Source organism: Sebastes fasciatus, chromosome 24 (assembly GCF_043250625.1).
Source record: "Sebastes fasciatus isolate fSebFas1 chromosome 24, fSebFas1.pri, whole genome shotgun sequence".
In the NCBI taxonomy this organism is placed as follows: Eukaryota; Metazoa; Chordata; class Actinopteri; order Perciformes; family Sebastidae; genus Sebastes; species Sebastes fasciatus.
In genome coordinates this window covers 3228058-3512989 of record NC_133818.1, presented here as the reverse complement: position 1 = coordinate 3512989, position 284932 = coordinate 3228058, and the positions used below count along the sequence as shown (strand labels likewise).

At 40.2% G+C, this 284932-nt stretch overlaps 15 protein-coding genes, 5 long non-coding RNA genes and 1 pseudogene across 64 annotated transcripts in view; 13 read left to right on the top strand and 8 right to left on the bottom strand.

The window, feature by feature from the left end:
* LOC141762754 (uncharacterized) overlaps nt 1-44974 on the top strand; it is a 52437-nt gene extending 7463 nt beyond the window's left edge. Inside the window, exons 3-7 of the long non-coding RNA XR_012592888.1 lie at nt 8883-9109; nt 36167-36231; nt 42270-42366; nt 42817-42984; nt 44844-44974. This is a non-coding gene — a long non-coding RNA (uncharacterized LOC141762754). The remainder of the gene's footprint in view (nt 1-8882; nt 9110-36166; nt 36232-42269; nt 42367-42816; nt 42985-44843) is intronic.
* Nucleotides 44975-51468: 6494 nt separating this feature from the next.
* On the top strand, nt 51469-55701 carry LOC141763008 (ATP-binding cassette sub-family C member 4-like). Of its 2 annotated transcripts, none has more exons than XM_074627241.1 (5): nt 51469-51636; nt 53633-53702; nt 53956-54062; nt 55135-55258; nt 55432-55701. In XM_074627241.1, the coding sequence occupies exons 1-5, from the start codon at nt 51574-51576 to the stop codon at nt 55494-55496; spliced, it is 429 nt and encodes a 142-aa protein (XP_074483342.1). In that variant the 5' UTR covers nt 51469-51573; the 3' UTR covers nt 55497-55701. The 2 variants fall into 2 exon arrangements, with proteins under 2 accessions (XP_074483342.1, XP_074483341.1); XM_074627240.1 differs by having other exon boundaries at nt 51481-51636; nt 55135-55328.
* Nucleotides 55702-56195: 494 nt separating this feature from the next.
* Nucleotides 56196-57062, top strand: LOC141763006 (uncharacterized). Of its 4 annotated transcripts, none has more exons than XR_012592962.1 (4): nt 56196-56223; nt 56415-56433; nt 56534-56744; nt 56812-57062. It is a non-coding gene; the product is annotated as an uncharacterized LOC141763006 (long non-coding RNA). The 4 variants fall into 4 exon arrangements; XR_012592965.1 differs by having other exon boundaries at nt 56415-56437; XR_012592963.1 differs by lacking the exon at nt 56415-56433 and having other exon boundaries at nt 56537-56744.
* Nucleotides 57063-58969: 1907 nt separating this feature from the next.
* LOC141763007 (uncharacterized) lies at nt 58970-60415 on the bottom strand. The gene is made up of 2 exons (XR_012592966.1): nt 59810-60415; nt 58970-59460 (listed from the first exon to the last, which is right to left on the bottom strand). It is a non-coding gene; the product is annotated as an uncharacterized LOC141763007 (long non-coding RNA).
* Nucleotides 60416-61594: 1179 nt separating this feature from the next.
* LOC141762709 (ATP-binding cassette sub-family C member 4-like) lies at nt 61595-64543 on the bottom strand. 5 transcript variants are annotated; one of them, XM_074626720.1, is made up of 6 exons: nt 64444-64543; nt 62787-62906; nt 62572-62682; nt 62132-62223; nt 62051-62073; nt 61595-61670 (listed from the first exon to the last, which is right to left on the bottom strand). In XM_074626720.1, exons 1-6 carry the CDS (start codon nt 64526-64528, stop codon nt 61622-61624), a joined length of 480 nt encoding a protein of 159 aa, XP_074482821.1. In that variant the 5' UTR covers nt 64529-64543; the 3' UTR covers nt 61595-61621. The 5 variants fall into 5 exon arrangements, 4 of the variants coding, with proteins under 4 accessions (XP_074482821.1, XP_074482819.1, XP_074482818.1 ...); XM_074626719.1 differs by lacking the exon at nt 61595-61670 and adding an exon at nt 61776-61970; XM_074626718.1 differs by having other exon boundaries at nt 61628-61670; nt 62051-62223.
* A 726-nt stretch (nt 64544-65269) lies between these two features.
* hemk2 (HemK methyltransferase 2, ETF1 glutamine and histone H4 lysine) lies at nt 65270-67642 on the top strand. The gene is made up of 6 exons (XM_074626716.1): nt 65270-65684; nt 66014-66100; nt 66184-66274; nt 66820-66903; nt 66976-67117; nt 67190-67642. Exons 1-6 carry the CDS (start codon nt 65545-65547, stop codon nt 67294-67296), a joined length of 651 nt encoding a protein of 216 aa, XP_074482817.1. The 5' UTR covers nt 65270-65544; the 3' UTR covers nt 67297-67642.
* On the bottom strand, nt 67532-80421 carry kynu (kynureninase). Of its 3 annotated transcripts, XM_074626715.1 has the most exons (15): nt 80354-80421; nt 79319-79519; nt 77884-78004; nt 77716-77798; nt 76958-77019; nt 76674-76745; nt 74603-74677; nt 74361-74507; nt 72878-72976; nt 72677-72750; nt 72470-72522; nt 72087-72172; nt 71664-71894; nt 71168-71297; nt 67532-68549 (listed from the first exon to the last, which is right to left on the bottom strand). In XM_074626715.1, the coding sequence occupies exons 2-14, from the start codon at nt 79485-79487 to the stop codon at nt 71178-71180; spliced, it is 1392 nt and encodes a 463-aa protein (XP_074482816.1). In that variant the 5' UTR covers nt 79488-79519; nt 80354-80421; the 3' UTR covers nt 67532-68549; nt 71168-71177. The 3 variants fall into 3 exon arrangements, with proteins under 3 accessions (XP_074482816.1, XP_074482814.1, XP_074482815.1); XM_074626713.1 differs by lacking the exon at nt 67532-68549 and having other exon boundaries at nt 71022-71297; XM_074626714.1 differs by lacking the exons at nt 67532-68549; nt 80354-80421 and adding an exon at nt 79618-79846 and having other exon boundaries at nt 71022-71297.
* An 8521-nt stretch (nt 80422-88942) lies between these two features.
* Nucleotides 88943-93315, top strand: LOC141762619 (uncharacterized). The gene is made up of 3 exons (XR_012592862.1): nt 88943-89440; nt 92246-92293; nt 93225-93315. It is a non-coding gene; the product is annotated as an uncharacterized LOC141762619 (long non-coding RNA).
* A 5331-nt stretch (nt 93316-98646) lies between these two features.
* LOC141763307 (uromodulin-like) lies at nt 98647-102612 on the top strand (annotated as a pseudogene).
* Nucleotides 102613-109168: 6556 nt separating this feature from the next.
* On the top strand, nt 109169-127052 carry aox6 (aldehyde oxidase 6). The gene is made up of 36 exons (XM_074627603.1): nt 109169-109298; nt 110471-110528; nt 110654-110750; nt 112006-112114; nt 112784-112910; nt 113439-113500; nt 114245-114322; nt 114639-114719; nt 115008-115152; nt 116020-116112; nt 116265-116416; nt 116564-116657; nt 116758-116867; nt 117413-117597; nt 117805-117967; nt 118108-118185; nt 118313-118482; nt 118568-118694; nt 119051-119173; nt 119491-119587; nt 119669-119793; nt 119975-120108; nt 120971-121058; nt 121204-121290; nt 121367-121558; nt 121732-121959; nt 122446-122541; nt 123194-123322; nt 123432-123506; nt 123611-123663; nt 123740-123854; nt 123945-124010; nt 125108-125296; nt 125422-125589; nt 125734-126673; nt 126882-127052. Exons 1-35 carry the CDS (start codon nt 109242-109244, stop codon nt 125782-125784), a joined length of 4002 nt encoding a protein of 1333 aa, XP_074483704.1. The 5' UTR covers nt 109169-109241; the 3' UTR covers nt 125785-126673; nt 126882-127052.
* A 943-nt stretch (nt 127053-127995) lies between these two features.
* Nucleotides 127996-136780, top strand: bzw1a (basic leucine zipper and W2 domains 1a). The gene is made up of 12 exons (XM_074626509.1): nt 127996-128133; nt 129926-129999; nt 130089-130265; nt 130712-130806; nt 130987-131052; nt 131687-131822; nt 132022-132131; nt 132309-132479; nt 133085-133231; nt 134119-134257; nt 135178-135300; nt 136082-136780. Exons 2-12 carry the CDS (start codon nt 129936-129938, stop codon nt 136111-136113), a joined length of 1260 nt encoding a protein of 419 aa, XP_074482610.1. The 5' UTR covers nt 127996-128133; nt 129926-129935; the 3' UTR covers nt 136114-136780.
* Nucleotides 136781-139266: 2486 nt separating this feature from the next.
* LOC141762602 (transcription factor 15) lies at nt 139267-141264 on the bottom strand. 2 transcript variants are annotated; one of them, XM_074626510.1, is made up of 3 exons: nt 141209-141264; nt 140563-141084; nt 139267-139425 (listed from the first exon to the last, which is right to left on the bottom strand). In XM_074626510.1, the coding sequence occupies exons 2-3, from the start codon at nt 141070-141072 to the stop codon at nt 139390-139392; spliced, it is 546 nt and encodes a 181-aa protein (XP_074482611.1). In that variant the 5' UTR covers nt 141073-141084; nt 141209-141264; the 3' UTR covers nt 139267-139389. The 2 variants fall into 2 exon arrangements, with proteins under 2 accessions (XP_074482611.1, XP_074482612.1); XM_074626511.1 differs by lacking the exon at nt 141209-141264 and having other exon boundaries at nt 140563-141153.
* A 3217-nt stretch (nt 141265-144481) lies between these two features.
* LOC141763165 (von Willebrand factor D and EGF domain-containing protein) lies at nt 144482-170778 on the bottom strand. Of its 2 annotated transcripts, none has more exons than XM_074627581.1 (33): nt 170546-170778; nt 166357-166541; nt 165913-166141; nt 165641-165706; nt 165325-165557; nt 163625-163714; nt 163135-163276; nt 162546-162763; nt 161588-161661; nt 161223-161499; nt 160832-161034; nt 159803-160701; nt 159482-159618; nt 158580-158741; nt 158386-158490; nt 156671-156785; nt 154687-154958; nt 154319-154538; nt 154018-154155; nt 151480-151947; nt 151184-151354; nt 149953-150341; nt 149408-149879; nt 149224-149319; nt 149022-149117; nt 148698-148793; nt 148513-148608; nt 148333-148428; nt 148087-148182; nt 147618-147713; nt 146381-146476; nt 146103-146200; nt 144482-145383 (listed from the first exon to the last, which is right to left on the bottom strand). In XM_074627581.1, exons 1-33 carry the CDS (start codon nt 170643-170645, stop codon nt 145363-145365), a joined length of 6252 nt encoding a protein of 2083 aa, XP_074483682.1. In that variant the 5' UTR covers nt 170646-170778; the 3' UTR covers nt 144482-145362. The 2 variants fall into 2 exon arrangements, with proteins under 2 accessions (XP_074483682.1, XP_074483683.1); XM_074627582.1 differs by having other exon boundaries at nt 149408-149876.
* Nucleotides 146655-157366, top strand: LOC141763170 (uncharacterized). Of its 2 annotated transcripts, XR_012593041.1 has the most exons (5): nt 146655-147157; nt 148356-148462; nt 154326-154457; nt 154700-156356; nt 156683-157366. It is a non-coding gene; the product is annotated as an uncharacterized LOC141763170 (long non-coding RNA). The 2 variants fall into 2 exon arrangements; XR_012593040.1 differs by lacking the exon at nt 154326-154457 and having other exon boundaries at nt 146656-147157.
* On the top strand, nt 163132-178561 carry LOC141763166 (uncharacterized). 4 transcript variants are annotated; one of them, XM_074627583.1, is made up of 7 exons: nt 163132-163307; nt 169753-169835; nt 174891-174943; nt 175961-176125; nt 176646-176713; nt 176844-177890; nt 178447-178561. In XM_074627583.1, exons 5-7 carry the CDS (start codon nt 176698-176700, stop codon nt 178500-178502), a joined length of 1119 nt encoding a protein of 372 aa, XP_074483684.1. In that variant the 5' UTR covers nt 163132-163307; nt 169753-169835; nt 174891-174943; nt 175961-176125; nt 176646-176697; the 3' UTR covers nt 178503-178561. The 4 variants fall into 4 exon arrangements, with proteins under 4 accessions (XP_074483684.1, XP_074483686.1, XP_074483688.1 ...); XM_074627585.1 differs by having other exon boundaries at nt 176844-177901; nt 178440-178561; XM_074627587.1 differs by lacking the exons at nt 163132-163307; nt 169753-169835; nt 174891-174943; nt 175961-176125.
* A 619-nt stretch (nt 178562-179180) lies between these two features.
* Nucleotides 179181-192905, top strand: LOC141763167 (growth/differentiation factor 8-like). Of its 7 annotated transcripts, none has more exons than XM_074627588.1 (5): nt 179181-179637; nt 180655-180819; nt 181357-181424; nt 181555-182601; nt 183158-183272. In XM_074627588.1, exons 3-5 carry the CDS (start codon nt 181409-181411, stop codon nt 183211-183213), a joined length of 1119 nt encoding a protein of 372 aa, XP_074483689.1. In that variant the 5' UTR covers nt 179181-179637; nt 180655-180819; nt 181357-181408; the 3' UTR covers nt 183214-183272. The 7 variants fall into 7 exon arrangements, with proteins under 7 accessions (XP_074483689.1, XP_074483694.1, XP_074483692.1 ...); XM_074627593.1 differs by having other exon boundaries at nt 179182-179637; nt 181555-182612; nt 183151-183272; XM_074627596.1 differs by lacking the exons at nt 179181-179637; nt 180655-180819; nt 183158-183272 and adding exons at nt 189100-189376; nt 190487-190857; nt 191221-192905 and having other exon boundaries at nt 181555-181770.
* On the top strand, nt 183886-187849 carry LOC141763169 (uncharacterized). 6 transcript variants are annotated; one of them, XM_074627597.1, is made up of 5 exons: nt 183886-184348; nt 185366-185530; nt 186051-186118; nt 186249-187178; nt 187735-187849. In XM_074627597.1, the coding sequence occupies exons 3-5, from the start codon at nt 186103-186105 to the stop codon at nt 187788-187790; spliced, it is 1002 nt and encodes a 333-aa protein (XP_074483698.1). In that variant the 5' UTR covers nt 183886-184348; nt 185366-185530; nt 186051-186102; the 3' UTR covers nt 187791-187849. The 6 variants fall into 6 exon arrangements, with proteins under 6 accessions (XP_074483698.1, XP_074483700.1, XP_074483699.1 ...); XM_074627599.1 differs by having other exon boundaries at nt 186249-187189; nt 187728-187849; XM_074627598.1 differs by lacking the exon at nt 183886-184348 and having other exon boundaries at nt 184361-185530.
* A 5789-nt stretch (nt 192906-198694) lies between the features above and the next one.
* stat1a (signal transducer and activator of transcription 1a) lies at nt 198695-212278 on the top strand. 16 transcript variants are annotated; one of them, XR_012593036.1, is made up of 26 exons: nt 198695-198832; nt 200365-200495; nt 201420-201564; nt 201647-201742; nt 202295-202378; nt 202498-202576; nt 202749-202840; nt 203090-203241; nt 203444-203602; nt 203767-203859; nt 204813-204872; nt 204954-204974; nt 205548-205638; nt 205846-205887; nt 206630-206719; nt 206809-206907; nt 207870-208005; nt 208137-208192; nt 208421-208518; nt 208664-208803; nt 209812-210000; nt 210326-210404; nt 210491-210587; nt 210924-210965; nt 211190-212199; nt 212237-212278. XR_012593036.1 is itself a non-coding variant. In XM_074627569.1 (25 exons), exons 2-25 carry the CDS (start codon nt 200368-200370, stop codon nt 211217-211219), a joined length of 2295 nt encoding a protein of 764 aa, XP_074483670.1. In that variant the 5' UTR covers nt 198695-198832; nt 200365-200367; the 3' UTR covers nt 211220-212278. The 16 variants fall into 16 exon arrangements, 11 of the variants coding, with proteins under 11 accessions (XP_074483670.1, XP_074483669.1, XP_074483666.1 ...); XR_012593035.1 differs by having other exon boundaries at nt 202292-202378; nt 208424-208518; XR_012593034.1 differs by having other exon boundaries at nt 202292-202378.
* A 6000-nt stretch (nt 212279-218278) lies between these two features.
* Nucleotides 218279-222680, bottom strand: LOC141763164 (tubulin alpha chain-like). 2 transcript variants are annotated; one of them, XM_074627579.1, is made up of 4 exons: nt 222561-222680; nt 219951-220173; nt 219620-219768; nt 218279-219518 (listed from the first exon to the last, which is right to left on the bottom strand). In XM_074627579.1, exons 1-4 carry the CDS (start codon nt 222561-222563, stop codon nt 218541-218543), a joined length of 1353 nt encoding a protein of 450 aa, XP_074483680.1. In that variant the 5' UTR covers nt 222564-222680; the 3' UTR covers nt 218279-218540. The 2 variants fall into 2 exon arrangements, with proteins under 2 accessions (XP_074483680.1, XP_074483681.1); XM_074627580.1 differs by having other exon boundaries at nt 222557-222676.
* Nucleotides 222681-224416: 1736 nt separating this feature from the next.
* Nucleotides 224417-245474, bottom strand: glsa (glutaminase a). 2 transcript variants are annotated; one of them, XM_074627576.1, is made up of 18 exons: nt 245016-245474; nt 238083-238179; nt 237718-237836; nt 235601-235730; nt 235429-235508; nt 235158-235321; nt 234129-234187; nt 231100-231132; nt 230257-230315; nt 230005-230071; nt 229785-229835; nt 229121-229297; nt 228874-229005; nt 228422-228514; nt 227898-227959; nt 227587-227663; nt 227426-227489; nt 224417-226817 (listed from the first exon to the last, which is right to left on the bottom strand). In XM_074627576.1, exons 1-18 carry the CDS (start codon nt 245327-245329, stop codon nt 226670-226672), a joined length of 1926 nt encoding a protein of 641 aa, XP_074483677.1. In that variant the 5' UTR covers nt 245330-245474; the 3' UTR covers nt 224417-226669. The 2 variants fall into 2 exon arrangements, with proteins under 2 accessions (XP_074483677.1, XP_074483678.1); XM_074627577.1 differs by having other exon boundaries at nt 238083-238173.
* A 4235-nt stretch (nt 245475-249709) lies between these two features.
* LOC141763163 (NGFI-A-binding protein 1-like) lies at nt 249710-263709 on the bottom strand. Its single transcript, XM_074627578.1, has 9 exons — nt 263555-263709; nt 263216-263373; nt 258278-259080; nt 258032-258165; nt 257743-257794; nt 256055-256174; nt 254592-254760; nt 252790-252951; nt 249710-252666 (listed from the first exon to the last, which is right to left on the bottom strand). The coding sequence occupies exons 3-9, from the start codon at nt 259076-259078 to the stop codon at nt 252590-252592; spliced, it is 1515 nt and encodes a 504-aa protein (XP_074483679.1). The 5' UTR covers nt 259079-259080; nt 263216-263373; nt 263555-263709; the 3' UTR covers nt 249710-252589.
* Between the last annotated feature and the right edge of the window lie 21223 nt (nt 263710-284932).

Below are 284932 nucleotides of genomic sequence, written 5' to 3'. Positions count from 1 at the left end.
ATTCCCTCTCGTCAAACTGAGGTCATGTATGCTCCTTGTAGCTCCCTCAACTCTTTTTAACTTCCCAGCAGCCCCCCCGTCGCCCCAATCTAACCATGAAAACGGCCGTCGTGTTGATAAATAAATCATGTGGTGGACACAAAGTTAAACCTCGACACAATCGCTTCCAGCAGCCGCCTCCCGGCCCTTTTCCCTCTTCCTCAAGAGCTCAGAACTTCACACTTTGTTCAGGCGCTGATTGGTCATTACGGCGTCATCAAAGTATGGGCGGTTGTTGGCATTGGAGCCTTTTGTGGCGACACTAAAAGATGTAACCTATGAATTCTTTATCTGTTACTTCTTCTTCTTCCCTCGTTCAAAAAATCCCCTTAAACTTTCCTTTATTCGTCAAACTCTGAGTGGCAGCAGAAAATGATCTGCAGTGTCAGATCCACACGAGGAGATGTGTGTTTTTAGAAGAGGTTTTCAGAGGAAGGTGAAGATGATGTTGAAATGCAGACGAGAGAGCTTCATTAGCCTCAACACAGAGGTTGACATGATGTTTTTGTTTGACTGTCTGTTCCAGCCGCTTGAGCCTAATGGTGTCCCGTCATCCTGGGCATGATAACAAATATCCCTCATAATGCTGAATTGTGAACAACAAATTAGATTTCCGTGTTGAAATCAGCAGGAGGAGAGCTAGTTAACGTTAGCTATTAGCAGCCGATGGGCAGCACAGTCCTGGCTGTCTAAATAACAGAGATAACAGCTAACCTATGGAGGTTACATTATGGTGCCTTCAAGCTCTATTCCGTAAAAATGAGGCAAAATTATAACGTTATCAGGATGTGTTCAAATGTAATTGTAAAATGTCGTTTTTGGCGAGAAACCTGATGCGGATCATCACGGATTAATAATTAATTCACAACTAGTATGCAAATGGTGATAAAGGAGAGTATGTTGAAGTACATGGGATTTATTGTTTTTTGTTGTGGTATCGTATTGGGTATAAAGAATCGCGCAATTTCACTGGTACTGGTGTCGGCTACTAATTTTCTGGTATTGTGACATCCCTCACTGCTATCATAATTTTTTAAACAATACCCAGTCCTAGCCTCTGGTTCACTTCAGCTACTGACAGTAAGGGCTGCACGATTATGGCCAAAAGGATAATTACAATTATTAATCACGATTATTCCTACATTTTTGGGACAAAATATTTTTATTGCAATTTCACATTTAAATAAAACAAATCTTTGCACCAAAATATGACTGGTCCTTATACACAGTTCATCTCCAGAAGCAAAATAAAATTGTTCCAAAACCTTTTATGAAAAATTAAATCAACAGAGCACTGCTTTCACGTTTCTGTTGTGCTAAATTCCTGCTAATTAACAAATCTTTGCATCAAAATAAGACTTATATTAAGGTTCTTCTTCACCTGAATTCAGTGCATTTCAATTTGTTCTGTCGTATGACAGAGAGCAGACGGGCAAAGCAAGTAATATAGAGTATTTTACTCCTCTAGTTTGGACTGCAGCCACAACATTCGGGAAAGTTGGGCATCACAGCCCCCAAAAAGTGAAGCCAAAACTTCACTATTGCCCCGTGGTGACTGGCTGTTAGTTTAGGAAGCGCTTGATTTGATATGCAGCAGAGCTTTCTGTGAGTGGAGCATTTTAAACGCCCGTATCATAGTGGATCGTGTTCATTTAATTGTGGTTAGCCAAAGTCTTGATCACGATTAATTGTGCAGCCCTACTGACAGTTTGATCCATGTTAGCTTCAAGTTTTAACTCAGTATTGAAATGGAACCAGGTCCAGTCGTCCCCACCTGTCCTTAAACTATACACTTTCACTCTTTGTTGTCATATGCAGAGTTGTTTGGATTTTACAGCATTGATTTTTACAATATGTGAAATTTCAGCAAATTTCAAATTCAAACAGAAGTCCAATTTTTTTATGCATTCAAACGCTTCTCTCCCATCTTTTAAAGTGAAGAAAAAAAAGTACAGTAGAGTAATATCAGGCCACACATGCATCTCTCCACTCCTACACCAACGCACCCCAACCTCTCTTCCTCTTCCTCCTCCTCCTCCTCCTTCTTGTTTGATTCTTCGCTGTGTGTTCTGTACATGCCAACAAATCCTAATTGCACCCCACACTCTTTTCTTCCCATCGATGCCGCGCGATTCGTGCCACCAAATTCCTTGTGTGCTAATTAGGCACGCAACCACGGTGGATACACTCCTGACAGGTGCTGCTGGCCTGCCGGGGTCACACACACACACACACACACACACAGGGAGAGACAGACAGAGAGAACGAGAGACGCTCGTGCTCACAGCATTAAAAATAAATGGAGAGAGGAGAATAACGAGAGAGGCAAGACGTGTTAATTTCTAGCTTCCATCTGTTATTACATAAGCACTGCCAACAACGACGCATCTCTGGAAGAACAGCGAGAGGAGAACGAGAGGAGGAGAGGAAGACAGAGAGCAGCCATAACTGAAGTCCTCCTGCATGGAAGAAGAATTCCTCGGGGAGGCCGGCGGAGTGGAAATCAGATTGATTGAGCAAACGAGAACTTGATTCATTTGAAGATTTCGCTTCCAAAACAGTTTGAACACATAACCTGGTGTTCCTTTTTTCAAAATGTGGCAAAAAACCCAAATGTGCCGTCTAAAATGTTTTGCCGTTTCAGAAGTTAAGGCCTCCAGAGAGCTCAGAAATGTTTAAATGAGAGTTTTAAACTTTTTCTTGCTTGCAAACAATTTTGTAAAAGAGAGAAACGAAGAAACAAGTAAAGGCATGTATGGATTAGTAGCAGTGAGCAACCCCGCGTCTGAGAAGTGAAGCCAACGCTGAAGTGCCTTAAACCTGCATTCTTTCTAACAGCCAGCAGGGGGCGACTCCTGTGGTTGCAAAAAGAAGTCTGATAGAAGTCTATGAGAAAATGAGCTTACTTCTCACTTGATTTATTACCTTAGTAAACATTGTAAACATGAGTTTATGGTCTCAATCTCTAGTTTCAAGTCTTCTTCAATACAGCATGATGTTCATTTAGTAAATTATGGTCCCATTTAGAGTCCTACAGACCATAAACAGGGGATGCTTTAGGGCGGGGCTACCTTGTGATTGACAAAATGCCGAACTCGAAGCTTCAAAACGGCTGTCCACAAACCAATGGGTGACGTCCACTTCTTATATACAGTCTGTGATTAGTACCAACATGAATTTCCAAGAAGCTTTTGGAAATGCAAAGAAGATGGAAGAGTTTCTATAGAAAACGTCACAGCAACGGAGCCATGTGGCGTGATTTATGAGGTGAATTCATCATTAATAAGCTGCTTCTAAATACATTTTATTATCACAGAGTGATTTTGCTCTCTGGCTGAGAGTTAGATGAGAAGATTGATACCACTCTCATGTCTGTTAGCTTAGCATAAAGACTGGAAACGGAGGGAAACAGTTAGCCCTCATTCTCACATTTGCAGTATTTGCAGAAAACCCCTTACTAATTCTGACAATGATCTACTTCTGCTGATGTTTTCTTAAAGCTCAACATTTTCCACCAGCTGAAGCTGTCCTGTAATAATAATCCAGTGACAGTGAAGACGTACCGGGTGTCATCTAACAAAAACAATCAGAGGAACAATGGGACGAGCCGAAAACAAAGAGCTCCGCCGAGTGACGAGCACATCGAAGCGCCGGTCGGGTCTCTGCTGCGTGTTTGGGTTTGGGATCTTTTCCACCGCCGAGGCGCTGAGGCCCTGGACGTGTTGATGTCCTGAGGTGGCGTTTGTTTCCTGTCACGAGGTGCAGCAGACAGGAACGCTGCCTTTTGTTTTCGTGGACGGAAAGACACCGGGAGAGGCTGTGAATGTTTGCAGGGACGGTTCAGATTCTTTCCCAGGGCGGAGGGTCGCTCGCTGCCAGAATACACACCAGTCCTCCATAGATCTTTGCAGCATTTCAACACTCCTACAGTGATATATTTTGGACTGCCTGTAGCTGCTCTGTCTCTAACCGGCAGTGTGGGAACACATTATAATTGTTTGTTCAATTATTTTTCTTGGATGCTGCACCTGCACTTCACCAAGTGAACTCCTGAGACCGAAGTGCAATTAAGCCCCACAGAGCAGCGCGGCGGCCTGTTTAAACAGCGGGGAGGGAGGCGGGTAAATACCTTTTTAGTGCTCAAGGTAACAAGCAAGTGGTGACAGTGAGAAGGCTCGCAGGGAGCAATTTCCTATTTATTTGTCTTGTGATTTGACCTCTCTCTTGACAAGGTTCCAGAGCTTATTACCGTGTCTGTCCTGCTCTCTAATCGAGGCCCATTACACATGTTCAGCAGGCTGGAAGAGCCAGATGTGGGCGAAAGATAAAGGAGGCAGCTACTTGTGCTGACCGGAGTTGACGCTCTCTGAATTGTCTTTGTGAGGTTGGAAATTTCACGGATAAGTAGCTCAGATGTTTGCAGAAATAGTAAATTGTGTTTTCTGACCTCCGCCGGCCGTTTTAATGAGAAGTTCTACATAGTGAAGTGCAGAGGTGTGAAGATGTTTCATAGGGAGGAGAAAAAGTTGATACTCTCTGCAAAGGTTAAAGCACCAGAAAACATGGTGTGTTTCATGTTAACAGTTACTGGATGTGGCTTTTGTCAGCTGTTGTCAGACGTTTGTTAGAAATGCAGAAATGTTTACAGAAAATTAATCTCTGACATGCTCTTGTTCCAGCTTCTCCAACGAGATCATTAGTAATAATTATAATAATTATATCGCTTTGGCTTTTAGCTTCGTTGGCCAGACAAAATAAGCACATTTCTTTTTTTTCCACTTCTAAACAATCTTTCAGCTAATCAAATTTGGTAAGAGCAACTTTTAACTGGTGATGAAACAGTCTCAGTTTAAAGTCTCAAAGTAAACGAGACCATCAGAGAAAAGATTGATCCATAGTTGATTAGTTGACAATGTTTGTCATCGGTGCCACCGGGTCTGATTTCGTGCAAAATCAGACAAAGATCATGCATGTTCACCAGAAACTCCGCTCAGACTCCAGCGGCGACCAGCCTGCCGCGGTCAGACCCAGATCCAGCTTCGCTGCCGCCTTCCACCTGCAGTCAGAGCTCCGGCTGGAGGTCTGTCAGACCCTGCTGCACTCAAATGAGAGACAAGGTCTAAAGGGACTTTGGTGCTCGAAAACACTACCGCTTTTGTCCACAGGGACCGCCAAAATCAACACAAAATGAAAATTCCTCATAGGAGCTTTAAGGAAATTAAAGACGGACTGTTGCATCCGTACGATTCAAGTGTTTGACAATCACTTCCTCATCACAGGGGACTCTCTCTGTCACACTGATGTCTGCTGGTGTCTTTGGGAATGACCATTTACATTCACAGCATATTTACTATTGGCAGTCAGCTCGTCCTGCACAGAGATGCCAGTCAGTGTTGTACAGCTTGCTCTGTCTTCAGTCACACAGCTATCACCCCAGCCATGCATACCTCCCTCTATGCTTTCCATGCTCACCGCCCTGCATGCATTATTCACAGCCAAATTAAAATACCGGGCCGAGAGTGAGAGTTGCATGTTAAGGCAGCTGAATCGGGGAGGTGCCGTCACAACAGCTGAAAGTGTCTGTCACAGAGTTATAACTTTTTTTTTTTTTCCCATAGTTCCCCGGCAGTGCAGCTGCCTAAATGAGAGGGATTAAGTTAACTCCCTGCTTAGAGGAAGAGCAGGCCCTGGATTAGGGCACTGGGCATGGACACAGAGAGCATTCAAGCAAGAGCCACAGCTTTTTAAAAAAGAGACGTGGGGGAGAGAGGAGGCAGCGGTGCACAGCCCTCGCAGGGACCGGCGGCCGAGTTGCTTGAACAAATACATTGACAAGTGTAACGCCGCACCCGCGACATGGAAAAGTGTGTCGAAGCAGAGAGGGGGAACACTGGCGGACACGCCGACAATCACAAATGCTTTTTTTCCTTCTTCTTCCACCTCGCTCTCACTCCTCCATCTCCTGTCATAACCTGAAACACTGTCTCTTCCAGAAATACAAGAAATATCTCCTCATCTACAGTAAATGTTATGGAAATCAATATTACAACATTATTAGCATAGTGGCAGGTGCTACGACGCAGAGACGAAAACAATTTTTTTACTATAATAGTGTTTGAGCCAAAATAGCCGAAATTTTTGTTATTGTGGTTAAATAAATGTAATTTATGGTGTTGTTAGATTGCTGCTAGACTGCCCCGTTAAAACAGATGCGTCAAGCAGGAGAGCAAATAGGCTTTTTGGACGATTTTCGCAGTGAAAATGTTGCTTTTTAAAGGCTAAACACCAACAAATATGGATTGAAACTGAATATTTCTTTAGATTTTGCTTCTAAGTAGCAAAAAAATATACTGTATATATTTTTAAATAGTTTTATTTTTTGTATAAATTAACCAGTAAGTGTGTTGTTATGATTTTATTTTAGTTATAAATGAGCAAATCCGAAAAATCCTGGTGCACCCCCTGTGATCTTTGGCGCCCCCCTAAGAGGGGCCCAGACCCCAGGTTGGGAACCCCTACTTTATGAGATTAGAATATTTGTATTATGTAAGTTAAAGACATGCATTGAGATGTTTCCTTACTGAAACACCTTCAGCTTTTCATAAACAATTTGGGTGTACAGGTCATTGAATGCATCACAGCATCACATATTTTATTTTGCTTTTGGGCAAATGCTCCAAATATGAAACTAGAACTGGACCTAAATATCTTCTTTTCCAAAGCTGTATTAGTAGAAATGTTTACTGCTGCATGTCCGATTGTGTTTGTAAACTAATCCTTGTCCTGAGAATGCACTGAGAAAAAAGACCTTTCTTTCTTTAAAAGGAGAAACAGCTTAGTGTACGTTGGCCCTGTGTTAATGTGAATCCTTAATTGAGACAGAAAAATAATGCATATATCTATTTTCAAAAGTAAAAACGATGCATCTCCTCCTCTCGTTACCTGATACAGTAATAGTCCAACCTAAATGTATGCACACCCTGTTCTCTGAGGTCTGTAAAGCCCTCACAGAGAGGAGAAAAAAAAACCTGGGAAGGAGTGGAGATGAGAACAGGTGGTGAAACAGTGTGAGAAACACGAGGGAGAAAAACAACAGACACCTGCTCATGAAACCCAACCTGGTTCCTCCATCACATTCCAGCAGAGTTCAGCTGACTGAGCTGCTCAGACAGCGGCTCCGTCTCCGACACTAAATTATACCGCTGACAGTGGGACCGTATGAGGGAAACGGCATTCATAAAGCACATATGTCTGGATACTCTTTCTATAGTGGTGTCTCTATACCTAAATATCTTTTTTTTAACTGGCATTTTGGCGATCATTGGACTCTGAAACTCTCCACTAAATCATACAGTAATTCAGAAAAACTAAGTCAAATCTAAGGGCCCTATCTTACACCCGTTGCACAGCGCGACTGTCATTGCTAGTTTCAGGCCGACGCAGTTGTCATTTTCACGCCCAGCGCCCTCGTTGTGTAAGTAGCAAATGTGGGTGTTGGCGCATACTGATCTTGAGGCAGCAGAAAGCGCCGTTGACCAACAAAAACCTGGTCTAAAGTCAATGGCCCAGTGTTTTCCTGCTTTTTAAAGGCTGCATTATTCAGATAGTAAGATGCATCATCAGCGTCAAACACTCATTCTGGTGAATTTTCATGCACCAATTTTAAGGTGGAAATGGTTTTATTTATGTGAAGGAAAACACAAAATCCTCTGTCACACATGACTCATGATGAGTCCATGAGTGCTGTTTTTACGCCTCATGTGGACAGTGCACAAACGTCTCTGCCCTCTGTGTGTGCGAGTGTAGACGTAGGCTACTTCAAACTTTGCGGGCGTTTTTTGAGGCTGTTGTCTTCGTGCGTTATGCACCACCTCTCTGGCATTGCCCGGCTTCAAGCCTGTGCGTAATGCAGCCTCGGGATTCAGCACCCCCTGTCAATTAACAGCGACAAATAGTAAACAATGTGCCCTCCTAATCAGTAAACAGCATATAAAACTCATCAATATAAGACAACTCTCGGGCCGTGCCGAATAGTTCGAAGCTTCATTCATAATGTTGACATTCTAAATCTACACTAATATTAATTATATTATACGATTTGTAGAACTGGATTAGGTTTTTATTTAACGTAATATTCTGCTTCAATCCATATTTGTTGCTGTTTAGCCTTTCAAAAACAACATTTTCCCTGCAGCAAACCGCTCGCTTCTCCAATTTGCTGAAGCCACCATTTAAATAGCAATGCGCCCGGTGCTGACTTTTAAAGGGAATGGGACATGACATTGGTTTAAATCATGTTATGCCCACACACCTATGATTAATTAAGAGACTAAATACAACCTCTTACGCCTCACTTTCCGACCAGATTATGCGCCACTTAACTAGCAAAAGTGGAGTTGCACATGCCCTAAATGCACTATAGACCATGTGCTGTAGATTGTTTAAATATGGCCTTAAGTCTTTATGTTTATTGAATCATCTGATTAATTTAGCTGATTCAAACCCGGATTGGGTTTTATTATCAGTGTCAGATTTTTGGGGATTCTGGTTTTTACTCGGCAAAGTCAGAGTAACACCAGAAATCAGGAATATCTCACAGCTATGAGGTTATATATATAAATAGGTTTAGATCATTTTCAGGTATCTATTGTCATTTTATGTCAAATGTATGTCCAGTGGATTAAAGGTTAAGTCTGAAGCATGATGAGTGAGGACAAGTGCATGATTTCCGGTGATGATTTCCAAAATATCTGCCATGTAGTTTCAGAATCAGAAGCATCAAACTGGATATTTGAGTTAATAATTAACCGGCCCTGATATTCTCTGTCTTGTTCCCGCTGCAGGGAGAGGAACCTCCGTCACGTCAGCTCCGTGACATCGCAGCGACCGCGACACCGCAGCCAACCGGCGATGACGGATGCCTTTTTGTCTTCTGCAGTCAGGCCGGATCGACTGGCCTGCGGACGACTGTAATTGCACCGACAGGTGACACATATGTGGAAACCAGAAGATGATGGGGGAGACTACTTAAATCATGTGACCTGCACCTCACACGCCTCCTCCGAGTACCGTAAGTGTCTGAAGAGCTTCACTCTGATATTAGGTGACATTTAGGAAACAAAGTGGTGTGCTTAAACTGATAAGATCCTGTAATTTACAATACAATGCTGCTCATTGAAGACATGTTGAATGATAATCAAGGGAAAATGGCTTAAAAAGAACCCACATAATGGAGGAATTAATGATACCTGAGCTGCATCAATGAGAAGTTACTGCGTTTAAAGAAACACTTCCTCGTGCCAACAGTAGTGTTTGTTTTCTCCTATTTAAGACCACGTTACCCATCAGCCCTGCTGCGTCCTGCCTCCTCTTCTCCTACATTAACATTTGAAATAACATGAATTAACATTCATCCTTTCTCTTCACTATTTGTGTAAAAATAACTAGTGCAGTTTTGTGGTTCCCCCTTTTAATTTGGAAAAATGCAATATAACAGTGTACAAAACCTTCCAGATATTTGTACCTAACACCCTTTTCTAGTTTTTCTATACATGTACAGTATACTGTATATGCATATGCACGAAAAGAGGCATGCACCCTTCCACATGTACAGATTTAACACATACATGCATCAATATTCATCTGCAGACCCACACGTATACAGCCTACATGTCCATGTGTACTTCTCCTTCAATCTGTCAGTAGTTCTGTTTAACTTTCTTCTTGCACGGAGGCATCGTCATGTCAAAGGCCAAACTGTTGACACAAAGTTGAGTCCCTTCAGCTCGATTCATTACGTTTCTTGTTTTGGGCAATAATCTATCGGCATCATCTCCAGCTCACATTTTGATATGTACGTTTCATTCAGTGCGACCTAATTATGACCGTTTCCCCTTGAATCATTCTCTGAACCTCGACAGCGGGGCGGCGGTGTAAAGTGCGCCGTTTGAAGCAGATATTTGTGTTTTGCTTTGACAAACTTCAGAGAAAGAGTTGAGCTCTTCGTCATCTGTGGACCAATTAGCAAACAAATTTCCCAGCAAACAGTGACAGTGAAGAAATGTATGTTCTTGTAGGTAGATCATTAGTTGGAAATAGATGAAAACCCCCCTCAATGCTGCGTCCTCGCTCCCCGACTGTTTCAAAGCTTGTTTTGTGCTGTCGAATCCCCTCGTTGTTTATTAGTCGGGGCGAACTCGAACCGAATCTTTGCCCCGGCTTCTGTCTCAGACACATCTAAGCCGGCGAAGCCTGTGATAGCCCTCTTCTCCTCTAAACAGAGCAACAGACCCACAGGGCCAAGAAGGAGCTGCAGCTCGCTCGGAGCCCGGGGGAGGCGCGATCCGGCTCCTCTTTGTCAGAGCTCTACATCGTCACTTTTCATCGACGGGGGGCTCTAATGTACTCGCCGTCTTCCTCGCCGCTTGAGTGTTCTCTGTTTGGCTGCTGTCACTGAGAAAAGACACATAAGTACTGGCACTGTATCTTTTCACACACTCTTTCTCTCTCAGACATACAGTGTGTGGACGGAGCGTTGTGCTCTCCAGGGCTGAGATTTCTCCCCTCTCTGTCTTTATCTGCTGGTAAATGTTGACAGACCACTGAACCCTGATGTCGGACTGTGACAGGCGTAGCTGTTTGTAAAGTGTTGGGGTGAGAAAAAAGCGAAACAAAGGGGCCTCTGGTGTGGTGGTTAGCCATCATGGCTGCTCAGCTCGCAGTGAAAGGACCTCTAACACCATCCCTGCTCCGCCACGGAGGCGAGCGCTCGGCTGCGCCCGGGTCGGCCGGCTCGCAGACCATTAGGGAAATGGCTGAAGGGTTCTCGTGTTTCAAACCCGGCTGCACTGTTCAAATTAATGAGGGGATTGTCAGCATATCAGAGGTGATGGGTGTGACGAGCGAGGCCCCAGTACGGATCCTCAAAACAAGAGCGCTCAGGACAAAATTCACTTCAGTGACTGTTGTCTTTGGCCTAGTTTGTGCTCCGCTTTGGATGCAGATGAATGCAGTTTTCTACCACATCTGACCACCTGACTGAGTTTTAGATACAGATGGAGGGACCGCGAGAGAGACAACAAACTGAATTTAAGGAGGATCAAAAAGGCTGTTATTTTATTGCTACCTGGCCTTTCAAGTAAAATCAATCAAATTTATGACTTTATAAACTTCATAATAATAAATATCCAAATTGTTTCTTGTAAATTCTGAGGTTTTTCTTGCAATATCCCCCCCCAGCTCCGTAATTATATTTATTTATTGTACCTACAATAGCTCAAATAGGCCGTGGTACTGTATGCTGGAGACAGAGACTCTCTTTTCTTTTTTTAAACTCACCAGCTGCAGTTCAGCTGCTGAAGTGTCACAGGCGCTCACCTCTCCTCGTTTGATATGCTTCCCCTGCATCTTTTCTCCCCCCTCTTGACTTCCTGTGGGAACTGCGTTTGTCGAGCGGTCACGTCTGAACAACCCGCCGACGCGACAGTCCATGAAGACACAAAGACACAAAGGTGAGGACAGACAATGAGGTGCGGCGCTCGCGGGGTCTCGACCCGCCGGGGCCACCGAGCTTTGACGGTGACAGCGTCTTCCGCCGAGGATGTCGCCCTGACACATCAGGAGAAACAATGGAGGCCGGGCCGGGAGGATGGAGCTGAGCAGATTGAATCTGGTTTCTTTGAATGGAGATGAAAATGTGTCACACACCTCTGTATTGTAGCTCTGTGGCTCTAACACGGCCTACAGGGACGGGACACAGAAGATTGGATTTCAGCTGCTGAAGGCCAATTTAAATGTGTCCTCGGTGTCCATCCCTGCTGACATGCCCTTGAGCAAGACCCTGCCTGCTTGAGCTTTTTGGTGAAATGTCATGATGTGGAATTAAAATGAATGAACGTGAATTAAACAGAATGAAGGTGAAAACTTAGAAGAAGATATGAGCCGACCCATTTATGGATCTATCACCTCCAGTGCAGGGCGAGCACGTGACTTATCTGCTCCTCATCGGATCTTACTTTACCGATTTCACATGCACACGTGTGCTTCTTTCCTCTCTCGTAATCTGCTACCTGTTGTCTCAGTCGTGCACGCTGCAGATTGCAGGAGGAAGTATGGTGGCTGAGAAGGGTCGAACGAATACAAACAGCGTTGTGGCTCTTGCATTCACATTGTGGCTTTTGCATTCGCGTTGTGGTTTTTTTTTCATTGTGGCTTGATCAAATGTTTGCAGAAAGACTCATAGACTCGGATGCACAAATACAAGTTGCACCTACAGATGATTTTGGATTTCAAAGATGCAGAAGATGTTGATATACATAATACTGCATGTCAAAATATGGAAGCGTAGATTTTTTTTTAAATGTTGTGTAACGTCCTGATTGGCCTTTGGTTTCAGCAGGTATGAGGATACAAAGTGTGTTTTAACACATGCTGTACTGGGGTATGATTGACTTGCATTGAAGCTCTCACTGGGTTGAACACCATACAGTTCCTAAAGGGTTTCTTATCCGACGTAAGCTGTTTAGTTTAGGGTTGTTTTCAGGTTTTAGTTCTCAACATCAAGAAAGCGTCCTCCCGGTAGAAGATGTGTCTGCTGTGAAAGGCAGGTGAAAAGAGACAGTTGGACACAGACTTAAATGTAGTGACTCCTGACCTCTCGTGCACCCTCAGAGGAAAAACATCCAGGTCTTTAGATAGCTTTCACACCGCTGATTAAACTAAAGCTGAGCTCATCGTTTTCTCTCCTCGTCCTCACACCCGTTTCCAGGCCTGTCCACTTGTTTTTCTTTTTTCTTTCTCTCTCTCCGTTCCCCCTCCATCTCAGGGAATTCACTTCACTTTAATTGTTTGACAGTCTTTTCCTGCCTTTATGCCGCAGAAGGTGCCGAGGATTTTTTCCTCCTTTTTTGAGGCATTAATAACATTCCGCTCGACTGATTCCCCAGGGCACAACCTCATTATGGCTTATAGGCAGAAAAAATAAACTGTCTGTAGCGCCTGGCAGCTTTTTTCCCTCCTTTTCTCAGAGAAATGAGGAGTTGGTGTAAAGTGGCTGCTTATAAAACAGTCTTCTTGTTGCTAACTAAAACACATGTCCAGGGTGTTATCTGTTTCCATGACAGGAAGTGAGTGGCTGGCTGCAGAGAGACGGCTGCTGTTGACGGCAGTCTGCACTGGGTGGCAGCACTGTGGGTGAGATTACAGAGGAAATGTGTGAGCCAGCATGTAAAAAAGGCAGACTTTAAAGGGCAGGTCTGCATTTTAATCCGTGGTAACACTTCACTTGACCGCCCCTCCCCCTTATTTAGCATTTATAAGTATTATAAAAACACTTAATAAATGCTTTATAACACTTAAAGTAGTTGCAAGCAGATTTAAGATCATTAATATATTTATCAACAATTATATCTGCATTTATCAGCATCCATCTCCATGACAACTGATCTGAAGATGGAGATGCACGTCAACAGATTTATCTCGATAAGTGAGAAAACTGCTGATGAATATAGCAGCCCGGTCGCATGAAAAAGCGTATGAATGACACGACAATTCAAAAGGCATTTCACGTGCCATAACAACGCCGTTCTTGTTTTTGGCGTGTCATTTGTACACCGTGTAGTCTGTACTGAGTGCAATGTAAACGCATCCGTGTAAATATGCAACGCTCAGAGCACCCCGGCTCATCAAGTTAAAAGATATATAAAAGTATTTCCTTTTGAAGTGAGAAACAGGTCTAATAATCCAAACTTCTCTCTGATGTAAAGTCAGTTTTAAAAGCATCAAATCATCCAAGGGTTTAAGGCACATCAGTATTTTCATCTCGTGCTGTTTATTCCAGCTGGAAGCCGGCCAGTCCTCTGCTGCTGGACACACAGCAGCCTGGGGTCAAAAGCCTTGCTCGAGGGCAGCGGGGCAGCAGCAGGTTGAGTCAGAGGGCGTCCTCATTGACACGGAGCAGGAACATGTGACCATGTAACACCGCGGTCGGCTGACGGCAGCTTTGAATTTTACAAGCGAATTATTTCAACTTTCAAGACGTCACCTCTGTGACTTTTTGGAGAACCTGTTGACCTTCACTGTGACCTTCATGTTGTAAACCTGCTTCTTCACAAACTCATGTTAGAACCACTTCATTGTAGAAGAGGATATTCCTTGTTATTTCTGCACACTGTCAGAAAATAGACCTTCATGGAGTATCAGATAAACAGTTTTATACAGCAACAATCAAAAGACGACGGAGACAGTTAGACCGTCTGTTTATGACGTTTGCTTGTCAGGTGCAGCTTTGTAAAACTATTGAAGGTAGAGGACACTTAAATCCTTCCGAAATGAAGAAATTAGTTATTTATTTTTCATAATTTATGAATGGAGTTCTGAATGGTAATATTTTTGCTTGCAATTTAATCAAAATGTACGACGGTATGTTAGGGCCATTGTAAGTAAAAAAAATACTAATTACGGAGCTGGGGGAGGGGGTTATATTCTGAGAATGATCTCCGAGATTGAAGTAAGAAATTTACAAAAAAAAACGTGGATATTCTCTGAGATTAAAGGGACAAATTTAAGATAAAAAAATTACAAATTTGCAATGTTGTAAAGTCATAAATTTACGGAAAAAAACTGATATTCTTTGATATTAAAGTGGCAAATGTATGAGAAAAAACTCAAACATTTGCTTGATTATAAAGTCATAAATTTACAGGGGAAAAAACTGATAATTTCTGAGACTAAAGTGGCAAATTTACGAGAAAAAAACTCAAACATTTGCAGGATTATATAATCATAAATTTATGAGAAAACAACTCTGATATTCTCTGATATTAAGGAGGCAAATTTATAAGAAAAAACTCACAAATTTGCAAGATTGTAAAGTCATTCTTGTAAATGTAGGACTTTATAATCTCGCAAATTTGTGAGTTTTTTCTTTTAATTTTGCCATTTTAATCTCAGAATATCCACGTTTTTTTCTGGTAAATTTATGACTTTAATCTTGGGAATTCAGGAGTTTATTCTCTGAATATTACCTATGACTATTTGTAACCTACAATGGCCTTAATGCGCTGTAGAAGAAGTAGAATATATCCAGATACATGCCCCTTAAATATGAAGCTTGATATTCTTTCTGTATTCTCATCCATGTTCAGAGCCGATAGCAGTAACACAAAATGACTGATCCGATGCAAACGCTCTCTCCTCCTCTTCCTCAGCAGCCACAATGTGTTTCTGCCTGAATGCACACAGTGATTGAATATTCAATATGAAGCCGATTTATCATATATACGCTATATGAGTCATGTTCGGTCGGTCTTGTCACTATTTCAATCGTCTGCTGCTCCTTCACGGAGACAGATTCCTGTACACTAAATGTAGATTCTGTTTCTAAAAGCTTTCCCTTGCACTCTATTTATATTCATTGAGTTAAGTTAAGGGTTTGGTTTGTTGGAGAGGAGTTAAGCGTCAATACGACTTCAATCAGCATCCAGGCAAGGTCTGCATCAAACCCCACTAATGTGCCTCCCAAACAGATCTTAGCGTTGCCGTTATTGAGTGAAGGGTTGTAATTAAAGGCAGGTTCACATCGATGAATATGGGTTATTTAGCTGAAAAGATCATTTCTGGTGATGCTTTACATAATCCTTAAAATACACAAGGAAAGCGCTGCTCTTGAGGAAAAAAATATAAATTAATGGGAAAGCTAATGGACATGTTGATGGCATTTGGGTAAACCTAATAAGAATTGATTCTTGGTTGTGAGAACATTTTCTCCGCCGTGCTTTACATGTGTAATGAACCTGCCTGAGCATTGATCAAAAACAAAAATTGGGGGAGTAAATCTGCTTAAAAAGCGCGTCCCCCCCTCGTCTGCCTGGGCTTTGTCCTGGCAGCAGGCTGGCCAGCACTTACAGAGGTGCTATATGTCTCTTAAATTACTAAATTGCCTTCTGGCCTCCGTGCTTTTTTCCCCCCACGATGGTTTGCGGGCATTAGTCGAAAGTTTTTCCCGCAAATATTTAATCCTTGCCGTGACTGACAATGTTGTCAGACCTCCGGACGGGTTTTACGCCGTTATTACAAGCGCTCCTCCGTCCGTGGCACTTTGGATTATTCAAGATTATGTTGTAATCCCTTTAATCCTCATTGCATTAAGATTTCAGTCAAAATACGGCAACAGTAAAGTAGCACTCAGAAGCAATGAGGTCTTAAGCAGGCGTCATGATTGGGCGGCCGCCTTCATTTCCTCCCTTTTCCTCTTTATTTATTCTCCAGTCTCTCCACATTGTCAATACGCTGAGCAACAGATATGTATTTGCTTTTAGAAGCCACAATGATTTATTCCAGCCATCTCCAATCACTGCGGAGGAAAACACATATTTACCATCTCGCAGTGTCGAGGCGAAGCGAAGACAAACTGAGGGCGGGGTGCGTTCACAAGCACACTGAGTCTCCTCCAGCCTGTATCTGGGAACTTTTCTGATGAAATATTTGTCTCCGGCGGTGCGTCCTGTGGTTACTGTTCAACTATTTTTCCCCAACTGATGTTCTCCCGCTGCTCTATACAGCCCTTATCTCTCCTCGCTTGACTTCCCGCCATGCCAGAGAGCTTCCAGCACACTCCTCTGTCTGCGTCTGGAAGCTACATGAATAAAACAACCTCCAACTTTGAAACTATGGCTTGTTTTGCCATAAAAGAGTAAATCTGCGTCGTGCTGCTGCGTGAGTCTCGACAGGATGCAAATCTATTGAAATATAGCTGAAGCCACTTTATTTACAAATCACAATAAGAGCATGTGGTTGCTGATGTAATATTCAACAAAGACTTGCTACGAGGCTGAGGCCTCTCTCACCTCCTGGTGTCTAAAGTAAATACCAGAGGACATTTATTCAATGTCAATTTAAACTTTGAATTACTCTGAAGCACGTTGTAACCAGTTGGACGTAATTTTTCAACTCGCATGAGAAACCGGTTTTGTGGACTACGGTTTAGAGGCCTCGAGTTTGGTATTTTGGTCGTCGGCATCTTGGTTTAGTGGTTTAGTGGACTAAGGATGGAGTATTTTATAATCATAAAATACTCACTTTACTGACATCTTACTCCTAAAAACAGTGGTGTAAGTAAACCCTACTTTTTAATACTTAAAAGTATTTCAACAGCAGGAAAGTTAAGTTAAAGCTACTCAGTTGAGTTTTAGAAAAAACAAGCTTGAACACTAAAGGAAATATCCACAAGATTGTGATTTATAATTTGAAGACTACAAGTTCCAGTGCACACTAAGGTCACATCTTTCTATCTTCCTCAGTTTCTGATGCATGTAGAGAAAGTAGAACAAGACATGAGCAGTAAGTTTCTTTTGCGCTGACATGTTTTTACCGGTCGGTAGAGAAGAGCTTCAAGGCCAAAGATACAGAGGATGATCAGGTCTGAGGGAGGTTTTTAACAGCATCATTCTTAATGTGACCACTGCCGCTCCACTGATCCTTACCAACCACAAAGAGAAACCAGTTCTGCCTCCTGGAGATGTTCTGTTTTTTTTTTCCTTTTGCTTGATCTGGAAGATACTTGACGATGTTGTTGCTTTTGTTTCTGGGGGTAGAAACGCTCCGAGGTGAAAGGAGAAGCGGGTACTTGTCGGTGCCGCCGCTCTCGACTTCAAACCCTATAAGATCTCTAACGCGCCTCAGAGTCAGACTTCAAACTAGCAGCGAGTGGCTGAGAGAAGACGAGCAGGATGATCCTGAGTGGAGCAGATCTGGTTCTCGGTGCTACGGGCCAGCCGTGCGTCTGTGTGTGTTCCTGTTGGTGAGTTTGCATCGACTGGAGGTTAGCGGAGGGGTCGGCAGCCTGCGGGGCAGCAGCTAGGCACCACGCACAACAGAAACAGAGCAACCTCGTCTCCCAGAAAATGCTTTTATATACTAATTTGTTTTGCCAAATCGGATTTGGAAGAAACATAATTGCTGCCTGGACAACTTTCTCCCAATACAGGAAGTGTGACATTCTACCGCACAGAAGTCGTGTTGATGGTTCAACATAAATCTGTGACATTGGAGACCAGAAAGTGCTTTCAGTTGCTTAAACATAATCATGTTTTCATTGCCAACCGTGGAAATTAGGGCTTCCAATCGATTAAAAGAGTTAATCCTGATTAATCGCAAATTAAATCGCACATTTTTTATCTGTTCAAAGTATACTTTAAAGGGAGATTTATCAAGTATTAATACTCTTATCAACATGTGAGTGGGAAAATATGCTGCTTTATGCAAATGTATGTATATATTTATTATTGGAAATCAGTTAACAACACAAAACAATGAAAGATATTGTCCAGAAACCCTCACAGGTACTGCATTTAGCATAAAACAATATGCTGAATCGTTACCCCTGTATCATGATGTGTATTGTATTGCCAGATGTTTACCAATGCACAGCCCTATTGCATTATGGGAAGTGTAGGATCCTTTGTTTTTGGAGCTTGACCCTCATAATAGAGGCTAAAATCTGCAACGATTCTTTCTTAATCCGTCTCTTTTATCGCCCTCAGCTATGTGCTAGTGTGGCACTAAATCGTTGTATCCTTTAAAAAGTCTTTGTAGTTTTGTGTCACTACTTTCTTCAATCTCTCCCTTAAATATAAACATATTACAAACTTTAACTCACATCTGCAGAGTAGCACCATCTCATCGTGCTGGTATGTAAAATGTATACTTTAGCTGCAGTTATGCAAATGGCAGTAACACTGCAGGGCTGAGGGATTGGAGCCACCCACACTGAAACCAACGGCGCTCTGGGAACTCGGAGGCTCTTTGGTAGATGCCCCAAAGTTTTTGGTGAACTACCTCTTTTCTCTTGTGGCCTTTTGACTTTGCAAAACAGAGAGTGGACTCCGTGGCAGGATGTCTGACTGGCTCGCTGCAGTGTGTGTGGGGGGTGAAAGTAGGTTACAGTTTGCTTTTAGGACATGTAGCTAACCCCCTGACCCTGGCTTGGATCCCGCTCCCAGACCCCTTCAGCAGCAACAAACACACACTTCTCCCTGACGGTCGCGGCCTCCGGGACTTGGCTACCGGTGTCAAAGTGCACGGGCAGCCCGGAGAAGCTTTCACATAGTGGCAACACTCAAACCGCCGCCCGTCCCTTCCTCCTCTTCCTCCAACACCACCCTACACATGTGTTTTTCTCCGGCTTGTCCCCAAACACGGCGTCCTCGTAACGACCATCATCCTGAGCGTTGTGTCGCAGCAGATGAGCGGCCGCTCTCTGCCGGTTGAGGCTGAAACGGATTGAGTTTGGTTGAGTCAGAGCTGCAGCGAAGCCTCAGATGCCCCTGACGCTTCGCCTGTGGATAACCCGTATCCTGTTGACAAAAACAACAGCGACGGTTGCACCTCAGAGACACATAAGTCACTCTGAAAATGTCCCCCCCATTACGCTCAGGGGTTAAACTGACATGAAGACGATCATGGAGTGTGTTTGTCCCCCATGTGTCCAACTGTATACAGTTGCATCTCCCGCTTTCTAATGCATCGTGCCAGCACGTATTCCTCTGTAATCAAATTAAAACTTTCTGATCCAGTTCAGCCGGGCTGCTGCCTGCAAGTTTTCAGAGCGGAGGACAGTTTAGTTCTTTTATTTTCTGAAGTTAAAAAAAGATTATTTCAACATGTTTGAAGAGAATTTTACAGATTTAATAACCTCTTCATATATATTTGGCTGTGCACAGATAAAGAAAGTATTTATTCCTTCTTGATTTAAACTACGGACACTAATTTCTAGAAATGTTTTGGAGCAAGTTGATATCTATTGGAGAGATCATTTCATTTCTTTTAAGAAAATAATGTTTTAAGGAGTCGATTTTAGGCAGAAACGACTTAATAAGATGCTGCTGGTCGCCGCTATGGCTGCGTCCATCACCCCGACAACTACATGCAACTTTGGTTAAAGTCTGGCTTTGTTTATTTTTCCTTAAATATCATAATATACTGTATGATCAGATGAGGAATTGATAATTCATTTTTCATCCTTTTCTGCAAGTTTTGAAGAAATTTGTCTGTAATTGAGTCCTTTAAAATATTATTTGTTAAATCAAGTGACGTTCTTTTAGTAAAGAAAAGTTATTTTCAAAAATGAAGTTATATTTTAGTTAATTATTTTAGACACAAATTTTTCAAAATGTTGAAACGTGATGATCGGCGTTGGAAACAGGTTGAAATATTGTTTGACTTGTTTAAGGAAATAAGGTTTTTAAACACATAAATTGCTTAATAAAATGGAGATTTTTGCTATGTAAAGTTCTGTAGCACGTTCATATTCATGTATTCATCCTTAAATATCACACTATCTGATTGAAGCCTGTTTCTCATCCAGTTCAGCCGGGTTGTTTCTTGAAGGATCTGATTCTTTTTAAGCAGTATATGTCGGAGAATGGAGCAAAAGTGCACGAGTAGAGCAGTAAGTTTGGACTAAAGGTGAGACTGAGCGCTGTCTGCATGTCTAAGGGAAACGCAGGGCGTCAGAGTTTTCTAAGCCGCTATCCGGAGAGCTTTCCAGGGAGCACTTGCGTGAAATGGCTGAGATGTTCCCGCCAGCGCACTCGTGTTTCTTTTCCAGTTTATACGAGTCGCAGTATACACATGCCATAACACAGAAATATTTTGTCAATAGGCATATACAAAGCACTCTTTGGGCCACAGGAGAGCCATGAGAGAGTGTCCAATGTTTTTAAGAGGTCGATTCTGTGTTAAAAACAATGGGCAGTAAAAAAATCCCCTCGCCGGAGGAAAATAGCCACTTTCACCGCGGCTCCCCGGATGAGTGTTTACACATGCTCAGCTGGATCCGTCGGACCCCACCTCGCTGCCGACCTGCGCCGCCGTACAAATAAACAGGAAGACCACAGGCACTTGGATGAAGGCCACACTCATAATTCACCAAAAGCAGTATATTTTACAGAGGACCGGGGCGCTTTGGTGTGGCTCCAGCAAAAGGAATAAACTGTTAATCCATAAAAAGGCACGCTGGTTATGCGATACAGCACTTAGGTGCCATCTGAAAGCTCCATATCCTTTTAGCACTGGCCCTCTGTGAGCAGCGCCGAGGCTGAAAGAGAACTGTTAACAATAGGGATCGTATAACATGGATGTTATGGTTGTTTGTTAGAAGCATATTTATGTGGAAGGGGAACACTGCAGTTATGAAAGTCTTTATTGCCGGGTTCAGAAAATGCATGAATGTAAAAATGTCCAAAACAGCTGGCAGCTCAATGAAGTTCTCTCCACAAAACTACTATTTCCATCAACCGCTGACTGTTCCCACATGTCATTTTGCACGATGTTGAAATGTGACACCTTCGGAAGAAGCTCTGATTGACAGAAAGTGTTTATCTCGTTAGTGTGAAACAATAGCAGGAAATTGCCTCTAAAGCCGCCGTTTTCAGACGCTTCAAGTCGTCTCCGAGCTGAGTGACTTCTTTTTTTTTTTTTTCTCGTTTAAGAAGCCGAACTGCTCCACAAAAGAGAAACCCGTCCAGATCTCCTCCGCTACACTTAGACAAACGTAGCGAACATGAAAAGCAATCTTCAAAAGCTATCTTTATCCCTCTGCAGTTTGAAGTGCTGAAATTAAAGTTGCATATGGATGCCATCGAGACGCGAGCCACTCGGGGAGATTAACGACAACGCGAGGCATCTGTGCATTCCTAAAGCATGTGTGTCCTGCTCGTATCCACACACAGCTGACACATGCACACAGATCAGGCCGTGATAATCTGAAATTGCCTCTTTTCAAAGATCTCTAAATCCAGACTGGGTGCAGCAGAAAGTCATGTGGTCAATGTTACATGGAAGCTCTCTGAATTATCCTGCCAATCAGTATCAAAGCAACTAAACTGAACAAAGTAAAATAAATCACTTTGATGAAATACTACTTTTTAAAAAAAGTTTTAACGGGTGTTAAAATATGTTTTATTGATGCTTTATTGATCAGTAATGACCTTTAATGGGTTGAAACTAATGTTAAAATGATCCTTTTGCCAAGTTGCAAGAACTCTCTAATATAGGGCATATACTTCCTACTTTGTGTTATTGTAGAGGAGGAACCCTTTATTAATGAAATATATTCATATTTATCACTGCAGAATTAAATAATTATAATAAATTGAGAAACTTATGACTCTTTATTCACTTTCTAATAAGTTATAAATGTTGGTAATTCATTAATAAAGGTTTCTGACTTTCTAATAAGCCATCAAGCGTGCAGTTGTAAACGGTAATAAACAAAATCCATTAATTAGCAGCTTATTTGGTCAAAAAGTCCATTAGAGGCGTCTTAATTAAAGAATTAAAGAGCAAAATCAAAAGAGAGTTATTCTCAAAAAGCAAATACTGAACATGAGCAAAAAGGTTTTTTTCACAAACTGGTAACCCTGAAAAATAATATTTTTTTCTCACCTGAATGTGTGACAGGTGCATCGGCATACTGCTGCTTTATTTCATACATGTTTCATGTGACATTTATTTTTTTGGCCATAATTGACCATAATTTACTAAATGAACATCATGCTGTATTGAAGAAGACTTGAAACTAGTGATTGAGACCATAAACTCATCTGTACAGTGTTTACTGAGGTAATAAATCAAGTGAGAAGTAGGCTCATTTTCTTAGACTTCTATACAATTAGACTTCTTTTAGCAACCAGAGGAGTCGCCCCCTGCTGGCTGGAAGGTTTAAGGCACTTCAGTATTGGTTTCACTTCTCAGACGCGAAGGTTGCCCACTGCGCTGAACATAATCTATTTTGCAGAATCATCTAATAAAGACGTTCCTGACAGGCGATGTGGTTGCAGGTCTCTGTTATTAGGGGCCATGTCGTCATGTAGAGACCTCTCCGTTGAAGAAACAAAAAAAAATACATCCAGACAAAACTACAAATAGTCATCATGAATTTATTTACCATTAATAAATCTATAATTTATGACTTATCAACCTTTGTATAAAGCATGCCTTATTAGAGTGTTACCAAATGTTCTGACATGAATCCACAGCTGAAGGTGCATTCTGGGATATATTAGGCCACCAGGACACACCGGCAGCAGGAAATATTTCACAATAAAATATACAGCACGATGGGGGGAGAGCAGGCTTACAAAATACACCTCTTTTGCAATATAAACAGGATTTTCATCTAAATTGTGTACACAGCCGCAATAGTTCAGCTGGAGAGCCTCAGGTCTTAGCTCACTAATATGGCAAACAGCATCAATGCGGATATCACTCACGCAGACCCCAAAGTAAATACAAGCCGGCGATTCGTCCAAGGTAACAATTGAGGTTGTGTACGATATGATGGAATGCACAAAACCCCCCCATTAAACGCTAGTTCAAATATTTATATTTCTTTTTGGTATAAATATAACAGAAAGTTTCACATTGTTTGGAAGGGCAAGGAACCCGCTCGTGTTATAAATGAGAGCTCGGTGACAGGTGGCGATGCAAAAATGAAGAGCGTCGGGGCCTGAAGGTAAACACAGCGCTGTAACAATACGGACTGATGTGTTTGGGAGCGGAGCAGCGGACCGCAGCGACGCGGCAGCATATTTCACCAGACTGAGTCAGACTTTTATTGCCTCGGTCAGGTCCACGCAGAGAGGGAACAGCTCTTCTGTCCTGGACCCCTTTCTTTTTTTTTCTCCTCCACGTCTGCAGATTTAAACATTTCCAAAAGGATAAATGTGTGTGTGATCCTGCAAATGTACACACACACTTACAGTCCCAAACTCTGCAACCCGATCACTCTCTGCTTCACCTCACACACTTCTCACCCTCACACACAGATGCATTTCCATCACTAGATTAATAAGGATTTCTACAAACTTCATTGATTTTCTTACCTGCATTACTGAACCTATCCAAACAGAAAACACAACAAAACTGATGTATGTTGTGTTTTTTTCTAGGCTGTCAAAGTTAACGCAAATGTGTTAACGCCACTAATGTCTTTAGTGCATTAACACTCTGTGATACTGAAGATACTGACATCATATGAAACTAAAGAACCTAATGAATCCATCGGTACCAACCATGTCATACTAGCTTGTTGTGAAGGAGGTTAAATAACGCTCCAAACTTACACTAAATTATGGCGAGTAAAACGTCATGTCCATTTTCAAAGGGGTCCCTTGACCTCTGACCTCCAGATGTGTGAACGTAAATGGGTTCTATGGGTACCCACGAGTCTCCCCTTTACAGACATGCCCACTTTATGATAATCACATGCAGTTTGGGGCAAGTCATAGTCAAGTCAGCACACTGACACACTGACAGCTGTTGTTGCCTGTTGGGCTGCAGTTTGCCATGTTATGATTTGAGCATATTGTTTTATGTTAAATGCAGTACCTGTGAGGGTTTCTGGATCAATATCTGTCATTGTTTTGTGTTGTTAATTGATTTCTAATAATAAATATATACATAGATTTGCATAAAGCAGCATATTTGAGTTTTAAATACTTGACAAATCTTTCTTTAAGGTACATTTTGAACAGATTAATTTGCGATTAATCATGATTTAATTATTTAATCAATTGACATCATTTAAGGATGTATATCTCCCTGAACTCCAAACTAAACCTGAACCTCAAATATTTAAATCCTAAGAAATCCAAGAATATTATGACCTTTAAAGGTGCTATTGATAACATTGATAACCCAGAGATACCACGTGATACCAACGTCGTTTTACTATCGGCTCACAAGCCTTGTTAGAAACTAAACGTCAGATATCTTCCACAGAGATACAAAACAAAACATTCATTTTGGACCCGCCACTTTTTTAAATAATTAATTCACAATAATAATATTTTTATTTTTATTCAGCACCTTTCTAAAAGCTCTGTGTTATTTTAAAAAATATATTGGTCTACATAAAAATGTTATCAATAATAATTTAATAACACATTAAAAATAAAATCAGATCTGGTAAAAAACCAAGAGGCAAAACCACCTATAATGAGCAGAGACGAGGGCCGACATCTTAACATGTTGTCATAGTCCCCATAATGAACCAGAGCAGAAAAAGTGACTTAAAAACCGTCTGGCCGACCTCGCACGAGGGCGCAGATCAATAGGAGGCGGCTTTGATAATTGCTCAGCGCTTCATTGAAAGCACGAGAGGATGCCCCCTCTTCTCGCCGCAGACGGGGCCACGTCACATCAGAGGCCAGATTAAAAAAAACAGAAACACACACTTAAACTTGTTCCCTTCTCTGGCCGTGATGGTAAACACGGTCTGATTGGCTTTAGGAGGAGATGAGCGAGGTATCAAAGCCAGTTAATTTGCCCGGTTAGGAGAATCTGTCAGCGCTTAGAAACCCTTGAGGAGGAGGACACTGTCGGCTTAAATAGGACGTAACGCGTCCAAAAGCCATGACCGACCATCTCCATCTCACACTCTGTAGAAATGGTCTTTTTGTGCAGCAGAATCACTTTAATCAGCTCCTCTTGAATTCTTTAAAAATGAGATTTCATTCGTTAAAAAAAAAAAGAAAAACCTTGTAATTCTAGTTGCTGCTGGTGAAACGAGGTTCATTAAGGTTTTGATGTGACTGGATAATCACCCTTCAAAATATAAGCAGCGCTGGTAAACATGAATTATCAAGGGAGGAGGAGGAGGAGGAAGAACCCAGCAGGACCTCATTGGTAATGCAAAACTTTAATACTGGTGACTGAGGAGGCTTGACGTGCCGAGGTGTAATGTCAGCTATCGATTGATCGGCGGTCGGGTGTCTCAGTGTCAGGCCCCATTGACATTCTCTCATCTTACGATGGAGGGAACTTGTTATATCTGTTTACGGCGGCGTGGATGTGCCAGGAACTCCTCGCTCTTCTTCTTCTCCTCTTTTTCTGGGAAGGAATCGTAACGGATCTCCCAGCGTGTTGGCCGCGGCTCGGGCTGTTGACTGTAAGTGCAAAGGCAATTGATCACCCTCCTCCTCCTCCTCCTCCACAACGCACACACACCGACACATAATCATGCAACATACATGCAAACATTCAGTGTCCTCTTACAGAACAGCAGCCTTTATAAAGAGCTGATAAACCTGAAAACTCCCACTGGTTTGAGTTTCTGTCCATGCTTTCGAAGGCCGGAGATGATAGCCATCTCCATATATATTTGAGTGTTGATGGAGCAGCTACAATGTTAGTACAGCCTGGCACTAATCACTCCGAACTCCATGCAGACAGACCTGATAAAGCATGAATTCAAACTTTTTACAAATCTGCACCGTTGTGTAGTTACACCTCCGGATGATGTTATGATCCCAGATGCAATGGCGGTTTCTTTTCCGTCGTATATTGGACTTCCACAACATGTACAAAGCAGCAATAGTGGTTATTTTGTCAATGATTGATGACACATTGTTGGTATCTACATGGTGGTAAGAGCTCCTCTTCCTCTGTGACTCAGATAAACACAAATGAACTTGGATGAGTAACTCGAGGTGAAAGTTCGCTTGGCGTTTGGTGTGAACTTCCCATGATACAACTCAATAGTAGATTCTGCCTGCTTAGTTAATGTCCGTCGAACTCCAGTTTGCAACATGCACTTTCTGTAAATAAAAGTCCCGTCTGAAGCACGAGATGAAACTAAAGTAGTTCTGTAATGATTGCCTGTTAATGCATCAGATATTATTTAACAGTCTTACCATAATCTCTCTTCACTGCATCCAAACCTGCCGCTCTGCTTGTTTCCTCCTTTATTTTGTTCCCTCCCCACCTCTCCCCCCCCAGACGCTGACCTACAGTTTATCACATCACGTATCACACCTCCACAACTCGCTCTTCATGCATGCATGCACGCCTGCACACGGCGCATATGTATTTCCTCAAAACAAACTCCCAAAGACCCGGAGCGAGTGTGTGTTGTTAGGTGACAAGTCAGCGCCACCACCACCCACCCTCGCCACCACGCCCTCCCCCTCTGTACAAAAATAAAAACACTGGGAGAGGTGGCGGGGAGCGTCTACACCCCCCCGGTCCATCGCTCTCAGCAGGGGTTATTGATTGTGACGTGCGCTCGCAGTGCACCTTCCCAGTCGCCTGTCAACCAGATGCATGCTGGCAGGTCCGGTCCTCCCCCCCTTGACAGCTCCCGCGCGGCAGGGAGGTTGTTGGGGTGGCGATGGCGTTGGAGGGGGGGAGGCGTTTGTCAGAGAGCCAAAACAGAGGGAGAAAGACAGCTGGCGGGGCCCTGGCCCTCGATTTCTCCCCTCTCTGCTCTTCCTGAGCCTGCAGAAGGTGAACCTCGACCCCCTCAGCCTCGCTCTTGTTTGCGTCGTTGTCATCGTCGCTACAAGGTGCGTGGAGCTGCCTGCGCGGGTTAGCCTCTGTTTGAGGGTACCAGGTCTGTCACAGCGCATTTTTTCTGTTTTTTCACCCCAAAGAGCCCCTCAGGATAAGGATGAACCGTTTCAGTGTGTTCTCTACATCACTGTCGCTTTTCACCGCCACGTTTAGTACCACAAATCCCCCCCCCCCCACCTGCGCAGCTTGTTTAACGCCAGCGTCTCCAGAAGGTTCATCCTGTGCACGCTCGGCGGCTGAGACAGGTAATGAGTTAGCTCGGGGGAGGCCGACATGACTGCACGCGTGTGAGAGTGTGAAATTACCTGACACAGCTTTCATCGGCACAAGGTGCTTCCCCCGTCTGTGTGTTCGCAGCCGTGGGATTTGTACACACATGTTCACACAGAGAGGGAGTGGAGGGGGGGTGGGAGAACAGAACATATGCCACTTGGTGAACGCTTTAATCCTAATGGCGCTGTTACTGTATGAGGCTCCACTGGCGGTGTGTAAAGTGCCCCGTTCACATCAGCAGAACACTGCTGCAGGTACATCAGTGATGAACTTTAAATGGCTGCTAGTTATACAGGTAGCACTGATATCTAATTGAGGTCAGGTTTGGTTTGAGGACGAGTAGATAGATTTATCTCTTAACTAAGTTGTATCTAATGTATTTAATATTTAAAGGACTATATTTTCCCATGTTTTTTAATCTAAACTAAAGCAAAGTTCACACTACACGACTCTCAAAGTGGTCAGCTCTCCGTACTGGTCCCACTACACAACTTACTGTCCTGTAATCGGGAGTCTTAAAGTCGTCGTGGTTTTCACACTACAAGATCTTTCACCAGGAGGGATCTCCGATGAGGTCTCCACGAAAACACATGCAAGAAATACACAGTAAATAACGTCATACCATACCTGAGACATATTGCTGAGTGTCGTTGGCACACGTGTTTAGAAAATAGCCGGTTCCCACACGTCTTTTTACTATTTATTCTTCTAGGTGCAACAACAACTTTGCTCCGAGTTACTAATGCAGTTATTTAAATGAAACTAGTTGGAAAATGTGTTGGGCAAAACTAGAGCAGCCACTGGTTTAATTCTATTTTATAAACTGATCATATGTATAAGTATGTCTGTCAAATAAATGTAATGGAGTAAAAAGTGCAATATTTCCCTGTGAAATGTAGTGGAGTAGAATTATAAAGTAGCATAAAATGGAAATACTCATGTATTTGTACCTCAAAATTGTACTTAAGTACAGCACTTGAGTAAAAGAACTTACCGATCTATGACGCCCAAACTGTACCGTTTGTTTTAACATCATGAACAAAATCAAATCCACTTTTTGTGAAGCAGATTGTTCATGTCAACAACACGTGATCTGCATCGAGTTAAAGCTCATTTCACTAAGTTAAAGCTGCACAGTATGAGCGAGTATTAACTCCACTGTGCAGCAGAAAGGTGGACTGAGAGGAATAACCAGCACGTGTTGGGACAAGCCCGAAATACTAAATGGATCATAAGTAATAATCACCCCAGGGTTGCAGACAATAAGCCCCCCTCCCCCCTCAGTATCTCAATCCATTTGTCTTGGAAAAGGAAATTACTAAATCCAATACAGTTCGATAAAAATCTGGCCTGTCTGGATCGGCTGCTGGAGGATAATGCGGCCTGATAAAGGCGCTCGTTTCCGGCCGCGCGCCATCCGTCATCCGGGGGTTGCTCCCCTGGTCAAGCTGTCTGCTGCTCCAATAGATGACTGCAGCAGTTCAGCTGCTCGCTCCGCCGCCTCGTGGCCTCCACCGCCGAGGTCACAAAGTTTAGTTGTTTGTTAAAGCCCACTCTGTGCTGAGCAAAGCGCCTGGATCACAATAACAGCAGGTTTACTGCAGGATGTTCAACTGTAAGACACTTCCTGTCCCTGCAAGCCTGACTGCTGGTTGATTGTGATGTCGACAATGCAAGAATGTGAGCTTTTTCTACCGTTCTGGTCATTGTGCATTGATCAATGTAACAGTATGATTCAGTGGTTCACAAGCTGTTTTTGCTTGTATGTAGAATCTGTACAACAAGGTCTGAGTTGTGAGTAGTTAAATTAAAGAGGGATTTTTCTCTCTTCGGTCTCTTCCGTTGCAAAACTATTAGAGCTGTCATAGTTGACGCAAATTCATTTTAACGCCACTAATTTCTTTAACGCATTAGTGCAACTTGCAATTTTCATGTTGTATCAGGCTGTATGTATCATGTTGTAGCGGGCTCAGTTTTAAAGGTAGAGTGAAGATACTGGTATCATATGAAACTATAAAACCTAAAGATTCCATTGGTACCCACCATGTCATACTAGCTTGTCATGAAGGAGGTTAAATAACGCTCCAAACTTACCCTAAATTTTGGCGAGGAAAAACTGTCATATGGCCATATTCAAAGGGGTCCCTTGACCTCTGACCTCCAGATATGTGAATGAAAATGGGTTCTATGGGTACCCACGAGTCTCCCCTTTACAGACATGCCCACTTTATGATAATCACATGCAGTTTGGGGCAAGTCATAGTCAAGTCAGCACACTGACACACTGACAGCTGTTGTTGCCTGTTGGGCTGCAGTTTGCCATGTTATGATTGGAGCATATTGTTTTATGCTAAATGCAGTACCTGTGAGGGCTTCTGGACAATATCTGTCCTTGTTTTGTGTTGTTAATTGATTTACAATAATAAATATATACATACGTTTGCATAAAGCAGCATACCATGACCTCTGACCCTCGTAGGTCTCTTACTGCGTCGCTTTCACGGTTTACATTCCAGAAATGTGAGCATATCTCACTGTTGCAGCAGCTTTAAGTGTCTCTGGACGGGAGCTTCAGCTGAATACCTGAGATGTAATGTAATCGAATACGCTGTTGCGTCCTGCAGGCTGAGCTCACAGCTGTAGACGTGTGTTGTTGGCAGGAGAGCTGTGTGAGCACAGAGGGGCTGTACACTGTTTAATCAGGGTTAAGAGAGCCACTTTAAAGTCCTTTAAATCATGGCTGAACCTCTGGATGTTGGAGGTATTACTAAGGCTTTTTGCAAAAGAACCTGTAAATGTTGAAGTCCTTTTTTTAGAGAGAAACCCTAATCACTATGAAGTCACACAAGGATTCAGTGTGTAGAAATAGGACACAGAAAATGAATACTAATCGCCTATTACGATGCAGATTTGCTTAACAACTCGCTCTCGGCGGCCTGAGGGAGAACAGGATGCGTCGTCTTTTACTTAAGGTGCCGCGTGACCTCTGCACGACCCGCTATTAAAGAGGGACAAATGTTGCTGCTGTTAATGAGCAAAGAGCAGCGGAGCTCATAAAAAGGTGTAAATATTGGGACAAGATTACAGACGGAGAGAAGAAGGAGAAGGAAATGTAGTGTTGGCAAAGTGTAGCTTGATTTTCTGGAGGGAAGCAGAGAGCGGTTGGAAGTGTTGAGCTTCAAGTCTGCAGATAAAAGATGGACGGGTCCTGAATCCTGATGAAGATTTAGTTCCACCTTTTGTATTTCAAATGACAAAAGGAGGAAGTCGACATTTGTATATAAATTGTTCAGCTTCAGTTTAGCAGCACAGAGTCAGCTATTGGATGGATTGCATTAAGTAGTCTTATTATGGTATGGATGGCCTTTGAGTGAGGCAAAGGTCCTGAAAGATACATATACACATTTTCATTTATGTTCTTTCTGTGTTCTTTTATGAACATGCATAAATACTAATATAATTAATATATTTTGCACTCGCCGGCTCACGTTACCACTGTGTTTAACGGTGGCGTCTGTCGTGTGATGAGTTTAATCCAACTACGTGAAGTGATGTTGTTCATTGACAAAATAAAGACTATTTTTCCAAGTTTTTTCTCTCATAAATTTGTGATATTTATCTTCGAATTTTTCTTGCATATTTATGACTTTATAATCTAAGAGTCTTCAATTTTTTTCTTGTAAATTTTCAATTTTTTCTCTCGCAAATTTATGACTTTATAATCTCAGAATATTCAAGTTTTTTTCTCATAAATTTGTGAGTTTTTTCGTGCAAATTTACGGATTCATAATCTCAGAATATTAAAAAAAAACATAATTTGTGAGTTTTTTCTCACAAATGTATGACTTTATAATCTCAGAATATTCAGGTTTTTTCTCATAAATTTGTGAGTTTTTTTCTCGTAAAAATGTATGACTTTATAATCTTATTATATTATTTTTTCTCGTAAATTCGTGGTTTTTTTCTTGTAAATTTATGACTTCATAGTCTCAGAATATTTTTTTCTCGTAAATTTATGATTTTCTAATCTCAGAATATTTTAGTTTCTTTCTCGCAAATGTATAATTTAATAATCTCAGAGAAATTAAATTTTTTTTCTTGTATATTTATGATTTTAATCTCGGAAATTCATAGTTTTTTCTCTAAATATTACCCCCCTCCCCTGGCTCCGTAATGTATTCATGTTTACCTACCGTGGCCCTAACATGTCGTCGTACATATAGGTATTCTGTTAATACCCCACCTTGATTTCATTATATATTAAAAACATTTTATACATTTTAATGGTTTTACGAGGGCAGTTAGTGATGATGAAAACACACCTAAACTCTTAAAGATGAGGCCAGAGTTATTCATATTTACATCAATCAATTCTTTCAGTCTGTGTTGAAATCTGCAGGTTTCACAGACGTGTTTCACAGACGTGTTCCTGCAGTCCTTTTTGTTTGACTCAATATGGACCAACTGTGAGTGATTTGACTCGAGAGGCCACTCTGGTCACCCGCCCGCCCTTCTGACAGCTGAATAATGTGAGCGCCTCAATTCGGTTCACGTCCCTGCCGCAGCATTTCAAAAGACACTTAATTTCATACTTGTTTACGGCTCTCTCCAGAGATCTAAAGTTCAAAATCGCATGCATTTTTAATTCCAAATTAAGCCAGGGAAGAAGGAGGAGGAGGAGGGAATATTTTCCATGTTCCCTTCGCCACATTTTGACAAACATGACCTCCCCTCGCTGGGGTGGAGGGATTATGTGGAACAAAAGTTGTCCCACTCGCCGTACCAGGGCTTAAGGCTATTGGGGCGACAGATTAGAATATCTTTCACCCTCTCAAGGAGATAAGAGAAACACAACCATCAAAAAACGGTGCAAAACATAATGAACTCGTGATCTCCCACCACCAAAGAGCATGTGTGAAGTTGAGATTCATAAATCTTCAAAACAGTAATGCAGATTTGTGGATTTTTTTCTCTCCGCTACTTATGCGTCTCCTAATGCTTAAAACATGATCTGGGTTATCAAAGGTTGGAGGAATCTTCCTGCTCATTGTCTTTTCCTCGAGGAGTCCACTTCCTGCCAAAACTATCACCCTCAGCTCGGCTGTTTTGTTGCCGTATTTCGTTTCTTATTATCCCAGATAATTACAAATATGTCAGACGTGTCACCGTATGACGTCTGCTGACGCCGGCACGTTGGCGAGCCGTGCGGCTGAAATGACACGGTGATATATCTCACCCTCTCCCGCTCTCAATTAGCTCCCGGTGCTCCAGGTTAATGGAACTTTTGATTGGGGAAAACTCTGGTTTCCTGGAAGGCCGGTTTCCTTGTAGATGGGACGTATGGGGGGTCGACCTCGTCCTTATCTGCTGTTGCAGAAAGGCGACTTACTCCTATGTGTGTTTTCCACTCTGGAGGAGTAAGTGCACCAAACCACCATGCTTTTTATTTGGCTTCCTTTACTTTGTATAATGAAAGCAAGCTGGAAATACACTGTAAAAACTAACATTGTAATAAATTTGACAAAAAAAGAATTTTTAAATAGGTCAAAAATGTAATAAAGATGTTCCTGTAATAAGATTTAAAGGTATTTAAACATCAGTTATGACCTCACACAGCATTTTTAACAGATGACCTCATCATTTAATCATACTGATGAGGGTTATTTGTGCAGGATAATCATTATTATTACTCAGCAGTTAACAAATGTTACCGCCCAGATGATGTAACATTGTGTTATTACATCATCACTCCACATATTAAGATCTATGTCCTTTCAGAAACAACCTGCTGTATAAGTTTGAAAAATGATATTTCTTACTAAATATATTTTCTTAATCCTGTAAAATGGTGTTTGCCTTATGTGGAATTCCAGGCATATTAATACTTTAATTAGCTTTATTGATTTCAGTAACTGGTTTTGTTTACAAATTATGGTCATATTGTCCAGTTAGACCAAAAAAAAGAATTGCAATTACAAGCTAGGGATATTCGACTTCTTCAGTCCTGATACCGATGGCGATACCTGGGCGTTGGGTATCGGCCGATACCGAGTACCGACCCGATACCAGTGTTTAATTAATCAGCTGTATGCCTCACTGTGTTAGTGACTGGGATCTTTTTATGTGTAAGACAACATCAGACTTGACTTTAACATTGCTTTTCTATTTTGTAAAACAAAATGTAACAAATAAATACATAAATATAAATTTACTGAATTATTTATTATGAAAATAATAAATTGAACACCAGCAACTTGGTAAAAAACCTTCAAAATTATCAGGAATAATAATTCAGGTGTAAACCTTTTAAATGCAGCAACAAATTGGTCAAGACTTAAACAGGGATTAATATTCCAGGATATAATGTATATAGTATATAAACATAGAATTGAATTGAATAGATCGGCCCCATTGTCACTAAAACAGAAAGTGTCTCAAGACATTTTCTGCTAAATCTGCAAAAGAGTTTATAAATAAGATGTTGTTCGATTCTTTATCATTTTATTCTGGAAGAATAGTTCATCTAGACTGAATTTAACTGGAAATAAAGAGTGTCAGTAATTACTGTTTTAGATGCAACACGTTCCTGTGAGGTAGTGAAATAATATTTCTAATTGTAAAAGCGACCATCTCATACATGCTCCACATATAATAATCAGGTCAGGTTAAGTCTGCACTTTCTGCAACCATTCCTGAAGTAAAAATGTAGTTGAATAAACACAAATATATTATATGTTGGGCTGTCCAAGTAAACGCAAATTTGTTTTAATGCATTAGAGCAACTTGCGATTTTTAGGTTGTAGCAGTCAGTTTCAAAGCTAGAGTGAAGATACTGGTATCATATGAAACTATAAAACTAGCTTGTTGAAAAGGAGGTTAAATAACGCTCCAAACTTACGCTAAATTTTGGCGAGGAAAAACTGGTATGGCCAATTTCAAAGGGGTCCGTTGACCTCTGACCTCCAGATATGTGAATGTAAATGGGTTCTATGGGTACCCACGAGTCTCCCCTTTACAGACATGCACACTTTATGATAATCACATGCAGTTTGGGGCAAGTCATAGTCAAGTCAGCACACTGACAGCTGTTGTTGCCTGTTGGGCTGCAGTTTGCCATGTTATGATTTGAGCATATTGTTTTATGCTAAATGCAGAACCTGTGAGGGCTTCTGGACAATATCTGTTATTGTTTTGTGTTGTTAATTGATTTCCAATACTAAATATATACATACATTTACATAAAGCAGCATATTTGCCAACTCCCATGTTGATAAGAGTATTAAATACTTGACAAATCTCCCTTTAAGGTGAACAGATACGAAATGTGTTATTAATTATAATAAAAAGTACATGTTTTGATTTGCTTAATCAGCTACTGTAAATGATTAAATGTGTGACTATGTGACTAAAGACAGCGTTGAAATGGTGGAGTAGAGTCCATCTCAGCTCCACTAAATGACCAGCAGAGAGAGGAGAGTGCACGCTGAGTTCCCTCCTCGCCGGCTGGGCAGCGAGGTCACTGAGATTACTGGACACACAGTCAGCCTCGCGTTCAGCATCCCTCTGCACAAACCTCCTCCGGCCAAACCAAACCCGCTATCAGAGGATGACACGAAACACCAGCCCGCCGGGCATCCTCCTCCTCCTCCCTTTCTTCCTCCTTCCTCCACAAACGCATCAGTGAGTTTCACTTCAGCTTGTTTGCGGCCATGTTGGAGGCAAGGTGACAAGAGCAATACAAGAGAAACATTCCTGTAATTTCCAAAAAGAGCTTAAGGTGGAATTGTTCTCCAAGGGGGAAAGCTGCCACCTCTCCTCCTCCTTCCCTCCTTCCCCTCAGTTTACCTAACTCACCAAAAAAAGGGGGAGATTTATCCACACACACACAAACACACACACACAACCCTCCTGAGGAATGGCTGGCGAGCAGAGAAGAAATGCGCCCTGACAATCTCCCCTTCCCTCCGGCGGCTGGATGCCAGAAACGAGCGCTGTTTCTTCTGAGAGATCTTTTACCGAAGATGCCAGGGATTAAGAAAGAAAAGACTGCAGGACACTGCTGTGTCACCTAGCATTAAACAGCCCTAAACTCTCCGGTTATGAGATACTCTGCGCAAAATAGGCCAGGAGAGAGAGAGAAGGAAAAAGAGAGGTTTTGATTTCTTATCTTTTTTTTCCCGTTTTCCTCCGAGCCCTGATGCCCCTGGACTCTTCTCTTGGTGCTTGGTGCCTTCACACACACACAGTCATGCACGAACATGCAAATCACAACCAGTTTTACTGGCAAGCTACACAAGATAAACAATTTTTATGAGGAAAGATGGAGGAATTAGTTCAATAAGTTGTATGCAAAAGATGAAGGTATAGAAGAAATGTTTAATGTTGAATCCTGCGCAGAAAACCGATGCAAAAACATTAGAATCATATAAATATGGATATATAACAGCTAGAATACATTTGAGTGTGTAAAACTGTCTGATGTCAAGTTTTGTTCTCTTCACAGGTGTCTAAAGTTGAGAGGAATATCCTGGCACAAGAAATCAGCAGGCAAGCAGGACTCGAGTGGAGGTGGGTAAGGAAAGGTTAAGATTTAGTTATTAACTGCAGCGTGCTCTACATCTGAAAACTTAGAATAGCTTCCGTTTTGTAGCGTAAAAGTGAAGATTCACTGGATAGAATTCACGTTTTAGGTATTTACAGATTAATATTTGTAAAAACTGAACTCAGGTCTGCTGAAAAAGTGCTCCTTTTTAAAATCGGCTCATCACAGAAATGTGTGTCCGATTTGAACCGGTTTTAAAAGTGCAACTTTAAACTGCTTTCTTGTTAATTGTTTGGAAATTAAAGTTTCCTTTTCCGTTTCCTTCTCTAAGGTTTCAACCACTGATTATTGTCAGTAATTATTAATTTGCAGGTTTTTTTCTCCATTAATAAATGAATCAATTGATCATTAATCATTGTCTGGATAAACACCAGAAAACAGTGTAAATGCCGCTCACAGTTTCCTACAGCCCGCAGTAATCTCATTAAATGTCTTGCTTTTTCCAACCATCAGTCCAAAATCCAAAGAGAATCGTTTTATTATAATAAAAGACAATGAAAAGCAGCAAATTCTCAGATTTCAGAGCCTGCAGCCATCAAATTGTTTTGCATTTTTGCTTTGAAAAATGACTTAATCGATTATCGGCCAGTCGATGCAGCTCTACGCTGCTTCTCTTCTTGAAAAGTGCTCATTTCAGAAACGAGCTCTCTCTGTAGTTTAAACGTCTGACATACAGATAGCTGTTGGTTTATAGCCACGCACATTTTGACTCATTACATTTTATATTTTTGCTATTTCCGGATTGGGAACATATTTTTGCAAAAATGTGCATCTGAAAACATTACATTTTTCACTTTTATTATTCACGTTTATGAGCTAGTTGACAGTTTGGAGACACCCAGGACACATGGGGCTGAGAGAGCGGTATGTCATGTAGTTACACCTATAGTGTATGTTTCTTAACCACGCAGCCAACAGGATGCCCTACAAAAACTTGTTCCTCTTTCAACAAGCGTCTGGTCTCGCATTCTGAAAGAAAAGCGGCCAAAAGTTTCCCGTCGTCTTTGTCATCTTTTCGAAGCCGCTCGGCCCGCTCTGAATAATTCAGCAACTGCCTGGTCGAATGCAAACAAACGGAATAAAACATAGATAGTTATGAGGCATAAATATGAACAAACAGCATCTAAAAGCATTACGGAAACACAGAGCGTCTGGGGTTTGGAGCGACAGATGAGGACAGTGTGTTTGACTGGCTGGACGTAGCCGTTACCCCCCCACATCTCCTTCACCCCCCTAATGATGTGTGGCCTGTCAGAGAGACGCAGCCAAATTACATTCAGGACTACAAAGCCTCCGTCCGAGGTTTTCTCTCTCTGTGCAACACCCTGCAAAACAATAACTGGGATTCAGCAGCTGCAAATTGCACTAAAATTTCCCATTCTCTCTCTGTGAATTATTAATGAGAGCCAAACCAAAAAAGACAAAAAAAGGAAGGGGGGAGAGAAATATCTACAGCATGCCCGAGCAGTGGAGAATGCTATAAAGCCGTAATTATGCCAGAGAATGAGAAATGGAACAAAGTTGTTGGAGCCAGAAAAGGCGAGGCAGAAACTGAAACTAAGAGCTCAGAGGGTGAAAAGAAAAGTAGTTTTATTACATATGCAAAACGCCAAAGCTGCAGGATCGACACACAATTAAAACGGGGATGAACAACAGCATTTGCATCCGAGTCTGTCAGGTTTGTTCTGTGGGAAAGTGAAGCAATATGTAAAGGGAGGAGAAGAGGTCCGAATGCCAAAACACACAGGATCTGCTCTGGAGGGAACACCGTATAACTCCAAATGTGTCGACTTTTAGGAAATATGAAAAACAGCTTTAAACCGAAGCATTGTACGACAAAAATAAAACAGAGAAACTATACTGCTTACGTTGATTTTATTCTTGAGAGAAGCGCCTACCTTGTCAATGACAAGTCAATTAAATTCACATTAAAGTGCATACAGCAACAAGTTAAAAAAAACAACAAGGAAATGTAAGATTAACAAAAAAAATAATAAAAGGTGTTGCATCTACTAGAGATGCTCTATAAAAGAAAAAGAACAACTGTCGAGTGAAGGCAATAAATCAGTAAGTAATAATGAATGATAACTAAATAAAAAGGTAAATAAACTAGGATTAGAGAGCTGATAATGGCTTTTATTAAATATCAGATAGTGATGTCCTCACATCCTTAACTGAAGTACAAATATTAATAACGCATTGTAAAAATACTACATTGCAAGTAAAAGTGCTTAAAAGCAACTATCATACTGTTATATATTATTACATTCTATATTGGGTATATTTTGAATCATGCACTAATGTGAAAGCAATTTCTGTTGTACTTTATGTACGTTTTGGTAGTTTAATCTGCAGCATTGTGTTATACTTTAAATAATTTAAGATCAGATTAGAAAGTTTTTTACCGAAGATGCTCAGTATGCATAGCAAAGTACTTAAATATATAAATAAATTAAATAAATGTAGTGTAAAAATCACAATAGTTCCCTCTCAGTTGTATTGGAGTAGAAGTGCAAAGTAGAATAAAATAAAAAAACTTCTACCTCAAAGTTGTACTAAAGTACAGTGATTGAGTAAATGTACATATACCAGTCATCTGTGGTCGAATGTAACTAATAATAATAATAATAATAATATGATTCAGGTTCCAGCTCGGTCAAAGAGTCTGAAAAACCTAAAAGATGTTGTCAAATAGTGGACTTTTGTTTTCTAATTGATTGATTTAAAGGCAGCGAGTCTCGCTACTGAATAAGTTCCATGGAAACGATGCTTTGAAAAGTCAAAACATGATTTTATATGTTTTAATTATAAATGAAATGTAGCAAAAAGATGGTGTTTAGATCAATCGCGTCAGATTACGATAAACAACATAGTTTTCTTTTATTTAACCTCAAAGTTGATGTTTGAAATAATTAAAAATATTGATTTTTTTTCAGTCGACTGTCATTTTCAGATGTAGAAATACTAACTTTCAGGATTGGTCCTGGGCTTTGAAACCTGTTCATTTATTATCGGTCCAACTTTAAAAACAGCAGCTTCTTCTGGAGGATGTTGACAAATCGCAAGATGATTAATTTCAGGATTCTTTAAATACCTTAAACATCTCAACAGAAGCCACACACACATCTTCACTGTGTTGTCTTTTGGCGCATGTTTGGGAAAGTGCCAGCCAGAGTATCTGTCTCACACACACACACACTCACACACACACACACACATGGTTCAACCGAGGGCCTGGCATGGATCCTATGCTCACAGGAGGCAGTGGCGTCCCTCAGGGATCCATAACCAACCAAATAGCTCTGAGAGAGAGAGAGAGGGCAGCTAGCTCGCCCAGCTGGGCCTCAGCACTCTCTCACTCAGTGTGTGTGCGTGTGTGTCTGTGTGTGTGTGTGTGTTGGACCAGATGACACGACTCCCAGCGTAGTGTGATCACCTGATCTAGAGAGAGACAATTCAGTTGGATTGTGAAATGAGACTATAGAGTTCTAAACCCCAGAAAGGAGTTCGCATTGTAGCACATCCGGTTCCCACGTCTGGAAGTCAATGGGTTTTAGTGAGATGCCTGAAATAAGGTCTGTGGTTAACATAAACTGAATATAAAATAAAAAAAGCTGACATAAAATACATCAATAAATGCCCCACTTGTGTATTTTGAAGCCTTTATGTGTCCTAGTGGCTAAATGAGACGACTAAACGTCATCAAGCCGACTCGTCCTTCTTTACCGCCTCGTCGTGTATACTCGTGCGACCGTGGTGTAGTTCATTTATAACCTAACGTTAGCTTTTTACTTTGATTATCAGAGAGTGGACATATCTTGAGGTCCTTTAAAAATGTCAGTCTTTCCTCACCAAAATGTAGTGTAACTTTCCTGACAATATAGTATGGTATGGTTGGTACCAATGGACTCCTTAGGTTTTTCTAATTTCAGTATCTTCACTTGAAAACTCAGCCCGCAACAACCTCTGAAAGACAGAATAGCAGCCGGGCTCGCCGGCGGAGTTTTAAGGGGTTAAAATGTAAGATTTCAGGAAGACAATGGGAGTATAAACGCTGCTGGGTCTTTGTGGTAATCACATACAGTACAGGTGTTCTTTGGATCCTTCAGGTGTGCCTATTCAGTCTTGTGAAGGGCTCATTTCACGGTTGGAACATGGTCTCAGAAAAGTACAAAATGCAAAAAAGACTACAATGCAACAATCGCTCAAAATGACCCACGTGTTGTGACGCGATTTCAGCTTTAGGCTGGTTAATTTAAGCAAAATAAAGGAGGCGTATCAAGTCTCTTGTGTTAGCAGCTGTTGCTAATGATTTAATACAAATAAAATTGTAAAAACATTTTTCAGCGCTCGCCCTTTTTGCAACATATTTGAGCTCAATGGTAATTGATTGATACCGCCATTAAATTCAAGTTTTAAAAGTGCAACTTTAAACTGCGTTCTTGTTAATTGTTGCATTTAATCTTGCGACCGCGGCGTAGCTCGTTTATAGCCTAACGTTAACGTTTACTTCTGGCAATTGCATTCTTGCTTCAAAAATCATAAAAGTGGTGTTCACTTGGGGAGATTGTCTTCCTGAACAAAACGTGTAGGGCTGACCCGAATGCTTCGACGCTTCGACCGTTGCCATGGTAATATCGACCTCCAAATCAGTATTTGAATGCTTAATTTGGGGGTTTTCTTTTTATATACAAGTGTTATAATAATTTATAAATCCCAAAATATCCCATGAAACAAAGATATTCAACATTAATTATAAGTTATTCTCAGACGGACATCGCTGTTGGTGTGTGTAGAGGTGTGTGTGCAGTAGTGCAGATGGCCAAAAGTGTGTGGACACCCAAACGTTGCAGCCGTTTGTGATTGTTGAGCATCTCATTCCTGGTGTTGCTATAACAGCCTGATCTCTTCTGGTTTGTTCCAGTTCATCCCAAAGGTAATGGATAGGGTTGAGGCCAGGTTTTCATATTGTATGTGACCTTTTTGTAATGATTATTATTTAATAATAGTGTTGACAGGATAAAAAACAGGCTGCAAAGAAAATCATTTGAATAGACAAAATAATAATAATAAAAAACATAACATAGATGATTTTTAGTTTAGCTTAGTATGACCCTGGAATAATGTATTCAATACAGTGACGAAGAGAAAAGGTCCTTACTTTTACTCAGACTTGACTCTTGTTTCAACATTTTTATCAAATTAAGGCAAGCAAAGAAAAGAAATCAGGCTTTTTATGGTTCAAATTGAGCTTTTTTGGGGAGAATATTAATCATTTGTTTTGGTTTAGCAGCTAAAACCTTTAAGATCAGGACTCACAAGTCCGATTTTCTTCAGTCAGTATGTGATATGAGAGGCTGTTATCTTCAGGATTATTGTAGGAAACAATCTGTCAAATGATCGTCTTCGCTCAGTCAGTTAAATATGTAAAAGGGAATGACCCAGACCTTTTAGCTGTTAACTGTACCTGGTCAGGGTTAAAGGTCATGTGTGTGTTTGTGACTCAGGATTGAATTAGTGTTTGGTGGATGCTGCTGCTGCTGGTTGAGATGGATTCATGTGTTTCCTGGTGCTGTTCTGCCCTCTACTGGCTGCTGACAGGAAGTTACAATAAATGATTTTAAAGCTGCACGGCATCAAAACAAGAAATCCTGTTTATTTCTTCTAAACCTGTTTTTTGCAGCATTTTGCATGTTTTTTTTCAACACATTCATGCACGTGTGTTTCTAAATCTGCCTGCTGGTTCAAATGTTTAGAAATGAAGGTATCCAGAGCAAATATTGTGTTAGTATTCAGTAAGGTTGTTTCTGTCAGTATTTATTTCTGGTGTATTTTGTAGAAAGATGAAATAACAAAAACATACCTGACTTGGCTCCTGCGTAACTTGAGAACCTCTCAGCTTATGAAACTTTATTGGATTATTTGAAAGTGAGCGATATCTCTAATATTAGTTAAATATAATCCTCTGTATATGCTTGAACCTGTGTGAATGTGTGTGTTTCAGAGCTCCTGTCACTCCTCCGCCTCCTCAGAGTTCAAGGTCGCCGTGCGCGGCTATTTCCAGCTCGTCTTCACTTTGATCCGTGTCGCAAAATGACAAGGTAACGCAACTCGGGGGGTCAGCTGTGTTACAGGAATGCTTCCACGGATCGGGAAAGAGAAAATCAATCCTGCCTGACAGTGTCTTCAGGATACTCCGACCTGACTGGACCATGACAACTGCAAACACACACATACACACAGACACACGCAGAGGAAAGTGTATAGATAAATACTTAAACTCACACAAACAAACACTTGTAGTACACACAAACACAACCAAATATAGCACCCACACACGCTCCAGCTGTCTCTCTGTCTGACACACATGACCTCTGTCAGCCCCGGTTTGTCTGTCGTCTTGTCAAGGTGCATCAGAGAGACGAGCGGGCGGCCAAAAAAAGTTCATCAACAACTAACTGCTTCTGAAAAGTTTAGCTCAGAAATTAAAGGATGGATGGAGATCAAGTCTGATGAGCTTTGACATGTGAGTTTGTCTCGTTGACCAACAGCAAACCATGTTGACCTTCTGAGGCAACGAAGACGCAAAAGTGCATCGCCCCGTGAGAGACCCATCTCCAGCAGCTCAGCCTCCGTCGTTCTTCGCCACGGGATCTTTGGTCGGCCTCGTTTCCTTTTTCCTGGTGGTCCATGTGAGAGGATACCTCCATGTTTGTCAGGTATGGACCATTTGGGAATTTGATTCGTATCTTTAAAATCTAAGTCATTTTTAAATAGAAAAGTTATTTTTTATGACATACAATACTATGACTTTTTTATGACATACAATACTATGACTTTTTTATGACATACAATACTATGACTTTTTTATGACATACAATACTATGACTTTTTTATGACATACAATACTATGACTTTTTCACGACATACTATGCTATGACTTTTTTATGACATACAATACTATGACTTTTTTATGACATACAATACTATGACTTTTTTACGACGTACTGTACTATGACTTTTTTACGACGTACTGTACTATGACTTTTTCACGACATACTACACCATGACTTTTTTACGACATACTATACTATGACTTTTTCACGACATACTACACCATGACTTTTTTACGACATACTATACCATGACTTTTTTACGACATACTATACTATGACTTTTTCACGACATACTACACCATGACTTTTTTACGACATACTACACCATGACTTTTTTACGACATACTATACTATGACTTTTTCACGACATACTACACCATGACTTTTTTACGACATACTACACCATGACTTTTTTACGACATACTATACCATGACTTTTTTACGACATACTATACTATGACTTTTTCACGACATACTATACCATGACTTTTTCACGACATACTATACCATGACTTTTTTACGACATACTATACTATGACTTTTTTACGACATACTATACTATGACTTTTTTACGACATACTATACTATGACTTTTTCACGACATACTACACCATGACTTTTTTACGACATACTATACTATGACTTTTTCACGACATACTACACCATGACTTTTTTACGACATACTATACTATGACTTTTTCACGATATAATATACTATGACTTTTTCACGACATACTATACTATGACTTTTTCACGATATAATATACTATGACTTTTTCACGACATACTACACCATGACTTTTTTACGACATACTATACTATGACTTTTTCACGATATAATATACTATGACTTTTTCACGATATAATATACTATGACTTTTTCACGACATACTATACTATGACTTTTTTACGACATATTATACCATGACTTTTTTACGACATATTATACCATGACTTTTTTACGACATATTATACCATAACTTTTTTTACGACATACTATACTATGACTTTTTTACGACGTACTGTACTATGACTTTTTTCAACATACTATTCTAGACTTTTTATAACATACTATGACTGTTATGCGAAGACCATTTTATGACATACTATACTATGACTTTTTCCTTTTTCCTGGTGGTCCATTTGAGAGGATACTTCGATGTTTGTCAGTTATGGACCACCTGTGAATTTCATTAGTATCTTTAAAATCAAAGTAATATGAATTTTACTTTGAAGTTGAATTGTGACTGTTGCTCCAGCCTCCTTCCTCAGAGGTTTCTGTGGCCAAACAATGCCTGTAAGCATTAGTAATTACAACCGGGCCTGTAGTTGTCCCCCCCTCCCTCTCCTGTCTGGAAACACACGGGCATCTGTGGAGGACGGTGGGAGGGTCGCAGGGGTTGTGAGGGGGACATATTTCTGACGAATGTGCCATCTCCATAATTAGCTCAGAACCAACATATGAAACATTAAACACGCCAGGCGCTGACGACAATCAAAACATTTCATTTGTTGTCAATTATTCATTACTTTGAAGGTTCTGAAGGGGTCGTTAATATGGAAATAAGCTTCGATGCTAACAAGGTTGTAGTATCTGATTCCAAATCATTTGAGCACAGAGCACCCCTTCTTTCCTTTTTCTCTTTTAGGCTAATATTTTGCCTTTTTTGTCCCCTTTATAGTGATTTCTTCTTTCCTGTTCTTCAAACAAAACCATTTTCTGACTTAAAAACAAGCAGCTTTTATCCACTTTATTAAAAGTATTTGATGGAATTCTTTGATAGCTTTGTGTTCAGCTCGGCCTCAAATAAAGTTAAACCACCCAAAACTGATGCAGTACATTGTTTTTTTAGTTTCCTTTTTGCACCTGGCGTTATTAATGTGTACTTCCCCTCGGTGGCTGTCATACCACACCCGCCAAGAGAGTTGCTACTAAAGTTCCCGTCTGTAGCCTTTCACAGTTTAGTTCCCCTACAATTAATTAATGGGATGAAAAGTCTCACGCAGCACCTCACTGCTGCAGCTACCTTTGCCAGCTGTCAAATTGGAGAGACATGGACTGGAAAAATAAGCCTGAGACTGGGGCTATTTAAGGTAATTAGTTTTGATGCATGCAGCTCTCAATCCCTATTACCTGTCGACTGCTGCCACCACCGACTGCCCAGGGCGCCGTTCAGTTGGGGAGTTCGGCTTAACATGTCCATGCACATGACGGGAGGGTGAGGAGAGGACTGGTGATGTTTTACAGCCACTGAGTCGATGTTTACAGAGGAAGGATGTCAGAATAGGTGAACATCTAGGCGAACATGCCTCCTCCTCTAGCCTCTACACTGAGTGACACGAGATGGTGACGAACATTTTTTCAACATACTATAGTATGACATTTTTAAAATGACATACTATACTATGACTTTTTTTTCGACATACTATACTATGACGTTTTTTTCGACATACTATACTATGACGTTTTTTTCAACATACTATAGTATGACTTTTTTTTCGACATTCTATACTATGACTTTTTTTCAACATACTATAGTATGACTTTTTTTTCGACATACTATACTATGACGTTTTTTTCAACATACTATACTATGACGTTTTTTCGACATACTATACAATGAATTTTTTTCAACATACTATACTATGACGTTTTTTTCGACATACTATACTATGACGTTTTTTCAACATACTATACTATGACGTTTTTTCAACATACTATACTATGACGTTTTTTCAACATACTATACTATGACTTTTTTTCGACATACTATACTATGACGTTTTTTTCAACATACTATACTATGACGTTTTTTCAACATACTATACTATGACTTTTTTTCAACATACTATACTATGACTTTTTTTCAACATACTATACTATGACGTTTTTTCAACATACTATACTATGACGTTTTTTCAACATACTATACTATGACTTTTTTTCAACATACTATACTATGACGTTTTTTCAACATACTATACTATGACTTTTTTTCAACATACTATACTATGACTTTTTTTCAACATACTATACTATGACGTTTTTTCAACATACTATACTATGACGTTTTTTCAACATACTATACTATGACGTTTTTTCGACATACTATACAATGAATTTTTTTCAACATACTATACTATGACGTTTTTTTCGACATACTATACTATGACGTTTTTTCAACATACTATACTATGACGTTTTTTCAACATACTATACTATGACGTTTTTTCAACATACTATACTATGACTTTTTTTCGACATACTATACTATGACGTTTTTTTCAACATACTATACTATGACGTTTTTTCAACATACTATACTATGACTTTTTTTCAACATACTATACTATGACTTTTTTTCAACATACTATACTATGACGTTTTTTTCAACATACTATACTATGACGTTTTTTCGACATACTATACTATGACGTTTTTTCAACATACTATACTATGACGTTTTTTCAACATACTATACTCTGACGTTTTTTCGACATACTATACAATGAATTTTTTTCAACATACTATACTATGACGTTTTTTTCGACATACTATACTATGACGTTTTTTCAACATACTATACTATGACGTTTTTTCAACATACTATACTATGACGTTTTTTCAACATACTATACTATGACTTTTTTTCAACATACTATACTATGACTTTTTTTTCGACATACTATACTATGACGTTTTTTCGACATACTATACAATGAATTTTTTTCAACATACTATACTATGACGTTTTTTTCGACATACTATACTATGACGTTTTTTTCAACATACTATACTATGACGTTTTTTTCAACATACTATACTATGACGTTTTTTTCAACATACTATATGACTTTTTTTCAACATACTATACTATGACTTTTTTTTCGACATACTATACTATGACGTTTTTTCGACATACTATACTACGACCTTTTTTTCAACATACTATACTATGACTTTTTTTTCGACATACTATACTATGACTTTAAATTTAAAATGTCATAGTACATAGTATAGATTTTCATGGTACTTAATGAAACTTTACTCAGGTTAAAATGATCATAGTGTTATCATAGTACACTTGTAGAAGTTATTTTATAACTGTAATCATAGTTGTTGTTTTAGGCTCAGATGTTTGTGAATGAGATGCAAATCTCATGTCTTCCTTCTCTTCTTTTCTCCCCAGAAGAGTGCAGAGTCTTCTGAGGATGACTGAGTTCATCCTTCGCTGACTTCATCCACGTCTTCGTCTTCTTCTGTATGAATGCAGACGGTGTAACCAGAAGGATCGGAGGGGGGTCACGCCAAGATCACGCCAACAAAAGTGTATTGTTCTTATCAAAGACTTTATTCATTTTACTCGTGGCTCAGGTAGTGAAATGCATTTCTTTAACATCTATAACGCGTCTCTGCAGGACAGATGAGCCGATCCCTCGTCGTCTCAACACCATCATAGACAGCGACAGGATACCGGTGAGTCCTCTTACTCATAGATTCTAGAAAAGATTACTTGATAATCATCATAAAGGTCATAGTATGTCATGTAGCGTTATTGCACAGAGCGGATTAGTAATCAATCATTACTTAATATAAAAATATGGATCTATAATTAATAACTCAAAATTATGAATCATAAACGGAGGAGTGATGACAGTCAGCAATAACAATTCACCCTTATATTCAATTCAATTATTTAATTTAGGACGGCACCCAATTTAAAAAAAACAAAAAAACAGGGAAAATGTGTGTGTATGTATGTATATATATATATATGTATATATATATATATATACATATATATATATATAGTATAGTATGTCGGAAGAAATCATAAAAAAGTCATAGTATAGTATTTTAATAAAATAGTCCTACTACAGTATGTCCAAAAAATGTAAAAAAAGAAAAAAGTCATGGTATAGTATGCCAAAAAGAAATTATAAAAAAAACATAGTATAGTATGTCGCAAAAAAAAACATAAAAAGTAATAGAATAGTATTTAAAAAAAAATAGCCATGATATGGTCTACCTGTCTACTTACCTTTTTTAACATTAAAGGGATAGTTCAGGTGTTTTGAAGTGGGGTTGTATGAGGTACTTATCTACAGTCAGTGTATTACCTACAGTAGATGACGGTCAGCACGCCTCCAGTTTTGAGAAGCAGACAGGAGCACCAGCACGGGAGCAAAGCGTGGACGGGGGCAGCAAAACCTAAAATAAATATCAGTTTAAGTGTACGCTCTATTAAGAATATTTTCACCACTTAACCTTACCGTCAGACAGCCCCTTTCTGATGGGGAACTGAAGCCGTTGTATCCATCTATGCTCTAGTCAAAGCCACCAGAGTCCATTGAAAAAACCTGTAATTTTACCTTGCCGAATACGGGAGCTGCTGGTCTACCGCTGCCTCGATCAATTAATTTGTTTGTGTTTATTTATTTATTTATCTAAAAAGGATCCCCATTAGCTGATACCAATGGCACCAGCTAGTCTTCCTGGGGTCTGAAATCATGTACATTAATTTATCACATACATACTATATACAACATCACATTTGTGTTACACCAATAACACTAAAATTTTCAAACATATATAAATTTCAGATTTCAAATTCATACACAAATGTTCCACAACTTTTGTTTAGCCTCAAGGCCCATCGTCAGGGAAAAGGAAATAAGAAAACCATACATGACCAACACTGGACTATCGATCAGCTGTTTAAGTAATGTATTCTTAGATGGTATTTGAATGAGGATTTGTTAGAGGATTGACGGATGTGAAGAGGGCTGCTATTCCAGCGAGTGATGGCGCGGTAAATGACCGTCTTTTTTAAGGCATTAGTTTTTTAGAGTTAACATGATTTGGCCATCACCTGCTGTTCTAGTGAAATGACTGCGAACGTCCCTGCATCTGGTAATTTGACTGTATAAAAACTCGGGTTTAGTAGAATAAATGCTGTTACTAAAGAACGTCGCTGTGCTTAAGGCAAGTCTTTTCTCTACTGGTAACCATGACAGTTTATGATGCAAGCTGTCTGTGTTCGTTCTCATGGGGCAGTGTAACACAAGTCTCGTTTTGGGCAATTTGTAGTTTCCGCAGTATGCTTTTCGGTGCAGAAGACCATACAGGTGAGCAATAGTCCAGGTGGCTTAAACTTAAAGATTTAACTACTTGTCCCAGAACGTGTGCCGGAACATACGGAAGGCATTTTTTTGCCACGGAGATACCATTTCCCATTTTCCTGACAATTGTTTCTATGTGCTCGACCCATGACAGTTGATTGTCTATAGTTAGTCCCAGTAATGTGACCTTATCCACCTGCTGCATAGGTTCACTGTCCAAGTAGAGATTCATTGTGGGCATCGATGACAGCTTATGACTAGATCCCAAAATAATGGATTTGGTTTTTGAGATATTTAGTACCAACTTATTTTGTTTTATCCAATCATAGACCAAGTTTAGGTCTAAAGATAGAACTCGGTCTAGTTCGCCGCTTGTATTTGCTGCGTAATACAGTGTGGAATCATCGGCGTACATTTGTATACTAGCTTTATGCAATACAGATGGCAAGTCATTTGTGAAGACGGAGTACAGGAGAGGTCCAAGACAGCTGCCCTGCGGCAGGCCACAGTTAAGCCCTTTACTGTTAGACATGCTGCCATTGTAATACACCCTTTGTGTTCTGCATAAAAGATAATTCTTCATAAATGTGATGGCACTTGATCTAAATCCATAACGTTGTAGTTTATTAATTAAAAGGTCATGATCTATGACATCAAATGCCGCGCTGAAATCCAGTAACACTGCACCTGTTATCCTAGAATTATCTATCTCTTTTAGCCAGTCGTCTGTCATTTGCGTTGTCAGTGCGGAACAAGTGGAGTAGTGATGTCTGTAAGCATGTTGAAATGTAGTGTACAGGCCATTACAGTCAAAGTAATCTTGTATTTGTGAATGGACTATTCTCTCCATCAGTTTGCTTAGTACAGGGAGAATACTGATGGGTCTGCTGTTCTGCCCAGTAAATGTTAATCTGCCATCTTTAGGTAAGGGAATTATTTTTGCCTTCTTTCCAAATACTAGGATATATACCTTCCATTAGACATTTATTTAATATGTGACATATGGGACCAGAAATGTAGTCGGCTGAGAGACAAAGTACCTTACTGTCCAGCATATCAGGAAGGGCTTTTAACAACTTCCTTACTTCACTCTCATCCACACTGTTAAACTGAAATGAACAACTTTTGTTAATCATTATATTGTTACTTATAAGTTTGAGAGTATTGGAATCCACGCTGCTCATATTCTGCCTTAGTGCATCGACCTTATTCACAAAGTAATCATTAAAATAATTGGCTATGTCAAATGGTTTAGTCAAAAACCTGCCATCCGACTGAACAAAAGAAGAAGGGCTCCCAGTTTTATTTCTCCCCATTATTTCATTTAAGGTTCTCCAGAGTTCTTTACCATGTAGTTTCACTGCATTTATTTAATTTTTATAATATTCCTTTTTCATTCTTTTATTCTGTTTTGTCACTCGGTTTCTCAATTGACAATATTTTAGTCTGTCTTCCACAGATCCTGACTTTGCTGATTTGGCTTTGTCTCTCTGTTTCATAAGGTTTTTTAAAGACTCATTGAACCATGGAGCTGGTCTGGATTTGGCGGCATACTTCTTCACGGGAGCACGGTCGTCGACAATCCTCATAAAGATGTTCATAAAAATATGTAAAGAAGCCTCAGGCTCCTGTGTAGCATACATCCTCCAAAAAACGTTCTGAGATGAATTTCTTATACATTGTCTTATTAATAATTTTGACACCACATTTAGGAATTATTGTGTGACTTTGGTGAATCCGAACTCACCAAAGTCACACAATAACAAACAAACTAACCGATCGAGGCAGCGGTAGACCAGCAGCTCCCGTGTTCTGTGAGGGTAAAATTACTGTTTTTGTCAAAGGAGTCTGGTTGCTTTGGTGAGAGCATAGATAACGGCTTCAGTTCCAATATGCAAACATAGACTGTATAACTGTCTCACCTCAGGGTAAACTGGCAAAAATATTCTATATGTAGCGCATACTTAAATTGATATTGATTTTTTTCGGTGAACCTAAAATACATTTTGCTGCTGCCCGTCCACTTTGGTTCTGTGCTCCTGTCTGCGACTCCAAACTGGGGGTGTGCTGACCGTCATCTACTGTAGGTAATACACCGACTGTGTATCTCATACAAGCCCACTTCAAAACACCCAAACTATCCCTTTAAACACTGGCTTTGTACTGCTGTCCACCACAGTATCTTTTCTGATATCACCAGAGTCAGACACGTTCAAATGCAAGACATTAATTGTTGTGATAAAAGAGAGAATAGTGTCCTGAAATGTGTTTTTCCTTTTTCTGTTAGAGATGGATGCTGGCTCCGTTTGTTCCAGTGGCGGGTTCAGGCAGAGTGCAGAGGTGGAGGACCTGGTAAGATATTCCTTTTGTCTTTGACTTTATTTACAACTTGTATTTGTAGCTGAAGGATTTATGAAGCACATTATTTAGTAGGGGTGGGGGAAAAATATAGTATAGTATTGTATATAGTATTGTATATAGTATTATAGTATTGCGATATTTTGCGTGGCAATATTGAATCGATACACAGACACCAAGTATCAAACTTTTATTATATAAACTATTAACCTCTTAACAATCTGATGGCTATTGTGTCTTTCAGAGGTTGTAGCTGCTCAGTTTTAAAGCTAGAGTGATACCGGTATTTTATGAAACTAGAAAACCTAAGGAATCCATTGGTGTCCATGTCATGTGAGATTTTGGGAAGAATTGTAAATAACGCTCCATATTAAAATTTTGGTGAGGAAAAACGGGCATTGCCATTTTGAAAGGGGTCCCTTGACCTAGATACAGTGCCTTCAGAAAGTATTCAGACCCACATTTTGTTATGTTGCAGCCTTATGCTAAAATTGATAAAATTACTTTTTGTCCTTATGAATCTACATGCAATACACCCTAATAACAAAGTGGAAACAGAATTTTAGAAATTTTTGCAAATTTATTAAAAAAGAAAAACTGAAATATCACTCTGTCAGGTTGGATGGGAATCGTTGGTGGAGACTCATCTTCAGGTCTCTCCAGAGATGTTTGATTGGGTTCAAGTCAGGGCTCTGGCTGGGTCACTCAAGGACATTCACAGAGTTGTCCCTAAGCAACTCCTGCGTTGTCTCGGCTGTGCGCTTAGGGTCGTTGTCCTGTTGGAAGGCGAACCTTTGGCCCAGTCTGAGGTCCTGAGTGCTCTGGACCAGGTTTTCATTAAGAATATCTCTGTACTTTGCTTTCCCTCAACCCTGACCAGTCGCCCAGTCCCTGCCGCTGAAAAACACCCCCAAAGCATGATGCTGCAACCACCATGCTTCACTGTTTGGATGGTATTGGGCAGGTGATGAGCAGTGCCTGGTTTTCTCCAGACATAACGCTTAGAATTGAGGCCAAACAGTTCAATCTTGGTTTCATCAGACCAGAGAATCTTGTTTCTCACAGTCCGAGTGTCCTTTAGGTGCTTTTTTGCAAACTCCAAGTGGGCTTTAATGTCCTTCTGGCCACTCTGCCATAAAGCCCAGATCGGTGAAGTGTTGCAGTGACGGTTGTCCTACTGGAAGTTTCTCCCATCTCCACACAGGATCTCTGGAGCTCAGCCAGAGTGACCATCGGGTTTTCGGTCACCTCTCTTAGCAAGGCCCTTCTTCCCCGATGCTCAGTTTGGCTGGGCGGCCAGCTCTAGCGAGAGCCCCGGTTGTTCCAAACTTCATCCATTTAAGAATTACGGAGGCCACCGTGCTCTCGGGGACCTTCAATGCAGCAGCATTTGTTTGTAGCCTTCCGCAGATCTGTGCCTCGACACAATCCTGTCTCTGAGCTCTGTAGACGGTTCCTTTGACCTCATGGTTTGGTTTTTGCGTTGATATGCGTTGTCAGCTGTGACACCTTATGTAGACAGGTGTGTGCCTTTCCAAATCATGTCCAATCAATTGAATTTACTACAGGTGGACTCCAGTCAAGGTGGAGAAACATCTCAAAGATGATTGAGGGAAATGGGAGGCACCTGAGCTAAATTTCAAGTGTAATAGCAAAGAGTCTGAATACTTATGTCAATGTGATATTTCAGTTGTTCCTTTTTAATACATTTCTAAAATTCTGTTTCCACTTTGTCATCATGGTGTATTGAGTGTAGATTGATGAGGGACAAAAATTATTTTATGGATTTTAGCATAAAGCTGCAACATATGAAAATGTGAAAAAAAGTGAATACTGAATACTTTGTGAAGGCACTGTATGTAAAGCAAAACTCTGAGACGAACAAACTGTATCTTATTAAATAAAACAGATGTTGTCAAACTGTCGACATCTCACGGCTTTGGTTTGACCTCCCGGTCACATTAGCAACCTGTCTCCTTCTTGTCTTCAGATGATGTCAGTGGAGAGAGTGGCGGAGTACACCGAACTGGAGAGCGAAGCACACTGGGAAACCCAGAAGCGTCCTCCTCCCGATTGGCCCAGCAAAGGCCAGGCGACCTTCGACCGGGTCAGCTTCTCCTACGGCGGCGACGGCGCTGCAGAACCTGAAAGCAATGTTCCGACCCAAAGAGAAGGTCAGCCGTCTTTAGTCTTCAGAGGACTGAATTCATCACGTTCAACCTAAACTAATACATTAAACCAGATTCTTCTCTCCCGTGCTTCAGGTTGGTATTGTGGGGTGAACCGGTGCTGGGAAAAGCTCTCTGGTCTCAGCTCTGTTCCGCATGGCAGAACCTCAGGGGAAGATCTACATCGACGGGGTTCTGACCTCTGAGATCGGCCTCCACGACCCGCGCCAGAAGATGTCCATCATTCCTCAGGTAAACATCAACTCACCTCCTCTTATTGGCTGTTAAAACGCACACACGCAGAGGAAACAATCTGGGGACGTCCCGATCAAGTTGTTTTGGTTCCGATTCTTATATTTACGTAAAGGTTGATTCAATATCAATCAATCAATCAATTGAGTATTAATATTGATAGGTATCTTTAGATTTTAATGGTACTTACTACTCTTGCCAATACTGCTTATTGATCCGGTACTTTAACGGTACTCTGAACAGTTGTTTTTCTTGTTTTTAGAGAAAAAATGAAACAAATTAATAACAGGATTAACATTGCTTTATTTTGTCATAAATAATGTATATACATTAACATTCGAGTAGCAACTGCAACAGTATTGTTTAGAACAAATCACTGATAATGTGATAATTAAAATGTAAAATAGTAAAAAATATTTCTAGTATAAGAAGCGGTCATGTTTTGAACAAATCACTATTATAAACTATAATGTGAGGGTGAATCGGGCAACTAGGGATGAAGGAAAACATCTGTTGAAAACGGTGCATTTCTCCACCTGTATCTGATACACTTTGGCTCGATGTTTTTGACAGATATCTTGTTTTTCCGCCCTTACAAGCAAAAAACGTGTCGCTCTTTTGGCAACAATCATTGTCTGCATCGACTAAACTGAAGCAGAACCACATTTTGGACCGGTTTGTTCTCTACGCCACTGTCGCTAAGAGCCGGGTCTCTTTGACGACAGGCCGAAAGAGAGATCTCTCCTCTGGATTGGAAAATGCATCATTGACGATTGTTTTAATTTTATAACAAATTACAAACAGAGTTTGCGAGTTCAAAGGCGCAAGATAACGTTAATGTGGCCGAAATAAATAGGAAATACATTTTAGTAATTAAGTAGCGTTCAGTAAAGATCAGATGGGATTCGGCTCTCACGGCACGTCTGTTTCTCCTCTCTGCTACACTGCTTTACTGTGGCCTATTTCAGAATAAGGGCTATTAACCTGAGCCCAAAACAATTTACCAATTACAAAGGTTAAAATAGCTGGAGACTGTACTACATTAAAGTCCTCCCTCTCCCCTGTTTTCCAGGACCCAGTGTTGTTTACAGACTCCACGAGGAAGAGCTCCAGCAGCCGGCGCGTCTGTCCACAGCCGTCCTCAAGAAGAACCGCATCCCGGTCATCGACGAGGCCACGGCCAACGCGGACCCCAGGTACCGCTGACACAACTCGCCTCACCGGCAGGGGAAAAGTGACGCATACTGCACCAGAACTGCACACAATGTGACCTTTTATTTTTTTCACCATCAAAAGTGTAATGTTCTTATCAAAGTCTTTATTCATTTTACTTGTGGATTTCTTTAACATCTACGACGCGTCTCTACAGGACAGAAGAGCCGATCCAGAGAACCATCCCGGACAAGTTCAGAGAATGCACCGCGCTCACTGTAGCTCGTCGTCTCAACACCATCATATACAGCGACAGGATGCCGGTGAGTCCTCCTACTCATAGACTCTAGAAAAGAGTACTTGTTTATCACCATACAAGTCATCGTATAGCACGTTATGAAAAAGACAGCGACGTACATAAAATTTGCCTTGGCGGAGGTCATACTACAGTATGTTGAAAAAAATGTCATAGTATGCTCTAAAAATACATCACAGTATATGTTGAAAAAAGTGGCTTAGATGAAATTCAACTTTATTGTCATTGCACACAGTACAACTGAAGAAGCTATGTTGCTTGCGGTGGCGTTGGCATGAAAGAGTAGCAGAACAAGCTGTGAACTAGAGGACAGGAAGGTAAGTCACACCTGCTGCGATTAGTGATTGGCAGTGGCTAGTTGTCAAGTTGAGCAGTGTGTTTGGTTTCTGAGCGCTGCGATTGGCCGGTGTGCAATCTGGAACAAGCGCGGTCAGCTGTTGCGCAATCAGTCCGGGGCGAGTTCAGGTGCAGTTGCCAGCACATAAGCCGGGAGTTTGTGGAGCGACAGCGGAAGCGGCAGTCGGGGTGCGCATAGACGTGATTGTTTGCTCAGACGCTCATTTTGCGAAGACTGAATTTTGCAAAGACCGAGTCTGGCAAAGGTCTGTCTTTGCAAACTTCAGTCTTCGCAAAATGAGCGTCTGAGGGCGAGGGCACGGGGCTATGCCCGAAGTGCTGCAGGATTTTCTCCAGGTTTGTCCTTTTTTTCCTACATTCTGAACATTTTATTCCATTTCTCTTGATACCATGTGCTTAACATGTGCTACAAACATTTGCCTGTCTTTCAGAGTCCTTCAATCCTGGACCAAACCTCATGGCTGCCCTTTGTCTGAATCCTTTCTTCTCACCCTTGGACCAAAAGAACCACAAGAGACCACGCAAAGAACTTCTAAGGCTGAAGACGCAAGTGACTATCTTTTTTGAAATTCCTGCTTGGCACAATTTACTTCTCATGTGCCAGGACTAAACCCTTTGTCTGTCTTTTCTCTTAACCTCTGCGCAGAAGAACCTGCGAGAGTTCGACCAAGCTAGGACGCCGGGACGCTGTGCCCAATTTTCTACAAGTTTGTCTGCTTGTATTCTCCTTTGTCCGTATTGTTCTCTTGCTGCATGCCACATGGCTGCCCTTTGTCTCAACCTCGCAACAAAAGAACCTGCAAGACGCCAGCAGAAGTGCTGCTACCGACAGATGGACACAAAGAACTTATTCTGAGGTGAAAGACTTATTTTTAAACATTCCTACTGCTAACAACCGAGTCTGCCTTCTCACTTTGCACGCAGGAACAAACCGAGTTGGCGCCAACCTGTGAACTCTGGAGAAACAAAGGATTGAACCAAAACTCTCCAAACGTGACTCCTCCGACATCTACGGATGCAACCCTCAGTTAACCGAGAAAATACTTTTCTTCCGTGGACTGGGTAAAGTACCTGGTCCTACCTAAGCGCAGCATTAGCGGATGGCTAAGCAAGAGACTGTTTAACCTCTGTCGATGTACATTACTGATGACATTAAATACTGTTTATTGCCTTTTGTGTGTGACTACTTGTAGTTAGGAGATTTGGGTAGACGTGTTTAGTTACGCTTCACACAGAGAAAAGTTCTTGCGTGCTAACTTAACTCTTATCTAACCCGACACACATTAATATTAAAATCTCTAATCGCGCACAGACAGACATGTCTTCTTGTCTCAAGATGGCAACTTAGTTATAACAGATTTAAGCTGTGGTTTAGGCTGCTGAAGAAATGACAATTGGAGAAACATGCAAGGGTCTTGGGTTGGGTAGCGTATGATCCAGGATTTGAGCCTGCAATGTTGGATGGGAGATTTAAACTGGGGGTCGGGAGAGGTGTCGCGCGTCTTTCTGTTCGGTTGCCTCAAAAGGTCGACTGCGGAGCTGTCGGGATTTAGCGGATACATTTGGACTGGAAAAGCAGGACTTTTTCACGTACCTGCAAGTTAGAGATTACTTTAAGGAAAAAAAATACAAAGCATAAAAACAAATGATTACAATTTGATTACTATATTCTCTGATGCGTATACAAAAGAGAGAAGTAAAAAGTTGGTATACAAGACTCTAAGAAGCACTCTACAAACTACATTAAACAAAAATGGGAGAAAGAGTCAGACTCACAGGAGGCAATGTGGAACCTCAATGGCTGATCGTTTCCATATTTTTTGGGCATGCCCTAAAATACAGCCGTATTGGCAAGAGGTGGCAACTGAGATCCATAAAATAATTGGAAAAAAGTTAAAATACTCATTCGTTACACTATACTTGGGAAAAATACCACATTGTGTTTCACAAAGATAAATATTTAATAAAGAGTCTCTTGGCAAGTAGTAAGAAAGCCATAACGCCAAAGTGGTTGCAGACTGATCCTCCGACATTAGAACAATGGCGGGGTATTGTAATGAAAGACTCGCATTTATTTTAAGGCTGGTACTGGGAAAAATGGATTGTGATTTGATATTGTAACACCCGTGATGACCTCATGTTCTCAAAAAAAAAAGATGGCAACTTAATTTCATAGATTAGACAATGTTAAACTGAGACATTCAGGTACTTACTAGCCCTGACTGAAACCTGTCCACAAAACACCACTACCGCACCAGCTGCGCTCTCTTTCTCCTCCAGTTTAAACACTATTGATCAAAACATCAGTGGCGCAACTCATTATTCCTCCTCCGACCTCTAGTCTGCTCGCTCCAAACACGTTCGCCTTATCCTTTACCAATAACATTTCAACCATAAGTAATCGCTTCTCTGAGCCTGACCGACTCGGCCTGCGGCCAACAGCTAAAAGTACCAATCCTACCTACCGCCTACTACCTTTCCTGTCAAAAATACTAAAGCACAAAGTCTTTAATCAAGTCTCTGAATTCTACCATCCGGCTTAGAATATGGCACTTTATTCTTAGTAGAAAACAAGCAAACTACAAACGAACAAACTACTGTAGGGAACAGGTTTGGTTATTAGCTAATTAATAAATAACAATTATCAATAAACATTAATAATGAACGGGGCACCACCCTGGAATCAGGGACCAATAACCAAAACGTTAATTCAGTCTCATAAGGGGATTGTTCACTCCAAATGCCAGTATTTAAACACTACTTTACACCTAGGAGATGAAGGGTGAATCCGAGCACTAACTCTCACAACCGGCTGTTACCGCAATACAAATGCACAATAAACACAGCCAACTGCTATTTAAAGTAAGACCATTTATTTAAATATAGTAATATCAATCAACAACACTCCAACAACATCAATCTAAATCAATAGCTATTAAACAGTAGTAATTAATGATTAACAACACTTTCAATAAACAAATGGATATTCTACAAGGCAGCTCTAAGCACTAAACTAGAATCAAGCAAAACACAAAAGCAAGACAATGTGTGTTTGTGATCACGTTAGCCAGCCGTGCACTGGTCTTTTACTAATAAACTACAGCTACAGATCTTCACGTTTTGGCAGAAGCTAACATAAGGAGAAGCCCACAGCGTGGAGCACACAGTCAGCAACAGTAAACAAAGCATAACAAACAAGCAAAGCAAGTAAAGCAAACAAATGGACTCAGCGGTCTGTACGTTTAGTACAAATCAACAATAGTTATTAACTTATTAGAATACACAATTTCACTAGTCTCTGCCCAGACACAAGCCTCTTACTTGAATCGCTTCTCCGAAGCGATATTGGCGTATATCGTTGTTAATTGGTCCGGCGGTGTCGCGCGGGCTCGGACAATAACGGGCCATTATGATGCTGATGAACGGAAGGGCTGATCCTCCGTGTGGCAGCGGATGGGAAAGCAGCCAGAAATGAAGGAAAAGGCGGTGCGCACTTTTCCTTGGTGAAGAACGGGGTCCTTAGGCCGCTCTTTATCGCCCAGGACCTGGTGAGGCCCCTACACTACGAACAAACTACGAACAGGGAAAAAAAAAAAAAAAAGAAAGATTAGGACAAAAGACTTGGAAAAAACTACCATCACACATTTAAGTACCATCAGCCATTGAACTACGATTAACTGGCATTAAACTAGGAATGTCTGATGGTAGTTTATCTAAACTACCAACAAAATACCAAACTACCACCAAAAGACAGCAAAAAACTACCATCAGACATTAAATACGGATAGACTACCATAAAACTATGATAGATCATAGAGCATACTATACTATAAAATTTAGTTATATTATGACATTTTTACAGCAAACAAGTCAAATAAACAAGTAAACAAAACATCAAATATTCAAATGCTCCAATCAATACATTTACTTCCTCTCTTAAGCACCACTTCCTGTTTGAGTTCCTGGCTGGATCTTGTCCTTCACAGTCTTTTCCACAGTATGGTGTTTTAATGACTTACCTTCTCCGCCGCCGCACTCCTTCCTGCAGCCTCGGCTACTGTCTCCAAGCGCTGGACCTGGGGCGACGGAGCATTCTCCGTAGCTGTCCCGTCCCTCTGGAAGTCGCTCCCCAAACACGTCCGAGACTGCGCCGGTCTGTTGAAATCACAAAACAAACCTCGCCTTTTTACAACTGCTTTAAATGTGTGATTAATGTTGTGTGTTGTATATTGTTGCCGTGTTGTTTGAATAAACTGTTGTACCGTGAAAAGCTATGCTATGTACTATGACGTATTTGTAGAGCATACTATACTATATCTTTTTCGACATACTATGACATTTATGCATTTTTCTCTACATACAGTACAGTATTTTTTTCTACATACTAGAGCATACTATGACTTTTTATTTTTTTAAACATACATTTCATGACTTATTTTTTTCAACATACTATACTCTGACGGATTTTTAGATCATACTATGCAATGATATATTTTTAGAGCATACTATATTATGAAATTTTTTTCAACATACTATACTATGACTTTTTTTCAACATACTATACTATGACTTTTTTGTCGACATACTATACGATGACTTTTTTTTCAACGTATGATAATATGACTTTTTAATGATTTTTTTTACATACTATATGACTATATTTTTTCAAAAACTATACTATGACTTTTTAATGATTTTTTTGACATACTATATGACTATTCTTTTGACATATTATACCATGAATTTTTATATGGCATACTATACTATGACATTTTATGACCTACTATACTATGACTTTATAATGACATACCATGACATTTTTATGGCATAATATGCTACATCATACTATTGTCACATTTTTGTGACATACTATATGATATTTAATGACAAACTAAACTGTAGCATGCCATACTGTGACTTTTTTATGGAATTCTGTACTATGACATACGATAACTATTTATGACATTTTATGACATACTATACTTTGAGATTTTTATATGACAATATAATGACAAACTATACTGTGACTTTTTTATGACATACTATGACTTTTTATGACATTTTTATATACATAATAAATTATGACTTTTTTTATGGCATACTATACTGTGACTGATTTTTTTGACATACCATACGATGACTTTTTATGACATTTTTATATTCATAATAAACTGACTTTTTTATGGAATACTTTACTATGACTTTTTAGTGTTCTTTGTATTAACTGTGTTCCTTCAATTATCCTTTATTAATTTTATTACCTTTGTTTTATATTTATTCAATTATTTTCTGTTAGTAGTACGGTCAAGTAGTTAGTCAAATAAACATTTAATTTTATAAAGAACTTGGTTACTTGATTTGTGTGTATATAAACAACTAAAATCACTGTTCACCATGTGCAAGAACTCAATGAGACTCAATTGATTAATATGAAATTTTGAAGTTTACCCTGTTTCTTTTTCAAAATTGGGTGCCGTCCTAAATGAAATAATTGAATTGGATATAAGGGTGAATTGTGATTGCTGACTGTCATCACTCTCCTTCACATTTTACAACAATTCATGGGTTTATGATTCCTAATTTTGAGTTATTAATTCTAGATCCATATTTTGATATTTAGTAATGATTGATTACTAATCTGCTCTATGCAATAACGCTACATGACTTCATGACATACTATGACCTTTATGATGATAAACAACAACTCTTTTCTAGAATCTATGAGTAAGAGGACTCACCGGTCTATGATGGTGTTGAGACGACGAGGTATCGGCTCATCTGTCCTGCAGAGACACGGTAGAGATGTTAAAGAAATGCATTTTACTACCTGAGCCACGAGTAAAATGAATAAAGTCTTTGATAAGAACAATAAGCTTTTGTTGGCGGGATCTTTTGAGTTTGTAACTGCTGCACTAGTGGTTTGATGTTCTATGTTATGATACAGTTCTAATTACCAGATGAAAAATGCTTCCCTTTTCTAACATGCAGATCATAACTACGTCTAAAAGCACCAACATACTTGCTTTCACTGCACGTTTGCTACAGCAGGACCAGCAGCTACAGCAGGAAGCTTTGAAGACAAACTAATAGGAGGAATAAAAACGGAGTACACAGTACTACTGCATGCATTTTTTGCCAATGAGGTGAGTTGTGTCAACAGTACCTGGGGTCCACGTTGGCCGTGGCCTCGTGGATGACCAGGATGTAGTTCTTCCTCAGGATGGCACTGGCCAGACACACCAGCTGCCTCTGGCCCACGCTGAAGTTGGAGCCCGACTCGGCCAGAACCGTCTCCAACTGCCCGGGCAGCTCCTCCACCGCGGACTTCAGCTGCACCTGCAGGGAACGCCGAGTGAGTGATTGCCTGACGCACACGACAATGGAAGCTAGAAGATCAACTGCTGGAGTGTGCTGATTGGATACTGACCTCCTCCAGAGCCTTCATTATATTCTAAATATAGCATACACTTAAACTGATTTTTTTCATGTTTCTAAAATCCGTTTTGCTGCCGGCCCCGTCCGCAGCAGTACATTGCTTTGCTCCCGTTCTGGTACTCCTGTCTGATTCTCCAAACTCCAACTACTGTAGGTAATACACTGACTATGGTGAAGAACCTCATACAACCCCACTTCAAAACAACCAAACTATCACTTTAATATGAAAAGATTAAAATTCTTCCTTACGGTCTCTGAGCAGCAGGCGGCCAAAGGTGGTGACGGTAACAAAGATGGAGCAGATGCCGTGGAGACGGACAGCGAACCAGCGAGAGGTGGTCAGCAACAGTAACCAGGCCTCTGTTCAGGACGAGGACATAGATTATAGACACTGCACTGACGCAGCTCACAAATGCTTGATATTGATGAGCAGTGAATGTAAAGGTGCTGAGGCTGAGGAGAACCTGAGTGCAGGTCCTGCTGGGCATCGAAGGCTTTCTGGAACCTCTCCTCTGCTCCAAAGGCTCGGATGGTCCACAGGCCCTGAAGAGACGACGACAGGTGGGGCAACACTGGACTCCGAGCTGCAGGACAGATGAAAAAAAAGTATAAGGGCTTACAACATTATGATATAAGTCTGTGATTATTATTATGTCTCCATAAGTTGTTGCAGCAATTTTTGGGTTGAAACCATTTGTTACACAGATTAGGTGCTAAATTTAACAATTAACTATAATTAATATTAACTCTACAATTTACCAAATAACATTACTTTAGTTTTGTTCAAGTTTAATGATAATTTGTTTTTATATCAAACCATATTTTTACTTTGCTCATTTCTTTAGTGATGTCCTCTCAATACCCAATTTATGTAATCCAAGACTGTTTAGGGACCCCAGTATGCAGAAATATTCAAACACACCATTTTAGAATAGGAGAAATCACCAATCAATTTTCAGGTCACCTGCCACCATGGCAGACAGGTTTTCCTTATATTAAGAAATATTATTTTTAAAAAGCAATTCTAAAGCCTAAATTAAATATATGGTAAAACTTCATTTTACAGGTCCACAAAATCCACAGTAATTAGGTGATAATTAGCAAGTAACCTATTTGTAAAAATTCTTTGGAATTACTGCCAAATTACCCCAATATTTACCTATACATTTATTGAAAATTACTTTATTATAAACATTATTTCATAATTATATTCAGCTATTTCTCAATAGCTGGTAATTTATTTAATACATTTCCAGGAAAAGAATACAAGGTTAATTGATCTGCTTTATTTCCATGTCTGCTGGTATATTGATGATAATTAGCAAATAACTTCTTTTAAATTTCTTTAAAAACTCTCTGAAACATGACATTAGCTTCCAGGTTACATCTGTGTTGACAATAAGTCACACAATGGTGAGATTTGTGTCTTTTATTAGTTTTGGTTTTCCACCTCCGATGAAGAGCAGCGCCTAAGGGCCCTATTTTAAAGATTATATACTATTTTAGCATATAATTATTAAATTATGTTTATAATAAAGTAATTTTAGGTGAATATTGGGGTAATTTGGCAGTAATTCCAAAGAAATTTCAAATAGGTAACTTGCCAATTATCAACTAATTACCATGAAATTTGCAGACCTGTAACATGAAGTGTTACCAAACATAGTCATGCATTAAGGTTACATGATATATAACATAATTCTACAGCCTGGTACCACTGACTCAGAGTTTACAATTTTAAAACCTATATTTCAGAAGTGGCATACAAAAACGTTAATTTCAGACCCTGAATCCAAGACTGTTTGACACCAGTATGCAGAAATATTAAAAAAAATACACCATTTTAGAATATCATAAAATAGCACATTTATAGTGCATTCAAATAAAGTAGGTCAGATTTCAAAGTGCCTGTTGTGCAATTAGAAAAAGTTCCCACAGCTGTGTCCGGTCTGTGCAATCAATCAATCAATCAATCAATCAATCAATGCAACTCTTACTGTGTTATGTTATCAGTTCTTTTACTAATATTTGTCAAACAATGAAGAAAACATATACACAAAGGTGAGTTTTTAGCATGGTTAGTGATTATTGTTGGTTTGTTTGTAATTGTTTTAGTCTTACCTGTTTGAAGCGCGCGCTCAGGTCCTCGTTTGCTCCCAATCAAAGGTCCGACTGACAAACAGGAAGTGGAAGAATCCAATGTCATTAATACAAGAGGGAACCAGACTGTACCAAGTGGCGGTGGAGCACAGGGGTTTTTTTATGGCTTAGTTTGATTTATTTGCACAATTTGGATATAAAATATGCACTATTTAATAAAATAAAAAATGACATTATTACTCATCAAAAACAAAACAACAAATGAACGACCAGAAAACACACATATATATATGAATTATTTTTTTTTAATTAATATTTTAGTTTGAATTATGTATTTTTTTTTACAGCTTGTTGCTACTAATTGGATGTTAATTCCAGTATGCATGACTCAAAATTGTGTTTGTAATCAAAGAAAAGTATTAAATCACTTTAAAAGTTGCAGGTTTGTATTCAACATAAAGAAGTGAGGGGAGAAAAAGTAATCTTTAATATTTCACTCATTCAGTCCATCACAATAACAAAAGTGTCAGGATTGAGTGAAATGTGCCATGGTGACGCTCATTTAAAATCACAATATTACAAACAAAGGGTGCTACATTATGCCGCGTATAACTGTGAAATCTCCCGGTTTTTTATATATATATATATACATACATACATATACATATATAAACATATATACATATATATACACACATATATATATATGTATAGATACATATATATTCATATATATATACACATATACAGTATATACATACATATATATAGATATACACACATACACATATATATATATTTATATACACATATATTCCAACAGCACAGTAATGGGTTAATGTACGTCATCGTGACGTCGTATCAAAACACGGAAGTGGATCGTGAACGTGCTAACATGTGTTGAACATGTTGTTGTAGATAATGTAATTTAGTAAATTGCGAAACAACTGTCAGAAAGCAGTCTCTGCCCGACGACCTCTCGGAACCGTGACCATCTGAGATCAATACCTGACGTGAAGCAGCTCTAGAGAGAGACTCAGTCTGTGTGTGTACAAGTCTACTAGGAGCTCGGAGCTGCTGCAGACTGTTACAGCGTCCCAGCTGGTTACCTGAGAGGTGGACATGTCCCACACTCATCATCCCACACCTGTGTACTCCCACGCTGGACGAGGACACTTCCGAGACGTGTACGAGCCGTCGGAGGACTCGTTTCTCTTGATTGACGCCCTGGAGAGAGACGCAGAGAGGCTGCAGCTGATCAGGTCAGACACTTTGTGTTTCCTTTAGCTCACCTGGACATGTCCTGCTCACCTGTACATGTCCTGCTCACCTGTGCATGACCTGCTCACCTGTGCATGTCCTGCTCACCTGTGCATGACCTGCTCACCTGGACATGTCCTGCTCACCTGTACATGTCCTGCTCACCTGTGCATGACCTGCTCACCTGTGCATGTCCTGCTCACCTGTGCATGACCTGCTCACCTGTGCATGTCCTGCTCACCTGTACATGTCCTGCTCACCTGTGCATGTCCTGCTCACCTGTCCATGACCTCTGACCCCTTAAATGTGTCTGTTTCTCTGCTGTTTCTAGCCCCTGTGTGTGTTTGGAGGTTGGCAGTGGCTCAGGAGTGGTGTCAGCTTTTCTGGCATCAGTGCTTGGACCTTCAGCTCTATATCTGTGAGTTAAAAAAAATGTTTCCCCCATGTCTGGTTTAGAAATAATGGGCTTATTCTAATCTTAAATATGTGTTTCTCTCTCAGTTGCACAGATGTGAATCCTGCAGCAGCAGAGTGCACAGCTAAGACAGCTTCCTGTAACAATGTTTCACTGCAGCCTGTCCTCACATCCCTGGTGAGACTTTTACCTTCACATTTCATGCTTTAAAGGGACTATTTGTAACTTTCAGAAATGCTTGTTAACAGCGACACCTGTGGCCGTTAAGTCAACGACTTAAGCGCTTGCTCGCTCTAAATAGACATGAACGAGCATCGCTCAAAACAGTGAGGCGACACACGTGAGCTAAAAGGATAACGTTTCTCTCTGCGGAGCCCCGTCACTTCACAAGACACGGGAAACCTCTGTTGGTCTGGAGGAGCTGCAGCAGTTATTTCTGCACAAACGTCCACTGTACATTCACTAGATATTCTCAGAGCTACTAACTCTTCTGCAGTGTGGAGTGAGCGCGCATGCACGTGTAGAGGTGGAGCGAGACAGCGAGAGTGCATGCGGTGTGAGTGAAGACAAGCAGGCAGAGGAGACGAGACTCCGGCAACACGCTAGCGTGCATATGCGAGCGTGCATGTGTCCGACCCGGTACATTTATACGCTTAAGAAGTTACAAACAGTCCCTTTAAGTGCAAGGATTTTGATTCTTAAACTTCCTTTTCTTCCTTTAGGTGGAGACTCTTTTGCCCCGTTTAAGTGGGAAAGTGGACGTCCTCCTCTTCAACCCTCCCTACGTGGTGACACCTTCAGAAGAGGTGGTGCAGCAGCTCTGTACATCTTCAGCTCACAGATGAGGAGCATTTGATCAATGTGTGCTTTCCTTGCAGGTGGGCGGTACAGGTATAGAAGCTGCCTGGGCCGGCGGAAAGCGAGGGCGAGAGGTGACCGACAGATTTCTACCTGTGGTAGCACAGTTGCTCTCCAGTAAAGGGTTATTCTACCTCATTACCATTGCTGAGAACGATCCAGGTGAGTTGTCTCTAAAAATGATTTTCAGTGCAGGAAACTTTCTGGATAACAAGTTTTTCCTTTTCTCTCCAGAGGAGATCATCCGTTTGCTGGGCGAATGTGGTCTGAGCGGAGAGTCATGCTTGTCGACAAGAGCTAGAAATGAGAGGCTGTCCGTCCTGCGCTTCCATAGGAGCTAACGAACATGGAACTGTCACTTATTAATCCGCTGAAAGGATTACAGGAACTGATGAGAAGAAATTATATTTTTACCTGACGGGACGCAGTATTGTCTGCAAGGAAGGACAAATGTTCTGATTAAATCTCTACAGAACGAAAACATTTTCTTCAAGAAATTGGCTGGATGAAAGGACTAAAGGTGGCCTTGGTGTACTGATAAATTTGTAAAAATAAATGAATAAATAAATAAATGAATCCTTGCATTCACCCAGGCAGGTTTAATAATGAAGTAACAGTGTCAGCAATCAAAAATAGATAATTATACTAACATCCAGACAGCATTACAAATAGGACATTTTTTTATTATTATTTAGATTCCAGTGCAACCAACATGTTTTAAAAGGTACCATTGAAATGTAATTCAGTTTCAAGTATGATGCTGTGAACGGATCTCTGCCCTGAAACGCTTCATATGCAACCAATAACGTCACCCACGCAGGGGACGGTGGGAAGTGACTGCCAGACTCCATTAACATATTGTTCAATTTAACAGATCTGGGTTCCTCGATACACAGATGATACTCCTAATTCATAACATATGACTTTGTATGACTCCTTAAGAAAGACTTTTCATTTTGGCTGATATTTAACTTCAACAGCTCTTCTGTGAACTAAGTTTAATAAACTAAAATATGATGCAACGTTGCTGCTTTACATCCCAGAACACCGCCAGTCAGCATGCAATTTTTATAACGGGATTTTATTAAATCGGGGATTCTGCTTTGTAAAACATTTATCAGATGAACTGAGTGAATAGCGATTTGATAAGTTAATTTACATTTTAAATGACTGACGAGGTAAATAAAGTAAACTGTTTCCTACTGTCTGAGCAAAACCTCCATTGACATACTATTAAATTCAACAGAGCTGAGCTTACCTGTAAACATCTACTCCTCCTTAAAGATAATTTATGATTTCTTACAACTCATAAACAGACACCAACAGACACATTTTTAGCTCTATTATTATTAACATGATGCTGAATTTAGCAGAACTCGGATGTGGGACATGAAGAAAAGTGGTGTTTGTAATTATTTTTTATGTCAACATGGGTAATAACACTGTGTATATATTTATCATAACACTGCAAATTTTCCAAAGTTTCATTGCTGGGACTTAAAATGCCCGTAGTTGCAGAAACACCCATTAACACTGGAAAGTGGACAAACCTGAAGACTTCCATAGTTCCCAGGGACCATGCACACTAGTTCACCTGCAACACAAAATAAATAAAAGTCCATTCGTTAAACACATGAGCCATTTAACTGCATTAAACTACACTCTTGCACTAATTGTGAGTATTTTAGCTTGTCACTTTCCCCATGTGCTCATGCACAGATGCTGTTGATAATAACAGTAAGAAAACTGTAAGACACTAAAGACTAAAAGTGAAAAAACAATAAATAAAGGACACTAGACATAGAATATTTGAAATTATCTGGGTTCAACTGTGGCTCAGAGGGTAGAGCAGGTTGTCCACCACTCGGAAGGTCGGTGGTTCGATCCCCGGCTGCTCCAGGTCACATGTCCATGTGTCCTTGAGCAAGGCACTTAACCCCAAATTGCTCCCGAAGGCTATGTGTATGAATGAGTATTTAGATTAGATCCTGATGGGCAAAGTTGGCACCTTAGCAGCCTCTGCCTTCATAGTGTGAATGCTGACATGTAGTGTAAAGCTCTTTGAGTGATCGGAAGACTAGAAAAGCGCTATATAAGTCCAAGTCCTTTTACCATTATTGTTTTCTTGACTTTGGGTACAAATATTATGCAAACCCACTCAAATGCACAATTTCACTACCTGACTTGGGCTACTCGACCGGGTTTCTTCACTATTCTCTCTTAGCGTATTTGATTTCTTCATTTTGGGTGTTGGACCTCTAAATTCACTGAACAATTCAGTTGAAAATGTTGTGCTACTGGAAGTCATTTGCATTGAATTACAACCCAAATGTCCCCAGTAAAATCTCCTTGTAAGTGGTGAATATGTCCAGAAGGCAAACATTATCTGCAGAGTGAACACAGCTGAGCAGTTTGACGCGGTTGGTCAGACAATCAGCCATGTTTTTTAAGTTTTAAAAGTCTTAATTTACACAGAATTCATTGCAAATGACATACTACTTCAAGATAATCGGGACCTACACAGCTTTGTGCATCAGAAGAATTTAGACCTGACTATAGTCAAAGTCTATCTTTGTGAAACTGGCCTCAGACTTGAACTTTTTAAAGTAGGATGTTTTAGTTATTTTGCCACGTCTGCTCTTAATATCTTTTCAGAAGTACCACTGTTTGTTTGCAGATTTACTTTTACACTTGCTCCTCTTTGATCAAAACTGTCCATTCTCCTCAGCAGAGACACTGCTCTCTGGATGTGTCCAATGAAGTTTTACATTCAGCTAGACCCGGTCATCAAGAAGTCACCTGAAAGGAGAAAGGACATGTAATATTATTTCTTCCTCTGACACTGTATGTGTGAAAGCAGCAAGCCCACAGTCATCATTAAGACAGTAAATCTGCATATTCCCTTTTTAACCGTCACTTTACGCTCAAGCAGCCCAAGGAAAGACAATACCCATCTTCTCTTCAATTATTTATTCTCACATCACCCCAAAAAGATGACAAATGCTAATTCTGGTCCATTCCCCAGCTGGGCATCCAAGTGCTCATTAGTTTTAAAGAAGGTTAATCCATTTAGGTTTTGCATATTGATATGCCAATTATGTCTAACCATGGAATAGGCATCCGTCAAGGTAATAGTGCATAAACACATGCAAGAACATTAGGAGGAGTCGACGTTATAATAAAGTAGGTGTTAATTGGTGGGGGGAGGACTGTCGGCTAACTCGTGTGTGTAATGTACAGCCGGTGAGGAGGGAGGATTTTTCCCCCAAAATCATGTCATTTGCAAACCCCATGCTGCGAGCTCTCTGGGTGTCGCGGCCAAACGCTCCACTGAAGAGGAGGGTCACGGGGGCAAGGGATTGTGGGAGCTATGAATTTGAATTTGCAGTGGAGAGAAAATGTTTTCAAAACCAGAACAAATAAGTGGAGAGAGTTTCCTTGTAAGCTTTGGTTTGCTGATGTGTAGGTCATCTAGGTGTCTTGTTTAAAACTAGACTATGTGGTTACATATATAAGTATTGTTTTGATATAGAAATGCTGCCAAAACAATAGTTTTTTGTAATCTAAACATTTAAAGACGTTTAGCCCAGTTTTAACTTCAACATCAAGTCATCTTTTGACCTTAAAAAAAAATCCCTTAATCAAATTATAGAAGTATTATCGGAAAAATGTACGGGGACAACACTTTTTTTTAAAACTGGTCCAGTATTGAGGGAGAACGCTGCAGCTGCAGTCGCTAGACGAGCTGTAATGTAATCATTTGGGGCAACCTGAAGAAAAAGGTTTTATTTCTCTGTAGGGTCCTTTCCTTAATGTTGTCTGACACTTAGAATAATCTGGCAAAAACAAGCACTTTTAGTGGACGTAAACGGTACCAGGTTGCCCCAAATGATTACATTACAGCTCGTTTAGCGGCTGGCGGATGCAGCGTTCTCCCTCAATACTGGACCAAATACCAAATTTATCCTTTAAAAAAATATAATACAAAATTGTATATAATAGTTTTGTTTCTTGTAAAAAATATGATTTGTGTTTTGTAAAAAAAAAGAAAAAAGAAACATCCATATTCTTCTGTGAAAACAGTTTTTAACTTTATTTAAAATGGATGCAAAAAATCCATCGATCCAAAAAAACGTGATCGTCCGTTGTTCCACAGTGCTGGTGAAGATAATGAGGTTTAGAGCGGATGTATGTTCAGAGTAGACCACAGACCTCTCTTCATTCATTGGCTGCTGGCAGCAAGAGCTGATCCCAGTGTTTCTATGAAGCGGTGAACGTCGCTGAAGGAGTTGTAGAGCGGCACCGGAGCGACTCGCAGCACACTGGGCTCCCTCATGTCACACTGAACGACACCAAAGGACAAAGTTAATGACATAAACAGACAGATCTACTTCAGAATGTTTTGCTATGTTGTGATTTTGTAGTTTTTTTTCTTCTTTGTTTTTATAGTTTGTCTGTTTTGAAGAATACAAAGCAGTCACAAGTAAGCTGTGTGAACCTCATGCTTTCTCCACAGGAAAGTCTCTTTCCCTATCGATATCAGCCTCTCCAGCTACACATACTGAAAGAGGAAGTAAATGAGGCAAGAGGGAAGAGCTTACAGTCTTGAATTACATTAATTAGGTATCACTGTAAAGCTGAGACTCTTGTGGATCCAATGAGCCCAACTGTATTCATGCTCCTCTACTAGAAGCTACTGGATACTCACAGCAACTCCCCTCTTCTCCAGCTCCTGGAAGATCTTTCGGATGGGGACAGAGAAGCAGAGTGAGAGCTGACAGCCTCTCTGCTGAGGGTCAGAGGGCGTGATGATGCGGACGTGAGGTTTGTGAGGCTGAGTGGGGTCCTCAGTGTAATAATGCTGGATCAGATACTCCAGGTAACCCGTCAACAGGAGGGACTTCCTGCGCAACGCCTGCATACTGGTCATCTTGAAAACCTGGCAAAATTAAAATTTAAGTCGACATAATTTCTTAAGAAGCTTTTTATGTCCTGTCATGATGTTCATTGTTACAAAGCTGAAAACAGAGATGTTTTATACACTCAATTAAGAAATAAAACACATGAATGAAAAATGGAGAGCATATTTTTTTAAACCAGCAAAGTTCTTTCAATGAGTGCACTGCAGTACCTCCAAACTGGCCTGCAGGAGGCAGACCAGCTGGATGGGCTGGTTGGACAGTCTGAAGCCGCTCAATCCAGGCTGCAGCTCCATCTCTGAGAACACAAATACACCGTTACAGTTTATGTATGACACATGTAGGAAAATCGTGGTGATACATGTGACTTTTAACTATAAGTATTCAGTGTACAGTGTATTATAGTTGTAATATCCAATGAGACCACAAGATGGCAGCATATATCAACTTTAAAATCACATCACTGGCTTCAGAAAGGTGGAGCTTTATTATGAAAAGACAAACTAGCAGCATGTTGCACTGCAAGGTGCAGCTGTGAGTCATATACAAACATGAGAGGTTGAGTGAGAATTATAAAATCAATTATTTCCTTTACCGTTATTCATCTGGAAGCGAGTTTTCACGTCATGTCCCCACCATCCCAACAGCCTGCAGGAGACAGAAGAAGAAAATGGTGTGACTGAGCAGTTTGGAGAAAAGGGAACAGATTTAAATATATAAGTTTCTCCTTTAAGTTGAAGTCAAAACCTAACAATTAAATCACACTGACTGACATGTATGTAAACGGTGTGTGAGCACTCACGCAGGTTTGATAGTGTCTTTGTGTTTCTCGTGCATATACGCCCCGGCTAGACCGCCAGCACCTGAATTTACATACTGAGAGAAGACAGTCATCACTTAGACATGCACTGTATTGTCCACATGTATTTGTATTCTCATATTCACCCTGAAACACGTTCGATAATACTGATAATCAGTGGAGACAAAGGACCTGTCAGCTGACCTTGTAGGAGCACCAGCAGGCAAAGTCGACTCCCCAGTCGTGCAGCTTCAGCTCGACGTTTCCCACAGCGTGGGCACAATCAAAACCCACATAACAGCCCTGACACACAAAAAGGGAGTATTAGTTATATTGTGTTTAAGGATCAAGACTTCTCATGTAAGAGTGGATGAGACTGAAATTTAAAACAATTCAGCTCCTTCAAATGTCTCTTTTCTGATCAACATGCAAAATATATATTTTTCTTCTCTATGAAACGTCTGGCAAGCAAAAGAAAACAGTGTGTTGTACTAAAAAGTACAGTACTTGAGTAAATGTACATTCCACCACTGATAAACATGAAGTAAAAGTAGCAATATCAAACAACAATTCTTAGCATGAAAATATACTAAAAGTACCAAAAGTAAAGATATAAGACAATTTTAACTACTTTATATTCTGCAGGGCAGCTTAATATATAATAATATATCATATTTATTTATATTTTGTATTAATAATCTGACTATGCAAAGTAGCTAGTAACTAAATGCATATAGCTAAATCTGTCAAAATAAATCCAGTTGAGCAAAAAGTACATTATTTACCTCTGAAATAGCAGAGTAGAAGTATAAAGTAGCAGTGGATATACTCAAGTAAGGTACCTGAAAATTGTACTTAAGTACTGTACTTGAGTAAATGTACATGATCTGTTGCAAGTAAAAGTCCTGCATTCAAACACTTACTTTTTTTCATAAAAGTACAAAATTATTATTATTATTATTATAAAGTAGCATAAAATGGAAATACTCACGTGATGTACAAATACCTGAAAATTGTACTTAAGTACTGTACTTGAGTAAATACACAGGATAAACATGAAGTAAAAGTAGCAATATTAAATACTCTGTTGCAAGTAAAAGTCCTGCATTCAGACTCTTAATTTTTTTTATATAAGTACAAACTTATTAGCATGAAAATACACTAAAGGTACCAAAAGTAGGAGTACTATTAATGTATGCAATGCATTAATCTGTACATCACTTTAATGTTGCAGCTGGTAAAGGTTGAGCTAATTTCAACTACTTTATATTCTGCAGGGCAGCTTAATATATAATATCGTATTTATTTATATTTTGTATTAATAATCTCACTCTGCAAAGTAACTAGTAACTAAATGCATATAGCTAAAATAAATCCGGCAGAGTAAAAAGTACAATATTTACCTCTGAAATAGCAGAGTAGAAGTATAAAGTAGTAGTGGATATACTCAAGTAAAGTACAAGTACCTGAAAATTGTACTAAAAAGTACCGTACTTGAGTAAATGTACATTCAACCACTGATGAACATGTAAATATATTGTATGCAGGAAAATATCTTATTTCTTGAATGCAAGTTTGAGCGATTGATATGATATAAAAAACATGAAATCAATAGAAGAAATCGAGTTATCCGTGTGTGTGTGTGTTTGTGTGTGTGTGTGTGTGTGTGTGTGTGTGTGTGTGTTACCTTCTTCTGGCCGGCCTCAGTGATGGCGGCCATGTCGAACAGCTGGCCGGTGTAATACTGAACTCCGCTGAACATCACCACAGCAATGGAGTCGCCCTCCTTCTCGATCACCTCCAGGATGTCCTCAGTTCTCAGAGTCTCTTCTCCCTGAACAGAACCACCGGTCAGACTGTTGTTGATCACTCTGGACGACAGTAACGGTAAATCATATCTATTATGTGTAAACTGTGTGGCTCCAGCACCGGTCTGGGGTACAGCAGCAGCATGCTCTTCTCAGGGTCCAATCCTCGCAGCCGGATCTGAGACTCGACAGCATACTGAGGAGGACAGGAGAGAACATAGAGAAACACTCAACACAAGAAAAGACGAGTATTTCCACTGGATACAAGCTTATCAACGTCTTCGATCAATAACCTTGCTCCATGATAAATTATCTTAAAGTAACCACTCTGAAAGTGAAGTCACATCACGCTGAACAATGTCAGTGTCTGACATCAGTAAGGTTGTCTGCCAGTGGAGAGAGGTGATTTCACTACCAACTGAATCCTATAATAACCTCGAGTATTTGATTCTTCTGATATGCAGAAAATACATTTGAATGTAGAACAATGATGATCTGGGGATGAATTTGGATTAGCTTAGACAATATACTCTTATGCCTGTCATCAAGGACAAAGCTGGCAAGGTAGGGAGCCTGGGTAATTACAGGCCAATCGCACTAGTCAGTGTGGTATCTAAAGTCCTCGAGAGGATTTTATTCGAGTGTTTATGTTAATATCTTGGTACCACAGACAACCAGTTTGGCTTCAAGGCTAAGCATGGCACTGATTTGTGTATATGTGTCTTTAAAGAAGTAGCCGAAATCTATAGAAGGCAAAAAACTCCTCTGTTGTAATTGTTTTTATTGATGCATATAAGGCTTTTGACCGAGTAAATCACAAAAAAAGTTGAAATTGAGTCAAAGGGGCGTGCCTGACAGCATTATAAGAATGTAAGCATATTGGTATGCGAACCACAACATGCAGGTCAAATTGGGCAATCGAGTCTCCGATCCCTTTGGTGTTGGTAATGGAGTTAGACAAGGGGGGTTACTTTCACCAGCCCTCTTTAATGTGTACATGAATGAGTTATCTGACCAACTAAGAGGCTGTAAAACAGGCAGTATGATTGGTAACACCCTGGTAAACCATTGTATGCTGACGATCTGAATATTGTCTCTCCTAGCAGTGCTGAATATAAGCTCAGAGTATGGGGTCAAATATGATGTGCAATAAAATGCAAAAAAGAATGTTGTCATGATCTGTAGAACAAAAGAAGATAGGGACCTCAACTTTCCAGCTTTTTATCTATCAGGACAACTGCTATGTGTTTGTAATAAAACAAAATATCTGGGGCACTTTATTACAGATCTGATGATGACGACGTGTACAGGCAGTGCCGTTTATTATATGCTCAAGCTAACATGTTGGCAAGAAACCAGTGTGAACATGTGTTCAGACCATGTCAAGATAGGTCTCTTTAGAGCCAATTGCACTCCCCTCTATACTGCCATCCTGTGGGCCAAGTTTAGAAAGGCAAGCATGCATCAGCTTCAGGTTGCCTGCAATGACTGCATGCGGATATAACTTAAGAAACCCAGGTGGTGTAGTGCAAGCGAGCTGTTCTGTAATGCAGGTGTCAACACTTTCCAGGCTCTGTTGAGAAACCTGATGTATACATTTATATGTCAGCTAAATGACTCTCAGAACGCCACTATCATGCTACCGTCAAATCCTTGTTTTAGTGTTAAACGATACCAGTCACCCCTGTGGAAACATTGGTAGAACTGTTTTTTATAAAAAAGTGTCAGTTTCTACTTTAATGTATGTATCGTTGTTTGTGTTGTATGTTTTTTGATGGACTTCGAGTCTGTCAATAAAGATTAATTGAATTGAATATCCATCGACTACTTGTGACAACTTGCTATGGAGGACGAAACCTATATCTACTCTTCTATTTCACTTTTATTTATAGTAAATACATATTTATTTATTTTTATTAACTTTTAAATGTTATTTTTTTATTCATGCATTTATTTTAAATGTACTTTTAAATGTAATTATTTAATTGTATGTATTTATTTCTGCATGATTTTTCCCCCTATTTATTTATTTCTTTATGCATTTTTGCCTCATTATGCAAATAAAAAATTGCATAATTGCAAATTCCAGCAGCAAAGGAAGTATTTCATAGAAAACTGGTGTTTTAGTGTCAGCATGTGGGACTTTGACCCGAACAGAACAAGCACCTGAAAACAACGTCTGGTTTACTCACATGGTCTGAAGGAAAGGCCTTGTCCTCTAGAAGGATTCTGTGCCGAGCTGCAGTGGGGTTGTAGAAGGAAAGCTGCAGAATAATGACATGAAAAGACTGTTAGCAATCACTTTAATTGATGTTACACATTTACATGACATGGTTTCAACTTGTTGTCCTCCCCTCATTTTTGCAATACACATAGTTTACAGCTTCTGACAATCTTTTGCAAAACAGAGAACTTAAAATGTGTGTTTTGGCAATCTACCAAATGTAACATGCTGTAGAAAATGACTGTATTTTACCAGTAGAAGGTGTAAATTAACAGTCAGGCCATTCATCAGTGCCACCTCCTCAGTTTTAGCTCCTGGAAGAAACATTTCACGTTTTATTGTTCATTATATGATTGTTTAAATAAAATATCCATCTCTGGTTGTTTTTTCAGAAAGGATTTTATCAGTTTTTTGTATACAGTGTACACAGTGTAGAAGACGTTATGTTCTCAACTACTGCAGCGGTACTTTTGGAGGTCATGTCCATGTGGGCTGTACTGTACTATATGCTGTTTGTACATGACATACATAAATAACTAACTAGTCTGCCTTGCACAAAACTCACACACTTCTACAGAAATCTGCAACGAGAGTTTATTCAACGTACCACTGCTGAAACAATTAGATGATTAATCTATTAGTCCTTTAAGTTATTTAGCAAGAAAAGCGTTTCTCGGGTTTTATATCATTGTGAGTCCTCTGACAAAATAAGTTATTTGAAGATGTCACCTTGGGCTATGGGAAATTGCAATAAACCTTTATTTGTACTGTTTTGCGACGCTTGTAGACTAAATAATTAATAATTTAATCATCAATGAAAAATGGATGTTCACTACAGCGCACCGACTCATACGCACTGTTTAACTGCTGTTTTGTTTAAAGACTTGGACTTTGGACTTTGGAGAAAGAGCAGTGACCTGAACAAGCTGCTTCACAGACAAAATCATTAAAAAGTTGCAAAAATAGGTGTATGAACATCACATTTATAGAACAACACTGGTGTTTCTCACCAACAACATCAGCCATCAGTTCCTCTATGTTGTTTTCAGCCCACGCCCAAGGTCGAGAGCCTTCTAAGTGACCATGGACACCCCTTTAAAAAAGAGTTTGTTTTATGCAATCTCACTAAACATTTATCTGCGACTAAAATCCTTTAGGAAAATGTCAAGTGGACATACATTTTGGCCCACTTCTCCAGCTCTTCTCCCACGTACTTCCTGGCCATTTTGGGCTGAAGCCCCAACGAGTTTCCCACAAGGTAGATGCATTCCTTGGAGCCATCGACCAGCGAGAGATCAGCTACAGAAACATCATGAAAGAATTGAAATCTCTTATCAATGCAATACCAAACACATTCCTTATCCTGGCTAAACAAATATCACTGTACTCTCAGTCCCCATCTCATCTCCCCGACACCTTTAACAAATGCATATTCATTTTCTTGATAAAAGGTCTGTTCTTCAAATACCCTGTCCCACCCAAAACAAAAGAAAGATTTTTACCCTTCCAGTGAATTTTTAAGATTAAGATTTGGCTTTGAGAGCAATTAATATGTTTTCTGTAAAGTTGATATTGAAACAACAGAAACAATTCATGGAATGGTTAATTTTTTTAACGTATTAATGCAATCGATCTTTCGGAGGTTGTAGCGGGTTTTAAAGCTAGAGTGACTCTACTGACATCATATGAAACTAAAAAAGGAATCAATTGGTACCAAACATGTCATAATGGCTTGTCGGGAATAAGGGGTCCCTTGACCTCTGACCTCCAGATATGTGAATGTAAATGGGTTCTATGGGTACCCACGAGTCTCCCCTTCACAGACCTACACACTTTATGATAATCACATGCAGTTTGGGGCAAGTCATAGTCAAGTCAGCACACTGACACACTGACAGCTGTTGTTGCCTGTTGGGCTGCAGTTTGCCATGTTATGATTTGATAATATTGTTTTATGCTAAATGCAGTAACTGTGAGGGTTTCTGGACAATATCTGTCATTGTTTTAATAAATATATATATATATATATATATATATATATATATATATATATTGCATGAAGCAGCATATTTGTCCACTCCCATGTTGATAAGAGTATTAAATACCTGACAAATCTCCCTTTAAGGTACATTTAGAACAGATTAAAAAATGTGAGATTAATTTGTGATTAATCACGATGCAATATTTTAATCAATTGAAATTCCTAAAGAACGCACCCATCTTCATGTGCTACTATAATGAAACTCAACTCTATATGAAGTCCCTGAAATTAATGAAATCCAAATATGCCAATGATCTCTTTATATTACTTGAAAGTTATCGGTTATCTTTCTTTAATTATTTGTTTTATTTATGTCATTTTTTTTTAAAGATTTACTCTGCTTACATTTTTTTTTTTTATTGTCTATGTAAATGTTTTATGTCTACTGTGATATCTGCTCAGTTTTGAGGATGATATTTATAATTATAATGATTGCCTTATTATTTGTAAATTCATCTTGTGAATAATAATTTAAAAAACATCAACAGAGCTAATCCAAACTGATAGAACAGATCCTGAACATTGATATCCAAATAACATCCAGAACTTTAATGCACTTTTTTGTTACTCACAAGGAGGCAAATCTGAAATTGTGGGCATCAGGAATTCCTCCCTGAGATGTCTCAGTGAGTCATGCTTGTCGAGGTATGCAGCCACTTCTGAAGAGTTTGGACTGCAGCCAAGCAAAGCTGAAACTCGCTCCAAACTTTCTGTCGCAGTTGAGCCAACAAACTGGTCCATTGCAGAGACAGAGGGACTGGGAGGCTGCTGGCCTGCAGAGAGAGCAAATACATCACTTTATGAGTTTGATATGGTGGCTTGAAGTAGACTTTAATGAGTAGAAACAGCAGAATGGAGATGAAGAACTTACTTCCGTCACACTTCCTCAACTTCACATAATTTCCTTGTTCCTGATTAACATGTGACTGAAGTAACCAATCAGAAGCTAGGTGGACTTGGATAAAGGTAAATGTGAGGAAAACCACAGAGGCAGATGCTGCAGATTATTGTTGCTGATTTTAAATTGCTGATGAAAATATTTCAACTTTTAGATGTGTAAATAATTAACTGTAAATATATATTTTATTAGTAAATTAACTCAAATATATTAATTAAACTTAACCTCACCTTAAGCCTTACAATATGAATTACAAAAACATTTTTTCCTCAATGAATCAGTTGCAATGGTACGACGGAGTATTAGGGCCACATTGAAGAAAAATAAATAAATCTGAGATTTCGAGAATAAAGTCATAATATTACGAGAATAAAGTCATAGGTTTAATAGAATAAAGTCATAGGTTTAATAGAATAAAGTCATAGGTTTACGAGAAAAAAGTCGTAATATTATGAGAATAAAGTCATAGATTTACAAGAATAAAGTCATAGGTTTAATAGAATAAAGTCATAGGTTTAATAGAATAAAGTCATAGGTTTACGAGATTCTTACATTAATTGCAGTGGTCTGCTTATAATCGAGTCTACTTTTTATTAGAAGAATACAATCAGTTAAAATGCTTTTAGTTTACATTGAAAATCAACTGCACGACAAGTCATTCATTCTTACAAAAAGAAGAGCATGTAGTGGACTGGAACACGTAACTCACCGTTTGCAGATGAACTTCCTCTCCACAGACAGCGGTCTCACTGAGTGAATCCTCTGCTCTGGAAATGTACTTTGACCTCTCTTTGTTCAGCCTCAAGTTAATCATTGTTCTAATGGACCAACCATGAGATAAAACCTCTGATTATTAACCCACCACTAACAGACATTCAATCCGTAACTCTTTGATCAGACTCATCTGATCCAATAAAATGACCTGTGTTGACCTCTAGGATAATCATAGCCTCATGAAACTTTACAACAATAAACTAGAGACCTAGAGCATTCAGAGGATGGATGGATCAAACTAGAGACCTAGAGCATTCAGAGGATGGATGGATCAAACTAGAGACCTAGAGCATTCAGAGGATGAATGGATCAGACTAGAGCAGGGGTGCACACACTTTTTCAGCATGCGAGCTACTTATAAAATGACCAAGTCAAAATGATCTACCTACTATAAAAATGCAAAACATATATTTATTTATAAATATATTGAGTATTCTTTATATGTACAATATATGTTGGTGTACCTTGCATAACTGCATGAACCCATATTGTACAATATAACTATTTTTTGTCATTACCTTACTCTGATGACTTGCACTGAATGGAATCAGCCAGGGATGCATAGTCCGGACAGTAGCTGCTGATAGCCAGCCTCAAGCACACTTCCAAATGATCATCAGTCAAGGTGGAATGGTATTTGGACTTAATAATCTTCATGTGGGAAAAGGCTGACTCGCATAAATAAGTGGAGCCGAATAATGCAGTCAAGGAGGTAGCACATTTCCTCATGTTGAGGTACTTTTCCTCTGTGAGTAAGTTCCAGAACTGTCCATGAGCCCTGGACTTAAGCTGAATGTCAGCTTGTAGTGTCAAAATCTCATCCTCCATTCCAGATGAGTTCAGGTGAAACAGTGTTGCAATTTGTTGGCTGACGTCTATTTAAAAAAAAAAAAATGTTTTTTTTTTTTTTTTTTTTAAATGCCATGCGATCTACCCACACTACCTTCGCGATCGACCGGTAGATCGCGATCAACGTATTGGGCACCCCTGGACTAGAGAGACCTAGAGCATTCAGAGGATGGATGGATAAAACTAGAGACCTAGAGCATCAGAGGATGGATGGATCAAACTAGAGACCTAGAGCATTCAGAGGATGGATGGATCAAACTAGAGACCTAGAGCATTCAGAGGATGGATGGATCAAACTAGAGACCTAGAGCATTCAGAGGATGGATGGATCAGACTAGAGACCTAGAGCATTCAGAGGATGGATGGATCAAACTAGAGACCTAGAGCATTCAGAGGATGGATGGATCAAACTAGAGACCTAGAGCATTCAGAGGATGGATGGATCAAACTAGAGACCTAGAGCATTCAGAGGATGGATGGATCAAACTAGAGACCTAGAGCATTCAGAGGATGGATGGATCAGACTAGAGACCTAGAGCATTCAGAGGATGGATGGATCAGACTAGAGACCTAGAGCATTCAGAGGATGGATGGATCAAACTAGAGACCTAGAGCATTCAGAGGATGGATGGATCAAACTAGAGACCTAGAGCATTCAGAGGATGGATGGATCAAACTAGAGACCTAGAGCATTCAGAGGATGGATGGATCAAACTAGAGACCTAGAGCATTCAGAGGATGGATGGATCAAACTAGAGACCTAGAGCATTCAGAGGATGGATGGATCAGACTAAAGACCTAGAGCATTCAGAGGATGGATGGATCAAACTAGAGACCTAGAGCATTCAGAGGATGGATGGATCAAACTAGAGACCTAGAGCATTCAGAGGATGGATGGATCAAACTAGAGACCTAGAGCATTCAGAGGATGGATGGATCAAACTAGAGACCTAGAGCATTCAGAGGATGGATGGATCAAACTAGAGACCTAGAGCATTCAGAGGATGGATGGATCAAACTAGAGACCTAGAGCATTCAGAGGATGGATGGATCAAACTAGAGACCTAGAGCATTCAGAGGATGGATGGATCAAACTAGAGACCTAGAGCATTCAGAGGATCGATGGCTCAAACTAGAGACCTAGAGCATTCAGTGGATGGATGGATCAGACTAGAGACGTAGAGCATTCAGAGGATGGATGGATCAGACTAGAGACGTAGAGCATTCAGAGGATGGATGGCTTTCCCAGCTAGATTGACAATAAGGGGATTTATGAGCAGTTTACACAACAGAAGTGCTCGCCATCCATTCGCCGAAAAATGCAATTCTTGCAGAAATCTCCAAATGTCAAAGGTTTTTGATACCAAATCACTGCATGGCTTTTTCTATGGTGTTCCTAAAGTGTCTTAATGCGGTATTTTGGAAGGATTATTGATCGTTTTTATCAATTCTCGAGTTGTAAAAAAATGATAAAATTTAGCACCAAATCTGTGTAACAGATGGTATCGACCCAAAAATTGCTGCAACAATTTATGAGACATAACAGAGAATGGGGATGACCATCACAAACTTTTATACACTTTTGCAATTTATTTTAATTAATTTATTAATACATTTTTATTTCTGATTTATGACTAGAACAACTTGACACACAGTGTTGGGCTGCATTTCAAATTAATCTCTAGGTCTCTTTCAGATGATGTACACCACTTCTTTGTGGCATCTAGTGTTGACTTGTTATAATAATAATAATAATAATTGTTAATAATTGACTTGTTATCTACTTCTGAACATCCCCTGTCCCCCACCACTACCCCTCTAAAGAAGAGGGCAGAATGGTAAGAGGTTAACATGCAGCACGGACCACCAAAGTAAGGTCAGTGGTTCTCTACAAGCCTAACTGTAAAAGTTGCTGATATTTAGTATGTTGTTGCCACGCTCATTATCGTTTGCACCCTCTAGCAGTTAGCATGCCTGTGCGGGAAGTGTGCCACCTTCCATACATTACAATGGGAAATAGAATAAATGAATGGAAAGTGATGCCCACACGGCAGTTTTTCAAATTGGCATATTTTCTCAGAAAATGGCTGAAACAGCCTGAAAATCGCTTGGTTTCTCCCAATAAATCATGATATATAGCTGTTGAAAGTCTTCCCTGTCTGCCATGACCCTGAGGAGCTCTGGGAGGAGCCACAGGTGAGCTCAGTCTGCCCTGAATCAGATTGAATTAGGTCTGGCTTTACTCTATCCTATGTGTTTGTCATTATTAATTGTTTTGTCGCTCCTGTGCAGAAAAATGAAGCAAACTCGAAAGTGCCAAAAACTGCAGTTACTCAAATGGCCACTGTTGGAAATATATCATGATAAAACTGTTGTTCTGTAACAAACTTAATTATGTTGGGAGTTTAGCGAGTTTGGTGTCAAATACTAGGCTTAGACTGTCTACAGATAAGTGACTGATGTAAGAGGAGGCTATAATGATCACATGAATGATTTCGTGATGGAATGTTGAGTGGGCCTGTAAATGTATTGTGACATAGGGTGGAAAAGTACTGGGTCTGCAGAAAACCTGACCCCCCCCCCCCAGGGTTCACCTGTGAATGTATAAAAGTAAACGTATAGCAAAGCTCGGGGCTCATTCACTGCGAACTGAACACTGTATTACATGGTATCAGGGACACATTGATGAGCCCAGAACTTCTGTTAATAACTCTGTGCAATTTTGATGAATATATTCACGGAATAAATTGATATTGATAACCTAATTTGTAATCTTTTATGATTTTAACTCTGAGCTTGCAGCTGCCTAGAAGATAAACCAACACGCATGAAGGTGACGATTCTCTGATGGAGAATTCCTTCACCACTTGAGACTCCGAAAGGGAGTCAATCCCCGAAGACCTCCATGTGAAAATGCATGTAAACATGTTTACAGCCTGGTACAAAAAACCTTTTTTGGTCTCTATATCTTATTTCCTCGTTCATGACAACTGTACGGGGATGAATTTTTATATAACTCACCCGTTTAAATTATATCAAGTGCCAAACAATTCCACATGTGTAAGAGCTGCCATGCTCTTATTACACCAAAGATCCATTGCTGTCCCTCCGTACTACGGGAAGTACTCCTCCTGTTGCAAGGCAGAGGAACTCCACACTAATGTCAAAGTATGTTTTGAGGACCGGGAATCGAGCATGATTGTGTTTGGCATGAAGGCATTTGCAATTGGCCCTTTTCTCTAATCCTTTGCGGTAGAAAATCCATTAAAAAAAGTCACAAATAAAAGAATGTTCTAAAAGCAACCACCTGCTTTGGATATAACGAAGGTATCTTTGGTATGAGAATGACAGATGCAGTATGTACACCTGAAACCCCCTCAGGATAGAAAGGCCATGTCATTATGTCTCTCCTTCATCCTTGCAAACCTTTCAGCCACAAGATTCTTCCTCTGCTCTTTGCTCCTTACGCTTTAGTTCACCAGTACTGTACCTTTTCCCCATTTTACCCATTAACAACAGGCCACACATTGCTTGCACATGTGTAGATTGTTGTCATGTGTGGCTTGATTGTGTAGGTTATATGGCTGTATGAATGTATGGGCATCCAACATCACTGAATGTCAAACTGTGTATTCATTTGCCTTCTATCCTTGGTTGCCTGCCCCACTAGTTTAGTGTGCCTGTCTTTTTTTATCCTTTATCTGACTGAGGTTTGAGCAAATTGTTGGTAAAATCCATGGCACTATCCATGGAATAGCCAAGCAGCAGGTCAGGGTGGATGTATAAAGAGAACTGGATGCAGCGTTGTAGGCGGGCTCCCGTTCATTCTCAGTGGCACACGATGCCAAAATGGCTCGACTGCCCAGAGATAAATTACCCGGATCACCCGGCAGTCTTCCGCATCCATTGGGCCCATAGAGCAGGCGCAGTGGCGTTTCCTTTAACCCCGCCTCCCAGCACTCGCTCCAGCCTCGGTCTGGGTCTAATTCACATGAACGGAGGAAGGGAAAAAACTCTGGATTCGGCTAGTAATGCACTTTACAACTTTTAGGACCTAATGACTTAAATAATGGATATTCAAGTTTTCGTACTGGGAAGTTGATTCAACTCAAACAAAATGATCTGCTGAGTTACAGACATCTCTTTCCCAATGGAAGTCTATGGGAAAAAGTTGTTTTGGGCCCAATGGCATCACGTGACGGACACTGAAGTTTTAGTACCGCCGTTTGGCCACAACGAAAATTTGCTTCACGGCCCGGCGCTCTTCCTGGGGGCTTGCTACCAACAGGTCACTGTTTAATGATAAATCCAAGATGCTGTCCATGGTGCTGAAATAGCCAATCAGCAGGTCACTGTTTAATGATAAATCCAAGATGCTGTCCATGAAGCTGAAATAGCCTTCAGCGGGGTTGCGACCGACATTCCATTCTAAAATGCTATGTTAGAATGGTACTTCTCATCACGCCCCTTACATTCTCAAAAACTCCCCAAACTGGCTCTTTGTGGCCTTTAGCAATCCGTTGAGTAACTTGCTTTTCTTAGTAATTAACCACAAAAAAATGCAGCAACTCATAAAGTAAGAACATTTCACAACCTGTGAGAAGCCCTTAGGAAAACATGTTCCCATGTGACCAACCTAAACATTTTTCTACCAAATCTCTGAAGGATGTTGATATTTTTTTTGGTAAACATGTTTCAGTACAAACACATTTTCTTAATACTGACACAGAAGGTTATAAATTGTTCACATATAGGCAGAGATAATATGCTGTTGCAGGTTGAAAGGTGGGTTGGACCAGGGTCAATTTCAATATGAATGGCACACCACCAGAGACATTAACAACTGGGCCGGGCAAAATTATGTCAATGGTCGCAAATGGGTCACCGTAGCCCATAAAGCAGACGGCAACCTCCAGGGGTTGCCGTCATAATTTTTCCTGCACCCTTTGTTAATGTCTCTGGTGGTGTGCCATTCACATTGAAATTGAAGGTCACTGTTAATGATAAATCCATGGTGCTGTCCATGGTTCTGATAAGGCCTACCAGTAGGTCACTGTTTAATGGTGCAGTTCATGTTGCTGAAGTAGCCCACCTCATTGTATGCTGTATAAGGTTCCACTACAGGTCCTCCCCCCTTTATCAATGAGCCATCGGCTCCACGCCTCTCTGGGAGCTCAGATTTGTAGGTAAGTTCTTTGTTTTTTATTTTTATATATTGTATTTCATGCCTGTCCTATAACAAAAACATACAGCATGCACACGTTTTAAAGGTCATTTAGAAATAGTCACAAATTAAAGAATAGAGTGTCTATTTGCACCCAGCCAGCAGCTGTTTGGCTATTTACACCTGGCTACGTTGAATATACAGTATACAGTACATATACACATACAGTATTTAGTGTATCCGGGTTGGATGCAAAGAGCATTGTTGGCTTTGGACACCTGGGTGCTTGTCTCTGCCATGCTATATACAACCGGGTATAAATAGCCACATTGTCTCTTCTCCCCCAGGTGCAAAAAGTAATGTTGGCTACTGACACCTGGCTGCTGAATGCATCTGCCATTACAGAATGTTCTGGAAAAAACTGTCTTCTTTGCGTGTGAGGGTTGGTATCTTTGGCATGAAAACTGCACAGATTGTTTAAGCACACCTGAAACCCCCTCAGGATAAAAAGCCAAGCTGACTATGAAGGAATGCAGTCCGGGAAGATTTGTGAGGCTCATGATGAACATGTGAACGTAAAAGAAAGATTTAAGACAGCGAGCAAGACAGTGATGAAAGAGGGGAGGGATCACACAGGGGAACATGCTCACCTGAAATAAAAGAAACCATGTGATGCATTTCTATAAACTCACCCAGTAACATTTGATTAGTTTGTTAGTTTCTCTCTTTGTTTTAACTTTGTCACCAGTAGCTGCAGGTTTGACTTCATCAGTGTGATGGGAGACCAAATAACATATTGATATGCTTTTAGGAATGAGTTATTAGAAATACGATAGATATGCAATAATCAACACTGAAATGACCAGGAAATACACAAGTTCTTAAATATCAGGAATGAGAGAGGGATATTTAAGATTTTAAAACATTGATTTCTTTAAATACAGATCTGCAGTTTGGACTTTTCAAAAGGTCATTAGGACTGAATGCTGAGGAACCTGCCGAGGCACCTCAATGTTTCTTGAGGCCCCAGGGCTACGGACGTTTTACAGGCCCTTCCCTCCTTTCACAATATGCCCCCACGTCAACAATAAGTCAAGACAAAGCACAGGAGCAACACCAGAAGATCAGTGTTTTCTATTAAAAACCCGCAAAGGACCAGTATAAATTTGGAGTGGGGGTTTGGGGGCTCCGCCCCCAAGAATATTTGAAGGTTTATGACTTAAAACTATGCAATTTCACATCATTATTATTACTATTATAGATAACAGCTAACAAGCTTCAAGACAAAACTTGCTATAGTTAATAGTTTATAATTATTTCATTATTTACACATTTAACAGCCTTCGTCTGAACATTTAACTGTTCTGGCAGCAACATGAGACCAGTCTTAAAAATTAAAATAACAAATTCAAGCAGGCGGCCTGGGATCAGAGGCGGAGGCAGAGTGGGGAATCTCAAGCGGGCGGCCTGGGATCAGAGGCGGAGGCAGAGTGGGGAATCTCAAGCGGGCTGCCTGGGGGCAGGGCGAAGACAGAGTGGGGAATGTGAGGTGGACGACCTGGGGGCAGATGCGGAGGCAGAGTGGGGAATCTCAGGTGGACACCATGGATGCGTGCTCGCGCTGCAGAGGGCAGAGCTGGCAAGCAGGCGCATGTCTGGAGAGTGAACCGGAATAACGTTTAACATTTCTTTACTAATAAAAGTGCTAAAAAACACTTTCATATAACGTTTGTCATCCTTAAATACAAGTTGCAAATCCTTAGTATCGATACAATCGATTTTTGCATTTCAAATCGATTTTATATCGATATACGTCTCCCGTGAAGGACAACTTGCCGAGTACCTATCAATGTAGATGGATCATAGGAATATAAAACGATACATCGATGTAGTAGATGAATCGTTACACCCCTAATATATATGTGCAAAGGTGCGTGTATCTGGCATTGGATTCTATCTTTTATTATTTTTATGTCCGCCTTGTAAAACACTTTGTAATGAGCACTCGTTTTGATAACTGCTATATAAATAACGATAATAATAACCATAACCATAATAATAATAATAATAATAATAATAATAATAATAATAACCATAATAATAATAATAATAATAATAATAATAATAATAATAATAATAATAATAATAATAATAATGCTGATTATTATTATTATCAACCACACAAGATATGTTTGTCAACAGATGAAACCTTCATTGCACAACATGAGACTAGCTACAGTTTAGTGTTAAATATTACAATTACAGAGAAAGTTCTGACTTTCTGGAACACATGGTGTTCTTTGTCAAAACTAAGAGCCAATCAGCTCTTTGATCAGGTGACAGCCAGCCGTTTCCCATCATGCTCTGGGTCTTGCAGTCGGTGGAGAGCAACTGCGGTGCCTGGCTCTAAAAACTGCGGCCACCTCCATTTGGTGAGGTTATCGTTGCCCACGTCTGAATGATTTCAGAGCAAGTCGGACACAAATCTAAACGGCATGCATTGCACGGCAATCGCTGGTGATCGATTCTGCGCAGGCTTGGCTCATCTCCAAGGAGCCAATTATCTCTGCCTAAATGTGAACAATTCATAACCCTCTGTGTCAGTATTAAGAAAATGTGTTTGTACTGAAACACGTTTACCATAAAAAAATATCAACATCCTTCAGAGATTTGGTAGAAAAATGTTTAGGTTGGTCACATAGGAACGTATTTTCCTCAGGGCGTCTCACAGGTTGTGAAATGTTCGTACTTTATGAGCTGCTGCATTCTTCTGTGGTTAATTACTAAGAAAAGCAAGTTACTCAACGGACTGCTAAAGGCCACAAAAAGCCGGTTTGGGGAGTTTTTGAGAATGTAAGGGGCGTGATGGGAAGTACCTGCATAAAAAGAGACAGAGAGAGGCACACAGCAGACACATCTGCCCGAGAGCAGCAACGTCCCAGAGTGGTTCACCACCGACCTCCATCTGCAGAGCTTCATCTCCCTGCTGCTCCACCCGACCTCCAGACGGTAAGACAAGCTGCACACTATTCCTCTCTCTGCCTGGCTTCAGGTAGACGACGCTTATACACCAACAGGATGACCGCTGGTCTTTAAAATCATTCTGCTTCTATCAAGATGCATTATGGTAACTTAGTGTATTGACAAGAATATTAATTTTGAGTCTGCAGTGACTTCAGGAAAAAAAGAAAAATACTGCACTGCTTATTAAAATGATTTAGAAATATTAATTTTATCATTTTGAGATTCTTTTGGTTACTCTCAAAGTATTTCTGATCTATTAATTCCTTATTCTGCACCAGCTGTTGTTGAGTCTTTTAGCTTGAACACTATGGAATAAAGCCCCCCTCTGTTCCACATTTAAAAAGCTTATTATTACACTGCTTTCATGTTGTTCCTGTTTATTTTGTTTCAGTTCTTTTCATTTGATGAGTTATTCTTGTTATATTTCATGGTGAAACTGAAGTTCCTCATAACATCAACCACTTTTCAGTTTCTTCATTACCTTTAAGTGTGACACACTCAGATGCAAACTGTACGGAAGCCCTGAAAGGCGAGGGAGAATTTTCTAAATCTGATCTAAATTATTTTCTCTCCTGTGTTTGTGACTTAAGAACAAGTGGATTATGTTATGTGTTTGTGATTTAAGAACAGGTGGATTATGTTTTGCCAGGATAATCTTTTTAAGTTCCTTTTTTTGTCTGTGAAACAGGTAAAACAAATCTCTTGTTTCACAGACGACAAAAAAGGAACTTAGAAAGATTACCTGGGCAAAAAAATCCACCTGTTCTTAAGTCATAAACACAGGAGAGAAAATAATTTAGATCAGACTTGGATCATCAGAAAAAATAATTCTCGCTTGCCTTTCAGGGCTTCCGTAAACATGTGTTCATTGGATGATAAAAGAAAAACTGAATTATTATTTATTTCCAAATACGTCAAATTAAACACCACTAGTACTACTGCTATTGATAACAACGTGCTTTGCATTTTCTCCACTCACAATCTATATTCATCACCTTCACTCACTGCGACTGCATGGGCCTCATCTAAAAGAGTTCACATGGAGCCTTTTGCAGTCGCAGTAATTTGGTGAACAAGCTACAACTTAAAGGTCACATATTATGCTCATTTCCAGGTTCATAGATGTATTTTAATGTTGCACTAGAACATGTTTACATGCTGCAATGTTCAAAAAACCCTTTATTCTTCTCATACTGCAGCCTGAGTCTGCCTGCCTCAGAGACTAATTCAGCCTCTGTCTGAAAACCACTGATTCACAGCCTGTCTCCTCCCACTCTGCTCTGATTGGTCAGCGTTTTCTGTCAATCAAACTTCCCCACAACAACAGCGTCACCCTCCCCCTCCCTCCCGGAGAAGCTCTCTCTCTCGAGAGAGAGAGAGAGAGAGAGAGAGAGAGAGAGAGACGAGTGGAGAGATAGCAGCTAGAATAGAGCTTATAAACCACTTTAAAGTTTATAAACCAGAAACTTCACCCAGCGCACGTTACCGGAGGAATCTGATCAGAAATCGGCGACACATGATGAACATCTGCGGTCCAGATTCCAGGTTTTCCTGACGGTTTCTCTCAGGTAAATAATGCTGTTTATATCTCTGTTAGTTAACTCAGTGTTTACCTCATGCATCAACTCTGTAAACCGTAAACACACACTCTGTTTTACGTCTGTCTTTACAGATCCATCTGTGAGAAATGACCGACAGAATCATCCCAGAGGAGAGCAGACAGCTGTGGGCAGATGGCTCTGTTTACATGGAGATACAAAGCTAACCCGGTAGCATGTAGCTAACCCGTTAGCATGTAGCTACATGCTAACGGGTTAGCTACATGCTACCGCTATGACACAGCGACCATCAGGGTGGAAAATAGAAGATGTGAAACAGTAGTCAGTTCATTATTTCTGCTAAAAGATAAATGTATGGAAGATCAGAGTAATGGTATATTATTTACAGTAGTAGCTGTCTCTGTGTTACCATGACTACAGACCACCGGAGCTTAGCTTACCATAGTTTACCAGAGCTGAAAGACTTTCTCCTGTACCATGTTAACATAACTAACTAACAGGTGAGATGATTACAAATGCTGTGAATAATTAATATTGTCATCTGTCAACTCAAATAAAGTTTGACTGTGAAACAGAAATGTGTTGTGTTGCTTACAAGTCACTATTTACTACCTGTACTCTGCTACATGCATGACATCAAATATATATAATATATAAATATCATCTGTTTAAACAGTGTAATTACATAAAGCCTTTGTGAAAGAACATGTTATATTTAGATGATGGGAGTACATGAAGCCTGTTCTGCTGGTTCTTGCAGACTTTGCTCAAGTTAGGTTGAGGAGGAGAGACAGTGACGCGCTGTGGGGCGGGGTCAGCTACTGAAGGTTCTCTCTGGTTCGACCAGGAAACCCTTACATGGCTTGCATTTCTCTAATGACGTCAGAAGAGAAGGAAAAAAAGCGAATTTTTTTTCTGCACCCATTTCCGGACAAACGGAGGAGGAGAAAAAGAGAGAGGATGGTCTTTTATGATACTATGGTGGCCTGTAGACACACTGGGGACAGATATTGATGTTTAAAAGACATGGAAAAGTGCATTTTGCATAATAGGTGACCTTTAAGGTAATCAGTCAGGGTCCATTTAATGGATTTTAGATACAGTAAGAAACCTTTTAATAACCCCATGCAGCATGCAAGAAAGGTTTGATGAGCACTATCCCTTATACTGTATGAATGGATTAAATGAAGTGTGTTGCAGTCTCTTACTATGTGACCTGTATCTCTCCCAGCTCGGGGCTCCATCATGAAGCCGGCTGCACTGCTCCTCCTGCTGGCAGGTAAGCAGCCATTGAAACGTTTTCAGTTGTTTGGGACGCAGATAGGAGCTGGTCTGGTTATTAGGAAATATTAAAGATAATTATTAATATCAATAAACTTCATATTAATAAATTATCAATATATATTAATAATAAGGCACCAATTTGCATTGGTACATAAGCTCAAAAAGACATTAAAAAGACTATCAAAAGTAATTAATAATTATCAAAACAATTATTATTACTATTATCATTATTATATAATTACCCCAATATTTACCTCAAAATTGATAAAAAATGACTTTATTATAAACATTATTTAATAATTATATGCTAAAATAGTATCTAATGGTTAGAATAGGGCCCTGAGGCTGAGAAGCAGCTACTCTTGATCGGAGGTGGAAAACTAAAACTAATAGAAGACACTTCATCACAGGAACAAATCTCACCATTGTGGGACACAAATGTAACCTGGAAGCTAATGTCATGATTCAGGGAGTTTTTTTAGAAATTTCAAAGAAGTTATTTTCTAATTATTATCTATTTATCAGCAGACATGGAAATAAAGTATATCAATTCACTTTGTATTCTTTTCCTGGAAATGTATTAAATAAGCTACTGGGAAATAGTGGAGTACAATTATTAAATAATGTTTATTGTAATTTTTGATAACTTTTGAGGTCAATATTGGGATAATTTGGCTGTTATTCCAAATAAATTTCAAATAGGTTACTTGCTAATTATCACCAAATTACCATGACATTTGTGGACCTGTAAAATGAAGTGTTTCTAAATGTTTATTTTATTCATTCATTTAATCTTTTACACCCAGAAGTCATGACGATGATGAATGTTATTTTAAATCAGAGGTGTGAATTGGGAATAAACAGTGTAAAGTTGGTCGTGATGGATTGATGTATGATGTTTGTTTTGCTTCACATTCACGCTGTAGTTGCTGCCAGCCAGGTCGACCTCAATCTGTCTGAAACGACCGACATCAGCTCGTGTCCCATCAGCTTTTATGGACGCAGTTACACATTCCTGGATGTGAGTAAAATGAAACCATGTTTGTGTTTTTATCTAACAGACAGACTGTTTGACTGTCTGAGAAAAAAATTATAAAAAATGTAAAATGGAGCCGTCCCTCTGTTATTAAACTCTACACAACTAACTGAGCAAACTAAAACCCTGAGATCAATATCAAAGTTCATAGTTCTTTCCAGAAAATATCCAAGAGATGATTATGAAATTATAGAGAAATAATAGAGCCATAAAATAGAGCATTACCAAATTATTATAAGCCTCAAAGAGTAAAACTATCGGTACGAGAAAAAAGGTACGAGAAAGATGTTTAGATATCGTTATGGACTTGAACAGGTTTTATTTTGATTAATTAAAAAACACTTAGAGTTAAACACGGAGAAATAAATGTAACTAACTAAATGTTAAATGAGATGAAACTATGCTGCTGTTGAGTCAAAGTCTTGAAAAGATTAATATTGTTACTTCATCATTGGTGTCTCTCTGGTTTCACAGGTGACCATCAACGCAGATTCATCTATTTCAATGTGTTTTAAAAATAACCAATCTGACACCGCACAAGACTGTCTGAAGTTGGAAGATGGAGGAGGTATGAAAGACGTTAGTGTGGCGCCAATTAGTGAGCCAACCGACGTCAAAGTACCCCCACACATCGATTCCATTTCAACCTGCAGAATTTATATAGAATACCAATTGGGTTCCTTCTTTCCGGTGAGTAATCATCAGTTCCATGTTTTTACACTGATTGACCTTTCAGCCTTTTGTACAACATGAACATTTGAAAGACATTGTGTGGCAAAGGGAACTTTACATCAAAGTTAATTTCTAAAATATGTTGGAAACCATTCCCTAATGTTTTCTGTCTCTCTTCTGTTTATGCTTTCAGCTGGAAGTATTCTTCTACAACCTTGGGACACAAACAGCCGTGTCTGTACGATCGTATACCGCTTATACACCTGATGTTGTAAGTATAGATATATCTTTGGCCCCAGAGATGACCCTGAGTCTGTTACCATGGCGACGTATGTCCTCAAACCAATCTGCTTTATGACAAGTGAACTTGATCCTGACCTCAGGCTGTGATTTCAGAAGTTAACCACTGCAAAGTTCATAGCATCTGGTCCCTGAGAGTAGAGCCAGTTGTTCCTCAGTGTTTGACCTTTACAGTTGAGTCTGTGAGCCAGAAGGTCGTTTAACAGGAAGCCTCAAAGACTCAACAACCATCTTGATTTAAAGAATTCCGTCTGCAGTGGGACAAAGACATATTTGGTTTGATTTCCTCATCGAAACAAAGACGGATGTCACAATTTACACATCTCTGTGCTCCATTTGTACAAACCTAAAAATGTTATGATCCATTTTATTGAAATATATTGATGCTTCTGTGTAAATGTGTTAATATTTATATTTAACACTTTTGGCTACATGGCAACCTGTGGAATGGGTTTCAAAGTCTTTTCTGTTGTGCAGTGGATTCTGGAAACATTTTTCATATGACCTTCTGGGTTTTTCAAACGTTGCTGGGTAATATTTGGAAAATGATCTGTGACTTGAATCTAATTGTAATATATGAGATCTACTAAGTGGGACATCATCAGAGATGACTAGCACATAGAAACAGTCACTCATTGATAATATACAATGCAGTGATATACCAATAATGCAGTGACACATGTCTGTAGTATTTGCTCTGTACTTCCACACACTGATTTAAATGAACAGTGACTACGACATCAAAGTGCTTCAGCTTTTATTTTTAGGGTATTTACTGTACATCAACATTAGATGAACAGTGTAGGAATTATGCTTCTTTTTATACACAGTCCCACAATTTCAGGGAACCAACATGTATTTTGAATAAAAGCAGCACTAATGTGTATATTTTTCTATATGAACAATAACTACGAGTAAAAGGAGAGCGGTCCCTGGTAGTGTAAACCCACAGAGAGTTATCACTAACTCTGGCAGCTGTCCTCAGCAAACAAGCTGTGATAACCTCCCTGTGCACGACCTGCCCAGCACCAAACCGCATGAAGAAAGTGTAACATTAAGCAGCTAACAAGGAGCTGGTGGAGACCAACCAGAGCTAAAGGGAGAGTGAATATTGGGCTCACATGACCAGGGGGGCTGTTTGTTTGGGGACTCTTTTTGCCCTCAAGTGGCCAAAGACGTTGATTAGAAATAATTATCTTTAATAATTCTGGAGGGGCAACTTTGCCTCCTCACTCAGATTCATCCTGCCAGTCTGGTCATCTGAAGCTTAGGCCACCACTGCTCTCACCGTCCCACTGTCCTAAAACTGGAGGAAAATATGTAAAAAGGGGGATTCAAGTCTAAACTGTTCACTCAGTATTACAGTATTAACCTTGATGTTTGTCTAATCCTTTTCTAGAACCTGATTGCAACGGTCGATAACTCATCTGTGGGTTCATGGTCGTTTACTAATGATGAGACTTTCAACAAGGTTTTCTTTGATGTAAGCAGATGCAGAGTCTCAGGTAGGCAAATCTGGTGGTTCCCAAAGAAGGGACTGAGACTCTTCAGGGATTCTCTGAACAAAAATTTGATATTTTGTATTTGCTGTTACTTCATTCTCTTAAATTCTGTTGAAGTTTAATATTAAACTAATTTCATAACCCTCCTATCACCCCCCAGATGTCCTTTTCTTAGCCGGTTCAGATATTGAGACGAGCCCAGAAACCTGCTCCGAAGTCAGCTGTGATGCGTATGCAGCCGTCAGAACTGTCAGTACATGTGGACCCACGGAGGTTTGCCAGGGCAACAACACGTAAATATGTTTGCTTTATATTTGGAACAAAGTTTGAATAAAGGTTTGACTGACTGATTTAAATGAAGTGCACCATGTGGACTGAAAGCGACTTGTATTCAGACAAACGCCACAAAACAAAGACTTGATGAGAAAGTTCTGATATTATTCGGATTAGAGCTGCAACTAACGATTACTTTCATTATTGATGAATCTATTTCTATTTCTAATAATCAACCAATTAGTTTTGTTTTGATCAGCTGATTAATGATTCAGTCTATAAAACTTAAAGGGTTGCTCCACAGATTTAGCACTGCACTTCAATAACATTCAACATCAGAGTCACGATGGACAGAACCAGATCTTTTACACCGTTAATAATAATAATAATAATACTAATAATGATAATAATAATGATAATAACTGCAAGCAGTAAACCCTTGGACTGAGGTTGCAGTGCAGCTTTTTCTTTCCAATATGTGTCTCAAAATGTGTGTGAAGTTGTAGTTTTTCTCTAATCTGAGGTCACTGAGTGATTGTTCAGATTATTTGTATGGATATGTATGTATGGTTAGGTTTGTTATAGTCCCATTTGCCTTTGTAACAATAGCACATCCTACTTCTGGTTTGCATTTATTATGACATATTTCTTTAAAGTTAAGAGATACAGATAGTCCCTTTCACTTATTGTCCACACTTTAGACATACTGAAGTCATCAGAGAGGTGCTCCAGCAGTATTGTAGTATTGCTCCTCCTTAAAGTAGGAGACTTGAACAGGACAGATAAAGAAATGGTCAAGATGGAAGCAGCGGAGGCCGAGATATCCTGACAGACCCGAGTAGAGTCCAGCTTAAAAACACGGGATCCTACATTTCCCATAATGCAACCCAATAGCCTAACTCAAGATATTTCTTATTCTAGACTCATTTATTATCTTAGAGTGATAAGAGAGTTTATTATTATTATTACAGATGATACAAGTGTTTTCACAGGCTGAGTTACCAGTAAACTGACCTTTATGAGTCAGATTGGTGGAGTATCCCTTTAAGTTTTAAGTTGGGGATCATTTTTCTCAAATGTGTATTAACTGGAAACGACGTCTTCAACATCTTTATGTCTTCGTGGTTTTTAGATTTTGCTTTCAGAAATAAAGACACTAAATATCTGTCCCTTTCCATCTCCATCAGGTGCATTAGACCCCATGACGTGTGCACTGTGACTGGCTCCACTGTCATTGATTTCCACGGCAGAGTCCAGTCTGTCGAGGATCGGTGTGAGTACAGTCTGATGATGTCTAATTCAAGTTTCTCCCTCACGGCGGGTTTCCGGGAGCGACGCCGTAAAGATGTATCATTTTTGGACCACTTGACAATCTCGCTGCCAGGGCCACGTGTAAGAATGTATCTGGAACAAGGTGGAAGAGTTCGGGTAAGCTGCCACAATCCATCTAAGAGCAAGTAACAGTGTATTTATGAGCTTGTTTGATCAGTCACTGATGACCATTACTTTGTGTGGATGTATTTAAAGTTAAGACACTCTCTGAGATGTAATGGGGTAGAAGAATAAAGCAGCATCAAATATAAATACTCTGTATTTTTGTAGAATTAACTCAGTATTTGTGTACAATTGTTACTTTCCTCCAATGAAATGTTGCCATACAAAGTTATCAGTGTATTATCTCAGTATCTATTTGTTGAGGATATTTACTGATATGAAGTATAAAGTGTGTATCAAGTAGAGAAGTGTCCAGAAGTACAAGGTTTGAGGTTCTCTATCCGACCTCTGATGGACACATTTCTGCATGTATGACTACTGAACGTTGGTGCAACAGGAGCACTTATTTATTTTTACCAACTGTCTCATTTGTTGACGTCTCCTGTCACTTCTGTCATCTGTCACTTTTCCAGTCTGGTTTCATCACTCTCCCAGCAAATACATTAGAATCTGTTATTATAACTTTGAGTGAAGAGAGGAGACTTTCTGAGTTCAAATGTGCTGGTGAGCAAAAGATATCAACCATTATTGAAACTGACTAAAGCCTATTTAAGTGGGAACAAGTGCCCATGCAAAGCACATGTATGTGTGTATTTGTGATGTTTAAGCCAGTGTTTCCTTCACTTTGCCTATCTGCTGTGATGTAGGTTGATGACCGATATCTGACGCTCAACGCCACGGCTCAGCTGTTTTACGGTGTGGAGCTCTCCAAGGACCACACTGGAGTTACTGCCAAGCTGCCTTCCTCCAACATGGCAGTCTTTTTTGATGGCAACACCGCACATGTGTCCGGTACAGAAAACTAAATCCTATCTGGACTAAATATTTCATATTTACATAAATTAGTGTTTGAATTTCAGAATGACAGCTGTGCTTATTAGCTTGAAAGTTCATTGATTTCTCTTTGATTGTGACATCAACCAGGACCTGCTGAATATCTAGAGGGCTTGTGTGGCAACCCCATTAATCCCAACATCACCACCACCCTGCCTAGAGAGAAGAGCCCTTACAGTGCTGTTGGGTACGACTTATTCTTAACGTAATGTACTGACTGATATTACCTGCTTATTAATGGTGTAGAGGTTTCAAGAGTAATGATCTGGGCTGTTTGTCACCCCCTAGCTGTGAGATTCAGCACAAAGACACCGTCGACAGTACGATCGACTGCGACCGCTCAACTGAACAGTAAGAACTGACCCATCAAAACTCTACACACTCCTTTCATCCTTCAAACAGGAACGAGTCTTCTTCATCATATTTCTATGGTGCCACGACACGGTCATATGAGCAGGGATGATTCTGGAAGCTCAACACACATAATACTGTTCACAAAACTGGTAATTGACTCTCACTCTTCCTCTCTGCATGGCTGGAACAGCTGTAATCTCACGAGGAAGGCACCCTTCGCTGCTTGTCACGACATCATTGACCCAGAGCCGTACATAACCGCCTGCACCAACACTTTGTGCAATTACCCGTCGGTGGACGGTCTCAACTGCCAGTTTTTGGAGGCTTACGCCGAGGCCTGCAACCTGAAAAGAGTCGGCATACCGGAGGACTGGAGGTCAACGGCCGGCTGCCGTAAGATCCTCATTCACTTTCACTTGTTATGTTTCATATGATGAGATGGGGCGAGAGACATTTATTTATTTAATCTATTATTATCTAGTTGTTTTATTAGTAGTATTTTTATTCAGTGTCATGACGTCTGCTCTAAAGAGAGCTGATATATAAATATATTCATCACAAAACTTGTTTACATGAACAATAACCCTTTTTAACATGTTATTGTCATGTCATTCATCGTTCATTTGGAAGTGAAGCTCATGAGCGTGTGTGTGTGTGTGTGTATAGCTGCTGACCCTAAGGCCTGTCAGGACCAGTACTGCAGCTATCATGAGTTCTGCGGAGAGAAGCCCGGTGGAACTCGCTGCTTCTGTCGGGCCCTGTTTGCCTCCAAGTACAAACCAAGAAGTGCTTTAGGTAGAGTGCAACAACTGTGTGATGAAGGTTGTGATGTTTCTTTAGAGGGAGAGTTGGTTCAGACCATCAGGATGATTCCCTCCTGACCACAGCTGCTGAATATGCTTTTATTTATTTCCATTTTTAGAGCAAATCCCCAACCGGTAGATTATTTTATCCTTTTATAACAATATTTACTGTTCTTATCGTTAGCTGTCTTCCAAAGTAAATATTCTGAAACAAACTTGTATTTAAGTAAACCGACCGAGAACAGAAGAGCATGTAACTCAAGAAGCACCTGCTGATACACCTAAAAGATGCAAGATGATATTAGTTAAGCAAACATCTGGCAGAGGCACAGCTGTTTGGATTTTGTGATTTGGTGCAGAGCGTCGTGCCTCTTCAGTCTAATGTCACTAAAGCAGAAAAACAGATTTTTTTAGTGTTTAATTAAATATTGGATGTGTTTCTGCCTGCATAACAGCTCAGAATAAATGATATTTTATTCAAAAGATAACATCAAATTAAATCTGCAAGCAGCAATGAACGTGCCCTCGCACATCCTCGTGCGTCGGGAGTACGGGTGGGATAAAGGCCGACGCGACAATGGCACAATGAAACAGGAACTCTGCTAAGTGCAATTATGCCTCCCACTAGAGTCTGCGACAAACGGTTCATGAGTTATAAAATAGGGGGGGCTAAAGTTTAGGGGCAGGATTATTAGTCTATATTGGCATGTAAATATCCTCAGGCCTGGACCGAAATTTGGAGCAGATTTGACAAAGTACGCTGAAGTTACAACAACTTCCTGTTTTCTGGCGAAAGGCACTTTTTCGCCCCCACGCCACATCACCAATGTTGCATGAAAACGCAAACGTTTGGTAACTTTTGATCACAAAGGTCTTTAGATTGTACTGACCTGAATTTGAAGTCAATCAAATTAATTCTCTAGGAGGAGTTTGTTTAAGTACACGGTAAAATGCTTAAAGTGGACAAAAATGGCACATTCAATTCAGAATGGCTGCCTTCCTCTTGGGTTTTGAGTATACCTCCAAGAGGCTTTTTTGTGCTTCTCCACGTGTTATATCTGCCTACCAAATTCCATACATGCAGGTGAAACCTGAATGAGGGGCTCAATTTTTCCAACTTTGTAGCGGGCGCTAGCGAGCCATTTTGCCACACGACAAAAATGTGATTAATTTGAATAATAATCATAATTCCTACAGTTTCAATAGGGCCTTCACTGCCCGACATTCCTAACTAGCTGTTATTGATTGAATAGCTCAGCTGCAGATGAATCCATATTGAAGTGGTGATATTTTTGGGTGTTCAGGTGAGCCGACAGTCTGCACGCAGAGCTCTGCCACTGTTACTCTGGCTGGGTGTCTGATGGAGGACAAAGGCATCGACTACTCCGTCTTACAACTCAATGACCCCAACTGCAAAGGTCACATGGACGACCAGACCCACATGGTGACTTTCAACTACAACAGCAGCAACATCTGCGGGACGGAGGTTATGGTGGGTACCCTGCTCTAGTTTTTTGCTCTCAACAAGCACAAAACAACATGCTGTCTTTGCTCATCACTTCCCTGTAGACTCAAAAGAACAAGTCTCAGCCAGGCATGCCATACTGTATATTGTTATTTTCAGGACACGTTAGGCTTCCTTCTTTTGGCATGTGAGTGACTCCACAGAGAGTGAAGAGGACCATTTTAAACAGATTTTTTTGCCACACATCCAGCACTATGTAGCATAAGAGCTGAACAAGTTTTATCCACCAATCCTGCTCTCTGTGAATGATGTAAGAGGAGAGCACATGCTGCAAACACGTCTGTGTTCCTGTCTCAATCTAGACGAACAACAGCCAAATCATCTTCAAGAACGCCATCGTGATGAGGAACAGATCCATGGACATCATCACCCGCAACGACTAAGTAGAGATCGACTTCTCTTGCTTCTATACAAAGCCAGACATCAGGAGTGTGTCCTTCACGATCAAAGACAGGTGTGTGGAGGCCGGCTGAGCTTCACCTGGTTGACAATGTGCAGCAGCTTGATGGAGTTAAAGTTCAAGACAGCTGAAGTGTGTGTGTGCGTCTGTGTGTCCTCTCCAGCTCGGTGGTGCAGCAGATTGTATCTGGAGTTTGGAATTACACTCTGATGATGAACGCCTACACCGACCCCGGCCGCATGCAGCTTGTGGTGCCGAGCACCGAGATCCAGCTGAACCAGAAGCTCTGGCTGGAGCTGAAGACGGAGGGGCTGGACGGCAACATGGTCGCCATAGTGACCGACTCCTGCTGGGCAACCAGCCAGCCGTCACCTGATAGTAGTCTGCGATACGACCTCGTCATTAAAGGGTGAGAAAAACTCGGAGACTTTGTCAGCGGCTGTAAGAATCAACTGATGATGTAAGTGATGTCATCATGTCTGTTTCCTGTTTCTGAGCAGATGCCCGAACCCTGCTGACCAGACGGTGACCATGGAGGGAAACGGACAGGGAACGTCCAGCGTCTTCTCTTTCAACGTGTTCCAGTTCTCTGGGGAAACTAGTGAACTCTATCTGCACTGCAAACTGGAGCTGTGCCCCACACAGGGCCAATCCTGTGCTCCGGTAAGCAGGGCTGCAGCAAATACTGCTTTACTTCAATAACGGTAGTAATACCATCCATCCATCCATTTATCCATCCATCCATTTTCTTCCGCTTATCCGGAGCCGGGTCACAGGTTTAGCAGGGAATTCCAGACATCCCTCTCGCCAGCAACGTTTTCCAGCTCCTCCTGGGGCACCCCGAGGTGCTCCCAGGCCAGACCAGATATATAATCTCTCCATGGTGTTCTGGGTCTACCCCGGGGTCTCTTATCAGTTGGACGTGCCCGGAAAACCTTCAAAGGGATGCGTCCAGGAGCCATCCTGATCAGATGCCCGAGCCACCTCAGCTGACTCCTTTTGACGCGAAGGAGCAGCAGCTCTAATCCGAACTCCCTTCGGATGTCTGAGCTCCTCACCCTATCTCTAAGGCTGAGCCCAGCCACCCTACGGAGGAAGATCATTCCAGACACTCGTATTAGCGATCTCATTCTTTCGGTCACTATCCAAAGCTCATGACCTTAGATGAGGGTTGGAACGTCAATCGAGAGCTTTGCCTTCCGGCTCAGCTAGCCTCTTCACCACAATGGTCCGGCACAGCTCCAGCAGGGGACCCCAAACTTCCCTTTCCCGGGCCACATTAACCAGCTCAGACTGGGGGGATCCCGAGGCGTTCCCAGTCCAGTGTGGAGATATAATCTCTCCACCTAGTCCTGGGTCTTCCCCTTGGCCTCCTCCCAGCTGGTCGTGCCTGGAACACCTCCCAAGGGAGGCGCCCAGGGGGGCATCCGTACCAGATGCCCGAACCACCTCAGCTTGCTCTTTTCAACGAAAAGGAGTAGCGACTCTACTCCGAGTTCCTCACGGATGACTGAGCTTCTCACCCTATCTCTAAGGGCAGCCACCCTCCTGAGAAAACCCATTTTGGCCGCTTGTACCCGCGATCCAGTTCTTTCGGTCATGACCCAGCCCTCATGACCATAGATGAGAGTAGGAACGAAGATTGACCAGTAGATCGAGAGCTTTCTTCCGGCTCAGCTCTCTTTTCATCACAACAGTGTGGTAAAGCGAATGCAATACCGCCCCCGCTGCTCCAATTCTCCGGCCAATCTCACGTTCCATAGTCCCCTCACTCGCGAACAAGACCCCGAGGTACTTGAACTCCTTCACTTGGGGTAAGGACTCATTCCCTACCCGGAGTAGGCAATCCACCGGTTTCCTGCTGAGAACCATGGCCTCAGATTTAGAGGTACTGATCCTCATCCCGGCCGCTTCACACTCGGCTGCGAACCGATCCAGTGAGTGCTGGAGGTCGCAGACCGATGATGCTAACAGGACCACATCATCTGCCAAAAGCAGCGATGAGATCCTCAGCACACCGAACTGCAAACCCACCTCCCCCCGACTACGCCTCGATATCCTGTCCGTGAATATCACGAACAGGATTGGTGACAAAGCGCAGCCCTGGCGGAGGCCAACCCCCACCGGAAACGAGTCCGATTTACTGCCGAAAACCCGAACACAGCTCTCACTTTGGGCTTACAGAGATTGGAAGGCCCTGAGACTTCCGCAGCACCCCCCACAGTATCTCCCAGGGGAACTGGTCATACGCCTTCTCCTAGTCCAAAAAACACATGTAGACTGGAAAGGCATACACTCAGGCCCCCTCCAGGTTCCTTGCAAGAGTGAAGAGCTTTTTTTCTTCAGGGTGTCCCCGGCCGGGCTCCGTGGCAAGCCCGGCCACCAGGCGCTCACTGATGGGCCCTCCGTCTGGGCCTGGCTCCAGACGTGGGCCCCGGGCTTCCTCCGGGCCGGGTAACTCCTCCTCTGCCTCATTTCTTTCTTCTTTTATGATCCATTCTTATTCTGGCCCCTCGCCTGAGACCAATTTGCCATGGGAGACCCTACCAGGAGCACCAGGCTCCAGACAACACAGCCCTCAGGATCATAGGGACACACAAACCTCTCCACCACGTTACGGTGATGGTTCCCGGAGAGGTGTAACAAATGTATACTATATATAATATTAATTATTAATGTAATTCATTTCTACAACTAAATATTCACAAAGTGCTGACCTTCGTAAAGCAGGCTGTCTGAAGTCTAACCATCCTCTCTGTGTTGCAGTCCTGCGGCGGAGTTAGACGCAGGAAGCGCAGCTCTACCAGGTCTGACTATGCAGGTGGAAACCCAGCCCTCATCACTATGGCCTGGAGCAAATAGGTGAAGACAGCTCCCCTTTTGATCGATTACATGGTACGTATTAATTTAATTACTTTTAATGAATGAATTACTTGTTGAACTCAGCAGTGATTTGGTCATACGGAGGATTTATCTGTTCTTGGAGCTAAAAATGTAAAGTTTGTTCTGTGGGTGGCGCTAGAGGAAAGGTCATGGGGTCATTGAAACCAAAAGGGTTCATCCTCTCAGTAGCAGGAATGTGATCAGGAGAGTTAATGGCAATCTGACTCTTAGATATTAGATTATTTAATCTAAAGTATAAATGACTCATCACAGTTTTGTCTTCTCAGGTGATTCCTGACTTAAGCTTCGTCCCGACAAGGAGCCTGAAATCTCGCTGCTTTTGAAAGAATGTTTGACGTTATCGTTGCTGTGAAACAATGCTGGCAGATATCATCTTCATTTGAGCCCCCTGAGATGATGGCATATATTATTTCTGCAGAACCTGTGGGGTGCTGATTCAGTCCACTGATTCATATATAGAAATCTTTGGTGAAATAATAGAAGTGAAGTGTGCAATGAAGAATCAAAGAAGGGTTTAGGGTTTTATTTACTGAATGCATTACTCCTGGGGCTGTGAGGTCTTTTAAAAAATATATCATTTCTTCTTTAACATAAGGTTAGCTGTTTTTGGTTTGATTTTAGTTTAGTTTCTAAATGCTACCTAGTGAATGCAGAAACAGAATTTCTGTATTTTAGTGACATGAAGTTAAAGACGTTTATCAGGCTCAGCTGAAAGAAGCTTTGCAGCAAGAAGGTTTTGAGATCCAGCAGAAGGAAAATACTGATGTGAATGTGAAACATTAAAATGGTGATTATCAGATTGAAGTTACTACAAATGAAGATTGTCAGTTAGAATTGCGGCTGTAATTACACTGAGGCATGCTGTTGTACCATTATTGTGTTATCATTACTATTATTATTACTACTACTACTACTACTATTTGCAAAAGATAACCCCCAAAAAAAGGTTAATAAATAAAGGGAGTGGGAAAACAAACATGAGTTTCAGTCATTCATTCATTCGTCTTGTTTTCGTGAACTTTGGCAAATTGTGTGTTTGTGTGTGTGTGTGTGTGTGTGTGTGTGTGTGCACGCTGCGGTACAGAGTCAGTAGAACACCATCATTGGAAGCTGAAGGTCCAAATTTGCATGTAAAATTTGTTGGTTTTTTTTGCAACTAATTTCCTGTTTCCGCATCAATTTTTTAAGCATTACAGCCCAATAGTTCAGATTTTGTATCTAACATTTTCTATCTATACAGCCCAGTTGTTTTATGTGCAATATGTAATTTAGTTGGATCAAATTTGCCGGATAATTTGAGGAGAAATAGCGTGAAAACGTCTAATACACAGCCAAGACTCAGCTCTAACAATGTGTTCAACCTTACCTAAGAAATGAGAGGAAAAAGAAAAAGGTCTAGAATAGAAACGTGTGATTCCAGACATGGTTATTGGTTTTGTCCTGTGGTGCATGGAAAGCATTCAGAACCTCTCTGTTATTTTATGTGCCTGAAGACAAGTGTGAGAAGAAAAATAAAGCATTCAGAAGACAATCAGTTTTATTAGTTGGCTATGTGAACCCAAAAGCACAGTTTCTATATCATGACAAAGACGTTTGGTTTTGTCATCAGTCCTGTATCGTTGTGTGTTGAGTGGTCGAGGCTACTGAGTGGCCTGTCAAGCTGTTCTTTGTCTCTATACCAATAGAAGGAGAGGAAGGGCGGTTCATTGGGTAACTTTTCACTTAGGGAAACCACTCAAATGGTACAAAAAGTGACCCAATCGTGCAGCATCACTAAGGTTTGATCACCCTAATATCCCCTTTTCTTTGTGTCTTCTCTTCTCTGTCGTTCTGACAGACGTAAAACTATATCATCACATTTTTTTTTCTCCAGACATTTACTAACACTTGATTGGATCACAAGTCAGGCGAGCTTCATAGCTTTGCTCAAGTGCAGTTTGAGTAACAGGAGTGAGGACCTATCAAAAATGAACATCTGCCAACAATAACAGAATGCAAAGACTCCTGTATATATTCTACAGTGGGACCAATAGCTGTAATGTTATGAGAATTGATATAAGTATATATATGTTTATCTCAACCCTGCAGGCCTGAACCCCAGATAATAATGCATGAGGCACCAAAGTCACACATGTTCTCTATAAACAAGACAAATAAATTACCTGGGATACATATAACTGTGGAAACTGTGATTATGTTGAGTTTTGAATTTTTCAATATATATATATCTAAATATATATGTGTGTGTGTGTGTGTGTGTGTGTGTGTGTGTGTGTGTGTGTGTGTGTGTGTGTGTGTGTGTGTGTGTGTGTGTGTGTGTGTGTGTGTGTGTGTGTGTGTGTGTGTGTGTGTGTGTGTGTGTGTGTGTGTGTGTGTGTGTGTGTGTGTGTGTGTGTGCGTGTGTGTGTGTGTGTGGTTGTTTGCTTCTCTAACTGGAGGTCAAATGTCACCCATTTTCTATTCACCACTCACTGTTGCTGTAGGCATATGGCTTTAAATGTACCGCTTTTTGTCTGATACTGTGTTTGTCTGTTTTATATGTGGAGATTAAGAAGTAAAACTAGCCTGTAGTTGGATAATAACAACTACAAATTTTATTGACTTGACATGTGGCAGTTTTGTCAGTAGAACACAACAGACTGAACTCAACAAACATGACAAGCTGGTCTTTACCTGCCGAGCAGAGTGCAGGTTAATTATTATAAAATACAATATCATGCTGCAGAGCAGCTGCAGACACGTTTCTAGAAATATTTCATGTATTTCATCTTTGGACGTTAGATTTTACTGTGAAAGCAAATCTGTTGGTTTAGACCAAAGTGATACCTCGGAGAGAAGTGATCGGTAGCAGAAAGAGAAAGACTTTTTCAGATTATTATTACTAAAGTTAATGTAATTGTTTACTTCCACTTATGGCAGTGAATAATGAGATTCTTCAGTTATGATTTTGTCCACTTAGTACCTGAAACCTCCTTTAAAATGCAGGCTATGTTTGTTTAAGTTACACAGGTCACATCAGGTTAGAGGTGGGCGGTTCGTTGATGGATCAAGTCAGAGAAAAGCAGCAGTGTGGGACAGGAAATCAACTGATATCTAAACAAAAATAAAAGCAGAATGTTTCCACTTTTCATGATAAAAAAAAAATATCACCACAAAAGTCACCAGAAACCTTAAATTGTTGTATATATGTTATGAAATTGCATTTAATAAATCTAATTTTCAGTGGAAAATATCTCAAAATATCCTAAAATACCACAATGTGAATATTAAAAATAGGCTATATTTACATGCATGCTTTTTTTAAATTTACTTTTTAAATATAATTGTATTCTATTTTAATTTATTATATTTGCATATTTTATTGTGTTATTCTGATGTATTTCAAAAAATAAGCATGCCTTGCCTTAATAGCTTGAAGTAGTGTATTGTTTTGTGTGGTCCAGGTATATATATCCTGGGTAGCTTCATTTCTTTGTGCATATTCAGATCAAACAACCTGAGAAGTAAAATCCATTCTTTGCATGAAATGCTTAAAGCTAATAGAAATATTTGACATGGGGTCAAAAGAAAAATGCAATATTCAAAGTAACAACTGCCTTCAGACATATCATATAGTAGTGTATAAATGCAAATGAGTAAAAATGTAAATAAATGTCACTAAAAAGGTAATACTAAGGCAAAGTACCACTTCAATGTTTAAGTAAATGAGTGTACTTCTGCATAGTTCTACAACGGAGTATTAGGGCCACATTGAGGAAAAACTAAATCTGAGATTTCGAGAATAAAGACATAATATTACGGAGATAAAGTCGTAATATTACGAGAATAAAGTCATAACTTTACAAGAAAAAAGTCGTAAAATTACGAGAATAAAGTCATAAATTTAGGAGAAAAAAAGTCGTAATATTACAAGAATAAAGTCGTAACTTTACGAGAAAAAAAGTCGTAATATTAGGAAAAGATATTAACAGCAACCAACAAAGCGGGCGGGAGGACAATGCAGTTTCTTGCACAATCTTTTGAAGATCCTGATTCTTATGATAATGTGGGGCTGATGTGCCAAAAGATGAAGTTACTTGGTTATTTGTGAAACCTAAACTAAAGTATAAAATCACACGGTGCTCCACGTTCCTCATTTTCACACTATTTCCCCTCTAAAATAACACGTAAAACTTATGACTTTTTTCTCGTAAAATTACTACTTTATTCTCGTAATATTGCAACTTTTTTGTCGTAAAGTTATGACTTTATTCTCGTAATAATACAAAGTTACGACTTTATTCTCGTAATTTTATGACTGTTTTTCTCGTAGATTTATGACTTTATTCTCATAATATTACGACTTTTATTCTCTTAAAACGTATGACTTTATTCTCGTAATAATACAACTTTTTTCTCGTAAAATTCCGACTTTAGACTCATAATTTTACAACTTTTTTTGTTGTAAATTTATGACTTTATTCTCGTAATTTTATAACTTTATTCTCTTATTTAACAACTTTTTTCTCATGAATTTATGACTTTATTCTCGTAATTTTACGACTTTTTTCTTGTAAAGTTATGACTTTATTCTCGTAATTTTACGACTTTTTTCTTGTAAAGTTATGACTTTATTCTCGTAATTTTACAACTTTTTTTCTCGTAAATGTATGACTTTATTCCCGAAATCTCAGATTTATTTTCTCAATGTGGCCCTAATACTGGCCCTAATAGTTCAGTATTGGTGACCTGATTTTAAAGCCTCGATTGGTTTATTTTGACAGTCTTGATGGGCGGAAATCCTGTAGTTGCAGACTGACTTCATCTTTCCTGTTGACAGATCAGAGTCGTCTCTTGCACTGGATAGATGTCTGCAGACAAAGAAGAAGGGGATATTCTGTGCTTCTTTATCAACGGGAAAAAGGTACGTTTAGCATCAAGTGAAGTCTTAAACAGTTGATCTTGTCTCAGCTGGTTTCAGCTGTCAGACAGGAGTTGTTTTTGTTCTCTATCGTCCGACACAGATGTCTGTTTGAAAGCTGCAACTAATAAGAGTTTTACTTTAGAACAATAGACTCCAACTGTGCACCAGTTTGTGCATCAGACCTGTAACAGTACTTGAACAGCTACAACTGTGCACCAGTTTGTGCATCAGACCTGTAACAGTACTTGAACAGCTACAACTGTGCACCAGTTTATGCGTCACACCTCTGACAGTACCTGAACAGCTACAACTGTGCACCAGTTTGTGCATCAGACCTGTAACAGTACATATATATATATATTTTAAATCATACCGAACCATGTTGTCATATTTAAGTGATTTCATAAGCTATAACTTTAGATCTGGGAGGAGATTGTGACAAAGAAATGCCTTCCTGTCCTCAAATGACTCCAGCTCAGAGGAAAAAATGTGGGAAGAAGATTCAACATGACATAGTACGAAGGAGTATAGGGTCACATTGAGGGGAAAAAAATATGATTATATAATATTATATATAATATTACGAGAATAAAGGCATAACTTTACGAGAAAAAAGTCGTAATATTACGAGAATAAGCCTTGAATTAATTAGAATTAAATATGTTTTGGGAAATAAATATGGGGGGAAATGCAAAGGGAAAATCGTTCATCAATAAATAAATAAATACGTAAATAAATACATACATTTAAAGATACATATAAAATAATAAAACAATTTTGCAAATATTAATAAATAGATAAAAAATGAATGCAAAAATAAATTTAAAATGTAATAAAGATAAATACATAAATAAATCAAAGGAAAAATTAAACAGAAGAGTAAATAAATAAAGAAGCAAATTAAAACAGAAATATCAATTTATGTCGCATTTTTTTCAATTAATTAATTGCTACATATTTATTTTTAATATGATTTTTGCTTCATTTAATGACATATTTATTTATCGAGTCATTTATTTATTTATTCATTTATTTTTTATGTTCGCAGTTTCCGTCCTCCATATTAAAAAACACTAACGAGCGTGGAAAGAATCTAATTTTCACTTCATGAAAGTACTAACCCAACGGAGGTAGAGGAAAGTCATGAAATGTTTCTCTTTCTGTTAAAACAGGTAACGGAGAACCATGCGGACCCTGAAACCATGCTGTTGTCCTTTCTCAGAGAGAAACGTATCCTTAAGATCAGCTTCAAATCCACCGTCACAAATGTTGTTTCATGATTGAATTTGATGTCGATGTGAGCGCCACCTACAGGTTTCAACACCCCCTGGTTACTTCCTTGACTGTGACGTCAGTGAGGTTAACTGGAACCAAGTATGGCTGCGGTGGCGGAGGATGCGGGGCGTGCACGGTCATGTTGTCACGCCTCCAACCGGCCACCAAAACCATCATGTATCCTTTATGATAAACCACATGACCCTACTGCTTGTATGTAGATGCTCCGATACCATTTTTTCCTTCCCAATACCGATTCCGATACTAGCGTAATTAAAGAAAAAAGTTAATAAAATAGTTATTGTTGGATTTTCCCATGTGAAATCATGCCAAATGGCTCACATTTTCCTTGCTCTGACTACCATTACAGTTACACTCTCCACTAGTTCTTTTTCGCTGCTCTAAATCAGTAGTTGCCAGTGGCAGCCATGATACATCCCAGGAGACAGTTCTTTGAGCACAGTCAAAGAGTATTGAGGCAAAGAGATGAAACTCCAGTGTTTTTTTAACAACAGCTGCTGCCGCCATTTTGGACTGAAAACGTTTATTATATTTATTATATTTTATTGTGCAACACAGGGTATTTCGGTAGAATATGACAATAGAAATAATGTTGTTTTACTTTTGTACGGCACTTTGTAGGCCGACGTTTTACTGCCGTCCGGTAGACGCTTTCAGTCCAAAATGGCGGAAGCGTGGCTCTGCTGCTGGGCGCTGATGTTGCAATGGAACGAACAACTAACTTTCACTTCTTGGCAATATAGGTTCTTTGGCATAGTGAAGGCTACCGTTTTGGAGCAGCGTAGAAGAATTGATTTCCGGTTAAACAAGTTTTTTTTTCTGGGTTATTAAATGATGGTATCGGATCGGTGCATAGACTGGCATACTCACGATACACACATTTTTGGTAGTATCGGACGCATTTCCGATACTGGTATTGGTATCGGAACAACACTACAAAATTCTTCTACTAGTGTTTCTGATTAAAGCTGCAGCCAAACTGTACCATATCGAAGGAGTCTGCTAAACTCCCACCAATGTCAGTATTTGTTACAGCTGGGTGCAACATAGACCGGAAAATCAGTTTATTCAGCCATGAACATGGTTGGATGAATTCCAAAATACCAAACACTGTCGCAATTTTATGAACTAAATCAGATTTTTAGAAAACGAGGGAGTTTGAATGTAATCTGTTTCTCTGCATAAGTGGTTTGGACATCCACAGATAAGAGTTAACAGGATTTCTGTGGTGGCTGATGGTAATTTCCATTCCTGAAAGTAACTGTAGCAGTACCACCAGTAGCACAGTCACAGTAAAAGTAGTAGTAGTAGTAGTAGTATAATCAAGGAGGACAGAAGTACACTGAAATGTTTTCTGCAGGATATAAAGTGTCAGATCCATCAGCACAGTTTCCCCTCACCGTACCATCAGACATTACTCAGCCAGCGCCTGCCTCCTGCCGATCTGCCAGCTTCACGGAGCCGCCGTCACCACAGTGGAGGGCGTCGGCAGCACCAAGACCAGGATCCATCCTGTGCAGGTCAGTAGAGAGCATCTCCTTTGTTTTCACCTGTTCTCACTGAATCCAGCTCAAATGTTTAAAAATGTTGTTTTCTTGAAGAGATTACTGACAGCAGCTGACACTATTTCATAGATTGTATTTTTTTTTAAGTGGAGTTGTATGAGGTACTTATCTATAGTCAGTGTATTACCTACAGTAACGCTCCCAGTTTGGAGAAACAGACAGGAGTACCAGCACGGGAGCATAGCAATGTCCCAGACTCTATTGACAAAAACAGTAATTTGACCTCGTAGAACACGGGAGATGCTGATCTACCGCTGCCTCGATCGGTTAGTTTGTTTGTGCTATTGTGTGTCTTAAAGGGTTAGTTCAGATTCAACAAAGTTAAACAAACTACAAACAAACTAACCGATCAAGGCAGCAGTAGACCAGCAACTCCCGTGTGCTGCAAGGTAAAATTACAGTTTTTGTCAAAGGAGTCTAGATATAAAGGGTTGTCTGACAGCAAGGTAAAGTGGTGAAAATATTGTAAATATAACATACACTTGAACTTATATAGATTTTTTTTAAGTAGCTAAAAATCAGTTTTTCTGCTGCCCCCGTCCACAGCAGCACATCGCTCTGCTCCTGTGCTGGTACTCCTGTCTGTTTCTCCAAATCTCTAAACTGTGGATGCTGTGTTTGCAGGAGCGAATAGCGAAGGCTCATGGCTCCCAGTGTGGCTTCTGCACTCCAGGGATGGTGATGTCCATGTACACCCTGCTGAGGAACAAGCCTCAGCCCACCATGGAGGACATCACACTGGCTCTAGCTGGTTTGTTTTTTTCTGAAATCTATTATATCTATCTGCGATATGGTTCCGAGATACGTAAAAACGAGAAGTAAGAAATGTCTATGTGAAAAAAGATGAATGTGCACTTTTTTTCTGTTGTCAAATCAAATCAAATCAAATCAAATCAAATCAAATCAAATCAGGGCAGGGTTGTGTTGTGCTTTTTTGTGTTTTAATTTCAATTCAACGTATTTTTATACAGCGTCAAATCATAACAGAAGTTATCTCGAGACGCTTTTTATATAGAGCAGATCTAGACCGTACTCTATAGTTTAGAGACCCAAAGAGAGATCCCACCAAGAGCATCACATTGGAATGCGCTGTGGACAATGTGCATGTAACACAAATTATTTGCAATGCAGCAGTGCCTTATTCCAGTCATAGTTCACTTATTCATATGCATGTGAACACAGCGATTATTAACTGAGTCTTGCACGTTGTCCTTACACACAGTTTCACAAATCTGATTTGCACCGAGTCCTCTCCTCATTGTGTGTTGTTGCTTTTCAGGTAATCTGTGTCGGTGTACTGGATATCGCCCCATCGTTGACGGCTGCAAGACCTTCTGTCAGGTACACAATCAATATAAGTTAAATAATTCATGAATAATCAACGATAAGATTTGTTTACGACCGACTATAACTTAGTCTGTTCGTAGAACTGGTTGTTGTCACAATGCATGAGCTTCAGATCGTTGTGAGACTGAGACTCTTTGTGAGCATGACCATGTGGTAATGCAATCGATCTTTCGGAGGTTGCGCTGGGCTCAGTTTTAAAGCTAGAGTGAAGGCATCATACTGGCCTCATGTGAAACTAGAAAACCAAAGGAATCCATTGGTCAAAGTTAACGTGATAATAACGTGTTAACACAAATTCATTTTTAATGCCACTAATTTCTTTGTCGCATTAACGCAACTTGCGATTTTTAGGTTGTAGCGGACTCAGTTTAAAGCTACTTTTAAAGAAGATACTAGCATCATATGAAACTATAAAACCTGATGAATCCATTGGAACCAACCACGTCATACTAGCTTGTCGAGAAGGAGGACAGTACAGTCTGACAGGACAGTCCACCCCGAGAACAGGGGGCCCCGTCCCTCCCTGCAGGGCTGTGCAGTGTGCGCACTGCAGCCGAGGAACAGCGCTCGGCGATGGCCAGCCAAGCCCACCTGTTGAGAAGTGTAATTATGAATCTGTGGCAGGACAAATTAGACAATGGCAATGACAAATACAACAGAAAAGGCCTCAACAGTGCTGAATCCTTTTGGTCCGATGATTAAAAAAATAATGATAATTGCTGCAATCAATCCCAACAGGAAGCCAAGTGCTGCCAAGCCAATGGAGCTGGAGACTGTTGCCTCAACGGAGAGGAAAAGACTGATGCACAAGAGCATGTGAGCATTATTTTTCCTTTTTCTAAAGTCATTGTTTTGCTTTTGTGTATTGTTGTCCTTTGTCTTCTCTTTAACCTTTTCTATCTTATGACTTCTTCTTTTCCTCTGCTCTTATTAACCTTATCTTTCCTCTCTGTGCCTTTCTTCCCTTATCTTTTGTTGTCATCTAAGAGACAGATATCCGCCACACCCTCTTCAGACATTTTGAGATTTCACCTTTTATTTCACTTCACACAGCATTCCTATAATCATGCCATGGTCAGTCTCATTTCAATGCTTGTTTTCCACCTCTTCATCCACTCATAATGTGCTCCAGGAAAAGCCACAGTTGTTTGACAAAGAAGAATTTCTTCCACTGGACCCAACACAGGAGCTCATCTTCCCCCCTGAACTGATTGTAAGTCAAGATGTTGTTTCATGCCACAAGAAGTTAATATTTTACACCCTCGGAACACTTTATCAACTCACATGGTGTCATTTGAGGTCTTGTGTATCAGCTGGCTCACTGCCAAAGCTCTCTAAGCTGCTAGTATTGACATTGTTTATTGTTCAAAGTGAATTATGTAAACGAACTGCGCTGAATTCTGATTATACTCATGTTGCATGAGTATCTGCTGATGAATTATCGATGCTAAAAAGTTCTTTTAATAGTAATTGCAATATTAAAATGTCACTTTCTCCACAGCTGATGGCAGAAACAGCGAACCCAAAGACACTCACCTTTCATGGGGAGAGGATGAGCTGGGTGTCCCCCACCTCCCTGGAGGAGCTGGTCCAGCTCAAAGCCAGAAACCCTCAAGCTCCGCTGGTCATGGGAAACACCAACATAGGTCAGCGGTAAAGCTCTTACAGAGAAACAGGCCAGAGTCACTTCATTAACTAGTACAATACATTTATAGGAAATAATTTGGTGCCATTGATTCGACGACAACTTACAACTCAAATGTTTCATGATTTTCACAGTGGCAATTGTGAAAAGAGGTGTTCTTAAAGAGGCCGTTATCATGAGGGAAGGTTTTGGAAGATGCCTCTGGCTTTTTTTTTTATTATTTTCATTGTATGGCTTATGTCAATAATCAGGTTTAATTCCAAACTAGAAAAGGGTGATTTCCGTTTTCACAGAAGGGTGACAAAACAAACCTTTAAACAAAAGTCTTGAGTCTTTTTAAAAACTCTCAGGGTTTTTTTTAGGTCCTCAGTTGACGAAATGCCTTTGTAGACTGGATCTTGTGTGGTAAACAGGGTTGTCAATCGATTCAAATATTTAATCGTGATTAATCGCATGAATGTCCATAGTTAATCGCAAATTAATCACATTTTTTTGCTAATGTACCTTAAAGGGAGATTCGTCAAGTATTTAATACTTTTATCAACATGGGAGTGGACAAATATGCTGCTTTATGCAAATGCATGTATATATTTATTTATTATTGGAAATCAATTAACAACACAACAATGACATTTATTGTCGTTTGAAAATGGCCAGTTTTTCCTCACCAAAATTGAGTGTAAGTTTAGAGCGTTATTTAGCCTCCTTTGCTAGTATGACATGAGAAAGAAATTGACAAAGAAATGAATGACATTAAAATGATAACTTTGACAGCTCGAGTGGTGAAATAATGTGTTGATATACTGCAGATATATTATTATCCTAGTTGTCCCAGTTTAACTAAACTCTGGTCTGCTTTGTGTTGAAGGTCCAGAAATAAAGTTCAAAGGCATCCTGCATCCGCTGATAATATCTCCAACCAGGGTTCTGGAGCTGTTTGAGGTCACTCAGACACCACAGGGTGGGTAATACAAAACATTTCCGGTTGTCATTGACAACCAGGTATTTTTAAAACAAGGATGGAGGTTCATGAAACTCAGCAGACTAGTAGGAAAAGAAAAGTACAGCACCAAAGTTGCAGCTTTGTTGGTTAAAAAACTGACTCTTCTGCAGGTGTTTGGGTGGGCGCGGGCTGCAGTCTTACTGAGGTTCGGTCTCTTTTGGAGAAGCTAGTTCCTCAGTTTCCGGAGGAGAAGACCGAACTGTTCAGAGCCCTGAGCCAACAGCTGGGGAACTTGGGAAGCCAGCAGATCCGTAACGTGGCCGTAAGTACACTTAACTAATATATATTAAATCAAAGATGCTTGACACAAGATGTTTGAAATATCAGTCCATAGATTTACAGGAATTTAGATGAAGTCCTACAAAAAAATCATTTGAATGTGTGTTTATTCTTGCTTTTGCATATTTAGTCTCTTGGGGGCAACATCATGAGTGCGTACCCAAACTCAGACCTGAACCCTGTTTTGGCTGCAGGGAACTGCAAAGTGAGCGTGATTTCAAACAGTAAGTTGCTGTTGAGACTGTAGAAAAACGCAGATTCATGCCAGAGGTGTTGACTCTTTTTCACTCGTGATTAACAAGCGGTTCTGTCTAAATCTGTCAGGAGGAAGACGCGAGGTTCCTCTGAATCAAGACTTCTTTGTGAGCTTTGGAAAAACCATCCTGAGGCCAGAAGAGATTGTTGTTTCTGTCTTCATTCCCTTCTCCAGAAAGGTACCAGTATTCTTTCTGAGAGTACTCTCCTTTACACTTTATTATGGTCTTTACTTTTAGTCCCAGGAACTACTTCTCAAGGATCTAAAAGGTTTCTTCAACCCACTAAAGACTTGCGTAGATTATGCAAATGAGTCTGCTGACGTATGAAAAAGCCACATGACATGTGACGAGGGCTGCTGGTGGTCACCGCAGTAAACACACTCTGCAGCCTGCAGCTCAGTGTGCCCGCCTGTTTCATCTAAAAAAACACATTAGAAAAAAATAAACGACAGCGCCCATGATATTTACTGCTGCATATTGTATATTCACTGATGCACTTTGGATGTAATGAATGAAATGCAGAGGAGGAGAATGAAACTAAAGTTCCTGTGGTGGAATCGAGGCTTTATTCCACATGCACACACACGTATTCTTCCCCAGCTTCTTATTTTTATTCCAAACAAAGCAAAATACACCATTTCCTGTGTGGCGTGCATTTGTTTAGACCAGCTGATGAAATGTAAAACATTTCTTTTGGTGAAACCACATTGTCTGTCCTGCAGGGGGAGTTTGTTCGAGCTTTCCGCCAGGCTCCGAGGAAGGAGAGCTCCTTCTCCACAGTGACGACCGGGATGAGAGTGTTTTTCTCAGAGGGCTCCAGGGTGGTTCAGGATGTCAGTATTTACTACGGAGGAATGGGACCGACCACTGTTAATGCCACCAAAACATGCGCAGCTATCATCACAAGGTCGGAACCATGTTCCTTCCTCCTCACCAACCTCTTCTGTCCCTTCTTTTCTTTCCTTTTTTGGCCATTTGCTCTTGTCCTGTTTGATGTTTCTTCTGTCCACTTGTTCTCTAACTCTTGGTAAACTGAAAACAGAAAGCATCATGATTTTCAGTAAAGACAAAAATAAAAGAAACCATGCATGACCCGAGAGAGTGTTTCCTTCAGGCCTTGGGATGATGAGACCCTCAGCCGGGCCTATGACGTCCTCCTGGATGAGTTTGTCCTCCCTCCGTCGGCTCCTGGAGGAAAAGTGGAGTTTCGTCGCTCTGTGACTCTCAGCTTCCTCTTCAAATTCAACCTGGAGCTCCTGCAGAAACTTATAGAAATGGTAGGACAGGGGAATGATAACAAACATTGCATTGTTTTATTTGCCTCAAATGTAAATTTTCACCTGACACCTAATGCGATGTAACATGGTAGATCCTGCAAGATATTTATACCAGACTTACAAAGAGTTTCTTTGTCCAGAATGTGATTAGAGATGAGCTTCCTGAGAAGATCCAAACTTTACCCAGAGAGATCCAACCCAGCCTGCAGGAGTTCCAGGTCAGAAAATATCATTTTCACACTGTAAAATACTTCAAAACTCTTTCATACTTAGCAGTAAACTAGACTGTGATTCCTTTCGCCCACCCCCACGTACAGTAAATATACCTTACTGCTTCCTCTTCAGCATGTGTCAAAGGACCAGAGCGACCAGGACCCAGTGGGGCGTCCCATCATGCATCGCTCTGCCATCAGCCAGGCCACAGGTGAAGCTGTGTACTGTGACGACATCCCCAGAACAGACGGGGAGCTCTTCCTGGCTCTGGTCACCAGCTCTCGAGCACACGCTAAGATCACGTAAGGAGAAGGGAGGATGATCTCTGACTTTAAAGCGTATGGTTTTACGACACTTCTCATTTTAAATGTTTCTGTTATCCAACAGAGGGCTGGATGTGAGCGAGGCTCTGCAGCTTCCTGGTGTTGTCGATGTCATCACAGCCAAAGATATTCCTGGCCAGAAAGTTCGCACAATGAGTGGTTATGATGAGGAGCTGTTTGCAGAGACCGAGGTAGAGTATGAGTGTGTGCACATCTCTTTTTTAATGGGGTGTGTGTGTGTACAGTACATGTATAAAGAACAGCTCTGAACTGGCTTTTTAAGTCAACTAGAGTTCCAAAAGGAAGGAGGAATATATAATAAAATGTACATTTTGCATTAATGCACTAAATAAATTAGTGGCGTTAATTTAAATTTGCGTTAACGCGTTAACTTTGACAGCCCTAGTTTAAACTTTCTAGAATTGGAGCTGAATAATATGGAGAATATGATAAGAGTATATGTTACTAATATAGAAAAAAATATGTTACAAGGCTCACCTTGTTTATTATCTACAGTATAATTGTCTCCCTTGCTGTTTTTCTGCAGGTGAGCTGCGTCGGTCAGATGTTATGTGCGGTGGTCGCTGATACGAGGGCGCACGCCAGACGAGGAGCAGCAGCCGTGAAGGTCGGCTACGAAGACCTGCCTGACCCGGTTTTTACCCAAGAGGTCTGTGGATCCAGCTGTTACTGTCATCAAACAAATCCAACACAAGACGCTGTTGTTCTGTGCATCAAATGTGGTTTTGTGCATCATTTTAACCTGACATATTTATTAACTTTAATTATTTGCAGCAGACGAGGAATGTGCTTTAAAAGTTTGAACCTGTAGAGAGCAGTGCAGCACTACATTTCTGCTCTTTCTCTTCAGTGTGGATTCACTCTTTAAATACCCTCTTGCTTTACTATACACACTTCTTTCGGGTAAAAGGCGCATGAGTTTACATGATGGCTTGTTATTGTGTTTGTTGTTTCTCACTGTGACAGGAAGCTATTGAAAAGTCGTCTTTCTTTGAGCCTCGGAGGAGGATTGAGAGAGGAAATGCGGCTGAAGCCTTTGAAAGTGTTGATCAGGTTCATGAAGGTAAAAGTGTTTTAGTAGAACGACATGTATGTACTGAAAATAATGACAGGAAGTGTTTTTACCTCTTAATTGTTACCACAGGAGAGTTTCGAATGGGTGGCCAGGAGCATTTCTACATGGAGACCCAGAGCATGCTGGTTGTTCCTGTTGGTGAAGAGATGGAGTTCAACGCTTACGTCTCCACTCAGGCGCTGACAATAATTCAGGTTCACAGATATTTTGATTAGCTCTGTAAATGTGTTCTTTCTTTTTCAATTATTTGATAAAAAGAGAGACTGGTACTTACTAGTTGGTAATGTATTCATCATTTTTTAGACTGATTATTATAAAATGTCGCTAAAAGAGAATTCAGAGGTTGTTTGCTTTGTCTCAATTTCCTGACTGCAGGACGCAATAGCGGAGACGTTGGGCATCCCGTCCAACAGAGTCACCTGTCACGTCAAAAGGATAGGTGGAGCTTTCGGCGGAAAGGTCGTTAAAACTGCGATACTGGCTTCTATTACCTCTTTGGCTGCATGGAAGTAAGGCCCTGTTCACAACTGGCATTAACATGCGTCTTGGGTGATCCGATCAGAATCAGACAGCTCTAAGTACGTCAGTTCACGCCTGGCATTAGAATAGGTCTTCCACATGAATGACCACTTGCGATAGGATCTCACTCACCCACTCTATATGCAAATAAACATGTACATCATTTCCGTTTGCAAAGACCAAATGTGTTGTTGTTTTTAACCGAAAGTAGGCAGCGATGCACTTCCTGTGCCTTGTCTGCTGAGATAAAAACAACACAGACTGGGTCTATATTCCAGGCAAACCAAATCGCACAAGATTTTTGAAATCACAGAAATGAATGAAATGCTGAAATATAAGCCAACTGTATATTTAAAAAAAAGTTGTCTGACACCCCTTAAAATCGAAAAGGCCTTGCGGCCCCCTGTGAAGCTTTGGCGACCCGTAGTGGGGGGGTTGGGAACCAGTGAACTAGAGAAAAATGAGAGACGCGGCTTTGATGACGTATTTTCCTGTTACGTCCTTTTCGGGGATGCATCAGGACGCTAAAGCATTTACACTACAAAAGATATGTGGTCAAATACATCCCAGACCAATGCGGCAAGTGGTTTGAGTGATCGGATCACAATGCGTCTCGGTGGTCATGTCCACTTGTGATCCGATTATCCACGACGCATTTTAAAATCAAATTGAATTTGCTTCATGACTCAACAACAACAACAAACTGGATCAGAAATTTCTTTTCAATTTCAGAAATCTTCAGTGAATACAGAAAACATTAACACTAAACAAAAGTGTGTATTCAACTAATCAAAGAAAGGCTGGAAAGGTCTTGAATTCTTCTTTTTCTTTATTATAATTGTTTCTGTTCAGGACCAGTCGTGCAGTCCGCTGTGTCCTGGAGCGAGGAGAGGACATGTTGATCACAGGAGGACGTCACCCTATCCTGGCAAAATACAAAGTACAACAACACACTCAAAACAAATGTTTAAATCCGACTTTGGGGTTCGAGGCTCCCCAAGGGGTCCCAAGATAAATCTGACAGCTTATAACATTATTCAAGTGATGGAAAGATGTTAAGAAATCCTGATTGTTGTTTGTTTCAGGTGGGTTTCATGAATGATGGAAGGATCATGGCTGCAGATATCCAGTACTACACCAATGCTGGCAATGCTGTCGATGAATCTATTCTGGTTGGTCAAAGCTTGTTTATTAAGTTATAAAGAGAAAAAAATGCATCATGTAATCATAATTTTCTTCCTCTTGCAGGTAGTAGAAAAAATCCTGCTTCACTTTGACAACGCCTACAACATCCCCAACCTGAGAGGCCATGCTGCCGCCTGCAAGACCAACCTGCCCTCCAACACGGCCTTCAGGGGCTTCGGCGTGCCCCAGAGCATCGTGGTCGTGGAGAACATGATCAACGACGTGGCCATGCTGCTGGGACGCCCTGCAGACCAGGTCATATTCCACGCCATACGCTTGATGTTATTCATCCTGTGAAAGTGTGTATGATAAAAAAATATGTACAATTTCCCAAAAACTAGAGGTAGCGGACAGACACTGGTCAATATCTTTCTTTTAACAGAAGACCAGTAACAGCACAGAATTACTGATTGCAAATTCTTTGTCAGATTCGGGAGATCAACATGTACAAGGGGCCGTCAGTCACCCACTACAAGTTTGAGTTCAGCCCTGAGAACATGCTGCGCTGCTGGGAGGAATGTAAGGTCAAATCTGACTACAGCGCCCGCCGCAGAGCTGCCGACCAGTTTAACCAGCAGAACCGCTGGAAGAAGAGGGGGATGTCCATCATCCCCATTAAATACGGGATCGCATTTGCAGAGGGCTTCTTAAATCAGGTCTGTGGGATTCAGTTCGGTCTTTCTCAACTTTTTGTGTCATGCACTGTTATGGTTTTTGTGGTTGTTACGATATTTTCCCACCTATACTGACTTCAGTATGTCAGCAATGTACTGCTGTGGACAGGAGCAGCAGCAAAACAGATTATAGACACCTAAAAAAATCAGTATTAGTTTAAGTGTACGCTATATTTAGAATATTTTCACCGGTTTACCTCGCTTGTTTTTGTCAAGGGAGTCTTGTGGATTTGAAGAGAGCATAGATAACGCCTTTAGTTCCCCGTCAGAAAGGGCTGTCTGATGGCAAGATAAAGCGGTGAAAATATTTTAAATATAGCGTACACTATCCCTTTAATGTTATAGTCTATTGCTGCTCAAACAAAAAAGGTCACAAATTTCCACAGATACTGAAATAAGCTTTATCTTTTCTCTCTGTTCATCATCTGCTTTTTTTAATTGACTGCGATGGTGATTGTGTGCTTGCAGGCTGCAGCTCTGGTCCACATCTATAAAGACGGCTCTGTTCTGGTCTCTCATGGTGGGACAGAGATGGGTCAGGGACTCCACACTAAAATCCAACAGGTACTGTGACAAAGCAGCAAGTCACCACTGGCCTCCACACTACATCACAGACTCTTAAACCTACTTAATCTGTAAATTAAATCCCTCACCTTTTATTTGGGTATGTCTGTAAAGGTACTCGTGGGTACCCATAGAACCCATTTACATTCACATATCTGTAGGTCAGAGGTCAAGGGACCCCTTTGAAAATGGTCATGGCAGTTTTTCCTCGCCAAAATTTAGCGCAAGTTTTGATCATTATTTATCCTCCTTGCTGACAAGCTAGTATGACATGGTTGGTACCGATGGATTCGTCAGTTTTTCCTAGTTTCATATGATACCAGTACCTTCATTCTAGTTTTAAAACTAGGCCCACTACAACCTCCGAAAGATCGTCGGTAAGAGGTTAATTAAAAATCGCAATTTGCGTTAATCAAATTAATGGCGTTAAAACAAACTTGCGTTAACATGTTATTATCACGTTAACTTTGACAGCCCTAGTCTAAATGTATCACAAGAAAAAAATACATTTGTTTTAATTTAGACATTTAGTTTAGTGACATTCCTTCACAGGTTTTCTGGATAAAATTCAAATGCGATTTGAAACGAAAATAAAGAAGATAGCTGGTGCTATCGTTTCAGCTCCGGGTTTGTTTCCTGTTTGCTCTAATAGGTGGCGAGTCGGGAGCTTCATATCCTGCCCTCTAAGATCTACATCAGTGAAACCAGCACCAACACTGTTCCCAACACCTGCCCCTCTGCTGCCTCCTTCGGGACTGACGCCAACGGCATGGCGGTCAAGGTAAAGTCCACTTCCTGCATTTTCTGTTGGTTCTTGTTAAGCAACAATAAGCCATTCTGTATCACCACTGTGTAGTATTATATAATAATTAAGTGTTTCTTTCATTCAGAATGCCTGCCAGACTTTGTTCCAGCGACTGGAGCCAATCAGGCAGAAGGACCCCAAGGGATCATGGGAGAGTTGGGTATGATTTGATAAGAAGGGAAAACATGAATTATCTGGGATTGCTGTGGGAAACTTGGGAATTTACAGCCTTTTAATGAAAATATCTCTTTAATTTGTACTCAGGTCAACGCAGCATTTTTTGAGAAAATCAGTTTATCCGCCACTGGATTCTACAGGTACAACAGAAACCAACTTAGTCTGATTTAATGTGTTTATTTACTGTGACAGTAACAGCTTCCTGTGTGTCCTCAGAGGTCCAGACCTTTACATGGACTGGGACAAGATGGAGGGGCAGCCCTACGCCTACTTTACGTACGGAGTGTGTTGCTGTGAGGTGGAGCTGGACTCCCTCACAGGAGACTACAGGGTCAGAACTGAACCGCTTCAGATTCATCAGATCGTAACAGGGAGTGGCATCCTCAGAATTTGAAAGAACTTTATTGGTTTTGTCTTGTAGACGGTGAGGACAGACATTGTGGTTGACATCGGTAGAAGTCTGAACCCCTCAATGGACATCGGCCAGGTGAGTGACCTGTGTGTTTCATTAAAGGGAATGTAAGAATCAGAAATGTCTCGTTAACAGAGACACCCGTGGCCGTTAAGTCGTCAGTCAGTGTCCTGTTGCTCGCGCTTGTGCTCGCACTACGTACACACACGAGACTGAACGTGGCATACCGTTAGCAACCGTAGCAGCTGAAACCACACATCACTATATATTTCACATGCTTGGCAGTAAGCTTCCCAAATGAAGGTCCCTCCATGAATCGATGTTGATCTTAGTGTGAACTTTTCCTGCTTCAGCCTCCCGACCGTGGTCAGAAGACACAGGGGAGACACCGTAGTTTTGGTCTCCTGGGCCGGAGACGATAACGTTACTCGCTCCGGAGTTAACCCCCGTCACTCCACTTCCACTGTACATTCATTTGATATTTTCAGAGCTAAACTAACTCTCTTCTGCTCCGCTGCTGGCTCGTTTTCTCACATACTCGCAGCCGCTCTCTCTGTCTTGCTTCACCACTTACTTCCCACGTGCACACACACTCTTCGCACTCGCTCTGTTATTCTCCCACAACACAAGTTTTCCTCCGACGTCGGTCACATTCCTGTTTTGCAAAACGGGCTTCACTACATATAACTTTGGGGGGGGTTTGTGCTTCCGTGGAGTTTGTGTTGGAGTCTGAGTTGTGATGGGGGCTGGTCGTTTGTTGGCGCACAGGCACACAGGTCTGGGTTCTTAACATAAAAAGCAGTCTACAGGCCGATAGAGGAAACCAATAAAATCAAGGAAGGTCTCATTTTTAGGTTAGGCTACAACCTGTTCACACATTGGCATAAAAAAACGATTTATACATGTAAAACATTACATACAGTCCCTTTTAAGTTTCTAGGTAGATACTCTGTTTTGGTAATACCTCGCTACAACAGAACTCCTGCAGCGAGCATCGTCCTCCTGCCTCCCCCACATACCACAGTTTCACAAATGTTACACACTGTCTCCTTTAAAAGCTCATCTAAATGATAAGTTGTACCGTCTCCGAGCACTGTTCTACTTTTCACCTCCATCTATCTTCCTTTCCTTTCTCCTCCCTTCCTTTCTTCTCTCCTCCCTCCTTCTCTCAGATTGAAGGAGCATTCATGCAGGGTTTGGGTCTCTACACTCTGGAGGAGTTGAAGTTTTCCCCGTCTGGGCTCCTGTACACTCGAGGTCCGTCTCAGTACAAGATCCCTGCGGTCTGCGACGTGCCGCTTCGTTTCAACGTTTATCTGCTGTCAGACTCCTTCAACCCCCACGCCATCTACTCCTCAAAGGTCAGAGGTCGTCATGTACATATGTACACCTACATTTTCTTTATTATTTGTTACTTTCTTTGTTTCTGTCTCAGTCTCCCTTGTTTTATGTAACAAGTAATGTTCTGGATTATTTGGCTCTGCAGGGTATTGGAGAGCCGGTCGTCTTCCTGGGCAGTTCAGTGTTCTTCGCCATCAAAGACGCGGTGGCTGCAGCCCGCTCAGAGTCCGGTTTAGTCGGCCCGTTTTCCCTGGACAGCCCTGCGACACCAGAGAGGGCCTGTCTGGCTTGTGCCTCCCCGTTCACTCAGAAGGTAAAAAATACTGGTGTTCTTACACAGTAAATATAGTGGTTGGTATTTACCCTGTATCAGCACCATTCACTGTGGATTTTGCCAACAGTTGACATTTCTATTTACTTTTTTTTTTATTTGTTTCTTGTTTTATTTTGTTCCCAGATTCCAGCCAGCAAACCGGGATCTTTCAAACCGTGGGCCTTAAACATCTGAAACTAAATCTGTGTTTTTTTTGTTTTCTTGTTTGATCAAACTAAGCTTAAGCTAAACTGACTGTGATGAACTAAAGCTAAACTGACTGTGATGAGCTAAAGCTAAACTGACTGATTGTAACTGCCAATAATGAAGTAATACAGTAGAGCTGCACTATTATGAACAAAATTATAATTTTGATCAATATTGAGATCACGATTATTCATTGATTTCTTGCACTTTCATATTTAAATAAACAGAGCACTGCTTTCACTTCCATGTTGTGCTACAGTCCTGCTAATCTACAACTCTTTGCATCAAAATAAGACTTAACAAGTAAAAACAAAACAAGTATAATATACAGTATATTACTCTTCTACTCTGGACTGCAGCCACAACACTCAGTAAGTTTAGGCTGTGGCTGTAGTGTGCGCTCGCAGCAGCATGACGGCTCCCCAAAAGTGAAGCCGACACATTTCCATCGCCCTTTGGTGGCTGGCTGTTAGTTCAGGAAGCGCTTGATTTGAAATGCAGCAGAGTTTTCTGTGAGCGGAGTACTGATTTTAAAAGTATATATCGCTGTCGATCATGTTTATTAAATTGTGGGAAGCCAAAATCGTGATTAAAATCAGATTAATTGTGCAGTCCTATAATACAGTTATACTCTATAAACTGTCTTTACGTGGACATTTTTACAAACAAATGAAACTTTTGACTGAATTATATTGCACATGCTCTTATCCTACAGTATCACTAAATCAATAAAAGAAGAATACATTAAATAAACCCAGTGTTTCCTCTATACTCATTCAGTAGCAGTACACTACCACAGAACCACAAAGAACTGAAGTGTCACAGTACAGCCACACCAGGCATAATTGTTTCTGAATTAACGCAGATTTGTCTTCTTGTGATGAGCATTTATTTTTATTTTTTTAAAGTTATTTTTTTGGGGGCATTTTCCATTTTTATTGAGAGGACAGTGGATAGAGTCTTGAAAGGGGGGAGAGAGAGAGTGGATGCAGAAAGGGCCACAGGCCGGATTCGAACCCGGGCCGCCGCGGTCAGGACCAAGCCTTAATACATGGACGCCCGCTCTACCAACTGAGCTAACCCAGGCGCCCGTGATGAGCATTTTTGACCAAAAGGATGCCTTTTCTATAAATTTAGTGCAGACAGTGTGCAGGAATTTGTGACATTCTTTTCCATGACTTGACACCATGAACTACTGGCCTTGCTTTGTACACCAAACTAAATAAAAAATTGAGGAGATTCAATTGTGCTTTATGCAGCTTTGTATTGGCAGGTTTTCTTTTCTTCTAGCTGATAAATCAATCAGTTCCAGTTCCTTCTGTAAGAGCAACTATATGCAGCAGCTCATCACCTAGATCAGGGGTCATCAACCTGCGGCTCCTGAGCCACGTGCGGCTCTTTAGCTCCTCTACGGTGGCTCCCTGTGGATTTTTAAAAATGGAAATGAATAGCTGTTTTTTGTTTACATTTTAATTTTTATTTATCATTGTTGTAGGTCTATGGTACGACGGTACGACGGAGTATTAGGGCCACATAGAGGAAAAAAATAAATCGGAGATATCGAGAATAAAGTCATAATATAACGAGAAAAAAGTAATATTGAGAAAATAAGTGGTTTATGAGAAAAAAGTAATAATATTATGAGAACAAAGTCATAATATTATAAAGTAGTAATTTGTAATCTTTTTCTTTTTTTCTCGTAAGGTTATGACTTTATTCTCGTAATATTACGACTTTTTTTCTTGTAAAGTTATGACTTTATTCTCGTAATATTACGACTTTTTTTCTCGTTTAGTTAGGACTTAATTCTCGTAATATTATGACTTTATTCTGGAAATCTCAGATGTTTTTTTCCCTCAATGTGGCCCTAATACTCTGTAGTACATTTGCACTTTAGCCCTCACTGCATTAGACTTACATACTATGTACTTAGAATTCCAATTCCAATTATTCCTAATTGTTTTGTTATCACTATTATGTAGTCATATTATTTCTTGTCTCTAGGTGGAGGCTTCAGATAAGCCCAGTGTTTTTTTTTTGCCTCTTCCTGCACTTTATATTATTAATTAATTTTTTTATTGTTGTGTTTAAGACAATAGTCTTAAATTGTGCAAAACAAATAAATAAAAAAAAAATATTTATATATTATTATTATTATTATTATTTTATTGTTGTTGTGGAATGGAAAGCCCCTTTAAAACCGCGCATGCGCAGAGAGGCGGAGCCAGCGGAAGTCCTGACGTCGAGCTTCTTTTTGTTTGAGGCCGCTGAGAGAGTCGACACATTTTAGTTTCATCCTTCCTGCTCAAATACCGGTTTTTATCTGCATTACTTTCGGTGAGTACTTGTATTAACACCTTCCCAAGGTTGTCTAACACATTAACCTAATCATAAAACCGCTAAAACGTATAAATAAACAGTTTAAAAGGGTGTTTTTCATCCGGGAATGTTGCCATCATGGGCAGTTAGCTTAGCATTAGCATCAAGTTAGCTTAGCCGTTAGCCACATTTAAGCTAACTTAGCATTAGCATCAAGCTAACTTAGCATCATTATATCTTGCATAGCTTAACTTTGTCTCTATTATAACTCAAAGTTTATGATGACATGTCAACAGGAAGGTGTGTTTAATGTCATATCATTACATCATGATTGTTTTTAGTGTGTTTTAGAGTGATTTATTATAATAAATAAACAAACACGTGTTAGCTAGCTAGCAGGCCAGCTAACTAGCTAGCTAACACATGGTGAAGGCCTGGAGTTAGCTGATGCAAAGCTACAATTAGCCAGCTGTAGTTTGGAGAATCCTTCATTTATTTATCCTTTTAAAGCTCAAAAAGTCACCAGAACATGTCTGCTTCAGGGTCACACTTCTGATAAAGGTGTAAACTATTTAATCCTCCTGATTAATAACAAACTACAAAGCTCCTTTGTACCACCTCAGACTGCCTTTTGTCTTCATTTGTATGGATAATATTTATTTTTTAAATAAAACCAACACTACTATATCAACACCAACTAAACTATTTAATCCTCCTGATTAATAACTACTACAAAGCTTCTCTGTACCACCTCAGACTGCCTTTTGTCTTCATTTTTATGGATAACTTTGTCGAAAAGCCCTCCTGTTATTATCTGTATATTATATCAAATGAAACCAACACTATTGTTGTGTCTAGTTTTAGTCCTTCATGAAATTAAATGTGTAACACACATGAATTTTTATCCCTGCTTTGTTGAAAATCACACTGTGTAAAGGATACATATAGAGATAATAACAGGAGGGCTTTTTGATTGTCTAAAATGAAGACAACACAGACCAAAGGCAGTTTGATAAAGGTGTAAACTATTTAATCCTCCTGATTAATAACAAACTACAGACACCCACCAGCTTCATTGTACCACCTCAGACTGCCTTTTGTCTTCATTTGTATGGATAACTTTATCAAAAAGCCCTCCTGTTATTATCTGTATACTATATCAAATGAAACCAACACTATTGTTGTATCTAGTTTTAGTCCTTCAAGAAGATTTTAGTTGACAATCATGAAATTAAATGTGTAACAAACATGAATTTAATTTCAGACCCTGGTTACAACTATATTGTTTTAATTTGTAAAAAAAAGTAGTTTTTACACAAATAAATGGCTCATTTGTTGTACTTTTTACAACATGTGTCGTAACATTTGGTGCTCTGGTGAGCGTTTACAGGTCAAAATATATTACAGCGAACAGATTTATAAAAAGACGTGTCACCAAGTGGAACAGTGTGGCTCTTGGGTGTGTTTGTAATTGGACAACAATGGAGCTCTTCACAGACAATACTAGTTACTAGGATCAATTCATTGTTTGTTTTGGTCTTTTCATGAGACTTTTTGTCAATATGACCAGCTTTATCCTTTAGAATGTTAAAGGTACATATTTAGCTGCATTTTGTTATCAAACTTATGTAAGAATAAATTATAGTGGTGAACTCATGACAGTTACATGGAGCTCACCCAAGTTACACCCAGACGCTGGCAATACAAAACATAATTAAAGGCAGCACTTTGTGTTGTTCACTTGTGTGTTAAGGTGTAGTCTGCACAGCTTGAGCAAACATTGACTGTCTTGTGTTCTATCCTTTTTCAGGGTGTCTTTTATGAGTAATCAGAAGCAGCAAAAGCCGACGCTAACAGGCCAGCGGTTCAAAACGAGGAAAAGAGGTTTTCTGCTTTGCATGTCTAACTATGTACAAATCTTGTTCCCTTGTTGTTTCTTTTCTGAATCCAACATGTGTGCCCCTTTTCCACAGATGAAAAGGAGAGATTTGACCCTACTCAGTTTCAAGAAAGTATCGTACAAGGCTTGAATCAAACTGGCAGTGATTTGGAAGCGGTCGCAAAATTCCTTGATGCCTCTGGCGCCAAGCTTGACTACCGTCGGTATGCAGAGACACTCTTTGACATCCTGGTGGCTGGCGGAATGCTGGGTGAGTTGTGTTAAGAAAGGCATTATTTACATCGGCTTAAGTCTTGACATAATAATTAAAAAAAGGAATCAAATTCAAGATCTAAACTTGTTCACGTAGAGCAAAGACATGTTAAGTTTGATATAATGTTTATTTAAAGTGCAGTAGACAATTGTTGGTGAGGAAAATGCATGCATTTTGAATTATTTTGCATAATTTTACTTGTGCAGCACAATATGGCTAAGAAGTTAACCTGTGGACTGTAAACAAATAAGTAGTAACACTTTTTTGCTAATGCTTTGGTATCAGATGCAGAAATGTTTTGATCTGACATGTATAGTAGGTCTTAAGAGGTTGATTGAAGCTAAATAAAATCATTCATACAAATGTGATGTGGACCCGAAGTATATGAAAGCGAGCAACTACTGTTTTAACTTAAATGGTCGCTTTTATTTTCTCTCCTGCAGCCCCAGGTGGGACTCTATCTGACGACATGACCCGCACTGAGTTCTGCCTCTTCACGGCACAAGAAGACCTGGAGACGATGCAAGCATATGCTCAGGTAGAAAGCACGCCCAGCTACTGTTTGTACACGTTTATATGCACTTATTAAATATCAGTCATCATTGATCCACAACCGATTTGACATTCCTCTTTTTAATTCAGATATGGGAAATGCCACCTTAGACTTCATACACGTTTAAGCAATGAGTTAACTTAATGCGTCTTTTTCCCCGACTAGGTTTTTAACAAGCTGATCAGGCGTTACAAGTACCTGGAGAAGGGTTTCGAAGAGGAGATCAAGAAGGTGTGTTTAATTTTTTTAACAGGATAAAAGACCGGTTTTTGAACAGAACTAAGCTCACAACTTGTCGTACTGGTTTGACACGTTTTGTAGCTGAAAAACTATAAATTGTCAGCAGTAGCACACAACTCTCACTATATGTTAACAGGAAATTAGGGGTGGACATAATGTTTGAAAAATAGAAGTGCATTCTACCAAGATTTCTATATTTTCACCAATGCTCTGCAATTAAGTTCAGCTGTCAGCATTCAAACGCATTTTCTGCAGTTAGTATTAGTTTGTGCTTCACCTCAGAGACATGTCTAATACTTTGACAGTTTTACAATAATTCAGCAAGTGTTAAAAAGTGATGTCACAGTTATTGATTATAGTTAGAGTGAAACTTAATTTTGTAGCTGAAAAACTAAAAATGTATAGGCAGTTTGCGTTTTAATCTTCTAGTAATGTAAGAAAACAACAATGACACGCATTATAAAGCAGATCGGTTGCCAGCTGCAAAACAATAAAGTTGAAGGTAAAGCCACACCTGCGTTGTTGTACAGTATGAATTTGCCTGCATTCAAATCAAAGATGTGTGGGATTAACTAACGTCTGTAACTGTACACACAACAAACCTGTATTTGTTTTGTCTCTGTAGTTGCTGCTGTTTCTGAAGGGGTTCACTGAGTCTGAGCGCAACAAACTGGCCATGCTGACCGGCATCCTGCTGGCCAACGGCAACATATCAGCCTCCATCCTTAACAGCCTCTACAACGAGAACCTCGTCAAAGAGGGTGAGGAGAAATTCTGTAGAAAGGATTGGAAATGAGTAGGAAGGCTTCCTTCTCTTTAGGTCCTCCCCAAAATGTTAATTCTGGGTTTGTGGACATGTTCCAAGACCTTTTTATACTGGCTACGCAGTCAGCATGGGAGACTTTGTATTCCGTGAGAGCACAACAGAAACCCAACTTGTCTTGACTCGTTTTTATTTAGGAGTATCTGCAGCCTTCGCTGTCAAGCTGTTCAAGGCATGGATCAATGAGAGGGACATCAACTCTGTTGCTGCCATGCTCCGCAAAGTCGGCATGGACAACAGGCTGATGGTAAATTAACTGTTTTAATGTGTGATAGCTTGCAAATCATCTGTGTGTTTTAGATTTACTTTCAAGTCCTGCACAAGTTGTCACATTTGTTTGCACATAGTTATTCTGCATTTTTTGCCGTTTCATCCGGTTTCGTACATGCATCAGCTCTAACCTGAAAATATCTCTGCCCCACAGGAACTCTTTCCTGCCAACAAACGGAGCTGCGAACATTTTTCTAAGTACTTTACTGACGCCGGGCTGAAGGAGCTGTCTGACTTCGCCCGCAACCAGCAATCCATCGGCGCCCGCAAAGAGCTGCAGAAGGATCTCCAGGTGCTGATGTCCGGCGGTGAACCTCAGAAGGAGGTGAGGTTTCTCTGGGATCAGAAAGCAAGGCTACAGCTGCACTGCCACAGACGATATGAAGTGAAATATAAATACATCCTGGTCTAGCTAGAATTTTGGCCTCAGTGGCTGCTGGACAAAATAGCAAATAGTTCACAATAAACAATATTTCTGCAGTAAATACCAATTTGGTGAGGCAGCTTGGGATGTTTTTAAATTTAGTTGAAACTGACAGAGGCATTGTCTCAGCTGTTATTATCATGTTAAATGTCTGTCGGTGCAGGTGAAGGTCCTTATTGTTCCTCTTTTGTAACAGCTTTTTGTGTTTGACAAATGTCCTCAATATTGATACTTCCCCTCCCTTTGCCATGTTGCATAATTTCTGTGTTTGTGACTTGACACATTAGGTGGTCAGGCAGTAGCTGACACAATGAGTCATAAAGTTTAGTACAAATAAGCAGTTTCAGTGTTATTAGTGGCCTGAACTGCATCATTCAGAAATGACACAACATACCCATATGCAGTACTTATCCACTCCGTTTTCCCCCTTTTCAAAGTGTGAATGTGATGTTTAGTGGCCTATAATAATTGCTAATCCAGCACTGTTATTCTCTCTGTTGGTTCAGATTATCGCCTACACCAAAGAGGAGATGAAAAAGGCCAACCTCTCTGAGCAGGCCATGATCAACATGATCTGGACCTGCGTGATGAGCTCTGTGGAGTGGAACAAGAAAGAAGAGCTGGTGACCGAACAAGCCATCAAACACTTGAAGGTATGCACCACCGTTAAGTCCTGGAAGAAGTTTAAATGCATTTTAAACAGTTGAATAAAGCACTACTAAAACAGAGTAATCCATCAGACACAGTTAAGAACCAAAACAGAGAATTTGCTCATGTGTTGGTTTGCAAGGATTGGGCAATAGATTGTGAACTTTGCCACAGTGACTGCAGGTTCTGGCAAGTCTGAAAGTGTTGTTCAGTGCTGTGAAATACAGTTTGTCTTCAGCAGTAGAGTAGCTCTGTTCTCACTTTGATTTTACTTTACATTAAAGCTTCCTCAAATGTTTTGTTTTACTTTGGAATTGTTGAAAGCAGGAAAAACACTGGAATAGTCTGCATGTTTTTGATGGATTAGGGTTGGAGTTTTATGTAAAAGAAGACCAACTTAAAGTTTTATTAACTTAAAGCACAATTATCTTGATAATGTTGTGTACGGGATGATGTTTGTACCAGTAGTTGTACTGTGTTTCTGCCTTGCTGAATGCTAAACTTGCTCTTTCTGTAGTCGAGGGATAAAGCGAGTGAATTTAGGATGAATCTTTGTATCAAACTTATTTTATTCTGGCCTGTTTCACCCTGAAGTAGTAGAGCTCAGTGCTGAGGGCTTGTGTGAAGTTGTCTTGCGTCACAAGTGTAATTTGTACTGTTGATGTGATGATCATGGTGTGAAAGTGGCCAGAGACAGGAACAAGAACAACAAAAACTTCAGTAGTGTGAAGAGGAACCCATTCAGCTGTCTGCTGTTAATCAATACACTTTGATGCACCAACAAGCTTTCACTACATACATTATAACTCCTAAGAGAGCTAGCTGAGTGCATTTCCATCTCTGCCCCAGAAAGGAGAGCTGTTTTCTCTGACATGGCTTCTCATTTCTGCAGCAATACAGCCTTCTGCTGAAAGCCTTCACCTCCCAGGGTCTGTCCGAGCTCAGCCTGCTGCTGAAGATCCAGGAGTACTGCTACGACAACATCCACTTCATGAAGGCCTTTCAGAAGATCGTGGTGCTCCTCTACAAAGGTTGGTGTCGCCATTTCAGAATTAATTTACGTCCATACTACCACGCCTGAAAACAAATATTACATGACCATTCGCATACACTGGGCATGCGTGTGCCTGTAAACCGGAAGCATTGCTGGACACAGGAATTGATGCCAAGCGCTCAAATTATAGCTTTCCTCCTGCGCATGTAGGCAGTAGTAGCATTATAAAATGCAGAATTTGACTGCACAACAGCTGCAAGCAGAGACAACAAGGTCGGCAACACTTGTCACTCGTTATCCATGTTGAAATTAACCACTGGTGGTCGAGGCTGAGGTTTGTTTTCTTCTGGAAAAGGTTCACATGATGGAGCGTGACAAATCAGGGAAGGACACGTTATTACTGGTAAGGCCCAATCAAGAAGCGAACGTGGGTGTTTGAAAACGTCGTTTTCAAAGGTCTCCGTTTCTGTCCGTCCAGATTAAAATGCAACCCCCCCCCCCCCGAGTTTAAAAACTAAAACGGCGTCTGCAGTGTTTTGAAACGTCTCCGTTCCAGGTGCTTGAAAATGCTGGAGTATTGTGGACGCTAACGTATTAGTGTGGATGTAGCCTTAACATTCCACTGACGCTTTGTCTGATTTTGTTTTAGGTTTCTGAAAGTCCCTTCACTTTTAACGCTGACAAGTATGGGGTCATTTTTTAACATTTCCCTGACCTTAAAATGTTGTACCTCCCTAATTTTAGCAAAACACTTGCAAGGTTGGCTTGTGCAGCTTCTGATTACACATTTCCCTGAAAAATCTTGAGTGGTTGAGAAGCTAATCAGAGCCACAAGCAGCACTTCCCGTCAAGCATCAGTCAACTGTTTTTTCTTTAAGTGATCCTTTGCAAAGGCAGGCACTTTTGGATGTAACGTTTGTGAGCACAGCTTTTACACTGTCCTTGTCCTCCTAACAGCGGATGTATTGAGCGAAGAGGCCATACTGAAGTGGTACACTGATGCCCACGTTGCCAAGGGGAAGAGCGTTTTCCTCGAGCAGATGAAAAAATTCGTCGAGTGGCTGAAGAACGCAGAGGAAGGTAAAAAAACAAAACGCACAACACACACCCTTTCACCATGAGGCCGTAAACCGGTCTCACAGCAGATATGTTGACTTATCATAGCAGGAAAGTGTGTTCCCAATAATGACTGCTCCCTCCCCTGTGAATCAGCATAAATGTGACAATGAAATTTAACCTTTATTAGAGTTCGGCCGGTGTTTTAAAAGTCAAAATGGCTTCCGTTTTTTAAGATGACTCAAAATAACATCTAGGGCTGTTTTTATTATGAATTATTTTCAATATCAATCTGTGAATTTATTTTCTTGCTTTAATTGTTTCTAAAATTAAAGCAAGATGTTGAATTGGCTCCGCCGCCGATACAACCGTGCTGAATTGGCCGTAAAACGGGCAGACTGGAGCCGCCGGCGCGGACACACCGCAAAAACTAGGCCGTTAGACGCAGATGTTTATGGTTTCTGTGCGTGACTGACTCGGTGTGCAAAGATCTTTACGCTGACTTTGGGATGGTTGGAATTATTTTTGGCGACAGTGGTGAAAAAAAGTTAGTCTGGAGCCTTGTATACCAGTTGCTATAGCAAAACAACAAAAATCTGTATCGGCCGACACGCGGCTCATCGGCGATCGTATTGACTGCAAAAAACATGATTGGGACGTCTCTTAAGTTCGATTAATTGTTCATCCCTAACCCAGAATAAGAGGCTTGTGCAATATGTAATTTTTTAATGTTAACGTCTTAATCGTTGAAACACACAGTGAAGTTTTGATCACTTTGACCAAGTCAATAATTTTCTTTCCGCAGAGTCGGAGTCGGACGAAGAGGAGACAGACTAAAACCTCCACTGCCAGATGAGCTTTTTCCCCCTTTTCTTTTCTTTTTTTTAAAAAGTAGCAGCAGGAGCAGTAGAATGTCTTTTTCCTTCTTTCTCTTCTACCTCCTGTTACTTTTTTTTTATCCCCAAACAGCCTTCCACCACTCAAACGCATTTAAACAAAATAAAAAAAAGATGCGTAACATGTTTAGGTGTCGCGGCTCACGGTGGAAGCGGAAAACGATGAATACTACCCCTCATCTTTTTTATTTTGGTATTATTATTATTGTATTTCCTTCTGTAATTTGGATACAAAACATTCCATGTGATCTCGATGGCCGCTGCTCGTATGAATCACAACCAGGATTTGTTTGATATTCGAGTTTGCGTTTTTGCCATGCGACTGAGGCTGACGAAAAAGCAATTTTGCCAACATTTCTTTTTTTCTTCTCCCCTTTTTGACTTTTTGTTTCACCCAGCTCATGTTTTGGCTCCTGTTGGCTCTTAAACTTCGCCTCCTTTCTTGACTTTTGGGTAAACCTGTACCGCGTGTCTAGATCAGTCCGTCAGAGGACACGCCCCCTGTAAGATGCCTCGCCAGCTAACTGATTATTATTGGTTTCTACTTTCTTTAATCTGATATGAACCGATTGACTTTTTTATGAAAATAAAAGATTATTGAAATGGTTCGACTGTGTTCTTTGGCATTGTTATTTTTATCAACATTTTTGTATTTAGATAGAAAGTGCATTAAAACATTAAACATAATCATTTTTCAAACAAATCTGAAGGCACTTTTTGTAAAATGTGTAGCCTCAAACACAAACTGAAAAATGTTTAACCCACTTTTGATGTTTTTGTGCCACATAAATGTGGGAAAAAGTTTCCATGTGTCAGAAAGAAATGTAATGAGGTAAAAAAATATACATTATCTGTTGGGAATTTATAGAGCAAATTTCTGCCAGAGAAAGATAATTGTGACAAACAAAATATTAGTCAAACTTATGTATCTATCAAATGTACATACTGTTAATTACTATCATAATGTTGACTTGACATGAGTGTTTTGTGGTTGACATCTTATACAAATAACCAGTCTAACATCAAAATTCATTCATTGTTACTGAAATTGGGTCCCCCCACACAAACTACAATTGTTTTGACATAAAGTAGAAATACATTTTGAGCATTTGTGGACAATGAACAAAGACAAGTTTGATATTATTCTCATTTTTATTTGTATTGTACAAAAATACATTTATCTTCAAGCAGCTTCTCCAGTATTTGCGATGTGCAAAGGACACAGTTGTCAGGTATTCAAGTACATTTTTATACAGTCATGTTACACATTAGATTTAGAGGTAGGCCTTCATATTTAAAACTGAGGTAGTGTGCAACGTTTTCATCCATATGTGCTGTATAATAAATATCAAGGGATCCAGTTGATTGTAAAAGGATTACATTTATATATTCTCCAGATTAGTGCAAAAGGATGCACTTTGCATGCCATGTGCACGCAAAACGTCACAGTTTTGCGTTTTTAAAGTGATACAGAGATTGTGCAACAATGCAAAAGTAAACATTTCACCACACTGCAAATATATGTTTATCAACCACTTAAGGCTGAGAGAGAAAGGGTTAAAGTTAAAGTAGTCTCCCATTCAGTTTGATCATTTTCCAATTGGATCTTCACATCGGGAACAAATCTTAATTTTGTGAAAAGCTTTGAGCTTTTGAGGTGCCTAAAACTTCCGTCAGTACCCAGTTTTGAAATGTCTGATTTCCACCTGTGCATTAAGGCGGCAACAATTAGGACTCGAATAATTCATTATGAACCAATCAAATGACCCCAAACTTACCAACAAATAGAAACCAACCAGGGCACCACTCTTACATAAAGCTACCTGAAATCTCCCCCTGAGTTTATCCAAACTAACGTGAATAAGTATTATTTCCCTCCTATTGTCAAAGCAGGCAAAGCACCGCGAAACCCCCAAATTTACTCCACTTATGGTAAAACAACGGGCATTAAAATAGGTGAACGATGTCGACACGGGGCGTTTTTTTGGACGCGAGGTGTCCGCAGATGTCCGTGTACGCCTCCGTTTGGGAGTATAACCGAGTCTTTAGTTTAAACGTTTCCAGAGGCGGCGAGTCACGCTGGATTCCCCTGATTTGCATAAAGTAGGCTAGACCTCAAATTTATGCAAATGAGGAGCATCCAATGTGACGCCCTGTCTCTCAAATCGCACCGCGGCGATACCAGAATGCATTGCACAGCTCCTTACATAGACAATGAATGGGAAGCGTGGAAATGACAGATCCTGTGGACATGTGCCATTCTCTTTCCTCTCGTCTCTGTACGTTAGTAGATTCATAAAGCCTCGGGATATGCACACTTTTTTGGCTTTGTGTCAATTTGTGCACCTAAATCGTGTCTTTCCATTAGCTTTGTATGCAATCGTGCATCTAAAATTCACCCAGCTTTAAAGGTAACCCTTTAATGCACCAAAAAATAAAAGATTAGATGTAACGGATATGAGGGCTGGGCCATTAATCAAACTTTATTTTCATTTTTTTCCCTTCCGACGCTTATGGAGCAAGATAATTGTTTTGTTTTTTTGTTAAATTATATATTTAAAGTTCAAGGAAATCCACTTTTTTAAGTTCAATAAATGCACGTTAAATGCAAGTCAATGAGTAATCGTGTTCAATAATCATGATCTCAATATTGACCAAAAATAATCGTGATTGTTTTTTTTGCCATAATCGAGCAGTCCTAACAGAAGCACATATTTATGGTAGTGCTTTAGGTAAAAACAAATAGTGCTATCCCTTGTTGCAGGGTACGGTAGAGATGGTAGAAAAGTTAACGATCCTTTAAAGTGCCTCTGAATAATTGTGATATTTCTGACAGCAGCGTTAACGGCGCTCAACTGACAGCAACCGCTGCAGTAGCTGCTCTTCAGTTTCCTACATGTGACTGAAGGCGACGAGGCTTTTTTTAAGGAGTTGGGCATGGGGTGGCGGTGGTGGGGTAGTTTATACTATTCGTGGGACTAAAATAGCCCCCCCGTCAGGTGCAACTTTACACATCGGCTCAGGTTACAGCTCAACCAAAACACCGAGGTTCAGAAGCTCACCAACGTGAACAGAAAGTGCTTTTCAGTGTTAATTTGTTTCTCTAGTCTAATCCAAAAAATAAATATATTTATATTATGTACAAAGTCCTACAGGTGTATGTCTACATGTAAACAACATCAAGGTGGACTCCCCGTCTGTCCGGAGCCGCGTGGCTTCACACAGCAGCTGAGTGCTTCCCTCCATCTCTGAGCTGTGGAGGCAAAATTAAGATTTGAAGACTTTATGAGACAAATAAATGTTTGCAGAGCACCAGTAAAAATACTAAAGTTTATGCTGCTGTAATGTGAAAATACAGTTTTGCATAAAGGTAATATTGACATAATATAAATGATCTTGTGACAGTTTCTAGCCTCTATTTATAACTGCAAGGTGTCCAGCCAAACTACTGTAAACACTTCTAATCCACTACTACACGTGTGTATTTAGGATAGAAATGATCGTTCACTGGGTGAAAGTCATCAGTGTTGTTTAATATTAATAATATCAATTTACATTTAGAATATTTACAGCACTTTTCCATTACCATGGTGCTTTGTGGTGTCTTTTAATCCATTTTGGAACCTAATTTTTCATCTACAGCACTCTCAAACTGGTGTTATCTGTATAAATATAAGGAGTTAACTGGTTACCTGTAATTCATCATTATTCATAATCAATTCTCCTTTAACACATCACATTAATCCATTAGTTTTGGAGTGTGCCAGATATTTACCTAAAACAGTTTTCTCATTTTAAGATCCATTCTACAGAGGAGGATCCAGTGTAACTGAGTGAAGCACTAAAACCTTTGAAGGCACCACAGCTTGTTTTCTTTTTGTGTCGTCAATCACTGGAGAAACAGGTGCCACTTTGGTCAACCCAGATCACCTTTGACCCTCGCAAACTCAGCACCTGAAATTCTATTTCTACTATAGAGAAGATGCAGCCTGCACAGGTGCATCATCTGCTCTAAAAGTATCACACTGAATGGAGTGACCTTGAAATAGATGCTGCGTAAAAATCAGCACCCGAGCAAATTCTGCAAAGCAGGAGATAGTAATGGGCTCTTTTTGTACATGTTACCATGGTGCAACAGGTGTCAACTTTGGTCAACTCAGATCACCTTTGACCCGCGCAAACTCAGCACCTGAAATTCTATTTCAAACATAGAGAAGATGCAGCCTGCACAGGTGCATCATCTGCTCTAAAAGTATCACACTGGATGGAGTGACCTTGAAATAGGTGCTGCGTAAAAATCAGCCCCCGAGCAATTCTGCATTGCAGGAGACAGTAATGGGCTCTTTTTTTGCACGTTACCATGGTGCAACAGGTGTAAGTGGCCGCTCACCAGTTTCCTCTGGTTGCTGAGGCAGAAGGTGCAGATGGGCCTCAGTGAGGGCGCGCTGTGCACCGTGGTGCCGTGCAGGATGCTCTGGTAACCGAGGCATGGCTGTCCGTCCCGGCAGTCCTCCCCCAGCAGCAGCACGTTGGCCAGGTGGGAGATGTAGCTGGAGGCCAGGCGCAGCGTCTCTATCTTGGAGAGCTTCCTGTCGGCGGGCTCGGTGGGGATAAGCGTGCGGAGTGCCGTGAAGGCCGTGTTCACGCTGTGCGTCCTGTCCCTCTCCCTTGCGTTGGCCGCCTGCCTCTGTTTGCTCACACCGGCGACGCACGCGTCTCCACCGCTGCTGCGTCTCCGCCTTCTCCTCCGTCTGCCTCTCCGGGAGCCTCCTCCGGCCTCCTCTTCAGCCACCTCACCCGGCTCTCTGCGGGGGCTGCAGCCGCCGTCCGAGCTGTCGCTGCCGCTGTCCAGGTCGTCCAGGTCAGAGGTGAAGCCGTCGGTGCCTGCAGTGGACTTCATCCTGGCTCTGCTCTGGTCTGACTGGAGCTGCTGGAGCTGAATGGAGCTGCTGGGGGAGGACTGGAGCTACTGGAGCTGCTGGAGCTGACTGGAGCTGCTGGAGTTGCTGGAGCTGACTGGAGCTGCTGGAGTTGACTGGAGCTGACTGGAGCTGCTGGAGCTGACTGGAGCTGCTGGAGCTGACTGGAGCTGCTAGGGCTGCTGGGGCCGTGCGTGCGGCTCCCGCACATCACTTTATCCTTCAGGGTGAAAATAGCACCGGGGGGCCGAGCAGCTGCCTCCGATCCGGTGACCGAGGGGGTTTGCGCCGTGCGTCCGGCCCATCGGCATACCATTGCTAATGAATGACGGCTGCTTTCTGGGTCGCCAGGCCGCCGCGGAGAAGGGAAGACAGGTGGAGCCTAAAGGGAGGAGGAGGGGAGGAGGAGGCACCTGTTGTGGTCTGGAGGATACAGGTTTAAATTAGGCTCCACCGATATGAGGCCTTCACAGCCGAGGATAGACTCAGAGCAACAATATGGATATTTGGGGCGATATTCAGGGTTCAATAACAAACAGACTAATCATGAAGTCTAGCAAACATGTTCTGGATCATATCCTCCTGGGAACCGAATTTAAAAAAGTGTCTTCCAATTACTTTTTTTTGTGATTTCCTTCCTATTTAGGGTTAAAAGAAAATCTTAACAATTTAGGTTGTTAAACTTTATTTTTATTGTCCACTGTAGTGGACTACAGGACTATTTCAGTGTGAAAAGACTGTAGAGTGATATTAAACCAAGAATACATTCAAATTGATTAAAAAAACACATGCCATATCACTGGAAAGCCCATGATGTCCTCTTTACAATACACCAAGGGTTGATAGAGTAGGTCAAAAGAGTAAGAGGATATGCATGTGGACAAAATGTCCACTACAGAGGACACATGTCAATGGGCTGGGTCTTAGATTGACGCTGCTGCAGACAACATGTCTGTGCCAATATGCATTTAATCAAAACACTTCAGGAAATAAAGTAAATATCATGCTTCACCTTCCATACATGATGCAACGTGTTTCATCAACACAGTGCAGTTTAAATAAAACCAAATAGCTGCAGAAAAGGGGATTATTTCTATTTCAAAACATTTCATTTCATTTCAATATCTCACTATAGTGCATAACAAAACAAAATGCTTTACACCAGTGAACTGTGTCCTCATCACTCAAATTTTCCACAAAGAAATTAGACAGGTGAAATGACTGCTGCCCTCAACTAAAGCATTCATTTACACAAAAATTACATTTATTTTTTGCCTCCTATTTTGTGTCCTCATTCAGAGTTGACCAATCAACCAATGCAGAGAAAGAGGAGTAAACTCCTTTAACCCAAATGAAATCTTCTCACACATCATGTTTCCTTCACACTCAGCAGATGAACTTGATGGTCACTTTAACGTAGTGATTCACACTGCAGGTTACTAATAACTAGTGTGTGTGTGTATGTTTGTGTCCCGCCTGTTGGCGTCCTGCAGGACAGAGGACAACTTTGCAGCCTTGGCGGCGTCTCTGAGCTTCCACTGAGTGAACAGTCCAGGTGGACCCGCCCGTCCCGTCCTGTGAGTGCCCACCAGGATGAACACATGCACCCCCTCCCCTCCTCCTCCTCCTCCTCCACCTCCTCCACCTTGCCCAGTGCCATCTTTGGGGGTGGATATAAATATCTGTGAAGGGACGATGCCTTGTGAGTGTTGCTGTAAAAGCTCGGAGCAACCTACAAGTCAGGTTGTTGATTTCATTCATCATGAACGGGAAATTAATTTAAACCTGTTGATGTGATCTTTAAGTTTTATCTGCATTTCTGTGCAGTTTTATATTCTTGATATTATTATTATTATTATTATTATTACCACCAGAGGGCAGTAAAGCCCTAATGATCATTTCTAGAAGGTTTTTTTCTTGCAAAATATTGAAGATTTCCAGCCTGTTTCCAGTAAGTAAGCATATAAAATAAGATTTCTTGAGGTCAAAGGTCACCTTCTTGCAACAGGAAGCAGATATATCTTCCTTAAATTTGTAAAGAATCACACAGGGATTAGAGTGATGGCAACAAATATCAACAGAGGACCGAGCTTGTTGCTCCTGCTGTGGTCCTAACAAACCGTCCAGCTCCGTCCTAATCAGTCGTAAGAAGTCAGCCGGCTCTTTAGTGTTCGGCCGTGCAGAGGCAGGAGTCAGGGAGAGGCAGGCAGAGAGGAATCCTAATTGGTCTGGAGCTAATGCGGCCTCATTAATCTTTTAATCCTCATTTCCTCTCCGCCTTTGTGGCCCCGTACCCGCTGGCCGTGAACTTGTCTGGCCCCTGTAGCAAAGTCAAATGCTTCTCTGGCGCTGCCCGCTCCCAAAAAACATCAGCTAAATAAACGCTTCTCATAAACAAATTCTAAACATCATAATGTTATTAAAACATCTTGAACATTGTGTGATTGTCTCATCTTATATTGACCTTCAGGTAACTCATCCTCTGGTGGCCATGTTGGAGGTCTTCAGCTCCATGAACAGCTGTTAACAAGGGATTATGGGTACAAGGAGACAGATGCAGTACATCCAACCATGATACAAAAGGTGAGGTCTGACACTTTTAGGAACCCAACATTGAACAGGTGTTATTGTTATTTTAGTATGATGGGATCATATAATAATAACTTTATTTAAATAATACAAAATAACAAGAAACACATCCAACAAAGTTTATAAAAGTGAGTTTGTAGTAGCGATTTAAGAGAAATGAGTGAGGTTGCAAGACAAAATTCAACAGGAAGCTTTTCCAGAGTTTTGGTGCTGTGACAGCTAAAGCACACTTAGATTTAATCTATAGATCGGGGGACTGTTTGTAGAGCTTTAGAAGATAGGGGCATAAAAGTTCACAGATGTTTGCTGGGGATAGAACATGTTACGCTTTAAAAATAATCAATCCTGAAGTTAACTGTGAGCCAGTGCAGGGAGGCTAAAATGGGGGTGATATTATCTCTTTTGTTTGATCGAGTTAACAGCCTGGCTGCAGCATTTTGTATACGTTGAAGGCGTGAACGTGTTTTATTGTTTGGGCAGGTGAAGATTGAATTACAATAGTCAATTATTGATAAAATAAACGCATGAATAACTGATAGAATGATAGAAATCATCAAATTTTTTTAAATAAAACAGGACTGAACTACCTATTGATATGTTTATCAAAAGTGAAGTTGGAATCGATAATAACTTATGTGGTTATGTTAAAAATGATTGCATAAAATTTGATTCAACAAACAAGCTTCTTCTAATCTAATCTGACACAAACTCAAACTGGAACTTGTCCTCTGACTTCTTCCAAGTCCGGGTCGCCTTCATTTGAGCAAATCAGATCCAAAAATGTAAAAAAAAAGAAATAAACACCTTTACAGGACCTTTATTTGTTTTCTTACAAAACAACCAATAAACAATGCTTGAATAAGAAATAACAATGATTATACAGGGATTAAGATATATACAACAAGAAGTATGTGACAATATAAAACAACCAAATAAATAAATACTCATACAGAGGTTTGGGTTTGTAGTGTAGAACCCGAACATGATTTACAATAAAATCTGTAGCTTTTAAATGATCAGTCTGACCATTGAATGAAATAGCTGCTTGTAATCATGAAGTGTTTCATGTAAGATGAAATAAGAAATCTGCCATTTAAAGAGAATATGGTGTTACAGATACTGAATGATGAAATGGTCTCATTAGCCTAGCTTATCACAAAGACTGGAAGCGAGGGGAAACCATTAGCCGAGATCTATGAGCTCCAAAACTGCTTAATTGACATGTTGTATGTGTCAGTATTGGAGTTTGGAAGTGTTTCTGGATAAATAACCACTTCATCATCACAATGATCCAGTTTTCATACATGCACTCAAGAAACCAGGTTACTCAGAGAGATCAGGTTACACAGGTAACATCCTCATATCATTTAATCCTACCTGTCAACACCTGCTACAGCTGCAGATGCTTAGCAGAGAACACATAAATGGTAGTTTATCAAGAAATAACCACTTCTAAAAGTCTTTTTTTCACGTGTTTTTGCTGCTATCAAGTTGTATAAACCTAAATTCCCCACCTGCTTCCAGTTTTTTTCTAAGTGCTCAGAGATGAAACCTTACTCAGCTTTGTTTCCCAGTGAAGAGACACTTTGGGTTTCCATTTGACGACGCTCCGTTTCACCTGAAGGTTTTATCGCGGCTGATTGAACTCCAACTGTCTGGTGTCTGTTGGTTGTAAGTTGGTCTCAACCTCGGGCAATAGGGAGCTGAAAAAAACAAAAAGGTTTTCTAATGGCTGACACTGAAAAGCAACAAGAAAACATGTCAAAGTAGCAGCTTATGAATTTGTCAGATTCTCAGATATGCCTTCTTTAACTTTCATGACAAATAGGAAGCCTAAATATTACGGAAAGATTTGCATACATCATTTTTGTTTCCAGCTGAAAAACACAAGGCCTGTGCCTGCATGGTGCAAAAGGAGGTTAAACAGCTGGAGATCTTGAGGCTGAATTTTGGCAAGGTAAAAAGATAAAATGTTCACAATCAAAACACCGCAGCGCTACATTTTGCTTTGATCACTGCAGCATTCACATCCATATTTTTTTGTTCACTGCGCTTCCATAATACATCATCATGTGTCACTGGTCAATTCATGAGATTGGATTCATTTTCACGTGTTTCCAGTTTTCTCATACATGCGTGAGTCTCAGACCAGCTGCAGAGAACATAACTGAGACGTTTGTGCATTCCTTCCTAAAGCTGCTCAGCAAGGCACCTAAAATGCAATTATGGCACTTGTTTCAGACCTTTATCTCATTTCGAAGGAGTGAAAACCTGACTAGAAGACTTTTAAATAGCCAAGAAAAAGGAACATTTCCAGGCCACATTTATTTTCTTTAAGTTTAAGTGATTGAAAGTCATTATAAAGTCAAACGCTGAGCCCCCTTTAACTAAAAATCAACGCTTCATGTTCAGTCCTTCTTACCACTCTGGAGCAAAGAGAACCAGAATATCCACTCCGGCAGGCGCAGACGTTGGGTCGGACACATCGACTGCCGTAAAGACATTTCTGTTCACAGTGAGCTGAGGAGTAACACACACACAAACGATACGTCAGAGGGTACAGTAACTCCTGGACTATGCAATCATATGAATCAGCCAAGTTTTCTGTGGCATATTTTGACTGGCAGCCGAGTGATATTAAGAGTAGATGAAATGCATTTTCTGTGGATGAGTTTGTGTGTATTTTGTTGGGATACTCACGGATCTGACAGAGCATGCCTTGCCAGCCCGGGACGCAGTGGCAGGTGTTGGCTCCTACACACTCCCCTCCGTTCAGACACTTCTGCAGACAGCTGGCTGAGAGACGACACAACACTTACACATTAGAGCTGCAAGGACTGGAGACATGACTGCTCTGAGACTTTAAGAATGAAAACGGCCGCCATTTACTTCAATTCATTAAGACTTCACCGTTTTTGGATTCTCCATTCACCGCGGAGGCATGAGAGAAAAACAAAGTTTTTTTTAAGAATTCAAGGTAACACGGGGCGAGTAATTGATTGAGTAATTAATACTTCAGTTCCTCTGTTTTTCAGTCATTTTAGTTTTCTTTCATTATTTTTAATTATGTTGGAGAGGTCAAGAAAGTAACAACAACAATGAAGGAAATGGAGGCAAAAAAAAAAAGGAAACCAAATGTTGCAGTAAAGATCAAACCAGGTGTGGAGACTTTACAGATGCCTAATGACAGACGACAGGCCATCCAGATGAGTGACAGGTGTTTAAGGTGTTCACTGATGAAGGAGGAGGGCGGGGCTGATTACACACTGCTTCAACAGATAATGCTTAGCTGTGGTTAATCCCCTCTTCCTTGATGTTTGGATGTCTTTTAGGTAGCCGTCGCTTCAGCAGCATCTCCCTGAGAAGTCTGAAGGTCAGCCCCATAAAACCCTGCAGACATTAGAGCTGATGCTTTCCATATGGGAAGCATCTGTTCACAACTCGGCTGGACAGTGTCACCGTTCTTGCTCCAGTTTGGTGAGTTTTACATTAAGATGACGCACTCTTAAGCCATTTATCAAGCACATATTCTCTAATTTCAGCTTCTCAAATGTGAAGATTTCAGTGTTTCTCTGTTTTGTATCATTGTAAATTGAATATCTTTGGATTTGGTCGGACAAAGCAACTATGTTTGAAGACATCTTATGATGGGCATGTTTCACTATTTCTTTATATTTTATGGACTAAACAATAATCTTATGAGTTTTACATCTTATGAGTTTTCTGTTTTTGCTTTGTTGGCTGGATAGTTTCTGGACAGATTGACCTCGTGCTTAACAAACAAGTTTTGGTGTCGATTTGTGATGACATTGAGAGGGAAAGACAGGTAGGTGTTCACACTGATGCATCATGGGATCCAACAGGTTGGCCCGGAGGAGGATGATGTTTTAAATGTAAAGAATCTGTACGGATCTGATTCCTGTACCACGGCACTTACGTTTATCACATCTCTTTCCTCGCCAACCTGACGGACAATCGCAAACATCTGGGCCGACACACCTGCCGCCGTTCATACACATGGGCTCACACACACCTGCAGAGAGAGCGAGAGAGAGAGAGAGAGAGAGAGGAATGATTTAAAGGTGAAGTTAGAAGCAACATTACAGGACTAAGTGACCAGATTTTATTTGATCTTATGTAGAAAATTCAGCTCATTAAATAAAAAAGAGGAAGAGAATGAGATGGCAGAAGAAGAGAGCGAAGGATGAGAAAGAAGATGATGGCAAAGTATGAATATGATGAAGAGGATACTGCTTGAGGAAGATGTTAGGAAAGCAGGACGAAGAGGAGGAAGAGAGGGACGAAAAGCAGAATCAAGTGGAGAATGTTGACAAATGGAGGAAGGATGATGGAAATAAATTGGACAAAGAAATGATGATGAGGAGGGAGGAGGACGAAAGACTGACTTTTCTCGCATCGCCTCCCGGTGTATCCCTGCAGACAGGAGCACACGTTGTTTCTAATACACAGACCGCCGTTCTTACAGGGAGGACTGCAGACAGCTGGACGAGGAAGAAAGAAAATAAAAATCAACCATGGGAACTTACTCTGTCTGAAATTCAAATGATGCCTTTTTAAACCTGATTTAAGAATAACCCAATGAATGCTTGAACTACTGAAACACTTATTGATGGCTGAAGTTGTAAATGTACCATTCTGACACTGTGCTCCGTAGAAACCCCGAGGACACTCGCAAACATTCGGCCGACCACACAAACCTCCGTTGAGACACACGGGAGAGCAGAGAGCTGGAGAGAGAGACGAGAGCATCAGCACTGAGAGGTCAGTACACACACACACACACACACTAAAACACTCTTAAACACACTCACCGGTCTCACAGGACGGTCCGGTCCAGCCTGTCAGACACATGCACTCGTCTGGAGACGCACACCGGCCTCCGTTGTGACAGTGACGGCTACACACCACTACGATCAACAACAAGAAAACATCACAACCATGACAGTAGGAGTAAGAGAAGTGAATATGGAAAAAACAGGAGTAACGGTGAACTCACTGGTCTCACAACGAGGTCCAACAAACCCATAAGGACACGAACAAGTCTGCAGTCCCACACAGGTGCCTTCGTTTTCACACGGTAACCTGCACAGAGCTGCAGAGACGCATTTCAATTAGTCATATCATTTCTAACAGTTCATTCATTATGTGATGGTTTATAATCTTTACTTTTCTACCACGACAAATTTAAGAAAATTAATTCATTTGTAATATTATGGGAAGATGCATAGACTACCGCTTTTGTCCACAGGGACCGCCCAAATCAACACATGATTAAAGTTCCTTGTAGTAGCTTTAACTGGGAAAAGGAGGCAAGCTTTACCTTCTTGACAGGTTTCTCCATGAAACCCTCTGAGACAGTGACACACACCCGGAGCAACGCAAACACCCCCGTTCACACAATCCGGCTCACAGATGGCTGAGAAAATATGGATGAATATAAAATAACAACAATATACAAACAAATAAATACATAGAGAGAAATAATAGCTAAAATAATTTATACAAGCCGTTTATTTGTTTACCTGTCTGGCAGTCGAATCCAGTGTAGCCTGGTTTGCAGCGGCACGTGTTGGGCGCAGCACACTCCATGTTCCTGCCACACGTATGCCTGCAAACAGCTTGAAAAACAGACAGAGATGTTAAAGCTGAAGGTGATAAATGTTTTTCATAATTCTTCCTATCATTAAACGAGTTGAAGAGCCGTACCTCGACAGGCTCGTCCATCTCCTGTGTATCCTACAGGACACCTCCCGCAGCGGAAACCCTCATCCATGGCTGGTTCACACGGGACACCAGGAAAACATGGCCGGTCAGCGCAAGTCCTCACATGTTTGTCCACCGTCATACCAATCCTAACTCCTGGCTGGATGGCGGTAGCTCTTTGTAGTGAGGGGCTGTACACCGTCTTTCCCGGCGTTGTGAAGGTCAATGCCGGGCCCATCTGCGGCATCTCTGGACCTTCAGATCCAGGCTCAGCCTCATCACCATCTGCAGAGAACTCTGACTCAGACAGCGAGTACGACGGAGCGGTGAGGGCTGCTGTAAGAGGGAAGGCGGGTCTTGGAGGGGTCCAGGGTTTGGTCTGGGTGGATGCCAGGTGGTTGAGCTGGGGCTGGGTTGTCTGTTTGGACTGCGTCACTTTGCCAGGTGTGGCACCAGTCAATGCCCTTTCAGACTGCTGGGAGATAAACATAGAATGAAGGTGATTGTCACCTATACATCAAGATGAGGCACAAAAATGGTCAACTCACCTTGGAGACCGTCACATGGGGAACCATAAAATCCCTGGAGATAGTCGTGCTAGATCTGGTGTACGTCCTGGCGTCCGATCTGAGGTTGGCACTGTGGCGGGGGATGTGAGTATTTGCAGTGACATGGAGGGCGCTGTTTGATGTTCTGGGAATATCTCTCAAAGCAACAGTGACCGCCTCTCTCCTCCCTGTCCCGCCTCCCCTCCCTGAAGCAGGAACCTGGTGTGGTGCATTATCTCGGTTAGCTCTAGTCACAGACCAGGACAGGTGTTTGATGCCGTGCCTGCTGGGCAGGTTGGGAAGGTGGAGCTGTGAGACTTTGCTGCTGCTTCCGTGCTGGGATCGGCTGGTTTTGCCTAGCGTCTGCTGCTGAGGGAGGTGATTGGATGCTGAGGAAAGACAGGAGGTGACATCAGTGCCTCAGGCAAATTAACCCCTCCGCCCAAACAGTTATTGTCCAATCATAGCTTAGAAACCGTAACTAGCCTGTCACAATTTCTCCACATGCTCCACACAAATTGATGGTGGCAAATCTGTAAACTGCATTTGTGCTGCACGAGAATAGAAAAATAATAATAAAGTAAAGTCAAGCGGGAGAGAAGGGAAATCTGTTTAAATAATGGCATCTTGGACAATCAATCCTTGCACAAATAAAATGTTAAGAGAACAATTTTTCTGCAGAACAGCATTGCAAAATGATTTAAGGGATTCATGTCTTGTTTGAGGCTGACTGACTCATGTGCATTAACACTTTGTTCCGCCTTGTGACTTTCCAGACCAACACCATCCACAGTAAAGGGACTTCAGTTGGAATGAAAGTGCCTCTTCTCAGTAGTTAAGACCCCCCTGCTCCACTTGTGACAATATAATGTTCAGCAATCTTCTGTTGAAACTTTGCGGTCGAGCATCCAGGTTCCAAACACTAAAATTGATTTATCTGCTGCAATAACTGTCATCCTTTCAACCAAGAAAAACAACATCAGGGAAACCCGAACATAATAACAACAAAATAAAGTAGCCCACAATGTTTGGAGAGTTTCCACATTCCTGACAAATGTTTTCATCTGGATCTGCTTTATTTAGTCATGTATGTTGATATTCATGCATGCATTCTTTTATTTGTATTCTAATTTTCTTTTATGTGAATGGAGATGTCACAACTAGGTGTCAGAGCTGCAGGTCCATTGGTTACAAAACTGCAAAATCAAATGTTCAGAAAGAAATCCCTTACCTGCCTTGGCGTTCTTCATGCAGACGCGTCCGTTGCCGTACAGGCCGGGCGGGCAACGGCCGCAGACATAGCCCACGTGTGGCGGCCTGCGGTTGATACATTGGACCCCAGGGAAGCAGGGCCTGCTGGCACACGTAGCCGACACATTCACAGCCGGAGACTGACCAGATCCTGAGACACAAACTGTGGTCAGTAGGGCCTTCCAAGCGTCCATTAATAAGTTGTTAAATGTTGTTAAATGGGCTCAGCAGAGTCCACTACAAGTTGATAGACATTGTTGGAAACGTTGGGCTTACCTGAAGCTAGTCTGCCACTTCCCGCAGGTTGGACTACAGTGGATGTCTTGGCAATAGTGTTGCTGATTTTGGGCTGATCAGGCTTGACTTGGTCCAGTGTAACTCCTGAGATGTTACTGAAAGTGTCTGTGTTAGTTGTGGATGTGTTAAGTTTAATTCTACTCAAAGCATTAGTCTTTGTTTGGGACATGATTGGTGTAACTGCTGTGACGCTCTTGTTAGTTTCTGCCTTAGTGAGCGCCGGGTTCAGGCTCTTTCCTGGAATCCATCTCAAAGCAGCGGTCTTAGTTTGTGATCGGTTTGGGTCAATCCTTGGAATTGTCTTCCCCGCCTCAGCCCTTGACTGCGGGGAGCTACCACTTGAGGTCTTCCGGAAAGTGTCTGTCTTTATTTTGGGTGGTTGCAGCAGAACATCTGGTATCTTGTAGACCGTCGGAAGAGGAGCAGATGTGGGAGAGATGGGGACTGCTGTATGAAGAAAAACAAAGATTATATTTTGGATTGCCATATGACGCCTTTATCTGATGCTCTGGAACTACTTCCTATTCAGTCTCTAGATCACCCACATTGCAATGAACCAGTAGCAAAGAGGTGAAGGATTGAAGAATATACTGTAGCCTGGGTGGTTGTTTTTAATAAGACAGACGCTCAGCAAGAGACGAGACTTTGGATCGAGTTTGTGCAAAGATCTCAATGAGGCATGAGAACCACTCACAGCCTATCAACACATTTACAAGCCACGAGCGTAGCAGGAAACACTGGCAGCAAGTCAAACAAACCTGACTCTGATTTACCCTGCGTTGTCTCAGCCAACGTCTCTTGCTTAACAGAGGCAGATTACATCATCACAAAGCTTCTGAGTCTTGACTTTTTCGTAAATTGATTAGTTTGATGTTGTTTAAAACAGAGCTTCTGATCTTTAAGAAACTACTTCAGCAGTATTTGTACTTTAGACATGTGAACCTAGTCTTGACTCGTGTGCTTTTGACTGCAGCTCTGATGTCAACAGCAGACGAAAGAAAAAAAGAAAAAGAGTCAAAGAAAAAACCTTCACCACAGTCGGCTTTGCATCCATGACATTTATGATTTAGGAACTTCCCGGTGCAGTTCCTAACGGCCCCTTGACACATGCATCTTTTGCACTGAACTGAACAAGGAGGTCAAATAAGTCAAACCAAAGTCCCTTTGCTGGAGACGTTCAGAGGACTGAAGCAGTAAAACAAAGAGGATGAGGAAATCCAAGGAGTCTACTTTTACAAAGTTCCATAAAAATGACACACAATACGTTGCTGACAGTAATTCATGCTGCGTGCTTTGCCGTGAGCCAAGTTTTCCATCAGGGACGATAATGTCTTGAAACATACACCTCGGTTTGCTTAGATGCCAGGTTTGGAGGTTCTTTGATTACTCAAAGGACAACAATGCAATTGCAAGAACTCAACACAAACACTTGAGATGATTTGCAACTGCTAATCAGCCCAGGTTTGTTTTAAAGCCATGTATTATGAACTTTAAATACACAAGTTCTGCATTTATCTGGCTAGCACCTTGTTGAACTTTTGCACATCATAACATCTATGTCAACCTGTCACCACAGCTAGAAACGAACCTGGCTGCCTCAAATAAGCATGGTGATGTGTTCACTGGTAGCATGAATGTAAAACAACTTTGCGTTCACATGCCCTCAGAATGGAAAGAGAGACTGATTAGCCTTGAAAAGTTTGCAGGAAGTAACAAAACAGCCGCTTTAACCAAAAAAAAAGTGTGTCTGCAACCAAGAGGAGTTCCCCACTAACCACTAACTAACAAATACAAACAAAGCCACAAACAAGAAGCCACAAATGAGTCTTTAAGTTATGCAGCCTTGCAGCATTCATTCCTGCTTTACTACAGACTCCTAGCTGCTGGGAGGTGTTCACTGTGAAGCAGCTGCAGGACCTTTATTAATATCAGATGTATAAAAATGTAGTATTAGCATCTATTAGTGATGTGTTTACTGTGTACTCTGTGCATGTACACAAACAAGATTGAGCAATTTAAGCTTAGCTGGAAGCAGTTCTCCCACAGCGGCAGTGTTTTCAAAGCATTAACTCCAGGTAGCAGTCGCTGCAACTCAAAGTGAGCACATGGAGGGAGGCAGAGGTATCAGCGGCCATCAGCCATCTGGTTTCCATTCAACGCCAGTACTGTGTTCTTCAGAGACGTTCAGGGCAGTTAGCTGATGCTCTTATCCAACTTGATAGTACAACAGCCGCAGAGAAATCTTTGCATGCAAATAATTATATAGAAAATGTTTTATTATGTGAGCTCTTAGAACTCTACACGTCATTTCAACAGCAGTATCTGATGTTATGCCTCTTAATGTGATTCAGGTTCGGTGGTAGGAGCTTTCTCATCATGTATAACGGGTCTTGTTTGTGTGCACTGTAAGAAGTTCTGTGTGAATATTGTCTTAGTAGCTGATCAAAATTGAACAATTAAGCCACAAGCACGGTATCTTAAACACCTTAAACATATGCATAGTGTGCTCATGCTTACCTGTACATATTGTCCCGTTTCCCAGCATGCCTTTAGGGCATGGGCCGCAGCCATAGTAGCCAAAGCTGTTGAAGCACTGGACTCCGGGGAAACACGGCTTCCTTTCACACTCATTGATATCTTCCAGGCACGTCACACCTGCCAAAACCACACACAGGGAATTGTTTCTGCGATCATAAAGCATAACTGTGATCCTCTACACCTGCAAACGTTATGCCAGAAACGGCCAACAGATGTAAAGCTTTTAGTGAGCTTTAAAAATCAAGGGCTCTATTTTTGTGATAGATTTCATTATTCTTACCTCTCAGCCCCGGAGGACACTCACATCTGTACCCGCCGGCTGTGTTAATGCACTTGCCGGCTGTGCACGGGGCTGACAGACATTCGTCCACATCCTCGTCGCAGAGGTCGCCCTGCTGACCCTCGGGACACACACACAGGTACTTCCCACTGCCAGCAGGGAAATTGACATCCGTCACACATGTACCTCCGTTCTGACACCCACATGGCACCACGTCAATCTGTGTTATAGATGGAAAAGAGAGACACTGTTAAGACACAACCTGTTTTTACTGATATATTTAACAATCTTTAAACAGTACTGTGAGCATTAATGCCCATAAATCCTTCCTGCACCATTCCCTCTGATCTCTCCTTCTCCAACTCTACCTCCACGGTGAAGGTGCTCTGGGCATTGCACTCGTCCGACAGCGTGAAGCGAAAGGAGCGCCTCGATTGACGTCCCTCCTCCTCAGGAAGCGATGGGACCCTCCAGATGAGGAGGCCGGCGGGCGAGAGGACGGCCCCCCTCGACCCCTCCTCCAGCTGGAAGAGGAGTGCCGAGCCCTCGGGGTCTGATGCTGCGAACTGGAAGACAAAGTTCTCCCCGGCAAATGTCCGCAGGTGGCTTTGAAGCCGGTGGAAGGCCGGCGGCTCGTTGACTGAAGACAGAGGAGGACAAATTTGAGAAACAGTTATTCCTTTCTTATTGACCATTACATCAACTACAAGCCTTTGTGTTTCGGTGACAGAATCTACTTCCTGTCCTGAAATAAACTCTTTACAAGTGAGCTTGCCTTGGCAGAAACATTCCTCCAGCCAGGCTGTTCCTGGAAGAATCATTGTAAACACACATGTCCATGTCTGGAGGGGTTTCCAGCTTTTCTTTCCACATGGAGCTCTCAGATCATGTGGCATCCACTTACTGAGATCACTATTTCCCCGCAGATGTTTAATAGGAAGAAAGTGACAATAATCCCAGGAAACACCTGCTCAGCATGATGGTTATATGTTAAGAAACTGATTAATTAGATTATTGCTGTTACTGAATTCCTAACCTAACTGTCTAGCTATAACGCTCTGGAACAGTAAGTTGTGTAATTGTATTCTATTTTATTGTTATTTTATTAATTACTTATTATGTTGTATTTAAGTTGTAACATTTTATTCAATTTTATTGTTATTTTATTAATTACTTATTTTATGGTATTTAAGTTGTAACATTTTATTCTATTTTATTGTTATTTTATTAATTACTTATTTTATGGTATTTAAGTTGTAAAATTGTATTCTATTTTATCGTTATTTTATTAATTATTAAACTAATTAATTTTATTAATCTATTTTTTTTACTTCACATTGTTTTACTACTATTATAGCTTTTAAATCTATTTTATTACATTTCTTTCATTTTATTGTCTCGTGTGCATTGGTCTCAAATTGTCAAATTGCTGAATTGTTTTTGTTTTTGTCTGTTGTTTTCACGGTCCGCACTTGTTCCGTCTTATTTCCGGCTTGTCAGTCATCTGTGAAGTACTCTGAACTGCACTAACCTGTATGAAAGGTGCTATACAAATAAAGTTTGATTGATTGATTGATTGATTGATTGATTGAAATATGTCTGGCGCTTGTTTCAAGAATTTCATGCCTTATTTATACAACTGCACCGAGTAGAAGAGGAACATCTCACCACATTGGGCAGATTATTCTTGGAAACTCATTTAAAATTCAGGCCTGAAGGATGAATGTGAGACTAAACGACGTGTTAAGTTGGTCATTCATCGCAGTGCACAGCTATTACAGCCTCACTGTTACAACGGACCTGTGGTTTGTTGAGTGTAAGTAAGGATGATTGTCTGTGTGTGCAGCTGTGGTAATCAAGCATGTGATTTACCCCCTCTCCTCCGCTCCCCTCTGTCTCAGAGTGGTTAAGTGACAGGTCAGGGCATGCTGGGAAACTTAAACCTCCGTTGCTTTGATCTGCTAATGGGGACAAACAGGACCACAGTGGGACGGCTACCACAGTAACAGCCTACCACGACTGCCACTGCACTAATGCAGTAAGATAAATACTGTTATTCATCATTAGTGGGCTACAAGCTGAGGCAGAAACACGCTGGAGGAACACTATTCTCTAAAAAAAGATTTATCTTCATTGAAACTAAGGGGCCAAGCAGCTCCAGACTAAAAGGGGTGCAGGACACCCTTGTCCACATATTTATGGCCATATAGTGTGTACTTTTTATATAACAATGTCTATTTTTTGACTGATATGTACAAATGAAAAGTGTCCAGGCAGATTATCTGTGGGGATTTTGTTGATGTATTAAAAAAGATTTTTTGTAGGATGAGATTCACAATGAGTTGTTTGTACCTTGATTCACAGACCAGGTGAATTTGGAGGTGTCCGGGTCACAGAGGAGGCAAGGGCTGCTGGGACTGGAGACTCCCTCTGCGAAACACATCCCGTCGATGTTACACGTCTTCTCCTGGCAGCCAGAGACAGTAAAAAAAAGGTTTGTTTGTGTACTCATATTTACAACGTTGTTTTAAAACGCTGACATGTTGAGGCAGAATCCAGAAAGGTTTGTTTTTCTTGTGTGGTTTTATCTGGAGATGCCAGGTACATAACAGGAAATCAGCATATCATCTGCTCCATCTCTACTTAAGTTAATTCAATTTAGTTCAGCTTTGGCAAGCACATCTCTTGGTGTCTTGCTTGTAAGGTTACATGTTGTCCTGTCTCCAGTCCCATAAAAAGCTGTTCCAGTAACAGCAGGACCCCCTCTGTACATTTGTTGGGTTTTTAAAAAGCCAGCTGCTGCATGTTTGGAGGAAAATCACACCGTCTCTGGTTTAGTCATTCAACCAGCTACAAGTTGTTCAGAGCGTATAAATCGCTTCACCACACTTTTCCACTAAACATGCACTGAATCACATCTGTCTCCTAGTTCTGTTAACAAGTGACCTGTTGCAGTCATATGAATGATGACTTTCCTCCCTTAAAACGCAAGAAGTTGGTGAAAGCTTCACCTCTGTGGACATTTTTAAAAGAAACTTTAAGACATATTTTTTTGCCTGGCTTTAACTTAAGGTGCCCCATCATTTGTTGCCTTAGTTTTAAGTCTTAATCATTGTTTTGTTTTTTTATTCGGGCTGCAAATAACGATTATTTTCTTTATTAATCCATTAGTGGTTTGTATAAAATGGTGAAAAATGTCGATCAGTGTTTCCCAAAAGCCCAAGATGACGTCCTCAAATGTCTTGTTTTGTCCACAACTCAAAACATATTCAGTTTACTGTCATAGAGGAGTAAAGAAACCAGAAAATATTCGCATTTAAGAAGTTGCAATCAGAGAATTTAGACTTTTTTTTCTTAAAAAAAATACTCGATTATCAAAATAGTTGGCGATTAACTGATTAGTTTTCAACTATTAAATTGCAGCTCTAGTATTTATAAAAAAAAAAAATGTATCCCATTTTTATTCTAGTGACTTTTATTTATTTTAATAATTCAAATTTAAAATAATTAATATATATATATTAATTATATTAAATTTGTATTTCAGTCTTGCAAAAATTCCATTTATTGTTGTCTATTTTGTTTTGTTTTTTTGTCTGTGCTGTTTTAATCTCACACTGTGAAGCACTTTTGGCTGCATGATTGTATGTATAGTGTTATATAAATAAAGTTTAGTTGAGTTGAGAAAGGTCTGACTTACTAACCAACAGTTTGTTGGTTTCTTTTACACATTTTATACATTTTTATTAATGTATGAGGTCTTGTTGTGTCATTGAAAATGTATTATCTTTATCTCATTTCATTGCTGTCTCAGAATAATTGCAAAGCTCATTGCTGGCAGATTGAACTTCTTTTTGTGAGTTCTGTCTACTTAGATTTTAATAAATGCAGTTTTTGACAGTCATGAAAGGGTTTGTTTACTGTAACTGGTGGCATGGGTTTTCTGGGACTGGGCTTGAAAAAAACATTGAAATAGTCATTTTTTAGTAAATGTTTTGAGTCATCAGTGTGGAGGAGATGAACAACTGGGCATGGAGAAGAACACTTGTTTTTTGTATGCGAGTTACCTTTAACTTACAGAGTCCTGAGCGCGATGCCTCGCAGACCTGGCAGACGCCATCGTAGATTGTAAGCACCTTGGCCTGGCTGTACTGTGAGCCATCATTGGTGACCTGGGATAGGAGAGAGAGGAGCTGACGCTGGAAAAGAAAAGCTTCTGACAAAACAGCCAACAAACAACAAACGAGATCAGAGACATTACCTTAATCTCCCAGCGTGCGTATGGTTTGTCGTCCATCATGAAGTCTTCTGTATTGACGGCCGTGTTGCTCAGAGATGGGACAACGCAGTCTAAAGCCTTGGAGCTGAGGAAGGTGGCTTTTGTTCGCTGTTTTTCCCCTGGAACCCAAACTCCGTTCATGTACTGTGGAGGCAGAGCAACACCATCCAGAGGACATATTTAATGGCTCAGACACACCAACTACTCGACGTCAAAGAATTAGCGGCGATGAAGGCCGACTGTTGCCTATGTCTTGGCAAAAAAGTTGCACTCGAACACAGCGCAAGGACTACAGCTGAGGGCTAGTTAACACATACGTTCTGCGCCTGCGTGACAGGAAATAACTCTCCACACCAGGAGGCGCGGTAGTCTGTATTCGTCATTCAAAATGGGAAACCGGAAGACCGAGGACAACGCATATACAAGCCGTTGTTATGATACGTACATGAAACAAAGCAGCGTTTGCCGACCATTTTCAGACCACTCTCACTCTCACTAATTCCAGACAGCCATGTCACTGAAAATACCTGTGTACTGGAATGATCAGATGAGATGAACAATGAGAAGAGCCTTATGTGTTTTTCTTCTTGACTTTACTCGCTGGCTTGCTTTCCTCAAGTCTGTTTCTCTTCTCGTGCTCTGATTCGTTTAAGCTGTACAGCCAATCAGAGTGATTTCTCTCACCAACGAGCTCCACCGCCGATTCAACATGCTGAATCAGCTGAAAAGCCTCCGACATGGGCAGACTAGAGCCGACGATGTGGGACACGACGCAAAAACTAGGCCAACAGACGCTCACCGACGGCCTTAAACTGACCGATAGCTGACCATCGGCTTGGTGTGTCAAGGCTTTCAGCCCGACCTTTGACCTTGCCTTTCCTCACCTTCAGTCTGGTGGCATGGCAGCTGAGATCGGGAGAGTCGATGAAGCCGAGGCCGAAGACTCGAATGTTGCGGCAGTTGAAGGCTCGGATGTCACACAGTCCTCCATTCTCCAAATCTGTTATTTCTACTGGCTGGCCTATCAGAGGAGCACATTACAAACCAATCAAAAGAGAGAATATTAGTTATTTAACAGACTACTCTTCATCATCAGAAAAATGATTATATTTTGTAGTAAGGCAGTGTAGTTTGAGCATGTTAAGCACATAAAAATTGACCTGGTTAACCCATTAAGGATAGGTCAACAGTCTCTGGATACTCACTGATGGCCAGGCTGCAGTCGTAGAAGCTGTAGCTGGGATAGCACTGGCAGCCCCACTCCGTACACTCTCCATTTCCGTTGCAAAAGTTGGGGCAGCGCAGCGCCGTCACCACCTCCCTGGACGTTTCCGGTGGGCCCACCTCCAAGGTTCTTTGGGTCCGGTTTTCCAACAGCCTCCTCTCGCACTCGTTCTCCAGGTATGGCAGCAGTGCCTCCTCCCAGCCCAGGTCGTCTTTGAGCTGCAGGTCAAGAATGCAGAGATCCACGGCTTCTTCCAGGCGGCGTCCCAGCAGCCCCCGGCACACCGCACCAACAGTGGAGTTGGCCAAAGCTATCTGGCACACCTCCAGAGCTTTGGCCGAGGTCAGGCCACTCGGCGTGGGCCACTGAGGTTGCACCTCCGGCCGAGCTTCCGCCAAGTGATCCTCAGGGAAGAAGTAGGCAAGGTTCTCCAGGTCAGCCTGGCTGAGGCTCTGAGCAGCAAAGACAGGCTGGAATTCAAATGACGCCTGTCTCCTCGTCCTGCCAATGGAAAGCAAAAGATCCTCCCTGAACTCATCGTCCAGTTCAACATCACCGTCACTGTTCTGATTGTGAAACTGAAGGTGCCTCCTTTCCAGAGGATGACCATTAAAGACAGACAAATCCAGGATGCTTTCCTCTCTCTCTGGACTCTTGATGTATTCCACTGTTGTGTCCATAGAGGGGAACACAGATGTGTAATCCACATTATCGTATGCTATGCAGTCGGAGTGAGCGGACGGATTGTATAAGTTCCTCATCCCTGTGCCAGCGTCATGAGAAGTGCTGTATCCTTTCTGGCACTGACAGAAAGGCCTCCTGAACTCCTGCGTCGTCCCAGGAGGCGTCCTGTCAAATAAACTTTCACCAGGAGCTATCCTAGCACACACGCAGAAGAAAGGACAGGAACAAATAGCTCTGTGAAGAATCCACCATTTCAGCCAAATCTAAAGCTAGAGTTTGAAGTAAAGCAAACATTCATTTTTATTTTTAATTGTCGCGGACTGACCTCCAGCTCTCTATGAAGCGATGCAGGTCATCAGGGCCATAGGAGCCGCCATCAGAGCCGTGGAAGTCGTTGTTTCCATTGTGGTCAAAGGTGCCACAGAGGCCTTGCGTGTTGCTGTAGTCAACGCTGGGCACCCGTACAGACAAGCTCATCCCCCAATCGCCAACATCGGCCCTAACAAAGGCCCCGGAGGGAAAGATCAACTACAAGAGGAGAGTCACATCCAGCAGCTCATTAACATAATCTCCTCATGCAGCAAAAGAGCTGCGCAAACTTGATCAAATTTATGTGATGGATGTAATCAAAGTCAACTGACGGTTCAAGCATGAAAAGATGTTTGATGATTTTTCCAAACAAATCTGCACCAGTGTCAAAATGTTCGGATACCTACGGTGACCTTCTTCCCCTGGTGGGACTCCAGCACCCTGACTCGACTGCCCTCCCTGTCGCCGAGGTTCTTCAGGGTAAGCTGCGGCCTGGTTTCCTGTGGCTGGCCATTGCACATGTCAAAGATGGCAACGTCGTTCCCCTCTCGCGCCGCAACGCCACAGTTGCAGGCGACCGCGTAATGTCGGCTGCCGCAGTCCCACTGGCGAGAGTGGACCTCAAACTCCCTGACAAGGCTCCGGTAAAGGACAAAGGTGCCCGTCTGCTGGTTTTCATAACGCCTGCACAGAAAACAGAAGGACATACAGATGTTTTAGTGAAACTCAAATTACTTGACGCCTGCTGATAACCAATAAAGAGGTACATTACCTGCCGTCCAGAGTAATGACATGTGGGTCAGTCAGAGAGTAGCAGATGGAAGTAGGAACGTCCTGGACCGTCACCTGGGTGCAGAGGAGAACATACATTAGGGGGCTCCACCATGTGACCCTTTGACCTCGAGCTTTGAAGTTTTCACCAGACTCCTCTGCTCCAGGCCCTTTAGAGACACAATGTCTGGAGGGCTGACATCATGTCTTACAGAATGTAATAGCTTGTGTTGACGCAGCTAATGACTACGTAGAGCAGCGCTCTAGTCATCAGGCACATTTTTGGCCCTTAACTCCCACCGTCCCCTCCAGTTTTATAAAGCACTGTATAACTGTGTGTATATGTAAACAGTATGACAGAGAGACCTGTAATTAGAGCCGTCTTTCTAATTAAAGTTTGATAATTATATTACTTTATTCTTCATTTGGTTGCCCTCTTAAAAAAATTCCCCCCAGGACTCCTGGAATCCCCAAGGGCCACTGGAACCTCCTCAAAGACCCCTTGGTCTCAAGGAGTCCAAGAACGGCAGTAAGGACAACGGCCTTGGCAGTTTGCATACCACAGGACCCCTAAGACCCACTGAAGAGCTTTCGCTACAGTTTGCATGTCTCCAAATCAACTTTTCGTGAATCCCTAGAACCTCTGCGTTGACTATGTTGTTAACCTTTCACCCTAAACATGCTCTAAATCAGTGGTTCCCAACATTTTTCCTTAAAAGGACCCCTTTTCTATCATTAATTAAACCCCTGACTAAGTGACATATATATATATTTTTTTTAAGTTGTCTTACACCCCTTAAAATCAAGAAGGCCTCGTGATCCCCGTGAAGCTGTGAAACAGTGATCTAGATGATAATTAAATAATCTATCACTCCATGCACACATTTGGTTTTCACACTCATGAGAAAACATTATGTTTGTTTATCTTTGAACATCCAAGGAGTTTCATTTCAACTCACTTTCAGGGACGTTGGGACGTAGTTTCTCCAGAGTCGTGGTGCGTTGGGTCCCGGCAAAACTCCGACCAGACTTGGCCGATTCCCATCTCGTGTGAAATCGGTGACAGCGGTGACAAAAAAGCTTGCCCCGCCGCAGCTGCCTCCACTGCAGGCGTTAGGCTGGAGCTCCACCTGGCAGGCGGACAGCGCCACATTTGGGGCCACGTGTCCGAGACCGTCTGTGGATGTCAACACAGCAGTGAGTTAGTGTTAACGGACAGCACGCAGCTGCCTGCACAACTGTTATAATGTCTTCCTGAGCTGGCTTTGATGTGATGATGTACGGGGCAAGTCAGAGCATAACAGAAGAAGAACCCAAGACAAACTCATGAAAAGAGTTTTCTACATTAAACAGCTTTCTGCGAGAACAATTCCTATCAAAATGTCCTAAATAAGAAGTTAAGGTTAAAAGTATGGTATGTTTGGTCAGCTGTGGTGGTTGCTGCAGGCTCATCCCGTTGCCAAAATTAGGATTTTCTGTCTCCACACAACAAGATGGTTAACTTGCTGCATACTCAAACACTATCTCCTGTTTCCCTGCAGGTCTGACCTGGGTCGCGGACGCTCAGAGCCAGAGGGACTCCACACTGGTGTCCGTGGTCGGGGCCGAAGCAGGGGATGGGCACTGTGCTGTGGACGGTCACCTCGTGATCTTTACTGTTCTCGGCTATGTGGAGTGAGTCTGGAGAGAACTGAAGAGAAAGAGGGAACAAAGAGGCTTTGGTGAGTTTGACTGGGCAGGTTTCAGCTCTACTAGGTTAGCTTTTCTCTACATTTGCTACTGTATGACTGCTGGCACCCGATTCAACAGTGATCAGGCCATTAAATAGGCGTTATCTGTCGCTATAAGCACCATACTGCTTCTTTAGGTTTAGTCAACAAAACCACTTTACCACAGTTAAGTTTAGGGAAAAACATTGTGTTTTACCTTAAAATAAAATAAGCCCCTATTGACCCACATCTATGGTGCTTATAGAGACTGATAACTGCTCTGTATGTTGGTGTAGATTGGAGTTAAAACATGACACAAGAATGTTTACCTTCAGTCCAGCGTAGAAACCCTCACTTTCTTTTGGAGGAGATCTGCTGTGGCTGGAGTTGACTCTGAAAGTCGACACACTGCAGGAGAACTGCAAGGAAAACATCACACATATGCAAAAGAAAACTTAAAGATAAAGGTATAATAGAGTTTAAATCTTTCTACCAGGGTTTGATTCATTAAAAAAACAAACCTACATAGATCAAGATTAAGATCAGATCAAGATCTGGTTGTGTTTTTAAATTCAAAATTGATTTTCAAGCAAAAGTTCGTCAAGTCAAGTCAATTTTATTTTCATAGCCCAAAATCACAAATCCTTCACCTCCTCCGGCTTTAGGCGACGGACCTGCTTCATCTCTGCATGGCCCTTCGCAGGACATTTGCTCGGTGGTTTACATGATGTTTAAACGTTAACATTTAAATAAACTGGAAATGTATCAAAACATTTCCCCGTGTAGCTCTAAGAGCACTAACATTTAACTAACTCTCCTGACCTTTGACCCAACTCAGCTGCTACATCAACATGTGTTAAAGAAAGGCTGAGTGAGCGAGCCCAGCCCTCTGCAACACGTTCCAGACACAACTAATACAACCCCGGTGTCCAAATATGGACAACGAGCACAATGGTCCACAGCTGTACGAGGGCGAATAGTCCAAGTGACATCACCTCACTTTCAAATAGCATCACGGTGACAATCTAATAGCTTAATGTTTCCTGGCAAGAGGTGATTTCTCCAGGAAATGAGAGCAGTCAGCAGCCTCAAGAAGAAGTTTAATTATAACAATTATTACTCCCAATGCGGAAGTATTTCAGCTGTAAGAAATAAACCCCTGTGTGAGGAAACGTTCAGATTTGTTCTTCGTTTCCCTGCTCACCAGAATTAGTTTCATGAGCGATAATTTAGCGTGACAAGCACAAACGTCTTCACTTGTATGTTGATTTTCCTTGTCCAATCTAAACAGCGACAACCGCAGCTGAATGTAAGATGCATTTCCACTCCGAGCTCCTTGATCCTGCATTGAAAAAGTGACTTATGGTCTGGACGCACGAAGCCGACCTCAAAGAACTTGCAAAGACAAAGAACTGGCTGATCAAATACTTTGTATCACCTAGTTTCTTCTGGAAAGAGAATACAGCTGATGACCACCAACATGCACATACACTGAGGAGGAATAACCGCTATGAAGTCTGTATTCAAACACTGTGGAAACACAAATACAACAAACTAGCCTACTATTTCCATGCCACTATGAATCTGCTCTGCCTTTTCTTTCTCTTTCCTAAAACAAGGACAAGAATTGTAGGCTGCAGATGCTTGCAGAAGTGCACGCATCCCAAATTTCCCAAGTGCCAAGTACAAGTGCTGAGCTATCAAGAAACCAGTGTAAAGAAACAGTATTGTTGTATGTGTGCATCATGTAAAAATCCCCAGAATTCCCTGTGAAGATTTAAATGGAGAGGTTTAAATGTAAAGCATGTGAAGCGAGGCTTTCCCAACCTGCAACTGATTTAACTTCCCCGCCCTCTTCTTGCTTTCTCTTAACGGGATATGACACACGTTGCCTCTCTGCCTTTACTTTGTGAGGCTGAACCCGAGCAGAAAGAGGTCAGCATGATCCACGGCTTACGTTGCCCACTCGAGGGGTCAAACCCTCCACATGTGCTCCCCGAAACTTTCAGCACGGTCTGGGAGGAATTACCGTTTCTCCGAGCCTGAAGTGAACGCCATCCATCTCCACCAGAGAAAAGGGCTTCATTGTGGATTCCTGCCTGATCTCAGCCTTCATGCTGTGGCCGATGTGTCTGGCCCAGACCACCTGGAAGCCCAGCGGCTGGTTCCACGGCGGCGGGATGAAGGAGCACCTCAGGTGGACACTGTGGCCGATGAGCTCCGGGGTGATCGTCGGCCGGGACGGCAGGGACGGGACGGTGGCTGAAAACACAGACAGCAGTGATCTAAAAGTACCTCGATGATGAACAGTGTGTGGTTTGATTTATATTATCAGAATGTCTCACCTTTGCATCTGCCGTTGACTTCTACCTCACCTGGCGGGCAGAGTCTTGTTCCCAAATCTGGAGTAACTGAAACATGAGATTTATCAGATTTCTTCTCGTTATTATGGTGCAAAAATATTAGCCGATATAACGTTATCAGATTTTTAAAACTCTCAAATATCAATACATGCATTTGCCTCAAAAATCTGATGTCCTGATGTTCTACATGAAATGTTTACTATTAGCACAAAGCATCTGAAAACAGATTCTGTCGACCCATCCAGCATGTTCACCTTTAGCGCAGTATCCCATGCACCCCTGCGTGGGCTGCAGTCGGTAGAGCAGGAACTCGCCGCAGTTCCGCACCGTGATGGGGATGCGGAAGAGGCAGCAGTCCTTGGTGCTGCCGTGGAAGAACTGCCAGGTGGCGCAGGCAGAGAGCTGGCGGACCTCGCCGGGCCGCGGCAGGGAGGCGTCCTTCAGTGACAGCCACACCGGAGCCTGTGTACCACAGCGGTTCATCTGCAGGTGGGGGGGCGTCAACAGAAACAGTCATTACCTGCAGCGAGGGGGTTATTATACTCTCCACCTGAGCTGAAGGTGCTTATTAAACCAAACTGATGGCTGCTAGATGTTTGCGCAAGCAGAGGATGCTTTTTTATTTACCGATTTTGACAATCAAGTAGAGACACAGGAGGTAGATATGAACACAACATCTTTTATCTTTGGCGTCTTACCTCAACGCAGGTGGTCGGCATCTCTGCCGGCTTGTTGTTGATCATGAATCTGTACCAGCCCGGCGACAGCGAGTGGTCACAGATCAGGTCCTGGATGGCCGTGTTCTGGATCTCTGTGGAGTCAAAGTCGACGCTGCGATAGGGGTTACGCAGAGTCCGGTGACCTCCTGGGTGACACTCTGGAGCTGAGGTGTGACGAACAACAAGGATGGTGGAAATTACACACTCATTTAGCAGATGTGTGTAATATTTTTGGATGCAGGCCCTTGCTGAAAAAAAATGTTTTCCAACGTAAAATCTCCTCCCCTCACTTTGTCTTTTTTGAGCTCCAGATCTGTCAAGTTATTCAAGAGGAAATGAAAACGGAAGAATCTTAGGCCGCGATCAGGTTTACCCTGGAGTCACGTCTTTATCTTTGACTGAGTCCTGCTGGTTGTGGTCAGGAAGGGTCTAAGAGGACAGATGTGATCAAGATAGACAAAACAAAAGCAGCTCATGTCATCGTGGGAACCAGAGCACAAAAGCCTGACTGTCCTTGGCTTGACTGTGTGTGGACGTTTATTCTCGGCCTTGGGAATAGTAGTTTGACAAAACAATCTTAATTAAGGTCTCATTTTCTCTCACCTTCAAAAATGGAGCCCCTTTTTGAGAACAAAACCACCTCCTTTAATTAAGAGTTTCAGCTGCTCAAAATAAAAGTTAATTATTAAGTCTTTATAATAATAAAGTTATTTCTGGTTGGTGCAACCAACTTCAACACAACAAGGTCAAGCACAGTTGACTGACTGACTGGAACAAACTCAGTCTAAAGGCTTGGATAAAGGATTTAATTGAGCATATTTTAACAACCTACATTTTTTAGATCCTTTGGGAATATGTTTGTAAATTAATGATTTGTTCCAGAGGAACTTCATTATCAAAGGAAACGGTCAGACGGAAAAGGTGCCAAAGTCATGATCTGCTCTTTAAACTGTCAGTTGGTCATTGAGGAGATGAGCAGGAAGGATCATTTCACCCCCAGAGGTTATCTAAATTGCTAAGAATAACAGACATTCCTGTGAGCCTCTCGCCTCTCTAAACTCGCCCCGGGTAAGGACGATAAAGCCAATGGCGCATGACTGGCCTCTGAACACCGCCTGCAGCTGCAGGCTGAAACAACCGGGGGAATTGTTTGAGCAGAACATGTAGTTTTCCACACTATAGCACACTCTCAAAAGCTCTACATCTGTCAAGTGAAATGGGTCAAAGTCGTCAACAGAGGCTTTTCTTAACAAAAAGAACGGGCTGTTCTTTCAGCTTGTCTCCCCGTTTGAGTTTGATTGTGGCGGCTGAGTAAAGTCACATCATGGAAGACAAACAATCTGGGTATTTAGGATGTCTTGAGACCGTCAAAGCCTTGAATGGACAGGGCGAAGTTACTGCCGGTGATCCCAAGCCTAAACAAGGTCTTACAGGCTGAACGTCATGTTGACAGCCATTTGAAAGCAAATGCTCTTGTTTACATCGCCGCCTGTCTGCGTGTACGCCGCGTCTGGGAGCTCCTCTGACAAGATTTAAGGTCACAGGTTGTCCAAACAACCAGGTTTTCAGGCAGGAGGACAATCGGGGAGACTTGGGCTGGCGGCTAAACTGGTCCAATTGGCTGCTTAATAAGTTTACCGAGCCGGAGGGGGGGTGGTGAGCTAATGAAGCGGCCCCCGGAGGGAGAAAGATCCCGCTGGGAGGGAGGCCCTCAGCAGCCCAGATGTGCAGTGACTCTGCAGGGAATTCTCCAGTTTCTCAGGAAAGAAGATTAATTTGGGAGAGCGTGATGTTAACACAACTGAGGCTTCGGCTCTGTTTCCCAGAGGGCCTGTCACTCACCACGATAACGGACACTTCAGTCAGACCGCCACAGACAGGGTCATGGGTCAGGAGGAGATCTGCTTAAATGATTTAAGACTCATTATCACAGCAGTTTTGTGGTGGAAAACACACTTGACTGTCTGCATTTAAGATGCAGGATTTGGAAAATATGGATTCTTAAAGACCAGTAGTGATAGAAAAGGTTCTTGACAAGGTGGAAAAGCAGCATTTATACCGTTGAGAGACACAAAAGCTCTCAAATGATACCCTGCACAAGAGGAAAAAACAAGTACGTCTTTGAAAGAAGACAAGAATAAAAAGAGCAGACAAAATGGAAGAAGAGGACAAGTTAGGGCTTCACATACAGTACAGGATTTGATTTGATTTTTCGCGCCTGGTTGACCACTTTGGTCCAAAATATCTAAACAAAAATTTGATGGATAACCATGAAATGTGTGTGTTTCCAAGAGGATGAATCCAGATGACTTTGTGCCACCATGAGTTTGACATTTTGACTCAAATGCATAAACAACTGTTGGATAGATAGCTAAAAAATTTGGTTCACAACATTCATATCCCTCTCAAGATGATTTGTAATCACTGTTAGCATGCTAATATGCTGAGCCTGAATGTTCGTATTATATACTTATAACATTGAACACCTCCAAGTTTTTGTCTCAATCTGTTTTTGCAACTTGAGCCATCTTGTGATCTTTTCGTTGACCTTCGGTTCTTTGTAACATAGTAAACATGTCATGTTTGGTGGCACAACAAGACGTTTTTATGGATGAGAAGGCATTTTAAGTACCTGGTGGAGTATTTTACAAGTGCTGTTTAAACACATCTCTTTCAGCAAGTTAAACCAATACTGTTTTGTTTTGTTTGTCAACTGGACAAAATGTGTCTCCTCGAGTTACAGGAGTTGCGGTAGACTTTGTTTTGGCACAGAAATGCCTGGTATTCTTGTCTGCGAGGACCCACTGAGTTTCACTTTACGATGGCCTGCCTTAAAGTTTACAACTGTGTGCTTTGATGTGTTGTTGGACGGCCTGGAGACAAAGATATGAGCAACACGTTGGACTGACGAAGACAGCAGCTTTATGCTCTAGTCAAATAAAGTTCATATCAGAGAGAGAAAGGCATGATGGGAGAAGACACTGAAAAAGTGTATTATGTTCTTTTAAGGAGTCATTTACAGCTGCATGTTTATGAGGACTTCTGTTTCTTTTATTTCTCTTCATGTTGTTTTTACTGCCCCTTTTCTTCAGTAACTCCTGATTGTAATTGAGTTCAGTGTGGTAAATAATATTTAACACACATTGTCATCTCCCCTATGAGCAACTTCTTTGTTGAATCATCTCCAAAAGCTTCCCTGATGGGCACAAAAACGAGTGGTCTGATAATAACTGATGCATCAATTAGAGGAAAAGTCTCTGTGAGGAAGATTTTAACCTGACAAATTTAATTTTTCTTTGAGTAAAGTGTCTCAGTTTTGTCCTCTGTGTGTGACTTGGTTTGCTCTGATCTGTGATCTCTTGTCTGTCTCTGCAGGTCCATCTAACCTCTGGACCTGCTGAGTGACAGGAATGCATCCTCACAGGCCAAGTCTCTGCAGAATCTGCTGCTTTTAACAGGCAAGATGTTCTTTTTTCTGCTTTTTATTTAAAGAAATAATGATTAGAAACAATATATATGTGAGACTCTGGGCTACGTTAGACATCTCCGTGTGTTTTATGTTCCTGCAAGAAGATGAAAATAAGGATTTAGAAATTAATCCAATGTCTTTGATATTAGGAATCTCAAGTACACACATAACTACTGCAGCCAACAAAAGGTTATATAACATTCTTACATTTGCTGCTAGAAAAAAATATATTACTACAGCGGATCAGTGATAAGAAACCTTCTGTCCAAGGCTGGCGAAAAGTCATACTTGAGATGGTCCCTTTGGAATATCTCATAAATATTCTACATGCCAAAGTAGATCAGTTTCCACAATATTTGGCCGCCCTATCTGAATTATATTGGACCTGATCTCTCTTCCATTATCTCACAAGGAGTCTCTTGAACATGAACTCATATATCCTGTGACTTCCCTGCACTATGGACTATTTCCTATGACCTCCTATGCATTTTTTGATCTGAGCTGTACCAGTGTTTGTTTGTTTGTTATGGTTTGTTTTTTTATTCTTATTCTTATTGTGTTTGTAAAAATAAGAAAACCCAATAAACATATTATTAAAAAAAACAACAGAAGATGAAAATTAGTTTTGTCTATTAAAGCATATGCTTCATGGATCAAACGGATAACTTGAGTCGTAAAAACAGTTTGCCATCCACCTACCATGTTGCGCCAACGCTCCTAATTGCACGACCCACAGCAACGCCATGCGTAAAGATCCATGGAACAGCAGGCGCGCAGAACCAAACGCGTAAAAGTCCATGTCTGCAGCTCCAGGTCTGTGAGAGATGTAGGCTGGCTTCAGTCGTCGGGTCCCATTGAGAGTTTGGAGAAACGGTGCGAAAGTGGCGAAAACTGTACTTATCCCCCCTGCTCCCGTTTGATAATTAGAGAAAAGAGGCTTTCCTGTGCGGAGGTTGCAAGATGACCAAAAGGAGGAGGCACTGAACTACAGAGGAGTCCTCTCCTCCTAGAGGTGGGTCCTCTGTCTCTCCATCAACATCACGTGCATGCAAATCAATAAATGGTCCATCCCAGCCATCCCAATCAAAGCTGAAATCCTCCCAACAGCGTCTCCATAAACACTCCTGAACTGTTTAGACTGTTTAGACTGCAGATCCGTGCATGAGAGTTATAACATCAGATGAAAGTCATCAGAGACACACATGTGCTGCTGACATCTCTACAATAATCCAAACTCTGAAGCCCAAATGTCTGACTCATCTTGAAATATTTTTTCTGCATTTTCCTGCAAATCATTTTAATTACCAAGAATTTGGTGTAAAAAATAAAAAGTTTTGCTCACATTTGTGCAGCAGATTTTACACATAACATGCAGATATTCTGAAGCTGTTTGTATTCTACACTTGTATAAACTCACAGCATGTCAGCAGCTGTAGAGGAAGTGAGCGTCCAGTCAGGCTTTAATTTAGGGAAACATGATGATAAAATGATGCATATGAAATTAATTATTAACAGTGCAGAACATGTGTATAAAGGCTTTATTTAAAATACTAAAAAATGGGGGGGAAAAATGCCACTTTTGTTTTCGGGGATTCAATTTTAATGCTAAATTTCTATAAATCCTTTTTTTATTTTTATTTATGTAGTATTGTATCATCCTACTATACTGCCATTTAACATAGTTCATATAGTTTTTTTTAAAAAGATCATGCAATCTAATGTTTTTTTTCAAAATTCACATAATCCCCTTACAAAAAAGAAGTTCATTCAAGTATAAGTATACATCTTTTAAAACTTAAAATAAGAGAGTATGCTTTCAAATTACTTTTTATGTACTTATCAGAGATGAACTTAACAAAATTATACTTAAGTGTACATGGCTTGTCCTGAAAAGTATACAGAAAAGTGTAAAGTATATTTGGCAAGTACTATAAGTTAACTTAAAGAAACCTAAACTAGTAGTTTACTGAGAGTATTCTTTACAGTATAACTAAAACGTGGGCTACAACTATACAGTATAACTAATAAACTAACAGTATCACTTGCAGTACAAAATACAACTTGGATGTAGTTGTGTACACAAAGTTTACTACTTTTACATTTAAAGTATACTTTTATAAACTAAAAAGTGGGCCAATTTAGTCCCAAGAAGTATTGAAGTAGCACACTTACAAGTTTACTACATTGATATTAGTATACTTATTACATAAAGTATACTTGAACTATGTTCAATTTTAGTTTACATCATAAAATAAAATTGAAGTATACTTCTTTTTAGAGGTGCACAGGCTTTCACCCTGACCCATTCCTCAACCAAATAACAAAACAAAACTTGGTACTTTATACTTCATTTCATGCTCGAATACCAAAAGTACACGTTTTCCTTCTCTAAAACTCCTCTAAACAGTAAATTGTCTCTTGCTTTGTAACTGAGATGATTTCACTGAAGTGAGAACCCGCGGAGCTGTAAAAGTAAAGTAAATATCAGGTGCTGGAGGCTACAGAGACAAAGACATACCTTTCCTCTTAATAAAAGACCTGAGAGGAGCAGCAGCAGGTGTTTCTGCGCCTTTTCATTCACTCTTCACTTCAACAGTGTGAGAAAGTCTCACCCCTTCAGTCATCAGACTTGGACCTGAAACGCTAGATGTTTGAACCATGTTTTCTAGGGCTGCTCCCTCTCAGTCCATTACTCTTTTTCAGTCGTTTTTTTATACTTTTTTCATGCTGAATGACTTATTTCCAAGAAACTTATGAGCACATATCTGGTAAACACCAGATTTAAAGTGGTGCTATTGTGTGATTCTTTGTGGAGAAACGTCACAGATCTGTCGATTAAATCAGCTAATGGATTCGTCAATTAAATTGTATGTTAGTCGACTAAAAATGTCTTTGGTTGAGGAAAGCCCTAAAATGTTTACCCTTTGCAACATACAGCAACAGTCGGGGATCAAGTTTCCTCAAGCAGACTTTTCTTGTTGGGATTGAAACCAGCAGAAAGCCGGCTACGGGTGCTCTAAAGGGTTCGAGGTATCCTGGTGGTCTAGTGATTCATTCTGGCTTAACCCTGCTCTACTTACTCGTGGCAACCACCACATATTATATATATCAGCAGTATTTTAGAGCCTGATTCCCTTTCAAGAGGTAGAAATCCCATTTGGCACACTTTGGGTATCCAAGTGGCCAAATGGAGAGTCTTCCTGGTCCTATCCTGACTAAAACCTTTGTAGAATCTATGTGCTTTGTGTTATTTATATCTGCTTTGGCACAGTTGTAGTCAAGAATTTGCTGAATGAATTCAGTGGCATCTCTGTGCATGGCATCATTGCTATAATGGTGTTATCCACTGTCTAATCTAGAAAACATTTTAGGCGAGGATAAAAAATGTAAATCCTTTGGTTCATCACAGTTTACTCCGGCATAGTAACAGTCACAATGTCACACTGGGGATGAATTCTCTGAAGTCTTACCTATCCATAGAGACCAAGATCATGCAGATAGACCTGGTGGTTGTGGAGCTATTCTTTATTTTGGTTATGTCTGTCTAGGTGAACCACATCTTCCAGCACCAAGTTGCTTCATTGAATAAAAACTTGCAACCTCAGCGGCCGCATACAACCAGAGACATTATTAACAATAATGGAAAAATATTGATGTGTTTCAGTAACTAATCTCCTGATATGTACGGCGATATTGGCCAACCCTACTTGGTGGTCAGATAGAAACCTCACACAAGACACAGGGGACATAAAGGGGGACTCCTTGTTTACGCTCACCTGTCATCCTGCACTAAAACCTCAATTTGTCCTGTAACTCTCAGGCCTTTCACACCTGTCCCGCATGTGTTCAGAAGTGCCGTATCATTCACACTAGGTTCTCGACAGCCTCCTGACAACCTCCCTGGTTTGAGACTGCAGCGGTGGCGGCTCCTAGCTGAAGCCTCAGAACATTATCTGCCGCCTCCTTTGATGTTTGTGCCCTGAGAAACGACAAGGGGGGGGAGTTTCGGTCCGGCCTCCTGAGCGCTTCCAGATGTCACACATCCTCCTTTACTGTGAGAAAAACAAGAGGAGAACATACAAGAGGCATGTCAGCGGCTACAATGCAACCAAAACATCTTGCAGCCATATTGCTTCTGAACTCTTAAAAACCATGAGTCATTTTTAACATGTCTGCATGCTCAACTTTTCAAAACACCAACTTGTGTTTCCTCCAAACATAAAGCCGTGTTTTTAACCGCACATGATGCAATAGATACGTATTCTTTACATATGTTGTGGTGGAAAATGGCTCAAATATGTCTTTAAAACATTTTTAAGAGTACAGTCGTGTTAAAAACATGTTTACTGGTTTCTTTGTTTATGTCAGTTTGTCTTAGAGAAGTTACGACAAGCTAATTTGCAATTATTGTTTCCAGCTCTTGTGGAAATCAAACGCTGCACATTTGTTTTGGGAGGAACAATCATCCATCATCTGTAAACTTAGAGGGCAGGGTGAATGGGGTCAAAGTTCAATCAGCTTGACGTAAAGGGCACTTCTAGTTAAGCTTTCCTGAAGGTCATGTCTGAGGTGAGCTTCTTTTACAACATTCAAGGCTTTAGGAGTCAATTTATCAGCAACATGTCACATATGGACATACATAGCTATAAAGCATGAAGGGACAATGCAGCACATGTGATACAAGACCTGGTTGAGGTTTAGAACAGTTAGATTTCATGACCGCTGAGATCTGGTTCAGTCTTCACAAACTCATGTTGTTTGTCTAAATGTTTCCAAAGATACGTTGAGAAAATGTTGGAGTTTCACCAAATAATTTGGAGGAAATGTGTTTAAAGATTGAAGAAGAAAGAAGATTGCATGATTCAGAGAAATTAGGGGGTAATTTATTTGACATATAAATAATACAAATGTCCCATACCCACTTGATTTGTCAAACTCAGACTGCTGAAATCTCAACTTCAGTTGTTGTTGTTTTAAGACAGACTGATACAGATATGTTAGCACTGAGAAGAAAGCTATGACATTCTTCTTCTGTCTCCTGCAGGCTGTTGGGATGGTGGCGACATGACCTGAAAACTCACTTCCAGATGGATAACGGTAAAGGAAATAATTGTTTTTATAATTCTCACTCAACCTCTCATGTTTGTATATGACTCACAGCTGCACTCTGCAGTGCAACATGCCTTGTCTTTAATAGTTACTAATTAAGCTTCACCTTTCTGAAGCCATTGATGTGATTTTAAAGTTGCTGTATGCTGCTATCTTGTGGTCTCATTGGAAATTACATTTATAATACCTACTTGGCAGTGTACCCTGAATACTTATAGTTAAAAGACACAAGTACAAGTTCCTCGAAATGTACTTGGTTGCTTTCCACCACTGACAAGGGTCAAGAATTCAGGAAATGTTGGACTGCCAGATTTAAGTCTTGATCATCATGTCTGCCTGTTAATGGAAATACATCTGGATTCTAGCTAAATCATCTCAGTAGTGTTTGCCTCCAAAGACAACACATACATTCATTAATATGAGCTATTGTTGTCTTTAAATACAGAATAATAGGTAACAGCATGGGCGGATTACTGAACAGGCCTACTGGGCACAGAGCCTTTGTAGGAAGTTACTGCTAACATTTCTTGTTGGGAAGTCACAAAGAGACACAAAACGACCACAGAGATCCGATATGACCAACAAGAGACGCAAAGAGATACAAAACAACCAAAACGAGATGCAAAATGTCTACAAATAGATGCAAAATGCCCAAAAAGAGATGCAAAATTACCAATAAAAGACACAAAAAGAGATGTAAAACGACCAAAAAAGTCACAAAACAACAAAAAAGAGATGCAAAACAACCAAAAAGAGATGCAAAGCGACCAATAAAAGACGTAAAACGACCAAAACGAGACACAAAATTACCAAAAATAGATGCCAAACCAAAAATAAAAGATGCAAGATGACCAAAAAGGGATGCAAAACAACGAAAAAATATGTCTCTTTGAATCTGTAGCTCTTGTTCTTATGTAGGAGGGGTGGGGGCCCTTTACCTTTCTGTTCCCAGGGGCCCACTGTCCCAAAATCCATCTGTGGGTGACAGGATTTTGTTTGGCTCAGGATCAAACCAACAAATGTCAGAGGACAACGCCTCTATCTGTTTACCTGCCTCGTACGGTGGCGTGATGGGACAAGAATGCAGCTGTGACAGACAGTGCTTATTAATCATAGTGCATCGTCTCTCCACTCACTGACGGGATAGTTGTTGACTGCGGTTCATCTCATGTAAGTACACAGTTTTTTCTTGTGTTTTGGGGAATGAGGTTTTCACCTAAAATTTGTCAAAGAATGTTTTGCAGAATTTGAGATTGAATGAAATAAAACACGGTTAAATTGATTAGCGTGTTTCCAGTCGAGGCAGAGGCATATTTTGTCACTTGTTGATAATGTGAATTAATTAACTTGGTTTTTGTTTAACACTGAACAGCTGCTTAGAAGTGATCAGCAGAGCACAACAGAAATTAAAGAGCTACTTCCTGTCAAAGTCAGAATCGGGAACAACGTTTTTTATTTTATAACTTAAACAACACACTGAGAAAATAAGCGAACCAGGATTGCATTAAAAACTAAAGTGACATTTAATTCTAGTATGATTGAAAAGGTTCTTCAGAGATTTAAAAGCTGTTTCCAAACTTAAAGGGATTGAACGCACTTATTAAGTTTTCACCTGACTAAACTTATCGTCATTTTCCAGTCAAACTGGTTTAACTGTAACATGTCAACCTCCCTGTTTTCTTTTATTTAGTGCTGTCGCATTAAGAAATCATCTGCCTCAAAGACAACACCGTCGGCAGAAAATGTTCGGAAATGACGGTAAGATGCACAGTTCATCTCTTCCTTTGTTGTAGAGACGCAAGTAAAAGTTTCTTGTTGAGTCTTGTGCCATTTTTCTCAAAATTGTAGCTTTATTCTTGAAACAAATCTCGTTATTTGATTCTGATAGATGATCCACCAGCCTCACACCCATCCGGCTTCAACATAGAACCCAAGCCAGGGGACCAGGGGTCTCATGGGGGTCAATGGAAAGATGATCTTAATCTCGGAGACTACCTTGGAGATGATCTTCCTGATGGAGACCGTCATGGGGGTCATCGTGAAGATGATTTTCATGGTGGAGACCACCCTGGAGATGATCTTCCTGATAGGGACCGTCATGGGGGTCGCAACATGGACCCTGATAGAGGTGGTCGCAACCAGAGGAGACACAGCCCCGGCCACGACCGCCCTGGAGATGACCACCATGGCGAGGATCGCGACGGCAACCAGAGGAGACAAAGCCCCGGCCGCGACCGCCCTGGAGATGACCACCATGGCGAGGATCGCGACGGCAACCAGAGGAGACAAAGCCCCGGCCGCGACCGCCCTGGAGATGACCACCATGGCGAGGATCGCGACGGCAACCAGAGGAGAAACAGCCCCGGCCGCGACCGCCCTGAAGATGACCACCATGGCGAGGATCGCGACGGCAACCAGAGGAGAAACAGCCCCGGCCGCGACCGCCCTCGAGATGACCACCATGGCGAGGATCGCGACGGCAACCAGAGGAGAAACAGCCCCGGCCGCGACCGCCCTCGAGATGACCACCATGGCGAGGATCGCGACGGCAACCAGAGGAGAAACAGCCCCGGCCGCGACCGCCCTGAAGATGACCACCATGGCGAGGATCGCGACGGCAACCAGAGGAGACACAGCCCCGGCCGCGATCAGGATCGGCACAGACGCAGCCCCAAAGGCCATGGAGAACGTGGAAATAGCCCTCATCGTTGTGACAACAGTGGTGGGAGTGAGAGTGGGAGTGGGAGTGGCAGCGGGAGCGGCAGCAGCAGCGATGACGGGCATGGTGGTCGTCGTAAAAAACGTCACGGGCACGGGCATGGCAAGCATGGCAAGCATGGCAAGCATGGCGGCGGGCATGGCAAGCATGGCGGCGGGCATGGCGGGCACGGCCATGGGCGTGGGCATGGTGGACATGGACATGGACATGGACATTGTTGAATACAGGTGAGATACAAAGTTAATTAAAGACCCTGAAAACCTTTTCTGTCATCCAATCAATCAATTGTGCCAGAGTTGGAGCAGTTTGGGTTATTTTCTATCAGAGATGTCTGTTTTTGTGGGGTTTTCTCTGCGCTCTCCTCACTAGTTTGAAGTGGGCGGGGCTCAGTTGGAAAAAAATTTGATGACACAAATTTCTGATTTAGCAACATTTGAATCTCACTGTCAAATCGGATCAAAGCTTAAAGACGTTTTATAAACTTTGATTGTTACATTCAATATTCACGCCTTAATAAACAACAGATAAATACTAAGTGAGAAGATTTGAAGCCAATTTTGCAGGGTCTTTAAAGCTCGCTTTAGTTTATTATTCATTTTTGATCCAGTCAGTAAGTTTGTCTTTCCCCCCAAAAAGGTCAGATAAGATTTGAAGGAAAGTTTAACCACTGGTGCTCTGAACAGCTTCTTGTGTATTTCTTTGTCTTGTTGAAGCTCATTTCTCGTGCTGAACTGTACTATAAAACTATCTTGTTTTGTCTTCCAGGCAGCAGACACACGGACCACCATATACGTCAAACTCCTTATGCCATTGTGCAATGAAAATTAAATGAGATGAAACGCTGTATGTCTACACTTATATGAAATAAAACATTCTGGAAACTTAAATGGTCTTTCTGTATTTCATGCAACTGGTGTGACAGGAAATGACTTTCCTGTTTTCATAACCGCAGCTGGATCATGTTATTGTTTATGTGCAGAGTAACTAACGATAGTAGTACAAAGAGTCCTGTTTGTCTCAGACTTCACAATGCATGCATTGCCGAGATGCAGCCAACACCTCTGGGTGGAGTGTCAGGTAGGGTGACAGGTGTGGAGGGTGTAGCTTCACCTCCATCGCTCCAGGCAACAAGGTGGATTGAAGTGTGAGTGAGTCACCTGACCTGTCAGAGATTATTATTTTATTATCAGATACAGAGGCAAAAAGAACTTGTTCAGAAACTTATAATAATTATGATTTTATTATTTTCTTTACAGACTGATTGCAAAGAACTTCACATTAAACATAAACATTGAGAAAAGTTTTTTTTTAAACATACATACAATGCGTTATAATCTGCTTATAGTATTGTATAAGTATAGTTAGGACTCATAAATATCCCTAGTGTGTAATAACAATAATCATAACAAATTATAAGGCATTTTATAATGACTTATAAGGTCAATAATACTTCATAATTGCTGGTCACTCAACATATGGACATACATAGCTATAAAGCATGAAGGGACAATGCAGCACATGTGATACAAGACCTGGTTGAGGTTTAGAACAGTTAGATTTCATGACCGCTGAGATCTGGTTCAGTCTTCACAAACTCGTGTTGTTTGGTCAGACATTGTTGACTTTATCTAAATGTTTCCAAAGATCTGTTGAGAAAATGTTGGAGTTTCACCAAATAATTTGGAGGAAATGTGTTTAAAGATTGAAGAAGAAAGAAGATTGCATGATTCAGAGAAATTAGGGGGTAATTTATTTGACATATAAATAATACAAATGTCCCATACCCACTTGATTTGTCAAACTCAGACTGCTGAAATCTCAACTTCAGTTGTTGTTGTTTTAAGACAGACTGATACAGATATGTTAGCACTGAGAAGAAAGCTATGACATTCTTCTTCTGTCTCCTGCAGGCTGTTGGGATGGTGGCGACATGACCTGAAAACTCACTTCCAGATGGATAACGGTAAAGGAAATAATTGTTTTTATAATTCTCACTCAACCTCTCATGTTTGTATATGACTCACAGCTGCACTCTGCAGTGCAACATGCCTTGTCTTTAATAGTTACTAATTAAGCTTCACCTTTCTGAAGCCATTGATGTGATTTTAAAGTTGCTGTATGCTGCTATCTTGTGGTCTCATTGGAAATTACATTTATAATACCTACTTGGCAGTGTACCCTGAATACTTATAGTTAAAAGACACAAGTACAAGTTCCTCGAAATGTACTTGGTTGCTTTCCACCACTGACAAGGGTCAAGAATTCAGGAAATGTTGGACTGCCAGATTTAAGTCTTGATCATCATGTCTGCCTGTTAATGGAAATACATCTGGATTCTAGCTAAATCATCTCAGTAGTGTTTGCCTCCAAAGACAACACATACATTCATTAATATGAGCTATTGTTGTCTTTAAATACAGAATAATAGGTAACAGCATGGGCGGATTACTGAACAGGCCTACTGGGCACAGAGCCTTTGTAGGAAGTTACTGCTAACATTTCTTGTTGGGAAGTCACAAAGAGACACAAAACGACCACAGAGATCCGATATGACCAACAAGAGACGCAAAGAGATACAAAACAACCAAAACGAGATGCAAAATGTCTACAAATAGATGCAAAATGCCCAAAAAGAGATGCAAAATTACCAATAAAAGACACAAAAAGAGATGTAAAACGACCAAAAAAGTCACAAAACAACAAAAAAGAGATGCAAAACAACCAAAAAGAGATGCAAAGCGACCAATAAAAGACGTAAAACGACCAAAACGAGACACAAAATTACCAAAAATAGATGCCAAACCAAAAATAAAAGATGCAAGATGACCAAAAAGGGATGCAAAACAACGAAAAAATATGTCTCTTTGAATCTGTAGCTCTTGTTCTTATGTAGGAGGGGTGGGGGCCCTTTACCTTTCTGTTCCCAGGGGCCCACTGTCCCAAAATCCATCTGTGGGTGACAGGATTTTGTTTGGCTCAGGATCAAACCAACAAATGTCAGAGGACAACGCCTCTATCTGTTTACCTGCCTCGTACGGTGGCGTGATGGGACAAGAATGCAGCTGTGACAGACAGTGCTTATTAATCATAGTGCATCGTCTCTCCACTCACTGACGGGATAGTTGTTGACTGCGGTTCATCTCATGTAAGTACACAGTTTTTTCTTGTGTTTTGGGGAATGAGGTTTTCACCTAAAATTTGTCAAAGAATGTTTTGCAGAATTTGAGATTGAATGAAATAAAACACGGTTAAATTGATTAGCGTGTTTCCAGTCGAGGCAGAGGCATATTTTGTCACTTGTTGATAATGTGAATTAATTAACTTGGTTTTTGTTTAACACTGAACAGCTGCTTAGAAGTGATCAGCAGAGCACAACAGAAATTAAAGAGCTACTTCCTGTCAAAGTCAGAATCGGGAACAACGTTTTTTATTTTATAACTTAAACAACACACTGAGAAAATAAGCGAACCAGGATTGCATTAAAAACTAAAGTGACATTTAATTCTAGTATGATTGAAAAGGTTCTTCAGAGATTTAAAAGCTGTTTCCAAACTTAAAGGGATTGAACGCACTTATTAAGTTTTCACATGACTAAACTTATTGTTTTTTTTAATGCAGTGTCATTTTCCAGTCAAACTGGTTTAACTGTAACATGTCAACCTCCCTGTTTTCTTTTATTTAGTGCTGTCGCATTAAGAAATCATCTTCCTCAAAGACAACAACGTCGGCAGAAAATGTTCGGAAATGACGGTAAGATGCACAGTTCATCTCTTCCTTTGTTGTAGAGACGCAAGTAAAAGTTTCTTGTTGAGTCTTGTGCCATTTTTCTCAAAATTGTAGCTTTATTCTTGAAACAAATCTCGTTATTTGATTCTGATAGATGATCCACCAGCCTCACACCCATCCGGCTTCAACATAGAACCCAAGCCAGGGGACCAGGGGTCTCATGGGGGTCAATGGAAAGATGATCTTAATCTCGGAGACTACCTTGGAGATGATCTTCCTGATGGAGACCGTCATGGGGGTCATCGTGAAGATGATTTTCATGGTGGAGACCACCCTGGAGATGATCTTCCTGATAGGGACCGTCATGGGGGTCGCAACATGGACCCTGATAGAGGTGGTCGCAACCAGAGGAGACACAGCCCCGGCCACGACCGCCCTGGAGATGACCACCATGGCGAGGATCGCGACGGCAACCAGAGGAGACAAAGCCCCGGCCGCGACCGCCCTGGAGATGACCACCATGGCGAGGATCGCGACGGCAACCAGAGGAGACAAAGCCCCGGCCGCGACCGCCCTGGAGATGACCACCATGGCGAGGATCGCGACGGCAACCAGAGGAGAAACAGCCCCGGCCGCGACCGCCCTGAAGATGACCACCATGGCGAGGATCGCGACGGCAACCAGAGGAGAAACAGCCCCGGCCGCGACCGCCCTCGAGATGACCACCATGGCGAGGATCGCGACGGCAACCAGAGGAGAAACAGCCCCGGCCGCGACCGCCCTCGAGATGACCACCATGGCGAGGATCGCGACGGCAACCAGAGGAGAAACAGCCCCGGCCGCGACCGCCCTGAAGATGACCACCATGGCGAGGATCGCGACGGCAACCAGAGGAGACACAGCCCCGGCCGCGATCAGGATCGGCACAGACGCAGCCCCAAAGGCCATGGAGAACGTGGAAATAGCCCTCATCGTTGTGACAACAGTGGTGGGAGTGAGAGTGGGAGTGGGAGTGGCAGCGGGAGCGGCAGCAGCAGCGATGACGGGCATGGTGGTCGTCGTAAAAAACGTCACGGGCACGGGCATGGCAAGCATGGCAAGCATGGCAAGCATGGCGGCGGGCATGGCAAGCATGGCGGCGGGCATGGCGGGCACGGCCATGGGCGTGGGCATGGTGGACATGGACATGGACATGGACATTGTTGAATACAGGTGAGATACAAAGTTAATTAAAGACCCTGAAAACCTTTTCTGTCATCCAATCAATCAATTGTGCCAGAGTTGGAGCAGTTTGGGTTATTTTCTATCAGAGATGTCTGTTTTTGTGGGGTTTTCTCTGCGCTCTCCTCACTAGTTTGAAGTGGGCGGGGCTCAGTTGGAAAAAAATTTGATGACACAAATTTCTGATTTAGCAACATTTGAATCTCACTGTCAAATCGGATCAAAGCTTAAAGACGTTTTATAAACTTTGATTGTTACATTCAATATTCACGCCTTAATAAACAACAGATAAATACTAAGTGAGAAGATTTGAAGCCAATTTTGCAGGGTCTTTAAAGCTCGCTTTAGTTTATTATTCATTTTTGATCCAGTCAGTAAGTTTGTCTTTCCCCCCAAAAAGGTCAGATAAGATTTGAAGGAAAGTTTAACCACTGGTGCTCTGAACAGCTTCTTGTGTATTTCTTTGTCTTGTTGAAGCTCATTTCTCGTGCTGAACTGTACTATAAAACTATCTTGTTTTGTCTTCCAGGCAGCAGACACACGGACCACCATATACGTCAAACTCCTTATGCCATTGTGCAATGAAAATTAAATGAGATGAAACGCTGTATGTCTACACTTATATGAAATAAAACATTCTGGAAACTTAAATGGTCTTTCTGTATTTCATGCAACTGGTGTGACAGGAAATGACTTTCCTGTTTTCATAACCGCAGCTGGATCATGTTATTGTTTATGTGCAGAGTAACTAACGATAGTAGTACAAAGAGTCCTGTTTGTCTCAGACTTCACAATGCATGCATTGCCGAGATGCAGCCAACACCTCTGGGTGGAGTGTCAGGTAGGGTGACAGGTGTGGAGGGTGTAGCTTCACCTCCATCGCTCCAGGCAACAAGGTGGATTGAAGTGTGAGTGAGTCACCTGACCTGTCAGAGATTATTATTTTATTATCAGATACAGAGGCAAAAAGAACTTGTTCAGAAACTTATAATAATTATGATTTTATTATTTTCTTTACAGACTGATTGCAAAGAACTTCACATTAAACATAAACATTGAGAAAAGTTTTTTTTTAAACATACATACAATGCGTTATAATCTGCTTATAGTATTGTATAAGTATAGTTAGGACTCATAAATATCCCTAGTGTGTAATAACAATAATCATAACAAATTATAAGGCATTTTATAATGACTTATAAGGTCAATAATACTTCATAATTGCTGGTCACTCAACATATGGACATACATAGCTATAAAGCATGAAGGGACAATGCAGCACATGTGATACAAGACCTGGTTGAGGTTTAGAACAGTTAGATTTCATGACCGCTGAGATCTGGTTCAGTCTTCACAAACTCGTGTTGTTTGGTCAGACATTGTTGACTTTATCTAAATGTTTCCAAAGATCTGTTGAGAAAATGTTGGAGTTTCACCAAATAATTTGGAGGAAATGTGTTTAAAGATTGAAGAAGAAAGAAGATTGCATGATTCAGAGAAATTAGGGGGTAATTTATTTGACATATAAATAATACAAATGTCCCATACCCACTTGATTTGTCAAACTCAGACTGCTGAAATCTCAACTTCAGTTGTTGTTGTTTTAAGACAGACTGATACAGATATGTTAGCACTGAGAAGAAAGCTATGACATTCTTCTTCTGTCTCCTGCAGGCTGTTGGGATGGTGGCGACATGACCTGAAAACTCACTTCCAGATGGATAACGGTAAAGGAAATAATTGTTTTTATAATTCTCACTCAACCTCTCATGTTTGTATATGACTCACAGCTGCACTCTGCAGTGCAACATGCCTTGTCTTTAATAGTTACTAATTAAGCTTCACCTTTCTGAAGCCATTGATGTGATTTTAAAGTTGCTGTATGCTGCTATCTTGTGGTCTCATTGGAAATTACATTTATAATACCTACTTGGCAGTGTACCCTGAATACTTATAGTTAAAAGACACAAGTACAAGTTCCTCGAAATGTACTTGGTTGCTTTCCACCACTGACAAGGGTCAAGAATTCAGGAAATGTTGGACTGCCAGATTTAAGTCTTGATCATCATGTCTGCCTGTTAATGGAAATACATCTGGATTCTAGCTAAATCATCTCAGTAGTGTTTGCCTCCAAAGACAACACATACATTCATTAATATGAGCTATTGTTGTCTTTAAATACAGAATAATAGGTAACAGCATGGGCGGATTACTGAACAGGCCTACTGGGCACAGAGCCTTTGTAGGAAGTTACTGCTAACATTTCTTGTTGGGAAGTCACAAAGAGACACAAAACGACCACAGAGATCCGATATGACCAACAAGAGACGCAAAGAGATACAAAACAACCAAAACGAGATGCAAAATGTCTACAAATAGATGCAAAATGCCCAAAAAGAGATGCAAAATTACCAATAAAAGACACAAAAAGAGATGTAAAACGACCAAAAAAGTCACAAAACAACAAAAAAGAGATGCAAAACAACCAAAAAGAGATGCAAAGCGACCAATAAAAGACGTAAAACGACCAAAACGAGACACAAAATTACCAAAAATAGATGCCAAACCAAAAATAAAAGATGCAAGATGACCAAAAAGGGATGCAAAACAACGAAAAAATATGTCTCTTTGAATCTGTAGCTCTTGTTCTTATGTAGGAGGGGTGGGGGCCCTTTACCTTTCTGTTCCCAGGGGCCCACTGTCCCAAAATCCATCTGTGGGTGACAGGATTTTGTTTGGCTCAGGATCAAACCAACAAATGTCAGAGGACAACGCCTCTATCTGTTTACCTGCCTCGTACGGTGGCGTGATGGGACAAGAATGCAGCTGTGACAGACAGTGCTTATTAATCATAGTGCATCGTCTCTCCACTCACTGACGGGATAGTTGTTGACTGCGGTTCATCTCATGTAAGTACACAGTTTTTTCTTGTGTTTTGGGGAATGAGGTTTTCACCTAAAATTTGTCAAAGAATGTTTTGCAGAATTTGAGATTGAATGAAATAAAACACGGTTAAATTGATTAGCGTGTTTCCAGTCGAGGCAGAGGCATATTTTGTCACTTGTTGATAATGTGAATTAATTAACTTGGTTTTTGTTTAACACTGAACAGCTGCTTAGAAGTGATCAGCAGAGCACAACAGAAATTAAAGAGCTACTTCCTGTCAAAGTCAGAATCGGGAACAACGTTTTTTATTTTATAACTTAAACAACACACTGAGAAAATAAGCGAACCAGGATTGCATTAAAAACTAAAGTGACATTTAATTCTAGTATGATTGAAAAGGTTCTTCAGAGATTTAAAAGCTGTTTCCAAACTTAAAGGGATTGAACGCACTTATTAAGTTTTCACCTGACTAAACTTATCGTCATTTTCCAGTCAAACTGGTTTAACTGTAACATGTCAACCTCCCTGTTTTCTTTTATTTAGTGCTGTCGCATTAAGAAATCATCTGCCTCAAAGACAACACCGTCGGCAGAAAATGTTCGGAAATGACGGTAAGATGCACAGTTCATCTCTTCCTTTGTTGTAGAGACGCAAGTAAAAGTTTCTTGTTGAGTCTTGTGCCATTTATCTCAAAATTGTAGCTTTATTCTTGAAACAAATCTCGTTATTTGATTCTGATAGATGATCCACCAGCCTCACACCCATCCGGCTTCTGCATAGAACCCACGCCAGGGGACCAGGGGTCTCATGGGGGTCATCGTGAAGATGATTTTCATGGTGGAGACCACCCTGGAGATGATCTTCCTGATAGAGACCGTCATGGGGGTCGCAACATGGACCCTGATCGAGGAGGTCGCCATGGAGGAGACGGTTACCAAAAAGAAGGTCGCAACCAGAGGAGACACAGCCCCGGCCGCGACCGCCCTGGAGATGACCACCATGGCGAGGATCGCGACGGCAACCAGAGGAGACAAAGCCCCGGCCGCGACCGCCCTGGAGATGACCACCATGGCGAGGATCGCGACGGCAACCAGAGGAGAAACAGCCCCGGCCGCGACCGCCCTGAAGATGACCACCATGGCGAGGATCGCGACGGCAACCAGAGGAGAAACAGCCCTGGCCGCGACCGCCCTCGAGATGACCACCATGGCGAGGATCGCGACGGCAACCAGAGGAGAAACAGCCCCGGCCGCGACCGCCCTCGAGATGACCACCATGGCGAGGATCGCGACGGCAACCAGAGGAGAAACAGCCCCGGCCGCGACCGCCCTGAAGATGACCACCATGGCGAGGATCGCGACGGCAACCAGAGGAGACACAGCCCCGGCCGCGATCAGGATCGGCACAGACGCAGCCCCAAAGGCCATGGAGAACGTGGAAATAGCCCTCATCGTTGTGACAACAGTGGTGGGAGTGAGAGTGGGAGTGGGAGTGGCAGCGGGAGCGGCAGCAGCAGCGATGACGGGCATGGTGGTCGTCGTAAAAAACGTCACGGGCACGGGCATGGCAAGCATGGCAAGCATGGCGGCGGGCATGGCAAGCATGGCGGCGGGCATGGCGGGCACGGCCATGGGCGTGGGCATGGTGGACATGGACATGGACATGGACATTGTTGAATACAGGTGAGATACAAAGTTAATTAAAGACCCTGAAAACCTTTTCTGTCATCCAATCAATCAATTGTGCCAGAGTTGGAGCAGTTTGGGTTATTTTCTATCAGAGATGTCTGTTTTTGTGGGGTTTTCTCTGCGCTCTCCTCACTAGTTTGAAGTGGGCGGGGCTCAGTTGGAAAAAAATTTGATGACACAAATTTCTGATTTAGCAACATTTGAATCTCACTGTCAAATCGGATCAAAGCTTAAAGACGTTTTATAAACTTTGATTGTTACATTCAATATTCACGCCTTAATAAACAACAGATAAATACTAAGTGAGAAGATTTGAAGCCAATTTTGCAGGGTCTTTAAAGCTCGCTTTAGTTTATTATTCATTTTTGATCCAGTCAGTAAGTTTGTCTTTCCCCCCAAAAAGGTCAGATAAGATTTGAAGGAAAGTTTAACCACTGGTGCTCTGAACAGCTTCTTGTGTATTTCTTTGTCTTGTTGAAGCTCATTTCTCGTGCTGAACTGTACTATAAAACTATCTTGTTTTGTCTTCCAGGCAGCAGACACACGGACCACCATATACGTCAAACTCCTTATGCCATTGTGCAATGAAAATTAAATGAGATGAAACGCTGTATGTCTACACTTATATGAAATAAAACATTCTGGAAACTTAAATGGTCTTTCTGTATTTCATGCAACTGGTGTGACAGGAAATGACTTTCCTGTTTTCATAACCGCAGCTGGATCATGTTATTGTTTATGTGCAGAGTAACTAACGATAGTAGTACAAAGAGTCCTGTTTGTCTCAGACTTCACAATGCATGCATTGCCGAGATGCAGCCAACACCTCTGGGTGGAGTGTCAGGTAGGGTGACAGGTGTGGAGGGTGTAGCTTCACCTCCATCGCTCCAGGCAACAAGGTGGATTGAAGTGTGAGTGAGTCACCTGACCTGTCAGAGATTATTATTTTATTATCAGATACAGAGGCAAAAAGAACTTGTTCAGAAACTTATAATAATTATGATTTTATTATTTTCTTTACAGACTGATTGCAAAGAACTTCACATTAAACATAAACATTGAGAAAAGTTTTTTTTTAAACATACATACAATGCGTTATAATCTGCTTATAGTATTGTATAAGTATAGTTAGGACTCATAAATATCCCTAGTGTGTAATAACAATAATCATAACAAATTATAAGGCATTTTATAATGACTTATAAGGTCAATAATACTTCATAATTGCTGGTCACTCAATTTTTTTTGCAAGGATCGTAGTGTATTATAATTCCCATAGTTGTAATACATTATAATCTTTTTTTATAATACATTATTATCACTGTTATAATGCTTTATAATGTGATTATAAGTTACTATAAGTGGTCATTTTTTGCTTTAAGTAAAGTAAAGAAAATATAATAATAAGAAAATATTAAATCTATGCAAGAACAACACACAAACATATATATATATATATATATATATATATTGCTGAAAACTGTCATTATGAAATACAATTGATAACAATTGATAACATTTTCTATATATATATATATTTGAAATATTCAAATAAATAATTTATGAAATAAAATTGATAACATTTCTAAATGATTTCGTCTGTCACATTTTTAAAAATAAATCTGTGGTGAAATCCAGACCCATCACACAAAGCAGCCCTCTTTACTCAGCCTTCATTTAATGAATAACAATATTGATCATAAAATCCTGCTACCTCTTTAAATCTCCCTTCTGATCCAAAAAAAGTTGCTCCTAGCAGCCAATCATGAAGTGGTGAGGCTCGAGAGGACAGACTCATATCAGACAGCGTCACTCTGCACTGACCTCTTCTTCTCTCCAGGATGCTCCTCTTCCTCTTCCTCAGCCTGCTCCTCTTCTTCTCTGAGAGCTTCTCCTCCATGGAGATGAACCAGACCTCCAAGCTGCTGGTGGAGAACGGAGGAGAGCAGTGTTCAGCCTGTGACTTCAGGGAGCACAGCAAGCAGATGAGGCTCCACAGCATCAAGACCCAGATCCTCAGCATCCTGCGGCTGGAACAGGCTCCCAACATCAGCCGGGACATGATCCGCCAGCTGCTGCCCAAAGCGCCTCCTCTGACCCAGCTGCTGGACCAGTACGACCCGAGAGTAGAGGACGAGGACCGGGCCACCACGGAGACCATCATCACCATGGCTACCAAGCGTATACCAAATATTATATATATACTATACTACTGTTCTAATGGAGAACCATCATCACCATGGCTACCAAACAAAAATATTCTATATATTTTCGTTTGTTTCAAATATTTATATTAAAGGTCCCATATCCTGCTCATTTCCAGGTTCATACTTGTATTTTGTGTTTCTACTAGAACATGTTTACATGCTTTAATGTTTAAAAAAACACTTTATTTTCCTCATACTATCAATAATACTGGCAATATATTGCGATATATTACGATACTGTGAGTAAGGCAATATATTGCGATTTTTAAAAAATCTAATTTTAGGAAAACTATCATAGTATAAATAACACTGCTATATGCATAAAATCTGAGCATAAAAAAGTATATGCAATCAGAATAGTAGGATCTGCATATCTTTGTAAATAAAGTAAAGTATTTTGTGAGTTAATCTTTGCATGTAAACTATTAATTAGAATTCAATACAGGGTTTTTGAGAATTAATACAGTATCACAAAACACAATATTGCAATATTTTCATCCACCCCTAGTAAACACTGAGTCAGTGGTAACAGACAGTAGAAATATGGACCTTAATCACTGACTATTTTTAATTTAGAAATTTCTTTTTAAAACTAATATTTGTTAAAGGTCCCATATCCTGCTCATTTCCAGGTTCATACTTGTATTTTGTGTTTCTACTAGAACATGTTTACATGCTTTAATGTTTAAAAAAAAACTTTATTTTCCTCATACTGTCTGCCTGAATATACCCTCTGTCTGAAACGCTCCGTTTTAGCTCATTTCAACGGAATTGCAACGGAATTGCAACAGAATTGCGTTGCTAGGCAACAGTTTGGGTCCATGTGTACTTCCTGTCAGCTGATGTTATTTACATGCACTGCAACAGGAAATGAACTGGGACACATTTAGAATGTTTACGTTTAAAACTGTGTCAATGGTCTAAATATTGTATATATAGGGTTACATACAGCAAATTTCATGCTAATCTGTTCAGTAGTTTTGACAAACTGTTGGACAAACAGACCAGTTGATTACACAAAAGCCAAATGTTCAAATTGTTTGTATTAAACAGGATGATTTCATATTTGAATGATTTCTTCCAGCTAATCCGATCACCCAGGACGAGTTGTCCTCCTGTTGCCTGTTCAGCCTCAGTCCGAAGATCCAACCCAAAAACATCCTCCGTGCTCAGCTGTGGGTTCACCTGCGGCCGGCCGACATCGTCACCACCGTCTTCCTGCAGATCTCCCGCCTCAAACCCGGGAAGGAGGGAAACAACACCCGAGTCAGAGTCCGCTCCCTGAAGATCGACACGGACGCCGGTGCCGGCTCCTGGCAGAGCATTGACATCAAGTCACTGCTGCAGGCTTGGCTGCGTCAACCGGAGACCAACTACGGGCTCGAGATCAACGCCTACGACTCCAGTGGAGGAGATCTGGCCGTCACCTCAGCAGAGCCCGGAGAGGAAGGACTGGTGAGTGAACCACAAATCATACGATACGATACGATACGATACGATACGATACGATACGATACGATACGATACGATACGATACAGACATATTAACTTACACCTTCAAAGCACATGGACTCTGGAAGTTTACTAAAGATCGGATTTGGATCTTGGTTCTTTAAACGTTGGGATGAAGTTATCTTGAATAGCGGTGCTCTCATATTTTTAAAATAAAACCAATGTGAAGCTGACCTAAGTAGAGTGGAAAGCATAGTGCTGATCATGTATTTGCATGGCACCACGGCTACAGACAGAACTACGACATGTTGGTTGCAGGTGCTTTGTCTGTTGCATTGCCTACATGTATTTTGAATTCCTTTCCAGCAACCGTTCATCGAAGTGAAGATCCTCGACAACCCCAAGAGATCCCGCCGTGACTCGGGCCTCAACTGTGACGAGGAGTCTGCAGAGACCCGCTGCTGCCGCTACCCGCTCACCGTCGACTTCGAGGAGTTCGGCTGGGACTGGATCATCGCGCCCAAACGCTACCGGGCCAACTACTGCTCGGGGGAGTGCGAGTTCATGCACCTGCAGCAGTACCCACATGCACACCTGGTGAACAAGGCCAACCCGCGGGGCACAGCGGGGCCCTGCTGCACGCCCACCAAGATGTCAGCCATCAACATGCTCTACTTCAACCGCAAGGAGCAGATCATCTACGGAAAGATCCCATCCATGGTGGTCGACCACTGCGGCTGCTCCTGAGGAAGCCGCGGCGTCTGCAGGACATATAGAAGCTTTGTTTTCAGCAAAAGTGAAGAAAAAAAAATCAATATTTTGTTAAAAATCTATCCCATCTATGAAAGAGATGCAAGGAGTATTCTCAAGGACAGGACTCCTATTTTTAGTTTCATACTTTGTGCTTTTATCCAACTACAACAATTAGATATCAGACTAAACATTATAGAAAGAAGTTATTCTGAAGGAACAACTAAAGATCAGAAAAGCACAACGGAGATCTCAGAAGTTCTTAATCTAAACTTCTAGACTGTGAAAAGTGGTGGCAGTATATCGGAATGACAAGTAAGGTTTGCAGTAAACAAGCAAGAACAATGGTGGAACGTTTTGAAGAGAAACACATAGAGTCACTTTTTCTTCACTATAAAGTAACTTTGTCAGAAGTATCACCATGTTCAGTTATCGGCATGTTTATGTTGTGCAAAACCTGATGTTTTCAATGACTGCAGTGGGTGAACTTTTTAATCCTCCTGGCAATGAGAACGATGCAATGGTAAAAAGCATGAGTATAATTCATTAATGAATTAGATATGAAGTTGGCAAAATTGCATAATGCATATTCAAAAAAGATATATAGACTGACTCCTACTGCTTCCTGTCCTCCTGTCTTGTGAAAACGTGTCCTGATTTGAGCCTTGACAACAGCAAACCCTGCAGGGCGTCTTCCACGTGCGCCTTTATTTTGAAAAACATGAACCTACTGACTCTGAGCTGACCCAAAGCTTGTTTGCAAACTCCTCGCTGTGATCTGTTCTCGAGAAAGTTGTCAGCAATGTTCTTCCTCTGAGGTGGCTGCCCCGTCTCCCCTTATGAGTGTATTTAATGAGTTGACGACCAGCACAAGGGAAAGTGATAGGATGAGAGACCTGTCAATCAAGGCAGACCTCCAATCAAATCTTAACCTGTACGATTTGTAGACCTGTAATCAAACAGTTCACAATTCTATTCTTCAGGCCTAAAGGTTGTCAGAAGATTTTCAAAGCTGATTTTTAATAATGTTTTCCTTCTTCTTCTTCTTTTCTGGCATTTTGCAATTTCTCTTCTCCGGTTTTATAGCTTGCAAGCACTACACATTTGCAGGAAAAAGAGACTGAAAGTGGCTGAAAGGTGATTTGTTGCACCTGTAACAACACCCACTGACACACCCTGGAGTAAACTTCTACAACACTGCAGCAGGATGTGAAGCTAAAACACTGGAGGTCAGCAAAAACAAGATTTTAGGTGGTGTAAAGTTGGTACAAGATACTGAAATAAAAGCTACGAACAAGGAAGTACAGGAAATCTTAATTATCCTGGTATGGACACAATCATTTTCCTGTGTAATAGAGTGAAGCTGCATCTAGTGGACATTAGACCGACTGCAGCTGACGGCACATACTGGATCATAGATAAAACTAATATTTGTATGCCGTGGGAAGCAATAATACTCTGATTTGCACGGCTCCACACCAAAGCCAGACCTCTGAACTCAAACTTTAACTCCAACCTTCCTTTGCTGGAGCAAAAAACTCAAGAAAATCAGCACCAGCTTTTATCTAGAGGTTGTTTCAGATCTAATCACTGAGTGGTAAAATAGTGTATAAACAGCCAGCAAAGTTTGGGATCCATCAGCCAATTACAATGTGAGGGCAGGAACTGTGATCTCAGAGGGAGGTTTGAGCTGATATGAAGCTCAGTGCAGATGTCCTGACTGTTGTTGTGCATCACGGGGGTTTCTGACCCAAAACTCTTTGTACTGCTGCTGGAACAGAACGTCAACGAGTGACACAGTTTCACGTCTGTGATTCTGCAGTGAACAAAATGTCCATCCAAGTTAATTGGTGCACGTTGGTTTGCTTTCCTGCAAAAACAAAAACAAAAAAAAGGGGTCAGGTCACTGAGCAGTTTTATCATATTTTTATTGTGTCATTATGTTCATCTCTATAAAAAGGGATTTTCTTTAGATAAGGTAAAATAATCCACTACAGGAAACAAAGAAACAAAGTTTGCATTGAAAAATAAAAGCAGAAAAAAATAAATAATAATAATTAATTATTAATAATAATAATTATTCTTATTGTTTGTAGTAGTAGTAGTATTATTACACTACTAATAATTATTATTATTATAATTACATATTATTATATGTATTGTATGTATCATATGTATATTATACATTTTATTTTTAGAGCGCTTTTCATAAAAATAAACAACCTTAATTACACATTAAAAGCAGCTCGCTGTTTAATTCATAAAGATTTATTTTGAAGGATGTAACAGGAAGTGTTGCTTGTATGAAATCATATTTTTATTGTGTCATTATGTTCATCTCTATAAAAAGTGATTTTCTTTAGATAAGGTAAAATAATCCACTACAGGAAACGAAGAAACAAAGTTTGCATTGGAAAAAAAGCAGAAAAAAATGAATAATAATAATGAATTAATAACAATTAATTAATAATAATTACATATTATTATTATTATTATTATACTAATAATGATAATTATTATAATTATTATAAATAATTAAATATTATTATTATTATTAGTATAATTATTATAATAATAATTATTATTGTTATTATACATTTTATTTATAGAGCGCTTTTCATCAAAAAAACAACATTAATCACCATTACATACATACATAAGGTAAGATAAGATAAGGTAACCTAGATAAGGTAAAATAATCCACTACAGGAAACGAAGAAACAAAGTTTGCATTGAAAAAAATCTGAAAAAGATTTATAATAATAATTAATTAATAATAATTAATTATTAATGATAAGGATTATTATTATTATAATACTAATAATTATTATTATAATTATTATAAATAATTACATATTATTATTATTATAATCATAATTATAATAATAATTATTATTATTATTATTATTATTATACATCTAATTTAATAATAATAATGTCTTATACAGTCTTTAATGTACATTTTTAGATAACAATTTACAGTCTTTAATGTAAATTTTTGCATATTTTTAGACTATAATTTACATATATATATATATATATATAATAGTATAATCATATAATTTAATTTAATTTAGTATAATAATATAATTTACATAGTGTACATAATCCTTATCAGGTTATCAGGAAAACATTCATTTTGGGGGAAATATTCAGAAAAGTGTGTATTAACGCCCTCTTGTGGCCACGGTTGGTAACGGCAACTACATCAGTGTCAAGTTAGAGTTTTTGCATACAGGCTATGCTACTTCCGGTCATTATTCAAAATAAAAGTCTTATAAAATACATTAGTGGCCTACGGTGGCTCTGAGGGCTCACTGCAACAACGCGAAAATCGGGTTTAAATTAGCCGAGCCAGCTACCTTCTAACATTAGCTCTGATTATTTCCTTGTTGTAATATAAGTAATATTTCAAATGGAAAGTAGTCAGTAAACTAGCTACTAGCTCTTTAATGCACGTTTTTAGATAATTTGCAGTTTTTAATCCATGTTTTTACACATTTTTAGACTATGATTTACAGTCTGTAATGTACATTTTTAGATTAAAATTTACAGTCTTTGATGCACATTTTAGACTATAATTTAAAGTCTTTAATGTGCATCTTTAGATAATAATTTACAGTCTTTAATGCACGTCTTTACACATTTTTAGACTATAATTTACAGTCTTTAATGTACATTTTTAGACTATAATTTACAGTTATAATAATATATATATAATAGTATAATAATATAATTTAATTTAATTTTGTATAATAATATAATTTACATACTGTACATAATCCTTATCAGGTTATCAGGAAAACATTCATTTTGGGGGAAATATTCAGAAAAGTGTGTATTAACGCCCTCTTGTGGCCACGGTTGGTAACTGCAACTACATCAGTGTCAAGTTAGAGTTATTGCATACAGGGTATGCTACTTCCGGTTTTCATTCAAAATAAAAGTCTTATAAATGACGTCAGTGGCCTACGGTGGCCCTGAGGGCTCATAGCAGCAACGCGAACGACGTGTTTAAGTTAGCCGAGCCAGCCACCTTCTAACATTAACTCTGATTATTTTCTTGTTGTAATATAAGTAATATTTGAAAGTATTCGGCAAACTAGCTACAAATATAGAAATAACATAATTCGGAAAATGTGTTTTAACGCCCTCTTGTGGCGACGGTTGGTAACTTTAACTGCATTGATATCACTTCCGGTCATCATTCAAAATAAAAGTCTTTCTTTCCGTAATATAAGTAACATTTAAATGGAAAGTAGTCGGTAAACTAGCTACAAACCTCAGCAACATGATATCCAAGTAACATCATATTCAGTCAGTAACTATAACTGCGGTTTAATCAAGTTAGACGAATTACATAGAAGCTGTACTTCCGGTTGAATCCTTCAAAATAAAAGAGCAAGAGATGCAATACTAATAATTATTATTAGTATTATTATACATTTTATTTAATAATAATAATAATGAATGAATAATAATTAATTATTAATAATAAGTATTATTAGTAGTATTGTTATTATTATTATTATTATACTAATTATTATTATTTATTTATTTTATTACTATTATTATTATAAATAATTACATATAATTATCATTAGCATGAAGGCAGACTGAATATGATGTTACTTGGATATCATGTTGCTGAGGCTTTAGCTAGTTTACCAACTACTTTCCATTTAAATGTCACTTATATTACGGAAAGAAAGACTTTTATTTTGAATGATGACCGGACGTTGTATCAATGCAGTTGCAGATTACAACCGTCGCCACAAGAGGGCGTTAAAACACATTTTCCGAATGATGTTATTTACAAATTTTTCTGATTTAGCTTGTTTGCCGACTACTTTCAAATATTACTTATATTACAACAAGAAAATAATCAGAGCTAATGTTAGAAGTTGGCTGGCTCGGCTAGCTTAAACACGTCGTTCGCGTTGTTGCTATGAGCCCTCAGGGCCACCGTAGGCCACTAATGTATTTTAGAAGACTTTTATTTTGAATAATGACCGAAAGTATCATAGCTTGTATGCAATAACTCTAACTTGACACTGATGTAGTTGCAGTTACCAACCGTGGCCACAAGAGGACGTTAATACACACTTTTCTGAATATTTCCCCCAAAATGAATGTTTTCCTGATAACCTGATAAGGATTATGTACAGTATGTAAATTATGTTATTACACTAAATTAAATTAAATTATATTATTATACTATTATATACATATTATTATAACTGTAAATTATAATCTAAAAATGTGCATTAAAGACTTTAAATTATAATCTAAAAATGTGCATTAAAGACTTTAAATTATAGTCTAAAAATGTGCATTAAAGACTTTAAATTATAGTCTAAAAATGTGCATTAAAGACTTTAAATTATAGTCTAAAAATGTGTAAAAACGTGCATTAAAGACTGTAAAATATTATATAAAAATGTATATTAAAGACTTTAAATTATAATCTAAAAATGTACATTAAAGACTGTAAATTATTACCTAAAGATGTACATTAAAGACTGTAAATTATAGTCTAAAAATGTGTAAAAACGTGCATTAAAGACTGTAAATTATTATATAAAAATGTACATTAAAGACTTTAAATTATAATCTAAAAATGTACATTAAAGACTAAATTATAATCTAAAATGTGCATCAAAGACTGTAAATTATAGTCTAAAATGTGCATTAAAGACTGTAAATTATAGTCTAAAATGTGCATCAAAGACTGTAAATTATAATCTAAAAATGTGCATTAAAGACTGTAAATTATAATCTAAAATGTGCATCAAAGACTGTAAATTATAGTCTAAAATGTGCATCAAAGACTGTAAATTATAATCCAAAAATGTGCAAAAATGTGCATTAAAGACTGTAAATTATATAAAAAATTTACATTAAAGACTGTAAATTAAAGTCTAAAAATGTGTAAAAACGTTTATTAAAGACTGTAAATTATTATCTAAAAATGTACATGAAAGAATCTAAATTATAGTCTAAAAATGTGCAAAAATGTGCATTAAAGACTGTAAATTATAATCTAAAAATGTGCATTAAAGATTGTAAATTATAGTCTAAAAATGTGCATTAAAGACTGTAAATTATAATCTAAAAATGTACATTAAAGACTTTAAATTATAGTCTAAAAATGTGCATCAAAGACTATAAATTATAATCTAAAAATGTGCATTAAAGACTGTAAATTATCTGAAAATGTACATTAAAGACTGTAAATTATAGTCTAAAAATATGTAAAAACGTGCATTAAAGACCGTAAATTATTATCTAAAAATGTGCATTAAAGACTAAATTATAATCTAAAAATGTGCAAAAATGTGCATTAAAGACTTTAAATTATAGTCTAAAAATGTGCATCAAAGACTGTAAATTATAATCTAAAAATGTGCATTAAAGACTGTAAATTATCTAAAAATGTACATTAAAGACTGTAAATTATAGTCTAAAAATTTGCATCAAAGACTGTAAATTATAATCTAAAAATGTGCATTAAAGATTGTAAATTATAATCTAAAAATGTAAAGACTGTAAGAATTATAATCTTGATAACTATGGTTCTTCCACTTGTGATATAGCATATTATTATTATTATTGTTATTGGGGCCAAATCTGAAACACATGTATTATGTTTTATTATCTAACATTTTTTTCCAATCATGTGTTTTGAAAATAATTTTCTTATCTTATTTTGGTCAATGTAGTAATATGCAAACTGGTTATTTCATCATAAGTTAGGTTTCAGTTTCAGAGTTGTAGGAGTTACTTTCTCTTTCTCTGAAAACACGTGGTTACTGTAAGCTCTTCTGATTAGTGGCTTTCCTCCCTGGTAAACTACATTATTTTGCTTTTAATCATATAAATAATATTTTACATATAGTTTGACACACATAGAGTGTATGATAAAAAAAATTGTTTACACATGTTTATTCTTGATATTGTGCTCATATCACTAAATCTAAAAAAAACATACTGTGTATAGTTGTTATTATGGGGAGGATAGCTAACTGACAGAACAGCCGGTTTGCATCGTTCTGATTGGCTGTCAAAAGAAAAGGGGTGGGCCCATGTCGCAAAGCGTGAGCGATGATTGGCTGAGGCTGTTTCCTGTACACTACAGTAGCAGCAGCTGCCTTGCAAACTGGTTGCACCATTTAGGAAAAACTTACTTTTTCGGTAATATATTGGACACTTTTCCTCAAAATACAAGGTAAGTTTGATCAATTAATGCTTCATGAAGTTACATAATGTATCTCAAATCAGCTATCTGTTCTTAATGAGAGAAAACTCTTCAAACAAGCTGAACTACTAAATTTAGCAGCTAGTTGAACTTGATAGTCTTTAACGTTAAAAACGTCTGTTTAGCTAATTTCTTGTTTCACCAGGTGAATCAAACGTATGCCGAATTCACTAGTGAACTATAACAATTTAGATTAAGTGTTGCATTTTTTGTTGTAACGTTAATATTTATTGCAATACAGAAGAAATCCTTAAAAAGTCACATTTCTGGACGGAGTCTGGTTCGCTAGAATCAGCCCTAAGGAGGGTTCAGGTGAGATCTCCACCCTGGGATACTGATAGTCTGATAGTTTTAGTCTGATAGTTTTAATTATTTATATCAGAATTTAACTTTTTAAAGGTGTTTACTGAATCTGTCACCGCCCACCACTCATGTTAGTTAGGAAGTAATTTAGCGACCTGTCTCAGGTGTTTAGCTAATTTCAAGGTAACACCAGGTGAATCACACGTATGCCGAATTCACCAGTGAAAATATAACAATTTAGATTAAGTGTTATGTTTTTTGCTGTGACGCTGGTATTTATAGCAATACAGAAGAAATCCTTAAAAAGTCACATTTCTGGATGGAATTTGGTTCAGGTGAGATTTCCACTGTGGGATAGTCTGACACAGTGGGGAAATCGAAACTTATGGACTTCTCCTCCTACACTCACCTTTGCCAACTTATATATATATATATATATAAAACAAATTATAATAATGTGATTTGAATAATATAAAATAAAATTTGATGCAGCAATAACCATCAATTTCATGTTTAATGAAGCAGTTGTAATATATTCATCTTTTTCAAATGCAAGAATGAGTCAAATCCATGTTCTTTTTCCTCCAGGATATTACTCATTTGTCTTCCTTTTTTTGCACTCTAAACTCTCAGATATTGCACTTTCCTGTTAACCAAAAGGAGAAGACACACATCCTATAATAATTATGGAGTCAGCATTTTCTAATTTCCCAGTTTCTTGTTCTGTAAACAAGCAGCTGGATTGGTGTAGTGAGTGAAGAGAGGAGCTGGATTCAAGCCTTTCACTCTGCTGAAGTGCCCTTGTGCAAAACATTGATTTCTTTCAAGCTCCAGAGCTCCCTGACCTTTGACCTCTGACCACACTGATTGCATTATTCATATATTCCGAAGGTTTTAAGATGACTGCAGCATAAACAAAAATACAAAATGTGTAACAGAAGCAACAGATTACTGCTCATAATCTGAATAAGAAATAGTACTCAGTTATAAACAATAAAAGTATTATTTTTGATGAGTTTTTATGCTTTGACAAGGTTTATTCTTCAACTGTACATATTCAAGAGATCCTTATAAAAAAAATAATAATTTATGTTTTGTATTTATGGTTGAAAAAAAATATCTGATCATGGTCGGATTCTAGTTGAACAAACCTAAAAGTTGGAACCCTGAATCCTCATGAAGCTGCTCTTGTTCAACAGAAGATGGCGCAGTGGTGCCAGCTCCAGATGCTGGACTGCAAATACCTGGAACAGGTGGACCAGCTGTATGATGACTCCTTCCCGATGGACATCAGACAGTACCTGAGCAGGTGGATCGAGAGCATCGACTGGTGAGAGCACAAACACTCAGTGATGGCTCTTTATAAGATCTTTTTATATCTTTTTGTAATGTTTAAATAAGGTTTACTTTCTTTACAAAAAGACACACCAATTTGGTATTAATATTGTTCCACATAGACAAGACATTTGAAGTGGTCACTTTGTGCTCTGAGCACATTTTATTAACCAATCATCAATTAATTAAGCAGATTAATCAGTAATGAAAATAAGCATTAGTTGCAGCCCTATTACAAAAACAGATCAAAACTTAATTTAAAAGTTGTCAAAGCGATTAATGAATATGTTTTATTATTTATAAATCTGCCTTACACTTTTTTTCAATTAATTGATTATCTATAAAATAATCAGAAAATGGTAAATAAAGCGCTTATTACATGTCTTTACATGTCTTGTTTTGTCAGACCAGCAGCTCCAAGCCAAAATATATTTAATTTAAATCAGAAGACGAATCAATAATCTGAGAACATTCTTTTTTTTTATTCGAAAAATGACGAAAGGCGAATAAATTATTTTCAAAATATCAATCAATTAATTGTTTCAGCTTTGGACTTTTTAAATGTTGCATTTCTTAACGTAGGGATCTGTAATTAATTAGTATTTATGTAAGTAAATACAAAAAGGAAATTAAAAGACTTATGAACGCGTGTCAAAAACACAAAAAATAATCATTCAATTACTTAGTGACCTCTTTGAGAATGGGTTTTCACTGATTAACTCTAAGTTATCCAGGAAGATCATTATTGCTATTCATAGTAGAAGTTGCAGTTTAATTAAAGAAGATTATATTAATTCAATGCCAAACCTCCTCTTTTGGACTTATCTTATAAACTAAACAATTAATTGGATAAATAATTATTTAGAAATAGTCATTGGTTGCATCTGTAGTAGTAGTGGTGTGTTCTCGGCCTCCTCAGGGACACGGTGGCGATTCAGGACTCCCTGGCCACCGTTCGGTTCCACGACCTCCTGGCTCAGCTGGACGACCAACACAGCCGCTTCGCCCTGGAGAACAACTTCCTGCTGCAGCACAACATCCGCAAGATCAAGAGGAACCTGCAGGTCCGAACCCAGCCGGAGCAGAGATTTTAACCTTTGTGTGGTGTGTAAGCTGTAATTTAAACTCTTGAGTGTCTCTCTGCAGGATCGGTTCCAGGAAGATCCGGTCCACATGGCCATGATCATCTCCAGAAACCTGAAGGAGGAGCAGAAGATCCTGGCCAGTGCGAAGAGCGCCGAGGTAAGGCCCAGATCAGTGGAAAACGCGAGGCGCACCGCACTGCCTTTTTGTTGCCAGATCAGACGGAGCGTTTATTTTGTTTTTTATTGCATTTTTCTCCGTCTTTTTATTTTATATGTTGCTAGGCAACCACCAAATGAGTGCTAACGTCAAAGAGTATATAAGCAAAGAGACAAAACTCTGGTGTTATTTTGACAATAGCCGCTGTCGCCATTTTGGACTGAAAACGCTAATTACATTTATAATATTTTATTGTTCAACACAGGCCATTTCAGTAGAATATGACAATAAAATAGAAACAAGTCTTAGTTATTTTACAGGTGCTTAAATCCCCAATAATTCCCTAAATGTTGCAGGAATGGTTTTGTAATTTGGCACTAAATCTAGATAAATCTGTTCAATTGGTGCACTTATAATTAATTCTAATAAATTATAAGCACACAACAGGTCAGCAGATATAAAGAATAAAGTTTCCAATAATAAATAAATATTAACTTTGGTTATAAACGGAGCAATTCTCTTACTATAAAGTTTCCCTCATGTCTGCAGCAGGAGGGTGAGGGGACGGTGTCGGCCATGGTGGTGGAGAAACAGAAGCTGGACAACAAAGTGAAGGAGATAAAAGACCGAGTCCAGGTAAAACAACATGGATTAATAAGTGATATGACACCATATACACAGAGTTAAAGTGTAAAGACTGTTCTTTTTCTTCTACTGTTGAAATGTCATTGAGTTTATTCTCAAATGTTGTTCAGGTGGCGGATCAGAACATTAAGAACCTGGAAGATCTGCAGGACGAGTACGACTTCAAAGTCAACACACTGAAGAACAGAGGTTGGTGTTGAAGGTGTTATTAGGTCTACAAGACGCCACAAGTTGGAAAGAGAAATTGTGTGCACGGGGGACGCTGTACATATTATATTCTGTGTTGTTTTCTCCAGTAAGAAATGATGCAGACGAGGCTAGTTTGTGAAGCTAAACTCTGGATTTATTTACGTTTGTGCAGAGAATGAACCGAACGGCATGACACCAAAGGAGCTGGAGAAGGAGAAGATGACGGTCGGGAGGATGTGCTTCGAGCTGAAAGCCAAACGACAGGTGAGCAAACGGAGACGCATTGACTTTGTGAAGACGCTTGAAAAGATTGGCGAGAATTATGGAAAACACATGTTTTAAGGGAAGTTTTGGCTTCTTTTATAGAAACCGATGTAGATGTAGATCTAGATATACTGTAGATATAGATATAAAGATCTAAATGTAGATGTAGATCTAGATATACTGTAGATGTAGATAGAGGTGGTTTTGGTTTCAGGCATCCTGATGACTTTTGTCTGCCGTGTTTCTCAGGACGTGGTGATCCAGCTGACGGACCTCCTGAATGTTACTCAGGCGTTGCTGTCAGACCTGATCTCTGAGGAGCTGCCGGAGTGGAAGCAGCGGCAGCAGATCGCCTGTATCGGCGGTCCGCCCAACGCCTGCGTGGACCAGCTGCAGAACTGGTGAGACTTCCTGTCAACACACATCCTCCGAAAAACACACAAACAACAACAACAGAATCTTTCCTTCAATGACTGTATTAAACATCCTCTTCTCTTTATCCCTCCCTCCTTTTCTCCTCCTCCTCCTCCTCCTCTTCCTCCTCCTTTCTCCTCCTCCCTCCTCCCTTCCCTTCTCCCCCTCCTCCTCCTCCTCGTCCTGCAGGTTCACAGCAGTAGCGGAGAGTCTCCAGCAGGTCCGTCAGCACCTGAAGAAGCTGCAGGAGTTGGAGCAGAAGTTCACGTACGACAGCGACCCCATCACACAGAAGAAAGCTTACCTGGAGGCCCGGGCTCTAGACCTCCTCAAGAACCTCCTCTCCAAGTAAGGAACCTCTTACACACACACGTTATTGATCACCTTATTAATGATTAATTAGGAATTTAATCTCATCCTGTTGTACGGCTCAAACTTAAAATATAATGTGTGTGTGTGTGTGTGTGTGTGTGTGTGTGTGTGTGTGTGTGTGTGTGTGTGTGTGTGTGCAGTTCTCTGGTTGTAGAGAGGCAGCCCTGCATGCCCACCCACCCACAGAGGCCGCTGGTGCTGAAAACAGGCGTCCAGTTCACAGTGAAACTCCGGTAAGAAAAACTGAGCTTCATGTCTGACTTCTGAATGATGGATTATTAATTATTAATATTATTAATTACACCTGTGTTTCTGGATGAAAGGACAAAAACAAAGCAAATCCTCCTCCTATTCCCCCTCTCTCCTCCTCTTCTTTCTTCTCCCTCTTCCTCTCCATCTTCTCTCCTCATCCTTTTTGTCCTCCTCATGCTGCTCCTCATCATCTCCGTCTTCTCTCCTCTTCCTCTTTCTCCTCCTCCTCCTGATCTGCTCTCTTTTCTTCCGTCTTCTCCTCATGCTGCTCTTCTTTCTTCTCCCTCTTCTTCTTCTCCATCTTTACTCCTCATTGTCTTTCTCCTCATCATGCTCCTCCTCCTCTTCTTTCTCCTACCTCTTCCTCTCTATTTTCTCTCCTCATCGTTTTTCTCCTTATGCTCCTTCTCTTCCTCTTTCTCCTCTCTCTTCCTCTCCATCTTTTCTCCTCATCCTCTTTCTCCTCCTCATGCTGCTCCTCATTCTCGTCCCTCTTCCTCTCCATCTTTTCTCCTCCTCCTCCTCCTTCTTCCTGTCCAATCTCTCTTCTCCTCCTCATGCTGCCCCTCTTCCTCTTCCCACTTCCTAATCTCTCCTCCTCTCCATTTTCTCTCCTCTTCCTCCTCCCAATCATCTTCCTCCTCCCTCAAAGAAACAAGGCTGTAGGTCTTGTCATCCTATTTAAAAAGGATGACATCTTCCTTTCTCCTCCTCCCCCTCACCTTCCTCTTCCCACAAAATCAAATATTGTTGCAAAAGGAAGAAACAAGGCTGTAGGTTTTGTCATCCTATTTCTTAAAAAAATAAGTATTTGTGATGTTTTTGTTTTCAAGCCTGTCCTCTTCTTTCTCCCCCTGCTCGTCTTCCTCCTCTCTCCTCCTCTCCATCTTCTATCAACGTCCTGTTTCAGTTGAACGTCTTGTTTTTGTTTCAGGTTCCTGGTGAAGCTGCAGGAGTTCAACTACCAGCTCAAAGTCAAGGCCCTGTTTGATAAGTAAGCTGCGTTCAAGAGTTCACGTTAACCTGTGTGTGGTTGAACATGTTGTTTAATAATAAATCTTCTTCTGTTCCTCAGAGATGTGACGGAGAAGAAAGGGTACGTCTCAAATCCATTTACACACATTTCAGTATATATTTTATGTATTTTTATTGTATAGAGCTTATAAAGCTATTATTATTATTATTATTATTATTATTATTATTATTATTATTATTATTATTAATAATAACTAAAGACAAGTTAGGACAGTTTCAGGGGGGGAAAAGCTTTCGTTGGGCTCTAGAAAATATTTGAATTGCTCCTCATCCTGCTCCTCATATTTTTCCATCCTCCTCCTCCTCCTCCTCCTCCCTTATATTCCTCCTTTTCATCATGTTCTTCCTCCTCATCCTGGTCCTACTTCCTTCTTCTCCTCCTCCCTTTCCAACTCCTCTTCTTCCTCCCTCTTCCTCCTCTCCATCTTCTTCCTCCTGCTCCTCCTCCCTTTCCAACTCCTCTCTCCTCCTCTCCATCTTCTCTTCCTCTTCCTCATATTCTTCCTTCCTCCTCGCTCCCATATTCCTCCTCCTCCTCCTCCTCCTCCTCTTATTTGAATGTAAATAAATGTTGAATAAATTACTGTTAACGACTCCTAATAAATTGACTTATTGATGTTGTGTCTATTTTCAGGTTTCGGAAGTTCAATATTTTGGGAACAAACACCAAAGTCATGAACATGGAGGAGTCGAACGGCAGCCTGGCAGCAGAGTTCAGACATCTGGTAAGACTTCTGTTTATTTTTAATCGACTTTTGCTGTTTTGTTTCAAAGCAGGAAGTGTAGAATTTTAAAGCTAAATTGTATAAAGAGTAAAAGTTGTTTGTGCTTTGATGAGGGGAGGTGCAGGCGGGTTAAACCTAAAAATAAACAGATGATAGAAACTTTTATGTAAAGCAAGTTTCTCTAACTTCTTCTTGTTCTTCACGCAGCAACTGAAAGAGCAGAAAGTCGCCGGCAACCGAACGAACGAGGTAAGAGCCTCAGTGATACTGTTGAGAGAAATACTTGTTCTGGTTTTAATCCAAAATAACAAGAATATTACATGATAAGGGGATAAAACTAAATTATTGCAAACATGGCAACCGAGCAAACGGCTTAAAGGTATTCATAAAAAGTAAAATATCTCTGAATTGCAGTATAAAGTACTGTAACAAGGTAAAATTTTGAAGTACTTTACTTGTTGAAATGTACTTAGTTACTTACCACCCCTGGTTAAAGGTCAAATATATTAAACAAATAAAATCATCCACATATATCTTTGTTAAATGTACTCTAACATGAAGTGTGAAGAAAAATGTAATATTATAGATCATTTCTGGTCTCTTATTAATTATTTGTTAAATATTTAGTTTTCAAAAGGGGTTTCAAATGTTATGTATTTCTAATTTTTAGCCAATTTAGGCCTAAAAGAAGCATCAGTACAGAGTGTACACAACTCTAGGGTTTTTTATGATTATTGCACAAGTCTCCCACTGACCACACCCTTTCAGAATAAAACGTTATAGAGACATAAAACATCAGAAACATGACAGCATGTTAAACAACACACAGGTTTTGCTCATGTGTAGAAAATGCGGAGTGGTTGCATTATTCCTTATTTATGGCTACTGCAGGAGTCTTATTTGTTTCCTTCAGAGAGTTGTGGAGGTTTTGTGTTGTTTCATCGTGTGTGTTATAGTTTTGTGCGAGCTGAATGTGTGTGTGTTTGTTCAGGGTCCTCTGATCGTCACAGAGGAGCTTCACTCGCTCAGCTTTGAGTCCGAGCTGCAGCTCAACCAGTCGGGACTCAACATCAAACTGGAGGTGAGATCAGACGACAGGAGTTGTTATTCACTCTGGATTTCTATGTGGGTTTGTTCATGATTTTATCCTGTTGTGTGTTGTTGTTGTAGGCCATGTCTCTGCCGGTTGTGGTCATCTCTAACGTCTGTCAGCTGCCCAGCGGCTGGGCCTCCATCCTCTGGTACAACATGCTGACCACAGAGCCCAAGGTGAGCACACACACACACACACACACACACAAAAGATAAGGTATGCATTGATTTAAAGCTCATCCAATAGATGGTCAGGGTCCTTCTCGACTATTGGCAAATATTGTCTTATCGCAGATACACAAGTGATTCAGGTGTTGCAGTCGCAGATTAACAGATTAGAAGTATCGAAAACAAAAATAAGAGAGCAATTAAAGTCAAAATTGCAAGTTGAATTGACAGTGGTGTGATTAGTAACAGCAAAGTCAGCTGTAAACAGCGTACACCAGACTAATATAAAACATGATTAAGCAATGATACTTAGTATTTGTCTGTATTAATCTAGAAGTATAATATAGTATGGGATATAATTAGGGCTGTCAATCGATTAAAATATTTAAAAGCAATTTTTTTATCTGTTCAAAATGTACCTTAAAGGGAGATTTGTCAAGTATTTAATACTCTTATCAACATGGGAGTGGGCAAATATAGTGCTTTATGCAAATCTTATGCATATTTATTATTGGAAATCAATTAACAACACAAAACAATGACAGATATTGTCCAGAAACCCTCACAGGTTTTATATACATTTAACATAAAGAATATGCTGAAATCATAACATGGCAAACTGCAGCCCAACAGGCAACAACAGCTGTCAGTGTGTCAGTGTGCTGACTTGACTATGACTTGCCCCAAACTGCATGTGATTATCATAAAGTGGGCATGTCTGTAAAGGGGAGACTCGTGGGTACCCATAGGACCCATTTACATTCACTGATCTGGAGGTCAGAGGTCAAGGGACCCCTTTGAAAATGGCCATGCCAGTTCTTCCTCGCCAAAATGTAGCGTACATTTGGAGCGTTATTTAGCCTCCTTCATGACGAGCTAATATATATATAAATATTGGTGTTCGCTTCAAAAGTTCAGGTATGTTTGACATGTTGTTATTTAAGTTTCTTCTTTTCTCTCGTCATCCTCAGAATCTGAAGTTCTTCCTCACCCCTCCGCTGGCGAAGTGGTCTCAGCTGTCCGAGATCCTCAGCTGGCAGTTCTCCTCCGCCACCAAGCGAGGCTTGAACCAGGAGCAGCTCAACATGCTGGCTGACAAGCTGCTTGGTAGGAAGCACACCTTTTTAAAGATGAACGCCTCTGATACCTGCAGATGTTTTACACCGTTAGGGCTCAGTGGAGGCCTTTGGCACAGAGGAATTAAGCGTGAATGTAAAACTTCAAATGTTTCTCTGCAGGAGCCAAAGCCCAGAGGAACCCAGAGGGACAAATCCCCTGGGTCAAGTTCTGCAAGGTGAGTCACAGTCTTTTTAAAAACTACAAAGAACGATTTCTGACTGAAATAATCAATTCACTATTTGCTGACAATAACATTATGAAAATAATCATTAACATTAAAAACATTCTTTTCTTCTTTCACATGGTTTTATTCTGTCAGGTTACTATTTTATTGTTCTCATTGTTGTTGTTTTTTACACTTCACCGTGACTTTGCTAAAATAAACACCTTTTCTTTTGCCCAGCAGCAGAGTGCCAACGAGAAAGCTTTTCCGTTCTGGTTGTGGATCGAAGGAATCCTGGATCTGATTAAAAGACACCTGCTTTCCCTCTGGAACGACGGGTGGGTGCTATTGAGATAAATGCAGTGGAGTACAAAGCATGAAAAGAAAAGACTCACGTAATGTACAAGTACCTCAAATGTGTACAGTACTTGAGTACTCAATGTACTGAGTTACATTCCAGCCCTGTTGTCATTCTGTTTGCAGCTCCATCTTGGGCTTCATCAGTAAGGAGAGGGAGAAGCATCTGCTGAGTGACAAGTGTCCTGGTACCTTCCTGCTCAGGTTCAGCGAGAGCAGCAGGGAGGGAGCGATCACCTTCACCTGGATCGAACACGACGTCCACGGTGAGCACAAAGTCTCTCCTCAGCCACATAAAAACACCTCCAAATTTCAGCGATTCATTTATAGTTTTACAAATTCGTTCACTCTTTTTTGTCTGCGCAGAAATTAGTCAAAAAACAACACGAAAAGGCTACCCACCTGTTTGTTGTCTTTAACTTTCAGTCCCTAAAGGAAGTCACTAGTCCTGGTTAGTTAGCTACTAACTATTACTATACTACTGATATTACATCACAAAGATTTTTGGGCAATTTATAGCACAGTGTCAAATCCTTTATGTTGACTATTGTGTGATTTTTACATTCAAAATCAGACTGAAAAAGTGAATTAACGGCTTCTAAATACATTTGCTGGTCATACCATTTCACTCAAACAAGTTACTTGAAAGTTTGCAAGAAATGTACAACAATAGGAGATTTTAAAATCTTCACTTTTTAAAATAATAATAATAAATGTATTATTTATAAATTATTTATTATTTTATACAGCACATTTCAAACATCAAAGTGCTGTACAGCAAAAAACAAAATAAAATGAATAGAAACAATAACACAGGTGTTAAAGACAGAGGTCATCAGGGGCAAAATGTATCAATAAATAAGACCAATAAAACAGTACAATACATAAAAACAATGGTGTTAAAAATGATAAAAAGTAATTAAAAGCAAAATCATAAAAATAAGTGTCTTTTGGCCTTGAAGCTTATTTATAAATATGACCTTTTGTGTAGTTCTATTGCAGTTCTTAATACTATAAGTTAATCAATAAATTATAAAATGTCAGAAAATAGTGAAAATTCCTAACTAATTATAATTATATATAATATAACTTCCCACAACCCAGGGTGTGTCTTCAAGCGTCTTGTTATGTCAGACCAACAATCCAAAACACAAATATATTCGGCAAAGATCGGGGCATTTTTAAATGGTTTCCTGTTATGTCTGAAAAGGGAAAGCATCAAATCAAATTTCACATCAACAATACTGATTAAACGTCTCTCTTAATGAACCCAGACAAGGCGCTCTTCCACTCCGTGGAGCCGTACACAAAGAAGGAGCTGTCCGCCGTCTCTCTGCCCGACATCATCCGCACCTACAAGGTGATGGCCGCCGAGAACATCCCGGAGAACCCGCTCCGCTTCCTCTACCCCAACATCCTAAAAGATAAGGCCTTCGGGAAGTACTACCCCAAACCCTCAGAGAGTAAGTCAGCAAACTCCAGTGGTGTAAAGTACAATTACTGTACTTATATATATAATATACTGTACTTTTCACTTCACATGTATTTGACAGCTGAAATTACTAGTTGAGGTAAATAACATTAATCAAACCTTCTTTTAATGCAATTCAATTAAAAAAAACAATAATAAGAATAATTTGCAGAACTCTTATATTTTGTATATTGTATAATTAAACACCATCAAATATTCACCACTTACACTTAATCTACCCAGTAACAATATACACATTTTTATACCAAACTCCATTCAATTTGTAACATTTTAATCTGTGTTCAACTGACTTCCAGCTCCAGAGCCCATGGACGTGGAGAATGGTCCAGAGAAGAGTGGCTACATGAAGACGGAGCTCATATCCGTCTCAGAAGTGTAAGCAGTATTTATGATAATTAATATGATTTTATATTTTATTAGTAACGGCTTGAACAGAGACAATATCGATGCTTTCTGTCCAGACATCCGTCGAGACTGCACGACAACATGATGCCGATGTCTCCTGACGACTATAAGGTTTTATCGCAGTATGTGAGTCCCAGAGACATTGATGCTGTGGTGAGCACTGCTTTGTCCTATTAGTTAACACATTGCTGCTTTGCACTGCTGACTCAACCTTTAATGTAAGATCTTAACGTAAGGGCTACCCTACGACAAACATTTTGCGTTATCACACAACACAGTTATCACAGTAAGTAAATTAAAACACACACAAAGAGTACCCTGCACTTATAATGCTGTAAAATGAAATCTGAAGTTTTCTTTCTCCTTCTTAATTTCTCCTGTGATCTGATTGGATCTTCTTTTTTTAAATAGATTTAAGCTGAGTTTATGTCTCTCTGTATGTCCAGCTGTAAATCTTGCTGTCTGTTTGTCATCTTGCTCTGCTTTCAGACCAACAATCTGATTTCTGGATTTGGAGAGTTTGACGTTCAGGTAGATGCAGTTTTAATCTGTTGCTCTACACTTAAAGGGACTGTTTGTAACTTCTGATTCTTACCAACAGTCCCTTTAACACTGCTTTTAAGCTACAGTTCTCAGCACAAGTTGCTTCACTTTGTGTCTCCGTACCTTTTTATTCCTCTTTCAGAAAATAAAAATGGACTTAAATTTATTAAACAATCAAATAAGCTGTTGTCCTTCTCATCTTTTCTTCCCAGATGAGTGCAGAATTTTCGGACCAAAACTGAGGGAGTTTCTTCACTTCATCCACGTCCTCATACTGTACTTTCTTCTTTCTTTCATATAAAACGCTCTTAGGGGACTTTGAAACTCTCAGATAATGGGATCAGGATACAGGTACAGTAACCAATCCCCTAAAGCCCCATTTCAGGGTTCCTACGCTGTCTCAAAGTCCTGGGCTGAATTTCAGTCCCAGTCCACCCCTGCACAGAGCTGCCTCTCTACGCCTGTATGTCACAGGCAAAACAGCTCTGCCCCCCAAAGTGGAAGATGTTGGACAAGTCAAATATTGTCCAACTTTTCGCGTAGCAGTGTGGACTGGACGGCCACAATGGAGAAATGCAAGTTGTCCGAGGGGCTGGCTGGACAATCCCAAATATAAAGCCTGGCTGGCTAAGGATTCCAAGTAGGAAAAGAAAGATAGATACAAACTTTGTGTAAAATCATGGGGGAGGTGGCAATTGAAAGCCATATGCAAAGGCAAAAGCCCCGTTGTCATGTCACAGCATCCTCTGCACCAAGTCACGAAAATCGACCAAAATGTCTGGAAAATGTGTAGGAACCCTGCCATCTGGACAAAATAAACATATCAGATATGGTCTGTCCATCGAGAATAAACGTCCTTAGATCTTGAACTTGCTTGTTTTTAAGTTTTCATCATCAAAGTAATCTCCCCTAGAGAAATAAATCCAGTCCGAATGGGGCTTATATAGAGCTTAGACATGATCTGTCACTTTAATTGTGTACATATATATTTCTTTTTATTAAATGTGAACTTTAAACTCCATAGTAATCCCAGTAAAACAGTGAAATTGAAGAATGTGATTCTGCATGCCTATATCATTTTTCTAGCAGAAACTGTGAGCTAAAATCGTGATTTGCATTCCTGTAGCACTTAAATGGAGATTTTTATTTATTTTCTATCATTAGCTTTGGGTTTCACAAATGATGGGAGCTAATGCAGATGAACTGTTCTATGACCGGATGTGTGTTAGTATAATTGGGGATTTTGAATGTCCATGTAGCTGAGACTGATATTTCATTATTAAACCTGCCTGGGTGAGTCATTTTGTGTGGCACTTATTTATTATTATTGTAGAGGTATGCTTTAAGTTTACCAGAACAGTAAAGGCACCTTAGTTTCACACAAAAAAAGTTTATTTTTCATTTATTCTGCAGGGCTTAAATCAGAAAATGTTCTTCACACCAGATGTCTGATGAATCTTTCACAGTCTCACCAGGGATTTGATGACAGGCTGCAAACATTTGTGACAGGAAGCCGTCTTTGCTGTGCACTGTGCTGCTGCAGGATTCACATCTGTGCAACTGAGAGAAACATATATTTAAGATTAGAATATGTGCAAACTGTTCTCTCATGCATTTACAACAAGTAAGCTCATTTTTATTAGCTGGAAATGGGGGAATTTTTTTTTTAACACACAATATGCAATTTTCTGCCACTAGGGGCCTCTCAATAAAACCCATAACAAAAGACTGAATTTGGTGTTGTTGAGTAGTGTGGGATCATGGGAGTTTATATTTATAGAGTTTATACAGCTCTGGAAAAAATTAAGAGACCACTTCAAAATTATCAGTTTCTCTGGTTTTACAATTTATTGGAATGTGTTTGAGTAAAATTACATTTTTTGTTATATTCTATAAACTACTGACAACATTTCTCCCAAATTTCAGGTAAAAATATTGTCATTTAGAGCATTTATTTGCAGAAAATGACAACTGGTCAAAATAACAAAAAAGATGCAGTGTTTTCAGATCTGGAATAATGCAAAGAAAACAAGTTCATATTAATTTTTAAACAACACAATACTAATGTTTTAACTCAGGAAGAGTTCAGAAATCAATATTTGGTGGAATAACCTTGATTTACAATCACAGCTTTCATGCGTCTTGGCATGCTCTCCACCAGTCTTTCACATTGCTGTTGGGTGACTTTATGCCACTCCTGGCGCAAAAATTCAAGCAGCTCGGCTTTCTTTGATGGCTTGTGACCATCCATCTTCCTCTTGAAGACTTTTTTTCGATATACTAAACTATGACTTTTTTTCGATATACTAAACTATGACTTTTTTTCGATATACTAAACTATGACTTTTTTTTCGACATATTATACAGGAGGTTGTGGGTTCAACCCTTATGAAGTGCAGTGACTTTTAAGGTCCAACATCCTAAATGAAGAAATCAAATACACCGAGAAACACATCACTTGCGTTAAGACCGATAGCTCAGAGTGATAGAAGCTGGGTTAGAAGACTGGAGGTTATGGGTTTGATTCTTACGTGGTGAGTTTTGAGATCTAACTTCCACAATGACGAAGAGAAAATTATACTCTACACCTCATAAAAAGTCATCAAGAGGTCAAATAAGCCAGGAAACAACAGTAATGTAAACTGGATAAAACCTTCTTGTTATCCGGTGTAGTGTGTTCAGACGTCACAGTGGTAAATGTAGAGTCAAATATAACTTCCAATACATTTGATGTCAGGCAGCTTAGCTCAGGGAGTTAGAACACTGCTTGGGTAGCAGGAGCTCATGTGTTCGAATCCCAGACATTGACTTATGCTCACGGCAGTCTATCCATATGTTAGGTTCACCTAACCAGGTGGGGTAGCCACCCCTCCCTCCCCCAGCACAAACAAGCTGGGTAAGTGACATGAGTCGGACGAGCAGAAGAACCGAACAAGTGGAACCGGATGACCAGTAGAAGGTAGCTGAGGCTAGCGGAGCGAAGCGGAGCTAGCCTCAAGTTAGTTTAACAAGAAAAGTGTATTAAGTGTTTTAAGTGACAAAATGAAAAAGTGTATTAAGTGTTTTAAAAATGAAAACCTTGTTAATATTCTTTATGAGTCCACCTGTAAATGTGTGGGATTTGAACACCTGAGCTTCCAATTCCCAACCAGTGTTCTAGCTCATTGAGCTATTCAATCTGACATCCAATTTATCAGAGGTTATATTTGACTCTACGTGTACAACTGTGACATCATAACTCATTGAGCTGGATAACAATAACATTTCAACTCCCTGCCAATCCTGGGTCTTGAACACATCACCTCAGGTAGTTCACAATTCCCAACCAGCATTTTAATTCACTGAGCTGTACCATCTGACATACAATTTATCGGAAGTTATATTTGACTCTACATGTACAACAGTGACGTCATAACTCATTGAACCAGATAACAATAACATATCAACTACCTGCCAACCTGGGTCTCGAACACATCACCTCAGGTAACTCAGACTTCCCACCCAGCGTTTTAACTCACTGAGCTATTTCATTTAACAAGGAACTACTTGTCGGAGCTTATACTTTACTCGTGAATATGTCAAGAAAGATATAAAAATCTGACCCAACACTCATGTTTTTTTTGGTCTTATTCATTTTGGATGTTGGCCCTTAAAACTCACCACTGCACCACATAAGGATTGAACCCACAACTTTCAGTATTACAAATCATCTTCTATCACACTGAGCTATCTGTCATAACGCAAGTGATGTGTTTCTTGGCGTATTTGACTTCTTCATTTAGGATGTTGGACTTTAAAACTCACTGCACTTCATAAGGGTTGAACCGAAATTTTTTTTTATTTTTTCGACATACTATACTATGACTTATTATAAAAAAATTTCGACATACTATACTATGACTTTTTATGACTTTTTCAACATACTATACTATGACTTTTTATAATTGTTTTTAGACATACCATACTATGACTTTTTTCAACATACTATACTTTGCCTTTTTATGATTTTTACTTCAAATTACACGATGACTTTTTTCGACATACTATACTATGACTTTTTATCATTCTTTTTCGACAAACCATACTGCAGCAAGAAATTAAATGCATGATTTAATTTTTAATACTGATATTAGGGCTGCATCATTAGGGCTGTTGGTTGACACCAACTCACAAATATATGTAACTTAATAACCTTTGAAATATTTTAAATAATACATTAAACCACCTTTTTCTGATATGTTGGCACCAATTTATAAATATATGTAACTTAATAACCTAAAAAATATATCACATAATACATTAAACCACCTTTTTCTGATATGTTGGCACCAATTTACAAATATATGTAACTTAATAACCTAAAAAATATATTACATAATACATTAAACCATCTTTTCCTTTTTTTGTTCTTCTTCTTTGAGGTATTTACTTATTTTGTCTTACCTTTTATTTTATTTGTTTTCTTTGTTAGATATGTGAAATACATGAAATGTCATGTCTCTCTTTCTTTGAAATTCTGACTAAACATTTCATTGTATAATTTAATTATTAATATTGTTAGTCTGTCTGTATGTGTATATATGTATATATGACTATATGTAAAATTCAATAAAAATATTATTTAAAAAACATCTTTTTCTGATGACTTGACACCAATTTACAAATATATGTAACTTAATAACCTAAGAAACAGATAGATAGTAACTTTATTGATCCAGAGGGAAATTCGAGTTTCCAGCATCACAGTTCCATAGTGCAAATCATGTTAGTAAAAAGGCAGTAAAAAAGTTAATAGTGCAAAGTACAAAGTACAAAAAACATACCAGATATAAAAATATAAGGAGATGAAGAAAATAACAACACATTAAACCATATTTTTCTGATGTCTTGACACCAATTTACAAATATATGCAACTTAATAACCTAAGAAATATATTACATAATACATTAAACCATCTGTTGACAACAAACATCGTGTAAAAGTCTACCAACAGTATTTACTTACTTACCTGTGACTTTATTCAATCAGAAAGTCCTCACATTAACTCAGCTCTAGGTAGCATCACTGTGGTCTGTGTCACACTCTAACAGTTCCCCAGAACAACACCAACTAGGAACAAACGATCCTATTGTTACATTTTTATTTTTTAAAATTAAGTCCCTTACTCTTAACATATCACTTACCGTAACTTAAACTCCCCCAATATTACTATTAAATTACAAAAAATGTGTATTCTCAACATCAGTCAGAATATTAATTATTAATGCCACTAGTACTCTGGAGTACTGTGACACTTATAAATTATCTGTACAGATATACATACCTCTAAAGCAGGGGTCAGCAACCTTTACTATCAAAAGAGCCATTTTAGGCAAAAATAATTAAAACAAATCTGTCTGGAGCTGCAAAACATTTGAGCATTGTGATGAAGGTAACACAGTTTATAGTCTAAGTATATAAGTCTAATGCAGTGAGGGCCAAAGAGACAATGTACTACGGAGTATTAGGGCCACATTCAGGGAAAAAACATCTGAGATTTACAGAATAAAGTCATAATATTACGAGAAAAAAGTCGTAATGTTACGAGAATAAAGTCATAACTTTAGAAGAAAAAAAGTCATAGTATTACAAGAATAAAGTCATAACTTTACGATAAAAAAGTCGTAATATTACGAGAATAAAGTCATAACTTTAGAAGAAAAAAAGTCGTAATATTACGAGAATAAAGTCATAACTTTAGGAGAAAAAAAGTGTTAATATTACGAGAATAAAGTCATAACTTTAAGATAAAAAATATCATAATATTACGAGAATAAAGTCATAACTTTAGGAGAAAAAAGTCTTAATATAACGAGAATAAAGTCATAACTTTAAGATAAAAAATATCATAATATTACGAGAATAAAGTCATAACTTTAAGATAAAAAATATCATAATATTACGAGAATAAAGTCATAACTTTACGAGAAAAAAAGTGTTAATATTACGAGAATAAAGTCATAACTTTACGAGAAAGAAAGTGTTAATATTACAAGAATAAAGTCATAACTTTACGATAAAAAAGTCGTAATATTACGAGAATAAAGTCATAACTTTAGAAGAAAAAAAGTCGTAATATTACGAGAATAAAGTCATAACTTTAGGAGAAAAAGTGTTAATATTACGAGAATAAAGTCATAACTTTAAGATAAAAAATATCATAATATTACGAGAATAAAGTCATAACTTTAGGAGAAAAAAGTCTTAATATAACGAGAATAAAGTCATAACTTTACGAGAAAAAAAGTGTTAATATTACGAGAATAAAGTCATAACTTTAGGAGAAAAAAAGTGTTAATATTACGGGAATAAAGTCATAACTCTAAGATAAAAAATATCGTAATATTACAAGAATAAAGTAATAATTTAATGAGGATATAGTCGTAATTTACAAGAATAAAGTCATAATTTTATGAGAAAAAAGAAAATGAGACAAAAAATGGCTGTCCGATGAGTCTTTGATTTGTGCCAAAAAGTAAGAAAAAACTTATTGGAGCTTCTTTTCAAACATCCCCACAGAAAACCCATGAACTTTTGTCCCTTTTCAGTAGTGGGTTTACTCCGAAAAAACATCACAATATCTGACCTGCTGCTGCTCCAGAATTAGACATTAGCTCACACTAAAAAAAATTATCACTCAGCAGAGATTAAGATTTTTATCAATTAACCCCCCATACATAATGGAAGTGTAATCTGCTTCCGGAGCAGTTAGTGAGGTCATGTGAGCGTCTCTCAGCATCAGTGGTTTCATTGTGCTGGATTTACCGACTGCTCACACTGCAGTACATGTAATCCACACGCTGCAGACACAAAGAACCAGGAGTCCATTTTGAATTGCAGTCTACATGACAAAGCCTGAGTTACTTTAGACAAAAATGTTACAGCTGTCCAGTTAAGATTTTATATAAAGCTAGTATAAAAATGTCACTTCTTCCAACCTCTTAATTGGAATATTTACTGGTTCTCTTGACCTTATAGTAAACTGAATATATTATGTTTTGCATTATTGGTCAGACAAAACTAATATATCTTAAAACACCACAGTTGTGCTGGTCAACATTTAATATATCAAAGACAGAAGAATTTAATCAGTCGACATCAAAAGTTTCAAAAATAATTCTGGTTCAAGCTCAAATTGAGATTTTAAGATTTGACCTGTGACTCTGGGAAACAAAGGTAACAATTTTAGACCAAAAATATGATTTAAAAAAGTCAAACATTCATAATGAAAATCAGCTCAAAACAGAGGACAAAAGTTAGATTAGGTTCATGTTGGTTTCTTTATTTGCAAGGACTTATATTTGCAAGAACTTCAATTTGCAAGAACGAACTTCAATTTGCAAGAACAAACTTATATTTGCAAGAACTTCAATTTGCAAGAACAAACTTATATTTGCAAGAACTTCAATTTGCAAGAACGAACTTCAATTTGCAAGAACTTAAAATAAACGAGGCAGGACACTCATGTAGCTGGACTGGTGGACTGAAATGGAACCACAGAAAGCTACAGATGATCCAGTGATCTAGTACTCCTCGCCTTCTTCATCCTCCTCCCCGACGCTGTCAGTGCCGACCTCTTCGTAATCCTTCTCCAGGGCCGCCATGTCCTCTCTGGCCTCTGAGAACTCTCCCTCCTCCATCCCCTCTCCGACGTACCAGTGGACGAAGGCCCTCTTGGCGTACATCAGGTCAAACTTGTGGTCGAGGCGAGCCCAGGCCTCAGCGATGGCGGTGGTGTTGCTCAGCATGCACACGGCCCTCTGCACCTTGGCCAGGTCTCCTCCAGGAACCACAGTGGGAGGCTGGTAGTTGATGCCCACCTTGAAGCCTGTGGGACACCAGTCCACAAACTGGATGGTGCGCTTGGTTTTGATGGTGGCGATGGCAGAGTTGACATCTTTGGGCACCACGTCGCCACGGTACAGGAGGCAGCAGGCCATGTACTTGCCGTGACGAGGGTCGCATTTCACCATCTGATTGGCTGGCTCGAAGCAGGCGTTGGTGATGTCAGCCACCGTTAACTGCTCGTGATAGGCCTTCTCTGCTGAGATAACTGGGGCGTAGGTGGCCAGAGGGAAGTGGATACGAGGGTAGGGCACCAGGTTGGTCTGGAACTCCGTCAGGTCCACGTTCAAGGCTCCGTCGAAGCGCAGGGAGGCGGTGATGGAGGAGACGATCTGTCCAATCAGCCTGTTGAGGTTGGTGTAGGAGGGACGCTCGATGTCCAGGTTCCTGCGGCAGATGTCATAGATGGCCTCGTTGTCTACCATGAAAGCGCAGTCAGAGTGCTCCAGGGTGGTGTGGGTGGTCAGGATGGAGTTGTAAGGCTCCACTACAGCTGTGGACACCTGGGGGGCTGGGTAAACCGCAAACTCCAGTTTGGACTTTTTGCCGTAGTCGACGGAGAGACGCTCCATCAGCAGAGAGGTGAAGCCAGAGCCGGTTCCTCCTCCGAAGGAGTGGAAGATCAGGAAACCTTGGAGTCCTGTGCACTGGTCAGCCTGAAAATCAAGAGTAAGTGTTTAAAATGCCATCATGGATCAATAACGTTGTTCAATTAAAAATGATACACTTGCAACATGTTTTGAGAATTAAAACTCACCAGTTTGCGAGTCCTGTCCAGAACCAGGTCAATGATCTCCTTGCCGACTGTGTAGTGACCGCGGGCGTAGTTGTTGGCTGCGTCCTCCTTGCCGGTGATCAGCTGCTCTGGGTGGAAGAGCTGGCGGTAGGTTCCTGTACGGACTTCATCTGAGGAGCAAAGAGAATACTGGCTTACAGTGATGCTCCGTTTCACGCCAAGTGCCAACAACTTTTGGCATGGTTTCAGTACATAAAGTCACAATATGTAAGAAACTGCCTGTAATATGCACCAGTTTGAATAAGTATTAAACATCTAATGAATGCAGTAGTTCCCTCTTTGATAATCTTACCTATTACTGTTGGCTCCAAGTCCACAAAGACAGCTCTGGGAACATGTTTGCCAGCTCCAGTCTCACTGAAGAAGGTGTTGAAGGAGTCGTCTCCTCCTCCGATGGTCTTGTCGCTGGGCATCTGACCGTCCGGCTGGATGCCGTGCTCCAGGCAGTAGAGCTCCCAGCACGCATTGCCCATCTGGGTTCCGGCCTGGCCGACATGCATAGAAATACACTCACGCTGCAGAGAAAAGAGACAAGAAATCAGCCATCAGTTAGTCATAAAAAGAGGTAAACTGGCATGTTGGATTTATATAACAGGAACCACAACCAGCACTGCTCAGTAGACCACTTACAAATCAAAAAAGTGACAATAACCTGATGTTTTCAGGTGGAATTTCATTCATTCATTCATTCATTCTCACTGTGCAATTTAATTTTCCACTTAGTCTGTTTATTGTCAATACTGTATACACTGCTCCTATTTTTATACTTCCTATTTGAATGGTTCATATTTTGTTACACTTTGTTTAGCTCTTTTTTACTGTGTTAGCTGATGCTTATTGTTTTTTGCACTATCCCCTTTCCTGCTGTACACTGCAAATTTCCCCACTTAGGGACCAATAAAGGAATATCTGTTCTAACTGTTGCAGTTCCCTTTTTAGTCAACTCCAGATGCCATTTTTGTAAACACTATTGATGAAGAAATTAATCAACACATGAATATTTATGCAGATAAGTGTATGGTTCCATATTTAAAAAAAGGTTTGATTTATCTATGAGCCTATAAAAGAGAAGGGGGGCAACAAAAAAAAAGGCCGATATACTGGAGAGCCAAATCTAGGCTGCTAAATCTCAATATTGTCCTATAAATCCAGTGCCAACCCAATTATTTTATGTCTGGGTTTTAGGCCTCAACCATGTCTGCAGAGTCACATTGCCGGTTACTGCAGACCCGTGGAGGGTTAATTCTGCTTTCCTGCCCCTCCCAAACTGAGACTGAGCAGCAGCAGCAAAAAAAAACCCCACCCAGAAGGAAGGAGAGCACAAAGACAATCCCTCCATCCTCATATCCCACCAGGCAGGAAGAGGCTCTCCATCCTCCAGCTCCTCCTCACTGCTACAAAGACAGTTATCTTTGTGTTGCGTTCACGGACAGGGCGTTTTCTGATCTTTGTGTTACGTTCACGGACAGTTATCTTTGTGTTGCGTTCAGGGACATGAGCTTCCAGCCACACTGCTACAAAGACAGTTATCTTTGTGTTGCGTTCACGGACAGGGCGTTTTCTGATCTTTGTGTTGCATTCACGGACAGTTATCTTTGTGTTGCGTTCAGTGACAGAAGCCTCCAGCCTCACTGCTACAAAGACACGTGTCTTTGTGTTGCGTTCACGGACAGGGCGTTATCTGATCTTTGTGTTGCATTCACGGACAGTTATCTTTGTGTTGCGTTCAGGGACATGAGCTTCCAGCCACACTGCTACAAAGACAGTTATCTTTGTGTTGCGTTCACGGACAGGGCGTTTTCTGATCTTTGTGTTGCATTCACGGACAGTTATCTTTGTGTTGCGTTCAGTGACAGAAGCCTCCAGCCTCACTGCTACAAAGACACGTGTCTTTGTGTTGCGTTCACGGACAGGGCGTTATCTGATCTTTGTGTTGCATTCACGGACAGTTATCTTTGTGTTGCGTTCAGTGACAGGAGCCTCCAGCCTCACTGCTACAAAGACAGATGTCTTTGTGTTGCGTTCAGTGACAGGAGCCTCCAGCCTCACTGCTACAAAGACAGATGTCTGTGTTGCGTTCACGGACAGTTATCTTTGTGTTGCGTTCAGTGACAGGAGCCTCCAGCCTCACTGCTACAAAGACAATGTCTTTGTGTTGCGTTCACGGACAGTTATCTTTGTGTTGCGTTCACGGACAGGAGCCTCCAGCCTCACTGCTACAAAGACAGTTATCTTTGTGTTGCGTTCAGTGACAGGAGCCTCCAGCCTCACTGCTACAAAGACAGATGTCTTTGTGTTGCGTTCACGGACAGGGCGTTTTCTGATCTTTGTGTTGCATTCACGGACAGTTATCTTTGTGTTGCGTTCAGTGACAGGAGCCTCCAGCCTCACTGCTACAAAGACAGATGTCTGTGTTGCGTTCACGGACAGTTATCTTTGTGTTGCGTTCACGGACAGGAGCCTCCAGCCTCACTGCTACAAAGACAGTTATCTTTGTGTTGCGTTCAGTGACAGGAGCCTCCAGCCTCACTGCTACAAAGACAGATGTCTTTGTGTTGCGTTCACGGACAGGGCGTTATCTGATGGCGCCATTAGCATAAAAAAAGCCGGTATGGAGCACAGCCTTCAGTCTGTTAACGTTACACGACAATAGATCAAATAGAAACACCGTTTTTCTGCTCTAACTATCTAAATGAAGTATTTAGTAATTCAAACGGTCGAACGTTTCAGTCCAACGGCTAAATGTCGTCATTTTAATTGATTAGCTTCAGTTCGGCCTCCATCCTCGTCACATACGGTTACAGTTTACACAAACACGACATATATTAACCGAGAACAATCAACTGTACGTCCATTTAACGTAATCACACGGATTTTGGTGAGACATTTTATAGCTACTCACCATTTTTTGTTGTTTTTTTCTTCCTTCTCTCCGACGTTAAAGAATCGGTAGTTGAAGGCAGTAGTGACGAGCGGGCTAGAGCTGCTGCTATTTATACCTTCTCAAGGAGGCGGGGCCAAAGCGGCGGTTTGAATTTCCTCTGGGCGGGAGCAGACGTTGGGAGGATGCTGCATTCAGGCAGGGCACGAAATATTCCCTTTCCTACAGTTAAGCTGCGTCATCTGACAGAAATTTTAATAAAAATGAGAGAAATACACATGAAAAGATTACAAAAAACATATACAACAAACATGTATATTTCATTATTTTCAGATGTTGATAACTTTCTAACTAAAGCTGTCAGACAAATGTAGTGGAGTAAAAAGTACACTTTGAGATGTAGCCTAGTGGAGTAGAGATATAAACTAGGAATCTTGAAGTAAGCACCTCGAATTTATACTTGAGTAATGTACTTAGTTACCTCCCTGTCGATGATGATGTCATTTCCTGGTTTTTCCAAGAATATGCTTGCTCACTGATGGAGAACCACCCTCCCACTCTACTGATTAGTATAAAGCAGGGGTCAGCAACCTTTACTATCAAAAGAGACATTTAAGGCAGAAATAATAATAAAAAATTCTGTCTGGAGTTGCAAAACATTTGATCATTGTGATGAAGGTAACACAGTTTATAGTCTAAGTATATAGTATATAAGTCTAATGCAGTGAGGGCCAAAGAGACAATGTAATACGGAGTATTAGGGCCACATTGAGGGAAAAAACATCTGAGATTTACAGAATTAAGTCATAATATTATGAGGAAAAAAAGTCGTAATATTACGAGAATAAAATCATAACTTTAAGAGAAAAAAGTCGTAATATTACGAGAATAAAGTTTTAACTTTAGGAGAAAAAAAGTCAGAAGTTTACGAAAATAAAGTCATAAATTTACGAGAAAAAAGTCGTAATATTGCGAGAATAAAGTCATAACTTTACAAGAAAAAAAGTTGTAATATTACGAGAATAAAATCATAATATTATGAGAAAAAAAGTCATAATATTACGAGAATAAAGTCATAACTTTAGGAGAAAAAAGTCTTAATATTACGAGAATAAAGTCATAACTTTACGATAAAAAAATTAAAAAACACGTAAAATTACTACTTTATATTATGACTTTATTTTCATAATACTAAAAAAAAATTATCGTAAACCTATGACTTTATTCTCATAATATTATGACTTTATTCTCGAAATCTCAGATTTTTTTTTTTTCCTCAATGTGGCCCTAATACTCCGTCGTACCATAGACCTACAACAATGATAAATAAATTGAAAATGTAAACAAAACAAGTTATTCATTTCCACTAATTAAAAAAAAAACAATCCACAGGGGGCCACCGGAGCGGGGCTAAAGAGCCGCAGGTTGCAGACCCCTGGTATAACACAATATAGGTGTGCAAGCTACTGCTGAATGCTCACAGTGACCCTGATGAAGACCTATGTTGGTCGCAACGCGTTGGTCATTTTAAACAATTATTGCCATGTATAATAAAGGTATTTTAATTTTGTTCAAATACTACAGTGTGCCTTGGATTATCTTTGAGGGAGACTTGCATTTTGTACTTTTTTGAGACCATATTCCACCCATGCAATGAGCCCTTCACAAGACTGAATGAGATAATATTTTTAAAATGTACATATCATCACTGTAATCTATATAAATTCTACATACTGTACATATCCACCCATTCAATATGTATTTCTTTGCACTGTATTGTTTACAACACTTAACTTGTATATAGACATTTTATTTATTTTGTTGGTGCTTTTTTTATATATATATTTATATAGTGAGAAGACACACCAGAAAATAAATCCATTTGATTTTTATAACTTTTATTAAATGTTTGATCTGTGAATAAATATCCGAACTGCCTGCGACACTCAGCAGCATAAATATACATGAAGAAGAAACAGAACGACACCAAACACATTACATTCAGAATACTTCAGTCAGATCGCTTCGTATCTACGACAGCTGAGTGGAGCTGCAGGTCGGGATCAGCTCAAATCCATATTGCTAATTTAATTTTACAATCATTACACATGTATTGCTAATTGTTTTCAAATATTGCATTTTTTTTAGGTACAATTTTGTGCTTCTTTTAATCCATTTTAACTTAAAGACTTTTAAATAACAATTTCAATCAAACTGAATGAACTGATCCCAACCTGAGGAATACAAATTTACTAAATTTGAAGTGTGGATTGTAAATTTCACAGACATGTTGATTGCCAGATTTTTGTACAGAAACAACATCCATTTCCAACATGCTACAAACACACAAAACCTCTGGAAAAACTAAACATCTGCACAACCGTTCACGTTCAGATTCTTCTGCACATTACAAATAAAAAAAATAACAACAATCCGTCTGCAATATAAAGCTCCTTCAGTTTTGTTTTTAGTGTTTCAGATCTGTTGTGGAAACAGCCTGGACCTTCCTGAGTCCTCTGCAGGAACACGTGTTTACATAAAAACCATCATAATTCATGTGATACATTACAGAGTCTACACATTTTCTGCATTAAAAGCCTTGTTTTGAAAAACATATTTAGAGTGATAGCAATGAAAATAAATTTAAACACCACTGGATCACAGCACGAAATGAAAGGAACCGGTGCACTCAACACAGAAAAATATTAAATTTTTTCGGGGTTCAGTTTAATGTGTTTATTGATTTTAACATCAGGTGACTGTCTGTCAGGACATTTTCAACTCTTTGAATGAAAATAAAACTCTCAGAGTTAAATCCTCAGTACAAATACGTTTTTCTTTAAAGTGGCCATACATTTAGGAGACAAGTCCCAGAGAGCATTGCTGTAAGAAACCACCAATCAGAGAGCTTTAAAGTCTAAATTAAGGGTTAAATTAGAGGTTGAGCTTTGTGGAGGAATTTAGGAATTATTTAGGAAACGCTGTGATGTCCAGTAGAATATATAATAGTTGTGTGTGTGTGTGTGTCGGCTGATTATAGGTATTTTTCTATTGTTGAATGCAAACGTAAAAGTACAAAACAAACTTCTTCTATTGTTGGATGTTTACAGTAATTCAAGCTGCTGTCAGCGCTGGCAGTGTCATATAGGATATTTAGAAACTCTTTCAACAGACAACCTGAACTTTGGCTGACTTGCTTACATTATTTCCTTATGTTACAAAAAATAAATATCAAATAATACAATGTCACGGTGAAAAATAAAAATACAGTTTTGGGGGGGTAAAAACAAAAACAGCCATTAAATGGCAAAATAAAAAGCTTTTAACTCATATTCACCTTTAAATGATAAATATTTACCAGTTTAGATTTAAATATTCATATATTTAAAATTTAAATACTGACAGTTTCCAGAGTTTCAGTGAACCAGTGACCTTGTGATCAAAGCTGAATCCAGCTGTTCGACTACAGAAACACAACTATACACATATTACATGTATTTACACTAATTTATCCTCGTCTCAGGAATACACACACACTACATGAATGTACACTTTATCTTAAATAGATAAATAAATATCACACACACCAAAGTGTTTTGGGGAAGATACATTCCACCACATTGTGATGATGAAGTGTCAAAGGTTTTGAACCAGGGTACGAAACGCCTGCTATTTCCTGCTTTCAGAATAAAACGACAATTTAAAAGTAAATAACGGAGTCCGTTGACGTACCAGCCGCAGCCGAATTTACCCAGCATTCAACGTGGCAGCTGGTTACTTCCTATAAAGCTACGAAGCTGATGACAAAAAACAGAAGGAGAAATTAAATAATATTTTCCCCACTCAAAGTACATAAATTAATATATTACAAAAACCAACAACATCTAATAGCATGATGAGGAGTGTTTACACTGTGGTCCTGTGTGTAAGGGGACTGTTACGTTTCATCTAAGTTGTTTCTAAAGGAATTTTTCTACCATACGGTTTATTGTCTGGGTTGTTTTAATGTTCTTAACTGTTTTCTATGTGTGGTTATTTAATAGAATTTAAGACGTTTTCTCACACCGTCCAGGTTGATTGATCTTACAGAACTGTCAACCATCCAGCTTCTTTTCTTCAGGTGTTTCCCATCAGAGCATACCGTCCAGGTTCTTCTCTGCGTTCTTTTTGTCGTCGGTGCTTTCCTGAGGGCTGTGCTGGGTGTGGTAATCACGGAGGATGGTCACCACGTCGTGGTGGCCAAAGTGGACCGCTTCATCCATCGGTGTGTTCCCCCACCTGCAGCAAACACAGAGGCGGATAAGAGCCACTTTGGAGGTCTGCTGCTACAACATTAAACTATTCATATAAACACTTAATTTGACCGGAATATATTGTGTTCAACATAACTTTGAAAAATCCCTCTGAATTCTGCTTGAAGCCACCTTTTGCAACTAAATTATTAGACTTTTATTAATAAATAAATTTGTCAAGTTGCTTTTTTGATTGTTTAAATTAAATATTTTAGTCTATAAATAAAATAATTCAGTTTTCCCATGAAAAAGTCATAGCATAGTATGTCATAAAAAATATCATAAAAAAAGTCATAGTATAGTATGACATAAAAAATATCATAAAAAAAGTCATAGTATAGTATGTCATAAAATATTAAAAAGTCATAGAAGTATAGTATGTCATCAAATATAAAAAAGTCATAGTATAGTATGTCATAAAAATATAAAAAGTGTCATAGTATAGCATGTATTAAAAATATAAAAAATGTCATAGTATAGTATGTCATACAAATATTTAAAAAAGTCATAGTACAGTATGTCATTAAAAAGATCATGAAAAAGTCATAGTATACTATGTTATAAAAAAGAAGTAATAAAAAAAGTCATTGTTACCTGTCTTTGGGAACTGAGTTGACTTTACAGGCCTCCAGCAGGAAGCGAACCACCTCACCATGTCCTGAAACACACACACACACACACACACACACACACACGCGTCAGCTCCACAAACACATTGATCAGAATAACTTATCAACAACTCCTCAGTGTTTTACCTTCAGCAGCAGCCACATGCAGGGCCGTCCTGGAGTCATAGTCCCTCTGCTCCATGTCCATGGAGGACAATGCAAACCTGGACGAGTAACCGACGAATAATGTTAAACACTGACTCAAGAAACTTTCTATTAGTGCGATAATGGAAGAAACACTCCTAACACTAAAAAACAAAGCTCTGGATGTGAGCAGAATGTGTTTTAACAAAATAGTCTTTTGTAGTTCAGCAGACTAAAGAAATATGTCTCTTTTTTTTTAGTTTTGGTGATTTTAAATCTGAACATTTAGCACAAAGAGTAATGAGTTTGGTTACCTCCTCAGGGCTGAGACGTCTCCGGTGTAAGCAGCAAACAGCAGATTGATCACTGACTTCACCTGAAGCACAACAAGAAGCACATAAAAGACAAGCAAGAAGAAGAAGACAGGAATTAGAAGAATCATAAGACATTGTTGTTCTCTGTAGTTGAGCGTTTATGACATGCAAATATTTAAAGCATAATTTTCCAGCCAGATATTTACAAAATAAGTTAAATTTTTTTTAATAAATCTTAATAAAAATGAGTTCAGCCTTTGTTGGTGAGTATACAATAATGTTCCTCCAGATGGCACTGTGGATTATAACACTACACACAAGGTCATGCAGCATCCTGAGCACACAGAGTGGGAGGATGCCACGCAGACTGTTTTATTGATGGTTATAAAGTGACGTTTTAGACTGAAAATGAACCACAACAAGAAATGTAACAAGAGATAAATAAGAGTGAGTGATTACGACTGAGCTGAAGCTTTAAGACTTTGAGAGGAGAATGGAGAGAAGCTGAGAAAGGAGGGACTCACCCTCTGGTCTCCTCCCTCCCTGCGAGGATCCAGTTTCTTAGCAAAGTGTCTCAGGTTATCATAGTTGTGGAAGTTACAAAGGGAAACCAGATCCTGAAAGAAGACACACATGGATGAATATGTTTTAAACATCATGACCACCAAACATGACGTCTCCCCCTCAGCTCATTGAGATGGTTTGACCTTCAGGAGGTCAATAAACTGATCATTTAGGACATGATTGCAGATATAATCTTCTTAACAAATTCATCAAATAGAATACAGTATCTGTCAAGACCAAAACTAATTCAAGGCACTTCCTACGTCCAACTCCAATTGGAAGTACTACCAGGTGTACTTTTGTTTTAATTATTTTTACACACCCTGTACAAAGCTATTAAGTTAAGTTATAAAGTTATTACCACTGTTTAAGTTACAAAATGCTTAAAACAAAAAGTTAAAGTGGAAGTTACCGTGCAGAACTGGATGCCTCGGACGCTGTTGCCCAGCTTGTCCAGTGGAGGAGACCAACACATGATGCCCATCACGTTTGGAACAACCAGCAGAATCCCACCGGCGACACCAGATTTAGCCGGCAGACCGACCTGAAACAGAAGAAGAAGAAGAAGGAGGATGATGTGTTGAAAAACATTAGACGGGTCCAAAATGCGTATTACTCCAGACGAGCAGAGGAAATGTTTGATGAACGTGGTTACTGACATGGAAAGCAAATTGTCCGGAGAAGTCGTACATGCCGCAGGAATGCATCAGACTCAGAGTGTCTCGCACCGACTCAGGGCTCAGCACACGCTCTCCTGTGATTGGACAGAAGCCGCCGTTGGCCAGGGTCGCCGCCATGACGCTGGCGCTCTCGCAGGTCACCTCAATGGAGCACAACTAACGGGGAAGATCATATAAACAAGAGGTTTATAGTGCTTCTTTGACTTTATGTTTTATTTTATGAAACTATAATAGCCATTTCCGATCTCTGAAGCTGAAGACCAGCAACTCCCGCGTTCTGTAAGCTTAGATGACTGTTTTTGTCAATGGAGTCTGGTGGCTTCGAAGATAGCTTAGATAACGGCTTCAGTTCCCCATTGGAAAGGGCTGTCTGACAGTGTCTAAAATACATTTTGCTGGTACTCCCATCCACAGCAGTACATTGCTTTGCTCCCTTGCTGGTACTCCTGTATGTTTCTCCAAACTCCATCTACTGTAGGTAACTGACTATATGGAGAAGTACCTCACACAACCCCACTGAGAAACTCCCGAACGATCCCTTTAATCAAATTAAATCACATTTAAATACTGATTCAAATATGATGACACTCGCGTGCTTCTGCAGTGTGTAGTGTACATTTTTGTTTTCCTAAGCTCCATTCACCTGGAAGTAGAAGTCGAGGATGGAGGTCATGTCTGTCCCCTCTGGAAAACACTGAAAAACAACATTTTAACACTGTCAACATGTCGACCGACACATCTGCATCTGAAGCCAACTGTGGAATAAAGAATAACCAGCACAGCTTTAAAGGACAAAATGTGATATTAATGTAGAGTATCTTGCAGCCTTCTAGCTCTCAGCTGTAGATGACCTTTGACCTTACCTTCTTCTCCTTCAGGTAGTAGCCGATGGCAAAGTTTCTGTCTCCAGACTCTCTCTCTGACTGGAAACTGGGACACAGGGAGGGAGGAGGTTTGTTCTTTAAACAGCGTGACTCAGCTCATGTTATATAAAACTCATCTCTGCTCAGTGATACAGAATACAGTCCTTCACACCTCAAGGACCTCTTCAGTATACATGATAAATCAATAAAACATCAGGGGTGTTTTCTGTAGTGATGTATTGTTGTACTCACGTGGCGTTGCTGAAACCCACGTACTCGTTTCCAGCCAATTTGTTCATGAAGTTCATGACCTGCAGAGCAGCAAATTTACAGTCAGAGATGTTCTTTCATTTTATGTTGCAGTCAGATCACTCTGGTCCTCCAACGCTTTTCTTGTAAATGTTCCTTATGTGTCCCATGAAAGCTCTCTCTCTGCATTTTTATCTTTTTTAATCTGCTTTTTTATTTTAATTTGGAGTAATGTTATAGCCTTTCATCATTAGTTTTTACAGTATTAGTGAGTTAGCTAGTTTTTACAGTATTTTAGCTTTAAGAAACATTGGTTTTCACATTATTTGCATGTTATAGCCTTATGTTTTAAGCTTTAAACATTGTTTTTTTTACATTATTTGTATGTTATAGCCTTAGTTTTTAAGCTTTAATCATTGGTTTTCACATTATTTTTATGTTATAACCTTACGTTTTATTTCTGATTTCTCATTTTAGGTTGCATGTTTGTATGACAGGTGCTATATAAATAAATAAATAAAGTTGAGTTGAATGATCCACAAATAATCCAAATTAAAAAGCTTATTTCTAAAAATCTTAAGTATGGACCTTTTAAATATCAAAATTTAAATCCAATATTTACTCTCTTTTTTTGGAGTAATTTTAGTCAAATAATAATAATAAAAAAAACAGCAGTAATGAGAGCACTGATACTGAATCAAAATAATAAAGTAGCGGGCCAGAAAATCAAAACAATGATCTGAAGCTCACTATAACTGCAAATTTGGTGATATACATCTGTGGGTTTATCACATACAAATACTCCCGACTCAAAAAAGACACTCACAACAACACAGTAATACTCACATAATCAAATTTCTCAGCGTTGCTTGCCCCTTGCTGAAACACAAACATAATCACAGTATTAAAAATGGTATTTTACATCTTAGATTGTCTCTAAAATACATCAAACTGCCAGTAAAAGTTACCCATGTCATGACATTAGCACTATTATGTATGATCCACATTGAACTATGACAGGTAAACAGTGTAAGTTTACATCACTACTGTTTTTAAATTAAAGTTGAGCTCATCAGTTATGTAACCAATCAAACCAGTCATGGTATCAGATGAATTAAGATTAAAGGTGGGAGACTAGCTGGAGATGGAGGAGGTGAAATAAAACAGTTAATCCACTCAGAAAAAAATATCATGGAAAGTATCAAAGAAAAAAAATATTTTCTATTGAATTAGTTTCATCAAGGTAAACTATCTACAGAGTGAAAATAAATGTTAGATGTGTAACTATTGATCAGAATAGTGCGAGTGTACAGGTGTGTTTATTGTACGAAGACGTGACAGGTGAGTTAGTTTACTTTAACGTGCATTCACACTGCCAGCCACTTGATCAACAAGTCACAAGTTTCTGGGGTGTAGAGAGAGAAAACAACAAAAAGGTGCCATTTGTTGCATTATGGGAAACGTAGTATTTAAATCTAAATCACTGGATAACCGCTTCAATCAATAATTAGGTGTCTGCTCTTCATTGTTTTTGCCACTAACTTCATCTAATGCATAATGAAGCAGAAATGCATCATCCTCAGAAATGAAGAAATGCAAAAAGAAAAGAATACATAAATAAATAAGTTTGTGGAAATAAATAGGGGGGGAAATGCAAAGGGAAAACAAATGCATAAATAAATACATACATTTAATAATGAATAAATATATTTAAAAATAAATCTTAAATAATCAAAAATAAATGCAAAAACACATTAATACATTTAAAGGTTGTTTAAAAGCCACATTTATCAATTAATTTATCATATTTATTTATTTTTTTCTGTGGAGGTTCCGTTCTCCATATTGAGAGACTGTACTGAGGTAAATGCTAACATGCACAAAATTATCTATAAGACAATTACACAGATGTTGCCCCCCGCCGTTAAAGCTAGGTGATAGAAATCAATATTATTTTATCAACAGGAATATATCTTTCGATATTGACATATATAATCATATGGCAAATGTATGCAAAATCACATAAAATACTGAAATTGTCAAACTACAGAACTGCTAGAGGTTTTTTAGCAGACAAGGGTTTCAAACGTATAAAACATAAATTAAAAGTCAATAAAAGTGAGACTGAACTACGTATACAGACTTGTTTGCCATGTAGCTTGCAGTGTGAGTACACATTTTGGGTTTTATCAACTACTGTGGCCGACAGACAAAAACAGATTTTCTGGCCCAAGAGTTAAATAGATGTATCTGTACTGACAAAATGTAATCGAAGGATATAAATTAAAAACATAAAAACAAAAGAGGTCCTCCTCTACAGAAAGAAATGGAGTATGATATAAAACCAGTGTTTGAATTCAGCCAGAGCTGTTCTGTTTATAATCTAGACGTATAAACAGTTTTGGAGAATGCAGGTGAAAAGTATAAAAGCCACATTTAAACATTCATAAACAACAGCCATGTGAAGGCTAAAAGCTTGTCACAAATCCAGACCAAAGAGGGGAAAAAATAATTAAAAAGGAAAAATTACCAACGTCATTGACCTGTTGCAGTGGTCATAATTTCCCACAGATCCTAATGCTGTAAAATATGCAACAACACATAAAACCACACAACGAGCCTTGAAAAGGTACATTGCAAATGAGTGTATTTGAAGTGTAGATCTAGATTCAGAGATGAGGGGGCGCATGCACAGGACCTCATTTTATTATCTGGATCAATGGATACGATCAACCTGCATCTACAGAAATCTCAACAGTGATTGGTTGGGATTGGTTGACAGGAAAACTGCTTTCATATCATACAGGAATGATTGACAGAATGACGACAAAAAACAAGAAGAATCAGTCATTTGACTTTTTCTTGTTGCTGATAAAACTTTTTTTTTAAAAGTCTGCGGTTATGACTTAAGAACAGGTGAAAAAAGAGGTCATTTTAAAATATTTTTTTACATCTCTGAAAACAGGTGTAAACATTTTTTTTGACAACTGAAAATAACTATTTTTTTGGCAGCTTGTTTGTCATTCTTTTAAGTTACTTTTGTGTTTTCCCTCAAAGTCATTGGTTGTCAACAGTAGAATAATAACAGAATTTCCTGCCATTTAAAACTTACCACCTCACTACAGTTTGTCTTTTATCATATTTAAATTTAACATAAATTCAGATGACTGATAACAAAGCAGCGTGTAGGGATAGACAAGCTTTTGAACTATGATCAATACTGAACAGTGCTTAAAAGAATCTAACATTTTCTGAAGAGAGGTAGGTAGTATCTGATATTCCAACATCCTCTTTTCAGCTGCTGAGTATATTAATAATAATTAAACTGCTTGTCATTCTCCTGGGAAACCCTCATGATCCTCAGGTCAGAGTCACTCAGAGTTTTAATGTTGTAATTGAAATCAGCAGGTGATGCTCTTGTGTGTCTAACAGAGAGGTGAAACCAGCTTCCTGTGTGTCTGAGGAGGATATTTAATCAAACAGGTGGAAGAGCAGTTTCTGTTATTGAAGCTGAGCTGACCGGACACTGGTCTCTATCTCCACCCACTCTGTAAACTGTGTGTGTGTTGCTTTCAACCAAATCCCCTTTCAGCGTGATTATCTTTAATCTCCCCGTGTACGGTAATCTGGCGGAAACACGTTCTCCCGACGATTATAATTCTATTTCATACAATTTCTCTTTGGATGTGACTTTTTAGCTGCAGTTAGAAATTCAGAAAATAAAACCCATCACAATCTGTAAACATTTTAAAGATATTTCAGGATTTTAGCTTTTCTGAAACTAACTCTGAAATCACCTACTGTATCTGAGCTCAGTTTCCAAAATAAATGTACTTTATTAATCATCAATGATGGGGTATGTGAATGTAGCTTACCTTAATGAGGGAGGTACAGACAATAGCGCCAGCATTAACCATGGGGTTGTGTGGTTTATCTGCAGGAGAGATTGTAAAGGTTTATATCAGATAAAGACACAAAGTCTGAACATAAATATTAAAGATAGTTTTTGATTTTTACCGGCATGTGAAAGTGAAGAACTTGGAGTACAAATGAACTTAAAAAAGTATTATATTTATGCTGGAGGTCAAATCACTGCAGAATAATCCACTGAGTGAACATCAACGTGACGAGGTAGGTAACTACACAATGTCACAAAAACTAAAACACAGTGTGCACTGCCGTGATGCACCCCTCTGTGTTTTAATCTTCTTATGCAACAGGCCAGGACAATGTTAAAAAAAAATCATCCAAAAATAAACAACTGGAATATAATCTGTTCTGTTAGATAACAACAAAGAGAGGAAACCCGTAAACTTCCTCACACCGGTTTCTATTAAAAAACAAACTATTTTTACCGAACCTGATGTCTGGAGTAGATGTAATGTCTGCTGACAGCGGCTGCACAGAATGAACTAACAATTCGGGCTACAGTTGAACATTTTCACACATAGAAAACTGACGGACAACATGCATTTATTAAAGACATTGGTGGGAAATAATGAAGAATTTTACGTTTGATTAACCCTATTCTACATATTTAAACACAATTATGCATTTTTAATGCTTGCATGCTCTAGGCTCATATCCTCAGTACATGTCAGACTTGTTGTCTTTGGCTAAAATGTGCATTACGATGAGACATTTTAAGACAGAGACTCACTGTCTGACTGGTTTTTCCACAGCCACGTGCCAGCAGCTTGTCGTTTTTCTAGGTTATTAAGTCTCTGTTACACACTGGCCTCTCTGTTTTATTCTGCTGTAGTGCTGCAACCTCTCATTAACAATTCACTACAGTTCCATGGCAACCAGGCCTCGAGACGGATCCTCTTACGATGAGTACGTGAGTCTGGAGGGAGATCACGATGCACAACACGGAGAAGTGGGTGAATGTGTGTGATCCTCACCTTCCTCGTTCAGGAAGAGCTTGTTGAATCGCAGACCACTGGGCTCTTTGCCAATGAAGCGGTGCACGTACTCTGTGCCGTGGTCGTGAACGGCGATGGCGTATTTCAGCGGCTTCACGCATGACTGCAGACAGAAAGGAACCTTGGTGTCACCGACAGTGTGCCTGAGAAAGAGACACGCAGGTATTTGTTTACACATGTGCATTGTACATTACATACAGGTGAAAATAACAGCTATCCATCGTGAATAAGCATTTCAATAATATTGTACCTCTGTCCATCGACGGTGCACAGGGAGACGGCCCACAGATCTGGGCTGAAGCGGGCCAGCTGGGGGATGTAGTCGGCCACCTACAGCAAGACAGTTTTTACAGTCAGGTTTATCATTCTAAATATGAACAGTGATGTGTGTGATCGTATGACTGTCTGTAGGCCTCACTCACCTGCCCTCCAGACATGTTTTTGGCTTTGACAAAGAGCTCGTCCATGTGGCCGCAGAAGGACTGGAAGTCTGGGATGACAAACTTCTTCCTGAAGGCCTGGGTGAGCAGAACAATGTTGCTCTGGACACACCTGAGACCGGAGACAAGAGGACAGTTAGCCTCAGGGGAGCCGTCTTTCCTGGTGAAGTTTCCTGGTGTTTGTGTTCATCTTTTGGGTGTTCTGACAGGTGCTTATTTCTCAAAACAGTTAACACTGTGGCTCACTTGTCTTATGGTTTACTGTTGCATAAAACTATTCATCACACTGGCTTTACACTCTTCAGTGTCATAAAACTTGCTAGCTGAACTGGTCCAGTTCTTCACACACCAGCTGCCACTGTGGGACATCTGCTAGTGGGTTCACATATCATGTAATTAGTAGTGTTGTCTTTTGGGACCCTGTTTGCTTTTCTGGTTCAGTGCCTTTATTTCCAGGATAAATTCTCCTGGTTCATGTTGGGAGGATTTCTGCACCTTTGTTTAACCAAACTGTTTAGTTAAAACATTGTTTCCAAATGAAATAGGGTGAGAATAAACTTATAAAATAGCAGAAAACATACACACATTTGTACAGCACGATCCTTACTCCACCAATCTATCTCCTAAATGTTGTCAGAGCTTCTAGATTTTGTCCAGATCCTTTTTATTTGAGCGATTAAGGAGCACAGATAGTAAAAACACATAATAAGTTGGAGTGGTGGAAGCTGTGCCTCTCTGGTAGCAGAACGATTTGTGGCTCAGCTATCTCACTGCATCAAACCCTGTCTAATCCCTGTAGCATGGGATCCCTGCAGAGAAAACACACACGCTACACTCCCAACGCCCGCTCACGTGCTTCCTCTGTGAGGCTAAGCTCTATAAATAAGCCCGGGGAGGAGCGGATGTGATGGATCTCAGCCAGGAGCGGCGGCGCTGGAGTCTGTTCGGTGAGGATTCAGCTCCCTGGTGGGCTCTCATATGCCCCAACTCTCACCCAAGCTGTCACCCAGTTTGTCTCAGCATCGTTTCCTCTGGGGGGGCAAACAGCAGCGATGCTACTGGGGCGGGGCGGGGCGGGGCGGGGCAGCGGGATGATGTTATTTTAGTCCACACCCATCCTTGTTTTGTTTCCAGTTCGACTGCTTGTGGGGCTATAAATGTTCTTTGAATACTGGCGCTACTTGTAGTATAAAAATGTACACTTGGATGTGTAAAAGTTGCCCTTTAAATACAGACATTAAGACAGGAGTTAGGCTGTTGTTCTATAACAACTCATTATTTTACCACACGCTCACAATATAATTGATTTGACCTTTGATGTAGGTTAGTGAAAGGTCATTCTGAGAGCTGTAAATACCACTTGTTTCATCTCCAGTGTCAATCACCCACAACTGTATGATGAAGCCTTAAACTCTCTTTTATCAGATCATCTTAAAATAATATCTTTACACAATGTTTAAAATCATTACCAGATATTAAGATGATTCATGCATCCTTTACAAATTCACATACTTTCTGGTAACATAAACAAATATGTCGCATTACGTTATAGTTTCTGATGCATGTCCTAAACTGCCTTGTCATCTGGAATGAACTATTTTTGTGTTGTAGTCTGAAGACGTTGTGTTTTCATATCCGGGTGCTTCTTGGAACTGATTGGACTGAAACTGATTAAATTCTAAATTATTCAAGTGTCCTGTTTTTACCCCAGCAGTCGTGCTCTTGAATAAATCCAGCTGGATGAAAACCTCAACAAGATGCCGACGACGTGCAAACTGAGGATGAATAATTAATGACATGCAGTGACCCTTTTCTGCTGCAAGGAAGAGCAGAGGACTCTGACCAGCATTAACAATTCTTGATAGACTCTGGTGAGAGATTGATGATGATAATAAAGGTGGAACAGCAAGTAGTATATTAGAGAGACCACCGGCTTTAACTTATAAATAATTGCTATAATAGACTAAATATGTTTAATTGATAGTAAAATTTGTTTTGATTGATGAGCCGTTATACCTTTGCAGAAACAACTTAAATCATGCTGCCATTTCCATGGCAATATAGCAAAAGAAATATAAAAAAGGGTTTAAAAAACCTACTTTTTGAAGAGGTGTCGGTCCAGTGCTCCGTCAGAGGTCGTCTTCACGGTCACCTTCAGCATCTCCATACATTCTTTCAGCCGGGGGTCTCCCGTGCGAAGCCCCGTGGCTTTAAGCGCCTGCACAGAGAGGAGGGGGAACATCATGATTAAGACAGCCTGACAACAAATCAATAAATCTACGAGCCGTGAGCCGAGGCTCCTGAAGAGCCTGACAAGAGGAGATCGATAAGGAGCAGTGCTGAATCACTGCTGTTAAATCATCTACAACATTGGCCCCGTTATTCTTTCACATTTGTAAATATTGCAGAAACAGACATTTTCAAACATAAATCCTAGGTGATCTTTCCCGCTCCGAGGACTCACTGTGGTGAATTTGTGTGCAGGGATTTTTTCCTGGCCCTCTGCGATGGTGTAGAAGAGCAGGTCCTCCAGGCTGGGCAGGATGCCTGCCTTCCTTCTCCTGCAGGAAAGAAAAATAAACACACACAGACAGAAAAGTGAGAAAAATGACTCCACAGTGAGGCCCTGCGTGGTGGAAACATGGAGGGGAACTGCAGCAGAGGGAGGAGAAAAAAAGCTTTTTGACTGCAAGGAGAAGCAGTGAGTAATAACTGTAATACTGCACTGGAAAACATTACCTTACACTGACCTGAGCTCAGTATTATAACCTGTGGAAAAGACTTGAGCTGCACTTTTCCATAGGTTAATAATATGCTGCCATAAGGCCACTGTAATGTAAACTGTTAATTGTGTATTTTGCTAGAATACCAGCCAGGAATGTGTTTAAAAAGATCAACACGTAAGCTACCCAAACAATTTTAGAATAGGAATTTAATCCCCCAACCCTTTGACCCAGAATGAAACTCCTTATGAGGAATATATAATTGTGAATTTACTTCTATTTGACATTTATTTATCCTGTTTTAGTTTGGGTAAATCGTGGGGAGAGCAGCAGCACATAAAGACCAGAATAAGACACAAGCATGTCTGTCTACGCTGTGTGTGCGAGGGTTGCAGTGTCAGAGCAATTCAGCCGAATAAAAGCACGATCTGTGAATTGTGATGACTGGGCCTTAACAGCTGTGACGTGGAAGCTTGCCAGCGCTCTTGGCGTTGGCCACATGTACATCAGTGGCTGGAAGCAGGCTGAGAAACGACCAGCAGCCTCCTGAAATCACACCCCAAGCTACGAGATCACGTCACAGCAAAGACTTTACGTTTGTCAATCCAACTAGCAATATGGCACAATATTGGTGCCCCTACAATAACTGAGCATTGATACAAATACTGATTCGTTATCTTAGTTTACAGATTATAAAGATGTTTTAAACAGCTGAAGGCATCAGTGTTATAAACATTCCCAACATGCTTACAAGGCTCTTAATGTACACGATGGGTACTTTAAATATGATTTTCATAATTTATTCAGGTTTTTATCCAGCAGCTGAACTCAGACTCATAGTTCAGCCATACTTTACATTTTTCCTGAACCACTGAATGTGTTTATTCTTTGAACTGCTACAATCCTCTAATTTACTTTTGTTCATGGAGATCACTGAATTAAATCATCTCTACAGTGTCTAGTGATTTTTATATATTAGATTATTATTATTATTATTATATATTAGATTATGGCCTGGCTGGTATTCTAAGCAGCACTTCCACACCAAGTCGTCTCTGGGAGGAAAGTTAGTAGCGTGTCAGGAGGCAGACTGCTATGATTCATATCAACTCCAAATTGGATTTGTGTAAAGCTCTGGGTGCCCAGACGCACTCTGTCCTGCAATGCATCATGGGACACTGGCCTGTGTGCTAGGAGAGGATGTTTGAAGGTAAAGCTTTAGTTGGCAGGTGGCTCCTCGCAGCTAAAGCTGAGTTTGGACCCTCTTGAGAGTTTATACTTTCAGACTCAGCATTAACAGGGTTTCCTCTGGATTTATTCACAACATAATAAGCCCTGTCAAAACGGACAATTAATAAAACTGCATGACAACTGTGAAGTCAAATTAATGGATGCTGGGGTTTAATTAAATCTTAAACCATTTCTCTGCATGATTTTGATAAAAAAACAGCAACAGCACTGGACATAAATTTGATCACTTTGCGCTAAGATATATGGGGACATTCAAAACATCAGTCAGCTGATGGTTATTCTATATTTTTCTTAGTGTCAACAAACCAGAACCAGAACACAAAACTTGTTAGCAGGATCAGTTCATTGTCGGTTTTGGTCTTGTTAAAAGGATTTAATCACCAGCCTTATCCTTTATCTAAATTACTGTGTTTCAAACAAAACCTGATGAATCAAACCTTTTTCCCGGATCACGCTGCTGCAGAATAATACAGAGGAAATACTGAGACCGAGTCGTTGTACTGAACGTTCCACTTAGAGTCAGAAAGTCAGAAATTCTCAGAGGGAAAATCGGAATTACAGCGAAAGTGCTTTCCCGTTTTCCAGCTAGGAAACAAATGTGGATGCGGAGAAAATAAATTCCTATTACTCTACTACTGAATGGTGTTCTGGTGTTATCAAATGCTGAAAAAAAAAACTGGGCGTGTTTTGAGTCTGCTACATCCAAAAGCTTCCTCCAAGTAGGAAATCTGAATTTCCAACTTTCTAACACGTGTGTGGAACGCAGCATTAACACCAAGTTCAAAATAATTCTCATGCACTCCGGATAAGCATGTTGTTGAACCTGCAACTTTTTCATAGCTTGTTGGCGTGGTCTGACCTCATTAATGGAGGTGGATGTCTGCTGGTGAGGAAGGAATACACATCAGAGAGTGTTTGTGTGTGTGTGTGTGTGGACGGAGGGAGGTAGGGAGGGAGGTGAGGTAGAAGGGATTCAAGCGCAGCCGCTGGGAGGAAGTGAGGTCATTTCAAGGTAAAAGCGGTTGTCGGCTTTCCGCAGAAAACCTCTACTTCTACTGGAAAACAGACACAAAAAAAAACTAAAACTAAAATAAAAAATAGAAACATACTTACAAATGCAAAGCAAGCAGATCAACAACAGGGAGAGAGTGTGCAGAGGGAATAATACTGAATTAGTAACAGTGAAAATGACATTTACAGCACAGTATGAACACATCAGCAGACCAGCAGCATTAAGGTATGAATACTGACATGATTCATAGCTGCTGTCAAATTAACAAGAATGGAAAGCATTGGAGTTTTGAATATGCCATAAACAAAATCACATAAATCCTAATTACTATTCACACTGAATCAGCAGTAATGGAGGATTATCAAAAGAAGAAACAGTGGCATGTTAAAGGTATAATATGTAACTTTAGACCTTGCTGAACTTGTGTACTTCATCTCAAATGTGTCCAACAACTTTCAAACCTGAGAAACCTGTAATTAATCAAGGTAACAGTGTGTTTCATTTGGCCGCCTGTCAATGGCGTCATATCCTCTTTGTGCATGCGTCAGCATTGTGGTTGTCTGCCAGAAGCTGTCATAAATTGACTTTTTAACTATATTTTAACTGCACGAAGGATTTTAGTCACCAGACGTCTGGATCTGAAGTTATCAGCGAATCAAGCTGAGCAAACGTTAGCGGCGGCTCGGCTCGCAGCCACTCAAGGACGTCCTGTGTCCGCCGAACAGCGTCAGAGAAACACTCATTTACTACTCATTACATATTGTGCTTTTAAGTAGGCTTGTATCTAAAGATAAACCACAGTTATAGTTATTATTCAGAGTTCATGAAGGATCTAAAAGTAAATATTAGACAAACATGAGACGGTATTGAAGTGAGAGGCTATAAGTACCGTTCTTGTTTAGTTAATGAGGCCCGTGAGGGAGTATTATCACGGCAGGGTTAGAGGTGGCCACTGGAACATCTGGTTCAGGCTGGATGGTTTCATTAATCTACAGCTGCTCTCATTAGCGCTCTAGCTTCCCTCTCTGTGTGTTGAATCACAGCTGACGTTTAAAAACACACAGTTTGCCAAGAAATGTGACATCAACTCGCTGCTGCTCTGAAATGCCTTACTCTAGATCCCTTTTGGATTGCGCTGCACATGAAGGCTTTAAAGTTTTGTGACTCCATTACAGAGAAACCAAATAGTTTCCAATATTAAGATAATAATCTGCAAACAAACAGAGATCTAGCTGTCTGTAAATCAATTGTTCTCAGTCGAAGTAAATAGTCTGTGTTTCCTTTTTTATGTCATTGTAAATCGAAAACTCTGGGAAGATGTTTCGGGCGTTCTTTCAATTATTTTCTCACATTTTAAAGACATTTAATATAGAAAATAATTGGCAGATAATGATAATATTTGCAGAGCCTAGATCTTCTAATACAAATTTAGTTTCAAATTACAATTAAATTTAATTTATTTTTTGTTTCACTGTCAGTCAGACAAACAGGAGTTAAGTGTTTAAATAATACAAAACAAAGTTGACAAATTAACTTCCAATCCAATGAAGTAAAATCAACTCTAAAGATATGTAACCAACCTACTTTTGAAACCTTCCCCTCCACTATCTGACACCTTTAAGACACACTCAGGTTGATAAGCCGAGGTTTCTTTCTATAGTATCTGCTGTGTTTATTTGACCCGGTCGATGGTGCTGGTTTCACTGCCTCACAGATGTCTTGACAAAGTGGTGTGGAGGGCGGAGGCAGACATTAAAGCGGGAGTGTTGAGAGGCGGCGCTGCACAAATCAATCTGTGCGAGTGACTCATCTGCACCTGGAGGCCCTGACAACGGCCGGGCAGCGCGCCAGCATCCAGGCTTTGGTGCAAAAACCGTGGAAAAATGATGTAGGCGGGATAAGCTCCCCTCCATTACAAACATTTTTAACCCCTTATTAGCTGGAGCACAGCCTCAGGACCCTCATAACCAGACTGGAGTGGAGGCTGAATGCTGTCTGAGCCCCTGGGACCTCAAAACAACCCGCCTGGATATTATATTCAACGGATTCATTCATGTTGTATTGACCCGCTTTACTAACCCGGGTTATTCTTTATGTCTGGCACCATAGCCTGGTGGGTGAATATGGACGATGGTTAATTTGGTGATTACTATTTTGATTAGTAGTTTAGTCTATAAAAGGTCGTAATATATAGTAGTGAAAAATGCCCACAAAAAATGCTATTTTTGTATAAAGACTTTATCTGAAACTTCTTTATTTGTGACTATTTTTGTCTCAATACACTTTATAGTTAGTAGAGAGGGGACCAATCCAATCCAATATTCGTATCGGATTGCAATACTGACCTAATTCACGTATCGGATATTGGACTGAGGTTACTGATCCACGTACTGATCCATATAAATATGTAATAATGGTGGAGAATGTCCCTCCGGCCATGTTTTATGGCTGCAAAGAAGCTAGATAGCTATGGTAGTGTTTTTAGCATGGAGGTTGAGTGTCCAAACCCCAAATATATTCAGTTTACAGTGATTTAAAACAGTGAAAGTCAGCAAATATCTGTAACCAGAGAATGTTTGACATTTTTGCTTGATAAACCTGATTAATTGATTTTCAAACCTACTAACTACCCATCATCACATAGCCAACCAAAATGCCTGAGCAGGGTTTTTTAATGTCAAATATTCCCATGACCAGTTTTGTTGGGTTTGTTGTTCCCTTGATCACCAACTAAAATCCACATGATCTGATAACTTTTAAGCTGCTTTAAAGGCTGATTATGAAAAGCCAAAGTGTTCCTCGACAGCAGTCAGAGTGCTCTTCTGCTTACTCACTAAATATAAATGCTGTCTGTTGATGATTTCTCAAACACTAATCTGCGCTGTGGATATTTAAAAGAATAAGCCAAAGCTTCACTGAAACTGAAATTAGCCTCAAGGGAAACATGATGTTGCTGACAACCAGTCAGCTGAGTAAAGTGACTGCCTAAACATGGCCGGCAGCTTAAGCAAATTGTCTGTGAATGGAAACAAACGGGACAACATCGGCCTGCGCGGGCAATGAGGCATTTGATTACCATGGGAACTCTCTGAAGGGAAGATCCAGGCTGGTGGGGTGGCTGGTAGCACAGCTGCTTTGAATGTTAAAAGCAAGAAAAACTACCCTCATTATAAGTGTAACATGGGGGAAATGTGACGTATCTGCGAGACACTAACATCTCATACATACTGTCACGAACCGTCTGCCAACCAGGGTTTTCTTACTCTGATTCTATGTGCTTTAACAGCCAAAGTTAACGCTAACATACCACCAAAATCCATTTCATGCTGGGCTTCAGGCTTTATCAACCTGTGTTTGTGATGTTACGGTGTTTTTGGTCATTAAATGCTTTTAAGCTGCATCCAATCTATTACCAGGAGGACTCTCATCCTCACTTCTCGATCAGAACTCCCTAATCACCTCTGTCACTCAAATGTGCCATTTGTGTCACATTAAATCCATAATAAATGAACAATATTAAATTAATAAATGTTAGTTGCATTCCTAGATTCAATGATGACTGACCTTCATTAGACATTGAGTTGAGGCTTGGTCTGTCTGCATGGTGCATTGAGTTAAACAGACACATATTGTATATTTGTTGTAGATATATTGTAATTTTCAAAAGGCAAGCTGGTGGCAGGTTAATAATGGCTCAGTGAGTTTAACATGTAGATGAAAGCTGCAGCTTCTGGTCACGACATCTCTCTGACTGCACATCACATGCTTCCATTTGAGCTTTTTTCCTGCAGAAAAGTATGATTAAATGCGCTACAAATCAGAATATTGTAATCATTAAGTGATGTTAGAAGCCATTCTTTAATTCGTCATCTATTCTCTATGTAAATATAGACTTATTTCAATAAGAAAAGCATCTCACACTAGCTAGTCAACAGCTAGTGTGATGAACTTGCCAATCTCCGACGTAAATATCGACTTCTTAAACTTAGGCCTTGCTTAAAGTAATGTTAGAAGCTATTCTTGAATTCGGCATCTATTCTGTATGTAAATATAGACTTATTTCAATAAGAAAAGACTTTTAAGTAAAGGTGTTATTACAGGGCTCCATTGCAATATATCCGTGATGCGATATACACCTCAAGAGCAACTACCATTGTTTACATTTTATGTATTACATCTACCCTACCTATTTTACAAGTACAATTACCTCTGTTTACATTACAATAAATATTTATTTATTTAAATAAATAAAATAAATAAAAATTAATAATTATTAATAATAATGGCCACCTGAGGTGGAGACAATAAAGCTTTCTATTCTATTCTATTCTATTGGTGATTAACACTAAATTGGCAGTTTTTTCTACTAAGTTTGGCCTACAGTGGAGCTAGTGGTGTTAACGTTACTCACTTCTCTGCAGAAGAGTCCTTGGCAGCTTCATTGTGGCCGTCGCCCTTGCTGGCTTCATTATGGCCGTCACCCTTGGAGCAGAAGCCTCTCACGTTGTGCCTCCTGGTGATGAGGAGATGCTGCTGGGTGAATGTCCTCCCGTTGCCAGGCGACCTCGCCTCCAGACTACTGGTGCTGATGCTGAAGCTGCAGGCTGCGGAGGTGGAGGTCGGTGGTGTCTGTGGCGACGCTTTACCGACTCTACCCGGCAACGGACGCTTCAGCTGGGTCTGAAATAACTCCTTCAGCACCACAGATGACCGAAAGTGTAACATTTCAATCCCGTGGAGAAGAATATGTGGATATTGTAGGTATAAGTGGAGAACTATAGGCTCAGTTGTCGGCTTTTCTCGGCCGAGTAACGGTTCTTCTACCGGTGACTCAACAACAGCTCCTCAGCGCAGTGCAACCTACCTTTAGTTCTGATTGGATAACGCGTACCTGCACCTGATTGGTCGAGAGGGCTGTTAATCATCACTTCTTCTTTCTTCTTCTTTGGTGTTTATTGGCGGTTGGCAAACCATCTTAGAGGTGCATTACCTCCATCATCTGGACTGGAGTGTGGAACAGGAGATTGTGCAGAAACAAAATAAATTAAAAAATTAAAAATTAAAATAAATAAAATAAATAAAATAAATAAAATAAAATAAAATAAAAAATAAATAATAATAATAATAATATAAAATAATAATAATAATAATAATAATAATAATAATAATAAATAATAATAATAATGATGAAAACTCTAGATTAATTTAAAGGGACTGTTTGTAACTTTTTACATGTATAAATCTACTGGGTCGGTTTCCCATGCGCGAGCTCCCATGCTCGAGCTAACATATGCAAGCACGATCTACGCTGTTCAGACTCAGACTCCAACACAAACTACACGGAAGCACCAAAACCTGTTGGTTGTATCTAGTGAAGACCGTCTTGCAAAACAGTGTTGGCCGCGGGGGAGACCGTAGCTTTGGTCTCCAGTGCCGGAGTCTCTGCTGTACTCTGCTCCTCTGCTCCTCTGCCTGCCTGCCTTCACTCAGCTCGCTCCACCTCACGTTCATGCGCGCTTACTACACACTGCAGAAGACTTCGTAGCTCTGAGAACATCTAGTGAATGCACAGTGGACGTTGGTGCAGAAATAACTGCTGCAGCTCCTCCAGACCAACAGAGGTTTCCCGTGTCTTGTGAAGTGACGGGGCTCCGCAGAGAGAAACGTTATCGTCTCTGACCAAAACTCCGGCGTCTCCCCTGTTCCCTCCGGCCACGGTTGGGAGGCTGAGGCAGGAAAAGCCAACACTAGGATCAGCATTGATTCATGGAGAGACCTCTGTCTGGTCAGCTAACATTACTGCCAAGCAGCTGAAATATAGAGTGATATTGTGGTTTTAGTTGACGTGTGTCGCCTCACTGTGTTGAGCGATGCTCGTTCATGTCTATGTAGAGCGAGCACAAGCGCCAGCAACAGGACGCTAACTTTAGTTGACTTAGCAGCCACAGGTGTCGCTGTTAACAAGCATTTCTGAAAGTTACAAACAGTCCCTTTAACTAAATCAGTTTCTCTTAAAAACGGAATAATTTCACAGTATATCTGCTATATTCCCCCAATAGACCTGACAATGAAAAGTCTTGATGTTTTGCCTTCCTTAGTGACTGTAAAAGGTGATTCCTCTGGATACTGTAATTCCTGCAGTGTATCAGTACATGTTCGACAGCTTCTGGTTGATTACAATATATGCATTTCCCTTCTTTTCCAGCCCACCTTTCTCCCTGCTCCAACATGTTTTTTGTATATTGTACATATGCCTTCCAGTTTCCTGATCATCCAAGTACTCCTGCCATACTTTTTGTGCATCTGTCACAGACCATGTCAGTGCATGTTTTAATGTACGTCCTTATAATATTTGAGTGAAACAAAGTGTCTTAAAGTCAGTATAAATCCCCACAGAGCAGCATGTTTTAATGTCTTGTCTTGGTCTGACACCATGTGAGTAATTTTGGTACTGCACATAGTCGACTGTAGTTTCCTCAGCAGATGGCGGTCTCTGTCCTTAATGAAATAGTTACAGCACCATCTCCTGGTTGTATTTTAAACTTGTCCACCCGCAACAGGAACAGATTGACAAACCAATAATAGATTACAAAAAGAATCTCAGCTCCTAAAATAACAGCCAGTCTATTTATTTTATTACATGCATGCAGCTTTGCTTTTTTCTCTGGATATATTTCTGGGAATCACTGAAAATGTGCAGACATTTTTATTATATGCTACTTTTAAATTTAAGAATGATGTACTAATTTCTAATAAGAAACATTTCTTAAACAATCTTTCGTATATTATCAAGTCAAATTCCTTTTATAGACTGATAAAACAGATGTTATTCTTCTGTATAAGACCTGAGTCAGACAGCATTTTAATGTTTGTTTTGACCTCTTTTAGCAGCCTAGGTGGGTGGAGTTTGACACCACGTATATAATAATGACCTACAACAGATATTACTCACTGGAAAGTATTTGCTTCAGTTTACTTTTCTGTGGCTCCCAACTTTTATCTGACTTTATCTGAATCTCGGTAAACTCCGCCCACTTGGAGCTCCATGAAGGATAAGAGAAATTCGTGCTGACTAATAATGCCTTTCCTGGAACATAAAACATTCATGATGTTGGACTAAATGCACCGGCAGAAACTCAAACTCTGTGGCTCAAATTTCCATGTAACCAGGTCAAGCACTAGAGGGGAATTCCAACAAAATTTTCTTGTAGGTTATTTTACAGGAATCCACGTTTTTCATTTTTTTTAAAAATCCCTTTTTTGCATTTGCCGAATGAGCTTCAAATATAGATTATCATCTCGGTTGAATATTTCTGCCTACTGGGGTCCCTAAACAGTCTTGGATTACATATAATTGGGTATCACTGTAAAGCTGAGACTCTTGTGGATCCAATGTGCCCAACTGTATTCATGTGTGATGATGTTAGTCCCCATAGGAGCCATTTCATTGTAGTGAGACCATTTCTTGAAACTTGACCTCACTGTGTAAAATGACCTGTGGTGACCTCTAGGATAATCACAGCCTCATGAAACTTTACAGCCACAAACTAGAGACCTAGAGCATTCAGAGGATGGATGGCTTTCCTAGCTAGATTGACAATAAGGGGGTTTCTGAGCAGTTTACACAACACAAGTGCTCGCCAACCAATCGGCGAAAATTGCAATTCTTGCAGAAATCTCCAAATGTCAAAAGTTTTTGATACCAAATCACAGCATGGCTTTCTCTGTTATTCCTCAAGGTCTTGGTGTCTTAATGTGGTATTTTGGAAGGATTATTGATCATTTGTTTTCAGTTCTAGAAATCTGTAACAAATGGTATCAACCCCAAAATTGCGGCGACAACTCATGAGACATAATAGAGCATGGGGATGGCCATCATATACTTCTATCATAATGTTCTTAGCCCTTATACACTTTCACAATTCATTTGAATTGATGAATTATATCGGATTTGTGACTAGAACAACTTGACACACAGTGCTTTAAATTAATCTTCAGGTTCCCAGCTTTCAGATGATGTACACCACTATGTGACATCTACTGTTGACCTTCTATCTCCCCCTAAAAAAGATTAAAACGGGTCTGTGTGGGTCTCCAAGGGTTAACTTGCCATGCTTTTTATTTCTCAAGAGTCTGTCTTGAGAGACCTTTGGTGTAATGAAAAAAAAGGTGTGAAAACTGCCACTTTTTCAATCTAACAGTGGCTCTCAAAGTTTAATTTTGCACAGAAATCCCCCATGAGCAGCTGCACATTCACCGCATGCAGCAGTAAACCAGAAAACAAAGGAAGGAAGGAAGGGAGACAAACAAGGCGATCCCTAACGAAGCTGCAGGGAGGAGAGGCGATAATTCACCAACACCCACACCTTCTCAAAAGCAGTCAGCTTCCTGCTCCTTTCAAAATGAGGGTGATGGGTGCGCTCGGCAGATCCCTCCCACGCTGCTTAGCGGCTGGCTTCCGCCCACCGCCCGTGGAGCCGCCCACCTCCAGCCGTTGCCACGGCAACACATCATCATCAGTGACTTGCACTGGAGGAGGAGGAGGAGGAGGAGGAGGAGAGGACAGGGAGGGGAGGGGTGGCTGTTTGAACGCTGAGCAGGACAACCAGCATGGGTGTTCATGAGCTGAGCTATTCTCCAGAGAAAATCTGTCTACTTGTGTGTGCGTGAAGGGAGGGGGGAGAGAGAGGGAGAGGATGATGGGAAGTATGTGAAAAGGACCTGCGTCAGAGTGAGTCACCAGTCAGTTTCACAATGTGTTGATGTGACGCTGATGCAAATGGGCCTGCGCAGGGATTCATCTCAGTACAACAACAAAAAAAGACAAGAAGAAGAAAATAAACAGAAGACAGAGAAGCTCCTTCAAAGGAAACTGAACTGTCACCATTTTTATCCCATAGCTGTCTCTGTTTTGCCTGTCTTTGCTTGGACTAGCTCCACCCTGCATTGGATTCACACACACATTCACGCTGGGAAAAGCCGGGGATTCCCTGCCTTGCTCAAAGGCACCTTCAGAGTTGTTGCTAGAGGACAAGTGTGCATAAACAGCTCAGATTTTCAGTTGAGCAAGCCATTGATCACAGAACGCACCTCACAATAGAGTTCAAAAAAATAAAGTTTAATGTTTATGTGCTGTATAACAAATAAAATATATTAGTGTTTAAAAAACAGGTGCATAACTAGGTGAAGCCTAATCTATCACTTTACAATAAACAGTGAGGAGAACGGTGATCAGTGAGACGGCAGGTCAGACATGCGCTCTTCTCTGAAACATCGTACAACAGTCACGCTAACTAGGCCAGTGTTTGAGCCAACCAGGCCAGAAGCACGATGGCTTTACCTCCCAGAATTCACCAGCTAGTTTAGCTTTAGCAAACTAGATCACGACTCCAAACCCTCGCCAGTTCCTCGCCATAGTGGCTGCTTGAAACAAAACAACCTCATGAAAAGAGCACAATGTCTTTAAATACAAATACAGTGCCCTGCGCACTAAAAGTGAGACAACACAAACATTTCCCAAGTTGTAGGTGAATTCCCACCCTGAAGTTCATGACAGACATACAGTTACCGAGCACATAACAAAATGATGGATCCATATAGTATGCAAATAGACTTATTACTTACATAAATATTGCATTGGTCTGCCATTACGCTGAGTGAGACTAAACTATCTGCAGGGAGTAAGGGGAAGGGAGAGTTAGACCAAATTGTCTGGACATTATTATCATCTTGGAGCAAACAGACATATTTACACAGTGTGGCGAACACATAAAAACACAGTGAACACTTATTTGTTATGTATCTACCTCTAAACAGCAAAAACACATCTTTGAAATATGCACTGATGGCCATCACAGGTGGATTAAACACTGTTAAGAGCTAAGGCTAATCAACATTATCATCATGTAAAGCATGTTTTTATATACCAGACACTTTCACACTGTTGTATTTTTTCCTCAATGACACTTAAGTTTTCTTTTTTTGTTTTTGCTCTACACACATAAACACTGTATTGACACCAAAAATCTACAGCAAAGTTACACTTGACGAAGGGAAACCCTGGTTGAGAGATTAGGCTAGCACTATTTGTTATCACGGTACTATTTACAGACCCCGGGATGCTGCTCCGCGAAGAACAGCAATAAACAGGAATTTTGCTTCTTTTGCTGCTGTTGTTGAAAAACCACATACCTGCAAATCTTTAATATTTGATTCTGCCTTCAGTTGAAAGTTTACATATTGAGTGGATTTTACAAGCCTGGATCATTTCTAAAAAACACACAGGCATCTCTATTCCTGAAATACTCCCTGTTTGCAGATGCGTGGTTTCGCATCAACAGCAGTGTTTAGCTAAATTACAAAGTGAAATGAACCAATTAGCTCGGCCTCCGGCATGCCAGGCCTGCCATCCTACCAAGACGAATGACAGAGGTCCCCTGCTGTTACTCCACAACAGCTCCTATACATCCTCTCCTTAAATTACCTTCCATAAATATACACAAGACAGGAGCGAGGAAGGAAGGATTAATCCCATCTCTCCTGTTTTCCCATTTGAAGTGAACGACAAAAAACCTGCAAAGGGGGCTGAATCCTAACTCAATCTCCCTACAGTACTTTTACACCTTTGAGTTACAGTACAAATGCAGACACCTAAGTTAGATTTGGGAGAATGACGAAGGCTCAGAGGATACGGGGAAATGACAATAAGCCACCAGCCAGATGCTGCTAAATCTTTGGCTATTGCTGGTAGGTTTTAAGATCTTCTTAAACAATTCTAGTTGCCTTGTAAAGTCATGAAAATGGAGTGGATTTCTGCATGCCAGCTATTGCAGCCTACAGACAATTAGCCATAAATCTCAAAAATTAGATAACACTATGTATATCTACCATTATTATTATGTGCTGATGGCTTTGATCTCTGTTCCCAATAAGCATACATGCCTGTAGTTTGCCACAATCTTTATCAATAATGTGTTGATAATTAAATCATTATGAATGTCTAATTAGTATTAGGCTTATATTGATTTGGTGACCCCTAATAACGGTGATACAACCTGTTTCTATCATCAAAATAATTAGACTAAAAGTCTAGTAGCTCTGTGAGGCTGCACTTGCATTGCATTCAAGCTAAATGCCAATGTTTAGCAAGTAACGCTCGCAATGGTCACCATCTTAGTTAATTAGCACCACTAAGATAACAGATTTTGTGCCAATCTATTCTATAGTTGTGGAGGTATTTCACTCTAAACCAAATACCTCATGGCAGCGCTGGACGAAAGTTACATCATCTTGGAGCTATGAATGTCTGAATCCATCAAATATTTATCAAGATATATCACTCAAAGTTTTGGGGTATTGTCATCTCTAGAGCACCACTGCTAATGTTGCTATAAATCTGAGGGGGAAACACTGGACACTTGAAATATTTTGGAATTGAAACTTTTAGATTGAATATTGGCAGCATCTGCAGCTGCAGTTTTAAGGTACAAGTGAGTGAGGAAGGCCTTAAAACACTGGCTACATGGTAGTCATATAAAGTGTTACCAAGATGCTGCAGCAACACAGTCAACATTTCTGCTTTTATCTCATCTCTGAATCTACGTTTGAGTTAAGACTCAGCCCCGGCATCACAGCCTGCAACCTGGCTGTCCAAAGAAAGCAACAAATATAATAACACCCAGGCAGAGGTAAAGAGTACACAAACAGATCACTCTTAAATTACATCTAACGTGTACAATTAATCAACAGACAAAGACCCGTAGAGCACTGAGGGCTTCTCGACATAGGTGCTTTGGCAAATACCTTTAAACAAAAAAACAAAAAGACAAAATCAAAGAAAAATAAATGCTATTCATGAGGCAACATTGGTTGTTAAGGCTCTACTGTGGCTGTGCTTGCTTAGTATCTATTGACGGGTAATAACTGCATACTGTCAAGTGTGAGTAGAATGAATTGGGTGGTGGTGGTAGGGCGAGGCGGGAGGCACTATGTGGAGTCTTCCGGCTCTGACTTGATGGTCTTCTTCTCTGCGTTGCTGGACGCTCGCTGCGACGTCCCGTTTTCTGAAGATGAAGACAAAGATACAGGATGGTATCATCAGCAAAGAGGTTTATAATGCAACATAAAACAAGCAAGGCATTCAACCCTACTTGCCCACTGTAAACCTTGGATAATAGCTCACTAACCTGTTGCTGGTGTTTTGGTCTCGTCTGTGTTGCTGTTGCTGTTGTTGTTGTTGTGGTTGTGGTTGTGATGGCGCTTCAGTTCATTGGCTAGCTGCTTGCCCAATGGGAGGTCGCCTTCCTGCATGTTCTGACTAACCACGCGCAAGTTGATTGGTCGTTCATCTGAGAGGAAAAGACGTAGACAGAAACATACAAGACAAACAGTTATTCTCATTTTGCTCACATCAGGTTCAGCTCGTCTACAGTGAACTATTCACCAATCAATGTATATTTACCCCCCTCCCCCGGCTCTGTAATCTTTTTTTTTAACCCACAATGGTCCTAACACGTCGTCGTAGATATAAGATAATGTGCATAAAAAGGAAACATGGCTAGGTGGAGGGAATATGAAAAAGAGAAGAAAAAGGGAAAAAAAGGCGAGTTAGAGAGAGACAAATATACAGGAAACGACAGGATAAAGTAAAAAACTGTGGGAAGAGAAGGAGGTTAAGACAGGCAGAGGACAAGAAGGAAAAGAAAAGAAAGGACATATGACAGGGAGGAGAAAAAAAGAAATGGGACAAGAAGAAGAAAAAGAGGAAGGAAAGCAGAGAAGAAGAGGGGGAGGAGAGAGAGAGGTAGACAGAGAGAGAGAGAGAGAGAGACAGACGCCCCCCCCAGGCAACTGGCTGGAGGTAAACAGGCGTGGGAGTGATAATTACAGGTGCATTGTGGGATTTGTGGGAACAGTGATATAATGAGCTGTCGGGAGTGGGTGAGGGAGGAAAGGGATGAAAATGAGATGAGGCCCAGAGGAGAAGTAAGATCCTAAATAATGATGCGTCTTTTTTTCTCTTCTTCTTCTTCTGTGTTTGAGATAAAAAAAAGTGACAGCTGCCAAAATCAGCACCCATAGGTGTTGTTTCCATCCACACAGCCACGTACACATCCCGTGGCTTTTATGACGTGAAATACTCTTCAAATTAGCCTGCCGCACTCCAAAAAAGATCATTCATCTGCAACCACAGCTGGATTATTTTTCTCGATTGGACTCTAGGGGCAGCAGTGAGACAATTACACCAAAATACGCCCAAACAAAGGTGAGATTTTTGCTTTATCGGAAGCGTTTTCAGGCATCGGATTAATTTGTTGTTTCCAGAGTTTCATCAAATATTTGTACTCAGACAGGAATTGGGAAAATAGATCAATCCATTCAGGAAAAAATTCTTTAAAGTGTGCTACCTAAAGCGGAAGTCTTATTGGACAGGTAAACTCCACAGCTTGTGTTAAACGGGGTTGGATAGACATTATCTCGTCTCACTACACATCAGTACTGGATGTCTTTCAGAGGGATCACTTATGCACTCGTAGTTCGTTAAGGAAGAATGTTAAAAATTCAAATTCACTGGAATTAACTGATTACTTGTTTAGTCTATTAAATATCAGGAAAGTTCTGTGACATCTTCTGATTGCTTGTTTTGTCAGACAAACAGTGCAAAATGTAATTCATTTTACAATAATATAAATAGCTTCAAATTTAAGAAGCTGTGACCAGAGGCTGTAGTATAATATACTGTAATATATTGAAGTATAATTGATCATCAAAACTGTTGTTTTTTTGTTTAACCTGGAGAAGCTGCTATGCTGTACGGTTAATGTTTTATTTGTTTTTCTATCACGGCTTTTAAAAAACAAAATCTTTGGAAAATCCAGACTAAAATATTGTAATTTTTGACTGAAACAAAAACTGTATTTCTGATTGTGAAATGTTTGTTTTCTAACCAGCATTTAAACTCCTCTCCACCGTCTGCTCATTGCCCTACCTTGGTTGTCTCTGCTGGCGTCGCTGGCGGCTCCGTTGGTGTTCTGGGCGTCGTTGAGGTACTTTAAGGCAGCGGGGGGGATCCTCCAGTCCAGAGCCTGGAGTCGCTCCTGGACGGCGGCGTCCTGCAGGATCTCCATCTGCCTGGCCAGCAGACGCTCCAGCTGCATCTGATGGACACAAACAGTTTATAATAAGAATTACAGGAGACCAAATTAAGATGATTTGACTTGAGTCAGATGTGTACGATGGCATATTAGGGCCATTGTAGGTGAAAACTAATATTACGGAGCTGGGGGAGGTAAGGGGTTTTAATATTCAGAGAAAAAAAACAAGATTAAAGTCATAAATTGACGAGAAAAAACTTGGATATTCTCTGAGATTAAGGTGGTAAATTTCTGAGATAAAACTCTCAAATGTACGCCTCTTTCTGTCCCTTCAGTTGTCAGTCTGGTTGAACCATTGTACAGCGTTTTGTTCTCCATGTACAAATCTAAATAACATCTATTTGTAAAGAAGACTTTCTACAAACTAAAAGCATGAAAGACCATTAAAACATATAAAGTAGTCCTCTCGGACATCTGACTGGACACAATCAAGTTATGAAGGAGATTCATAACTTTTCACCGATAGTGTACATTACACCTCCAGCCTTTACAGGTATTAAAGAAAGCGCGTACGCTCGCTGACATGCAGCCTGAAGCATAACTCCAGCAGTCATTGAGCATTAACACGGAGGACGGATAAAGTAAAGACTGACAAACAGTTGACACCTCAGTTTCATAGAAATGTGCAGGAGTAAAAACATCTTATTGTTTGTCTGTTCATCACTGTCAGCTCAGATTATTACGGGACGTGCTCCACATCCCTCACACAGTCTGATGTGAGCAGCGGTTCAGAGGGCCTGCAGTGTGAATGCAGCCATGAAATCTCTTCTTCTTCTTCTGAAAGCGATTTCTGAGAAATCACATCAAAATGACAAGTGTAACTGCAGCTGCACAAACACAGACTGATAAACCAGCACATGCACACATGAGACATATGCTCACACATGAGTTTTCCAGTTCACATGAACATGTTTTCTTGGTAATGAGTTATCATAAAGCTCTCCTCCTACACTCCGGCTCTAATTAGGAACAAAGCACAGCAGCACTGGAAACCAATAAAGAACATTACTAGGATCAAACTGGATCCTGCTGCCACAAACATCTGCTGACATGGAAATCTGTCGCCATGTCTGTTAGTAAGAATCCTTTCAACCCGGCAGAGGACGTACAACTGTTTCAGCATTAGAGATACGCTGTGTGTTCATCTCTGATTTTCATATTAACGAGAGGTGATCTACGAGAGCTTGTAACAAGAGTTATATTCACTAAAAAATTAAAGCAAAGGTATTTGTTGCTATTTTTGTGCCAACAAAATCAACCGTTTCAACGATGCATTTTGTTTTATCCGTCTGCCTACCTGCAGATTTCGTCCGACGGTTTCTTCTCCTTTCGACTTGGCGCAGGCCAGCTGCTCCCTCAGCATCTCCTGCCGCATGTGGATGGCCTGCAGCGCCTCCTGGATGTCGAAGAAGTTCTCCTGAAGGTGTCGAAAAGACATATTTAACACTTATTAAGAGAAACAGTAGAGTAGCAGATTATAGGTCATAGGTCACGACTGTCCTCTGAACTGTTTCTGGAAGTTTTGGGGGGCTAAATGACCTGAGAATTACACATGATATTTCTTTAAAGCTTGTTCTGATGTTAGATAAAACATCATGGCATTGTAGAGAAGGCACATAAGAAAATAGAGCAGAAGAGTTAAATGTGAAAGAAAAAAAGAGGAAATCATCATCCGGTGATTCGATTTATTATCATTATTTGATATATTAATATTATAGTTAACATTGAGTATGGATTCTACGTCATTTTTTGTGTCTGTCCACTTTGTAAATCATTTGCTTTTGCTTGAAATCTTATTTTTCCTTCATCATTTTAATTTTAATCTTGAGATGACTTGTTTTAATCTATTCTAACTTTATTAACTAACTAACAATATTTTCTACAGCATTTCCTTTCATAATAAAACAAAACAAAGTGGAATTTTTGGGAGTTTTTCTGATTCTGCAGAACGGCGGACTGAAAGCGAATTTGGCAGGAATTCCCCCCTTTTGGGAGCTCAGAGTAGTTTTTGCGGGCAGGTGTCGGTTCGTCTTCGTCTTGCTTAAAATCCCTGCAGAGTTCGCAGCCACCACATGTTTTCCATCATCGCTTTACAAACTGAGAGGAGCCATTCAGAGCTCAAAGAACGTGTGTCGGGAGATTAACGCTGAGAGATCGCTTTGTACTCTGTTCAAGACTGTTACTGCTGTGTCCATTCTGTTTCTGATAGCTGCACACATGACGAGCTCCAGCTGCCAACATCCTGTCTTTACATTTTAAATACTGAAAATGAACCAACGAGTGAGCTGCAGCTCTTTGTTCAACATTATTTATCAAAGTAACAAGGTCAAATGTCTGCAAGAGGTCCTCCATCATATACAGAACAGTGATTGAACACATATCTACTACAGAACACATTGTCTGGAAGCTCTTTCACACAGGAAGTGTTTTACGTTTCTGGTTTGTTTGGAGCACTTAGAAGAAGTAGAACTGGGTATGCAGCATAAGCAGGGTCATGTCTAGAAGGTAACACTCAAATTGTGAAACTCTCGCGAGATGGTTAAGGTTAGGATAGATCCTAGACACTACCCATATGCAGGGATAGCCATTAAAACATTGACAGGTGTAGGGCTGCAACTATATAGTTATTTATCTAATTGATCAGGTGATTTGGATTTTTGCTTGGTCTAAAAAAGAAAATGTCCAAAATGCTCCTAAAATGTTGAACGATTGAAAAAACACTTTAAAGATCTTAATCTGAGATTTAAGATGAGAAACGTTCCTCCTTCTGCAGATGAATGTGAATACAAACATCATTGTGCACGGTGAAGCTAAAACATTTGGTGTTAGTGAAGAAACATCACTTAGCACAACTAGAAAAACTCACTACAAAACAACGTTACACTTTATCTAAATAACACATATAAAGACAGAAACAACTCTACTTAGTATAACCTTTAATATTCCCACTGCACATCTTTAATGTGACTGCAGTGCTGACCTTACCTCTGTTTTAATCCTTTTAGGGGACGGCTCGTCTCTGTCTCCACAGCGAGACCTGCACAGAAACATCAGGAAAAACACGTCAGGACTTTATAAGCGGGTGTAACTGTTGAATGGATTCATTCTTCAAAAGGCAGAGACCAAAATGTTACTCCTTACTGCTGATTGTCAGGAAGGCATATATATTTTTTTATTTGTTTAGAAATTCTTTTTATCCTGAAGGAAACTGTTGGTTTAAACTTGCTGAGAATGCACAATGAAATGAAATAAAGAGAAAAGCAGTGTTACTCACTTGCTGGTGCGGTAAGTGTATTTGTAGGTGACTTCTCTAGAAATCTGGCGGGCGAGTGCGAACAGCTCGTCTCGACGTGTCAGCAGAGCCATGTCCCTCATACAGAGCTGGGCCGCCGCCTCGTTCACCGTCAGCTACACATCAAACACAATTAGAAAAACAAATAAACCTCACGGATTCCTGAGGACAAATTCATTCATCAAGCAAGTCATTTCAAGTAGTGAAGCGTTTTTTTTTGTGGACAACCTCATGCAGCGTCAGGTGTTTGCCATCCCTCCTCTTGGAGTCAAAGCGTCCATAGATGGCGCTGTATTTACGAATCTCCTCTTCCCTCCGTGGCTCGTCGTCGCTCATTTCAAAGATGTGTCCGATCATCTTTGCCAGTTTCTTGTTGTTCTTCAGCTGCTCTTTGACCTCAGCTAAGTCTGTCTTAGGAAGTCCCGGTGCCATCCTGTCCACACACTCCAGGACTGACTGGACGGCCGCGGCGTCCAGAGCCTCTAATGTATCTCTCGGTGAGGACGGGGAGCCGAGGTCTGACGGCGACAGGCTGTGCTCGCTGTCGTTACTGTGGCCCGACCAGAACCGAGCCTCGCTGCTGCCCTGCAGGGGCGACCCCGCTGACACTTTGTCCCGCGCCACATCAAGCTTCCCTGGGTCGGAGCAGGCGGCGGCGACGGCTTTGGGCATCTTGACGCTGGCGGTGTTGGCTCGGTCCTGAGCGCTGAGCAGCGTGGGCGAGCCCTCGGGCAGCTTGTAGACGGGGATGCTGCAGACGGGTAGCGATGTGAGCGGCTGGTTGAAGATGGCCGGGTTGGTGACCCAGTCCCGCAGTGCCTTCTGCAGGCGGCGCACGTGCAGCGGCTTGCTGGCCATGCCGACGAGGGCCATGATCTCCAGGAACTCCTCCTCCCCGGCCTCGCACAGCTGCTGCACGTCGTCGCCGCCCTGCTGGATGAAGGCCTCGTAGTAGTAGAGCAAGTTCGCCCGCTGCAGGATCCGGTAGAGCTGCAGCTCACCCAGGGTTCTCGGCAACACCGCTGCCATACCTGAGGGAAGACGCACAACAGTATTATTTATAGAGCTCATTTAGATGTATATATTTTAAAATCCAAAATCCAAATTCTTTCTCCGCTCACACCTGATTGTGCACCAACATTCCCAGTGTAAACTGACATGCAGGCACATCTCTATGAAACATGTACATGACTTATATTTGGACTGCACATATTATTCTTGGCAGGTGCATGACTGCAGTTTATCAGGTCTCAGCAGGTGTGTGAAAAGGTTAAATGTGCCACGAGTGCCTTACATTTTTAGAATGATTGGTCCAGGTAGGAATTTCATATTTGTGCTTCAACCCTGTTTAGTAATCTACATCTTTTCAGGTGGTTTAACTTGAAAATATTCATGTTTCATGTGTAGGATAAAGACACAAAACGACACTCTGTAGGTGTCTTTTACAAGGCTCATTTTGTATTTCTTATGCTTGTAGAGCAGTGATCTACTAATGCGCAGTAGTTTAATGCCATATTCTGTTTGAATACACATAAAATGCTGAAAACATGGTATTTTTAATCTACTGTTTTAGCTCGACACACGTCAGGGCAGAATAAACTTTTTCTGGATGATATGTTTGGCTGTCAGATTATCTTCGCTGTCATTCTCTCTGCCTCCACTCTCCACCCTTACAAAGCAAAGAAACACTCAGATCTGTGCCAAATACTTGTCGCTTGCCACCTTAAATTTGAGAAAAAGCAAAAGTGGAGGCTTGTTCTTGACTCTTCCTATGTGCATGTGAGGCCCTGCGGAGGCCCAGCTAACAGAGGAGTGGCAGTCAGCAGGCCCGGGTTGCTGGGAGGACCACATGCCTCTCTCCACCCCTGCAGGATGTGTAGGTGGTGGGCTCGCCTCGCCCAGAATAGGCCCAGAGAGCCTCAGCCCAGGGAGCCAGGCAGGCCTCGACTCAGCCGGACTGAGTCGGGAAAATGACAACTGCTGCCTGAGAGAAGACGGAGACTAAAACTAAATATTACTGCTACTGCTACTACTACTGCTACCGACCTGTTATCTGATCTCTCATCTGTCTTTCTAAAAAAGTGAAATGTGTACCTGGGTTACGATCCGTATCCTAAACTAAATGAGTATCACTCAGAGTTTAAACAAGTTCAAACAATGATTCATAGCACAAAACAACAGCTCCCATGAGCCCATCGTACGTCTTCGTAACTTCTGGTTCTTTCGTCCATATCGGTAATATCAAATGTCATCTTTCCAACTTTTTAGCTTTTAACCTCTGCTGTCTAAAAACAACGTCTACTGCTGCTGACCTTTAACCCGCAAAGGTGCTGAGCTTGTGAGAAAAGGTTTGTTAAAAGCCTCACAACATACACCACATATCGGTGAGCAGAGGAAATAACAACAGTATCACTTATCAAACCTGTAAACACATCTGGAATACAGCAAAGATGGCAACTTGCTTCCTCTTTTTTTAGACTCAACAATTAACCAAATCTGCTTTCCGAAACACAAAATGCATGCAACAGCTGCATTCTGAAAATAGAAACCAGCGTTATGTACGTATGTATGGAGTTTTCCACATTGGGAGGATATGCGTGGTGCTCAAGGTCATTAAAGCCCATTTGCTAGACATCTGTCAACAAAACACAGGTGCTACAACATCAAATCCTTGTTCTCATTCAAACTTTAACATCCATAATAATCTAAAAAAATAATCATGATGAGAAATTGGGGACGCAAGTGGAATCAGATCTAGAAATACCTGCTGAATTTCCATTTATATCACCTGCGTCAACACAAACAAGTGTGGCGTCTACTACCAGAGTGAGTGCTGTAAAAGAAAGTGGTGAAATCACTGTAGGAAAATAATGTCATGCAAAGAGGGAGGAAGTTCATCGTTTGCAGCGTGAGCATCAATGATGCATCAATGGAAAGCGTGATTCAACTTATCTCAACATTTATGACAAAAAGGTCATTTATTAAAGCTCAAGGACTGGATATGAAAAAGAATCAATAAGCTGAAACAGATTTGGTAAAAACTAAATATGACCCCATTTGAATGAGCATTGATCTCCCAATCTGGGTTAATTATGACTCAAAATGTCCTGATTCTAGTTAAAAACAATACCAATATTGCAAACATGTAGTTAAGCTTCTGATAATGTATCTTGGGAACTTACATCTTACACACAGCATGGATGGTATAAACAGTGGTGGAAGAGGTATTCAGATCCTTTACTTAAATAAAAGTACCAATACTACGCTGTGAAAATACTCCATTGTGATTAAAAGTCCTCACTCAAAAGGAAAGCTTGTAAACATTAGTATGAACTGTCGTCCGATTCCGACAATTTCAGTCCGTCCTCGTTTGTACCCATGAAAAGTTACTGAAGTAGTTGAAGTACTTTCACTCCTCCACATACTGTACCGGCCAATCGCCGCGCAAAGAAGCCGTGATTGCCCCCTCGATTCAGAGAAGGTGAGAGGAGGAGGTTTAGCAGGCATTTATCGTACAACCTAACAAGCCTTAAACTTAATATCGTACAGTTTCACGCAGATTTTATTAGAACCATTATGGTGCTAAATAAAAAACGATTAGTCGATTAATCAGCAACTATTTTGATAATAATCATTTTAGTCATTTTTTCTAGCAAAAATGCAGAATATTCTCTGGTTCTGGCTTCTTCAAAATGATGCTTTTCTTTGACATATATTATAGTAAATTGAATATATTTGTGTTTACGACTGTTGTTGGGATAAAATAAGATGTGTCACCTTGAGAATATATATTCAATATTTTCTGAAATTCACAGACAAAACAGTGAAAGTGCTTCTTAGCTGAAGCCCTAAATACAATAATGCAGCGAACAGAGGTTGCCACCTGCTGTTTTTTCACAATAAAGCGCAAATGTGTGAATTGGATAACTATATTTAGCTGCAGTGTGAGTGTGTAGCAGGTAAATTGTCCAAGACAAACGTCTGTCTGCAGAATAAAATAATCCTGCAGCTTTAAAAAAAAAAAAAAGAAGCACCACACTGTGTTTCTGTAAATAGGAACTGGATTCATTTACTTCACTGAGAAAATAGCTTCAGTAATGCTTATTGTCAGTGTTTTAGTTCAACAGCCGTCTGCACAAACACTCTCAACACTGATATCTAACAGCCTGCCATCTTACTCCAGTTTTATCACAGCAGACGTATGTGTGTGTGTGTGTGTGTGTGTGTGTGTGTGTTCTGGGAGTAATAGGTGGCTGTGAATGGCAGGCTCTAATTGAAGTCCTGCTTCACAAAAGCGAGTTTAGCGAGTTCGGCTTTTCACCTGGAGAAGTGAGGCGTGCACCGGCACAATGGCACACGCACACACACACATTTAGATTACACACACACACACACACACACACACACAGGATGCTGTGTAGTTTTCCAGGTGAAGTGCCACGCAGCAGACCAGGCTTATCTAAAGTGAGGAATACTTTGATTTCACCATGATTCAGGAAGAATTTCCCAATTTCTCAATGCAGAACAGTAATGTTGCAATCACCACTATGACCTGATGTGCTCATACATGCTCCTTTAAAGCATCTTAATATCATATTTTGTACAATTATTGACTGTTAAAAACTCTATAGCAGCTAAAAATAACAGAAATGACCCAAGCAGCACAGTTGACAATGACACACAAGCTATTAATATGAAAAATCACATGATAAATCCTATAATATTCATATAGTAACTTGTGGGGCTCAGTAGTGAGTCAACAATGACACAGCCACCTTTGATGGCACTTTATATACTATAATATCGAACATAATATACATTTATCATGCACAAGAGTGGCTATAACTGTGCTTTAAGGTATTTTCCATCTCTTATGGTAGTTCTATAATATTCATATAGTCTGTGTAATGAGTTTATAATCACACTAACTCACTCCTTTAAGGTATTTTCATATCTTAGACTTATAACATGTGTATGGTGCTGTTTTATCCCTGCACACAGTCTTATGGACATGCTATGATACTACTAAGCAATTCCTACAATATTCCTATAATAACTGGCAGTTATGTGGTGCTATCTTTGCAACACGTGACAGTATATATAGGATAAAAGCATCAGCATCAGCAGGTAACATGCAGGATTAAAGCCATGTCTAACTGTGCCTACCTGGTGAGTTTTTGCCCCCCTTTTGGTCCAACCTGGTCCGGTTCTTCTTCTTCTTCTTCTTCACTGTTTATCCACAGAGCCACAGAGGTGTGAATGTGTGCATAGAAAGGAAGCCAGCACAGAAGGGATCTCCAGGGGACAGCAAAATTAAAGATAATCTAAAATCAAGAGAAGAAATTGAAAAATTATTTCCAGGACAAAAAAAACGGAGCCAAACCGAGCGACACTCCTCTCCTCTTCCTCTCCTCTTCCTCTCTCTCTGGAAACTTTTTCTTTCTCCTGCTGTTGAGAGAAAGAGAGAGAGAGAAAGAGAGAATATCAGTAAAAAAAGCTGCTGACCTTCGTGCGTCTTTGGTGCGTCTTTTTCCTCCAAGTGTATGTTGGGTGTGTGTGTGTGCGTGTATGTGTGTGAGTGTATGTGTGTGTGAGTGTGTGTGAGTGTTTGAGTGTTTCTCCCAGCCTCTCTCCACTCCCCTGCACTATTCACCACTGTCAAGTCACGAACAGTCACACACACACTTCCTGCTGCTGCAACAAAATAAAAGCACTGCTGATGAGCATGAAAATAAGAGGTTGCAATAAAGTATGCATGTGATTAAAACGTGTATAGTAATGCCAAATATACAGAAATAGAAATGATATAATCCCTTCTTTTTTTCCCTGCAGATTTCATGTAATTAAATCTGCAATTATATATTTTATTTGATAGACTCTGTAACGTAGAACTTTTACTTAAGTATGTTAAGTTATGACTTTTTTCTCGTAATATTGCGACTTTTTTTCTCGTAAAGTTATGACTTTTTTCTTGTAATATTACGACTTTTTTCTCTTAATATTAAAAAAAAATTTCTCGTAAAGTTATGACTTTATTCTCGAAATATAACAACTTTTTTCTCATAAAGTTACGACTTTTTTTCTCGTAAAGTTATGACTTTATTCTCGTAAACTTCTGACTTTTTTTCTCGTAATATTACGACATTTTTACCCGTAGTTATGACTTTATTCTTGTAAAGTTATGACTTTATTCTCATAATACTACGACTTTTTTTCTCTTAAACTTATGACTTTATTATCATAATATTACAACTTTTTTTTCTCGTAAAGTTGACTTTATTCTCGTAATATTACGACTTTTTTTCTCATAAAGTTCTGACTTTTTTTCTCGTAATATTATGACTTTTTTCTGGTAAAGTTCTAACTTTTTTTCTCAAAATAGTACGACTTTTTTCTTGTAAAGTTATGACTTTATTCTCATAAACTTCTGACTTTTTTCTCGTAATATTACAAAGTTTTTTCTCACAAAGTTTTGACTTTTTCTTGGAATATTACGACTTTTTTCCTCGTAAAGTTATGACTTTATTCTCGTAAACGTCTGACTTTTTTCTCGTAATATTACGACTTTTTTTCTCGTAAAGTTCTGAATTTATTCTCATAATATTACAACTTTTTTTGTCGTAATATTATGACTTTATTCTGGAATTCTTGATTCCCCCCCCCCCCTACATGTGGCCCTAATACTCTGTAGTACATTGTCACTTTGGCCCTCACTGCATTAGACTTATATACTATATACTTAGACTATAAACTTCATCACAATGATCAAATGTTTTGCGGCTCCAGATATATATATTTTTTTGTGCCTAAAATGTCTCTTTTGATAGTGAAGGTTGCTGACCCCTGAGTCAAGTGAAAGTCTACTACTGTTGTCTATAAATCATATTTCTTTTATTTTGTCAGAGCTTCCTGTCTTTGTGGTGTTCTAACCTCTTGCAGCTTCATGCAGCAGCAGAATAAAATAAAGTGGGATATTCCGCGCGGTTGCCTCAGAGTCTCTCTCTCTCTCTGTCTCTGTCTCTCTCTCTCTCTCTCTCTCGCCCACGCTGCTCCCTGCGTGACGCAAATCCTGGCGTGGGTGGACACACGGGGCGTGGGAGGCTTTCTGCACGGAATACCAAACACAGGCAGGTTCAACACCCACAGAGAGACACAGAGAGACACAGCAGTTTGCACACTTCATGTTCTCAAACTAAATTAATAATGCTGCTGGAGATTATTTAATTATTTCATCCTCAACTGTAAATATTGTCAAAAAAAAACAATAATCAATAGATATCAGAACTGATCACTGCAAAAACTCTTGCTCTTTATAATAAAGTGCTGTAAAGTATATTGTCTTCATAAGTATATATTCTATACAGTGTGTACATATTTTCATCATGTATACGTTTACATATGCAGTTTTACATATAAGACATTTCTCTATACTTTGTTTATATATATATATATATGCTTTATAATATGTATATTCCATAATATGTACAATGTGTCCACATGTCTGTGTAAAATGTGTGCATGGGGACATTTTTACATATAGCCTACTGTAGTAGTCTATAAATCTTGCACAGATGTATATATTTTTACAAATACACTGTATGCCTGTAAAATACAATATGTTTATATGTATATATCTTATATATGTACGTATTCATATGTACATTGTCTTCATGTAAGATGTGTGCATGGGCAAGTTTTTACATATATAGCTGTACTGTACTGTAATAGTAGTAGTATAGTAGTAACAGTATACGTCTAAAATGATGATATAATTGAGTTTATATGTATATATCTTAAGTACAATGTGTTCGCATGTACATTTTCTTTATGTAAAATGTGTTGGGCGGTATATATTTGTACATATATACTGTATTAGTATATCTATAACTTGTGTTTATATGTATACAGCATATAAGTATGTCTTGTATATGTACAATGTATTCGCATGAACACTTTCTTCATGTAAAATGTGTTGGGTGGTATATATTTATACATATATACTGCACTATGTATATATTATCATGTGTAATCTCTTGTGTGATATGTGAATTTTTCAAAATCAAATATGTTAATTATTGACCTTTGGGAGCAGCATGTGCAACACAATAAGCTCGACTGGTTCTCATGGTCTTCTTCAGGGAAAGGTTTGATAGTGAATAATTTAACAAAGCAGTATGTCATAGTGACCACCGACTGATTTCTATACCAGCAGATTTTAGTCACGTGTGAGGGAAGTTGAGTGCGTCAGTGAAACAGACCTATATGCAAATGGTCAGTTTAGATTTCAGTGATGTGACGGGGCATGCAAATGGTTTCCAACACGGGGAGGTGGGTAGCAGGAAGCCCTCTGTGTACGTGTGTGCGTGTGTAAGTGTGTGTGTAGGTGTGTGTGTACGTATGTGAATGATCTGCTGCTATAAGTGTTTCTCTGATCTCTCTGGTCTGGACACAATATTGTTCTCATCTGTCCTCCATTAAAACTCATTAAACTGACAACGGTCACATGTTTATAACCAAGTATGCACACTACTGCACAATACTACAGTACTATATGTATCTACATATTATTCATAATACACTTTAACTTCCGCTACTGATACGAACACTGCTGTTACTAAAAACATAGTAGTTTAGTACCCACTGATACTACTACTGCTGCTGCTACTACTAGAACTCATACTACTAATTCTACTGATACTATTGTAGAATATATACTATTCTACTAACACAACTGCTTCAACTACTATTACCACTAACCCTACTTCAGCTAGTACTACTGCTACTGCTTGTACTGACCTTGCTACTACTACTGATACTACTAGTACTATTGCTACTACTTGTACTGACCCTATTACTACTGATACTACTAATACTGCTACTAGTACATATACTTCTGCTACCACTTGTACTGCCCTTGCTACTACTACTGCTGCTACTAGTACTATTGCTAATACTTGTACTGACCCTATTACTACTGATACTTCTAATACTCAGATACCACTGCTAATACTTGAACTGACCTTACTACTACTACTGATACTACTCGTACTATTGCTACTACTTGTACTGACACTATTACTCCTGATACTACTATTACTGCTACTACTGTTACCTGTACAGATATTACCACTACTAGTTACACTGACCCTACTACTACTACTACTACGACTGATACTACTAGTACTTTTGCTACTATTGTACTGACCCTTTTACTACTGACGTTACTGTTACTTGTCCGAAAACTACTGCTACTACTTGTACTAACCCTACTACTACTACTACTACTGAGACTACTATTACGACTGTTATTTGTCCAAATACTAATGCTAATGACCTGACTCTACTACGACTACTACTACTACTATTACTACTATCACCATTACTGATACTCATTCTACGACAACTTCTTCCACTACTGCTCGTAGCACCAGCACAGTTCAGTCTGATAAAAGTAACAAGACATACATACTGTACATGTATTACTGTTACTACCTCCTCTACTAATACATATAAGAAATCACTAGTACCAATACTAGTGTATTTCTGTAATTACTACAAAGTACTATGATGGCTGATTTCTGCGTAGATTTTACATGTAATAATAATAATTATAATAAATTCAACTTATATAGCGCTTTTCGAGGACTAAAAGATGCTTAAACAGCAGAGAAAGCTTTGCTTCCTGAATCATCAACTTTAGGAATAACCACCAAGGGGGTGAAAGGTCAGAGGTCACGGCGTCCATGACACAAAGACCTGAACTAAATGAATAACTGGAGGGAAACATAGTGCATAGCGGTGTGTGAAACTTTAATATTTGCATGTAAGAAGAAGCCCAGAAAAGCGAGCAGAGAGCTTGTAAGCGCTGCTCCCTTGACGCCCTCAGTGCTCAAATCAAATCTTAACACGATCACTTTGACTCTGCCTGATTCCCCATCAATGAGCTATTTTGGGGAATTAGGCCAGCCGCCACCAGTGTAACACCCTGGGGACCAAACCAGAAGAGCTTTTGTCAAACCCACCCCCCACCCCCACCTCCCAAAACCCTGCCCTCCCACCTCCACCACCATTACACCCCGAGCACAGCAACCAAAAAATAAAATAAAACAATTTACACTCAACGCGGCAGCTCCTTTTATGTGTCTTCAAAAGCCCAAATGATGAGAAAACTAGTATTTGCACTGTGTGTGTGTGTGTTTCTCTGTGTGGGGGTGGACAGGGTGGGACTGCTTGCATTTTAGATCCTCTAATTAATTTCAGAAGGAAACTAAAACAAATATCAAAGCAAAACTGCAGATTATGCTGGAATATAAAATCCTACAGGAATATTATGCTGATACCAAAGTGTTGAATAACCACAAAAACTCGCAAGTAACCAGTTTTTTTTTTGGTACATATAAAGTTATGGAGCATAACACACTTACAGGGTTAACAGGAATGTAACGAGCAGATGGTTTGCTTGTTCGACGGCCTTCGTCACTCGCGACAGTAACTGTATCGAGGCGCGAAGACATGGCGGCTGCAGGTGAAGATTTCGAAATTGAGGATGTACAATGAAGAACAATGAAGCATTTTGGCTATTGGTCAACTAAGAAAAAATATATTTTCATTTTAAAAAGAAAATATGCATTGTTTTACATAGTTTATACCCTACCTCAGAAATAAAATAGATTATTTAATTAGATGAGGAAAAGATAAGAGAAAATATATTTTGTCGATTTTTGTCTAAAAAGAAATAGAGGAATCTTTTTCATTTGTCTTCAATCTCATTTTGTCAAAACAAATTGTGAGAATATCATATCGTGACCTCAGTATCGACAACATCCCTAAGGGTTAATATAGAATAGGATGTAAAGATACCAAAAACGTGCTATTAAGTTTGCCTATAAAGTCATGTTATGAAAACAATAAGAATACTACACACAGCAACAGGTTAGCTTAGCTTAGCACAAAGACTGGAAACAGGGGGAAACAGCTAGCATTGCCTGACCAAAACCACAACTTGTCATTTTTATACTTCAGACGTGAGACTGGTATCGATCTAAGGTAAAGAATGAACTTTTATACTTAAAGAGCAACTTGTACATTGAATTTTTTAAATTATTTTTATAAGCTAGTATATGATTTTATATGCTTAAAAGCTATGATAGGAACAATTCAAAGAAAAGGAGGCGTTTTAAGGGGGTGGTTTCTAACAAAAATGAGTCCAGATGTCACTGTAGTGTTCATGTGGATATGTGTGCATGAAAATCCAGTTTCTACAGTACAGTAGACCATGTAGTATGGTTGAAAGCTCAGGAAAAAGTTAATAAGGGAAGCTTGAGTTGAGATTGTTTTGTCACACTGAATGAAGTTTCATGCAAATATTTATGATGTGTTTTCCAAATGCAGGTAGGCAGGTAGGATTCCAGACCGCCCACCTTCAGCCTCTAAATCCACGTCTGGCTGCTCTCTGTGTGTGTGTGTGTCTGTGTGTGTGTGTGTGTGTGTGTGTTATTATGCAGATATGACCTTCTAATGGCGTTCCCATGGATCAGCCTCCGAGCAGACGGGGATCAAATCAAATTCTGAAAGAAACGGAGAGGAGAAGGAATATCAGCTCCATATCTCTCTCATTTGACCTCCCTCAAAAACCCACTTCACTCCTCCCTCCCTCCCTCACCTTCACACACACACACACACACACACACACACACACACACACACACACACACACACACACACACACACACACTCAAAATCTAACAACAAGAACCAAACAAGAACGAATTAAAACGAGAGCGCCGGCAGGAAATAGGATGTCCACCCACACTGCGAGGTAGGTCGACACCCAGGCTGCCTGTTCCCACAAGTCCCAGTTTCCCAGTTTGCCCACCGCTGCCCTGTTTCGTAAAGCTTCTTCTCTTCATGGAGTTTCTTTACATGATTATTTTCACAGAAGACAAAATTCACCGCAAGCTTGTCAGCCAACATTGCGAAAAAATTAATTCCCTAAAATGGACACCCTTTTCTGCCTGAAAGGAGTGAACTGAAACAACTTTGGTGATCCTCTGACTTTTCATCTAGCAACATCAAACTATTAACGTATAATACTTTAGTTTATGACCGAATACCTGCAGAACTAATGACACTCCCATCAGCCTCAGCTGTACTTTGTGTTTAGCGCTAATTAGCAAATGTTAGCCTGCAGAATGCAGCTGTAACATTGCACAAATTAATACATTAAACAAACACAAATGCAGTATTGTTTTCCACTTTTTGAGATGTGACCAGTGGGCTACCTCCGGGTCTGAAAAGTGAAGCCGATGCTGAAGTGCCTTAAACCTGCATTCTTTCTAATAGCCAGCAGGGGGCGACTCCTTTGGTTGCTTAAAGAAGTCTGATTGTCTATGAGAAAATGAGTCTACTTCAACGACTTAAACATTGTAAACATGAGTTTATGGTCTTAAGTTTTCTTCAATACAGCATGATGTTCATTTAGTAAATTATGGTTCCATTTAGAGTCAAATAGACCATAAAGCAGGGGATGCTTTAGGGCGTGGCTATCTTGTGATTGACAGGTCGCTACCACGGCGTTGTCCGGTCTGGGAGTTGTTTGTGTTTTCGTCTTAGAACTTTAACCCTTTCACAGTGTGTTTTCAGTTCATCAAAGTTAATTATAACCTTTTTGGTCACCTGAAAATGTCTTATTCAGCGTTCGCTTGTACTTAGCTCCACCCTCTGGTGTCACTTCTGGTTGCAAAAGGCCAAAATGCCAAACTCAAGGCTTCAAAATGTGCACAAAGTATGGATAGTAATCTTGGTAGCGTAAACAAACCACTGCATTCGTGAAACAAACAAAGAATTTAGATTTATTGACGTAACTGGACGGGACCACAACAAGAATTTTTTGCACTGCTGGAAGATAAATTGTGGCAGAACTATACTGAAATATACGGCCAAACTGAACTTTTTGAAACTCGTTCTTGACTCACAGGTCTGCACTACGCGTTGATGAGATTTTTGGGGGGTGTTACCCATAACACCGTTCTCTGCGTGGGTTTTAAAATGTTTCAACAAAACCAACATCCTTCAATTTAGTCCTAAATACATTAAAAAACGCCGAGAGCAAGAGGTACAAGGTTTTCACACGACAGCAGCAATCTGCTTTCATGTCGTCCTGTCAATCACTCCCAAAGAGTAGGCGTCACTTTTTTTTTTCCTGTGTCCTCCCCTCCCCACTGAAACCTCCAAACAGTGGATGTATCTCATTTGGCAAGGAGCCTCTTCATATTTCACTTTTCAGGAGACGCCTGTTCGTTTAATTTCTGCAGCTCTCTCTTTTTCTTCTTCTTCTCCTTTTCTTCCTCCTGCAACTTTTTTTTCTCCCTTCTTCTTCTCCCCCTCCGGAGTAGAAACACATTTCAATGACACGCCCACGCCTGGGCCTGTCAGCCCCTCGCCCTGTCAGAGCGCCCACGCTGCTCTGCTCCCCTTCTCTCTCCCCTCTGTCTCCTCCCTCCCCTCTCCTCCCCTCTCCTCTCCTTCCCACCAACCCACATCCTCAACACTTTGCGCTCTAAAAAAGCAGCTCTTTTCATCCAAGTTCCTCTTTTGGAGGAAAAAAAAGAAAGAGGAGGAACAACAGATTCAGTCTCCAGGCGGTGGTAGTGCTTGTCATGGAGTGTCCCTTTTCATTTGGAGGGAATATGGGTTACAGGATGACTGTGATGCCAAAAAGCAGGAGATACAAAATTTGAAAAAAAACTCTCTGGAGTTTGGTGCCTCCTATTGTCGTCTCCACCCGGCTTTTGGGTGGCAGACTCATTTTAGACAGGCGTGGATTTGAGGAAGAAAACATTTTCAGAAAAATCTGGTCAGAAAGTAGTTAAAGCAGCCGAGCAGGTTTTTTTTCCTTTTAGTTCACGATGCCGTACGAGGCCACGGCTCGTGTGTATTGAGAATTTGTGTGTGTGTGAATATGCTAAAGCCGGTGTGTTTGCACAAGCTCCCTGGTTAGCAGAGTCTTACTTTGTGTCTGTTGAGAAAGTGTGGGATGGTATGAGCGGCTTATGTCTGACTGAACACGTGTGTGCCTGCGTGGGTGGGGAGTGTGTATAGGGGCGATGTGTGTGTGTGTGTCTTTGCACACAGATTACACTCGAGTGGGCGTTTTGGGCAAGGATGTGTGTGGGCGTAGTGAGCGTAGGCGGAGGTTATGTGACATACAGATAGAGACTGCAGTGTTCCTGCAGTGTGTTTGTGTGTGTGAAACTTTACTGCAGAAACAGCTATAGGGGCCCTGCTGCCTGCTAATGTGCCAGCGTGGAAATCTGCTGTCTTCACACGCATCTACTACAAGTTAAACTCTAAATCACCTCCATGAAGATGCAGTCTGAGAACGTGGACACATCAGTGATCACAGGAAAGTTGTTTTCTCTTCCTGACAGCTTAACTATTAGCAGTGGTGGTGCGAAAAGCACAACAGTATCAGCATCACCAGAGTAAAAGTACTCATTATGCAGAATAATATATTATATTACTGGATTATAATTATTGATGCATTTGTTCATCACTGGAGCTCATTTGTATTACTTTATATACTGCTGGGTAGTTTACCCTACTATAATAAACATCATCATTTATTAGTTGATTATATTTTATATTAATCTGAATCTGCAAAACTAACTCTGAATCGTAGTGAAGTAGAAGTATAAAGTAGCAGAAAAAATGGAAATACTCAAGAACGAGTATACTAAAATTGTACTTACTAGAGTAACTGACAATCAGTTGATCCACAGCAAGTTAACTAATAACTATTCTGATAATCTATTCATCATTTAAGTCAATTATAAAACAAAAATATAAGAGAAATACTCTCTGGTTACAGCTTCTCCAATGTGAAAGTTTGATGCTTTTCTCTGTTTTATATGATTGGAGATTATTTGGGTTTAGGACTCTTTGGATTCTTGGACTAAAAATAATAGACAGATTTACTAACATGAAAATAATAAAAAAAAATACTCTTGGAAAATTTGGACTTGTTATTAATCACAATAGATGCTCATCCTACATTGTGTGCCTCTGTGTGTGATTATCTGCAATGATTAACAAAGTTCATGTGTCATGAAAGAGTCAAAATATTTTACAAAATGAATTAAATTTGGTGCAAAACAACTTCAAAAAGGTGCTGAGAAAACTGAGCATAAATGATTTGAATTCTTTCAAGACGTTCACAAATTAGAAAAAGGTCACTTCAAGTATGTGCATCATTTGCTGTGTAGTGGGTTCAGAGAAAAATGGGCCAGGCGTCTTTAATGTGATGGAGTTTTTACTGGTCTTAAAATGCTACGCGCTGCACCTTTAAGGCTTCAGTGGGAAGCCCTGTAGCTCCCCGCTGACAGGCCGTGGGCTGACGTGGAGGGGATTTGCCCGTTTTGGCCACGTACGGGCCTCAGCGACCCTCGCCGCCCACGGCATCCTCACCCTGAGAGTGCTGCTGACGTCTGACATGTCTGCTATCTCAGGCGGAGGCAGACGCTCCCTCCGCCACGACCACACACTGCAGTCAGAGAGAAACCAGCCGGCCTTCGATGTGGTGCGTGACAGAAACGCCTCAACTTTGAGCTTATCTGAAGGTGTGATTAATCTGCTATGTGTATTAATTTCTTCAGAAAGGTCACGACTGCCTATCAGATCGCCTTCAAACCTCGCCGACTGACATGTGCTGAGATGTGACAAAAGATGAACACCAAAGGGGGAAAAAATCCCCTTGCAGGAGAGGAAGGAGAAGAGAAGAAAAACTGGTAGAAATGATGAAACAATGCGAGCTACAAGGGTGTGAGCAAAGTTGAGGCAGGCTTTGAAGTGAAGCCACACATTTTGCATGATTATTGCTGTTAAGTTTTTGATCTCGAGCCAGCAGGCACGAAAAACAACAGCAGCTTGGGATTAGTCTCCCCCCCACTCACACGCCTACCTTGCCAGCATAAGTCCCTGACTCAATTAGAAAAAAACCTCTGCAACTTAGGGCTCCTCACGCACAAGTACCCACATCGCCCTGCCCACGTCCCTGCAGCACATCACAACCAGCATCACTTAAATCGCAGGGTACAATGAATGCACAGGGATTTGTCTTGGTGACATTAATGCAGAGACGTGCTGACAACTAATATACACACTGATAAGACAGTGCCGAGACAACAGGGCCGAACACACGGAGGAAATCAAGATTTATGTGCCTTTAATTAAATATCAGATATCATCCACGGAGGCTACTGCCTGCGTAGAGCTTCACAAAAACTGACTGGAAGATCAGAAACGTGACAATTGACTGTCTTTGCACGAATGATTTCAGTCTTTCGGGGAATTTGACAGTTTACAAATCGACTTTTCATCAAATAAAAACATTTTGTATTTGATAAATGTAAACCAAAACAAGGAATTGAACCCTCGACCCTGCTGATGTAAAAACAAAACCCTCTTCTCTTCCTGCTACAAGCTCTCTCAGATCTGCGATTTCCCCTCAAACAGCATAAAAATCCCCGGCAGAATTAATCTGTGTCATAATTTCCACAGAAATTCACTTCTCAGTTTTGCCAGATTCTGTTGGTCACTGCTTCCTGGTCATGTCAGCGATCTAGGAAGTGAAGCGGAGCTGCTTACTGGAAGTCGCTCCAGGTGAAAAAGCTCCAGCTAAGTGAGTAAATGCAAATGTGAATGTCCTGACGGTGGGCGATCAGTGAATTTAATCTGCACTCTGCTCTGGACAACAGCGTCGGATAAATGACTAAAATGTAAATGCTGGTTGTGTTGTGGTTGATCCAGGAGCTCTCTGTGATGTTCTTATTAGATCAGAGAGTCAGCTACAAGCAACCGCCTAAAGTACAAATGTGAAAGTCCTTTCTGCTGTTTAATTGTAAAGGAACTGGGGCTCATTTTGCATGAAAACCTTGGCTAAATGTCTGCACTGCGACTCAAAAGACACATATACTGTTCTGGCATTTTCTAATCTGCATAATCTGATCTGTTTTGGCCATGTGTCCAACATTCACTCTCCGTTTAGCTCTGCTTCGGTGTCCTCCACTATGTTCACCAGCTAGTCTCTAACTGTGTCTGTCTGCTGCTGAGCAGGTAGTGTATAGTGAAAACAGCTGCTTATGACGTTAATAAGAACGTAAAACAGTAAAGTTCCCGGCTATAAAAAACAAACAATGACCTGAAAGACACTAAAATGCTACGTCACTACGAGTTTAGCAGGTTTGTCCATAAACAGACTGCTTTTATTGAACATAGAAAGCTCAAAAACAGCTTTAACAAGACTGTTTTAATCTGGCACTACTGCTGTCAGGACATCATTTCAAAAAGGATTTCGTGTGACTGTTTTCTGATTTACTATCTCTAAGTTTAAGGTTTGGTTTAGGCACAAAGACGACTTGGTTACGGTTAGGGAAAAGATCCACCGCCACCTCATCCGTTGCCACAACGTCACACTACCTCTGCCTCCATAATTCAATCAAATAAGGTTGTTATCCGGACAAATGATATCATAATGAGATTATGAAATGAAAACAAAGTTAGTCACTATTACAAAATTTGTTAATTAAGGTTTGGGAAAGATTGTGTTTTGGCAAAAGACTGAAAAAGTCCTATCTAGTGCTTCAAGTCAACGTTGACTCTTTCAATATTTAACCACCACCTTTAGCTAACTTTAACAAAGACGTTTTGTAAATCTTAACCATTAAAATCATGCTTTAGTTGCCAGGTGCAGATGTTGTAGGAGAACAAGAAGTAGGTTGTTTTGCAGATACGTTCATTACAAATGTTTCCTCATCAAGTTGATAAAAAAAACAATCTGGGAGACATTTCAAAATGTAATTGCTTCTGAAAATGAGTAGTATGTAAACTCCTAAACTGGCTGCTGTAATTGGGTTTCAAACAGTCCTCCCTCATAATGCAACATACAGTATAATACTGATCCAGTCACATTCAGAGTGCATATGTACATAAACCTCCTATTTCACTGATGTGTGGTGTAACGAGATCTACTGTACGTGCTCTCAGCTGTATTGTTACCACAGCAACGGATGCAAACAGGTTAACAGACAGTCTGAATCCAACCCGGCCTCGCAGATAAATAATAGAGTGGACAGTCATATCTAAGGATAATAAATCAGATCCACTGCAGTCAATCTAAAATGTCTTTACTGATGTTTACTCTGAATAAGAGCATGAGCTGCAGGAAAATGCCACTTTAAAGTGTCCTTAAACACATGCGGCTTCATTCATTACTGCTATTTCTGTTTATCTCTTGACTTCATTTAACCTTGTGTGCTGCTTTGTGACACACTTGTTTTCAGATTGAAGCTCCTTTATTAAATTCAAGGTTTAAATCTCTTTGTTATAGGTGAAGTAGTCTCCTGGTGGTGCGGAGGCCGGGAGGAGAACGGGCAGCAGCTCCAGGAGACGGACCTTCAGTTTGCCGTTAACTGTAGTAACTTGAATTCAGCCAGCAAACCCGAGCATCGGGAGTCACAGCATGCTGGTGGAGCGCTGGTAACGGCCTGTGTAACGGCAACAAAGTTTGCTGATCCGGCGTGGAGTCGGGGCGGTCCCCCGGGATCAGACCCCCGCGATCAGATCCCCGGCGCTCAGGTTTGCACTGCTGGCTGAATTTGAGTTGCTACAGCTAACTGCTACCTGAAGGTCCGTCTCCCAGAACCGCCGCACCAAACCAGTAAAACTCATCCAATCAAATGGCCTCTCTTTCTCTCACTGACATCCCATTGGTTGTGAGTGGTCCCGCCTTCGGCAGGAAGTACATCACAATAACAAAGCTCTGCACTCTCCTACAGTGACTTTAAAGTTCACTGGAGTGTCAGCTGAAAGCTTTCAGATGTAAAGTGCAGCTCTCCTGTTGTGTTGGCCCAGCAGGCTGCGGGGGCCGGAGGAGGGCCCAGGCGGGGCCGGACGGGGCCGGCCCGCTGGGCTGCTGGGCTACCGGCCGCCCACGGAGAGGCCTGGCTGGGTGGGCGTCATCTATGGAGCGATTGATCCCAGCCAGGACAAAAAGTCTCCCTGTTGTCCTGCTCGACCGGCAGCACCACACAAAAAATGCTCAAAGTCACTGCAACAACCTATACTGTTGTACTACACCACACTACTACTACTACACTATTTAAAATACTCAACGTCACTGCAACAACCTATACTGTTGTACTACACCACACTACTACTACTACACTATTTAAAATACTCAACGTCACTGCTGCTACTATACTACCTCTTAAGCGGGGATACTCCTACTACTATGACTACTATAACAGTACTTCTACCTATGATAATACCTGAAATGTTACAATCTTAAAATCTACTACTTCTCCTGAAAGTATGGATATGACTATTAAATAAAGAGAACACCACTAATATGGCACTAAAAGTATTACTAACTGCCGATAATATTATTATACCACACTAATACAGCTACAGGTATTAGTGCAACTACTACTGATATTATCCGTACTGCTGCTGCTACTGTTATTAATATTACAACTACAGTACTCCTAGTGCTTGAATTGGACTACAGAGTACCGGCGTTCCTGAGTTTGCTTGTGAGTACTTGTACTTCTTAATGTATTTCGCTACATAGCATAGTTCCTATCCTAAAAAAACCATCTTGTACATTCTAGTGGAAAGTACCATACTTAAGTACAAGTTCGAGGTATTGTTCTTGAGTATTTCCATTTGATGCTACTTTATACTTCTACTTCACTACATTTCAGAAAGAAATATTGTCCTTTTTTACTTCAATCAAATTAAGATTTTACATAAAACACACATGATCATTTTATAAAATATGATCAACTGTTAAAGTACTGCTTACATATTACAAAATCAATAATAATGCATCGTGAGTACTTCTATTTCTTTATACGCTAAGTACATTTTGCTGTACTTTTACTTAAGTGAAATATTGAATGCATTACTTTTACTTGTAATGGAGTGTTTTATTTCATTTACTTAATTCAAATTATTTGAATTCTTAGATATTATAGTAGAAGTATAAAGTAGCATAAAAAGAAAATATTCAAGTAAAGTACAAGTACCTCATAATTGTACTTAAGTACAGCACTTAAACCTACTTAGTTACATTTCACCACTGCTTGCTGCAGACATGCACTTTGCTCAACGTTATGCTATTTAAAGCACAAACAGATCTTTTAGCTCCAATTTTAATTTAGTTTTGTCTGAGTGTGAAGAGCACAAAATATGAACCTATTAAGGTGGTCAAAGGTCAGAGGTCACAGTCTTCCTGTGATCATGGAACAGAAAACGATGCATACATAAATGTATCTACTAACGTTATCAGTTTCCAAGAAGTTTCCATTAATTAGTGCCGTTGCGTGAGACAAGTGTGGAAAATGTGAAGTGAAAACTTTGTGTAGAGTGTTGTAGTTCTGTATGACTTTCTCCAGACTTTCTCCTTTGAAGTCCAGGCAGGCGTGCTGGGGGGGCGGACGCTGCTGTGGGTTCAGTGTGGAGGTGTTTGCCTGGAGAGGGGTAAAGGTCACGGCTACAGAGCGCGGATCGTATCATCACAGCTGAGCGGCGGCGAGGTTGAGCTGTTTATCAGCTGCTGAGGGGAGAACAAAAAAAGTACCTTTTTGGTGGTATAAGTTTGATGCTGACTTTTGGGCCTGAAACTTATTTAACAAACTGCATTTACTGCAAAGATGTATGTTTTTTTTCTTTTTGGTATGTACACCAGAAATCAGAAACAATATTTTCACGAGTTAAAATATATAAAGTTAATTTGTTTACTCTCTTTGTTCTGGATCTGAAGACGTTTTTAAAACTAGCATCCACCGATTCAGCCTCGTGTGGCTGATTAATTCAATAAATAATTCACCAAATTACCATTAGTTACCGGGAGACAGTGTTAATCTATAAGTAGGCTGGTAGACTGAGTTAACACAAATGTTGTTACAAAATAGTGTTAAAAGACTAAGTTAAAATCAAAGTAAGACCAATCTATACATAACTTAACAAAATTAAACAAAGCTATAAAACTCTCTGTGCATGTTTTTTTTTAGTTCTGTCAGGCTCCTCCATGAAACTAGCTGCTACAAAATGAATGATTTTTCCCACAAAACACAGGAAAGTCTTCTCAGAAAGCTGCTTTTTGTTTATCACCGAGGTCAGCTGGGAGCGCCGAGGGATCAGGATCGGGGACCGTTTTCTTAGGTCTGTTTTTGGCCATCATTTCTTTCAGTTATGATGACCAAAATATAAAATTTGAATCACTAAATAGAAGTCGGACTGGGTAAGAAACACAAGTAATGTTATTATGATAGCCAAAACTACAAATATAAGATGCAAGTTGTAATAAACCAGAATAATCCTAGAACTGTTACCAGGATAAAAGGTTTTACAACAGGTTCTCCACAGATGCAGTCCGTCCTCTCCGTCTGCTGGAGGACGCAGATGTTGATGCATCTGGGAAAATTAGATTTTGCAGTAATTAGTCCGGTTAGTGACACTTGACTCTGCGTTGTTGTATCCACGGCTTTCTCATCTCATGGTAATTATCATCATAATCATCATCATTAACCACATCGTAGACCTACACTACTGCATTACACTCATTGATTTTTAATGGTTAATAATGCATGTCCATTGTAAGCACACTGTCTGTGCTCTCTAATCTACATTGTGAGGTAAATGATACAAGCACTGCACTATTCATTGTTTATATTCTCAGCCACCATATTTCAACTCTTCTCTTTTCCTGATCAGTTGACGGTAATCGATATAAAATGAAAAGCAGCTACACTAATCTGTGGTGCAGAAAAACACCAGCAGCCTGCAGCGAATCACTGGGAACCTCCCATCCTGCTGAGACTCTTCTTGCTTTTTTCCAAAAATCATATTTGGCTGGTGAGACGGTGAAAGGCTCTGGCAAAAATTTGGAAAGCACCAACCATTGTGACCGGTGGATGAAAATGTAAATATCCTCCCTTGATAATGATGCATGTCGTTTCCAAATGTGATTATACAAACAGAATGGTGTGTAACACGCTTGTAATGTGCTTAAGATGTTTTAAAATACATTACCATGCCTGCACACTGCGAAATGTAAAAGACCCTGAAGGAAACCTTTAAGGGTTTTCAGATTAAAACCACAGGGGGACCCGGAACGGTTCCCTGAGGAACCCCGGGATTAAGGATTTACTGTCAAATAAAGCTAATTTGTGACATTTTAGAGCTCTTGTGGGTTTTGTTTCCTGGTGAGGAAGGAGAGATAGCACCAGTCTTTATGTTTACAAAACTACATTTAAACACAAGAGCCTATAAATTGCAGTCCTTAAATATTTTGACTGATAATGAATACAACTGTCCCTACATAGTATGCTGTTAATGGTTTCCTAATGACCACTTGTAAAACAACTAAGTGGTAAAGGCCCTGTGCAGACATAACTTCACCTACTTCCAAGGTAGAAGGGAAAATAAACATTCAATAATGTGAAACATCCTATTTCATTGCTGTTTCTCTTTTTATTTAATTTAATTTTAACTTTAACATTTTTTAAGAATGAGGGCCAATCTCATATAAATCCATTAGTGGCTCCTATGTTTTGCAATAATAAATGCCACCTTGTCATGAGTGGTTTTGTTTTTATTATCAAAATGTGACTTTTTGTGTTTGAGAGCAACTAACTGATCAGAAGCTTGACTCCCTGATTACCTGGTGAACTTTGAGTGGTAGACAGACGAATAAAAACCTTTGATTACCTCAACAACTACCTCTGACTTCCCCTCCATTTGGTCCAGTGGAACAACTGTGGTGATGAGTACGATGAACTTCTTGAATGTGAAGCATGGCCGTCGTCCCGACACCTCCCTGCATTGAAATAAACATCAGTTAATCAAATAAGCAATTTAAATCAGGTCAATGTCCAATAAAACATTGTTGTTCTGCACGTGGACAGGTAACACTGCAGTGTTCTCACTTTACTGTGTATACAGAGGCCAGGCTGTATGAACACAGCCGGCAGGGTGATGCCAGAGCGACCATGACAGCTGTCTGCTCTTATATATCTTAGTCTGTTGCACCCGGTTCACACTGCAGCGCTCATCCTGCTCTGCACACAGATACTGTTAATGTTACTGTAAAACCAAACCACTACATCTCACATCAATGTGGTTTCATTATGGCCAATTATCAATTAAGTGAGCAGTTCTTTAAACTAATATTTGATCAAAACATGACACAAAAATGTCCATATTGACGTCTTTAAATGCTTGTTTTGCTCAAACAAAACTCAAAAAAGTTGTAGATTGACAAATCAGTTAACCTGTTAACAAGCCAACTAGCCAGCAAGTAACGACGCATTATTTATTTTTTATTATATAGTGTTCAGACTGTATTTTATAGCAGAGGCAGGCTGCCTTGCCTGAAATGCAGACCACCTATTCTAACTTTACAAAAAATTTATGTTTTTATAAAATATTAAACTTCAGGTAAAACAGATGTGCTACTTCACATATACCATCAATTTAAAAGAGAGGTTATTGTTTAGGCCGCCTTTGACAAACTGAATTGATCACGAGATGCAGGTGGTTTACCGCCTCGACTAAGCAAGCTCCTTGGGAAAACCCTGAAAGTGATGCATTTAGGATGATTTTCTGTGGGAGTATCGCACAAACACAACCAGTATTAGTAGTTTCTTGGTTAATAATGCTGTACTGATACTGTAAAACACTGTGGTACAAACTGTACAGAAATATAAGCACCACGTGGGAGATGTGTCGTGGTAACATGCAGCCCCTGCAGGATGTTTTATAATTAAATATTTTAAAATAGGCACACATTTCTCAATCCAAAGAGAGAGTAAGAGGCATGCAGCCATGTGATATCTAGTCTGTAGCATCCTGCCAATAACATGACTCGCTGTGGTCTTTAGTCTGACTCAGACTTGACTCAGGTGGTCCTGATCGCAGCGCTGCAGGAGGTCTAACCAAGGTCGTCTGGGGGGTTTTCTGGAACAGCGTCAGCGCCGTGCTCATCTTTAACCCGTGACCCGCTCTGTTGTCTGCTCAGTTACACCTCACAGTTTAGTCATTTAGCTCGGTGGTCTCCTGCAGTTCGCCTTGCAGGTTTCTGTTAGAAGCAACTAGTTTCATTACCTTGTAAACACAGAGCGAGAGCCCCAAACAGTCAAAACAAAACATGATAGTAGTCTGGGGCTTTAGCTCAACATGATAGACAATGGTTGCTCTTATTTATTCAAAGTTTAAGCACTATTTTACCAGTTTACAGCCATTATATCTATGTAGTACTACATGTACTGTGTTAATGACCTGAATTTATAGTCTACAAATGCACACAAATTGTAAATATAGAATTGTTTTTAAGACTGATAGATATTTTTTAGACTTAATATCTTTTATATTTGATTGTTTTACACCATTGCTTAAGGCAGTGGTTCCCAACCTAGGGGTCAGGACCCCTTCAAGGGTTCCCAAGTTAAATCTGGGGGGTCACAAGATGATCAAAGGGATAAACAAAGAAAGAAAATATTCCTGTATCACGAAATTGGGTTATGTTTTTCAGACGTTTCTCTATTTCTTTCTTACTGAAAACCCTTCAAATTTGATGAAGGGGCCACAAGTAGTAACTGTTTACTGACATGAGGGAGTAAAATGTACAGATAATATAATTGCGCAATCAATTATATAAATGTGAAAATGTTTTTTTAAATGTTTAGAGACTTTCTTAATGGTGAATAGTGAAATGTTTCTCAGGGTTGTGGTGGTTGAGTTGGGGGGAATTTGACTTCAGCATTTCTTAAAATCCTGGTTACAGTAACTGTCAATATTATCTGTATTGAAACAGAAAGGACACCAAATCCTACATTTACAGGCTGGCAGGAACAATATTAACTAATTTTAGTTCTTAAATGTGCTTTGAACATTAGCCATGCACGTTAAACACAAAATTGGAAATGTAAAAATGTTTAGGAAGTATAGTTTGGGAATTATAAAGGTTGCTTGTTTGGTTTTTGCGTTCCAACTGCAGCTCTAGAAATGTTAGTTACAAGCCAGTTAGGAGGACATTTAATATTTTACAGCTTGCATTTGACCTATTAGTGATGTTCAATGACACACAATCTCTTTTGGGGAAGGACTTTTGAGCTTGTTGTTGTTGAATACATTTTCTTCCTGTGATGAAAAAGAAGCTCATAAGAGGATTGTGACCCTTTGGTTGCTTGATCAATGAGTCCATTTCACTTTACTGTGCCGTCAAGGTACTTTCAGGTGATTTGAACATTTTCTTTGGGCTCAGAAAGTGTCCCTGATCTCTCCAGAGAGTCCAGGGAGGAGCCGTCATCACCTTGATTCAACAGATCCTGCCAAGTCGCCTCCTCAGGGCGTCTGGCTCGCCTCTCCATCACGGCACAGTGAGGAAAAAGAAGCTAAAAATAGCTTGAGGTTGTATCTGGGCAGTGGTTGGCTGAGAGCGACTGATTAGAATAATAGTCAAGCTTTTAAATATGATGGTAATTAGGTTGTTAACAAAATGAGCTCTGTATTGTGATCATGCCATTTGTGAGATATTAGCATTAGATTTGAATCCTTTTAATGCTCGGGTATATGTGGAGGTTGTGCATAAAAACAACAGATTTTGGTGCACTGGGTCAAAGGAAATGAAACCACGAGAGAGAAAAGAAGCACATTAAGAGAAAAAAACAAGATGCTAAGAAGCTGAGATGGTGGAAAATCACATTATTGTCCTTTGTTGCTTCTAAAAATTAAGTGCAAACAGTGATTTTAAAGCCTGATACATTTTTGATATTGTCTATAAACAAAATAAAATAAAAAATATTAGTATTATTGAAATTTTCCCAACTGATTAGATCATGAACTGTCAATTGGAAAAAAGTCCCAGCTGATGTGTTCATTTGTCCTGCCAAAGTGCCCACAAGCAAGACACTGAAGTGATTAACATGCACAACACTATTTGTTCCAGTAATTGGAAATATCTGTAGGTCAGAGCTGCAATTTTCAGAGACGTGTCAGAGAACAAAAAGCCCGTCTCGCCTCAACCCTCGATGTCATTTAAATTTAAAATGTGCAGCAGCTCGTGGTCATGGCACCCTTGGATAAAACAAGGCTATTATACTGTTCATTATTAGGCAAGACAAAACAACAACAACAGCATCAACAGCAGAGGGGCTGGTGAAATTTCTCCACGGATATCAGACAGGCTGAGTGTGCCAAGACGGTTTTGATTTTATCATTTTTATATATATATATATATTTTTTTACGACAGCACATAGTCTAGTTTTTGAGGAAGCCTATTACTGTCCTCCCACTCACACCCATCAGTAGCAGGCGCACCACGACCTCAATAACCCTCCACACACATATAGAGACTGGTTCAGTCCATTTAAGACTGCACTGATACACTCAGGACACTACTGCCATCAAGTGGCTGATACCACAGACTGCCTCCAAAGCATCCTGCAGCATCAACGCACTACTGTATCTACTGTAAGGAATATTTCAAGCACTTTTTATACCTCTACATAACTACATTTAAAACAATATTGTACTTTTTACTTCACTACATTCATCTGACAACTCGTTATTTTACAAATTAAGGTTTTACATTTTAGAAAATATGGCAAGCTTCAAAAATACAATTGATCATTAACAGAAACTGCATTCAAAATGTTACTTAAGTAAAAGTATTATCAGTAAAATGTACATAAAAGTAAGAAGAGTACTCATTAACCAGCATTAAGCCCTCCATCAGTGTTCAAATAGTATCAATTATATTATTTAATTACTACTAAATAGAATTATTATTAGTAAAATGTCTGTTATATTATTATATATGA

Excerpts from the sequence above, each read along its gene's own strand:
- LOC141763008 (XM_074627240.1), top strand. The coding sequence starts at position 51,574 with ATGGATGCTGGCTCCGTTTGTTCCAGTGGCGGGTTCAGGCAGAGTGCA. Across the intron at positions 53,703-53,955 it reads ACACTGGGAAACCCAGAAGC|CTCTGTTCCGCATGGCAGAA; the intron begins GTCCTCCTCCCG and ends CTCTGGTCTCAG. Across the intron at positions 54,063-55,134 it reads AGATGTCCATCATTCCTCAG|GACCCAGTGTTGTTTACAGA; the intron begins GTAAACATCAAC and ends CCTGTTTTCCAG.
- LOC141762709 (XM_074626717.1), bottom strand. The coding sequence starts at position 64,528 with ATGACATTGGATTCTTCCACTTCCTGTTTGTCAGTCGGACCTTTGATT. Across the intron at positions 62,683-62,786 it reads CCAGCAGGACCTGCACTCAG|AGGCCTGGTTACTGTTGCTG; the intron begins GTTCTCCTCAGC and ends CGTCCTGAACAG. Across the intron at positions 62,224-62,571 it reads CCGCCTGCTGCTCAGAGACC|GTGCAGCTGAAGTCCGCGGT; the intron begins GTAAGGAAGAAT and ends CGTTCCCTGCAG.
- hemk2 (XM_074626716.1), top strand. The coding sequence starts at position 65,545 with ATGTCCCACACTCATCATCCCACACCTGTGTACTCCCACGCTGGACGA. Across the intron at positions 65,685-66,013 it reads GAGAGGCTGCAGCTGATCAG|CCCCTGTGTGTGTTTGGAGG; the intron begins GTCAGACACTTT and ends TGCTGTTTCTAG. Across the intron at positions 67,118-67,189 it reads CATTGCTGAGAACGATCCAG|AGGAGATCATCCGTTTGCTG; the intron begins GTGAGTTGTCTC and ends TTTTCTCTCCAG.
- kynu (XM_074626715.1), bottom strand. The coding sequence starts at position 79,487 with ATGGACCAGTTTGTTGGCTCAACTGCGACAGAAAGTTTGGAGCGAGTT. Across the intron at positions 76,746-76,957 it reads TTAATTTACACCTTCTACTG|CTTTCCTTCTACAACCCCAC; the intron begins GTAAAATACAGT and ends ATTATTCTGCAG. Across the intron at positions 71,298-71,663 it reads TGGAGAAGAGGGGAGTTGCT|TGTGACATGAGGGAGCCCAG; the intron begins GTGAGTATCCAG and ends GGTGTCGTTCAG.
- aox6 (XM_074627603.1), top strand. The coding sequence starts at position 109,242 with ATGTCTGCAGACAAAGAAGAAGGGGATATTCTGTGCTTCTTTATCAAC. Across the intron at positions 113,501-114,244 it reads GCTGCAAGACCTTCTGTCAG|GAAGCCAAGTGCTGCCAAGC; the intron begins GTACACAATCAA and ends CAATCCCAACAG. Across the intron at positions 118,695-119,050 it reads AGCTGTTTGCAGAGACCGAG|GTGAGCTGCGTCGGTCAGAT; the intron begins GTAGAGTATGAG and ends GTTTTTCTGCAG.
- bzw1a (XM_074626509.1), top strand. The coding sequence starts at position 129,936 with ATGAGTAATCAGAAGCAGCAAAAGCCGACGCTAACAGGCCAGCGGTTC. Across the intron at positions 133,232-134,118 it reads AAGCCATCAAACACTTGAAG|CAATACAGCCTTCTGCTGAA; the intron begins GTATGCACCACC and ends TCATTTCTGCAG. Across the intron at positions 134,258-135,177 it reads CGTGGTGCTCCTCTACAAAG|CGGATGTATTGAGCGAAGAG; the intron begins GTTGGTGTCGCC and ends TCCTCCTAACAG.
- LOC141762602 (XM_074626510.1), bottom strand. The coding sequence starts at position 141,072 with ATGAAGTCCACTGCAGGCACCGACGGCTTCACCTCTGACCTGGACGAC. Across the intron at positions 139,426-140,562 it reads TCAGCAACCAGAGGAAACTG|CTCAGAGATGGAGGGAAGCA; the intron begins GTGAGCGGCCAC and ends TTGCCTCCACAG.
- LOC141763165 (XM_074627581.1), bottom strand. The coding sequence starts at position 170,645 with ATGGACTTTTACGCGTTTGGTTCTGCGCGCCTGCTGTTCCATGGATCT. Across the intron at positions 146,477-147,617 it reads AGGAAAGAGATGTGATAAAC|CCAGCTGTCTGCAGAAGTGT; the intron begins GTAAGTGCCGTG and ends GTCGTCTCTCAG. Across the intron at positions 146,201-146,380 it reads AGGCATGCTCTGTCAGATCC|CTCACTGTGAACAGAAATGT; the intron begins GTGAGTATCCCA and ends GTTACTCCTCAG.
- LOC141763166 (XM_074627583.1), top strand. Across the intron at positions 177,891-178,446 it reads TGGACATGGACATGGACATT|ACACACGGACCACCATATAC; the intron begins GTTGAATACAGG and ends TCCAGGCAGCAG.
- LOC141763167 (XM_074627596.1), top strand. The coding sequence starts at position 181,621 with ATGGGGGTCAATGGAAAGATGATCTTAATCTCGGAGACTACCTTGGAG. Across the intron at positions 181,771-189,099 it reads TGATAGGGACCGTCATGGGG|ATGAACCAGACCTCCAAGCT; the intron begins GTCGCAACATGG and ends TCCTCCATGGAG. Across the intron at positions 190,858-191,220 it reads AGCCCGGAGAGGAAGGACTG|CAACCGTTCATCGAAGTGAA; the intron begins GTGAGTGAACCA and ends ATTCCTTTCCAG.
- LOC141763169 (XM_074627597.1), top strand. Across the intron at positions 187,179-187,734 it reads TGGACATGGACATGGACATT|ACACACGGACCACCATATAC; the intron begins GTTGAATACAGG and ends TCCAGGCAGCAG.
- stat1a (XM_074627563.1), top strand. The coding sequence starts at position 200,368 with ATGGCGCAGTGGTGCCAGCTCCAGATGCTGGACTGCAAATACCTGGAA. Across the intron at positions 205,639-205,845 it reads CAGCAGAGTTCAGACATCTG|CAACTGAAAGAGCAGAAAGT; the intron begins GTAAGACTTCTG and ends TTCTTCACGCAG. Across the intron at positions 206,908-207,869 it reads TGCTGACCACAGAGCCCAAG|AATCTGAAGTTCTTCCTCAC; the intron begins GTGAGCACACAC and ends CGTCATCCTCAG.
- LOC141763164 (XM_074627579.1), bottom strand. Across the intron at positions 219,769-219,950 it reads CTTGGAGCCAACAGTAATAG|ATGAAGTCCGTACAGGAACC; the intron begins GTAAGATTATCA and ends TTTGCTCCTCAG. Across the intron at positions 219,519-219,619 it reads TGGACAGGACTCGCAAACTG|GCTGACCAGTGCACAGGACT; the intron begins GTGAGTTTTAAT and ends CTTGATTTTCAG.
- glsa (XM_074627576.1), bottom strand. The coding sequence starts at position 245,329 with ATGTTACACTTTCGGTCATCTGTGGTGCTGAAGGAGTTATTTCAGACC. Across the intron at positions 234,188-235,157 it reads GCTCTTCCTGAACGAGGAAG|ATAAACCACACAACCCCATG; the intron begins GTGAGGATCACA and ends TCTCTCCTGCAG. Across the intron at positions 231,133-234,128 it reads TCTGTACCTCCCTCATTAAG|CAAGGGGCAAGCAACGCTGA; the intron begins GTAAGCTACATT and ends TTTGTGTTTCAG.
- LOC141763163 (XM_074627578.1), bottom strand. The coding sequence starts at position 259,078 with ATGGCAGCGGTGTTGCCGAGAACCCTGGGTGAGCTGCAGCTCTACCGG. Across the intron at positions 257,795-258,031 it reads TACACTTACCGCACCAGCAA|GTCTCGCTGTGGAGACAGAG; the intron begins GTGAGTAACACT and ends GTTTCTGTGCAG. Across the intron at positions 254,761-256,054 it reads CCGTCGGACGAAATCTGCAG|ATGCAGCTGGAGCGTCTGCT; the intron begins GTAGGCAGACGG and ends TGTGTCCATCAG.